Source organism: Porites lutea, chromosome 11, assembly GCF_958299795.1.
Source record: "Porites lutea chromosome 11, jaPorLute2.1, whole genome shotgun sequence".
In the NCBI taxonomy this organism is placed as follows: Eukaryota; Metazoa; Cnidaria; class Anthozoa; order Scleractinia; family Poritidae; genus Porites; species Porites lutea.
Window position 1 is genome coordinate 14,787,509 of NC_133211.1, and position 235,000 is coordinate 15,022,508.

General features: G+C 39.5%; 16 protein-coding genes, 1 long non-coding RNA gene and 1 other non-coding gene across 19 annotated transcripts in view; 10 read left to right on the forward strand and 8 right to left on the reverse strand.

Annotated features, from left to right (window-relative positions):
• LOC140951820 (inosine-uridine preferring nucleoside hydrolase-like) overlaps positions 1-2,339 on the forward strand; it is a 3,417-nt gene extending 1,078 nt beyond the window's left edge. The window contains exon 2 of the mRNA XM_073401173.1: positions 936-2,339. Coding sequence (XP_073257274.1) covers positions 936-1,666 — 731 coding nt within the window. The 3' untranslated portion in view covers positions 1,667-2,339. The remainder of the gene's footprint in view (positions 1-935) is intronic.
• A 6,587-nt stretch (positions 2,340-8,926) lies between these two features.
• On the forward strand, positions 8,927-14,806 carry LOC140953126 (rho-related protein racA-like). The gene is made up of 5 exons (XM_073402628.1): positions 8,927-9,322; positions 10,699-10,949; positions 11,552-12,252; positions 13,077-13,316; positions 14,236-14,806. Exons 1-5 carry the CDS (start codon positions 8,955-8,957, stop codon positions 14,470-14,472), a joined length of 1,797 nt encoding a protein of 598 aa, XP_073258729.1. The 5' UTR covers positions 8,927-8,954; the 3' UTR covers positions 14,473-14,806.
• Positions 14,807-18,263: 3,457 nt separating this feature from the next.
• Positions 18,264-24,779, forward strand: LOC140953127 (rho-related protein racA-like). 2 transcript variants are annotated; one of them, XM_073402629.1, is made up of 5 exons: positions 18,264-18,765; positions 20,203-20,459; positions 20,841-21,541; positions 22,325-22,564; positions 24,239-24,779. In XM_073402629.1, exons 1-5 carry the CDS (start codon positions 18,398-18,400, stop codon positions 24,461-24,463), a joined length of 1,791 nt encoding a protein of 596 aa, XP_073258730.1. In that variant the 5' UTR covers positions 18,264-18,397; the 3' UTR covers positions 24,464-24,779. The 2 variants fall into 2 exon arrangements, with proteins under 2 accessions (XP_073258730.1, XP_073258731.1); XM_073402630.1 differs by having other exon boundaries at positions 20,206-20,459.
• Positions 24,762-27,493, reverse strand: LOC140953128 (nucleoside hydrolase-like). Its single transcript, XM_073402631.1, has 2 exons — positions 27,250-27,493; positions 24,762-25,818 (listed from the first exon to the last, which is right to left on the reverse strand). Exons 1-2 carry the CDS (start codon positions 27,470-27,472, stop codon positions 25,106-25,108), a joined length of 936 nt encoding a protein of 311 aa, XP_073258732.1. The 5' UTR covers positions 27,473-27,493; the 3' UTR covers positions 24,762-25,105.
• A 284-nt stretch (positions 27,494-27,777) lies between these two features.
• On the forward strand, positions 27,778-33,417 carry LOC140952303 (uncharacterized). Its single transcript, XM_073401727.1, has 3 exons — positions 27,778-28,694; positions 30,200-30,876; positions 31,560-33,417. The coding sequence occupies exons 1-3, from the start codon at positions 27,823-27,825 to the stop codon at positions 32,741-32,743; spliced, it is 2,733 nt and encodes a 910-aa protein (XP_073257828.1). The 5' UTR covers positions 27,778-27,822; the 3' UTR covers positions 32,744-33,417.
• Positions 33,418-35,419: 2,002 nt separating this feature from the next.
• Positions 35,420-90,125, forward strand: LOC140951515 (neurofibromin-like). Its single transcript, XM_073400773.1, has 75 exons — positions 35,420-35,562; positions 37,301-37,441; positions 38,786-38,869; positions 39,303-39,371; positions 40,103-40,221; positions 42,044-42,147; positions 42,314-42,381; positions 42,896-42,971; positions 43,685-43,788; positions 44,579-44,638; positions 45,652-45,816; positions 46,168-46,371; positions 47,113-47,184; positions 47,321-47,380; positions 48,587-48,709; positions 49,335-49,451; positions 49,697-49,776; positions 50,402-50,522; positions 50,789-50,848; positions 50,974-51,160; positions 52,176-52,249; positions 52,672-52,812; positions 53,549-53,631; positions 54,182-54,259; positions 54,363-54,420; positions 55,407-55,520; positions 56,511-56,549; positions 57,269-57,366; positions 57,825-57,897; positions 58,394-58,533; positions 58,870-58,989; positions 59,671-59,834; positions 59,936-60,006; positions 60,931-61,071; positions 61,709-61,792; positions 62,376-62,545; positions 63,123-63,215; positions 63,710-63,752; positions 64,189-64,270; positions 65,392-65,468; positions 66,066-66,163; positions 66,826-66,975; positions 67,664-67,762; positions 67,984-68,086; positions 68,295-68,350; positions 69,183-69,306; positions 69,568-69,705; positions 71,133-71,243; positions 71,843-71,890; positions 72,067-72,168; positions 72,595-72,732; positions 72,919-72,984; positions 73,229-73,346; positions 74,326-74,411; positions 74,769-74,866; positions 74,995-75,085; positions 75,303-75,392; positions 75,523-75,642; positions 76,206-76,323; positions 77,181-77,321; positions 77,780-77,848; positions 78,291-78,433; positions 78,993-79,054; positions 80,589-80,703; positions 80,869-80,949; positions 81,323-81,373; positions 81,493-81,582; positions 82,604-82,736; positions 84,009-84,096; positions 84,392-84,438; positions 84,887-85,179; positions 85,638-85,738; positions 86,651-86,796; positions 87,539-87,579; positions 88,426-90,125. The coding sequence occupies exons 1-75, from the start codon at positions 35,500-35,502 to the stop codon at positions 88,783-88,785; spliced, it is 7,935 nt and encodes a 2,644-aa protein (XP_073256874.1). The 5' UTR covers positions 35,420-35,499; the 3' UTR covers positions 88,786-90,125.
• Trnal-uag (transfer RNA leucine (anticodon UAG)) lies at positions 81,945-82,026 on the reverse strand. The gene has a single exon. It is a non-coding gene; the product is annotated as a tRNA-Leu (tRNA).
• Positions 90,126-90,768: 643 nt separating the features above from the next.
• On the reverse strand, positions 90,769-96,624 carry LOC140952717 (uncharacterized). Its single transcript, XM_073402157.1, has 2 exons — positions 96,518-96,624; positions 90,769-95,915 (listed from the first exon to the last, which is right to left on the reverse strand). The coding sequence occupies exons 1-2, from the start codon at positions 96,579-96,581 to the stop codon at positions 91,654-91,656; spliced, it is 4,326 nt and encodes a 1,441-aa protein (XP_073258258.1). The 5' UTR covers positions 96,582-96,624; the 3' UTR covers positions 90,769-91,653.
• A 28-nt stretch (positions 96,625-96,652) lies between these two features.
• On the reverse strand, positions 96,653-97,484 carry LOC140953247 (uncharacterized). The gene is made up of 2 exons (XM_073402747.1): positions 96,750-97,484; positions 96,653-96,658 (listed from the first exon to the last, which is right to left on the reverse strand). Exons 1-2 carry the CDS (start codon positions 97,482-97,484, stop codon positions 96,653-96,655), a joined length of 741 nt encoding a protein of 246 aa, XP_073258848.1.
• A 3,877-nt stretch (positions 97,485-101,361) lies between these two features.
• On the reverse strand, positions 101,362-104,294 carry LOC140951558 (uncharacterized protein YwbO-like). Its single transcript, XM_073400835.1, has 3 exons — positions 104,168-104,294; positions 103,503-103,684; positions 101,362-102,054 (listed from the first exon to the last, which is right to left on the reverse strand). Exons 1-3 carry the CDS (start codon positions 104,168-104,170, stop codon positions 101,610-101,612), a joined length of 630 nt encoding a protein of 209 aa, XP_073256936.1. The 5' UTR covers positions 104,171-104,294; the 3' UTR covers positions 101,362-101,609.
• A 96-nt stretch (positions 104,295-104,390) lies between these two features.
• Positions 104,391-122,750, forward strand: LOC140951559 (protocadherin Fat 4-like). The gene is made up of 13 exons (XM_073400836.1): positions 104,391-104,744; positions 105,333-105,393; positions 106,604-107,443; positions 108,854-108,976; positions 109,052-109,174; positions 109,947-110,108; positions 110,761-111,163; positions 111,889-112,325; positions 113,067-114,850; positions 115,243-115,401; positions 116,074-116,583; positions 117,308-117,610; positions 118,259-122,750. Exons 1-13 carry the CDS (start codon positions 104,742-104,744, stop codon positions 121,262-121,264), a joined length of 7,914 nt encoding a protein of 2,637 aa, XP_073256937.1. The 5' UTR covers positions 104,391-104,741; the 3' UTR covers positions 121,265-122,750.
• A 1,957-nt stretch (positions 122,751-124,707) lies between these two features.
• LOC140951553 (BTB/POZ domain-containing protein 6-like) lies at positions 124,708-128,098 on the forward strand. The gene has a single exon (XM_073400830.1). The coding sequence runs from the start codon at positions 125,230-125,232 to the stop codon at positions 126,622-126,624; it is 1,395 nt and encodes a 464-aa protein (XP_073256931.1). The 5' UTR covers positions 124,708-125,229; the 3' UTR covers positions 126,625-128,098.
• A 23,367-nt stretch (positions 128,099-151,465) lies between these two features.
• Positions 151,466-153,004, forward strand: LOC140951557 (uncharacterized). The gene is made up of 3 exons (XM_073400833.1): positions 151,466-151,561; positions 151,683-151,750; positions 152,275-153,004. Exons 2-3 carry the CDS (start codon positions 151,728-151,730, stop codon positions 153,002-153,004), a joined length of 753 nt encoding a protein of 250 aa, XP_073256934.1. The 5' UTR covers positions 151,466-151,561; positions 151,683-151,727.
• A 356-nt stretch (positions 153,005-153,360) lies between these two features.
• LOC140951555 (uncharacterized) lies at positions 153,361-154,785 on the reverse strand. Its single transcript, XM_073400831.1, has 2 exons — positions 154,122-154,785; positions 153,361-153,773 (listed from the first exon to the last, which is right to left on the reverse strand). The coding sequence occupies exons 1-2, from the start codon at positions 154,783-154,785 to the stop codon at positions 153,361-153,363; spliced, it is 1,077 nt and encodes a 358-aa protein (XP_073256932.1).
• A 6,685-nt stretch (positions 154,786-161,470) lies between these two features.
• LOC140951560 (uncharacterized) lies at positions 161,471-166,388 on the forward strand. The gene is made up of 3 exons (XR_012167303.1): positions 161,471-161,521; positions 164,455-164,572; positions 166,105-166,388. It is a non-coding gene; the product is annotated as an uncharacterized lncRNA (long non-coding RNA).
• Positions 166,389-182,801: 16,413 nt separating this feature from the next.
• LOC140953248 (uncharacterized) lies at positions 182,802-202,542 on the forward strand. The gene is made up of 16 exons (XM_073402748.1): positions 182,802-182,889; positions 184,751-189,220; positions 190,181-190,351; positions 190,977-191,159; positions 191,848-192,438; positions 192,849-193,082; positions 193,379-193,612; positions 194,191-194,406; positions 195,290-195,562; positions 195,918-196,091; positions 196,677-196,844; positions 197,007-197,162; positions 197,533-197,694; positions 198,085-198,243; positions 199,601-200,108; positions 200,976-202,542. The coding sequence occupies exons 1-16, from the start codon at positions 182,802-182,804 to the stop codon at positions 201,070-201,072; spliced, it is 7,884 nt and encodes a 2,627-aa protein (XP_073258849.1). The 3' UTR covers positions 201,073-202,542.
• Positions 202,543-203,100: 558 nt separating this feature from the next.
• On the reverse strand, positions 203,101-206,339 carry LOC140951556 (adhesion G-protein coupled receptor D1-like). The gene is made up of 6 exons (XM_073400832.1): positions 206,147-206,339; positions 205,902-206,030; positions 204,932-205,120; positions 203,928-204,395; positions 203,654-203,713; positions 203,101-203,199 (listed from the first exon to the last, which is right to left on the reverse strand). Exons 1-5 carry the CDS (start codon positions 206,322-206,324, stop codon positions 203,655-203,657), a joined length of 1,023 nt encoding a protein of 340 aa, XP_073256933.1. The 5' UTR covers positions 206,325-206,339; the 3' UTR covers positions 203,101-203,199; position 203,654.
• Positions 206,340-206,407: 68 nt separating this feature from the next.
• The window catches only part of LOC140953249 (uncharacterized), a 101,877-nt gene continuing 73,284 nt past the window's right edge, over positions 206,408-235,000 (reverse strand). The window contains exons 76-113 of the mRNA XM_073402749.1: positions 234,680-235,000; positions 234,367-234,420; positions 233,359-233,994; positions 232,811-232,870; positions 231,516-232,090; positions 230,558-230,591; positions 229,282-229,917; positions 229,085-229,195; positions 228,453-228,989; positions 228,017-228,064; positions 226,670-227,305; positions 226,228-226,296; positions 225,025-225,657; positions 224,600-224,698; positions 223,744-224,280; positions 223,457-223,492; positions 222,650-223,285; positions 221,916-222,227; positions 221,152-221,208; positions 220,241-220,774; positions 219,203-219,226; positions 218,293-218,925; positions 217,196-217,240; positions 216,536-216,849; positions 215,203-215,428; positions 214,686-215,006; positions 213,578-213,868; positions 212,649-212,810; positions 212,045-212,367; positions 211,434-211,659; positions 210,825-210,854; positions 210,100-210,425; positions 209,699-209,918; positions 209,414-209,473; positions 208,382-208,707; positions 207,593-207,812; positions 206,525-206,833; positions 206,408-206,436 (exon numbers count right to left, since the gene is read on the reverse strand). The exon at positions 234,680-235,000 is cut by the window's right edge and continues 231 nt beyond it. Of these exons, the coding sequence (XP_073258850.1) occupies positions 206,408-206,436; positions 206,525-206,833; positions 207,593-207,812; positions 208,382-208,707; positions 209,414-209,473; positions 209,699-209,918; positions 210,100-210,425; positions 210,825-210,854; positions 211,434-211,659; positions 212,045-212,367; positions 212,649-212,810; positions 213,578-213,868; positions 214,686-215,006; positions 215,203-215,428; positions 216,536-216,849; positions 217,196-217,240; positions 218,293-218,925; positions 219,203-219,226; positions 220,241-220,774; positions 221,152-221,208; positions 221,916-222,227; positions 222,650-223,285; positions 223,457-223,492; positions 223,744-224,280; positions 224,600-224,698; positions 225,025-225,657; positions 226,228-226,296; positions 226,670-227,305; positions 228,017-228,064; positions 228,453-228,989; positions 229,085-229,195; positions 229,282-229,917; positions 230,558-230,591; positions 231,516-232,090; positions 232,811-232,870; positions 233,359-233,994; positions 234,367-234,420; positions 234,680-235,000 (10,646 nt within the window). The remainder of the gene's footprint in view (positions 206,437-206,524; positions 206,834-207,592; positions 207,813-208,381; positions 208,708-209,413; positions 209,474-209,698; positions 209,919-210,099; positions 210,426-210,824; positions 210,855-211,433; positions 211,660-212,044; positions 212,368-212,648; positions 212,811-213,577; positions 213,869-214,685; positions 215,007-215,202; positions 215,429-216,535; positions 216,850-217,195; positions 217,241-218,292; positions 218,926-219,202; positions 219,227-220,240; positions 220,775-221,151; positions 221,209-221,915; positions 222,228-222,649; positions 223,286-223,456; positions 223,493-223,743; positions 224,281-224,599; positions 224,699-225,024; positions 225,658-226,227; positions 226,297-226,669; positions 227,306-228,016; positions 228,065-228,452; positions 228,990-229,084; positions 229,196-229,281; positions 229,918-230,557; positions 230,592-231,515; positions 232,091-232,810; positions 232,871-233,358; positions 233,995-234,366; positions 234,421-234,679) is intronic.

Genomic DNA, 235,000 nt, shown 5'->3' on the forward strand with positions numbered 1-235,000 from the left:
CTAAAGCACAAAAAAGCTCAAAAGTTGATTTTATGCAGGATATTCGGTGACCTATACGGAAGACTGGGAGACTGGTGCTATATCTTGGAGTCTCCCTGATAATCTGTTGGAATATATGAAAACTTTCTATGGGGGGGGGGGGGGGGGGTTGGGGTGTCATATGTCCCTGCTATAAATTTTAAATATATCCATTTTGCATAATTTGAGGAGTAGGCCATGTCCCTGTTGGTATTTTACCCATCTTTATGTTCTTTGTCGCCATTTCATCTAGTTCTATGTCACTAGTTCAATGCCATGTCGCTTGTGGGAATTTTACCCCATACTAGCAGGGCCTCATAAAAAACCACCTATTCCAAAATACGGGTAATCTGCAAAATCTTTGTCACTGATGAAAGATGAGTAAAGATGCAATTTTTTTTAATTTTGTCAAAATTTGGGGCTGAATTCCAGACTCTCACCCAGAAAAGCCCAAAACCACTTTTTATCCACGACATTCCTTTGGTATCCAGGAGACTCATGGCTCATTTAGAATCCAGGAGAATAGGCATTGCAAGAAATGGGATTTTTAGAGTTGAGTCACTGGTACTGAGATTAGGTCATGCATTTTTTCTGCTGAAAATGGGTACTCTAATGGCACTCATAGAACTCCCATTAATGATTGGTGTGTAGGGCCTAATTATTTTAGAAGCCTCAAGATTCACCTATTCAGTTTGTGGATATGGGTAAACTACCCAGACTCCAATCTCTTGATACAAGTATACTGCCACTTTTCTTTGAGGAAACTCCATTACTATATTTGGCTTAATGTCTAAGTATCCTGCTTATCAAAAAAAGTATAGCAATGATGATGATGATGATGATCCCCTTTTTTGAATTTGAAAACATGAGCAAACATAGGGTTAAGTAACTCACATCTCACTAACCTTTTTTGGCAGGTGAGCTGAAGAAACATGCCTCCCATTTTCATGGTCTTGATGGTTTAGGTGAGGTTGAAGATATTCCACACCCAGACCTTTCATTGCTGAAGACTGAACATGCTGTGAATGCCCTGATCAGACTTATCAATGAACATCCAGGGGAAATAACATTGGTTCCTATTGGTCCATTGACTAACCTTGCTCTTGCTTGCCGACTCGATCCAACTATTTGTTCCAAACTGAAAGAGATTGTTATCATGGGAGGAAACATAGAAGCAAAGGGCAACACCTTTGTGACTGCTGAATTCAATTTCCATTTTGATTCAGAGGCAGCCCATATAGTGCTAAACGAATTCACATCTCCAATATCTTTGGTAACATGGGAAGTGTGCCTCCAACATGCCCTACCATGGGAATTTTACTATACCTACTGTGGTCTGGAGACAAAGAAAGCTCATTTTGTAAAGAAGATTACACGAGCAAGTTCAGATTTCTATAAAAAGAAGTTTGCAGGTATGGGTGTAGGTTATACAAGCTGTGACCCTTTTGCCTTAGGTGTTGCTGTTCAGCCAGATATTGTCTCTAAAGAGACAAGTGTGTATGCAACAGTTGAACTTCATGGGCATTTGACTCGGGGCCAAATGGTTGTAGATTGGCGAGCACATCTTGGAAAGAAACCCAATGTCAAGATAATACAAGAAGTTGACCTGGAAGCCTACAAAGCCCAGATGATGAAGTCTGTGCAGTAGTACATGTTTGACTTTGTTCTGACAGTATATTGATAAGTTGAACCTACTTCTTTGACTGAGCAAAAACTGCCTTAAATTGTTAGAATTTTTTAGACCAATATATATTTCATGATACGTATAAAAAACGTTTGCTGATGGGACATTGGTGAAACAAGGCATTTGTGGCGAAATGACCGGTCACCATTTTTATTTGATCCACATAGATCATTTAAACAAATTTATTATAAAATTAAGTTAGTAGATAAGAGATGATTTAGGCAACTACTGGTATTAGAGACACCCTTGAGACCATGAGTTTGTTAGTGTTTGTTAGCGAGAACCCATAGCAGGGTGCAAGTAGAAATTTCTCCAAAAACATTCGCTTTATACAGATAATGTGTCTTTATATTCAGATTCATTGTAGAATCAACTCTTGACAGACTGGATGAATGGGAACTACTGATAGCAACGAACTGCATTCGCCCTTGAAGATAAGACTTAAACCAGTGGTGAGCCTTGTTTAGAATAGATTAAATTCTGGCGGACGTGACAAAAGCGTGACCACGCAAGAGAGAATGTATGAGAGCTGCACGCAAAATTCGACCTGATCTTAAAAGAGGGCCTGTTTACATCAAGGTGAGGGACCTCAGGCAGGTGAGGTAACCCACTTAGGTGGGGTAACCTGCTCGACCATATAATAGCGGAGCTCCACGCGCGCGCTGAGCCCCATAGCTAAGGTAATCTACTCATCCCAGAAAATTTGGTAATCACGTGACCGTACACCGACCGCCCGCCGACCGTCCGTCCGAACCGCAGGCATACCAATGAATTTTGGGCAGTCTGTGTGCATAATAAGTTTTGTTTTGGCGCGAAAACGAATGGCCACCCGCGTTTTGTGAAGTAAAAACAACTTAGTCCAGTGAAATCAACTCAGAACAAAAAGCAATTTTTCGTATCGGTTGACGGAATTTGTTTTTACATCCGTATTTTCTGCATATTTTATCAACTATGTCCTCTAGTTTGGAATATAGAGATAGAGAGAGGCAAAGAAAACGAGAATGTAGGCGGCAAGCAAGCCAAGCTCAACGAGATCGAGAGTGAGAGCGGCAGAGAACCAGAAAAAGGAGGCAAAATTTTATCTCATTTCAATTTGATCACGTTTACATGAGAGGTGGGGTGACCCGCCAAGCTGGGTAACCTGGTCTGCCAGACCGGGTAACCCTCTCAGCTGGGTTGAAATTTTGCCATGTAAACGTTACTCGCCTTGCCGGGGTCGGAGTCGTGATACATCAAATTCGCGCAAAATTCACTCTGGCGGTAACTTTGCATCATTTAAGGTAACAATAGAAAGCCACAGCACTGAGGGTTGCAGCAAGAGCAGCAAGTGAGTGTAGAAGAGCATTAATAGCCAAAACAGGTGGTTTGTCAGCATTTTTCTTGTTTAGGAGCTTAGCAACCATTCAATAATCTTGAGAAAGTGCATCGCGGGATGGTGGGGTTGTAAGATTGCATGTAAAGGAGGGATATTATTTAACCCAACCCCACCCCACCTCCATGTAAACAGGCCCTTGATTGGCTCCTTTCTATCAACTGGGGATATTCGGTTCGGGCGGATCCAAACCCGGGTTCCGTGTTTTAAGTGATCCACACGACCCCCAGCCCCAATCTTCTCCTGAGTAGCTCCCTCTCCCCAAGAAGGCCTCTTTTAATGGGGTATGAAGCTTGCAAGTGGCAACATCGAATGGCTAAATGTTTTTAACTGGAAAATCCATGTTGATTTTCCCTGTCGCTCCTTTCCCAATAAATGAGAACAAAAGAAGTTATTGTGTAAACTGAAAATTCGATGATTTCGCAGAAGTTTCTGAAGAAAACCGTCGTTTTAGTCACCGAAGTGAGTGACTGGTTGCCAAGCCATTGTTTGAATAATAAACTCATGCTTATCAAATTAATGAATTGAAAAGATCCTATTAAATTGAAAAGTTCAGGTTTTTTTGAAATACCTCTTTAAACACCAGTCAACGGACTGAATGTAAGCGCTGCCAATGTCAAAGATATTTGAGAGATGAGCAACCCATTGTGGAGAAACGTAAGTGGCAGGTTTTGGTAAGCTTTGCAATAGAACTCTGTTGTTGTCGAGTGTGTGGACATTCATTTAGGCACAGAATTGCGAGTTTGTGTAGCTTTTTTCAAGAAAACGCCATTTTTTTGTTTTTTCCGCAGGGTGCCGCATTTTGGCACATTTTTAGACCCATAGGTGGCTTCCACCGTGGGGTATAAGTGACTTGATGACAAATACGCGACAAATGTCCGGGAAGGAAAGGAAAAAACTTCAAAACCCTTTCCTCACCTCATCCAGCTTGAGGTGCCTGTGTACGTTCAAGTGTCTGCAAAATTCTTCCTGCCCCTGATTGGATAGCTTGCGAAAAGAAACGTTTCTCCTCGCTCATTAGACTTTCTCAAAGTCCTTCGCTTCTCCTTTCCGGTTCAGCTGGAGAAAAATTTTGAGCTCGACTTGTGGGCAAGTCTACTCGCTCATCGCCGTCATCGCCGCTGGGGGACGTTTCGCGAGGAGGAACTTCTGCGACTCAGCGACAGTTCCATACCGATGACGTAAATCAATGTTTACAAAAAAATTTTACTTTCCTCCAGCTCGATTTTGGTATTAAAAGTGTTGTGTTCATCTGCGAACGAGCTCCAGCAAAATTCAAACGCTTCTTCTAGAGAAGAATATATTCCACAAATATTAACGTTTTGTCATAGATTCATAGCGTTTACATTTGGCATTTGTAGCCTTTTGTCTTCTGTCAGTGATTCGTAATCAATAGTTATATTATAATTCTTCATATGATACGAAAGCCGAATTCGATAATTGTTTTATTATTCATTCCAAATAATTCCTAGTTTAAAAACAAAGCTAAAACATGCTTACCCCTATCGATCGATGTTAAGTTCACCTTCGATAGTGCACGTTTAGGGTTGTTCAGCTCCGCAAATATTCTCCAAATAGTCAGAATAGTAGATGTCGCCCTTCGAGTTGTGTTCTTGCTGTTCTTGCCATGTTTTTAGCTATAATTTCGCCTATTTCTTGCTCTTGAAACGAGTGAAATGTGTTACCCTGGGTGCCAGAGATTTTTCTAGCGCGGTTTCCGGTTTCTGTCAAGTCTTCGGCCAACACCAAAAATTTCCTCTGCACGCGAGAAAAGCCTGTGGTACCCAGGGTGAACCCAGGGTGAAATTGTCCGCCATTTTTTTGTTTTCACAACGTCGTCCCCAGGTCTTCTCGGTTAACGGTGTATTAACCTGCAAGAACGCGGTATAGTCAGGTCTCTTAGTGCAAAATATAGGCCGGATCGTTACAGACGTGACAAAAGTGTCAAATTTGGCACAGAGCTTCCTTAGCACCTACCGATTAATACTGGAGGGAGTGCCCGTTACAAATGGTCCAAATTACAGATAAAAGGGGGGGTTAACTTTCACCTATACTAGCAAATTGGGTGCGCTGTGGTGAGTACTCTTCTTGTTTGATTTGGCTAAAAACCATTTGTTGCAAATTTTTAAGTTTTTAATTTGGTAACGTTTAGTTGTTGTTACACTATTCAAAATAGTTTTACATGTACATAATACTGACTAGTGCCCAGTCTCCACACGGTAGGTGTGGCCATGTTCATTGTGCGGACTGTGCGGCTATCAGTGTCACTGCTAAGACTTCTTGCCAGTGATAATATCCTTACATATCAATTTAAACAGATCACAAAGCCAGCTTTCAAAGATGTCATACAACAACATAAAACTCAAATGTATCACATCCTGAACGATAGAATCGTTAAAGTTTGACATGCCACATGAACGACCTCATGAACCGTAACTGACAACGCGCCCACTTTGTAATTGTGCAGCTAAGATTAGATTGTAATTTGCTTCGTTGGTAACCCTGTCCTTGAGATAATGATTAAAACATGTCAACCTCGTCCTCAGGGGGAAAAGGAGGAGCAAGGGTGGCACAGTTGGTTAGTACGCAGCCTTCGGGGCGAGAGGTCCCGAGTTCGAGCCCGGTGCCAACACCTCCTTATTTCAACTTCTCTTTTTTCTGTGTAGCTTTGACTAGCTTTAAATACCCTTAAAACGGAGAATTAATGGAGAAAGGGGGGTAAAAGGAGCGCACCGTCGACCTCAAGTTTATCACTTATTATTACTGTCACGAGTTATTGACGTAAAACATGGTCGCTTTACCTTTTTCTACCTTTTTATTAAGCCCTGGGGACGAGGTTGTAAAACATGCCTCTCCAGGAATTTTTAACACTCTTTATTTTTTGCACATTTGCATTTAAAAAGAAGTGTATGAGGTCCCTGCATGCCTATACACCTGTAAGCGGCTCATTCACTTCAGAGCCCTTGGACCAGAGTGTTAATGGCAGGTCTATAAGATCTTTCATAAAAAAGGAAGGTCGTCGCGTGCGTTACAATTTACAAGCAAACTAACTTCAGAAGAGCTGAAATTTACAGGAACAAGGCCTCTTTTAGCCAACCAATGATGCATCATTTATGAAAATGAATGTAATTTGTTTGATGTAATTAGGCGAATACCCCGTGGTTACGAAATCTTACGATCATGAATTCCTCAAGAGCAATTCAGTTACCAACTTTTCACAAAATAATGCTGTGGAAAATTACATAAAATACCAAAAAAGCAAGGGTCAACAATAATTATGGCCTGGTCCCTTATAATAATGGAGTGGTCATGATAAAGAAGCCCATCAGCCCCAACTTTGACCACTCAAACAGATTTTTGACAGATTACGTACTGCAAAACTTTGCATTCACTTATGCCTATGTTGCCACACCAGGAGCCTAGAAATCGGCTCCTGTTCACACCTTGTTTTTATTGCTGAATATCATTCTAAAGAGCTTTACGAAATATTTTGTTAGTAGGGGTGTTTTGAACATGATTGATATTTAGAGATGGTGACAAAAACGAACACAGAAAAAGTTGCAAAACAAGACGCATGAAACAACCGCAATCTAATGTTCGTTTTACACCGATATAATGGCTTCTTTGGCTGCCATGCTGACGTTCTTGAAGATGGCCGGTAGTATCACAACTAGTCCCGGGTTAGGTATACCGTTTATTACCAGTTTCACGGTTCCTGAGACTTAGGGCCTGTTAACATAAAGGTGGGGGACCCCAGGTAGGTGAGGTAACCTGCTTAGGTGGGGTAAAAAAATAACCCTCCTTCACATGCAATCTTACAACCCCTCCATCCTGGGGTGCAGTTTCTCAGGATTATATGAATGGTCGCTAACCATGTAAACAAGAAAAATGCTGGCAAACCACGTCTACGCTCAATTGCTGCTCTTGCTGCAACCTTCATTGTTGTGGCTTTCTATTGTTACCTTTAATAATTATATGAAGCCACCCAGCGCCAAAGTGAATTTTGCGCGAATTTGATGTATCTCGAATCCGACCCCGACTAGCCTGGGTTTCCTCACCTTGAAACGTTGACATGGCAAAATTTGACCTCAGCTGAGAGGGTTACCTGGTGTGGCAGACCGGGCTACCCACCTTGAAGGGTGACCCCACCTATCACGTAAACGTGATCAAATTAAAATGAGAGATTACATGGACAGGCGGGTTACCCCACCTAAGTGGGTGACCATTCTTACCTGGGGTCCCCTTCCTCCATGTAAACAGGCCCTAAAAGTTAGCCCGGCCCCCTCTCTTCAGTTTCAGCAGTTAAACTATTCACCATTTATCATTTGAGTCAATCTTGTACCACTTGAGTCTCACTTTTAAGACTTGATAAGCTGTTATTATTTTTGGACATGAGTACTTCAGTGCCAAATGTAGAGGCTTCATGTTAAACTGTGCTGTTTTTTGAAGCTTGGGCTAACTTGTTTCTTTTTTTTCGTTTATGAGACCAGATTTTTTTTTTTTTTTTTTTGCTTTGTAAAGCTTAGACAAACTGCGGAAATTGTAAATGATATGACTTTTGCCACGGTGCTTGCTTCTCTGTCAAAACATGCACTTGCGTCCAGCAGATAACTGGATAAAGAGAAACTGAAAGGCATCCAGGCCTATGTTAAGCTGAAAAATTAATTACCTCCCTAGGAAAGAACTATTTTGGGTTCTGTCATTTCGTTATTTGTTCTTCATGAATAGCTGTCATAAATCCCTGATGATATGTGATACAACAGACTCTTTGACAATTTCTTTTTTTCTGAAATTTTGTTTGCTTTCTTCAGCTTAAAGTGACATGTAATGACTAGTAATACTTGATAAATAAGGCTTAAGCCACACAATAAGGCCTCCTCTAATTGAAATACATTAGAAAAGGAGAAGAGACCCCAGAAGCTGAGTACTTGCAAGTTATGAAGCAAAGACGAGGCCATCTTAGAAATGACTTATGAAAATGTGGGCGGACTGTGGACTTGCTTTAAGGGCACAGTAATAATCAACTTAATTATACAATCAATAAGCAAAAATGGATGGGAATGCCAGATGTTCGAGTGAAATTGTTGTTTACAACCTGAGAATAGAATTCAGAGTGATTTAAGGTATTAAATAACAATTTTCAATCAATACACCACAGGGACCCCAGCAGGTGAAATTTACAATAATTAAATCCTTTTTAGCACGCTTCAGTGGCATATTTGCAGTGGGCACCCCCTCTAATATTCATGGTACTGCAATAAGCTATCGCTGTGCAAAGTTTGGTGCTTTTGTCAACTCTGTAACGATCCTGACCCTAAGAGACCTGACTAGTATTTTTGACCTCATTTCCTCGTTAAACACAAAATTCTTCCAAATTTGGTCATCAGTAACTGGTTATGGGGAATTATGCGTGTGCTTTCAAACTTAATCGCGTCTATTTGGACCCGCTCAATATGTCAAATGCAGGCGACTTTTCCTGGAGTTGAATTCTTAAGGACTTTATTCAGGTTCAAAAAGAGGAAGGAAAATTCGTCGTCGTGTCCACGTCTAACCTGAGATCAGGCTCTATTTTCGCCGTTAGAGAGAATGTATAAGAACCGCTAAAATTGAATTGGGCCTGATCTCAAGTTAGTCCACGTCCTCCATAAAACGGAAAATTAGGAGGTTTCACGTCGTAGTCGTGCAGTGGACGTCAAAGAAATGTACTAAGAAGCGTGATGAACGTGCAGGATTCCGGACAGATTTTATGTCATGGGGACGTTTCCCTGTTTCCCTGTAGGCTGTTCTCGCAGGCTTCTGATTGGACAGCCATTTCTAGGAACAGCCGTAACAGCCAAAGGATAAAACTCCGCACTGTTGACCGTGAGGACGTTTAGAAGAATGCAGCAAGTGAAACTTGTAGTGGTAGGTGATGGAGGGGTTGGAAAAACCAGCTTTCTTATTTGCGAGACAACTAGAAATTTTCCATGCAATTACGTCCCTACAGTTTTCGACAATTATACGGCAAATATTATGGTCCGTGGGTTTCCATTCACGGTATCACTCTGGAATACAGCAGGCCAAGAGGATTACGATCATCTGAGACCGCTGTCGTACCCCGAAACAGATGTATTCATTGTGTGTTTCGATGTGGCAAGTAGAGGTTCTTTTCAGAACGTGTCAGAGAAATGGGTTCCAGAGGTTCGCCATTTTGTTCCGGAAGCGGTAGTTCTGCTCTTGGGGACCAAGACGGATCTTCGTAGTGCCAAGTAAGTTATAAGAAAAAGAAACTTACTAATGCTTTTCCCATGGAGTGGGTATTGGGGTTGGTAGAAGGTCTATATAGTTTTGTTCATCTTTTGACGTTAACCAGTGGACAAAACTAGAAAAGCGCCTTACGGTCACTGATGTTGCCAAGTTTGAGTGACAGGTTGAAAACTATCAACTTGTTTGTATGGTGGTGGGCAAGTTGGTGCCCCAGCCTGCTCAGAGGAAATTGGGTCAATGTTTGCTGAATATGTGCTGCTGGTTATAATCTCACAACCCCTACCCCATTATAGTCTATTTTTTGATCACTTTTGCACAAATGTAATTTTTGCAATCCCAACTTATTCACTTTCGCCTAGTCACTTTCTGTCACCTTTTAACTTTGAACCTTCCCGTTTCTAAATCCCTACTTTCCAGTATTTTCTTACCCCTAAAATTCCCAAAAACTTATGACCCCATTCTAGTTACTCTATTGAAAATGTAACATCCCATTAGCTTATTACATTACAGTGGAACCTCTCCTTTGGGACACCTCTATTTAAGGGACACCCCCATTATTTTAAAAGGGGACAGTAATCTGGTCCTGAAAAAAATGTATGTTCATATAATATAATCCTTTTATTTGTTTCCTCTATTGAAGGGACACCTACAATGGAGGACAAAAATTAAAGAATTTGGGACTGTGTGAAAAAGCCCTTCCAAGTGATTGTTATGCAGGACTCTGCTCCTATTAATTTTTTTTATCTTCTTTGGGTTCATCCCGTCATCCCTCCACTCCCCCCAGCAATGTTGTGGCCAGAAAAAGCAGTCATTACACCCATTTGCTCAAAATTCAACTTTGTTTGGGGTGGGAGGGAAGAGGTCGCTAGTTTTACTAATATCACTGAAAAGGTGGCAACACTTTTGACCTCCACTGTAGCGTCTATTCAAGGAAAGGGACATTTTTTCTGCGACCCAAAACAAGGATTCAACCTCCATTCAGAGCACACCTAAGCACTCAAAAGGCAGGGGCGGATCCAGGGGGAGGGTGCAGGGGGTGCGCACCCCCCCCCCCGCCCCGAGATGACCTGCGGTTTTCTAATACAACTGGTATTCTGCAAAAAAAAAAACTATGTGGTTTATTGGTGTTGAAGTAGAGCAAGAGACGAGTGCACCCCCTCCTAAAAAAAATCCTAAATCCGCCCCTGAAAGGTAACTGAGGTTCCACAAGGAACACCTCTCAGGAACTTTGTGGCTTTGTAGAATTATACATTTAATTCTTTCCTTGTTTCAGAATAATTCTTCCGAGTGGCCATCTCTTGTAAGTGGTTACCAACTCTTCACATTTTTGGTGGTCGCTTACATGAGGTTTAACTGTTGTTTTTTCCCTTTCATGCAGTAACATATCTGCTGATGGGCCCATCGTGACAATGAGAGAAGGACAGGACCTTGCAGCATCTCTTGATATTGCATATGCAGAATGCAGTTCTCTGTTAAATGATGGTGTTCATCAAGCCCTCAACACTGCTGTTGAGTTGACCGTTTTGTTCCAAAGACAAGTTAATTCAAGGAAAGGATTTTTAAGGAGTAAAAGCAGAAGATGCAAATCAGCAAATGAACAAGAACCAGTTCCTCCTGCTCTTCCTCCAGGTACTGTTAATCCTGGGAGAGGCTGCGAGGGGAAATTACTCTGAAATGAAGGTCTTGGGGAGGTGCAAGGGATATTTTTCAGCTTGAAATTCACAATTTTAAGGTTCTAGTGGTAATAAAATGTAATTTTGTTACTTCTTTTCTCAACAATGTTGGGAGTCTTTGGCCAACAATGTTGCCTCCGTTTGCACAGGGCTTAATGCTGATGGTACTCAGCTTTAAGTGTGTCAATATCCCCCTAAAAGACAGATGTTGCTTTCAAGTCAATGTCTCATTTCATCTATCAGGAAAAGGACTTACAGTCTGATAGTGATACTGTGATTAGCATAAAGTGTTTTTAGTAGTGTATTTTTGTGGATTTGCAGGGTCTTTATGGGCAAACAAATTTTTCTGATTTGAACATAATGGTTTACCAAGTACCGAGAATTACACACTGTAATTCTTATTATTTTCAGAAAGCTGTGTACTTTTGAGCAGACGCGTTTTTAATTCGTTGGTTTTAATGTGTCTAACTAGTGAACTTTATATATTATAGTTACATGAATGTATAGAATACTGGTATCTATACTGGAGTAAATTTTTATTACATATTGTATTTGTAGGTTTTGCACCACATGTTGAAGTGCTTACTTCCTCATTTGCAAGTGAGTGGCACAATATGATGTCTGACAGTCGCACAGCAGATGTCACATTTATTTTTTCTGATGGCCAAACAGTGGAAGCACATAAAACTGTTCTAACTGCTGCATCCTCCATTTTCAAGAATATTTTTCTGGGTAAAGTGACTCCAAGTCATGAAACCTATGGTGAAATATTTGAGGAAATATCATGGGTTTGCAACAAAGAAAACAGCTGTCCGAATCTTATCCACATGAAAGAGCATTGCCAGGGTGTAGGGAAGACAGTTATAAGGTTGCTTGAGAGTATTTTAAAGCGTGTTTTTATGGAGCTATTGACATTCCTTTACACTGGATCACCAGACATTTCTAAAGATGAAGACATAAACTTTGTGAAAGAAATCCAGTCTCTAGCTATTAAATTTCAGTTGAGCTGGTTGGCAGAGTACTGCTCAAATATTCTTGAAGGAGAATCATATTTGAATCCGAGTATTGGCACGTGGATTAATGACAACACAGGGAATGCTGCAAAGAAGCTGTTTCTCAACAAGTCATTACAAGCTGATGTCAAGTTCCGTGTTGAAGGCAGTGTGGTTTATGGACACAGGGTTATATTGAAAGCAAGATCAGAGGTCATGGCGGCCATGTTGGGTGGAGCATTCATTGAGAGTGATTTGGACTCAGAGGTAATAATATTTAAACACAATGTGGGAATAATACTTTGGGTCATGATGTCCTTGTAAACACCCTAAGAGCAATCTGCAATTATAATAAACAGGGGTGGATCCAGGAGTTTCGGATTGGGGGTCCAAACTTTGGTTCAGAAAGTGAAACTGTTAAACTTTTTTTGGGGCAAATTACTTCTCTCACACACCTCCCACATCCTCTCCCACCAGTCCCGGTTGCACGTTATAATAAGGGGCCAAGGAATTATTCCTTGGCCCTTTATCGCGTACTTGAATTCTACTTGTAAAGGATGCACCCTTGGAACATACTCTTCTTGCGCTTGGCAACAAAGACTGAGAGTCCTGAGCAGAGGCGAATAGATCATAGGAGGGTACCCAAAAACATTATTATGTTTTTTAATATCCCTGGAATTTAGTTCAAGTGGCAAAATGCAATGCGCATTTCATTTAAAAAATCAGCCAGTTAAAAAGTGATATACAATCCTGTGGATGTAAGAGCTTCAGTCTCAAACAAGCGTCAGGTCTGATAGGGGGTCCAGACCCTCCGGACCCTCACCCTGGATCTGGCACTGATAAAGACAAGCTTTATATGTGAAAGTCATTACTGTAATTATATAGATTGATATAATCTGTGAAATGCAACATCTTATTAAACATGCTAATAGTTAGAAGCGAAATAGTGCCTATAAGAGTTCTGACAAAATTTGTTTAAGCACGCCAGTTATCAGAGGTTATGTTGTGAATTAGTTGGTCTGTGGAACTGCAAGTTTACTGAAATGTAATAAACTGCACATTGACAATTAAATTGGTCATTCCTTTTACAGATCAAGATTGTGGACACATCCCTCCAAAGTTTCTTGGCCTTACTGGAGTATCTTTACACTGATCATGCCCCAATAGAAGGGGGTGATTCTGTGGAAATAATGATTTTAGCTGACAGATTCTGTCTGCCAAGGCTGGTGACTTTATGTGAGCTTTACATCCCTAAAAAAGTGGATGCCACAATACAAAAGAGGGTAGCTGATGGCACAAGTGATGTCATAAACCTCCTACTTACATCTCAGGTAAGATCAACTTTCCTTTACTTAAAACATTTATTTTAGAAGATAGGCTTATAAGTGGCTTGCTCTACTTTACAGACATGCTCCCCTGATACTTGCCAGATGAAGAAGCTGCTTAAGGCTATTTGCTCTTCAAGTGGACTTTCTAAAATGCCCTTGATATTTATTTACCATTACAGAAACCCCTTCATATATGAACCCCTCATTATTGTTATCAATGTTATGATTCCACAAAGTTTGATGTCCATTTCAAAGAAATTTTGAAAACAAGTCTACATTCACCCTTGGAATTGGTGTGTGTGTGTGTTGGGAGGGGGGGGGATGTGGCTAGTCCATAATGAATTATCCTTTCAGGGGAACTGTAACTGTCATTCCAGTTTAAGACATGTGACAACCTCTCCAGTGCAATGCCATACAAAACCAAAATTACCCAGTCCTTAATTCAGGTCCGGTTAATACCTGTATAACAATAATATTACCTAAAGACTTTATTTTACTACAACTAAATTCTTCATTTTGTTGTTTTCTTGATGGGCAAATTTGGGCTAGTGCTTTTTAAACCTCATAAGGATTGACAGATTTAAATAAGAAAGCAAGAACAAAATAATTCCGGTAGCTTTGAATGTGCTTCGTACCGAGCCAATACTATTACAATTAGGGATTTGAATTGATATCTCAACAACAATTATTTGAAACAACTGAATGATTTTTGACAATGAGGCCTTTTTAATCTTGCTCCCTCAGGATCTCTTGCAACAATTCCTATAATTTCACAAATTCTAATATTCAGTTTGGCATTAACCTTACTCTGTTGCTGTTTCAGTACTTATTAAGCATTAGTGGCATAGCATTTGAACTGATCTAAGTGTACATTGAGTATTTCAGTGTATGCAAACTAAATGACTGTGATTTGTGTTTTCAGGCTCACAATGCAAAGCAGTTATCCAGATGGTGTCTCCATTTTATTGCAACAAATTTCTCAGTGTTTGAGTCAACTGAAGAATTTGATCTTGTACAAGGAGATAACAGAGACTATGTCACTGAACATATTTGGCCGCCGTTATCCTATCTTAAAGCACAAGAAGAATTTGAGAAGAAAGTCAAGTCTTCTAAGTTTAATTCTTCTAAGTTCAACTCTTGTAAGTGCAATATAATGTGAAATGATTAAACATTTATAAGTTGATTAAGTTTATAGTACACTTCCTTGTGAAGGGATTATGATTCACATTAATTTTAAAAAACAATGCTGTTTCTGTAAATAGCCATACGTTTTTACACTTTCAATCCAGGTCATCTGTACCATCCATAGTAACAGACAACAGGAAACAGTTTCCGTGGCCTAAATACAGTCTTAAATAACAAAACTAGACCGTTATCTTTGGAACTTATTTGATGTGAAGACACGTTTTAGCTTTTTGAAAAGATAATATTAAATTATAGCATGACATAGAGCCCCTTGAAGAATAAATAAAAGTATTTTGTGGAGGAACTCCTATCATGTTGCTTTTCAAATGAAACCTCTTTGGTGGACATTTTGCTTAGTACTATTTATTCTTAAAATTTTACAAAAAGAAAAAAAAACTGATTTTTTTTGTGAATCTCAGATTGGCTACTATACTCAGTCACTAAAAAAGGAAAATGGAGTAGTTCTATACAAGCGGCAAATTTGGGGAACTAGCTCCTTTGTTTTCAATAACTCACTCTAGCTCTTTCTCTGTTATCCACGTTAGTGTAAACATAAAAAATAACGCCGAGAAAGACACGACTTTGTTGTTGTTGTTTTTTCTTTTTAAAAGTCTAGGCGGCCATGTGATTTCCGTCCTGTTGATTGAGTTATTTTACTTTGGTATTCCTGTAGTGCGGACGGACGGTCGGGCGGGCGGATGGTTGGTCGGTATACGGTCACGTGATTACCAAATTTTCTCGGATTGGTAGATTACCACATTTCCTTAGCTATGGGGCTCTGCCTACGCGCTGCGCTTCGCGCCACGCGTGGAGCTCCGCCATAATTCACACAAAAACTGACTTCTCTTGTTAAGTCAAACAAAGTAAACTTATTTTACCAGTCATTTTTGGAACCTACTGATAATCCACACTAGAGGGACAAAATTTATCCAGATTCCATTGTAACTGAAATGAGCAAAGGCATATGCCTATTACCCAGAGGGCGGGTACTCCCTATAAAAGCCTATACGGGGAGGCTCCGCCCGAAATTTAGGCTTCAGGTATATGAAAAGGTACGGATTTTACTAGTTGAAGCACATAAAAGGGTAGGGAAATCTTCAATTTCAGTCTGGAAAAAGGTCCAAAAGGGCTAAAATTTTATGGCTGTGAAAAAGTCAAGAAAGTGTTCTGGTGTCGTGATTTATTCATATTTTAATAACAGTGCATTTACAGCAGTTAAAAAGGACGAAAAGTTCTATGCTACATGTAGGTATGTTAAGGGGGTACCATTTGTCAATAGACGGTATACGAAAGGAGTACCTTTTCTGTGAAAAATGGTATATAAAAGGGTAAGGGGTTGGACCTCAGGACAAAGCCTCCCTGTATGAAACTTTGGTGGGTATGTTGCAGGTAACGTGGTATTTTAGGTTAAATTTTTTTAACCTAGGTTAAATCCCAGTTTTCTTTATCTTTTAGCCCGAATTCGTGCAGGGGATGATCCAGGATTTTTTTAGGAGGGGGTGCACTCGTCTCTTGCTCTACTTCAACACCAATAAACCACATAGTTTTTTTTTTTTTTTGCAGAATACCATTTGTATTAGAAAACCGCAGGTCATCTCAGGTTGGGGGGGGGGGGTGCGCACCCCCTGCACCCTCCTCCTAGATCCGCTCCTGTCGTGAATAATTAGGGCTAGGAGACAAAGGAAATTGAGCATCATCCTAGGTTAAATAAAAAATTCTAACCTGAATTTTAATTTTGAGCTGTAACATACACGTAACTGCAACTTAAAAACAACCGTTTTGGTTTGAAATGGTTAAACTTTTTAATCACTCAGATACAGAAAATATCCATTCCCACCCCAAGGAGGTTCGAAGGAAATTCCATGGGGAAGGAGATCTTAAAGGCAAACATTTTTAAAGGAAAGAATGACCCTGCAGTGGAATTTCCAGCGCAATTAAACCGAATCTATCCATTCAGTTTGGATTCTGAATCCTGGCTTGTTACTAACTCTGTGGCGCTGGTTCGTCATAACGATAGCTCACATCACCTCAGTCAACTCTTCGAACTCTGTTTCACATGAAGGTCGATTTGATTTCCAATGTCGCGTAGTTTTTACGAGCGTGTACGTATAAAGTTTTTGTGCGTAAATAAAATTAAGACAGTGTACGAAAGGTGGCGGTGTACATCTCTACTCTGAAACCAGGCATTACTTCCTTTTCGTTTAGAATAGAGTGAATTCCGGCGGACATGGCAAAAGTGTGACCACGCAAGAGAGAATGTATGAGAGCTGCACGTAAAACTCGACCTGATCTTAAGTAAATTGGCTCCTTTCTATCAACTGGGGATATTCGGGCGGGTTTGTGGGTCCAAATCTGGGTTCCGTGTTTTAGGTAATCCACACGACCACCAGCCCCAACCTCTTCTAAATCATCTCCTGAGTAGCTCCCTCCCTCCGAGAAGGCTGCTGGTATCCGGACAATTCGTCCCCGAGGAAGATATTTAACTCAGGTAATTAAGGTAACTTGTTTTCACATAATTTGGGGGCTAATGGTCTAGTGAAGTGGGACGGGGGGGGGGGGCTAGTTGTCGGGGGCGAATTGTCTGACATTCAAGGCCGCTTAATAGGCAGCTTGCAAGTGGCAACATCGAATAGCTAAATGCAGGAGCCCATGCTAAATGTTTTTAACTGGAAAATCCTTGTCGATGATTTCGCAGAAGAGTTTCTTAAGAAAACCGTAGTTTTGGTCACCGAAGTGAGTGATCGGTCAACGAATGGGTCAAGCCATTGTTTGAATGATAAACTCATGCTTATCAAATTAATAAATTGAAAAGATTCCATATTAAATTGAAAAGGTCAGGTTTTTTTGAAATACCCCTTTAAACAGCTGGCAACGGACTGAAATAAGCGCTGCCAATGTCACAGATATTTGAGTGTCAGAGATGAGCAACCCATTGTGGAGAAAAGTAAGTAGGAGGGTTTATTTTAGAACTCCGTTGTTGGGGCCGTTGTTGTCGAGTCTGTTGACATTCATTTAGGCACAGAGTTGCGAGTTTTAATGTAGATTTTCAAGAGAACGCCATTTTTTTTGCCTGTCAATATGGTGCGGCATTTTGGCATATTTTCAAACCAACAGGTAGCTTCCACCGTGGGGTATTAGCAACTTTATGACAAATACGCGACAAATGCCCAGCATCAGGAATAAAAAGTGGGCACTTATTCGAGGCTGACCATTTAAGCAAGTGTAGTATGTTTATTATGCAGCAAAACAGTAAATGGTAACAACAAAACGCGAAGATGTAAGAAAGCAAGGTTTCTGTAAAATACTCTGATGAAAAATCTGTCTTCGGGGAAGTCTTTCAATTTTTTGCGGGGTGGGGGCGGGAAGGGGGGTGGGGTGGGAGTGGGCGCTTATTTGAGTTTGACTGGGAATAGGAGAGAGGCGGGGTGGGGTGGGGTGGGCGCTTACTCGAGGCTTAACTTTTTCTGCCATAAGAATGGGCGCTAATTCAAGGTTGGGCGCTTATTCAAATAAATACGGTAACACATATGAGGTAGTCGTGGAGTTCCAAATGCAAATTTGTTTAATTTTACTTTTCTCCTGGTCGATTTTGGTAAAGTTTTGTGTTCATCTGCGAACGAGCTCAAATCTTAACTTTCATGAACCACGTGTAAGGTCAAATTACGGCAAACACATTTATAAGTTGCCGTAACCAAAATTCGTACTAAGATACACACTTAGCTACGAACGTCATCAGTATGGAATTTTTTGTCGCTCCTCGCCGCTGGGAACTGGGAACGTTTCACTGCGACTCAGCAGCTGTTCTCTCAGGCTTCTGATTGGACAGCTATTTTAGGAACAGCAAAAGTATAAAACAAGGAAAGAACTCTGCACAGTTGACTGTGAGGAAGTTTTGAACAATGCAGCAAGTGAAACTTGTAGTGGTAGGTGACGGAGGGGTTGGAAAATCCAGCTTTCTTATTTGCGCAACAACCAGCCATTTTCCATGCAATTACGTCCCTACAGTTTTCGACAGTTATGCGGCAAATATTACGGTCCGTGGGTTTCCAATCACGGTGTCACTCTGGGATACAGCAGGCCAAGAGGATTACGATCGTCTGAGACCGCTGTCGTACCCCCAAACAGATGTATTCGTTGTGTGTTTCGATGTGGCAAGTCGAAGTTCTTTTCAGAACGTGTCAGAGAAATGGGTTCCAGAGGTTCGCCATTTTGTTCCAGAAGCGGTAGTTCTGCTCTTGGGGACCAAGACGGATCTTCGTAGTGCCAAGTAAGTTAAAAGAAAAAGAAACTTACTAATGCTTTTCCCATGGAGTGGGTATTGGGGTTGGTAGAAGGTCTATATAGTTTTGTTCAAGTTTTGACATAAACCAGTAGACAAAGAAAAGCGCCTCACGGTCAGCGATGTTGCACGTTTGAGAGTAGTGACAGGTTGAAGTCGCGAAAATTATTTTATAGACGTTTGTATACCCAGGGTGGGGGGGGGGGGGGGACTCCCACATGAAAGGGGCGGGGATGCTCGTCGTCTCACTTAGGTGTGTAAAATTCAGATTTTGGTCTCGCTGAGGGTGTTCTGGGCAAAACACCATTATATTTGGCCGTAAAGGTCTCTTTTAGGGTTTCACTCGAAGAAGTATTAAAAAATTATATATTTTCAATTCGTTATATTTACTTGATTCATGTAATCAAAGTTTAAAATGATCGCTTTTAGGGGTCAAAAAAAGGTTGGGCCACGCCCAGATTGGTCTCCTTTAGGGGTTTAATTCAAAATTTCCGACAAGCATCCCTGCACCTTTCATATGGGAGTCACCCCTGCCCTGAGTTTGTATGGTGGTGGACAAGTTGGTGCCCCAACCTGCTCAGAGGGAATTCCAGTATTTTCTTACCCCCCAAAATTCCCTAAAATGGTGACCCCATTCTAGTAACTCTATCGAAAATGTGATGCTGTTGTGTCAATCCTGAGGCACAAAAATATTACCTCATCCAATGGCACATCCCCATTAGCCTATTACATTGCAGTGGAACCTCTCCTTTGGAACACTCCCATTCAGGGGACACCCCCAAAATCTGGTCCCAGAAAAATGTTCATGTAATCTTTGTATTTTCTGCCTCTGTTGAAGGGGCACCTACAAAGGAGGACAAAAATTAAAGAACTTTGGACTGTGCGAAAAAGCCCCTCCAAGTAATTGTTACGTAGGACTCTGCTCCTAATGACAATATTTTGATCTCCTTTGGGTACATCCCATCATCCCCCCACTCCCCCTCCCCCTCCCCAGGCAATGTTGTGTCCAAAAAAGCAGTCATTCCACCCATTTGCTCAAAATTCAGCTTTGTTTAAGGTGGGAGGGGAGGGGTCGCTAGCTTCACTAATATCACTGAAAAGGTCACAGCACTTCTGACTTCCAGTTGTAGCGTTGTAGCGTTGTAGCCTCTATTCAGGGAAAGGGACACTTTTCCTGGGTCCCAAAACACAGATTAAACCTCCATTCAGGGGACACATACATGTATGCACTCAAAAGGTGACTGAGGTTCCACTGTAAAAGGAACTACCCCTCAGCAACTTTGTGGTTTTGTAGAACTATACATATCTTTCCTTGTTTCAGAATAATTCTTGCAGTGACCACCTTCCGATAACAATTTCCAACTCTTCACATTTTTGGTAGTCGCTTACATGAGGATTGACTGTTATTTTTTCCCTTTCTACTAGCATTAACATATCTGATGACAGGCGCGTTGTGACAATGAGAGAAGGACAGGATCTTGCAGCATCTCTTGGTATTGCATATGCAGAATGCAGTTCTCTGTTAAATGACGGTGTTCATCAAGCTCTCAACACTGCTGTTGAGTTGACCTTTTTGCCCCAAAGACAAGTTAATTTAAGGAAAGGATTTTTTAAGAGTATAAGAAGAAAATCCAAATCAGCAAATGAACAAGATTCAGTTCCTCCTGTTCTTCCTCCTGCAGGTACTGTTAATCCTGGGAGAGGCGGGGAGGGGGAAGTACTCTGAAATGAAGGTCATGGGGAGGTGCAAAGGAGATTTTCGGCTTGTAATTCACAATTTTATGGTTCTAATTGTGGTAACAATATATAATAATTGTTTTTTTGTCCAACAAAAGGGAGTCATTGGCCAACAATGTCGAGCCCATTTGCATGGGGCTTAATGCTGAATTTTTGTTTTTTGCAAACACTGTAATTTTTATTATTTTCATAAAGGCGTGTAGTTTTAAGCAGACACCTTTTTAATTTGTTAGTTTTAATATGTCTAACTAGTGAAATTTATACATGCATAGAATACTGCAGGTGTCTATAGTGGAGTAAATTTTTATTACATATTGTTTTCGTAGGTTTTGCACCACATGTTGAAGTACTTACTTCCTCATTTGCAAGTGAGTGGCACACTATGATGTCTGACAGTAGCACAGCAGATGTCACATTTATTTTTTCTGATGGCCAAACAGTGGAAGCACATAAAACTGTTCTAACTGCTGCATCCTCCATTTTCAAGAATATTTTTCTGGGTAAAGTGACTCCAAGTCATGAAACATATGGTGAAATATTTGAGGAAATTTCTTGGGTTTGTAACAAAGAAAACAGCTGTCCAAATCTTATCCACATGAAAGAGCATTGCCAGGGTGTAGGGAAGACAGTTATAAGGTTGCATGAGAGTATTTTAAAGGGTGTTTTTATGGAGCTATTGACATTCCTTTACACTGGATCACCAGACATTTCTGAAGATGAAGACATAAACTTTGTGAAAGAAATCCAGTCTCTAGCTATTAAATTTCAGTTGAACTGGTTGGCAGAGTACTGCTCAAATATTCTCAATGGGGAATCATACTTGAATCCAAGTATTGGCACGTGGCTTAATGACAACACAGGAAATGCTGCCAAGAAGCTGTTTCTCAATAAGTCATTACAAGCTGATGTCAAGTTCCGTGTTGAAGGCAGTGTGGTTTATGGACACAGAGTTATTTTGAAAGCAAGATCAGAGGTCATGGCAGCCATGTTGGGTGGAGCATTCATGGAGAGTGATTTAGACTCAGAGGTAATCATATTAATACACAAATTATGTGGGAGTAATACTTTGGGTCATGTTGTCCTTGTAAACACCCTAGGAGCAAGCTGCAATAATTTATAATAAATAGGGGTGGATCAAGGAGTTTTTGATTGGGGGGTCCAAACTTTGGATCAGAAAAGACTGTTGAACTTTTTTTGTGTCAAATTACTTCTCCCCCACATCCCCTCTCACCAGTCGTGGTTGCAGGTTATAGTATTCCTTGGCCACTTACTGTGTACTTGAATTCTTCTTGAAAAGGATGCACCCTCGGAACATCCTCCTCTTGTGCTTAGTAACAAAGATTGAGTGGAGCATAGGTGAACAGATCATAGGAGGGTACCCAAAAACATTATTACATCTTTGAATATCCCTGGAATTTATTTTAAGTGTGCAAAAGGCAATGTCCATTTCATTAAAAAAATCAGCCAGTTAAAAAAGCCATCAGGTGTGATAGGGAGTCCAGACCCCCCGGACCCTCCCCCTGGATCCACCACTGATAAAGAGAAGCTTTATATGTGAAAGTCATTTCTGTAATTATATAGATTGATATAATCTATGAAATGCAACATCTTATTAAACATGCCAATTGTTAGAAGAGGAGTAGTGCTTATAAGGGTTCTGACAAAATTTGTTAGAACTCTCGTAATTAAGCACGCCAGTTATCAGAGGTTGTGTTGATGGGTTGGAATAGTTGGTCTGTGGAACTGCAAGTTTACTGAAGATGTAATACACTGCACATTGACAATATTAAATTGGACATTCCTTTTACAGATCAAAATTGGGGACACATCCCTCCAAAGTTTCTTGGCCTTACTGGAATATCTTTACACTGACCATGCCCTGATAGAAGAGGGTGATTCTGTGGAAATAATGGTTTTAGCTGACAGATTCTGTCTGCCAAGGCTGGTGACTTTATGTGAGCTTTACATCACTAAAAAAGTGGATGCCACAATACAAAAGAGGGTGGCTGATGGCACGAGCGATGTCATAAACCTCCTACTTACATCTCAGGTAAGATCAACTTTCCTTTACTTAAAACATTTATTTTAGAAGATAGGCTTATAAGTGGCTTACTCTACTTTACAGACATGTGCCCCATACGTACTTTACATATTAAGGTGCACTGATACTTGCCAGATGAACAAGCTACTTAAGGCTGTTTGCTCTTCAGCTGGACTTTCTGAAATGCCCTTGATATTTATTTACCATTACAGCAACCCCTTCATGTATGAACCCCTTATCATTGTTATCAATCTTATGATTCAGCAATTAGTTTGATTTCCATTTCAAAGAAGTTTGAAAACAAGTCTATCTTCACCCTTGGAATTGGTGTGTGTATGTGACAGTGTAGGGAGAGGGGGGGGGGGGGAAGAGAAGGTGTGGCTAGTCCATAAAAAATTATCCTTTCAGGGGAACTGTAACTGTCACTCCAGTTTAAGACATGTGACATCCTCTCTCTCTGCATGCCGTACAAAAACAAAATTACCCAACCCTTGGTTCAGGTCCAGTTAACACATTAAGGACAAGAATATTACATAATGGCATCATTTTACTACAACTGCCAGTCAGAATTCTTCATTTTGTTGTTAATTCTTGACATGTAAATTTGTGCCAGTGCTTTTTAAACCTCATAGGGATTGACAGATAATTTTAAATAAGAAAGCAAGATCAAAATAATTCTGGTAGGATTGTTGTGCTTCATACCAGGCCAATATAGAAGGATTTGAATGGAATCATCAGTTCATTTGGGGCTGATATCCCAACACCAATTATTATATAATTGTGAAATGTAGATAATTGTAAGTATGTCTGTTATTGCGGTTGTTTAGAATATTGTAATTAGTTTCTTTTTAATTAGTTCTTTGTAATTAAAGTAATAAATGTCTTGACTAAAAAAAAAAAAATTATTATTTGAAACAACTTACTGATTTTTGACAATGAGGCCTTTTAAATCTTGCTTAGTAGCCTCTAGCCTGCGAACGACAGACGTGTCTCCTCGCTCATCGCCGCTGACGGACGTTTCACGAGGAGGAACGTCTGCGACTCAGTGACAGAAATTCCATACTGATGATGTAAATCAATGTTTACATAATAAATTCGGTAGTCATGGGGTTCCAAATGCAAATTTGTTTAATTTTACGTTTCTCCTGGTCGATTTTGGTAAAGTGTTGTGTTTGTCTTCGAATGAGCTCCAGCAAAACTCAAATGCTTCTTTGAGAGAAGACTATATTCCACAAATATTGGCTGTTTTGTTAGAGATTCATCGCGTTTACATTTGACCTTTGCGGCCTTTTGTCTTTGTCTGTCATTCGTAAACAATAGCTAAAATAATGAAACTGCTCTGTCGACCAATTAGTGCTTCTGACCGGATTCTGGACAGATTTTGCGTCATCAGTATGGAATTTCTGTCGCCGAGTCGCAGACATTCCTCTGCGTGAAACGTCCCTCAGCGGCGATGAGCGAGGAAAAACGTCTGCCGTTCGCAGGCTAAGTAGCCTCAGAATATGTTGAAACAATTCCCATAATTTCACAAATTCTAATATAATTCAGTATGACATCATTTTTACTATATTGCTGTTTCAGTACTTATTAAGCATTAGTGGCACGGCATTTGAACTGACCTAAGTGTACATTGAGCATAATTTCAGTGTATGCAAACTAAATGAGTGTGATTTGTTGTTTCAGGCTCACAATGCAAAGCAGTTATCCAGATGGTGTCTCCATTTTATTGCTACAAATTTCTCAGTGTTTGAGTCAACTGAAGAATTTGATCTCGTACAAGGAGATAACAGAGACTATGTCACTGAACATCGGTGGCCACCATTATCCTATCTAAAAGCACAAGAAGAATTTGAGAAGAAAGTCAAGTCTTCTTCTAAGTTCAACTCTTCAAAGTGCAATATAATGTGAAATGATTAGACATAAGTTGATCAAGTTTATAGTACACCTCCCTGTGAAGGAATTATGATTCACATTAATTTTAAAAAAATGCTGTTTCTGAAAATAGCCATACATTTTTACAGTTTCAATCCAAGTCCATCTGCACCATCCATAGCAACAGAAAACGGGAGACAGTTTCCATGGCCTAAATACAATCTTAAATAACAAAACTAGACCGTTATTTTTGGAATTCAGTTGATGTGAAGACATATTTTAGCTTTTTGAAAAGATAGTAAATTATAGCATAACATAGCTCCTTTAAGAAATAAAAATATTTTGTAGTTGAGCTCCTGTTGTGTTACTATTCAAGTCTCACCTTGGCTACTCACTCAGTGAAAAGGGAAAATGCAATTCTATAAGCAGCATATTTGACAAACAGCAATGGCAACAAAAACATCAGAATTTAAGCAATGTATATTTCAGGATGTTTCTTAATCTTAAGAGCTGGAAATTGAAGATGAGTTTAAGAAGGTAATACTGGTCATTATTTAAAGAAATGAAATTTTCACCTGTCAAATTTTAATTGAAAATTTGATTTTAGACAAAAATATGGTCTCTAAACCTGTTACTGCTATGACAGCTTACAACAGTACTGAGTTATTGAGCAATATCCTATTTAACAGAATGAAGCATCATTGCCATGAACAGTTCTAAATATAATTTCTCAAGCAATCGGACATTGCTATCTTTTTTCAGTAAACCATACCAATCAACAACCATTTGTCCACGTGTGAAACCTCCCTTGAGCTCTACTGTTGCATAGACAAGCTTTTCTTTCAGGACAATTTGGGGCTGAAGTGCTGCACAAATTGGAAAGGGATCACATGTAATAAAAGGACCATCGCCTTCATATTCTTTAATTTTTGATGAAATCTTTTTCATGAACTCAGCTTTTTTGGTACCTGTCCCTACATAACGATCATAGAACTCCCATTCCAATACATGATCCAAACATGCTTCCCAAGACATCAGGGAAACCAGGCAGTTATTCTTCTCGTTAAGCACAATATATGCAGCTTCTGGATCAGCACCAAAGTTAAACTCTGCTGATACCCAGTGATTTCCTTTGCCATAGACACACCCTCCCATCAAATAGATCTCCTTGACTTTTGTAAAGAATCCAGCATCCATATTAGAGGCTAAAGCAATGTTGGATAAAGGACCCAGAGCAATGATCACTACCTCACCAGGGTTTTGATTTACAAGTTGAAGTAAAGCTTGAACTGCATGTGTCTCCTTCAGGAGATTCATATCTGGGTCCTTAAGATCAGGCATATCTCCTAACCCATCTTTGCCATGATATTCTGGTTTGTCAAAACTGGTTCCTGTGTGATAAATTAATGAGAAATATAAATAGAAAAGTTTTTAAGACTGACACTTTCCTTTTCAATAAATGAAATACAATGGAATCCCAAATTTCTTGAAGCCTCAGTTTCTCAAACCTCCCAATACAATATAATTCACACAAAAACTGACTTCTCTTTTTAAGTCAAACAAAGCAATCTTACTTTACCAGTCATTTTTGTAACCTTATGATAATCCACACCAGGAGGACAAAATATCCAGATTCCATTGTAACTGAAAAGAGCAGAAGAGTATGCCTATCACCCGGGGGGGGGGCTACTCCCTATAACAGCCTACACGGGGAGGCTCCACCTGAAATTTAGGCTTCAGGTACAAATGCCTGGGGTTTGTTGCTAACTCTTTGGTGACCTGGGACCCAGAAGGAGGCCTTCCAAGGGGTAGAAGAAACAGATGACATGGCCCCCAAAACTGGTGACAATCCTCTCAGAAAGCACTGACTAGCGATAGAAAAGGAGGAAAGAAATGTGACAGTGACAATTCATTTTTTAAGCAGTGAAGTTACATCTGTTCACTTATGGCCAAATTCCTTGTATTGCGCTGCACGTTTGCAAACTTCAAATGGGGTTTTCTGTTCCATCAATCATTTGAGTAGGGGCAGGGTAAATGCAAATCACAATGCAATGCAATCATCCAGCTAGAAAACTGAGAATGACTCAAGACTGTTCAAGAATATTATAGCAAAGAAAATCGCAATGATGAATCGTTTTTTTTGTCAAGGACAGGAGGCAGACATTGCTTTATTCTTGCAACACAGAAACAAACAAAGTGGATTGAAATGCACCAATCACAAGTAAACATGTGTTTCCTAAGAGGTCCGCTAAGATGATTGACGGAACAGAAGAACCCAAAATTCCTTCGAAGTTCGCAAAACACGCAGCGCGATACAACGAATTTGGCTATAAATATTTTGGCTGTCAACAAAAACAAAGAGAGTCAAAAAACTGTCTTCCGTTATTACCAGCATTTTCTCTCATTTTCATTGGAACGTTTTCTAATTATGGTATTTTTCAAGAAAGGTCCCTCAGGGGTTAAGATTATAATAGCAAATTATTAATCTTCTGTAAATCACAAAAATTTATGCTAAACTAACAAGGACACTTTCATTCTAGCTAAAATGCGACAGCGATGTCGTTTCCTGACCTACCAGGTGACAGGCAGTCTCAGAAATGACCAACACAGCGACAGCATAACCCCCTCCCCGCCTTCAAGGCCTTAAGGAGTTGATCTTCGTGGGCTCCAGTCACCTCTACCACTTTCCCCCCACATCTTGACACCCCTGGACACCCCTGGACGGGTACCCCACTTATTTTCCAACTTTCAGCCTTAAAGTCTAACGTTTTAACATCATTTTTCATAGAAAAGGTACGCTGCTTAGCAGAGCATTAGCTTACCAAGTATGGGGCGATGTGCGCCCTTGTAGACCGGTATGTCAGTACGACCACAAGCTTCCAGTGTTTTGAGGACATTTTTGCACACCTGATCAACATCTACATTTCCAAAGGTGCAAGTGATGCCCAAAATATCCACTTCCTGAGTTAACGCGATCATTATAGCTTGAGCATCGTCGATTCCGGCGTCACAATCAATGATTATTTTGCGTTTCGAGGTGGCCATGCTATCGCGTTTTCACCTTTTCAATTCCCTCCTCCAAGCTCGCGTGAAGACTGGAAATTAGATAGCAGTAAATGTATGTCAGGGAGGGTAGACACGGGGACAACTTATTCTAAAAAAAATGTGTTTGAAACTGTAAGAGAATATTGAATTTCTGAAGCGAATTTCTTCGTTTAGGTCATAATTCTTCAATTGTGGAAATTTAGTGACCCGAATATGGTACACGGTGAAAAATTTGCAAACGCAATAAAAGTTTTCAGTGGTGTGGGGTAAGAAAGTATGCACGTGCTAATCTAAGATGGCCGCCACCAGTTGAGCTTTGCCGCGAGAGACAGAATTACAGAATATTTGCAATGTTTTACCGTTTTTTAAATGGACGAATTGGGCTTCGTTTGCGAGTTGCAGTCGTAGCAGGGCTCCGCAAAAGAATTTTGCTTAACCAAATTCCGCAAAGATACAACAGAGGCTGTTTATATTCTACTTCAGCTGAACCTGCAAGGCAAACAGAAACAACCGAAGACGAAGATGAACCGAAATCGTGGAGAGAGAACCCACATTTGAAGTATTGGATTCTTGGTACTCTTGGCATATCTGGCACAATTTATTACTACGTTCGTAAGAATCACGAAACGAAACGAGTGATAGTCAAGTCTTTCCCCCCTGTCCCCACTCACTATGCACATCCACGTGAAAGAGAGCTTTCAGATCTTTTATCTCTCCATAATCAACTCAAAAAAGGCGGAACACCGACTGTTTTAAATATTGTTGGCAGCCCAGGCTCTGGTAAAACCCAGCTAGCTCGGTTATTTGCAGAGAAACTTTTCGAAGATGAAGAGAAAAGCTTTCACTTTCTTCCAGGAAACCTTTTGTATGGAACAGTTAATGCTTCGTCTCTAGATAGCTTTCTTTTTGACATTAAAAGATTTGCAATTTCTGTTGGCTGCCTTGAGAGTGACTGGACTTCAAAAGCAGGAGAAGGGGTGCAGTTCAATAGTTTGTCCAAAATTAAGCAGTTAGATTGCTTTGTAGAAGCAGTAAGAGAAAAACTTCACAATAGCCAAGCATGGATCCTCATTTTGGAGAATTTAAAGGACACTGATATTTTGAATCAATGGTTTTCTAGTGATTCAAGGAAAATTTGGGGAAATGGAACTATCCTTGTTGCTAGGGAAATGAATGCCAGAAGAGATTCGTTGGTTAACAATACCTACAATGTTGATGAAGGGTAAGTAAAAGACCATGGTACTAGTAATAATATCCTTCCATAGGACACAACCTGACAGAACTGTATCACCCTTAGCGATGTCAGTATATTGATATTATGGGAGAAGGTTAAGTATAAACACTCTCTGAGATCTGCATAATTCTTCAGATTATACGTAAGCCAAATCCAGTAATATCTATTAGTAAAATCCAACTAGTGGTCTATCATCAATGCTGTGCTTTGATTGGTTGAGCTACTACTAGGCTATATGTTATAGCCCACTAGTAGCAAAAAGTGTGGGCTTCTTGGCGACAAAAAAGGATTGAAGTCTACCTTTTACCTAGCTAGAATTTTTTTATTCTTGATATTTTTGACCAACTAGTTGGATTTTACTAAAACAATAATTTTTATTATTATTCCTCTCGCCCTCAGGGCCTCTGAGTCAATTGACTCAGAGCCCATTCGGGCTCGAGGAATAATTGTTAATTATTCATTGAAAATCATTCTTAGTTTAAAAACAAGCTAAAACATGCTTACTCCGATCTATGTTAAGTTTCCATCGTCATTTGCTTGTTTCTCGGCAAGTTCAGGTGATAAAAGGATGTTTAGTTTAGCACATACTTTTCAAATAGCATGCGTCATCTGTCATGTTGTATTCTTGCAGTTCTTGCTATTTTTTAAGGCAGCAGTTCGGCCTTGTCTTTGTCATGAAATAAGCTAATTCTTCCGCCATTTTCTACTGCTCTAAAAGCGATCTTTCATACATCTCATGATCTGTCCATGTTTCTTTTTGTAAGCCATAGTTCTCCATTGTTTGCTGGTCAGAGTTTATTTTTGGTGTTGTTTTTTTGGAAGGATTTCTATCAAGGTCCAAAAAAAAGTATCTTTACTTCCAACTTACTTTCATGAAGTTTTAATTTTTGAGCCAGTAAGGTCATTTCTATCATTCTTGTACATGCAGTAATGCGTGACCTTCAGAGCCGAAGGGACTGGGGTCGATACTTGTTATCTCCCATTCAATTTAAACATTCAATTAAAATGTCAAAAAAATGCATAACTTTGAAACAACTAGCATTTTTAAAATTCCATTTTATGGTAATTTTGTTACGACATTTGCTTGCTTAATCTTTGCAAGAAATTACAATAGTTCCAGAACAGTATTTTTGAAAGTTTTAACTTTGCCTGTGGCCTCCAAACCAGCCTTATGTGCCATAAAGCACTTATAGCACATAACAAACGGTGACAAAAAGGGCACACGCTGATTAGAAGTTGCTACACAACGTGACTGCCTTGAAGAACGATTTTGTTTTGTAAGCACATGGCTTTTGTACAGACTATTCATTGCCAGTAAGTTCATGTCCTCTCATAGGATTATTTTTAAAATTTGAAGGTACCGTTTAAAGGCAATGGGATGTGCAAATTTCATATCTTCTTAGAATAATACTAACAAGTTACTGTTTATGTCAACTTGTTAGATTACATTCTATTCAAACCTCACAGTTTTTTTAAATTTTGGTTTCTTCTAGAATGGGTGCTGATGATGGAGTGATACTTCTATCTAAGTTAAGTGGGTTTGATGAAGAGAAAATGACAGCAGGAACAGATGTTGTTAAACTACTGAATGGTAACCCTCTAGCTCTTACAAGTGCTGGCCATTACATGCAATCAAAAGCTGCTAGAAACCCTGATTATTCCTGTGCAGACTTTCTAAACGAGGTACAACACAATTTGCAGAAGTTTGCAAGTGCAAAGTCTAATTCGGAGTTGGACGTCTTGCGTGTAGTCGTTGCCATGGAAACCAAAAATCTTGTCCAAGAAAATCCCCATCTTCTCCACACTTTTGACTTTCTTGGCACATGCAACCCTGATTGGCCAGTTCCATTGACACTAATTGCACTGCATTTAAGGACGCCTGATTTTAGCCTTCCTCCAGTGACTGGAAGTGGACCTGTGCTGCCAAGCCAACAGCAGTCCAGCGATGCTGAAAAGGAAGACAGTACAGGAGAAGCAGAAGAGATGTTTTTGTCCATCAAGAGGCTCGCTAAGAATTTAGAGTCCTTTATGACTGCAGTGAAAAATAATATAGAGGCTATCAAGGCAATGCTCAATCCTGAGCTTCCAGATATGCCTCAGATGTCTGATGGGGTGGTTGAGATGTTAAAGGCATGTCCATTGCTGTCTGTGGTGAAAATAGAAAACATGGGTAAGGTTAAGAATACCCATTTAAAAAAATATGTTAGTGTAAATTCCATATAGACTGGAAGATAGCTTTTTTGTATTGCTTGTGGCTGCTGGAGAACTTCTTGCATAAGGGATAACAGTGTACTATATTGACAAACCTTTTCATGCCACTTTTCTTTTGGATGCTTATGTTTTCAATTTCTCAAAGAAAAACAATGGACCATATAAATCACTTAAGGTTTAGGGTAACATCATAAGACTATATTGTGACCATGCAAGATTCTCAGACTCCCGAAACAGATAAGGCCTCTTGGCGAGTACCTGTTCATTTGAGACTTGGACGCACCGGTCAGCTATTAGCCATTTTTTCCCTATCCTTAAGAAATCTCTGTTTAAGTTAACTTCGCCTGAGTATTTTCCCTCTTTTCTTCTAAAGTAGAGAATTAGCCATCAGTTTCTCATTTGAAGGTAAAAGTACTGTGGAATACAGATGCAGTTGCAATCAAAGCCAAGAGGAATAAGTGACATAAAGATAAAAGAAAAGTAATATTGCCATAATTTTGAAATAAGGTATATTTGCCTTCACGTAGCATGGGGCGGGGAGCACTGCGTGACTCTGGCCCTGAGCAGCTGCTAAGGAGACTGGCCTCCGCCCTCAGACTATTTGTTAAGTTTCTAAACAGTGATTTTGTTGGTATTTGCCAGGTGTGGAGACAGTGGTCATTAGTCCTCTGGTGCATTCAGTCTTTCAGCAACTCTTCTTGTCCAGGACAATGTACCTTCTTGAAGCTAAATACCTGAAACAAGCAGAAGACAAGCATAACTCAAGCTCGTGGTTTCGCCGCTTGTGGAGTTTTGACGCCCAGAGGACCCTCCAAGAATACCGCAATTCCCTCGGAGAAGTGTCACGCAATCTGCCTGTCACCCAACCAGACCACGCCCCTGATAAAGTAGCCCTCCCACCCTTCTCAGGGCCAGATGTCAGCCAGTTGCTGGCAGATAATGAGGTGGAGGGAAAAGAAGAATACAGAAAAATTAAGCCTCAAGACGCAGTTCGCCACTGTCAACAACACACAGCGCGTATTCTGAAAACAGTCAATGGCGTAGCTTCTGTATGTGGGCAGGACAATCAAACACGCACACTCGCCCGACTCCTCAGGCCTCATCTTGATCACATCTTAGCCGCTGGAACATCGAAGAGCCTGGGTCCTAGGAGTCGCGCCCATACAATTTCGGCTGTAGCATCCATAGACGCTTCTTTCGGAAATCTGGAGTCCAGTCGAGGATTACTGGAAGAGGCGCTGAGAATTGAAACAGAGCTGTATGGTGAATCGAGTCTGGAGGTGGCGTCCACTCTGACGCGCTTAGCTGACATTTACAGCTCATTAGACGATCTAGCGAGGTGTCGAGAGCTTCTAGAAAGGGCACTTCACATTTACGAAGCTCAACGAAAGAAATTTGGTGAATACAAACAGCCGCTTGATTATGCCCGCACTCTTTCTGCCTTGGGTGCTACATACGGGAACTTAGGCTTTAAGGAGAGAAGTCGCGACTACATTGAACGAGCCTTCTCGTTTATGCAGTCAGCGGCACCTACCAACCCAGATGAAGTAGAAACCCGCAGATTCACAAGCGATGTGGCCAGCACGCTCACTGATCTAGGGCATGCGTACCTTTCTCTCGGCGAAACCATGCCGGCGCGGCGATTTCTGGACATGGCTTTAAACGGACATAAGACCATTCATGGTGATGAGCACCCGGAGGTTGTGAGAACTCTAACAGTTCTTGGTATTGCTTACACCATGCAGGGAAATTGGCCCGAGGCCAGGAAAATGAGGAAAGAGGCTGGCAAGCTTCAGGCGAAGCTTGATGCAAAACCTTCGATATAGAATAATAAGAAAACAAGGTGAATTTGCAAGCAAGGGACATGGAACAGACTCCGAAAGAAAACTGCTTCACAGCTATGTACGCCTGTTGTCACAGTCACGTAGCTTGCGTTTATTCCAGATATTCGCGTTTTCCTTATCTGTACATTCAAAATAGTGAAATACTAACGAATATCAGACGGTGACGGTATGCTGCGCTCGCCACTTAAATATCTGAACGACAGTTATGACTTGTTAATTTTTCTCTGTCGTTTGGAAGGTTCTTGATCTTGTCATAAGAAATTCCTTTCTTAAAATTATTAAAAATAATATGTTTGCAACGGAAACGTTACATCCTTGACACACAGTCAACAATAATATTAAATCAATTTAACTCGTGAAAGATCATTGCAGTCATTTACGCAACTGGGAGTTGTGTGAAGATGTTGCGAAAAGAAAGCCTGCAAAAAAATTGAGGCTTAAACGGGATTCAAACCCATGACATCTGCGATGGTCACAGGTTCTCCGTTAAACCTGATTTTTTCCCTTGGTATTCATTAGAACAATCCGCTTTGGCTTCGCTAGATCGCCTCCTATTTTCGAGTCATTTAGCGGGTTCCAAATATAATATTCCTCATTCTAAAATAGAGGGGCAAAGTAACCTGGGCGAAATGACCAAGAGTCGCACCGAATTCCAATTCTGTCACAGAACCAATAAAACTCCGTAAATCTGAAAACCTGATAGGGAGAAAAAATTGTTGAGTATGCCTTTCTAATGCGCGAAATTGTAAAGGTAATTTCGGCTTCGATTTCTAAATGGTCAGCTGTGCACAGATTTAAAGCAAAACGATTTGACACCTTAAGCAGTTTTCTCAAGGATAGTAAATATTGTCGTCTTGTTATTTGTGTTAACGGCAAATGACACCTATGATAAATCTGAGGATCATCCCCATCACTTGGAATCCGGAGTACCCCTCCCCCCCCCCCCCCCCCCCCACAACGTTGTAAGTAGAGGCAAAAAAAAAATGTTCACCGGGATGCTTGCAAAGCCTTAAAAGTTAACTTGAGACAACGTCAGATTTGACGCCATTTTTTTTTTTTACTCTCCCGGATTTAGCCAAGTTCAATGATCTTTCCCTTTTCACCCTGACTTCCAGAACTTTGGCCACCTTACCACGTTTTTGCTGATTCAAGCTGGGCCTGACCCTTTGAAGGTTCTTTTTAGCTTAGCGTAGATATTTAGAGTATTTTGGTGGAACCCTGTATTTCAGTAAAAATATATCTAGATGCTTTGTTCAAAGTACTAGAGTGAGGGTCAAGAGTGGAGACGCACTAATTGGCTGTGCTGCTATGACTACTCGAGACTACTGTAGTGTGGGGTGTAGAGGGAAGGCGCCTAAGGGAAAGTTCATTTAATATGACAAGGGGGGGGGGGGATGAAGATATTGAAACTCGAAGCTTGAAATTTTAGCAGCCCCCCTCGCTAGCGGTTCAATTTTTTAGGAGCCCCCTCCTTGGTAGTCGAAAAAATTTCAGAGCCCCCCCCTCCTCCTCCTTCATTTCTTAACATTTCTTGTTACAGAGTCATCGTTTTTATAGTTCCCGTTAGCAGATTTTGAAATCTTGTTGAATCAATGTGGTTTTATTATAAAAAGTTTGAGCATTTCTAATTTTTGAAATTTTCTGAAGCATTTTTGGGATGAACAAGAGTGTAATATTTACTGAAACTACATTTGTTATATCTGTAAACCACGTGATATAGCTGAGTTGCACAGGTCATTAAATTGTTGAGTTGAAAACCATCCGATCTGTATGATGATGTCGTGTGTTGGTTTTGAAGTATACAAATTTTCGGAGCCCCCCCTCCTAGCGCAACAATTTTTTCAGAGCCCCCCGTTCGGGTGTCTAAAAATTTTCGGACCCCTCCCTCAATATCTTCATCCCCCCCCCCCCCCTTGTCATATTAAATGAACTTTCCCTAACTTGCAGGATGGGCTCCAGGCCCGGTATGAACAAATAATCCAAATCAAACAACAGTATTGAAATATTGAGAAATACCTTAGTCAACTTTGTTTGATGGTAACTTTTCGTTATTGTAAGTAAAAAATCAGCTGTATCTTTCAAGTGGTGGCAAAAATGACAGCTCAAAATTTCCTGGACATCCAACACTATTCAAGAGAAAGGCAGAGCTCTGAGGGAAAGCCAGGACTGAAGTCTAGTTACCTTTGTAACAGTTTGAAATTCCATTTGAAAACCTTTTTGACTCTCTGATGAAATTTTTTATGTTCATTGAGGTAGCTCATTCTCTCTTGATGCTCAACAACAATGGCGGGTAATGAGCCAATGGCCAGCTGAATGGCTAACTGCGGTTGATTTGTTAATACAGTATCCCCATTTTTGTGACGCCAACAAAACCGAAACGTTTCATGGAACTTCCTTTATAAAATCTGACTCGTGCCAATTTGAACACGGAGGCCCTGGCTTGAATCACAGGTAGAAGTGTCTGCGACGATGATTGTTTTTGTTTGTTTGTTTGTTTTTTCTAACCTTACGCCAGTGAATTATATGATGGCTTGACATGAAGTACTTACCCATAAGGTACTCCCGGAAGTTGTCTCTTTTGGGTGTTAGCCCGCCTTTTGTCCATATTTGGGATGAACCTAATCGAACGCATTTCCGGTGATTGCATTCGCTCCAGACAAAATAGAGAGCAGCTTGAACGATGTCGAGCGGAATTAGAACTGCTCGTAAAATCCGATACATAAATTTACTAGTGAACAATGCAACGAGAAAATAAGTCCGATGACTGGGTCAAGCTCGTATTGCGGAGGTTCCGAGCTCAGGTAGGTTTGCGTGTTCTAAGTATGTCGGCGGTTTTTACGACGTAATCAGCTACAAGTAGTAAGCAAGCCGACTACCAAGGCACCGCATGGGAATTACAATCTGGATTTTTAAAATTCTTAGCCTAGTAAGACATTCTTGTTGAAAGACCAAGTGTTTTTCAGTGGTAAAGTGATGATATGTATTGCATTCGTTCTAAAAATGTCTCCTGTCCTCTAGGAATTAACCCATATGCTGTTTTTCAAGGTCTACAAGGTTATGCATTTGATTGCACGGTGGAATTTTTTACACTAGAGTAATTTTTGCCTATTGTTTGCATGAAATGAATAAAATGAGGTTTATATATTCTAGTATATTAAATTTGTGGGTAAAGATATAACTCTTTGGGTGGAAAACGTTTTAACTTGAACGATAAGATATTAAAATCTAGTCAAGCAGATGGCTGTTTCGATAATATTTGTTTGAGGCATCGATCAGGCCGGAGCACAGTTTGTTACCAATTATTTATGCTTATCCAGCAATTTACTTAACCTTATTTTTATTGTGAAAGAGAAATGCGATTCTTCTGTTAATGACCATGTCCGAGTTGTTTTATTGTCGAGATTTTCTTATGATTTCTTCCCCGTGTATCATTTCGAACATGTTGTCAGAAATGGATAAAGAGATTTTTTTTCCCGCCTTTATTCTCGTGTCATTCCATTCGAGTCTTTAGGTTATGTTTTAGGAAACAAAAAATCAGAGAGGGCTATCATGTTAACTTTGCTTTGGTGACAGAAAACTCAACAGAAGATAACAAAAGTTTTGATAGATGAAAGTATATGACAAGAAATTTTGTTGTACTATTTAAAGTCCTGATTTCAATCATATGACAATGCCAGTAGGGGGTTGGGGTTAGAACTCTTAGCAAGTTTGTTTACCCATATAATGTGGGTAAAGGGGTTTATTTGAAAAAAGAAAACTGCAGTGTTGCATCAGAGCAGAAGTAAAGTGAGAACTACAGGGTGCAAAGAAACTCATTTTAACAGCTTGCAATTCGGGCAAGCTGAAGCTAGCATTTACTAGCCCAGACGTCATTTCAACTAGCCCCAAAAGCTGTTTGACGAGCAGAATTGATTTAACAGTTCTTCTGTTATTCGAATTCCACGAAAAACATCACCTGCCCATGGGGCAGGTTAAAAACAGAATTCACTAGCCCGATAACAAAATCCACTAGCCCTGGGCTATCAGACACTACTTTCTTTGCACACTGGAACTAGGTGGTGTCAGCTGAATTGATATGGTCAATTTCAATGTCAGTAATATAAATATCTCATCAACATGTTAGACTTTCTCTAAGCCTGTTTCTGGTACGTTTCTGCTGGTTAGGTGATCGGTTATGTTGTTTGTCTTATGACTCCCTGACTCACTTTCGCTAGCTGCGACCATCCGTCGCAGTGTCCCTTGTGCCTTTTGGGAAGTTTACATAGGTGTCTGTATGTATGGTCATCAGGTCCTCAGTTTTTGTGCTAAAAATTGATGGATTCTTACATTCTTACGTCTTGTACTCATGGCAAAATTTCGAGAAATAACGTAACAGAAAAAAGTTACTTGAAAAACAACCTCAGTCAGGTTTCTTGATTGCTAGAGTTGCTGTTTGATTGCTACAATTACTATACCATAGAGGGACAATTTTTTCTGTGATTTAGCTAATATAGCTTCTAAATGTTCATGTGCATTTCAAAATTCATTTCTTCCTTGCAGCTTCCATTTGAATCATCTAACTCCCAACAAAACCATGAAAGCACAGATCACATCAAGAAATGCATTGTCAGCCTCAGTGAACATAACTTCACTATGGTGGTGTCAGATCTGGCCAGTTTTATTAAGGAGCCAGCATTTCTGGTGAGTGAGTGAGTTTAACTTGCCCATTTATTCAAGTCTTTTTCCCTTCATAATTCAAGGTTTAATATTAGTCTACTGAGCACATTTACTCAACGCACCATGGAGGGCCGGTCAAATGGGATAGGAACATTCAACCTGCAATCAGCTATTCTTTTTGGGGGGAGAGTGAAAAAGTCAGCAAATGGCCAAGGGAAAAAAAGAACTTTTCGTTTGTCCTTTTCCCCTCGTCCTTCACAGAAAAAGGGCAGAAGGACTGCCTGATTGTAGGGTAAGGAATATTGCCTACTTTATACATGTAGCTATTAGAAATGTGTGCCCCAGCCACAAATTTCTCATACAGGTACATGTAAATGGTAAATTCTCCTGTTCCTCTTGCCATTTCTCTGCCTACACCTGTACAGGTGCTTTGAATACAAGTGAGATCAGTGGAGAGCAAGGTGCAGCTGTCGGTAGTAAGCGCTGTATTCATAAATTCTGAGAGGCAAAGAGTCACAGAGAGCTTACTTGATCTTGGGGCGGAAATATTTCAGCTAATTTCTTGTTTTGACCGAAAAGATAAGCTTTTGCAGGCTTAAAGACTCCCCCCCCCACCCTCCAAAAAAAAAGACAGTCACATGACTGTCCTTTCTGGTTGCTTTTCTTCATGGGAATGTCTTCATACACTCAAAACTCAAACTCTCATTTCATTTACTGTATGTGATTGTAACTGTCGACTCTCTTGAAGATGGGCACAGACTTTTTGCCTGGAACAAGGTGTCCATCTTATTGAGATTTCCATTACAAGAGACTTTACTGTAAACCAGTACTGTAAACATCAGATTATAAGCCCTGGGCTTATACAACTTCGTAAGGGGTTTTAGGAGGGCTTTTAACTGGTTAAGTCCCAATAGTGACTAACGTCAATTTTCTCCTAACGATATCCATACCATGTAAAGAGATTAGGTTATGAGAATTAATAAAATGATCACCTAAGGGAAATGCCTTGATCTTTTATCAAATTCTCTCAACTCATTCATGAAGGAAATGTATGGAGATCAGTTTGGAGAATTTGTATGTGGATATTGGGGCTTAAAGGGTTAAATGGGGGCAGGGGCTTATAGCCGGACAGAAAAAAATGTTTCAAAGCAAGCCACATAGCAGTGCTGATCAAATACTTTGATGGTTTTTGTGAGCCTCAAAGCATTAAAAGGGGAATTCATTTCAATACAAGCTAAAGTGGGCGGGGTATATTCAGGGTGGGAGAGGGGTAGATAGGCCTATAAATGGAGGGCTTATAACTAAAAGTTTACAGTATCTTGCAAATAAGCATACATGAAGTTGATGTTCATTACCATTTCATTTCAGTGCTCACTGTCAGCAGAAAACGTGACGCTTGCCTGTCAATCCAATGGCTTGACGATGGACACTATGGCTAAATGTTTTGAACAGGTATGACAATGTCATCAAAGTGAATGTCACAATAATTTTTAAGTCTGATGTTTGCTTTAACTTGTCCAAATGTCAAGCCGAACATGAATTCTGAAACAGATACACGTGCCAAGCTAAGCTTGAAAACCAAGTGTGAATCTTGAGAGGGATGGCTATCAGCTCAGCATCCTGTGTGTCGGAACGTGGTTTAACTTCTAAGAACTTTTGGACAGTCGGCCTTATCCTTGCATAAAAGTGTAATTGAGGGGCTTGGAATAAAATGTTGCTCAGTGATGATTTTCCATTAATGTTTTTGTTTGTTTTCTCAATCAAGAAAGCATCCATGTTTTATTTTTTGGGAGGTGGGCACACCTTTTACGGGTAAACATTAGTAATCTCTCATATTCAAAAATTTACATGTAAGTTTTAAGGTTCTTCTCTTTCCTCTTTCTAGAATCCAGACAAATGTGCAGCATTACCTGATGAAGTTTTGAACAAATGTCTCCTTCCTGCAATTTGCCAGGTATGTATTTTTTATGTGACTCTGCATATTATTTTTAACTATACAGTTGCACCATTGATAAGTTTACTTAATTGGTCACAGTTTATGATAAAGTCAAATCGGTGTATTATGTTGGTCACCCTTGGAGAACGTTCCGATGACAGTCATATACAGGGTGACTACTGTACACAGGTTTCCTTCAAACTCCACTGGAAGATATTGAATAACCTTTTTATGTGAAGATAATCACTCCATTTCAATTGTAGGGACAATATTTAAAATATAACAGCCCTGTCACAAGCATGTATAGGATGTAGTTGTATTCGGTATAAAAATGAACTTGTGTATTTTGCGAGACCCCTGCCCCACTTGTCACACTTAATGAGCTCTTGAATAAAGCTTGCAATAATTCATTTAAGATTTTATGTTAATCCAATTTAGTGGTGGTTGTATACATACTGATAAAAAAGTAATGAAATTTTGGATTTGGGAAATCTAAAGACTGACTGACAGGTGACCACTATATACAGGTCAAATCTAAGGCACAATTTTTCGGAAAGTTGTTCAGTGACTATGATATTCAGGGAGATGGCTATATACAGGGCCACTAGACACTGTTTTGACTGAATGGGATTGGACACTCTGAGTTCTGTTATTGATCATTCTTTGGGACTGTTTCCAAAGATTCCATTTCTTTGATTTGTATTCATATTCAGAATTCACTTGTTTCGTTGATTTATTATTTTCAACAGTTCATTACTCAGTCAAATGGATTTCCCTTGGAAGCTGAACAGAGAGCATTAGCTGGCAGAGTTCTCTCTCACATCAGTGTCCATCATTTCTCTGCTCTTTTTAATCGCATTGCAATTAGGTGAATATAAATAATAATATTATAATAATACACCCACAACTAACAATTATTGTTAGTTATGGGTGCATTTTTTGCTTTTGAGAAAGAAAGATAAAATAATTCAATCATCTTTCTAAAAAAAAGTAAAGAAAATATAAAAATGCAGGAAGTTTGATCTCCAAGTAATTAACAATCTGGAAAGATTCATTTTGTGCTTGGCCAAGTTTGTTGTCAAGGAAACGAAAGGCTTTTATTGTCACTGCTTCAACGGTAGTTGTTTCTTAGATTTATTTTATTTTATTTTATTTGCCACACAATAATTACAAAAAATAAAGGAAAAGAGAGAGAAAAAGGAAGTGGCAAGGAGACCTAACAGAAACTATAGGAGGTTATGAGAGGTTAGGCCTCCTCGAACTACGCGTTAGAGCTGTTTCTTAAACTACTGTCTCAAAAAAATTTTTTGCATTTTTTTGTTCCTATAACTTGGCAGAAATCAGAATAAGGAGGCTGATACTTACCTCATGAAAGGAGCCAGTGTGCCTAAAAGAGGATATTTTGCTTGTAAAATAGAGTTAACTAATTAGAGCTTATTGCAGCCTTCATTTTACCATATATACTCAGTTTTGTTGGCTCCATACAACAGCCACATTATATTTAGCATGTGATAAAGGACATTGCATCACTTTGTTCTTATGCAAGAGTGGCCTGTTTATTTAGATATTCACAAGAACTGACCTTGGGTTTACATTTTCGTGATAACAACTCTTTATTGTTACTAGCTGTAAGTGATACTAAGTTATGCCTATAACCTTCATACCACTTGAGTGCTTCTTTGTTTTTTAGCTTTGCATATTCACTCTGCACTTTACTCAGTAGCTTATATGCGTCAGTCGTTTATGTTTTCGGCACCACACACCCTCCCTTTGCTTCAATAAAGCTGGACTACTGGCTTGGGTGCAAACCTGCCACTCTTACCAGTGCATAGCAGGCTGGGTGGGGCCCCCACCCCACCTTAGTTTACTCACTTGCATTGCCTCCCTCATTCTATTGCATTATTATTACTAGGGTGTGTCGCTGCCACCCTCATTTCATTGTGTATTATTGCTAGGGTGTGTCCCTACCACCCTCATTGAATTACCCAATTGCATTACCCAGTTTAGGGTGTTCTCTGCCACCCTCATTGCATTACCCAGTTTAGGGTGTTTGCTGCCACCCTCATTGCAGTACCCAGTTTAGGGTGTGTTGCTGCCACCCTTATTGCATGCACTTTAAGGGGTGAGTTGCTGTGACCCTCGCTTTACCTCAGGTTGCACCTGACGACCTTTAGTCCCATTTACTGCCAAAGATTTGTAGTTGTGTATGTTCTTTCTTTAAGTCTACATTATTAGTGACTAAATTGTTAATACCATCCCCCCAATTTTTGCAAGGGAATATCATCTTTGTTTATCCCTGATTCAATTGTGTCACATTAAAGCTTTGCATCAGTTGAAGAGCACAGAGCCTGGAAATTAACCAGTATTTAAAATAAAATTAAGTATTGTAAACTCTTTTACGAAATGTTTTCAACTCCTTTGTAATCCATTATTCTTTGCAGAAGTGGTTTAGTCTGGCTAATAAATTGATGACCATCCAGGGTTGTCATTAAGAGCCGGGGGCCGGGGATTTTCCCCGGCTACTAAGAGAGTGGTCCCCGGCTACTTTTATTGGAAAATAGAAAAAAAATAGAACCAAAAGAAATCACTAGCCGTTTGATTCCCCGCCTACTTGTTGTGTTTACCCGGCAACTTGAAATCTTAGTGACAACCCTGACCATTTGTAAGTTATTGATGTCATTATTTTTCAGATTACATGTTCTTGCCAATACGGAAGATAATTCTGACACTGGGGATATTGAACTCATTCGTCATTTACATGTGAATGTTTCGTCTCTCAAAATTCTCTTGCAAGGTACAACTTATCATTACTATTTTTCATTATCATTATTTTTTTTTTGGAACATGTGGAGCCAACCCATGATTTCAATCTCTATTGAAAACCAGTTTCACGACATGAAAACCATTCAATCCTCTAAATTAATAAGTGTACATTGTAAAGATTACCTCTTTTATTTCAGAGAGCATTCAAGTATTTAAGTCCCTAAAGAAGACTGGTCAGCTAGCACTGGTGTCAGGATTAGAAAAGGTGAGCTAAATTGCATTATTTTAATGAATAATACACATGTAGGTTGTCAGATGATAACTTGGATGGCAAATGTGGCATCTCACTTTAGGCATGACAAATCAACTAGAGCTCACAAAATAACAGAAGATATTTCAAGCTCCAACACTCCCCTCCTGCCTTGATTTCCATTGCATTTGTTCCCCCACCCCCTATTTGTCTGAGAATGTTCCAGAAACTCATCTGTCTAGGGTGTGTTGATTTTTTTAAAATAATTTTACAGTATGTCTCCTTTATATTTACCGTAAGTGACTGTCCTATTCAGCAAGGAGACCTTACTTGTAGAGATGCCTAATAGTTTCTGAAAGCCCTTTCACTTTCCCTACTATCTTCTTGAATATTTTACAATTTATACTCCTGATTTCTTGTAAAATATTACTACACCATTTCTTTCTTCTTGTATGGCAAAATAAATATATAACCAAAGATAAAACTGAACCACAGCAAATACATTTTGATTTCCATTACATTGTACTAGGCAATATGGAACTGGGTAGAAAACAGTCCCGATGAATTGGCACAACTTCAAAGGCAACCTTCACGTGAGCTTTCAGGTAGGCTTTACAATTTGTCTCGCTTATTTCCTGGGTGGAAATTTGGTCCAAGTGATGTATATAGAGTGCATTTCATTTTTTAACTCCCATTTTACGATAACATAAGAACCTCTAGTAAAATTAAGGGTATGCATGTCTGTTCCTTGGGGTCTTTATTATTATTGTTATTGAGGGGTAAATTTAACCATGTGCAGGGATGCAACAGTACGTAACACTAAAGAGCTTACAGAAACTCGTTTAATAATGAACGTACGGTACCTTAAAACTATTATTATACTATAACAGTATAATACTACTACAAATTAACTATCCCTCCCAAAAGTATTAAACCGTGAAAATTATGTACATTATAGATAAATAAATTATAATCGTAATAAAATTATGATAATTATGATAATAATAAATCCCTGCGATATAGTTGCAACTAGACCAAGTCAAAGTGATTTGGGTAGGATGCTAAACCTAATGTCTGCATGAAACAAGGTTTGTTATGGTTAATACCTGAGAAGTCACCAATGTATGACTCATTATTTGATAACTTATCCCTTTTACAAAATACTAAAAAATGCACCCACAATGGTTGGGCTCATTTCCTGTATATTTTTCCTTGGAGACATGCAGTATAGGGTTGTTACTTTATTCCAAATGAACAGTTGGTTTGTTAATCCTGTGACATATGTACAGTACAATGTGCTATTTATTATGTTTCCCAGAGTATGCAGAAAAACTTTTCGACATGGTGGATAACTTTGCAGAAAGTTCCAAAAGGAAGGCAGCAGTCTGGCCCCTTCAAATAATGCTGCTTATTTTATGTCCTGTAAGAAAATTTTGTTATTATTTTATTTGCACACACATACATGTGTTATCATAGTTAACCTTTAAGCCCCATTATCCACATACAAATTCTCCAGACTGATATTCATACATTTCCTTAGAGATAAGTTGAGAGAGTTTAATAAAAGATCAAAGCATTTTCTTTTTGGTGATCATTTGATTAATTCTCGTAACCATTTCTCTTGTAAACATATGGATATTGTTAGGAGAAAATTGATGTTGGTCACTATTGGGACTTAAAGGGTTAATTATTGAGTTGAACAATAATGTTTGAGCGCTTACCATTTGTATGGAAAACCCGGGAATTCTGGGGAGAATTCAAATGGAACGGTTCATCCTGGTGGAAATTTTGCGGAAAATAAGTAATACCTTTTTCCTGTTTTTACCAAAATGACCAAAATTTTCTGTACCATTTGTTTGGATTGCCAGTGCCAGGCTTCAAGTCGAGAGAAAGTGAAAAATTTACCAGTATTTTGTAAATAGTAGAACTCAATCCCGTTCCTGTTTTTGGTGGCCCAAAAAATACCATTACCATTTGACAGAAATTTTGCACCAAATTTCCATATAAATGGTAAGCGCTCTTTAATACAACTGTAGCAACATGATGGCATTGATGTTGATGATGACAATGATGATGATGATGATGATGATGGTGATGATAGCATTCACTGGTTTTAAATTGTCTGGTTTACTGTAACAATGAGAGCTTTCTGTAACAGTATTGGCTATATTATATAATGACAATATTGTGTAATTTATTTTTGCTCATTCAGGACATGCTTGAACAAATAGCTACATGTGAAAAAGTATTTGAAGTTAGCAAGGCCAACAAGGTATTACTTATTTAAATACCTGATAAGCAATAAAACCGCAATTTGACCATAAATGAATTTTTTTGGTCCTTTGTACTGTGACTTCCCATTTGAAAGAGCCTTTGTCTGCATTGTTTTTGCCTTATTTTTAAGCAGGTCATCATAATTATATTCACGTAGTAGCTTCTGAAGGAGTTCAATTTTTTTGGCCAGTTTTGTTGCTCATTTCATCTTCCTCTTCTCCATTCCACATTTGGTGCTCTTGTTACCTTCCTCTAACCCCATTCCCTGTTAATCCAGTACCTGCATGTCTCTTTTGGGAGGCCAATGGCTGGAATGTGTGGAAAAAACCCTAAATGCCAAAGCAAACAATCCCTATTTCAACTATGTTGGTCATTTTGTATGACTATAGAATGCAATTAAGGAAAATCACAATGTATAAATGTTTCTTTCAGCCTTCTTGATCACCACGACATAATTATTGACAGCCAACCAAGGCCTTAAAACACAATTTACGATCATGACATGTATTTATGTCATAAGGTGATGACATCAAGTCATATGCACTCATGTGTCCTTCATCCTTCCCCGTCAGACTCGAAGAGGAAATATAGTGCTTACACTTCTGTTCCAAGTAGACCCTGGTGTCTTGGTCTTTTTTTGTTGGGTTTTGTAGGAAGGGAGCAAGGGTGGCACAGTTGGTTAGTGTGCAGCCTTCGGTGCACGAGTTGCCAAGTTTGATCCCTGGTGACATCTCTCCTTTCTGTGTAGCTTTGACTAGCTTTAAATGCCCTAAAAACAGAGCATTGATGGAGAGAGGGAGGTAAAATGAGTGCACCGTTGACCTCAAGTCAATCAGTTATTACTGTCACGAGATATGGAGGTAAAATATGATTGCTTAAACTTTCCCTTTTACCTTTAAGGGACGGCCCATGGTAACTGGTTTTTGCAGTGCCCTTGAAGCAAAAATGCTGCCAAATGAATGTAGCACATTCTTAATTTATGATTTTTCTTCTAACTTGTATTTTTGACAGAAAGAGTTCCTTGATCACTTGAAAAAGGCTCTGACAAGTACTAAGAATTTGACTGAGAGTGCAGCTGTTGTATGTGTCAAACTATGCAAAGTTGCCACTTATATGAAACCTGAAGACAACTCTGTTCTGTGCTTTCTCGTGGTTACCATGCTGAATGAATTAAAGGTACTGTCTCAGTAGTGGTATAGAAATGCTTTGATAAGTTTGATGTTGGATTTGTTATCATGTAAAAAAGATAGATTAGTGGAACTGGATATTGGTAATGAATATGTGAGAGTCATGATTTGGGAAAAATTCTGGTCATCACTATGACCATTTAACCAGATGCTCTAATCAAAAAGTGCTAGAAATTCATGGTGGGGAAACCCATATGGTTCAAATGTCATGCCATTTAAGATACCCACAGCTGTAGCACATTCGTTCATTGCTTGTCCAGTTTTGCATGACCACCAGGTGGAATTTTAGAAAGATAAAAGGCAGTCAGCAAGTTTAATCAGACTATCATGTCTCTTTCAGGGTCTTTTGTTCAATGTCAGCAAGCCATTTTCTTTAGGATCTGGAAGCCTTGTCACAACAGAGAACCTTATGGTTGACTGCTTTGTGTCCAGTTTCCGAATCAACTACAGGAACAACCAGCACTTTGATATGTGTCTTCAGCCAAGTTCTCCCTTTATCTACCAGCTTGCGTATGTTAAAGGAACTTACTCCATAGTGAAACAGGTATAGACAATAAAGACAGGCCATTCTATTGTTGTCAGATTTTGATTCAGCGGCTTATCTAGCAGACAACTAATAACATTGGGATGTAATTGACCAATCAGGTCAGCAACCAGAGTTTCATACCGTCAACTGATGACTTGATAAACTTGATTGGTGACACTGATGACATCTTAGTGACCAACTGAGGCACTAATACATTACTGTCTCAGATGACTCCTGGTTAAGTTGTGCAATGGATGGTCAAAATGACATTTAAAATTTATTTGCACAAGTGAGGAAGACTTATGATAATGTTGAAATATGTTTCTCCTTAAAACTCTTTGCTCTGAGTCTGTATATTATGTTGTTTATTGTGTTTTCTCAAGAGCAGGAAGATAGTATTATTAGCATGTTGAATTTCTGCTTTAATTTTAAAAAGGTAAAGGTGCATACAGGCCAAAGGCCCACACGGCCAGTGCTTATACCGGTTTCCCTAGCATGAAGCATGCCTAGGAGTATTGCTACTCCCCCTTGGATGGGATACTAGTCCATCTCAGGGTTACCCCCCAGCAGTATGTTGCTGGTACCCATTTATACACCAGGGTGAAGAGAGACAAAGTGGGTTAAAGTTCTTTGTCTGAGGAAACAATGCGACGGGTGAGGCTTGAACTCGGCACCTCCAGATCCAGAGTTCGAGGTGTTAACTGCTCAGCCACACACGCCTTTGATTTAAATAGATAACTAAAACTGCTTGTCTTTTAGTCTCCTTTAAGGTGGTGGCCAAAAGCGGAACTGCTTCATCCCAAATCACAAGCTCTTAGACAACTTTTCTTGGTATGTTTACCTTTTCAGCAATATAACACCAATTCACAATGTAATAGATTTTCCTCTTATTTTTAACTTTTGCATTTTTTTTTCAATCAGTAGCTTTGTCACAAAGGTCTTCAATTGTTTCTTTTCAATTGTGCAGAGTATCTGTAACAGGGTTCAGAATGCAGAACAGGAGGGACAACAATCAAGGCTGAGCCAGGTTAGATGAATAATACAAAAAGAACAGAAAACTTGTTTTTTTTCAGAGATCTCTGTAATGAATATAATCAGTTAGGTGCTGAGTAATGTTAAAATCAACCAAAAAACAAGAAACAGGTAATGTCATAATGAAAATGTCAGAAATGAATGAGAAATCAAGAAAAATTGTTATAAAATGTCTGTTGTTAAAGCATTATTATAGTGTAACTAGTAAAAGTTGACACTACAGCTGCCCCCCTCCCCTCCCCCTCTGTATATTGTCGGTCAGTAGTATTCTTGGTCGTTGAAATATATATGGCGATTCATAATGAAGATTTTCACACATGCTCCATACAATAAAAACATGCAATGTAAGGTTCCATGCACTGATTCAGTTCGATTTACACAGCTTTGATCAACACATTCTCAGGTTTGAGGATAGTTTATTCTAAACCAGAAGAAAAGATTTAATTAGAAGTTGGAATCTTTCGCTATTTCTCTTTCACTTTTTACATACAGTTCATTTTATTTGCCAGAAAGGTTTGATTATTCATGCTTGCACATTCTAGTTTTTTTAAACTTTTAATAGAAGGACATCTGTGTGCAGGGAATAAGTCAGCACTGAATTTTTGACAAAAAATCGTCCATCTATCTGCTAGTGATAAGCTAGCTGTTAATTCACTCATCTTGCTTGTTTTTGGACTGTGTCTTTTTCCCCTAAAGAGAGAGAAAGAGTGTGTCTGGCAAATTGTTTTCAATCAAAGATTTGTGAATTCGTGTCTAGCAAACTCTCCAAGTGTTTATACATACACAATTATATGCACCTTATAACTTCATGCTGTGCTTAACAAGTGTCTTTTGGTCCATAACTTTCAAAACAGCTACTCAACAGAATGTCACTGATAACACATAACGCAAAAGAGTATTGAAGTATGACTGTACAATAAAATAATGTCATAAAAACTACCTTAGTGGTCCCTTGGGGATTTTTTGTTTTACTTCATCCTAACCATCTCTTACTTGGGGTGCGAACAATAGAAACATCATCATTACCCAACAATTCCATGTTCATGTCATGTTCAAGCAAATTGCAATTTTTTTTCTGGCATACTGACTGTGTATTCAACTGTAAGTACTTTCCTTAATATACAGGTGAGCTGCTAGAGTGCCTCCTCGGGAAGGCGAAATCCCTGCGGGGGCAATAAGATAAATTCATGATGTTTTCCAGATCTACAAAGTTAAAGATAAGAAGCACAAGGAAGATGAGATTCATTCCAGCAAGAAAAATGACAAAGAGTTATTGCTGTGGCTGGTGAAGATATTCCATGCTGACCCTGTTTTTGCTTTTCATGTAATTTGATTAATAACTGTTTAGATTTGGTGCAATAAATTAGTGAAGTATTGTTAACAAAGTTGGAAAAAAGCTATCAAAATGAACTGTTCATTATGGTTGATTTATTGAACTGAAAATATTCATCGCTCTCACCAGGGTATTGTATGTGCAAGAAATGTGGCATGTTCTGAATAAACTGCAGATACCTACAGTTACAAACACATATCAAATTAAAGCTAGAAAAGGTGGCTCTTGAAGTGTACCAACCATTTTGTAGTAAAGCAGTTTGGAAAGTTACAAGAACATTTTGGGAATAAGGCCAAAATATTTGGGATTAGTGTCCAAGAAATGTCCCTTAGGAGAAATGTTTTGTGAACTAAAAAAAATGCCCAAAACTCTTTTTTTGTGTACATGTTGTACTATCTTCCCTGGAAATTTGAAGTTAATTGAACAAATTCCCTTTGAGAAAATAGTTTTGAAAACTCATTGTCAGGTAAATTCATTTTTTTGTCATTACCTGTGGTAAAAAAAAAACACAACAAAAAAAGTTCATTCATGGAGGAGATCCCATTTCAGTTTAGTTTGACTCTTTGTCTGTGTTAATAGCACATTGAAATTATTTGCTATTTTTTCTTCTACATAGAATCCTGATCTTCATGGATGGGAAATTCAAAAGAACTCAACTCAATTGATTATGGGCATTGTTAACCTCATGTTAACTCCAACACTACCAGTTGAAATCAGACAAGAGGCAGCTGAAGTAAATTCACCATATTTATATTCATTTGTTACAATTGCTATAAGAAAAACAAAACCAAGACTATCTCAAGTTAATGGTGCATGAATTCATAACTTTTAGCCCTACACTTTGACTTGGGCCTTTAGAATGTTTGGTTTGATTGCTAGATGTTATCTTTAAACATCAGATTTAGCCTTGGCTTTTGTAAAGTCACATGTACTTATATTTTGGCTGTTTTATTTTGTTTATTCTTTTTTTTGTTTCAGACCCTTCTATGCTTCTTTCAAACGGATTACATTGAGATGTGGAACCCCGTGGCACCCATTGCCACATTCTGGGAAATCAGGTACAATGTAGTTCTGGCATGTTAGTCTAGGCATAAAACAAAAAGCATTGAACCCGCAAAGTGGGGGAGAAAATGAGCTTTCAAGGCTTAAGATTATAGACAAAAGTTTTAAGCCCAGCGGCCAGCGAGATTGTGCCCTCTCTCTTATAGGACACCAGTACAGGGCTGGAAAGGTTTAGTAAGCAGCACTGCCTCACCCAAAAAGTTAGTTAGACAAAGATAATATTAAATTCACAATATTAGAAAGAACTTCTTTATGACATTTTAAGTGAAACAAAATAGGTCAGAGCCTTGAATTTGCAGCATATTAGAAGGAGTTAATATTCTTGTTTCCCCTCCCCATCCCTCCCCTCCCCTACCAAAAGAGACCGACCTGTTTGTAGGTTATGGTCGGTACTTACGCATGGCCAGGTAGATAAACACAAATGTTTCACTAGCATTAATCCAAAGTAAATAAGATTCAGATTTTGCTTGTGAAAAAATTAAAGAGGCCCCTTTTCACATTTTTATTTCAAAAGCACTTCAAGACCTTGTAAGATTTAAATTTTCTAGTAAAACTTCATTTTGTATTTTGCTTTGTTTACTGATTCCACTAACATTTTGCTGTTTCTTGTTTCATGTCAAGTTCAAACGTCATGGTGTCAATTGCTGAGTTTTTAATTGGTCACAGCAGCCATGGAGCTGTTCTACTAAGATATTTGCGAGATCTGAATTTTGGAAAAAATGAATTTCTAAGAAAACATAAGGTATGTCTATTGAGGTTTATTGTCTATAATCGTGTAACTGTATCCTATTCTTCTATGACTGTCCTTTGGCTCTTGCAACTTCTTCCTTTTTGTTTTCTTTGTCTCAAGAAAAAATTAGGTGTGAAAGAAACTATTGGGAGAGGGGAGGGAAAATAATATGTGTTCAAAGTATAGTCTTTTTTGTGCCCATTATGTCACTAAAGACCAGCATTTAACATTCATTTTCATAACAAAGTTTTTTTTGTGTGTGTGTGTTGTGTTTACAGGAGCAAGCTTCTATAGGCTGCCACACACCAATTTGTACAATATCTCAAACTAAACTTGAAGTATGTGGAATGCTTGTAATGTTTATTGTCATTTTTTCACTGACTTGTCAATTTGAGCTTTGATTCGGTTCGTTGGAGTGGTTTTTGCCTAACTCACTTTATGTCTCTTCTTTTCTTATTTACAGGAGGTTTTCCTAACTTTCTTGTGGAGTCCGGACGTGGAAACTGTACTTATCTCACTCTCTTGTTTTGGTCAAATGTGCAATGAAATAGACCTTGTACAATGTTCTGAAAACCTTAATGAGCCTCCAAGTGCTCAAAATATTGAAGTGTATCGCAACCTGTCCGAAGAGGCTACTAAGTTTACAGCTGGTGAGTACTACATGTTTAACCTCAGGTGCGTACAGAGCCACAGTCAAATTCCTTGTCAAGGACGCCTTCAAAATATGGACACTCTCTATTACAATCAAATTTCTTGGTGACGGAGAGGCCACATGTCGTATAATCCCTTTCCTTTGTGCCTTGTTCTTTTGGCATTTTGTGTTAATTATGAGGTATAACTATACATGTAAGTCCTGCAAAATGCTGCAGTATCAATGTCTAAATAGCATTGCAGTACAGTGTAAAGAAGGCAAGAGAGATAATCATAATCATCATCATCATCGGTATCTTGTGTCACTTGCCTATAGATTGACAAGAAGGACAAATTAATTACAAAGCTGTTCAGTAGCAGCTTGTCAACAGTAGTAGTCTACATATAGCCTGCGCCACAGACGAAACAAAACTCCAGTTAAGTCCGTTTGCAAAACAGCGCCGAAATTATTGTTCTGGGGCCCCTCCTCTACCAGGATTTGAGTACGTGCCATGATTGGTCTGTTAAAAGGCCATTGTTGATTTGCCAATCAGTGTGAAAAGAAATTCGAAACACCCTTCTGGTAATTCGTTGAGTCCGTTGGGGCCACAGAACAAGGATCTGGGCACTGCCTCGCAGACCTTACTAACCAAGGTTAAATTACCACAGGGACGCAGGCTATCTACATAATTATTGTTCTGCTTTTTGGAAGTTTTGCTTAAAAACATGTCGCAATCAACGATTGCCAATTTTTGGGTTGGCCAATGTGGCTAATGAGGCTTAGCTCATTCTTTGTGAAATGCTAGTCTTTAGCAGTAGTCCGCATAGAGTGTTATGTAGTGTATTGCTGTAAACTTTCCAGAAGTGTTATTTTGATTTATTACTCGGGTATAGCCCTCTGAAGAAAAAAGGTACAGTACCAGACTTAATTGCACATAAAGAAGATGGAGATAATGTACTATTTTAATTTACTGCGAGGTAGAAAAATTTGAGGGATCTCTTTGCCGTACTTATCAAACTGACTTTACCTTTCAGGGAGAGCTGCTCTTCAGAAGCGTATTATGGCTTTGCTCAGACAACTTGACCGACAAACAGCTGGCAACGTGCAGGTATATGTCAGTATTTTCCACATATTTTACTTGCATTATAATTGTTTTCACTTCATATGAACCCTTCCACTAGCAGACCAAGTTATGGCGTTAAATTTGCGGACAAAATCCTTTTGTGTAACCTGTCAAACAAACAGTGTAGAGATGTCGGTATTTACAGCTACCAGCCATTGTACTGATAGTATGGCTTAGCAGTTTTCGTACCGAAAAATAACCCTGAAGAGGAAGCAGAACAGGAGTAGAGCAAATGGCTGTTTCCACGGGTTTCTCAGTTATCTTGACATAAAAAGTCTTAAAATCAGCCTTTTTAGTTCGGTTTGGTCGAGCTTTATTTTCTTACAATGTTATTTAAAATCTTTTAGAGCTCATAACATTAACTATGTTTAAAACAGTTCACTATTACCCGTGCTTCTCTCTAATAGGCCTGGGAAAGTACCTACTCGAAATGGCAAAGGTTGACCTATGATCTTGTAAATTTTGGTAAGGACGAGTCTTCTACCATGGATGTACAAAAATATTTAAGAAGGAAAGGAGTATCAAAACTCACCAATGACAATTTGCAGGTAGGAGTGTACTAGCTCTGAGCTTGACATCTACTCACTGTTATGTAATATGGAAATGCGACGTGGGAAGTTACCATAAATGCTTGAATTAGCACCCAAGCGGGCTTACTGTATGAATGTAGTCAAAGGGGATCACTAATTTGAAGGGGGTTTATTTAGTTTATCAAATTTCAGCCTCAAAATTACTTTGTCTTTATTTTCAGTAAGTGCAAACTGTAACCACTAAGTATCTAATTCATCTGTAAGAAGAAAGTCAAATCCCTGTGTGGTCGCTCTCAAAGTTCTGTTTTTATTTTAAGGTTTCCAAAGTTATGGTGTGCTTGCATTCTTCTTCTACTGTATATTCAGCGATTTGTTTTCTTGGGAAGGTTTAGGGTTACTTATGTCAATGGAATGCTTAATTGATAATTTTAGCCTCAAGGGGGTACCTGTCTTCGAAGGGGGCACTTATTTGGAGGAGGACACTAATTCGTGGTTTTGCAGTAATTAATCCACTGATCAGTAAGAAAATTGTGGCCAGGACCTCTCAACCATTGCTGTTTTAGGAATATAATTTCAGACCGTGGAAACAATATTTGTTTGTTCTGTAGATGTTCTTGTTCAGGGATATCCACCTGAAAGATTTTCTTTTGTAGAATTTTGTATTGTAGATTGTACTATCTTCCTGATGCATTGTAAGACAACCTGACAGTGAAATGACCTTATTAACTTTCTTCCCTTTTGAAATTATGTGTAGGCATTATTAACTGAGTGGACGTGCATGACTGGGTTCTTGTGTTCACTGGGGGGTGTGTGTTTGACCCCTTTACAAGCTATCAGGTAATGGTTTCAGTGTATAAAAGAGATTGTACTTTGTGTGCTTTTGAACTCAAACCAGAGAGCACAGGTATCAACCAACTTATAAACAACAGGTGTTTAAAGGGGCTGTGTCACGACAGTCCAGTTCATTTTGTTTAATTTTGCCAATTACTCGCCTTCAATCGCTATGGAACTTTAAGTAAGCAAAGAAATTACATGTAAATGACAAAATCAGAGATCCAAGACAAACAAATATGTCTCCGGAGCATTATTTTTGAAGTTGCAAGCAGCAGGGATCAACTTTGAAAAACTGTTAGGCTGAACAGTTTTCAAAAACCCTAATTTCAATCCGTTTCAATCTTCTTCAGTTTTGCCCATCCATGAAATCTGTTGTTTCTGTTATGTTATTTTAACCTTCCTTTAAAGTTTTTTAACAGTTATTCTTATGTTTCTCTTTGTTTAACGGGCGTTTTGTAATTTCCTAATTTGGCTGAATTTCGTGACACAGTTTCTTTAGAATTCGTTTATTTAATTTCGTTTGTTATTTTGTTTTTCTCTCTGTCGTCTCTAGAAGATACAGCAGAAGTCTTCCCTCATCTGTACACGCTGTCAATCATTCACGAAAAACCGAAAGTGATACTGTGACAAAGTAAGTTACCCTTGCCGTTTGTTTACAAATTTGCGTGGCTGCTGTTTGTGTGGCACGTGGGGCCAAATACTGCTTATTTTCCCCATTTTAATTTCTATTTAAGGTTTATGCAGGACTTGCTGAGTCTTCTGGTGTGCGCCAATGAAAAGACTGGATTACAGGTTAGGATCAGTATGAGAAGTAACCTGGTGTATTGGCAAATTTGAGGCTGTGCATGTGACAGGATCGGTGTTGTGTGAAATAACCATAGGACTGTTTTGGGGATTCAATTGCTTTTTTTATTGGTTATTATAAGTAAATAACGATTTAGAGGTAGCACATCCACGAATGGTTCTTCGTCTACCATTCCTGGTAGAATTGGAATTTGGTAATGTTGGTTTATGAAGAGAGGGGAATACCGGAGTGCCGGGAGAAAAACCTCTCGAGGCAAAGGAGAGAGCCAACAACAAACTCAACCTACATATGGCATCAATGCGGGGATTTAAACCCGTGTCACATTCGTGGCAGGGGACTGCTCTCACCACTTCGCCATCCGTTGAACCTTGCTTATGAGATTTTGCAAGAAATGGTCCCACAGTGTAGCAGTGCAAATCAACACTGACCCAGTCTCAGGCGTGACCTCAAAATGGTCAATTTCAGTGGCTGTTATTCAGGTAAAGTAGGGGCCTTTAGGTCATAAATCATGACTTTGACAGCTCTCCCTGGGTTGCCAAAAACTGTGTCCAATAGCCAGGTACTTCTGTTACGTATTGGACTATGACATGTTTCTGTATAAGGTAGTGAGGACGTGCAAAATATGGTGGCATGCTACACTGTCTTCGCTTAAATGTTCTGGTCTCAAGCTACATGCTGAAAGCCATAATGATACGTTACTTGTTTTTCGATAGTTTAACCCTTTAAATCTTTATATCAGTGCGTATTATTCTCAACACTGTTCTCCATACATTTCCCTTATGCTGAGAAGAATTCGTTTGACTATTAACTTGCTGAACACTACAGGCCGTTATTTTGTATTAGTAGTGATACTTTAGATAAAAGAGAAATTCGATGCCTGTAACCCCTACGGGTTAAAGGATTAGCAAAATTAATAATAGTTGCAGACATGCTGTTCAATGTTCACTTTCTTACCGTTCTGTTCTTCTGTTAGATACGCAGCACAGTAAATGAGGTGGTTGGTGTTGAACTAAGTCAGAAACTGTACCCCATATTACTGACGCAGATTATGCGAGTTGTTAATAGCTTCTTTACAACCTCTGGTCAGGTAAATAAGTAAGGTACCTTGTTATAGTAAATTAACGGTTCATGAACTTAAGTTTACTTTAAGTCGCTCTAATTTTTGTTAATGTTAATTTCCGTGCCTTTATTTAAGTGGAGCGTTAATTTCCGCGACCTTACTTTCAATTGCTGTAGCTCCAAATTCTCGACACACCGCTAACATTCTTGACACCAAACAAAGAGGAGTATTAAATCAAGGTGGAGATCCGCCAAACGGGGAAACTGGAGAACCCTCGAAGTGTCCAGATCTTTTTCCCTTGACCCCCTTCGCACGTTTTAGGAAAGAATCACGAACTTAACTTTGTTCCTATTGTCTCAACACGTTTTGCTTCTTTGGAAACGTCGCGTTAATTTCCTTTATTTTGAAATGTTACCCTCTCTTTTGCGTTAATTTCCTTCATTCGAAATTCGTTTTCCACTAAGTTGACGTTAATTTAAGTCGCGTTTATTTCCAACAACTTAATTTCGTGAAGTATTAACTTCCTATAATGATGTAGTTAGCTGAATACGAGTAAGGGTTTGTTTGGAAGCGTAGTCTTGCATAGAGAGTAATGCCTATAATTTCCTGAGTTAAGAGTTACATTGTGAAAGATTTCGTTCCTGGATGAAGACAAGCTTCTTGCAAATTAAGTATTCATTTTGTTTACTATTTGTGGAGGCTATGAAGGTTTTGTAGACTGGTCGGGTAAAACCAGCCATTGTTGATGTGGGGTCGTGCGGGTGCGTGTTTTGCATTTGATGTTAGCTAGTGGAGGTATGGGATTATTGAGCCAGCACAGTCTGCATGGCGTTATTCATTGATGTGATCTGGGTTTTGATCCATGTCTTCAGTGATGTTGCTGCTTTTGTTGGCTTTAACAGGCTGTAGAGTTTCCTTGTATTAGTGCTCTGCGTTGTCCTTCTTAGTTTATCAGACAGTGGGAACTCTTTAATTTCGTTACTGGTATCCTGATTTTTTTTCCTGTTTCTTATTTAGGTCATAGTTCAAGAAAAACACACTCTTTTTACAGAACAGGTAAGTCCCCTTATCTTTACAACCACAATAAACCAACCATCCAAGAGGGATGCTGTTGACAATTTTTTAGGGGATGTGTTACCCTTAACCCTATTCCAGACCCCAATTGGTCATCTTCGATATCCTTTTTCCGAAATTCCTCCCCCTACACGCGCCAAAAAAAAAGCATCTGTACCTGTTTCTGACTTCACCTCTGTCTTACCTGGAATTCATGTGTCAGTAATAACAATTTTTCAAAAGGTGGATTCCTTAAAAGGCACTCAAACCAACTTCTGACCAAATAGGTTGAACAACTGAAAATGCCATTTTTCAATTTAAAACGGCTCAGATGCTATGTTTTCGGGTTGGCAAATACCTAAAAAGATATACTTGTATAGGGTATGCCAGTAAACAACCTCGCATATTTGTTTTGGCTTGTGTCGTAGCACTGCTTCTAGTAAACTTGATGGACACTCTGTAAACCCAACCATTTGCCTTATTGAATGGCGTATATATTTCTGTGAGTACTACTTTAAACAGACATTTCTTCTGGACTGTCCTCTACTCTGATCAAACGCGGTTGGTAAACTTGTGGCCTTGATACAAGGTTTAGACAGCGATTATAAATATGGAGTCTTGTCAGGATTATGCCCCAACCTTTACCATTTGGCTTTTGTAACACTCCTATTACATTCCAACGACGTGTCTTCCCAAATCATTGGTTTCTTTTTTATGTTTAGATAATTGTGATCATTAAACACATTTTGGAAAATAAACTTGGATTGAAGGATGGCTTTCAGATGAGTGGCATTGATGCTATGATTTTATCTTTTGTCAGGTTAGTTAATTTGTTAAATGGTTCATAAGGCAATCTATGACTATTCTTGTTAAGCATCTGAAGACTTATCAAGGCTTTTTAAAAGTTTGCAACATTTGAGACTAAAGATTATTTATAGAACATTTCTTCTACTTAACTTCTCCCATTCATTGAGGAATTTGGGGCTGGTACCACTACAGGATGCAAACATTTACTCTACAAAGGAAAGTATCCACTGCAACTCTGCTACTTGGCGGACTTCACAACATGAAAACATGCGGTCATCGTGATCAGGTTATTGTTGTAATGACCATTCATTGCGAAAAGGAAAATTATCTATTGCAACTCTGCAACTCTGAGGATTTCGTAAAATTAGAGGGACTTAACTTTATTGTAGTCATCATAGTCACGTTATTAATGTTCAGATTATTAGGCCTGAGTAGAACGTGATGGATTATAATGGACTCTTTTCTGCATAGGTATGCAAGAAATCTCCCTGTAAGCCAACAGTGTCTCCAGATCAAATGCAAACTTTGTCAGCTAATTGACGTGGTGAGTCTTTGAAATACAAACAGCATGTTGCAGATATAGTCTACAATTGTAAGGTGATGTGCTCTCCTGTTGGGACAATTGTAGTCTAACTAGTACTTACGACAGTGTTAGCTCTAATCGGAAAACTAGAGTACATTGACGTGTAGAGAGGTGAGTTATGTCTTGGTTTGATTTGGCGCTCACTAAGGTTGGTTTCACTATAAGTCAGATATTTATATTATAGAAGCAAGTATATATTCTGAAAGTCTCCTAACCTCAAATTTGCAGTTCATTATCTTCAAGATGGACATCAGGGGGCTTGTACTTGAGAAGTGTTCGCCTCGTAGAGATTTAAACAAATAGACTTATATGACCGTTTATGACCAAATCTAAGCGTGCAGTTGGGCAAAGGTTCCGTTTTATGGAGGTGATCATTACGAGAGAGTTGACTCTATGGAAGGTTATGAAAAGGCTGTAGTAAAAAGTCTCCTGTTTGTTTTGGTATCCTTGGAAATAGGTGATGGCAAGGAGAGACGAGCTTCTCCTTCATCAAGAAGTGAAGCTTAGGAATAAACTAGTGGAATACCTCACAGACTGGGTGCTTCCGTCAGCTGAACATCATCAGAGTATACCAGCAGAGCTTTCAGTTTTGTCCAAGTAAGTTAGCATGCCTTTTTCTGGATGCCTACGGCTGGGTTAGTTGCCGCTGCTAAAAGTTCTCTGAATGTCTTCAGAAATCCCCCCCGTTTTAGCAAAGCCCTTTGTAAACATGGACTCGCCTGTAATCCCTTGAGATCCATGCATAATGCCACGTGAAGCAATCGGCAGCAAACTTAATTGAGGCAATTTGCCTCATAGAGTCTCTCTGACGTTTTGCCAACTTAAAAAGGGGAAAATAAAGCTTCCCCTCCCCACCCCTTCTTTGCAATTTAGTCACTGATTGCAGCGTGCACGCACTCGGCTAATAACGTGCATTTTGGTTTTGATGTGTAGAGAACTTGATGCAACTGTGATGCGTGCAATAGCTTCATTGCTTTCTGGATTACCTCTACAACCTGAAGGAATGGAGACGGATCTTGACCTTGCAGAGGCCAAGTCACAGCTCTTTCTCAAGTTAGTAAAGTCGGTTAAAATTGGTTTTTTGTACGTTATCAAAGATTTGTTAACGTTTATCCTTCAGTGACGGCCAGCGAGTAGCGAAAAAAATTGGCATTTTTCACTAATTCCTCTTTTTAGACTGGTTTTTGTCTAATTACCACAAGAATAGCAAAAAATGAGTTTTGCAACAAAAGGGGCATATTTTCCGACCAATCGGATATAATTAAACAGCTGTTTTGTTTTTCGCGTATGCGAATGTTTTTCGGTCTTTCTTTTTCGTTCTCTTTTTTTGCCTTGCCTTTCTTCGCTATTTGGAGTTTTGCTGCCCCCTGTATCTTCTTCCTTTTGCATGGAATTCTGGCAGGCTAACTGTTTAGGAAAAGGACAAATTGCTTTTTCTTAACTCGTGAAATCGCAGCTTTGTTACTTAATATAAATTTGTAAAACTAATTTAAAACTAAACAAAACAAACACCTGCATTGCTTGGGCATGAAAAGTTATCGAATGTTCAACAAAAAATTACTTGCGAAACAATGACCTGCCTTTTTTTAGGTTAGGGTAGTTTCTATCACCATAATGTCAATATTGTGCACTTCAATGAGTTACATGTTAGACCAGCGCACCTAAATGATGGAGGAGAATCTCTTATAAGTTCAGCAATTTGTAACAATGCTTTTGTTATGTATTCCAAATTAGGTACTTCACTCTTTTTATGAACTTAATGAATAGAGAGAAAGGTACAGTACGAGCGAAGGAAAATGTTCATTATGTGGCATCACAAACGTTACATCAAAACACAGTGCTGGCCATGTCAAATCTGCTGAATGCCAATATCGATACTGGACTCATGTACGCAATAGGTAAGACCACAGAAAGGAGGGATATTTCTCTTCTCATAAGTTTGCTAACGTTGTTTTGTTGGATTGAACGAAATTACCTTAGTGCTTTGGTTCTTTCACAGGGCTTGGCTACCACGATGATCTTCAGACCCGAACTGTCTTCATGGAGGTCCTCACGAAAATCCTACAACAGGTGGGAAGTTCATCTGTAACCTAGCAAAGGCTATAACGAAAGATGCTTTTAGTTACTTACAAGGGGTTTATTCCGAACCTTATGTATTCTATCGCGGAAGACCTTAAAAATCAATACTTCAATGAAGTCTGCAACATGACCCTTTTGCAATGCAGTACAACCGCGCGACTAAGAACCTGGATTTTCAAAACCTGTTAAGCTGAAATTTGAAACAGGTTCTTATTTTCTAAAATCTGTGAAAAAATTCTGTACACTTGGGCAAATAAGATAATTCAGAATTCTTCTTTGGAGACATATAGGTGCCTTATCACTCCAACTGCGATGTAAATGCCAATGTTTAAACCAAGTAAAATTGTTACTGATACAATAACAAATTAAATAAGTTTTACTTTTTCTAATTTGGGTTGTAGATTTTATATGAGGAATAAGCTAAACCACTAAATACTCTTAGCTATGGTTGTTGGGTTTTTTTCTTCAGGAAAAGAAAACATATTTAAGAACCCAAATAGCCTAAACTTGTGCTAACTATCATTTATATAAGAACCTGTTTAGGCTAACTTGGAAAATCCAGGTTCTTAGTCGCGGGTTTTTACTGTATGTCCCAGACATATTTTGGACCAGGAGAACAGTCAACCTCTTTCATGAAGTTTTTGGTTTTACTCCAAACCTTTTTTGACCCAGAACCGGACTATAAAATCAATTGTTACGATTTCCTGGACTAGCAATGAATGGATTCCTATTCAAGGTTGCCTTTAACTTGCGTAGAAGACAGATTTCACTGAGAATGTTTCTCAGACAAAATAGGGGACCGTGGCCTCCTTGGCCTGCCATAGAATCCGCTTGTAGTCTGATTTCAAGGTATAGAGTGAAAGTTAAGTCGGCCGGCAGTTGGACCTTCCTAACTATGCAATAATTCTCTCTTAGGGTACTGAATTTGATAATTTGGCAGATACAGTGTTGATGGACAGGTTTGATAGACTGGTAGATTTGCTGACTCTGACAGGAGAGGGAGGCAAACTTCCTATTGCTTTGGCTATGGCCAGTGTAACTCCTGCTCAACAAATGGTAAGTTGATGGCGGAGACCAATTTATGACAGATGATTTGTCACTCTAACTGTTACATCCTTGGAAGACGTGTTATGGTGTTGCCATTCAAATGAAACCTCTTTGGCCGAACGTTTTCGTTGTACTATTTATTTCCTAGGATTACTGTAAATCCTCTGGTAAGCCCCCCTCTCTTATAACTCCCCCCCCCCCTCTTTTCAGGAGAAGAAAGTTAATAAGCCCCCCTCTCTTTTAAGCCCGTCCTCCTCTCCCCTAATTATTCTTCACTAATAAATGATAGACTCTTCCCCGGGACTTAATAGAGGATTTACAGTATACAAAACGATCCTTTGAATTTTTCTGAATTTTCATTATGGGCACTCTTGGGAGTGAAAGGACAAAGTGTATTCTGTCATCCCCATTACATACGTTAAGTCGTAACCTTGAGAGAATTTCTTGTCAATAGCATTATTATTTGAATATGCTGCAGATAAATCTGATCCAACGGAATCTTGACTTGATATTAACTAGTACTTTACCTCTGAATATCGAACTTAACCTCTTTCTTCTGGTTGATGGGCTACTGATTCTCCAAATACTCGTATTCAATGAAGCCTAAGAGGACTTTCGTCCACGTTTATTTCTTTGATCGTTTCAGGATGAATTAGCTCATGTTCTAGTAACTCTGTTTGATGACAGACACATACTTCCACAGTTGTTGAAGAATCTGTTTGCAGTGGAGGTGTGTTGAACATGTTATTTTTATAAGGTCTACTGAAATGCGTAGTTTGAAGCTTTTTTTACATTTTTTGTCACAGTATTAACACTATGCAAGAAGCGTCGTACCTGTAAAATCTGTGGTGGATTTCTGTTCAAAATGTAGTGATACACGTCGACGATCTTAAAAAATGGCCTTTTTTCCTTGTTGCAAAATGTAGTCCTTTCCAGTGCACATCACTGACGTCAATGGTGTAATGTTCCATGACAGTGGCAATATGGCTGCCGTTGAGTTTTATCCTTCATTGTACCCATGTCATGGGAAAGAGTCGTGATAATTTTTGCCCCTTTTTTTTATGTCTTCAGCTTGAACTTGGGAATGCTGACGTTTGACGATTCATTTCAGAAGTGTTTTCCCATGTTGCTACTTATCTTTGCTTTCTAGTGACATTCAAATGTAATTTTTTCCAATGAAAAAAATTAATTTTTCTTAAACTGAAATCTTTATTACAGACTAAAATTGGATTGGGTATTACTTTTTAGAGAAAAGGAGATAAGTGGATAAAACCTTGAAAAAATGCATCGTGTATTTTTTTTAACTGTTTCAGGTGTACAGTGCTGAAGGAATGCAGACGTTATTTCGAGGCAACAGCTTAGCAAGTAAAACCATAACCTACTGCTTTAAAGCCTTTGGCGGTAATTACTTGCACACTCTGTTAGGACCTCTGATCGCTCCAATGTTCGAAGAACAAGTCTCCTTTGAAGTTGACCCCACAAGGTTAGTAGTATACAAGAGATAATCTTTCTGATGCCGTAATCACCTGGGTGTTAAAGAGGCTGGATTGCTTAGATGGGTTGGGCTTGCTCCCTTTCAGTTTGGAGGCTTGTCCATGGTAGGTTTTTTTCCCCACATTTTCTACGTTTTTCTTGAGGATTTACCGGTATTCATGTAAATAGTAGTTTAGTAGGAACCGAATGAACCCAGGAATCTTTCAGTATCTAAATCTAAATCTGAGGTATTTATGCTTTCACCCAAACTGTTTATTGTATGAAGCGGGCTTAGGTTGAATTCCTGCTGCAGTCGGGTAGTTCTACAACTGAGCAAAGTAGTGCATCTAACGTTTGGTAGTTCTCGGAATACGAGAAGATTTGTAAACATGCGAAAAGATGGGTGGGATTCTTTTACTAAAAGGGAGTTGATTCTTAATTCTCTTAACCTTGTTGACGGATATAGAAACACTAGTGAATTAAAACAAAATCATGCAGAAACCAGGCAAGAAACAAATCGGGTGTTTGATACGCTATAAACTGGCGTCTGTTAAAACGTTTTCCTTGTTTTGTTCTTTGTTAAACAGGCTTGAAAAAGGTCAAAATGTGGAAGAAAACAGAAATAACTTGATCAAAGCAGCACAGAAATTTCTCAACGAGATTGTTATTTCAGTGGAAAGGTAGCTTCCTTGTACCACCTAAGGTCGTTCGTATTACCTAATGGTGCTCCTTTACAGTTTGTGTTAGATTTGTTAAGGTTCTACTTAACTTAAAATAGCTGTCAATTCTGAACATCTTGCTGGTTTAAAGCTGCTCGTCCGACGTCGAGAACGACGAGCACTGTATTTCCTGAATCAATACAAATACAAACGAAAAGTTTGGAGAAGTGATAGGTAACTACATGTAGTTTAATATCGAATGGTCACACCATAGGATGGTTAACTGTCTCTTGGTACAGATAGATTGAATACCACTTGACTGTACCTTCAGCATAACCCCATAGGTAGGGGCTGTAATGTACCCTAATACTTATGCCATAGTAAGGCTAAAGGATCAGCCAAATTACGGTAGCTCACTCTGATACTTAGCATGTATTTCAGTTTTGTCGAATAATGGCTCACCCTCTCTTGAAGGGTTTGCAATGATGCTTTTTTGTTTTATTTGGCTTTTTCAGCTTCCCAGTTCAATTACGGAGTCTGTGCAAATGTTTGAAGGAGGTATGCTAATGGACTTGAAGCTCTTTCCCTGAAGGCTCAGTTTCGGACATTCCCGAGAAGCGTTTATGTTTTGACTAAAATTCCCCTTTTTATGGAAAGAACATTTTCCTTTGGACCTATCAGTTATGATTCTAGAATTCAAAGAAAGCGACGAGGAGGTGTACCCGTCGTTTTAAGATACCGACATCGAGATGCCTGGATATTTGCGTGTTAATTTGATATAGCTTCTCAAATGATGAGGTCATCTTAATGAGATTTAAGAGAAAAGCTCGCTTAGTTTTAAAGAGGATCCAATCTCCAAAACCCTTTAAGGGAAGTGACCTCTTGCTAAATTATTTGAATTCGAGGAGCGCTCATCAAGCTACAATCTGAAGATTGTTATTTAGTTCCCCTACCCAAAGCTTTTTACCCACAAGACTAATGTTTGGTGTTTTAGGTTGTTCACCAACGATTCCCAAAGCACAGTTTAGAGGCAGTAGGCAGCGCATTCTTTCTGAGGTTCATCAATCCGGCCATAAGTAAGTTTATAGTTACGATTAATTATTTTTTGTGTTAAACGTTTCATCATCATCCCCTCCCTCTACGCTTAGTACTAGACATGTCTTAAAAGCGGTAGTAATAGTGACCTTCTAAGACGAGGACGACAACGAGAACGAGATTTTCTCAATACTAAGTAGTGCGCGCGTGCGCGAACCAACGTCATATTGGCGGGAAAACGTGATAGCACTCGTCATTCTGCTACGAGTTTTAGTGAAAATGTCTTAGTGGCGAAACCAAGACATCAAATGTTAGGAATTTTATCATTTAGCGATCTGGAGAGGGCTTCACCTCCTTCAACGAATATAAGCGTACTAACATTTGTGGTGAAAAAATGTACAATGAAGCTTTCCGGGGTGTCTATTTTAAGAGAATAGCGAGAAAACGTAAAATTAAATGTCGTTCTCCTAGTCGTCCTCGACTCTAAAGCTCTCTAATCTGTGCACACTGTTTATTATCCACCAACGTAAGAATAAGACAAAACATCGTACTTGACAGGAGCGAAACCTTATGCTAATGAACGATAACAGTAGCTTTTGCTTATTAGCATTAGGTTCAACGTACAGTTTAGAAGCAGAATCATGTACGTGCTGCCAGAATTATTTTTGGTTTAGACTGGCACACTCCCAGCGACAAGGTGCTAGCTAATGCGAATTGGTTCTCGTTAAACAATCTCTACGAAGTAAATTTAGCATTATTCGCTCATAAATCCCTTTATGAAACTACTTCCGAGACTATCCATAATTTTTTTTTTAAAAGTACGTCTTCAGTTACAATATTCGAAGAAAGCTTACGTTTGAGACACGTCTTCCCAAGACAGAGCTACTTCGCAAGTTCAGCTGCTATAAAACTCTAACACTGAAGAATTCTTTGGAGAGTAAAACAAGGGAATTATCAAATATTGACTCGTATAAAAGGGCATTGAAAAGTCGGTTTTTAATTAAATAATTTAGGTTTGTAAAGTACAGCATTTAACCATTATCCTTGAAATAAGTTATTTTATGTTGTTAGTTGTCCTTCACATTAACCAGTTTGCTTCATGTTGTTTAACAGTTCTGACAATTTTGCATTTGATTAGCTACAATATCCTTTTCTCCTTCAGCTTCGCCTCATGTCACAGGTATTATTGATCAAATTCCCTCGGAGGAACTCAGGAGAGGACTAATGCTGCTCTCCAAGGTAGCGTCTGCGCGAGTTGTTTCCATTCGTTGATTAACAGTAGAGAGTGTAAGCTTCACGTATACGGCAAACGACAGATTCAAGTTGAAAATGTCTCAAAATAGAAAATAAGCAGATGAAAACAGCTCAAAACAATTCTTATGGATAAAAAATTTCATGAACTACTATTTAGATGAAGAAATAACGAACTAAAGAGGAAACTTTGTCACGAGGTACAAATTCGCGTTTGCCGTTTGACGTACGTTTGTACGTAAACGGGGTGCTTAACTCTCTAGCAATTTTAGAATGGAAAAATCTCAAGAATTATGAAACTTTTTGAGGAAAGGAAATATTTCCCAACACTTTTACGACCAAACTGCATCGTATGAAAGTGCCTTTTTTGTTTAATAAACCTTGAAACTTTTCTTTGCCAGCCTAAAAGTTACAGGTCAATTTTTCTTATTATGATTAACTTAAGCATTAATTGACTGCCATTTTATGCTAACTCTTATCACCCACTGTTCCACTTCAGTGACCACAGAACAATGAAAAGGTGCATTAAATCGGTGGCATCATCATCCTATATATGTAAAAACCAATCATGTATTTTGCTTTCAGATTCTCCAAAACTTGGCAAATCACGTTCTTTTCTCGAAAGAAAAACACATGGAGGCATTCAATGGTTTTCTACAAGCGAACTTTGAAAAGGCGAGAGAGTAAGAAAGCTCTTGACTAGCACTTGCACTTACTTTTGGGGTCATCTCCGGTGTAATATAATTTTATTGGTTTTCTTTGTTTTATGGACTACCGTCAGGGTTAGATTCATTGTTAAGGATGTTTTGTTTTCTTTGTCTTACGTCAGCTGTGAGTAATAAATGATATTAAACCGGAGATGAGCCTCCTTTTGACATGTCTAGCGGGTTCAAACCGTTTATCATGAAACTTTATTTAGGACAATAATTTGCTCTTTGTAACCTGCAAACGTTTTCCTTTTTGTGAAAGGTTTGAACCCAGGAGTCATTTCAAAAGTAGGTTGAGTTTGATCGTCCGGGTGAACGTAGTCCTGAATAGGACTGTTGTTGTTGACAGTGACTGACGTTTCGACAACCTGTGCGGTAGTCATCTTCAGAGTCAAAGGGAGTTGTAGCACGTCAGTTGATGGTATTATACTCTGGTTATTGATCTGATTGGTCAATTACGTCGTGATGTTATTGGTTGTCTGTCAGTTAAGCCGTGATGTTATTGGCTATGAAGACTCGTAATCAGTAATAGGTGCGTTTCGATCCATCTATTGTCATAGTTAAACAGAATGTTTAGCAACTAGAGATTTTATAGTTGTGTGTGATTTTGTCGGGTTACTTGGTATGTTCTTTTGCAGTTTCTTTAGCACTATTTCATCTAAGTGTCCTTCAAAGAGAGACGAAGATAGCACCAGTTATTCTTATATCAGCGATAGCAGTGTGTTAAGTCTCCACAGACTCTTGTGGGATCACCAGGAAAAGATTGGTACATACTTAGCCACTAAGAGGTTAGTGATGAAGATAATTTACCCTGATGCTACAACACTGCAATTGGGAAACGAGATGAACAAAACTTGTACTGAATTCTATTTCTTCTTAAAAAATTCTCTGATGAATCTTTTGAGTATGCTGTGACAGCTATGTTAAGTTACAAAACCTTGATTATTTGAAATTAGCTAGAAATTATACTTTGGTCAGATAGCGAAACCCAGGCAGAACTAGACACGACCAAAACAAACAAGTAAATAATTAAATGCAAAATAAATGACTGACAATAACATGTAAGGAGAGGAATCACGACTACATATGGTTCTCTCTCTTGCTCCGAGAGTTTTTCTCCGGGTACTCCGGTTTCCCCTCTCCTCATAAAACAACATTTTCAAATTCCAATTCAACCAGGAATTAGGTAGACGAAGAGCCACCTAGTGGATATGTTACCGCTAAATCGTTATTTATTTATTCATATACAGTTCTACGCCAGAATAGCTGTGGTAACAAATAGCTGTGAAAACGCACTTGAAAAGACGGTGCCCGCCCTCGAAAAAACGTCGCTATCTTAAAGTCAATTTTCCCTAGAAAGCCTAGCCTTTGGTTCATGCTGCTTTAAGCTTACGTTGTAGTAAGATATCACCATGGTAGACATAACTCTAACCCTAAAGAATAACGCTTGCGTTGCTTATACGTTTGTGTTTTCAGTGAATTCAAGACGTTTGGTAGAAGACCCTTTGAGAAAATGTCTACTCTGCTTGCTCATCTTGGACCGCCTGATCAGCAGAAAAATCATTTTTCTCTCGCGTAGGTTTTAACCTTTCATAAATACAGTAAAGTTGGGTTTGTAAGCCGTCAAGGCTTGTGACGCTGAACAAATCGTGACGTTTTACAAGAAAAGAAACAAGCCTAAAACATTGCGCCAACTATTATATTGACTCGTAACTAGTTCAATCTTAAGAAAACGTTGTTGTCTTGCAAGAGAGGGGGACCAAGCAAGTTGTTTTTTTTTTTTTTTCTATCTTTAGACGGTGGCAAGATGGAGCACGATATGAAGAGTTTATGGCTCGACATGCTGAGGAGAGTCGGGACGAGCTACAGTCCATTAAAAGTTTGAATGTGTTTTATCAGGTTAGTTGGATTCTGTCACTCGGGGAATCAACCTGCCAAACAGGCACATTTTATTTTCACTCCCCTGAGACTGGGTATTTTTATACCAGTTTTTAATTAACAAACGTGCTCTTGTGCCTTCTTGTGATGATGGAACAGATAGTTAAATAACCAAGAGAAATGGCTTATTCAAGCTAATCAGGTTATCGTTGTTATTTTTTCATTCAAGGGTGGAAAATCAAAAGCAGGAAATCCTGTGTTTTACTATGTTGCCAGACGATTCAGGTAGTGTCTTACCAATTTTGAAATCTTCATGTACAATAATCGAAGTCAGATTTTACTTACACTAACATCATTTCTTGTTTATGTGGCTCTCAGTGTCCTTCTTTTACAGATTTAAATCACAGGGAAAGTTATCTGTAATAGGAAATTTCTTTGCAACTTTTCCCTGCGTCTTTCCTGCATTTAGCATATTGTTTTGTCTAATAGTTCCTTATTTTCGTGAGACTTTTTTGCACAGACGTCAAGATCGAATTTCAAGTTCCTAAGTGGCCTATTAAGTTCCAACAAGCCAATTTATGTGGAATCAACGTACCTTGATTGTAACCCGCTTTGCCACTATTTTTTTCTGTAAAACACTGTTATGGCTGAGCGGTCGGCGCCTGGGACTCGCAATCGGGCTGTCCTGGGTTCGAGTGCCCCAATCCTACCACTACCTTAAACCACTACCTGGATTTGGTTCTCGGTCGTCCCAGGTCCCAAATCCTCATCCATGCTTGTAAATAGCTATTGGCTTCTGCCAGTTGAGGTTGTTAATGCTGTTGTGCTTTTTTGTGTTATTCGTTCTTGATTATTTGAGTGGGCTGCCTGTAGGTAAACTAGCCAGAACACCAAGTCCATTTCCACTATAAAAACAAAGCACTAACCATTTTATTGATTTTGTACTCCGAGCGTCGACTTTTAGATTTGAGATATGCGCATTTTTCCAAAGATAAGGTGTCTTCATGTTTTTTTTTTTTTAAAAAAACGAAGCAATGTTTAAGGAATATTGTAGATAATATGGATGATAATGCTAGGGCTTGAATTGTTGATAAAAATGCTTTTTCTATTCATGCAGAAGTGACCAGATAAGTGATGAACTACTTATCTATCACGCCCTGTTGACACTGGAAAGCTGCATTGAAGGACCTTGGGAATTAGTAGTGGACTTTACTCACACCACATTAGAGAACAGATTTAGTGTAAGTTTGAAGCTCCATTTGCCAGCCTTTCTAAGAATTTTGCATAAACCAAATAAGTTTTGAGATTTTTCATTAAACGTCGACAGCTTTTCACTTAGCGGGTTGTCGGCGACAGTCTTTGGGGGCATAATATACAAAGTGAGGGCACTGATTGCAATATAATAATACTGAAAAACACAAAGCTGTAATAAGATCCTGCACTTGGTCGAACCTGGGTTCCTCGGCTCGTCCACAAATCTGACTGATTTTATTTCCTTACAGCCTACTACAGTTCAAAAGATCTTGAGAGTGGTTCCTAATGGTGCAGAGAAAACTCTGACGGCAGCTTACTTATACAACTGTAGCGGCTCGTTAAGACAATACGCAAAGTACAATGAGCGGCATTTGGCCCCTCTTAAGGTAGCTTACAAACCATTTTTATTTGTACGTAGTGTTGAAATGCAGTAGAACCCCGATATAAAGAAGGCCAAGGCACTGGCTAAATATGTTTGCTGTAACGACGTTTCTTTAAATGGAGGTTCTTTTCCATATATTTTTCTATTACTGAGGCGAAGAATATCTTTTGTTGTACCGAGGACTTCGTTATATAGAGGTTCGTTATATCGAGGTTCCACTGGTTGCCCTTTGGTGGAATGATTTCGTCGTTGTACTTGGGTTAGGCAGAAACAAAAGATAGTAACGCTGACGACAGTCTGTTATTTACTTACTGCGCGTTTCATAAACATGCGAACTCTAAAGCTCAAAAGCCGTCTTCACAACTGTTTTTCACTGCCGTCAATCATAATTACGATCATAAGCAACGAACCCTGAAACGCAAAACGGATCCAAAGCCACCAATCACAAATCACAGACCATGAACTATTGAACGCGCTGATGTAAAGTTTTGTTTCCTAAGAGGTCCGTTAAGATGATTGACGGAAGCGAAAAACACAACCGTCAGTTGGCTTTTGAACTTCAGAATTCGCATGTTTGTGAAAAGCGCAGTTAAGGGGCTATGTCAAGCTATTCACTATCTTCTTAAAAACCTAAAACTCTTTTCGTATCAGTTGAATTCGAAAAATAAGTGTCCAGTTTTGTTATTTAAGATTATCTCTAGGTATTGAAACTGTTTCCTGTCATCTTTTGTAACAGATGGCAAGGATGAACATGGATTGAAACTTGAAAAAAATGGGCCAAACGTTTTCAGCTTTAACGCTGTGCCATCAAAAATCACTCCAAAAAAAAATATTAGGGTTAGCGCTTCCAGTTGAAATTTGTTTCATTTCTTTTTCGTAACTCTTCAGGAGTATTTTGTGTATGGGCAAAGGCACTAAGTAATATTACTTCAACACAGAATTGGCCTAAAACAGCATTATCCTCGAGACTTAACCCCTTTAAGAGGAAAGGCTGTTTGGTTTTGTTTGAGTGCACCTGAACCATATTTTCAGTGTGAAGGGTGTGAGGGAATGGTTGATGTTTATTTTAGGAAGTCATCTGGCCCCGGCTGTTCAAATGTTGGATAGCGCTATCCACCGGATAAATCACTATCCATGCGTATAAGTATTAGGGAAGCCAATTACTCCATCCGCTGGATAGTGATTTATCCGGTGGATAGCGCTATCCAATGTTTGAACAAACGCGGCTTGATGCATACATTGTGTATTGGATTAGCTCCTCGTGTCATTTTCTCCAAGAAAAACTTTATTGTTTTGTGTTTGAAACGCTTTTTTTTATTAGCACTGCACTAGAAATCTTGAAGCTTGACAGTTGTTTCTTCATTAGCTCATGTATCAGATGTTATTAATGATGAAGCGTCATAAACTGCAAACCTTTTTCTCACTTGTTAGGGCCGCTCAGTGGTACGCATTTGTGAGTCTTTAAGTAAGTTGCATGAGTATATAAGTCCCTGTGAACTCAAACTACCAAGCTCTACTTTATCCCTCGAAGAGGATTTGAAGGTAAGCGATGATGATGTTTGTTTCATTGTGTAATCGACTGCAACAGATTGAGTTTAGGTCCATGCTGCGATTCCTTTTCTTCCTCGCCAACGAAAGTCTTCTTCTGGTGTGAGAATGTCAGTCATGTAGATAACGAGCCAATGTACCTGCCTTTGCGTGGATGCGGACGTGGCGGTGAACTTGTTTTGATAGAAACCTGAGTCCTATTCATATGCCCAAGAACATGATTTTTGAAAGGCATTAAAGTTTTTTTTCTTTTATCAAAGGAAGGTCACTTCCAGTCCTGCTTCCACTCAAGGCCAGGAAACTCAATGCGCAACTGTGAAGTGGTCTATTTAAAACCGCACCATAATAAGTATTACCTTCCTACTCGTGGGTTTTGATGAGCTGTGTGCGATTTATCCTTCCACTCCTTACTTTTGAAAATGTGGATGGAATGCTATGACCAGTGGTTTTGCTTTAGTAGTGCTACTATCTGTTTGCACATCATTGCAAAGTGAAACTGACAAACTTTGTTTTTGTTGCTTTCACAGTCCAAATGTAAAGGTCTTTTTGCGCTAGTTATGTTGATTTACATTGCATATGATCTGGTTTAACAGGTATTCCAAGCCTTTAGGGTGTCAACGCGAAGCAATGTTCTTGTTAAGGTAATTCTCCATTATTCTCTGTTGATGTCCGAACAAACAAGTAAAAGAGATCGCCGGGGCTTAACGAAGCACCCAGAACAAGCTGTTATATTGGGAAATGAAAAAAGAGGAGGTTGTGGTTGAGCTGACATTCTGTTTAAGGTTAAATTGTCAAACATGCTTTATTGTTTCTGTAGATTGGTCCCACGTCAGTTCAAATCATGACACCAGAAAGGCACAGAGTATTGGGCTATTCCAGCACCCTGAATGATGTTTACTATGCTTCAGAAGTAAAGGGGGTACGTTTTTGTAAATTGCAGTGTTTATCCAAACTGCTATTCGTATCCTTTGAAGTGCCTGGAGAAATAATTATCCGTGTTTCAGTGCACGTTTGGCACGTATGGTTCTAGGCATCTTGATTATTTATATATTTATTTACTTTGCCATACACAAAGAAGAAGAAATCAGGATTATACGTGATAACTCAAATCCAAGAAGACAATAGGAGGCCGTCAGAAATGAGTAGAAAGGCCTCCCCACTTAATGGCACATGTGCAGTTTGTAGAACAAATAATGTATCGGTTCAGTACAAAGTTGCATGGTCTCCTTGTAAAACAGGACAATGGTTAGTAGTGCGTATTGTCATTGATTGATAGCTCCCTTGCTATCGTTGTATGTAAAAAGTTATGGTTCGTTTTTATCATGGCTGTATTATTGTTTTGCAGGCGACTGTTGAAGATGAGAATCTTTGCTTACTCAAACTAGCCAATGTCGGCCCAGGGATTCTTTTGATGTGCAACGAAAGTGAGCAACTTGTTCAAGCTGTTACTCACGTCAAAACAAGATGGCAGCTCTCCCAACCAGTAAGCTTGTATCGACGTCATAGCCCTCTTTAATCCTTGATTACTACTCATTTAGGTCTTTAGATGTAACGACTTTCTTTCATTAAAAATGACCATTAAAGACCAACAGATGCACAAAGTGTGACCAAAAGTCACAGAAAACCCAACATGTGAGGAGCTTACAACAAAGTTTTATCTTTGTTTTAGGATTCATCCACAGCTGCGAGCAAAAAGATTAAACCAAAGGATGTCCCGGGAACGTTACTCAACATGGTAAGAAACGATCGTACTGAAGGAGCTAACTGAACGCAAAAGAAATGCTCTCCTTTTTTTTAGTTTTGATACATTGTTTTATTTTGCAAAAACGTAGGTTTTTGTGTCTGCACGAAGACTTCGTAGCATGCGTGTGCCTCACAAATCCGCCCGAAGTTGTATCACTTTAAATTCTGCCTAAATGTTTTTCTTTGTACGCTCGTCGTCGTCTTCAGAGTAAGATCATGTCCTGTCTTTTTTGCAGGCTTTGCTTAACCTTGGTACTTCAGATCCAAGTTTGCGCTTGGCTGCCTACAATCTCTTGTGTTCAGTCACCAAGTCATTCAATCTTAAAATTGAAGAAAGGCTTTTGGAGGGAACAGGTAAGAATATTAATGCAGCTAAAACTCCGGTAATCAACCACAATACCAAGTTTCGGTGATCGTGTACGGTCAGTGATTGCTTATGGCTCACTACAAATATAAAACTTTGACTTAGAAAATTGTCTTTAGTATTTGGGGAGAGTGATTGCTTGTGGAATGGAGATACATGGGGTTTAATTGTTTAATACTGCGTTCGTAGTTAAATACAGACAACCCCAGCCATGCAAGCACACCCTTGTAACAAACCTTATATATTCTAAAATGTCGAATGAAGAAAGGATATTGGAGGGAACAGGTTAGGATATTAATGCAGCTAAAACTCCGGTAATCAACCACAATACCAAGTTTTGGTGATCGTGTACGGTCAGTGATTGCTTATGCCTCGCTGAAAATATAAAACTTTGACTCGGAAAACTGTCCTTGGTATTTGGGGAGAGTGATTGCTTGTGGAATGGAGATACATGGAGTTTAATTGTTTAATACTACATTCGAAGTTAAATGCAGACAACCCCAGCCGTGCAAGCACACCCTTGTAACAAACCTTACGTATTCTAAAATGTCGAATGAAGAAAGGCTATTGGAGGGAACAGGTTAGGATATTAATGCAGCTAAAACTCCGGTAATCAACCACAATACCAAGTTTTGGTGATCGTGTACGGTCAGTGATTGCTTATGCCTCGCTGAAAATATAAAACTTTGACTCGGAAAACTGTCCTTGGTATTTGGGGAGAGTGATTGCTTGTGGAATGGAGATACGTGGAGTTTAATTGTTTAATACTACGTTCGAAGTTAAATGCAGACAACCCCAGCCGTGCAAGCACCTCGTTGTATCAAACCTAATGTATTCAAAAATGACAAATCTTTCTTTCTCTTCGGACGAATTTTGACAGTGTTATGGATGTTAATTGATATTTTGCTGTGTTTTACTCTTAAATTAGCATCATTTCTTTGGAACTCATAATATGTTTCTTAATTTCAGGTCTGTGTATCCCTGCTAATAACACGCTCTTTATTGTTGGGATCAGTGAAAAACTTGCAGCAAAAGAACCGCAGCTTACTCTGGAGGTTAGACAAGAAGAGTTTTGTCACAACTCATTTACTCTGATCACTGATAGTTTCTTGATTGCCATTCATCGGGTTTAATTATTAACCTTTTTACCACGTAAATGGTTCTCAAGTTTCTGAAGAAACAAAAACGTCCTGGCGCAAAGTTAAATGATGAAATTCCAGGAATGTAAGGGAAGTATTGTTTTTGCCCCCCCCCCCCCCCCCCCCCTCCCTCCGCTAAGTAAAATAAAATTATTCCTTTAAACTTCTGTTCACTTTAAGCCGAAACTTCTGTACACTTTAAGCCGCGTATTAAGTTTTTCAAATTACTCTGAATTGAAAGTAGTTAATTTGTTCCTCGTTTCATGATTTCAGTTCCTGGAGGAGTGCATCGCTGGTTTTGTGAAATCAGATTTTGAACTGAAACATTTATGTCTGGAATACATGGCTCCGTGGTTGCCAAATCTTGCAAGGTTGGTGCAAGTATTTTTCAAAGTGAGCGGAGATTGTTTCAACCTCAGGAAACGTCTCTGTTAATTTCATTTTTGACTTCGGATTTTGTTGACATTCAGGTGGAATCACACAGAAGTATTTCCTTTAGGTTTTGCAGGTTCCCCGGCGATGATCCACAGAAAATAAAAATGACACGCATTCTGGAAGAACTGATCAATCTGACTGTGAAAGAGAAGGGGGTATGTCGGCAAGTTTTATCCTTTACAGAGAAGTGCAGAGTAGTTGTTTTTTCAATTTTATCGCATACAGGCTTCAAAATGAAAGGCACCCTGTGCTGCACAAACAGCATCGTCGTTAGAAGTGCTAAACAACTTTCACTTATATGACCACTCTTCTGTTCACAAAAGGGAGTTACATGTAACTGTAACATTGATGATTATTGTTTTGTTGTCATAGACCATGTATCCTTCAGTTCAAGCTACAATCTGGGGAAATATTGGAAAAGTAACTGAGTTATTGGACACAGTTCTTGATTGTTTCATCAAGGTATTTTGACAATTCTGGGCTGTCTGTTATTGGTCACTAAATCTAAGGGTAATGGGTTTGGTAGCGTTCAAATAATTTTACAGTGTCGATAGCCATTGATAGTCAACGACGTTTACTGTTCTATTTTCAGGCCAGTGCTACCGGTGGTCTGGGATCTGTGAAGGCGGAAGTAATGGCCGATACTGCTGTTGCTTTGGCCTCAGCCAATGTGCAAGTCGTTTCACGAAAGGTCATTGGAAGGTTAGATTCGGTAAGACATGGAGTTGTTCTCCCGCTAATAATAGGGGAGCTTAAGCAATCACGACGACAACGTCAAAAGACGATTGGCTTTATGGGCAAAACAACAGCTCTAGACGTGAATCACGCTTTTTAGTAGGTGTTTATGATGTCCACGGCAGGACTACGACGTGAAACCTCCTAATGCTACGTTTCGCAGAGGACGTGAACATACGACGACGAATTATCCTTTCTCTTTTTGAAGGTGGATAAAGTCCATAAGAATTCAACTCCAGGAGTCTTACATTTGACAAGGAGGGACAAATAGACGCGATTGACAATTTTTTTTTCCGACGTTTTCACTACCGCCGTCGTTGCGTAAGCTCCCCAATATGTATCCGAACAGAAGCACATAACCCAACTTGAAAAATATTTCCTTTGACGTTTCCGGGCCGAATTTTACATTTCCACTTTCCTCCTTCCATGTGGCAGCAGGTAATCCTTCAGACGTGTTTCATTACATTGCGAATTCCTATGTGCCATGCCTTGACTTGCGTGTATGATGTTTTTTCTTTCCTTTCCTTTTTGTTTACTCAGCTTATCAGCAAGACCTTCATTTCTCCAACAGTACGCTTGGAGCTTCACCTCATGTGGGACGACATTGCTATTCTCACAAGATATCTTCTCATGCTTTCATTCAATGACTGCCTTGATGGTGAGACACTGCAATCAGTTCTTTATTTAAGATCGCCTAGACCTCGTACACTCTTACAGTACTGTCACGAACACCTAACTTCTCCATTTCATTTTACTATCTCTGACGAATTCTTACCATTGATGATATAAGAAATGTATGGCGCACTGTGGAGAATGTGGATTTCGATTTTAAACGGATAAGTGGATGAGGTCAGGGCCAACGTTCGCGTATATCGGGGAAAGAAATTACTCGAAAAAAAAAAATGAAAATTTGGCACAAATAAGATTTTTATTTTCGTGTCTGTTCACGTGTAGTATCGCAAATCTTAAGTCACATTTCCTCTCATCTGTTATGTAAGAATGTGCCATTAGATTAACCACAGATAACCATATTTATTTCATGTAGAGTTTACTTATTTTATCTCGGGCGTCGCCCAATCCGACTCCAAGGGCGGACCAGTTTGTTTAGACCCATTCGGCTATCGCTCCAGTGTCATTCTGACTTGAGGTTGGACATGTGCAGTTCACATTTTAATGGCTATTTCAAAATTACCTTTAGCCTTATTTGCAAAGAGAGTATTAGTGCTCATCCTTTCACTTGAAAATAACTTTATATTCACGCGCAAACAAAACTGATTTTCAAATGAATGGTTTTGTACCAGGCCTCGGATTTGATAACGAGGCTTACGGCAAGTCGGCAAGGGCTATTCAACTTTGTATTGCTTCTCTCGCATGCCCGTAACTTGCAAACCGCACAGAGTCAAAAGTCTGTTGTAAATGACACCTTTTATTCAAACAAATTCCATTTTTCTGGTGATCTTGTCACAGAGTTGAGGCCTACTTTGAATGAAAACATTTCTCTCTTTTTTTTCTCAGTTGCCAGCCATATTCCTTACCTGTTTCATCTCGTGTCTCTTCTTGTATCGACCGGTCCGCCCACCATCCGTGCGTCCATACACGGACTGGTTATCAATATTATCCAGTCACTTTGCACCTGTACTTGTATCAAGTTCAGCGGTGAGTCTTCTTGGATATGGTATTTCTTGAGTTTTTTTCCGGTTCCTTTCTGCTCTTAAGTCTGCTACACAGCTGTTCTTTGTGCCGTCACCCAACGCTTTTTTTGTGGGGAGCAGCGTTGTGTGACAAAGAACAGCTGTGTAACAGACGTTCTGTGCTCTGGTTTGATGTAAATCTGCCGCAGCGTTCATAGTAGCGATGCACTATTTCCATAACTCGTCAATAATTTATCAGGAGAAAAACATATAACGGAAAAATAACTGTTTAAAGGCTTACAATTGTAGCAAAAACACGGCTGAATATGTACCCGTTTGTTTATTTTACCTCCTCTGTCCTAAGGTAGAATAAAGTTAAAATGAGTAAAATAAAGTATTTGTAGTAGTTTGGTAAAACATACCGAGGAATTGTGTAAATCTTTTGTATATGTAAGAAAACTGTATAACTGTATTGTTCCCCAGATGAAACCCAGAGACTCCTTCGTTTACGACTAGCAGAGCTATCATCACCCAAGTTTTACCTTCTTTTTGGTAAGAATATATTCATACGCCTATAGCTAAATAAATAAATAAGAAATAACATGGGATTTTCTCAAATATTGCCAGGACTGTTTTAACGGAACATAATTAAGGGATCTTTTAAACCCTTTTAGAAAGGTTTTTAGTTGCTCTAGGGCCACATAGGCTGACTTGATCCTCTCCCCCCTCCCTTGGAGATCACAGACCTTTTAATTTACATTATGTCAACCAATCAGAAGTAACACCGAAGCCAAACGTGACTTGCTCGCGCGCTTTTTCACGCCGTTTTTGGCGCCGTTTTCATGTTTGCGCTGCGAGTTGTGATTGCTTCTGTGGATTGTGTTGGTTTCGTGCGATTGGCCAAAGTGATTACTTTGCTTTAGGTTGGGCGGCACTCGATTCTAATCTGCACTAAATTAAACACTTAAATTTCATGAAACTGTTTGCTCCGAAGGTATCTCCAAGGTGAAAACGCCAGCTGTGAAAGCGTTTAAAGTTACTTACCAAGGCAGATACACACTGAGAGACTCTGACGGAGATGCACTGAGCATGACCGCTATGGAGAAAGTCACTGACTTGTTGTTGGAAATAATGGAGGTATAAACATGCTATCCTCCCCTTCTCTCTGCTATGTCAGGCTATTTGATTTCTTTTTAAAACGATTAACCTTTTTTCGCATCCATTAAAGTTTCATTAACAATGGTCCAGTTTTGTTATTGAAGACTATAACTAGGCACTGAAACTGTTTCCTGTTGTCTGTTGCAAAGGATGGCAAGAATGGACATGGATTGAAACTTTAAAAAGTTTTAATGCTATGCTTGCAAAAATTATCAAAAAATCTTATGGATAGTGCTTCGACATAAAATCAAAGATATCTTGTAGAAGCATCCTGTTTGATATCTCCTTCATGCAAATGTAACTCTACAGAGGGAGCATTTTTTGTATTGGCAAAGGTACTAGTAATGATTTCAGCACAAAAACTGACCCACAACACCAATATCCTCGTCATCCTCGAAAGCCTCTTTAAACGAAATGATGTCTTTGCTGTCAACATTGCGAAGCGACTCATTGGGATGTGTCCACCAAATGTCTGGGATTGTGGTCTCTATAATCAACTAATAGCTGGCTGATTTTTGAAAGTTTGTTTTCTTTACAGAGTTGTATGACAGACTTGCCAGAGTGCACGTGGCTCAGGAAGTGGACAGAATTGGCCACAAAGTGAGTACATTTTTTTGCGAAGTATAAATCACATTGGCCTGTCTTATCGTTTAATTGGTACGTATTTTGCGTGTCTTTGAAATGACCATGCTGAACGCAAACAAAACAAACGCGAACTAAAAACCAATTTTATTGTTTTAGTGCACCATGAATAATTATGAAAAAAAAAAAACGTGCAACGCATCTAACCAAGTGTTTTTTCTAAATTTTTGCAAAATATGCAGGTCCGGTGGTTAATGCCTTAACATACCGGACCTATAACAAAGTGCACATCGGAGAAACTGGGAGACGCAAAGGTGACCGATTTAGGGAACATTACGCTGCACACCATGGTCTCAACGTCGGCGACATGTTGGTATCGGTGATCCGTTCTGGCTTTGGCAGTGCGACAGAAAGGTGCAGTTTTGAGGCTAGAATGATATTCAGACACCAGACATTGGTGCCAGCTGGTCTGAATGTGGATTCTGATTTTATTTGATTTGAACTTCTCAAAAATTTAGTTTTAAATTTCACTTGAACGTTACATTGTGCGTGCATTTTCAGTTGCTTTTAGACCATTAGGAAGAGGGAGCACCCTTGTCCTTCTCGCCTTCCTTTGTGCGAACATTTTCATCGAGAGAGACACGTCTGGGTACGAGGCAGCCCTTGAAACGTCTGGTTTTTCCTAGCTTTTCTAGGCATATTTTGCAAAAATGTTCAAACATTCGATATTTATGAATTGAGACAAACACGCACGGCTTTTCTGGTCAAATGCGTAATTGTGATCTTTGACCCACCCTCTAGCAATCCTCAGATCAGTCGAACTTGTTCTCCCAACGTCTAGGCTACTGTTAAATAGTTAACGCCCATAAAACAAGCTGGTAGATGAAACAAAATCTTACAGATAAGAGAACTATCTATTACAGATATAATATTTTCCGGCCCTATTTTGTTATTACTTCCCTTACGTCCATAACGTAACGTATTCAAGTTGAAAGGAAAACGAGAATATCGCGTACTCCTCTGAAAACTTACCCCTTGAGTTGATTTTATCACGTGTACAGAAAAGCGGATCGATTTCATGTAAACAAGAAAAAAAAAGTGGTTGGAAGAAAAATTTCTGGCAGCGGTGGGATTCGAACCCACTCCATCGAAATGACTGGTGCCTAAAACCAGCGCCTTAGACCACTCTGTCACGCTACCTCGCTTACAGTCAAGTAGTGTTATGCTGCTCTTTTGTCAGTAGTTATATAGTTTTTTTTACCATTTAAAAACAAAACGGAGATATGTATTTGGGTTGATTTTGCTGTTCAAAACATTCAAGAGAAAAATGAAATGATAATTTTTGCCTTTTCCCACCCTTTTCACTGGAGCCAAGTCCGGTTTTTACTCGTTTAAAATTAAGATCTTATCAGTTTGTTTTACTCATGTAGGGGGTTGTTGTAGTTCACCAGGTTCGTGAGATTTCAATGTTTTACTAAGTTTTATCAGTAGAGGCCATTCTAAGATGATTTCAAGAGAATTTCTTGGTTTTCTCCTCTTGTTTTGTCTACAGATTTGCTTTTGACTTCAATCCCGCACTTCAACCTCGCTCCCTCGTCGTACTTGGTTGTATCTGCAAGGAAGCGAATGACAGGCTCATACGGGGTGTTCTAGAAGTGTTGATCATGGTAGGTATTTGTGTTGTTCTTGTTTACGTTAAATGGCCTGGCTTAATCTTTGTAAATACTAGTATAGAGAAAACGAAAGTTCACAAGGTTGTGTTTTCCCTGCTTGATTTGTTTTTATACCAGTTTTTATGACACACTTAAAGTGTGAATGGATTATCTTTTTAGGCACTGAGTACATACAGTGATCTCGTGTTAATAGAAGCTTCGTTAATGTGCCTCTCAAGACTTCAAGTCATACTCAGCAAGGTGAGTGAAGTACCTATCGATTTGTACTGGCATTATACAGTCAGGTCTATGGTGGAGAAAACATGACTAAAAATTACAAGAAAGGGAGAATTTTGAAGTATTTCTAACTATGTCAGTGCGACTGGTACTCTCACCTCTCTTGCCATATAATTTCCTAACTTTTGATTTAGCGTTTTTCTTCCAGACTCAAAAGTTAGCGCTGTCTCGTGTAATCGTTATTAATGTTAGTTCTGAACTCGTCTTAGGGTAGATGGACCTTTAACTGAGAGGAAATGGGCTCTCTGTCTCACTGTGTTTTTCAACACTGTTTACCATTAGTCCTCACATCAAACTATAATTATTGTCAAGTGTATCCACCGTTTTCTCTTTCTAGGATTCCAAGTATCATAAAGCATTTTTCTGGATTGCAGTGGCAGTGCTTCAGGTAAAGACGAATAGAAACTGTTTTGATGAATGCATCTTGTAGTTAAATAGTTATTGACCAAAATGGAGTTTGATGGCAGCTTATTTTGAGCATTAAATCAGAGCCTTTTGTCGTTTCAGCTGTCGGAAGTATCACTGTATCCTTGTGGCCTTGCTCTTCTGGAGCAAACTCTCATAACGCTTGAAACACATGGCGCCTTTGAATCACAGGTTTGTTGAAAATTTTAGTCAGTTTTGTACTGGGTTATGTATTTTTCAATTCACCATTGTTACATAGACCATAATGCACCATGTCTTCTCCTAAAATTTTACATAACCATTGTTTCTAATTTCTCGTGGGTATTACAATCGTCCCAAGAGTAGACAATGTTTATGCCAATTTTTTGGGTGTAAACAAGGTGAATTATGGTGCATGAATTATTTGCTTTAGGGTTCGCTGGCTATTATAGTTTCGCCTGTCTGTTTGATGTTATATTTCATTAGCACGTACTTACTGTAAAACATTTTTTAATGCCAGTTTAGCAGTGGTTTAAAAAAAATTCTGTCTTAAAAGACGGAAAAAGGAACAGACTTGGCAGCGGTGGGATTCGAACCCACGCCATCGAATTGACTGGTGCCTAAAACCAGCGCCTTAGACCACTCGGCCACGCTACCTATCGCGCCCAACTCTTTCTTGATTAACGAACTCATTGAGTTGGGAATGCGCTTTGGAAAAGCAATTCTTTTTATTTATTTTTTTTTTCTCGCTGAGGAATTATTGGAAAGTTTCTCTGTATTTTATGCGATGAAATGTTTTAATGTCATTCCTCTGAAAGAGAACCTGTGGTTAGATTTTTGTCAAACTTCACCGTTTGGTTGTTTAAGTTGTAGTAACGTAATTTTTAAAATGAAGTCGTTGGGCCCCCATACTCGTTTGGGAGAAGCAGAAACTTGTAGATACGCAATAATTCCTACAAAATACCAATACGATTATATTTACGAGTACATGCTTTGAACACGTTTCCGGCGATAGTTTTTGTTCTGTTGTTTTTGTCCGTTCTGGGAGTTATTCTATCTTCATTCTAGTGAAAGAAAGTTACTTGAGGATTTGCCACCTCTCTGGGGAGCTCCAGCCTTATAGCAAAGGCAGCCATGTTTTAAAGCGCCACGCTAATAACACGTGTAATGTGCGCAATAGGGATGCACAATGCAATAAAAAGGAATGACCTTAAAATGTTTTAATTTTTTGTAGCCGGTGGATAAAGTGCTTATGGCTGTGAGGAAGGAACCCTTATTGGAGTTTCACTGTAAGCAAATGGATCATTTCGTTGGTCTTAACTTTTCAAACAACTTCCACTTTGCATTGATGGTGCATCTTGTTAAAGGTAACAATAACCTACCTCCTGCCGGGGACAATTCTTTATTAATTAAAAATTATTGAATGAGGCTGAGTATGATGTGAAGAACTATCGCGGACTGAGTTGGATAACTGCCTCCAAGATCTGCTTAATTCTTCACATTATACGAAGGGCGCGAAAATTTTTTTTTTCATTCAAAAGAGTTCTTAAAAAGCTTTCTTTTGAACTTTAGCCTATTTCTCGGCACGATTTCAGGATATAAACAGATGTTTTTCTTGCAGTTACTCCTCGAAAAGTAGATAGCATCCATCGAGTGAGATATTTTGGGTATTCTTGCATTTCTTCCGTACAGTTTTAAGCCCAAATTCAGCTATTTCGTCTTCGGATAGCCGTGAACACTAGTTCTTAGTTTACACGTTGATAGACAGCTAGGCGGCCACGCCTGGCAAAGGAAGTTGATCGATGGTCTATTTTGCTTATACAGCCTCGTTTCCAGGCCAATATACCATCGATCAAACCTCGTTTCCAAACCAGCGTACCTTCGAATCGATGCTATACTGCTTTGAGCCAGTCAGAAACGGCGAAACGTTTTAAATGAATAATAATAAGGAACATCTTTGAATCATGTCACGTAGAAGAGTCGAGGTTTGAAGCCATTATCTTACATATGCTTTTGGGTATACACCCCATAGCATGCACTTGTTATCAGATAAGAAAAAACCTTATATAAATTAATTTGCTTGGCTTAAAGTAACGAACTCACGGGTTTTAGTTTAAAGGGTTTCAATTCACGGGTACATCAGCTTTTCAACTCTAAAGGTCTCTAATTTTGTCGAATGGTAACCATCAATTACCCCTAGGATAACATATGTCGTTTCTGGAATTTTTGAAATACCCTTTTTTTCCCTAAGTAATTTCTATTTGACATTTTTCAATTTTCTTTGTTCTATGATATAAATTTTGCAATTTTTTGTACGTGGCTAGGATTTATTTGTATTGGTTTCTCTTTGCGTAGTCCCTTCACGGAATTTTTCCAGGCCTTCTCGGTCAATTCACTTCGGTGACGTATCCGAGGCGAACGGGCACTTGTTCAGTTGGATCACGTGACCCCAAACGCATTGGCCGCGCGGAATAATAAGGCCAAGGGACCAGGCAAGCTTTCTCTTATGTTTAGGTCATACCCATTCCTGGGATTAAGTGTTCATTAGACAAGGGGTTGGGGACTTCAGAATGTTCTAACTTTGTAAGTATAAGAAGTCAAAGTTCTCCTATTATGAAACTGTGCAAATTTTTTTGTAGGAGTCTATCATCCTCAGGCAACTTCGTCAGCGCGAGCTATACGTATTCTGAACTTGATGGATGATATCACAAGTAAACGTAAGACTAGGTAACTATGGTTACAGTTTATTGAGGCCTTTTATTCGAAGAAAAATATGACTGACGAGTCGTTTATACAAGCATGTCTTGAATAAGACGCAAACAGCTCGCATATGGCTCGCGTCTTATTTCGATCAGGGACCGCCTTTTTCGTGTGAATTATGCTATTAGCAGTGGCAATCCAAAATTGCACATGTTAAAATAACGCGTGCGCACTATGCGTTCACGTCTTAAATAAGACGCGAAGGTAGTCGCGTATTTGGTAGTCGCGTATTTGATGCTAAGAAATCTTAATTTCATTTCAGCCGTGGTTCCTTTGTAGTCAACAAAGAAAATCTTGCTTATCTGGCTGGTAAGTTAAGGGAAGATATACATTCCTATTATTGGTAAATAATTAAAAATAGGTGATGGCTTTTCAGCACTTCGCCCACAATCAAGTACAGACACACACTTATCCACACTTGACGAATTTGATGTTAATCGTTTTGGCTTTGATGTGCACGCAATGGCATTTGCGTCTTCTTGCAAGTACGCTTGGTCACCAAAACGCGTCTCATGCCTCATCAGGGCTTAAGATATTTTTTAATAAGTTGGCCGCAATTGCTGATTGGCTGGGATAATTCTCTTCATTTTATCAGCCAATCAAAAGCCAAAAATAATTATAATTGCTCACATGTGTTTTCCCACGCTTGTTCATTGGCGGGAATTGGCACCACTGTGATTGGTCAAAGTGATAACTTTGATTATAGGAACTTCAGCCAACTGAACTGAACTATAATACTCTGTTGTTTCCTCCTCAGCTTTGTTACCTGTCTCAGAGGAAGTCCGTTCCAATCTCCGCCCAGGAAACCCAAAAGAACCAGACAGCTCCACGCCACCGTACCCGGGCAAATTAGAGAACAGCAGCATGGCTGGCAGTGCGACTTCCTTAGACTCCCAAGTGTCTATTGTCATCACAACCGCGTCTTCGTCTTCACCGAACGATGATCCTAATGATCATCGCTTTGTTTGGCCCACGGAATGTCAGAACACGCTCTTAAACCCTGGGATCGTGAACGACACTCAGACCCAGGCCCTTTTGCTAACCACTCTGGTAATGTGAAAAAGAAAACATTGTAACGCTTTTAGTGAACTAACGTTTCCGTCTCGATAACGTAGCAGCTGTATGTTTTCAAATATACAACGACTCGTTCAATGTTTGTAGAACCATGAATCAAAAAAGTCTCGTCATCCTCTGTGAAGGCAGTGTGCGTTACTTTTGTTTGACTTTCGTTTCCGCTACAACTCATAAAAGATGGAAACGGGAGTAACGTAATATATTTTTACTACGAAAGCAGTCACTTTTAACCCATTGTATTGTTCCCTTTATAGACCTAATTATTAATAAGGTAAGTTATACACTGTTGTGATTGAAGGTGACATTAGCGTATCGAACTTAAAATGAATGAATTAAAATTTTCCTAACCTTGCAGTTGCGTTGACAATGATGCCTTGGTTTATCGTGTGGTGTGTTTCAGTAAAATCTTATCACCAACGGTGTACTCTTTGCAGGCAATTCTACTGGAACACATAACGGGTGATGCTGAAACTCGTTTTTTATACGAGGTTCTCGCCGAGGCCAGCCTAGTTTTTCCTGGAGTTTTTCCTGTTATGTGAGTTCCTCTTACTTAACCAGTCACATTTGTAACATGTCAAGTATTCCGCATTGGATGGCTGGAAGCACTAGTTTTCGCTTTGAATTCTGAACGCGTGATTGATTTAGTTTCGTTCCACTTTTTTCAGTTATCTTCGTTTTGCAATTTTTCACTAATAACTTAGCAAATTTACAAAGGCTGTAAATCTAGTAGAACCTCTTAGAAATGTGAGAACTTGGATATTCCAATTATTACAAGGAAGTGTATGCTTGAACGCAATCGTTGTCACATGGCGTTCATTCCTCGTTGTGTTTTTTACGAAACTTCGCAAAATTGCTTAAGTCCATGGTTGAAAGTACCCTGGATACCAGAGATGCGCAGTTTTCGGTCTCCATCAAATCTTTATTTTCGCGGCGCTTCGGCCTGCGGCCGACACCGAAGTTTCCCGCCACAGGCGAATGATAACAGAACTTTTGGTACCCAGACTAGGTTGTGAATGGTAAGGTCCATAGCGCTATACAGTCAACTCTATCGTAACGTACACCTCTGTTAAGTCGGATGTCTATCCATATCCACTGATATTTTCATTCTTTGCCGTCATTAAATTTGCTTTGATGCTTATTGCCTGTTCCAACAGGATCCGTGATAGGGCCTGTTTACATGGAGGTGAGGGACCCCAGGTAGGTGGGGTAACCCGCCTGTCCATATAATCTGTCATTCTAATTTGATCACGTTTACATGATGGGTGGGGTGACCATATGAGAGATTATATGGACAGGCAGGTTACCCCACCTAAGTGGGTTACTTCACCTACCTGGGGTCACCACCTCTGTGTTATCAGCCCGTTAGAGAGAGTTGACTGAATACGTAACGGTTCCCTCTTCTATTAATATATATTTTAAGCCTTTGCTTGTCTTGCTCTACCTTTAGTTATCCTCTCCTGGACTCGGATCTTTCCATTGTTCTTGGCCACTCAGACGATGTAGCGACATTAAAGGCGATACAGACTATTGTACGTTCTATGAGTGCTTTGAAACAGGCTGACGACCAAGCCATTAAACCCAGTTACCTCTCAAGTGAGTGAGTTAGTGTAGTAGAGAGAATGAAAACCGTTAAATGTGTCGCTACTGATATAGAGAATATATAGCCGGACCTCCCACACAAGACTAGCCGTGCATAGAGGGGTGAGTGATGGACTAATTGGTGAAGCTGTATTTGACTTATGTTTTTAATCTGGTGTCTTCAAACTAAAACTGAAACCAAAGCAGTCAACCTTTACAGTGACAGCAGACTCCAAGCGCGGAAAACGCTAGGAGAAAGTAGCAATTATTGTGTTTGATTTTTACTTCCGTTTTGTGGAGAAAACGAAGCGAAATAATAAAAAGCCCAAGCGTCCATTAGACTTTTGGTATTTTGTTGGGAGGTTATGTTTCGCTATTTTAATTTACAAGCTGAATTTGGTGGTAAATACATAAATTCAGTTGTCTTAACTTTGGCTTTAAACCTACATCGAACCTCTACAACTGCCACCCGTCTACGACAGCCACATTTTTTCTGTTTTAGCAAACGCATCGTCTTGTTTTGCCTCCTCTACAACGGTCTTCCCCCTTTTGTCTCCAAGGTAGCTCTTGTGGGGAGGTTTGAAGGTAACAAAAGTGAGACCGCGCAATGTCATGTAATACGCACAGCATAATTCAGTTTCCTAAAATGTTTTTATAGCTTCCTTGGTGACTCATCCCTCGATGGAAAACGATACAAATTACACTTAACTTTTTCTTGTTTTGCTTACTTACAAGAATTCTTTTTCTCGTTTCACAGCTTTCGGATTTTCAGGATTCTGTCATTTTACAAAGTTTAGGGTAAGAGTAGTTCCATCAAAGGCCCCGTCCACACTTTTCCGTTTTTGTTTGAAAACGGAGGGTTTTTTTCTCCGGTTTGGCCATTCGGTGAAAACGGTCACCTAAAACGCATCTTTTCAAAAACGCTCTCCAGAGTGGAGATTTTTGAAAACGCTGGCTTCTCTTTTATTTATGGACGGTCAAAAAGGGAGGTTTTTGAATACGATGATGTCATAAATCATATGCTGCTAGCATTACGCATGCTCTGTGAGGGATGCTGTCGTATTTCCATCGTTTTAGCGTCTTCGTATGAACGGGCGAAAACTATTCGAATACGCTACATGTGGACGCGTTTTCAAAAATGTTCGGGTACTTGTGGATGGGGTCAAACTGAATAATCATGTTGGTAAGTCTTTGAGAAGAGCCATTATACAGCGATTATTTCCTTTGGCACTGTTGGATTTTTGAAATTTGCCTAAAAAGAATATGCCCTTTAGCTTCCTCTGTTTCTCGATTTCTCCATCGATTAGTATAAATACGTCGCGCAAAACGTAATTGCTTCAATTCACTTCCAGTTCTGAACCATGCATGGATGGCGAATCCGTTTCAGTTATCTGTATACAGGACTCGTACCTGGTCAATATTAATTGTTTTTCGTTAAGGGGAGACTGATTACGGGTGAAGCCAGTCTTGGCGTTAAAGGAATGGATGCGGCAAAAATATAAATAACGACTCGGTGCCTTTTTTTGGATATTATGATAGCTGACTTCCTTGGGCGCCAACATTGTGGTATACCAACCTCCCTTAATTTGAAAATACACAATAGCCACTTGGTACTAGTCTCCTGTCACTATTGTTCATTTTCAGGAACATAGCGGCCAAGCAAATCGCGCTCAGCTTTTCATGAAGTTCTTGGAAGCCGTCTTGGAAGTTTATGGCGCATCATTTGACGAAAAAACTCAACGTTCATGTTCTGTGGCGTCTATTAAGCCAATAAATCTGAGTTCCAGCACCGAAGATGTAAGGAAAGCACATTCGTCGTCTCTCTCGTCTTCTATGAGTTCTTTGTCTGGTGGTGCGACGGGTGGAAAAAACATTTTCATTCCAATTCCGTTTAAGCGAGCGGGATCCTCTTACAGACAAAAGAAGGAATCTCCCAAGTTTCGGAGAAACTGGTCTGCTAGAGCACAACGGAGCACCTCTGCTGGAAAAAGTGTTAAATGGTAGCAGGAAAGCGAGGATGAGGGGCTGACATCTTTATCAGTGAAGAATGTGGTCCGATGTTTTAAGTGATCCAAGTGGTAAAAACTAAGAATAGCACCAAGTGATTATGGTATCCTTGGTAACTAAAAATGGAGCCATTTCAGCACTGAATCAATGTTTGATTTAACTGAGACGGTGCTAAACGTTTCTATTGAGAAGCAGGGATAACGCCATTATTTTTATTTCTGCTCAGAGTCTTGACACAAGTTAGTCATGCTGGTCATGAATATAAACCATTTTATCACCAAAGCGATCTCAGCCATCAACTTTCCAGCATTGTGTGAAGTTGATGTCCAATAATATAAGTTGCATTTTGGGGTTTGAGCGACTTGAAATGTTGGTGGATCAAATCATAAGTCACAGGTGTATGTGGTCTGATGCCACGGAACGTTGCTCAAGGATGACGCTTGTCTTGCGAAAGCAGAACTGTCAATGGTGGGCATCTATCAGGTGGACCAAACTACGAGGTGGACACCAAAAGTAACCATCTTTTGAGTGGAGTTCCCCTCCAAAGAGACAGCCTGAAAAACGGATGCATCTAACGGTTGTGTATGGGCGACACTTTCCAAGACAACCAACCGTGCCAGATGAATAGAACAGTCGGAGTGATCCATAACATGTTCGTCATCGTTTTTCGTTCACTGTACACAACAGACGCTCACCAATGAAATCATCATTCCGACGTAGCACAGGGTACACGGGCGGCGAGTATAAAATGGAATTCTAATAATAGTTTTCAAATTTACCACTTAAAACAAGAAAATTTACAGGACACGGTATCACCTCAAATTTGGGATAGTCTCGAAAACCTGCATAATTCTTCCCTTTTTACGCGTTTAACAAAGTATTTAATTCAATTTGCAGGTATCACTGACACTAAAGCCTGCTTGATGACTATTTTTCAGTTCTAAATTGTGGCATTAGTTAGATGATTGCATGCGTTAGTCGGCATGTCATGCATCCCTAGAGACTGTTGTATGACAGCTATAGTGGCGCCTGTGATAGACTCATAACCCTGTTTTCGTTTAAGGAAATTCCGCTTGCGTGACTGGCCAAACTTAACGAGAGGTACAGCGTGACGTCATTCATTCATTGTTCTTGGAGTACCATGCTATGATGTATTTCTCAAGTAAACACAGGTTAAATTTTTTGAACTGAAAATCGCTATACAGTTGTTAGGGAATGGGAATACAGAAAATGCGACTGTATTATTGACTGAGTAGTGAATTAAATAGATATTTCCATTTGGTCGTGAAAATGAGCATTGTAAATAGTGAAAGCGGATTTTTATAAATTATATTGTACTTTTAACTTACCGATTGGTGCTTTAAGTGAATGAGACGTACCGGGGGTGGTAGAAAAGGGGCTGTTCGGGGCCCTGTTTTGAAAATTGGTCCCTTGCGTTAACTTCCCACCTCGCTTCGCCTCTTCCCGCTCTGATGAGCATAAGGCCTCCACATTTCTCTACCAGTTTACTTGCTTATCCTTCTGTCTTGAAAAGTGTCTGGTTTCAGTAATGGTGCTTTTTCATGGGGATGGGACGTTGACCAGACTCCCAATCTGGAGGGCCAGGCATTGCCATTCGTCTGATCTTTCATCTAAATCCTGCCCAGCACGGTTGAAATCCCCAGTGACCGAGGTCCCAACTGTTATAGCTTTCAGGATCACAAAGGCACGCAAACCTCCAAATCACGTTAAGTAGAAACTCTTAGGGAGGATGACTGAGTGTTTGAATTTATACCCCCGGCTGTGGCCCAAAAAAGTCGATCTCACCATGACACAGCGACTTGAAGGTCGCAGAAAACAGAAGAATCGATCACCAAAGTTAAAAGCATGTAAAATGTCTGGATTTCCCCTTCTTTAGAACGGGGAGTAATGCATGGACCTAAACACCACAATAGACTGAGAATCTTGTTTTGAGAACAGTCAGTTTATTCTAGTTATCATTATTCCTTATTTACATAAACCACCATATATATCTAATCAAGAGTTCATATTTGATACACAAACTACGGTCCATTCAATAACTGATTCATAAGGATAAAAAGAAACACTAGTACAAACAACAAGACAATCAGAAACTGCCGGAGTGGGTGGGAGATAAACTTGAAATTCAAATATTCCAGAAATGCTTAATCTTGATTTCTTGCTTGCTTGCTAAAAGTGCGCTAAAATACTAAGCCTTAGCCTGATAATATCAAAAATTAGGCGAGCTAGTGTGGTGTATTACAATTGGTTCTCAGCAGTCTTACGACTCCCATACAATATGCTCAATTCTGAAATAGCACGACTCCTATACAATGTACAACCACTTGCTCCCAGCCCAGACCTCTCCGTTATTATTGTCTAGATTCATATTTATGAGATGAATATTCATTTACAGGGTCCCAGAGGGGACAATAGCAAGCAGCTTGTTGTTATGTACTTTATTCGTTGAGAAGGGTAAGAAAATACAAAACAATAGAGAATGGTAGCTGACGAGAGCTTCAAAAAGTCATTGATAAGTCGTAAAGAAAACACCAAAGAAACTATGTTCAATGAGTGTTTTTATATCTGATATAGACACGGCTAAGTTTTAAGTCCAATTTTTTTAGACCATTAGCGTAGTGTACAGTTTTATTAAAGTGTTGATTTACATAAATAAGGCTCTGAGTGGTCGCTTACGAGAGCGTAAAAACAAAGGAAAAGTCCAGTTGGGTAATCCCGAAAGTGGTCGCGGTCGCTTAAGAGAGCTTGAAGTCACAGTTCAAACGGGTTTTCGCAAAGGTGGTCGTAACTAGACCTGGTAGCTTACGAGAGCGGTCGCAAGGAGTGCTTTGACTGCATACCTTTCTACAAAGGCGGCTCTCTAAATTTCAAAATGGTTAGATACTCAAGGTCATCGAAACACATTTCAGAGACAAGCGTTTTTAAAGCAAGTGTCGAATCTTCCCGGTATCTCCTTACGAAGTTTCTCATGCGTAAAAACGCGAAATCAGAGATGTGAACCAATCTGGAGTTTTCGTTCACGTACCGGTAGTTACGTTTAGTGAAGGCAAGTTGTGTAGAACTGTTGGCGAGGTTTATTCCCCCAAACATATAGAAGAAAATGAAGTATTCGGCTTCTAGTTTGGGATAGCGCAGTTTTCCACCAAACTCTTCTATAACTTTCACGACTTTGCACCAGGGACTGTGCCATTCACAGCTGACACCACCGACAAGCTTCGCCAAATACATTGGAGTTATACCATCTCTGTTGGGACAATTAACGTCTACGCCTAATAATTGTTTCGTCGAAAGTAACTGGTAGATAAACTGCCACATGCCTCGTATGGCCGCGAGGTGATACAGGCTTAAGTCAGGACGACTTTCGTTGCAGCCGATGTTTACTGTTCCAAACTTGATCAGGTGACTCAGAATAGTAGAGGCTGAGATCGATGCAAGATCCACCTCAAGACCTGTTAGGATATTTTCGTGGCGGAAGTCAAGAAATAGTGTGTATTTATCTGAATACAGTACTGAAAGCCAAAGCGGAGAAATGCCATCTGCATTTTTTATCAATGGGTTACCTCCCCAAGCCAGGAATCTTCTTAGAGCAATTACGTTGGCTCCTTGTGCTGCTCTATGCAAGGCATTATAGCCTTGCGCATCAAAACAGTCATCAATAACGTTGGTGCCTCGAGGATGAGACTTGATTGCTAAGGCCAGTGGTCCATCACCAGTCCGAATAACGTTTGACAAACCACGACGGTCCCGAACCTCTTGGTACTCATCCAAAAAGTAGTCAAATAGGGAATCATTTGATGCTAGGTATTTAGACCACTTTTTTGCTCCCTTAGAGAACTCAGAAAGGTAATGCAAGTAATGTAACTTGTGGTAAGAGATAAGGTGCAAAGAAGATTTTTCAAACGGATTTCCACAGGAAATGTCCACCGTCACTTTATGTTTTGCCAAGACTTTTGACATGTGACGCCCTCCACCATGAAGATAAGTTAAAAGAGGGCTTAAACCTGACTGATCTTTGCAATTGATATCCACACGTTCTTGCAAATACGAGTTAGCTGATCGAACCCAATTATGTTGAACAAGGGATGTGAGAAGCGAACATGTATCTAAACGATAAAACGTGTTGAATGTCTTTAACAGCGTTTTAGTTAGCATTTTTGGAAGAAACGGTATAGTGAAACCTTTAAAGGCGTTATGGAGAAGGATATCCATAAGGAAAACGTTTGGAGATGTAAGAAATGTCACATCTGTTTCTTCGTAGCTTTTACTGCCGGTAAGGAGAAACGAAGCATTGCTTTTTTCTTTGAGTTGGTTAACAACATAAACATACGCTTTTAGTATTGGATGGTCTTTGGGCAATCCGAAGAGTAGCCTTTTTTCAACATTGGCATTTAAACTTTGAATCATTCGTACAACAGCATTCCACCAAGTGAATTGTAGGTCGCCTTTTTCCCAGGGCTCTTTTTCATTTAACGCTTCTATCCAGTTGATCGGCCTGTCAACATACAGATCAGCAAAATACTCTCTTTCCACAAATTTGATGTTATTAACAAGGTAATGTAATATCGTCATGTTCTTGTTATCTTGAGCAGAGTAGTTGCTACCCAATTCAAGCAGAGCTGAGAAACTGGTTGTCGCAAGACAAGCTGCCGCACTGTGAAGTGGTGTTGAAAGGTTGAAAGTTCGTAGGTTGATTTTCGCCCCACTGTGAACAAGGAGTTTTATGAGAGACACCTTGCCATAGCACGAGGCTATATGAAGTGGAGTTGATCCATCGCAGTCTCGGAGATTGACATCTGCGTTATGCTCAATTAGTAATTTGGCAACACTGTAATGGCCATACATGGCTGCAATATGTAAAGCACTAAAACCACAAGGGCAATAGTTGTGCTGTGGACCAGCCAATGAACTAGCTTCGCAGCGCACAGAAGTGTTAATGCCCGCTGTTAACATCACTTGTAACGCATTGTATTTGTTAAATTGAACCGCCTCGTGTAAGGGACGTCTTCCTGCAGCATTAGGGCAGTTCAAAGAATTTTCTGGCTGACGTAATAGAGCCTCGATCACAGACAGATGCTCTTTTCCGACTGCGGCATGCAGAGCTGTCTCCCGCATCTCCAGGTGACCGTTATCAAGCACGTGTATCCTCCTGTTGTCCTGATTCTCGTTTTTTGTACCATCTTTTGGAAGGTTATTGTCGTGTATGCAAGTATCTTCCACACCTTCATTCAATAAATATTCCACGACACGTCCGTGGCCTCCTGCAACAGCATAATACAATGAGATTCTATCCAAGAGTCCGCCAGCTTTCTTAATGGTTTTAACGACTTTAAGATGTCCATTTTTAGCCGCTAGCTCGATAGGAGTGTTATTGCAGTGAGTTGTTTTCAGCACATTCGCATGGCTTTCAATAAGAAATTCCACAATCTCAACGTTTCCTTCCTGCGCGGCAATGTGCAACAGGGAATATTCGCACGCCAGTCTCCGACACTCGGGGGTCGACGGCTTCAATTGTCTACATTTGACTGTGTGGTTAAGGTTTGCCCCTTTCGATGCAAGAATAATAAGATTTTTAACGCATCCGGCACCTGCAGATACGAACGCAGGCGTGAGGTATTCATTATTTAAACAATCAACGTCTGCGAAATGCCTGGTCAAAAGTTTAGTGACATCTGGAGAGGCCAAACGCGCACTTGTGTGTAATGCAGTGTTGTTGGACTCATCGCTGTTGTTAACAAAATATGAAGGGATTGACATAAATTCGCGCACCTGATCTTCATTTGAGCCACCCTCTACGATGTGGTGCGTCAAGAAGAACGCTTCTTCTGGTGTAAGCTGTTTTTTGAATTTTTTGGCATTTTGAAGATAGTATTTGGCTAGACGTCTGTGACCATTTTCTTTCTTTACGTAATAAAATTGCCCCTTTTTACTTTCTCCTGTCAACCATTCAGACAAAGACGCATGATAAATTCGCACAAGGCCATTCCGGGATCCATGCCACAGAAATAAGGATACTTCTTCCAGTTTCGGCATAATATCATACTCGTAGTCGAGAGCTTGGTTGTCAAGTTGAAGGACTGAGTGGATTTCTTGGGCAGATAGCGGTCTATGTGATGCGACAAGAACTTCAAAAATCTCGCGTAAAGATTGGATTGAATTAGGAGTTGGGTATTTTCGTTCAAAGTACGACTGGAATACGTTGTCCAGTGTTTTGGGAATGTTTTCAGTCCAATTTGTGCTTTCTGTTGTCGCAAATAAAGTGTCTAATACAAGACGTACGTACAAGAAATTTCCTTGGGACTTCTCGACAACGCTGGAAACAATTCTCTGATACACGGCGTTGTTTTCCTTGATGGAAAAGTATGATTTTATCTTGGAAATGATTGAACCTTTTAATGGATATATCCTATCCATCGTATATGTATCAATATCCTGTACATTTCTTAAGTCGTCTTGCCACAGCTCCAGTCTTCGCAAACCTTCGAAGCTTTTGGTAATGGTGCTCATATTACGCGTGGTTATAATCAGTTTAAGCCACATTGGAAATCGCCGAACTTTTGATTTGAGCATGTTAACAATTTCTGCTTTGGCTTCTGCGCACTCGTCTAATGCGTCAATAACAACATACAAGGGCTGTTTTGGCTGGCGCCGCAGTTTCACTAGAGGTGTAATGATTCCTTCCTGGAAACACCACTCTGGATCTCCTGGACAATCGTATCGAAGTACTTTATTGGCAAACGATGAACTCAAAATGTTTTCACGGTATTCTTCCATTCTTAACGCGATCATGTTTGCAAGATTTCGAACAAATTTGGCTGCATTTTGTGTCCCCTTGTCCGAGTGCATACAGAAATGATATCCGAGGATTCTGTCATGTATAAATGGGCTTGATGCTCTGGAACAAAGCAAATGGCAAACAAACGCTGTCTTGCCAGAACCAGGGTTTCCAATTAATAAAATACCACGTCCACCTGGCTTCTCCATGATCTCATACATTTCCTGGTACAACCATTGACGCCCAATAAAGCCTGCCCTGGATGACGTAATAAACTCATCGAAGTCAAAATACTTAAGTTTCCATAGATCATGGGGTTGTTTGAGATTACATCCTAAAGAGAAATGAAGAGACCTATTTTTAAAACATTCAATCACATATCGCTGAAGTTAGGAAACTATCAAGACTACTACACACAACTGAAGAATTTGAAAAAGCTAGTCTCGTGTATGTCTTCTTCACCACCCTGCTAGCAGAGCCTTTCTTTCGCTTGCTCGGTTTTGGAGTATTCGAGAAAGACTCTGAAATGAGTCCGAATGAATAGAATTCAGATCTTAATAGCAGCATGCGCTGCATGCTGCTAGGAAATCTAACCTATGCCGAATGGTCGTGCGCTTGGTACAACGGTCTCAGTTATAACCATCGTTTTATCAATAAAGGGATGCGCGCACTCGAAAAACTAGTTTGGCGAGAGAAAACAAGATTGCCTAGTCCAGAAGTTCCCGCCACGGCGACAAGGCCTTACGTGATTTCGGCAAAGCCTCCTTTTCTCCTCTTCAATCAAGAAGAAGACAAAGGGAGGCTCTGCTCGCGGGGTGTTTCTTCAGTTGATTCTTCAAACGTTCAGTTTAATTAGTGGATTATTACATAATACTAAATGTGATGAGGGTTTCTGTGGTCTACGTTATACTGTTCATTGAAAACAAGCGTAAGTACCGTCTTTTATGAATGTGCCATCGTTTGAGACATCACACCAGTTGCAAAAGAGGAACATCATCATCAGCAAAACAACCTCTTTTCGGTGACCCTTTGCACCCCTTCCAAGCTTTCCAATTTGAGAGAGAAAAAAATTCAACACTGTATATGAATAGGAGAGAAATACGTTTCTTTGCTCCAGGAGTTCCACAGCCCTTTCCAATGTCGCCTTGTTATTGCTGGATTCCCTCACCAGGTTATTTATGACTTCCTTAAAGTAAGCCAAAACTTGAGGCTCCATACTATGCAAGTCTGTAACGCTTTTAAGATTGACAATTTCCTTAAGAGCTTTCTGGGCGTCCGGATCTCCAGCTAACTGAGGATCTTGCAGCAATTTTTCAATGCTGACAAAAGCGTTTGCCTTGTCAGCGTTGGATAATTCAAGTTTTGGTACGTGCACCCATTTTTCATTTCGAGTTTCACGGACGTCCTTAACTAAGGGCTGAGGAATGGTAAACTGATCACACCAAAACATTAGGTTCAAGATAGCGGCCACATCCATATCGTGCGCACTGGTTATCATTGCATGTCCGCCTAAATCTGGGAGGAAGAGCTTGGCTATCTCCCAGGGACCCAAGTTCGGATCCATCCATTTGGTGGGATCACTTTGTTTCCAGTTTGGCTTGTGTGAATGGTGGTGAGCCTCAAGGATATTAGCCCAGACACAAGTAGTCATGTCGTGGTACTGGTTGGGCTTCCTTCTCGCGACGTAAACGCAAGTACAGGGTCTCGCTCCAGGTATTGCCGCAACTGTCGCTGTCACATTCCTATAGAAAGCTTCCGTCTCTCTATTAACAAATGGACGAAGACCCTCGCAGAGGACTGTTGTCAACGCATGGCCTAGAGCAAGCCAGTTTCTATACTCTGGTGTGGTGAGGGGTCCTGTTGATACAGCTGGTACGGAGCAACCTGCTACCCCCGTCGCCATGGACGATTGAACACGCTGAAAAAAATGGAAAACAAGCCTTTCTACACGTCGTTGTACAATTATGCTGAATGTCAAGCTCTGTTGAAGTTGGTTAGCCCTAATTAGATTACGATTTTCCGTCGGCGAAACTGAACTCTGACTTGAATTTTTCCCCTAAATTATTTGTTGATTGTTTAAAATCTTTGATATGATTTGCCAAAGTCCAGACTGTTAAAAGTTTATTTTCGGTCATGGTTCGGGAGACTTTTTTATAGTCATCTTCTACTGGTTACTGACGATGTGCACCCATGTAGGTGAGGCCCTGTTCAAGCGTTGTGCTATCGTTATGCCGAATTACAACATCGGAATCAAACTTTCGGGCCAGGTAAATAGGGCTCGGCAAGCACTAACATGCTTAAAATTATGCTTAATGTATAAGTTGGCATGACCTTGAGTCAGACGTTGTGCTTCGAATTCACTTGTGCAGAAGGCAATGCACAACTGTGTGATAATTATGTTTTGGTCTAGTGTGACTAATTGACGTTTGACGTTTGAGGCGAGCTGTAACTCTGTTGAGTTCGGTACAAATAGACAGACGTTTGAAAAGGGGCACCCAACGACAGTTTTCTGTAAAATACCTATTCGGGGAAGCAAAAACTGGCTAGAATTTTCTATAGCTTGAGAAAGGCTAAAAATTTCTAGATGACCGCTCCATTCATGTACAATTTTCGAAGCTTACCTATAAATTCCCTACGATTTTCTAAAATTTGATTTTTTGCATTTGACTCCCCAGGTTAGGCTATATTTTGGATTCGTAAAACTTTAACTTGCATCTAAAATTTCCGAGAAGATAATACTGGCGCTTTTTTAATTTCTAAAATACTCAAGTTGCCCTAGGGCGACCGAACAAATACAAATTCTATAGCGCCGCTTTAAAATGTATTTCTAGAGATCTAAAGTACTCTTTATAGCGTAGAAAGACATTTCAATGTGTTTAGGAGGAAACCGTCGTTGGGTGCCCTTGTTTGAACCGTGCGTAATAAGTACAATCCACATTCAACTCCACAACTCGATTTGAATGGTAACTAAACCTCACCATGAAATGATTAATTTTCCTTATTCATAATAACAAACTTAAGACTGAAAAATAATAATGAATAAATAATTTTTCTGATTGGCACATCGAGAGGTTTACTGTTCAGCGAAATGTGCAACCGAAGAACCTCTCGACTCAGATGAAACCGGGAACGAAGGCAAAGACTATGCTGTCTGCGAGACTAAAGCGTGGTGGAATTTACCGTCACCGCGGAACATCTACAGGTATCTGTTAATAATTAACCTGAGCAAGATGGTTTACATGAAGTGGGTCTCGAATTAAATATTTCAGCGCAGCTCAGAAATCCGAGATCAATTTGTACGTTGTCCTCTAAAAAATTTTGTTTGATCAGTACGGGGACTTAAAACGATATTGCTACGGCTTCATCAGTTACCACCACAAACAAACAATGAAATATACTGTCTCCCGACTGTGCCTCTCTACTCTAACAAAATGCACTTACAGTACTTCAAGAAAACTCCTGGTTGATTCCGGCTTCCTATCAGCTGTGCCGAATGTTTTGACTATAGTTGCTGGCCTTCTTGATGTCAAATGATCAAAAAGTGTAGCGCAATTACTTCGCATGTGTGAGAAAATGCAGAAATTTCTACCCCACTTCCCGGAAGTGATATGCATATCAAAAGAAGTCACCCTCGATCGGAGATCAGTCGCGCACGTCACGACACGCTTCCTGATCTCCTGCATTTTCTTTAATTTTTGCTTGGTTCGAAACATTGCGCCTTCAAGTCCACTATGATTTCCCCTCAAAATTACTTACATAGGTATATGCCGCCCAAGGGATCGTGATTTTGTGAATTTCGAGCTACTCAACAAATTGACATTTAAACTGCAAAGGACCGCCAACGAATATGCCGCAAAACGTTGGATCTATAGAGGGCCTGATCAGCAAAAAATACGCTGAGTAGAAACACTGAATTCTGCAAAGCTGATCATACTAGGTGAAATATGTCTTTCAAAGTTAATTTTCACGTAGTACGATCAGCTTTGCAGAATTCAGTGTGTCTAATCAACAAGGTATCCACACACAGACGTTTGTCAGAAGGTTGAGAACCGGGTGTAATTTGAGACCGCACGATAGTTCATCAGTATAAGCAGCCAGCAAATATCGTTATTATACATTGTACAGACTACCTGACTTCTCATTGGCTAAGAGACTAAGAGATTGTTTTGGCAATCAGCGCAGCCTTCAAATAGGTGTCGGATAGGCTAGTTATCTGACAGCAGATAACTGACTAATTTGTAGGTTGCGCGTGGAATGCATGATTTTCAAGCCTTTTTTTTTCAAGAGGCTCCCGTGCAACGGTTTGTTTGTCTTTTGTTTTGTTTTCGGTTTTTGAGATATCTGAAATAACTAAGATCGAAGACCTCGACTTTGATTACTCCGGACTATCACAAAAACCGAATACCTAGAATGTATACAGTTGTTAATAACACGTGCCTATCCTCTACTGTGGAATGTATTTGAATGCAAAATCATTCTAAAATGGGGAGTATAGCTCCGTATACACTGGTATACATTCGCTTCCTAGCTCAAGTTGTTGAGAGCAAGTTATTGTTATTTATGTCTATCTCTTATTTGTTATTTAACTCTATCTTTCGAAGCTTAAGTAGTAGCGGCGTGAATTTTTATCGGACAGTAAAATTGTTAAGTCTCAATTATCAAGCACAAGATGTGAGAATTAGGACATGTCATCCATTACAGCTAGCAGAATAGACAATCTTTCTCGAGTGTCCTTTTTTCAACACCTCAATTGACGCAAGATAAACAAAGGGAGTACCCACAGTAACTTTCTTAACCATACGAATTCCAAATGACAGCCAAAAAATAGTGATCTTGGAGGATACGGTAATATAAAACATTTACACAAAATTTAGCAATCTTGTTTGAAGAAGAAACCAAAGAAAAAATTCTCCAAGGTTGCTTAAGTACAGTGAAACTCCATCATTGCGACCACCAAGAATAAAATCTGGTCGTATTAACGAGGTGTTCAGAAAGGAAAATGACTGAATATTTAACACCAATTTTTCCAGTCAAAGCCCTATACAGTCAAACTTCCACTTATGGCCACCTCTCCACAACTGCCACCTCTCAACAATCAACACTTTTTTTGGCGGACAGTCCATACATTCACTCTTGTTTAACCCTGTCTTCAACGGCCACTTTCTTCTGATGCCAAGCTGGCCGTTAACTATTCGTAAACAGCCACCTCTTGTAAGAGACCGCAACCACTTTTTGGGGTGACGGTTTTGTAATATTCTCATGTAAGTGACCACTTGATGGCACGTAGCAGCACGGGGCAGGGGGGGTACTTGGATTAACTTTTGCTGAATATGTGTCGCTGGCCTGTCAGAGCCCCCACCCATCATAGTTCATTCTGTGACCAATTATAGACTCCATCTTAGTCACTTCTGGGAAAATATGTAATTTTCACGATCCCAACTTAGTCACTTTCTATTTTTATGAATTGACCCATATTTTAAATGGAATGAACAACACTTTACTTTTCACCTACAGAATAAACACTCTGGTACGTTTGCTAACTGTAAACATGAAGAACTGTCTTACCCCCAAAAATCCGAAAAAGTGCAACCCCATTCTAGTAACTCAATTGAAAATGCGACCCCATTATAGTCAATCCAGTTGTGAAAATGCGACCCCATCCAGCAGCACATCCCCATTAGCCTCTTATATAGAAGTACCCCCCCCCCCCGCCACTGGCGTAACAGGTTCTGATGTATCTATCACATTTTGTCAACATTACGTTGCTATTCAGAGTATACTAACAACTATTGTAACTTAGAAATTGCATTTAATACATTCTCTGCCAAAAAGAAGATGTGTACGGACTTCTCTTCAGTTTAGTCCCCCTGAAGTTTGATTCTGGTATGAGATCACCTCCTGTAAGCAACCACTAAATCTTTGCATCTTGGGCGGTTGCTTATGGGCGGTTCGACTGTGTATTGCTTTTGACATTTCAGTAGGTATAAATGTACAAGACAACTAATGCTTAAAAGCATTAGTTTAGGGGCTACTGGCAAACACGATTAAGAGCTGCTAAAAACTGTTCTGTGCTCTGGGCCCCTGACAAAGACACTGTCTTCTGGTTTTTACCAGATATGACAAAAAATGGCACACCAGATATTTTCATTTCAGACTTTGCATGGGAATCTTCAGACAAAATCAAATCCACATCACGTGATGACTTCAGGTACTCTTCACTTCCCTCCAGTCCCAGTTCCTTGGCAGCTTCAATGAGTGTCTCAACTTCACTCACATTCAAACCATCCTCATAGATCATACGGAATAAAATATCCTTTGCTCTTCCCTGACCCTCTGCTCCTTTTTGCACCCCAGCCAAATGAACAAGTCTGTGAGCATGTAAAGAATTTGGCCAGATTTTCCAGTTCTTGAATGCTAATCCATCTCTCTGTCCTGCTCTTTTAAGTGAGTGTGTCCAACCGTCACCTCCCCACCTGAAGAAAGAAGAAATAATCAAACATTAATTTTTGGTCAGTCTTTGGGAAGCATTAAAATATGAACAACACTGCAACACTGGTGGGGAGGGGGGGGGTGGGCTTATTCTTACTCTAAATTATTCCTCCTCCAACACACACAAGTCAATCCAGTTATGTGTTGCTAAGGACATCATGCATACCGTCACATGAGGTACAAACCATTAACAATCATTGCCTCTGCAATGACTGTAACAGGGACCGCGGAGGGGGAGGGGCTGCTAGGGCCGCGGCCCCACCACTTTTTTGCGCCCCCGCCCCCACTTTTTGCGCTAAAAAGAAAAATAATTAAAATAAAAAAAAATAGAAACAAGTTTTTTCCGTCTATATTCCGCTATATTCTCTGTATTTTCTTTAATTTCAAACGTCAGGCATTTTTGCGCTGTGCTTTTCGCGGTAATTGTGCCCTGGGGCCGACTTGCCCCTTGATCGAATGCCATGCCTTGGCCAACTTGGCCACCCCTTCGCTTCGTTCGGCAGCGTGTTTTGTACTTCCAGCTCCGACAGAGTTTTTTATCAGTTTTATCAGACGAAATGAAGAAAATTACTAGCCTTTTCAAGCCAAACGAAGGTGAGTAGTTGTTTTGAGTTGATAAAAGTTTTATATTTTGTCTTTCTCCTTTCGAATCAATGAAATATTCGATGGCAAGAAGAATACATTACTTGAACAGTGAACGGCCATAGTTAGAAATTTTTTTCGGATCACTTCAGTGTAGTATTTTCTATACTAAAATTGTAATCGCATCTTTTCTTGCATTGAATCTGAACTGACGGTGTATGTTGGTCGTTTATTAGAGTTATCTGGGACTTCGTCAAAGTCTGTAAGCTCTGCAGAAAAGACGACAACTACTTGTAGTGCCGGAAAATGGTGAGTTTGAGTTTAACCAGTACTAGAAAACACATTTGCTGGACGGAATGAAAATCGTATGAAGAATTTCGGTATCTTCACTAAGGCCGACCTATAAAGAGCAACAAATACTGGATAAAGTATGCAAAGTCACGCGACAGAAACAAATCAAATACTATGATTTTATTCCTTTTTTCGATTTTCAATATCAAAAAATTATTTTCAATTGTCAGCCCTCCCACTTTTCACTTTGCTCCGCGGTCCCTGTGTAATGATGAAAATCTGTGTGCCAGTGATTAAATGTGTGCAAAAATGCTGCTAGTAACTGACTGTTAACCTTAAGTCAAAACCATTTCTGAATTATGGAGAAATCCTCCAAGCTAAAACATAGAAAAACTTAAAATGTTGATTTTGTCCAGGAGATTTGAATAAATGACCCATATAGGAGAAGGGAGATTTGTGCTGCAAGCTGGAGATCTTGAGGGTATCCAGGAGAGTTTGCATACACACCATTGTGGAGAGGTTTTTTGAAGCCACTAATAATTTCTTTAAGAAACACTACCTTCTAATATTGTATGCCATGTACTCTTCTCCCTTTTGGGCTGTATTTTTATCGATAATGTATGGATGCCAGTTGACAGTTATGTTACTTGGAGAAAACTGCTGAATGGCTTTGTCAAGACGTCTCTTGCCAACATAACACCAAGGACAGGACAAATCTGAGTATACATTAATGTTAATCATCTGTGAAAACAATAATATTCAATATTTGAGTTATAATTGACTCATTCATGCCAAACTGAATACATGCATTTCATCCTTACATTAAAATTTGACAACCATAAATCATAACAGCTTCTCAGCTGGTCCTACTAGATAAAGCTCCCCTGGACCAAAGAATTCCTTTGATGAGCGTCAAGTATTTTATATATGCCACACATTTCCACATTTCCCACAATGCACCTTTTTGGCCTCCAAATTTTGCATAACCTTTGTTTTTCAGTTCTCCTGGGTATTACAGCTGCCCCAAGAGAAATTGAAAACAATTCTTTAGCAAAATTTTTGAGGTAAATAAGTTGCATTATGAGGAACGGGAAGTGGACTACGGGCGTATACAGAGTATAAGCTTACTATCTCAATCGGATTTTTTAACCTCCATATCACATCGAAATTCTCAAAATTACAAGACAGCATTATACAGTAGTGTTTTATGAATAAATCTCCTACCATGCTAGCCGTGAGCAGTCAATATGTTTGAATTAAAATGGCAAAATACATTTACAAACTTTTCCTCGGCTGTTGAACTCACTGCTACTCGTTTCCAGGGTCGTCCGACGTCTGGGAAATCGAATATTGTCGATTACTTTCCGAGGGAGATCGGAAACTACCGAATCTGAAGGAATCTACCCTCGGAAAAATTGCGCGCAAAGAACGCGGGATTTTTGTCCAGTTTGTGTTTTGTATTTTTGAAGAAGTCAATTTTATTTGTACCGCAAAATGTTCAATATTGAATGAAAAAAATGGATGCAGCTCAATGATCTAACCAATCATCACGAGGAAACGTTCTTTGTTTTTACAAAGTTTGTTTAGTTTTGCGGATAATCGCTTTTGTTCTTTTCATGCATCTGTCAATTTCGTCGAAGACCCACAGATGATGTCGATGATCAGAAGGCAAAATATGCTCGTTACTATAACAAAGTCTTCAGCAAATAAACAAGCGGCAAAGTAATGGATCAAGCCACCATTTAGTCTCCATGACAAATCAGCAGTTCTTCCGAAGAAGCGACGAGGTTAATTTGCCATGGTACGTAGGTTTTAGAGAGGAGTAGAGTACGTATTTATATCTCGTATGAAAACAGTCATCTTAAAAAAAACTCTTAAACCCCCTGGAAACTCTCACTTAATAATTTATGGATCATACCAGTCGTTATATGTGGCGTTTCAACCTCAGTGAGCTTAGTTAAATTGTGATAACATTTTGTTTTGAGACTCAGCAACCGTTTTGTTATCATACTTTACACTGTTCGTGACCATGAGATATTGATGAAAGATTCATGAAACTGATGAAAGGAAGTGTACACTTTCTCCAAGAACTTAAAGCAAAGATAGCTTTAGGTCCACAAAATATAGTTTGAAAGGATTAAGCCACCGTTTAGTCGATTAAAAATGTCCAAGGAATCCTTGCATGATCTTAATTTTTTTTATTTAACGAGGGCATAATATACGTCGTTTCCATTGTGTTGAACTCCATTGTTCAAGATGTGTGGTCTCCCTCTTTAATTAAGGTGAAAGCATCCCGTTTTAAATCTACGCGGCAAGAATTTTTGCCTTACACCATTTCAAATCTATGTCTCGAAATATAGTAATCTGTCAAAATTTGCATTTATTCCAGTTCATCTTGCTAAGAATGACCTTCTTCCGGGTTCAGTTTGCGAGATTATGGAACTTTCTTGGTGAGTAAATAAATGATGTAACCCTTTCAGTTCCAAGGTGGCCAAAGTAACATGAAAGTAAATATAAGACAAAAATTTTATTTTGCAAAATGCTGAAAACAAAGAAGGTTTCATTATTTGAGTGGTCACACCACAGAATTTTGTCCACAGACTCAAACGTTAGAAGCACCTTATAAAGGTTCTATCGACTCATTCTTGGAGTGAAATTAAAAGACAGTTGAACAGTAAAACCTGCCTTTTAGGAAGGGGCATTGGTAGGAGTTATACACAGTTTTCCAGGTCCACCCTTCCCCATCCCCAAAGTCATTCCCCTTGGGGGAACTTTTATTGGTGTGGTGTTGTAAAAATCTCTTGATTGTAGGATCAGTACCAGCTTTCATGAATTCCTGTGTAGAAGTTTGGTTTACAATAATTCCACTTTCTTCAGCCCTAGCTTATCATTTCCCTTCTGTTATAAAATTGCTTTGCTTTGTTTTTCTTTTTTTTTTAATAATAATTTACAATTTGACATTTTCTCAGGTATGCTTGTGTGTACTGGTATATACTTGTAGGTAGCTATGCCCCTGCTTTTAGGGCCAGTATTGAGTTAGTCCTTGTTGGAACTATTTGTCAATGAACTAATTTTTCGTACCTTGTAGTACCATGTCAGGGGCAGGGGGAAGCATATTTTTCCAAGAGGTTTGAGCTATGTATCTAACCCTTGCTCTTCAATACAGATTCGATTTAATAAAGTTGCAATCCCCACTTCCCTTCAACTTCATTGCAGAGAATGAAAAGGTAAAATTGTACAACAGAGAAGTGAATTCAGGTCAAATTAGATTTTAGGTTAACATTTTTTAACACAGGTTAATTCTCAATTTCCTTTGCCTCCTGAAATTGAGAATTAAACTAGGGTACATGTAAATAAAATTTGACCAGTTAAAATAACGGAAACAGGTGTAACCAGAAAAATTCTTCTAAGTACCTGCTCATAACATATTCAGTATCTTAAAAGGTTGGAAGGGAGGTTGCTAACTGTATAGATCTATTATTACTCAAAGCATATAATTATTTGAACTCAAGAAGGATACACCAGGTGAGAAGAAGTGGTTTTGACTTTAAAAAGGATAAAATTTTATTAACAACTTTAATCATAAACAACTTTTCTGTTGATAATATCACAGTATTTATTTTATTAAGATTTTACATGCTGCTGACTGGTTTCTTTCAGTCTTGTTTAGTTTGGTAGAATTGATAAGCTGTGTCATCCCTGAACCCTTCATTATATTTGGTAATACTGTGGACATACGTCGAGTCAACCTTGATGGTACTGGCTACAATTATGTCGTCCGTGGCTTGTCCAATGTTGTTGGTCTGGACTTTGACATACAAACACAAATGATTTATTGGTCAGACATTTCTGTTAAAAAAATTCAGAGGGTCCATATTGATAATGGCCTTGTTCCTGGGGGTGTTGAAGATTTTGTAGTAGAAAACTTGGGAATTCCTGAAGATTTGGCTGTTGACTGGATGGGCCGTAAACTCTTTTGGACAGATGCCAGCAATAAAATAATTGAGGTTATCAATCTGGATGGTACAGAACGTCGCGCACTTATAAGCACCGGTCATGACAAACCAAGAGCTATTGCTCTTGATCCTGGCAACAACAAAGTTTATTGGACAGACTGGGGCAGTGAGCCCAAAATATTGCGTGCCAATATGACTGATGGAACAGCCAGAGAAGTCCTTGTAAGTTCAGGTATTGTATGGCCAAATGGGGTTGCTTTAGACTATATTGACAGTAAATTGTTCTGGGCTGATGCTAATACAGACAAGTTAGAGAAGTCTGATTTTGATGGGAAGAACCGCAGGGTTCTCATTGATCAGACTCGTGTTTATCATCCGTATGCAATGACGCAATTTGGTGATCGGATATACTGGAGTGACTGGCAACAGCATAGTATTGAACACTGTAACAAGGATAGAGGAGATGACAGGGTGAGAATCACTGGAGGCATGACCAGGCCAACAGCTTTACATGTTTATCATCCCGATCGACAACCAGGTGCAGGTAAGATCCATTCTGATTTAGCACTAGTGTTCTTAATTTTTATTAAAGATATATAAATACAGTCTTGTTTTGTGTGGATTTGGCAGCAATTGTGGTGCTTCCACAGTGTTATATCAGCAGTCACGCGTAGAACAGACCCAGGAAGGTAATCCCATAAATTTTGGATAGGTGTGTGCCGCCCAGTGTCTTAAAACCTGACCCTATAAGGGGCATAGCCAGCCCATAGACCTGTTGGCCTGGGCCTACGAATTTTGGTTTGATAATTCAATTCTACTGCTTGTAATAATTACCAGTAATTACCAGAATGCGCTTTTGAGGAGAGCAAAAAAGCCTAAGAGCTCAAATTGTTGGTGATGTTAGTGCGTACTAGCCATGCATACAGTTTTTAGGATATAAAAATAATAACCGAAAAGAAAGTCTGCCAGGCCTACAACTAGTCAAAAAGCTGGCTATGCCCCTGCCTATTTAAAGTTGAGAAAAATAAACACTGATACCCTAAATAAGGCCAAAACCTGAAAAATGAGACCCGATTTAGGGAAGAACAAAAGCTAAGAATTTAATGGAAACACATCAAATCTTCCTCAAAACACTTTCCTAATACTCTAAAGTAAAGTTCTGTTTTAACAGATGATTTGCTTCTCGTGTAGCTGGGCATTTACACACTTGAATTTTTGCTAATACAGTGTATAATAGTGCTAACCTATTAAAAAAAAATGCAAAAATGATACCCTATTTAAGGATGTAGACCCTTAAAAACCATACCCTATGGGGTGGCACATACCTACATGTATCTAACCCAAATATGGGAGTACCCCTCTCCCCCTCCCCCCGGAGAACAGACTACAGACTACAACCTGTACAAGGGTGCTTCAATCAGCTTGTTCCTGGGCAGACTGTGTAATTGTACTCTCATCTAGGGTCTTACTTGTGACTGCCTATTGCTTTATTTGCGGTAATGTAAATAATGGGAATAGAACCAGATGAGAAGCACTAGCGAGAAAAAAGTGGCTTTTATAGCGTATTGCAGCACATGCATGTGGTAAAGCTGAAATAAATAGAAAAATCTGTGTCATTATGCAGTTACAACAATCCAGTGTAAAATAAACATAATTTATGAAGCAAAGAAAACAAGATGTGGTAACATTAAGGCACCCAAAGAAAGGGTGGAATGCCCCCTGCTTTTTTTTTTGCTCCTTCTACAAGTGTTTTTGAAGCAGTAGAGGATGCAGGTGGACAAAGGAGGGATCCAAACCTGTTTATTAACTTTTTTGATAAACCCTCCTTAAAAAACTTAAATATTACTACCAATTAACTTGATTTCATTGCACTTTGCCTTTTTTGGGCATTAATCTCACACTCCTTTCAAACTTCATAAAATCTGAAAAAAATTGAATTTTGTACCATTTTCAGACTTCAACGAATGCCTAGTGGGCAATGGAGGTTGCAGTCATACATGCTTGGATCTGATTGGTGGATTTAGATGTCTCTGTCCTTTAGGATTTGAACTCAGCTCTGATGACAAGACATGTCAGGGTAGGATTTTATTCACCTGAGACTTCATCTTTGAACGAAAAAAAAAGTAACATTTTTTTGTGTATATGCTTTCAGATGTAAATGAGTGCAGTTACAATCGTGGAGGATGTGAACAGCTATGCATCAATTTCCCAGGAGGATACAACTGCTCCTGCTTGCAAGGCTACACCTTGCAGAGTGATGACACATCTTGTAAAGGTATATTCAATTAAGAATGTGAAAATGGGCCAAAGGGTAGGAATGAGGACCAGAACCAGAGAAATGGCTATGGAAATTCTGGGGGAGGAAGGTGGGGTAGCTCCCATATAAAAAAAGTGGGGATGCTTATCTTTTTAATGGTATACAGGTGTATCTTGCAGTTTTTTGTATCATTGATTTGTTCAGGATGGAATACCAATATTTTTAGCACACTGGTATCACTTAGGGCTGCACTTCTAGAAAGCAAAAGAAGAAAAATAGAAAGGAAGATAGAAGCATTGTGTGACAAATTCTGTATCACAATTAGGTAGCTTTTAGGTGCCAGATAAAGACTGAACCTCCCCCAGATTGGTCTGCCTCAGGGTTAACATGTTGTAAATCCAATTTTCTGCTGAGCATCCCCACCCCTTTCTTGTGGAAGTCCTTTACCCAGAATGAAAGTTTCTGGGTGGTAGAAAAAAAGTAGACAGAAGACAGAAGGGGGATTCCAAGATGTTAATGCACAGTGTGGGGTGATCTTTAAATAAACCACTTGTTTCTGGATATTTTGCAAAAAAAAAAATGCCGTTTAAAGCTATCCATGGAGGTGTTAATAATGGTGGTAATGAGATGTGAATTTAGCTGAAACTAACTGGCGTCTGCCAGTCATCTTGGCCATGACACTGAGGCACTGATGTAACACTGAGGCTTAAGGAAATATTACGATTTGAGAGTCTGCAATTTTCTGATCTGTAACAGTAACTTAATGTACATGAATTGTATTTCTTTTCAGATGAAGATGAGTGTCGCATTAATCGTGGGGGTTGTGAATTCAGCTGCAATAATACAGAAGCTTCATATTTCTGTTCCTGTCGCTCTGGCTACAGTCTAGCAGCAGACAAACACTCCTGTGTGGATATTAATGAGTGTCACACTCATGCTCATCATTGCCCAGGTGATTAACTCAGTTTCATGTGAGTGTACTCTAGCATTTCATCCACAGACTCAAAAGTTTACAAGAACTAAAAGCGTATTTTGTGTTTCTAAGACTGGAGTGAAATAATATGTGATCCTTGAACGTATCAGTAGTCTTTCATGGGTTACTTGTCTCTTCACCCTTTGAGATGATCATTTTGGAAAAGACAGGTGAGGTCAGGGGCAAGTCTCCCTCTGTTACTAGTAACACTGTAACACAGACCAAGCTGCCACATGGATGGAGGGGCAGCATCTTAACTGCCCCCTCCATCGTCACCATATCTGTGCAGACGAGGAGGGTGGCATGCAACCTAGCAGGATGAAAAACAAGACCTGTCAAATAGGGATGAGTTCACTGTCTGCCAACATCCAGCATGCTACCTTAGGTAGTATTGGCAACACACCAATTGCACACCTCCAGCTTTCAAAAGGATGAAAAATTCTGTCACAGGCCAGAGAATGATGATGATGGTGATGATGATGATGATTTCGGACTTCTATATGTACATTCACTAAAGTGAACAACACATTTCTAACTCAGATTTCAGTCTCTTACATCTCATATAAGTACACGCCAGTCCCAATCTGAAGTTGAAGTTTAAAATCAAGAGGCTATTCTTTTCTCTTTCCAGATCAATGTGAGAACACTCCAGGATCTTACAACTGTATTTGTTCTTCTGGACTCACTTACAATCCTGTAACCAATAGCTGTGATGACATTAATGAGTGCACAACCAGCCAGCATTCCTGTCAGCAGCTCTGTATCAACACACACGCCAGCTTCAGATGTGACTGCAACCCAGGTTTTCTGCTGAATAGTGATCAGCTTACATGTGGAGATATCGATGAATGTAGCCATTCAAATCACTCCTGTCGGCATCGTTGTGTGAATACTTTTGGATCCTATGTTTGTAGCTGTGATGCTGGTTACAGTTTGGCAGATGATGGACACACCTGTGACTTGTTGGATTGTGGGATACCTAAGGGAATTGAAGGAATTGTGGTCAAATGTGACGGGACTGTGGATCAATACAGGTATTAATAATCCGAAAAAACAAGTTAACATTGGCACAAGCTAATACCAGTACTACTTTAGTTTGCTCTTCTTCACAGAGGCTCCAACTGGGCATTTCCCCTTCCCATCATCCCCTGCATGCTTTCATTTTCCCCTCTCCCCAGTCCCCCTACAACACATAGAGGCCTCGGCAGGAGACAGAGGCTTTAGTTGCTTTGGTTGGTTATTACATTGCGTTTCTTTGTCAAATATCCAGGTTCAAGCTAAGTGATAGTAATATCTCAGTGAAACAGTGACTCCAAACACCGATATTTACCATGGCAATCAAACCAGAAAATCAAGGATCTTTTTGCCCTTGTTGACCATATTTTTGGCAGGAAGTATTTCTCTACGAATCTATTTCTATTAAATGCTGAAGATTCAGGATTTTCTGGAGTCGGCTACGGTCCACCGGAATAAAGTGTTGGAGTAAAGAGTAAGCTGAATAGCACTAGATTCTCCAATGTAATTTTTTTCGTCAGAAAATAAGAACCAATAGAACAACCCATATTGGACTAAGTTTTTGCTAATTACAAGTTTTTGTTAGAGCCTGTTGAGGCAAACTTGGGAAAATGTAGGTTCTTACTCACGAGGTAGTACTGTATTATACAGATCCGAATTCTCCCATGGAAACGCAGCGCCCCCCAACATTGAAATATGAAAAATGAAATTTGAAATATTCCTCTAAGCGTGTGTGTGTTTTCAGGTTTGGTAAAGTTTGCATTGTGACCTGTACAAAGGGATTTCTGATTGGCTCAAACACCATCACGTGTCAAGCATCAGGCCAGTGGAGTGCCATCACGGCGCAATGCGCAAGTCAGGCCCCTGGCTCCAACAGTCCTCCTCTCAGAATCTTGCTCTCTTCACCCCTTATTCCCGAAAACTCTCCCCGTGATACTGCTGTGGGAAAACTGGCAACGATCGATGATGACGAAGATCAGGACTTTTCTTATGCGATGGTTGACGGAGCAGGTGTTTTTAGTGTTGACGGTATGGCAGGGTTATTGACTGTGAGTGGTGAATTGGACTATGAGAGACAATCAGTTTACACTGTGACTGTCATGTCTACAGACAGTGGTGTTCCACAGCTTTCCATCACTCAGAACCTTACTGTTTATGTCACGGATGTCAACGAGCCACCAAGTAAGTTTTTAATGGCTCATCAATACGTCTCATTATAGGAAAAACCCGAGAAGCCGCTTTCATCTGCCTGAACTCATTGTACCCATTTTATCTGAGTAGGATCCGTAATTGGGAGGGGGGTGTTTATGAAAAAAAGCAGAAGAGTTCCTGGAAAACAGCGCTGCGCTTTAAAAGCAGGTTACAACTAGGTGTGACTATTGGGGACTGAAACTTAAAGTACTGCAATTGTTTTGCAACAGGTCGCATGGATATTGCGATAGTGGAGGTACTATTGCAATAGAATTGCGATAGTTTTCAAAAAATAAACGGCAAAAGGAATGGACATTGGGTGCGAAAAAACATAGGCGGGTCGACAGGGTAAAGTTAGAAATACGTTCAATTAATTAGTAATGAACGTTTACTTTAATTAGTAATGAACTTAGCTACAATCCGGGCCAAAAGGTTTTGGGACATCTTCCCTTTTGCACGTGATTTTGCATGGAATTTGCTGCTAACCGGCCATACTCACTCATAAACAAGGCCTTAGCAATATTTCTCCCCCACCCCCCGAATAAAGTTGAGGTCCATAACGTGAGCAAGGTATGTAAAGGGTGTTTGACCTGTAACACCCAACACTTTCCAGGGGGAGACGGGGATTAACTTGAATTGCATTTTCCTTACACGAAATACAGAATGTCCCAAACGTTCTGACCAGGATTGTAGCTGGTCTAAAAGATTTCATTTGGTTTCTCCTTTTAACAGGTCCACCAACCATAACCTCGTCAGTAGTTTATGAGAACGCCTCTCTTGGAACTGTTATTGGTGTTATTAACTCTTCTGATGCTGAATCTGGACATGAAGTCATTTACACTCTGCTTGTTAATGCTGGGGATAGATTTCGGATCGTTGGTCAAGAACTTCGTCTTCATTCCAAACTGAATTACGAAGAGGCTTCGAGCTTTAACATAACAGTTGAAGCAAGGGACGATGGTTCTCCCAGACTGGCTAGTGTATCAGCTATAAGCATCACAGTTATAGACTCTAATGATCCTCCTACACATCTCATTTTTAACGGGGGCTTTATCCCTGAGTTCACAAAGGCTAGCTCTGGGGGAACCCGTAATGGCTCTGTGATTGGTAACTTCACGACAGTAGACGAAGATGTTGGCCAGTCTCATGTGTATTCAATCTTAGGAAATAACGACGTGTTTGCCGTCAATGAATCCTCACTAGTGGTAGCCTGGGCCGAGAAATTGGACTTTGAATCACGTGATCAATGGATGTTGCGCGTGCGTTCTACTGATCCTCTCGGCAGCAGCGTGACCTCTGTGATTGAGATTCGTGTTCTTGATGTGAATGAAAATCCAAGTGGGATTGTCTTATCTTCAGACTCTTTTTTAGAACATTCACCGTTGAATACAGTGATTGGTTCTTTGAGTGCGCTGGATCCAGACCTCCGCGACAATCATACTTTTGCGCTTGTAGCTAATCCCACTGGCATCTTCACGGTTGAAGGCCATACTCTGAAACTTTCCTCAGATGTCGATTACGAAATAACACGTAATCCGTTTACAGTGCGCCTGAGAGCGACCGACAGCGCGGGGCTTTCGTTTGAACAAGACTTTAATATCACAGTTCTTGATAAGAATGAACCGCCAACGAACATTATTATCTGGCCCAGGAAACCTTGCGTGTCATCATCCGGGTTATGCGTGGAGGAGAATCGACAGCTGGGCTACAACGTAGCTAACGTAACGATGGAAGACCCAGATCGAGGTGATTCTGGAAAATGTGACGTCATTAGTGACGACATCTTCAAGATCGAAAACGATGCTTTGTTAGTGAACGGGCAAATCAACTATGAAAAGCTTGATCACTCACACGTGATAACAGTTGAGGTTAGATGTAGAGATAAAGGCGGGCTTAGCATCGTGAAAAGCTTCAATATCCGTATTGTGGATGCCAATGACGCTCCTAGCGCCGTGTACTTGTCAAACCAGATCGTAAGCTCCAATGCCTCTGTGGGGAGTCTAGTAGGGACATTCACCGTTGTAGATGAAGATCAAGGCGATTCTCATATTTGCTATCTTTTGGACCCAGATAGCTTGTTCAAAATCTTTGGTCTTCAGCTCCTCGTTAGAAAACCACTGATAAACGCAACATCGTCTCGCCACCCCGTTGACTTGTTTTGTAGCGATGGGGATGACATAAGCTTTCCTTCAAGACTATTTATCGAAGTGAGGAGCAACATTTTGCTGACGCAAGTGAACATCTCTTTGAATTCCTCACACATCAAGGAAAATATGCTAGCGGGAAGTCTTGTTGGGCTTATAACGGCGAGGACTTCGGACTCTAATGAAACTTTGGTCTTTCAATTGGACGATGACGCGAATGGAACTTTTGCTTTGGTCAGCGGAGATACTGTGAATTATAGAGACCTGGTGACCACACGGCCACTTGACTATGAGCAGCGGAATAATTACCAAATCGTTATCCGCGTCTACGGCAGTGGAGGGGCCACTAATTTTAAGGTCTTCGACATTCAAGTAAGAAAATAGCTTTTGAAACCCTTAATTATTTCATCCAGGTTGGTCTTATCAGGGTCAGAAGGATTCTGTTTTGAATAAGAGCGTTATCGCAAAATCGGTATTAGATTGACGTGTATCCAGCTCCTTTTCATTTTATAACTTTGACCCAATCTTTGTGGAAAAAAAACTCTTTTCCTTGAGGAAAAACTAATTAAATTTATTACAAGGTTTGTGGAAGAAACTTAGCAACTATTCCAGCAATTTGTTTCGGAGCAAAATACGTCTAAAAATTTAACTTATTGCACTTTGTAAAGTCCTGGGAAACCCAGTCGAACCACTGTGTATCATGTTGCTCACCTTCGTAAAGTTTCTAAAAACGCTGACCATTTGCCGTCATTATTTTCTTGCAGGTCATTGACGTTTATGAGCCTCCAAAACATCTTGTTCTTCACCATAATCACGTGACTGAGGGTCTGTCTGGCGCATTGGTTGGTGTGATCACAGTGAAGGACCCACAGCTAAACACGCTGTCTGCTGAGCTCCTTGATAATCATGACTCCGCTTTCGAGGTAAACCCGACATTGGTTGTAAAACATAAGCTTGCTGCTTGATTGTGTGCAAACAAGACACGGGTATTAAGTGTTGTTGACCCATTATGCCTTGTGTTCGTGGTTTGCCATCTTAACCTGACATATGTTGAAATATGCCGAGTGTTTATGGAAGTGTCTCAGACGGCTTTCTAGTGTAGGCTACCTCAAAGAGTAGAGAAACTTGTGTGATTAGATTATTACTTGTTCTTCTTGTAACATGGCAAAATTAACGATACTTTTAGTTTGCAATCTTCCCCTTGAAATATTCAATACCAGATACTGCCAAGAGCCCATCGACGCATAAAGTCTTGGCCTGGTTCACAGCTTATTAGATCTGTAGTCTATTTATACATACATCTCGCGTGCCTATAAAATTCCCGCCCAATCCGAGCTGAGCAGGATTTCCAGCAGTGGCGGTTGAGATCAGCGAAGTGTACTGCCTAGCGAAAAGATTTGAACTGCGAAGAACCTTGCAAATAAGCAACAAGAAACCGGAATCTAGAAGGCCAGCTGCTGTAATGGGTCTTGCGGACGTTTAAGAACAAAACGAATTTCGCCGTGGCAATTATTCGTCACCCAGGGATGCTGTGGGGAGATGGGTTTCTGATGTTAACTCAGTTTGAGTTATCCGTCTTTATTTTTTTTTTTTAGCTTCTTGTCACGAATGTCCAATACACTTGGAAGCTCATGACGCGTCGACCGTTGGACTTTGAAGACGCGCAGAGCCACCAAATCACCGTCAGGGTTAATGACTCAAACAACTCTCTGACAACTAATCAAAGCTTTACCATTTACGTCACGAATGTGAACGAGGCTCCGACGTCAATATCTCTGAGTAACCTCTTCATTGCAGAAAATTCTCCCTTTGGAGCTGTCGTTGGCATCATAAATGTTACGGACCCGGATGAAGAATTTGTCCCTCAAAACATCACTTGTGGACTACGAAACGACGCTTTTGGAAGATTCAGGGTCATGGGTCGGAAACTAACAGTTTTGAATTCCCGGATGTTGAACTACGAAGCCCCGGATGGCCCGGATTATTTGGTGGATATTGAATGTCAGGATCAGGGCGGTGAATCAATTCAGCAACAATTTACTGTGGAGTTAACGGACGTTAACGAGCCACCGCTTAGAATTGAGTCTTTTTCAAGAAAATTTGAGGTAACTATTACGACAGCAGCTGTAACAGGAAGATTTTTTCCCTTGAGCGAGTTGAAACAAACCAGTTTAGTAAGTTAGCTGGTCGATTACTCGATTTCACATGGCTCAACGAGAAAACGGCATTACATGTACGGCATTCCGAGAAAAACTTAAGCAAACTTAAGCACGATGACATTTGCGTCTAATTTTCTGATGGAAGATTAATAAAAAAACAAGAGCGTTCACGACCAATAATTGTTTTAGGCCAGTTTTAAACAATTCTGCACTGTGGCTTTTCACATTTCTCCATGTTGATAGTCGGTTTTTTTCTTTGCTCTTCATATTGTGTGTTGTGGTGTGTTCACATGCGTCCATTGTAATATGAGTCCTAGGTAGCTGGCACATGAATGATTTAGCTTACATGTATTGTAGACGGCAAAAATCTCAACATCGGGAATCAGTTTTGCAAGGCGCCGTTATAATCTCTCCCTAGTCTCACTCTTCTTTTTACCCTCACTCCCGGCTTAACTTCTGACCTTTCCTTTGACCGCTTGGCCATGTGATCTTGACCCAGGCAAAATAAGGTCTTTTTTGCGGTCTAGCTTGTATGGTCCCATCATTAAGGCTTGTTTATATCTATTCATGATGGATTACTTCAGTACAAAGCGCATTTGAACACAAGCGCACGTGAGATCTACACTTTGTCAATGCAACATTATTTTATGACCCTTGTCATCATTTTTAGGTTGCTGAAAATCTGAGCCCGGGAGCCGTGGTCGCTGTACTGAAAACAGTAGATGAAGATAGATGGCAAAACCACTCATATATCGTCACACCACAAATATCATTTACTATTGAAGGAGATAAACTGATAACTTCTGTAAGGTTTAATTACGAAAAACAGAACAGCTACAACTTGAACATTACCACAACTGACAGCGGCAACGATAGCTTTACCCAGGAGGTGGTAGTCAGTATTCTAGACGTCAATGACGTGCCATCTGGAATAATGCTACCACAAGGGACGGAAATCGCTGAAAATGCTAAGGTATGTGGTTTTTGTGAGAGGAAGGGGTCGCGCAGAATCAAGGTCTGACACGCCACTAGGTGCATATCCGTGCTTATTTACTCCGTTTTACAGAATTTGGTCAGATTTTTCATAATTAAAGTTAATTTTTCAGTAGAATAGTTACTGAGGAAAGTGGGACCAGCCAATATCCTATCTGAATGACTCGCAAACTCAGGAAAGGAGTGTTTATGAAATAATACTACGGAGCATGCTCACGCACCCCGCTGGAAGCGCTAGTTGTTTCAAAAGAAGTCACCATTTAATCTACAATTGGTGGCAATTTTTTGAGACATTGTCCACTTTGGGGTAACTTCGGAGAACAAAACAATCGACACGATCACCCCTGCCTCTCCATTCAATGTTGGAGTGTTTGTTGTTTCCTACAGGTAGCTCGAAGAGCGGCACAACATTGAATGGAGGGGATGGGGAAAGGAAAGCTTCATTGTCCCCTTTTGAAGTCGGCAAAACATCAGAAAGCGCCTTAAGGGCAAAGTGTCTCAACAAATTTTGTCGCCGGTTTTAGATACGCGCCTGTGCATCCTCATCGCAATAATTCAAATTTTATCCACGGACTGTCTTTCTTTAAGAAAGTAAGAATTGATTATTTTTTGTTGTAATCATTTGCAGGTTGGTTCACTTGTCGCAGAAATGACGTCAATAGACGAAGACAGTGGCCAGACGCATACTTACGTCATTTTGGCCCAGACCCCCTCTGGAGCTCTCGTCGTTGGTGACGTAAACAAGCTGTACGTTTCAGATAACAGCGTGCTAGATTTTGAGCTACACCGTCATGTAAACCTCACTGTAACGACTACAGATAGTGGTTTGCATTCGCAACTGTCAAAGGTGGTGACTCTGTCCATTCCTATTATTGACGTAAATGAAGCGCCCTATGATATTCAGCTGTCTTCTGCTAGTGTTAAGGAGAATTCTCCAATTGGCACCGTCGTGAGTCTCGTAACAGTGCTGGATCCTGATGTCACGAGCTCCTCTCAGCGCTTTCATTGTCGACTTACAAACGATGCTGCTGGTAGGTTTGGAGTGAAGATGAACATGTCTAGAGTGGAGCTGTACTTAACTGGCAATGGACTGGCCATTAATTACGAAAAGCATGCGTCTCATAACATAACGCTCATGTGTAGTGATAGCGGCGGACTGTCATGCGAAAGGGAGTTCGTAATTCAAGTATTAAATGCGAACGACCCACCTTCAAACGTTATTTTCTCAGCCTCGCAAGGCGACACAATTATTAACCCAAATCCACCCCGGAACATTTCAGACATCAAGCTTATAACCAGGGCTATTGCAACTGTCAACGAAACTGCTGATGTCGGAATCACAATCGTGGCGTATGTACATGTTATTGACGAAGACAATATTAACAATCCCTCTCGGCCCCAGACGCATGCTTGTGAGCTGGTGAGCAAAGCAGAAGCGAAACTGCTCGTTACTGTAGATGCGCATGCGCCCTCGAGCTCCCGACGTAAACGTTCGAGTGATGTTGACTCTGTGCCGTCTGAGTTTATGGTTCAACCTGGTACCAACTCTATCTTAGTCCGTGAAAAGCTCGATTATGAAACTCAAACCAGTTATTCTCTTTATGTTAAATGTACAGATGATGGTGTTCCCAAAATGTCCACAGTTGCGCCTTTGGTTGTGTTTGTCCTGGACGTTCCTGAAGCACCAACAAACGTCTTGCTGTCTTCGCTTACGATCCCGGAAAATATCAGTAATGGAGCAATCGTAAGTAACTTTACGGTGGTAGATCCCGACTTCACGCGCACGGGTTACTCGTACGAATTAACGTCACGTGGAGTACCGTTTCGCCTAATCGGACGTGACATCGTCGTGTCACGCACTCCACTTGATCACGAAACAACGCCGCTTATAACAGTGCAACTGACAACGCGCGAAGTACTAACGGACTTGAAATTTGTCAAAACGTTCGATATTGCCATCACTGATGTCAATGAGCCTCCGACCAGCGTCACGTTGGACGGGAGGACGAGTGTGAGCGTTCTTGAAAATGCAAGAATCGGTGACATTCTGGGAAAGTTCCTTGTGGAAGATCAGGATGTTAACGACACCTTTTCTGTGACAATCGAAGGAGATCAAAATGAGATAATCGCGGACTTTGAAGTCAATGGACAATACCTGCTGGTGGGAAGCCAGTTAAATGCCTGGTCTCGTGATCGGTACGTTCTCAAGGTGATAGCCACAGACAGCGGTGGTCTGAGCACGAGTAATATTCTGACCATCACCATAGTAGAAGTAGATTTGTGCTCGACAAATCAAAGCTACTGCAGTCCGTATGCTATTTGCTCCCGAGCGGGCCCGGGACGGGCCTCGTGTATTTGCAAACTTGGTTTTACTGGTAGTGGATTTTTGTGCGATGATATAGACTATTGTAAGCCCGACCCATGCCATCCCGGTAACACGATCGGTGGATGTGTGGATGGGTTTGGTGGGTGGAGAAATTACTCGTGTAACTGCAAACCCGGATGGTCACCTCCTGATTGCTATGCAGAAATAAACGAATGTCTTCCTAATCCATGTAATGTCAGTGGAACAGAAAATTGCGAGGATCTCATCGATGATTTTAGATGTCTTTGTAAACCAGGTTTCAGTGGAAAACTTTGTGAGATAAATATTGACGACTGCGACCGGGCCAATTGTCTTAACGGTGGCACATGCGTGGACAGGGTAAATGGCTTTGTTTGCTTATGTAAAGACCCATTTATTGGGGTGAACTGCGATACAGATGATACTATCTGTCGAGAAAATCCGACAATTTGTCCACGTAATGGCACGTGCATTTCATACGCCGAAGATCCAGCGAAGTTTACTTGCCGCTGTGAGGCCCCCTGGGGTGGAAACTGTTCAGGTTGCGCACCAGGTTATTGGGGACAAAACTGCACACCGTGTATTTATCCGTGGACTGGGGAGAACTGTGAGTTGAACTGGAGGAACTGTAACCCCAATCCTTGCCTCGAAGGTGGAACCTGTTATCCCTTGAGAGGCGAAGACTATTCTTGTGTCTGTCCACCAAACTTCCTGGGAAAGATCTGCGACATAACTGCTGACACTGCCACAGACGGCAGCGGAAGCAAATCGAGTGCGGGATTGAGTCCCGTGGGACTCTACTCACTAATTGCTTGCATCGCTCTGCTCGCTATTGTCATCGTTATTATACTTCTTATTTTGTGGCGAAGAAGACGAAGAAAATACCGCTCTCAAGGTGCTCGAATACAATACCACGCCAGACGAAAAGCACCTGAAGTGAGCTCACGTTTCAGGGAAATGATGGCGCAAACTGGTGGGTACAATTTTGAAAACCCTGCATTTATCGCTGAACCGATAGGAGGTGAAATATGTAGTGCTCGTCGGGAGGTTTCCAATACTGAGAATCTCAACTCTTCAGTAACAGAGATAAGAATCTCAGACGACACAGTAGCGATTGCACGCGACAACCCAATGTATGAATCTGCTGATGAGGTGTTGAGGAAACACAGGGGTGTAGTTCATAATCCTATATTTGTGGACGATTCCTTAGAAGAAGAAAATGTAGAGGATAAAGGCTCTCGTCTCTGGCAACAACCTGACCAACTGAAATTCTCCAAAGACTTTTCCTAACCATGACCGTAATGGTCTGGAGTATCCCTAAGTGATTCCGAACGGTACCTAAAGAGATTTTGGTTACTTCGTAGGTACTCTCCCCTAGGTCCTCGCAGGTACGCAGGGAACCCTAGCGAATATCCAGGGTTCTCAAATTGCTTATCTAGAGTACCTTACTTTAATATCCTGGTTGGGAACAATGTAAATATGTAAAGAGATTCCACTCAATCTTCGAGGTTGGATTATTTTGTCGATATCCCAATTATTCTTCCTTTCTGAGGGTAATTCTCTGTGCTGTAGCGGAGAATGGTATTAAAATACGAAGAGGGCGTTTCAGACGGTACAACTTTGGCTGTTGTAGTCAGGAAATATTTCCTACAAGCGAATTTTTTTTTTTGCGTGACACGAGTATCATACTTTTGAAATACCGACAGTCGCAGCACGAGTTGTATCGTCTAAATATGCTTTAGGACGGTATTTCAACCGGAAATAATTGCAACTGCCAACACTTAAACTTTAAGAGATCAAGCTGTCAAGATATGAAGGAGTAAGATGTAAAAATATTGAACTTCAGAAAATCGTAGAGAATATTTTAGGTGAGCTTCGAAAATTGTACCTAAATGGATCGCTCATTAAGAGATTTTTAGCCGTTCTTAAGAAAGAGAAAATTCTAGGCAATATTTGCCTCTTCGAACAGAAAAACAGAAAACAGTCGTTGGTGCCCCTGGTATTAACACGGCTCAAGATTGGTAGTGCAAGTGTGAATGGGGTAAGGCTGAGTTTGCTGAAAGTCTGCTTATCGACGAATTTATAGTCACTCGAGAACTGAACATTGTTGTGCAAGTACAAATAGAAAAATATTAGAAAAGAAAGATTATACGCATACATTGAATCCACTTACGCTGTAAATTAACCGTTATTCAGAGATTTTACTAATAGACCGTTCTGGGGTTTTGCGTGAGACTGAGTCGATCTGTGTTGAGTTGTACCATCGAACCGCCTTTTGTGGACGCTTCGCTTCTCTTATTCGCAAATTTCGAATCTTGTTTACCCGCTAAAGTTTTGTATAATAATTGTTTTTAATTTATCCTGGGTATTACGGTCGTTCCAAGAGGAGGCAAAAACCATGTTTGTGCAGAAATCAAGCAAGTGAACAAGATGCATTATGGGTAATGTGAAAGTGCCGACTCAGTCTCTCGCGCGACTTAAAAATTTCCAATTCATCATTACTAATATATAGATATTTATGATATCAATGATATCAGATTGATAATTTTTTTATTACCTTAACTTTCGTGTTTTGATAATTTTTTGTAGATAGTAATGGTTTTTAGGAGCGGCTGTTCAATTATATCTATTTATTACCTATAGTTTTTTAAAACGAGCAAGTTATTTTGATTATCTTTTTAAGCACCACTAGTTTTTCATGTTTTTTTATTTATTTATTACCGTTTTATAAAACTAGTGATATCTGTTTGAATATTAAAGCAAAAGTTTCCTGATAAGTCAATTTGTCTATGTGTGATCATACACTAGAATTGATCTTCGACTTGCGTGACATTTTAAGATTTGAGAGCGACGTCATTGGTATCGTGGCTAGAGAGCACCACGCCTGTTTTGCACGAAATACCACTCAATGATAAGAGATCTAAAAGGGTGCTGACAACATAAGTGTTGCCATTCAGGTAGGCAACATGTTTTTTCCGTTATGTGCTTTCAATATTCCACGTAAGGATGACAAAATGAGGTTTCCTTAAGCTCTCCCCACGAACGATTTAAAGTGGAGTTATACCACTGTTTCTTCAGTGTCGTGATCTATCACAGCTCGTGATCGAGGTCTCCCTTAATCCGCTATAAAATTTTGGAGTAGAGAGATTCAAATAACATAAGGTTTTTTCAATGTACAGAACGGTTTTTTGTGGTCAAGTTCGTCCTGTAACTAAAGGATCTACCGATCAAAATCGGTCACTTGTATTTTAAAAGGTAGCGTGACGTCTGGGCAAAAAACGCGCGTTAAAAGCCATTACAGCTAATCGGATTTCTCCTGTAATCATACTTGTTCTCTTCGCTGTCGAGGGGGCGGTTGTTAAGGAATATCTCTTTCTTTATTCTATTCCCAAACATATAAATTTCGTTCTAACATCTTGGACACCGTCAGACAGCGATCTTGATAGCTGAAGGTCAGTCCAATTTACTTTATTTATATGTCCAAAAAATAGCTCTCTTTCTTGTTAACTGTTGACCGTATTAAATTCAACCGCTTTGTTAATGTAAAAAAGGTGCCGACAGTGCCTGAAGAAATAATGAAAAGACAAAACTTGTTCTACATTCTAATAGCTCGGTACTAGTCAGCATTGCTAATGTTATCGGCATATCATTAGATAATAAAGGGGCGTCGTTTAAGTGAAGCCCTGAGGTCAATTTAAAAGAAATTTTACAACTGTCATTTGTAAAGTATAGACATGGTTTTTGGAGTTCAGAAGCAATAGCTACAGTGTACACTTGTAAAAGTCTTATTAAATGGATCCCTGGATATCAACTTCTTTCATTGAACAGGGTCGGCCAGAGTTTTGGGTCATAGCCACCTATTTAGGTTCTCTTTTACTAACCGTCTATCTTTCACTTGTGCCACCTAAACAGAAGTATACTTCTTACTCTTGAAGAACGTTTCTATTGGCCTCGTGGCTATTTTCTTCTGTTATAATGGTAAACTATAAATCCCAGACGGATAACACTCGGTGAATGAAAATTGGATGGATGCCCTATATAGAAAATCTTCCAGAACTCTTTACTCCGTGCTTCTGGAGAAGAGCTCCCACATTCTGATTATACAGTACCGGTATTTTTATTAAATGAGGGTTTAGAAGTCACGTGTCTTCCACATTTCACAAACATTTTTCCTCCATCGCATCGCATCCTTTCAAAGTTAGCCTAGTGAATGCGAAAGTCTGGGCAAACTGTACTCTCTTTTCCACGTTTTCAAAGTGAAATTATTTTTATCACTCACCCACGTAGAGGTGATAGAGGCGTCTTTTTGGCACGCGAATGACTATTGTATGGTACCACAAATGATCCCCGACCGCAAAGGCTCTTGTTTCCTCCCGATCACGACCCCCCCCCCCCCCCCCCCCCCAGCGCCAGAGAGCTACGTGACAAGGGAAATGAACAATTAGTTTATATGGCTTATACTAAGTGACATAGTTATAAGATTTCTGCACAGATTTGAGGAGATGCTAACTTATTTCACTGATCTGCGAGGTATCGATGTATTGCTTTCATTGTATCGTGTACAAATTAAGATTTGATCATCTCCGGATACATTATGATGACACTCACGTATTAAAAAGCCCTACAGACCTGTCAACCACTATGACGTCAAGGATGTTATGAATGTACTGGGTCGTACATGTAAATGACTTTTAACGCCTGAAACGTCCTTAACTGAAAAATTTGAGAAAAAATCCTGCTTTTATACCCTTATCAATATGAAACAAGATGTTGCTTTTCATTTTTAGCTCGAGGTATAAATGGTGTGCACGCTACATCCGGGTGCTCACGCTGGATCGAAGATAATTTGTGGCAATTTTGCACGCATTCGTGTGAGTTTTTCTTTTACGACGTACACAAAGTGCGCGTGACAAACTCGTGAATCATTTGTTTTTCATTTCCCATGAATAAACTTCTAATAAACTTGGTAAGTTTTTGAGCTTTGGAGCTGATGCAAGAATACTGTTTGACATGTCATGGAGTGGAGATCGAGTGGCGCGTCGAGGAACTGATCATGAGTTTGCGTGACACACGAAACAAAACATTCACACGCTTGGTCAAGACAACAGACAACTGTACTATAAATAGAGGTCGCTGACTTCTGTACAGGAACTTTTCAGACAAGGCAATAAGCCAGCATTTCAAACCCAACAAGAGATCATTACGCAAAGAAACCGATTAAACATCGTTTTCATTTTGATCCGCAGAAATCAAACATGCACGATCTTAATGATCTGCCTGATTTGAACGCTCTTCCGTCGAATCTGACACAAAGAAACAAACGAATGTTCAACAACGTTATCATGAGCGATATAAACTTCATCGTCAAAGACAGTGAAACTGGGGAAAAGGTAGCCATTCCTGCTCACAAGTACGTACTTTCGATCGGGAGCCCTGTTTTCTACAAAATGTTTTACGGGGATCTGGCAGAGGCGAGCAATTCCGTGGAAGTTGTAGACGCGGACTCCAACAGTCTCCTTGAACTTCTACGGTTTTTGTATTCCGACGAAACCAATTTAACAGCCGGCTGCGTTCTTCAAGTGATGTACCTAGCTGAAAAGTATATGGTGACTGGATTACTAGACGAGTGCTCCGAGTTTCTGAAGAACGAAATTGACGCCGAAAACGCGTTTGAGGTTTTAACTCAGTGCGAACATTTCCGTGACACCGAGGAACTTGAGGAAAGATGCTGGAGCATCGTGGATCTACAAACCAGGAAATGTCTTCGCTCCAGAAGCTTTCTTGCCACATCTGAAAGGATTTTAGATGTTCTTTTGAGACGTGAGACGTTAGACATTTATGAAGATGAATTATTCCGTGCAGTATTATTCTGGGCAGAAGCAAAGTGTAGATTGCGGTCAATTGACCCGATAGCTGAAAACGTAAAAAGGGCGATTGGAGGTGCAATGTCACATATTCGTTTTTCTTGCATAGCCGACAAAGAAATACTTAATCGGGCGCTGGAATCTGGAATACTTGACAACGATGCCTGGCAGGCCTCAACAGGGCATACAACTCCAAGGTCCAAGAGATTTGCCCGAGAGAAATTTAATCACGACTTTCCCCTACGCACCATCGTGGATGATAGCAACCTTTGCGTCAGGCAACGCCAAGGAATAAAACCTCTTCGCTGTCGCCGCTTGTTCATGAATGAACCACCCCGACTCTTTGCTCCGTACGAGAGCAAGCACAGTGTCAGCTTCATAACAGATCAGCCCGTCTGTATGTATGGAGTAAGGGTCATTTCAAGCGGGCGCAAGTTAAACAACAATTACGCGGTTATTACAAAGCTATTGGATAGCAATCGCTCTTGTAATAGCTGTGTGAAAGGAACCTACATTGTCGAATACGGAGGAACCGAGGGATTGCCAGGATTTGATGTATACTTCGAAGAACCCGTTCTCATTAAGAAAGGTGCGAAATATTTTATCACCATCTTCTCCCCTACCGAGCTGGACTTACCTCAGCGGATCGGAAAGAAAGATGAGGTACATTGTGCAGGAGTTAACTTTTACTTTCCTGATTCTACACACAGACAGTTTCCCGAGCTGATCTTCCATCCACTAGCGCCTTTGTGGCGGACGAATTACACTGAATTTAAACCAACATAGAGAATAATCAAGCAAAATAATTGATTTTTGTAATGCAATTGCTAGTCCTTTTTTCGTCGATTTTTTCCTCATCAAAAATTCCTCTGTGTCATCCTCAATCCTGGGCAGCAGCCAACGACTGATTTTATTTGGTATTCAAGCTGTTGTGTTTCTCTAAAATGTAAACAAACTTTTAAAAAAATGCGCTTTGCCTGTCACGCAAAGTTCCATCACAAGTGACGTCACGTTAAGAAGAGGCCACGCCCTAGACATGGGTACCCGAGCGGCTACCAAGGAGACTAATATATCAGATATATGAGGGATTCATTCAAGAAAAATTGATTTTTTTTACTATTTACTATCGCCTGAATATAAGTAAAAGGCATAAAATTTCAAGCAATTAACCTAAATCATTTCAACGTCTCCTGTGATTCCACTATTTTTTTCTCAAATTGTGCGTCGGTAATCAATAATAGCAAATAATAGCGCTAACTGAAACGCTAGGTCCTAAAGTTCTCATGGTTGATCAGTCAGGTTAACTCTGGGAAAATTCTACAAAGGACTAGACTTACCCACAAAACACGACAACCAGCGCGAAGACCGAGAACCCTAAAATCAGTTCAGTAGAAAGTGGCGAACTGCGGAAAAAAGGCTGTTTTCTCTCCTAACCGATGACCCTACCCAAACAGACTGACTGAAGACGTGCTCCTGCCAAAAGACATCCATCACAGCCTTTTGTTATCTTTCGTTTTGTTTGTTTATGCATAGATTAACTTTTATCAATTTTGAAATTGAGACAAGAAAGCTGTTCTACAAAGCAACATCGCTTTGCGTTCATGAACATGTATGATAATGATATGTGTATATAATATGCGTAATAATAATAATAATAATAATAATAATAATAATAATAATAATAATAATAATATGCTTGATGCGTATTTGAACATTAAACTGAAAAAGCGCCTCTTTGCTCTCGCCCTACCCTCACACACCCACACACACGTCACCATGCTTACTTTTGAATTTTGAGAATTGATTCAGAAATTCGTCTGCCTTCATTTCGAACTTGTAATGCAAATTAATACTTTTTCGCGCCCCCGTTTTTTTCTGATGCTAGGATCGCGGCCGCTCTCGCAAAATGCTCCTTGGAAAAGGGAACTATTTCCTACGCCAAGAATCTGACAGGTCAGCAGTATTTTGTTGGCCTGTTCCAGGCATTTAGATTCACTGTAGCAGAGCGAGGGCGGAAAAACAAAACTGAACGTTGTGCTCTACCATCTGAACGCCTGTAACAGGCCATATTTTTGTATATACATACATACATAAAACATTTTTTCATCTCGAATTTTCAGAACAGCCAAAAATAGGCTAGTATCTCCGAGAAACAAATTAAATCCTAAACCATGGTATGCACTAGCTAATTGGTAAATGTTTAAGAATGGTTAATGATTAACACATGGATGTATGAAATAAATGGAGATCACCCATCAGTGTTTGAAAGTTGTAATAAAATTTGCCTTCATATAATTTAGTCAATATTTTCTTTTTTGAGCGCTATGGCCAAGGGGAGTTGTTGATATATCTAGCTGGATTTTTGATAACGTTACCGCTGAATAGACCTCAGTCTTCCGTCAAGAGGTAGCTAAAGTAGCCAATAAAAACTAAGAGTGCAATTATTGTTTTTTTTTTTCTTTTCTCCTCCTTTCTTCCTCCTCCCTCTTTCTATTTCTCCTCCTTTTCTTTTCCTTTGCTGTTGTTAATTTCGAGCAAGAGAGAATGAGCATTCTCTCTTGTTTCGAGCTTATCGGGCGCAAAAACCCTGTCTATTGGCCCTTTTTCACTCAAATCAGGGCTGCAAATTTCTCTACGTTCGTTTTCAAAAAATTGGCTAGATTTATGGCAGGTACAAATCTTCTTTTCTCAAATTCTTTATTGTCTTCAGATCCCACTGTCCTGTTTAAAGTTCGCCTTAAATGCCAGTATACCATTCGACCAGTAACTCAAATTTACTTGAGCTGATTTATCCCAAATTGCACTCGAAATCATGTGATTACATGTACCTATACATAATTGACCATATTGGATGCTTTATCCAAAATCAACAAAATGGGTAACTTAATTTGCGGCTAGAGTTTTAAATGGGCAAAGCAGGTATCTGTGCCGTAAAAAATGTTGCGGGGTAATCCCAGATGAAGTCAAGCAGCCCATCCTTGGCGAAACATTGGAAAAATCTAAAATTGTCCAAGTTGTCTCCTAAATTCTTTTCTCTATAAAAAATGTTTTGAATTGCCGTGAGCTAATATACGAGACGTTGGACAAATGCTCTTTGCTGCATTGAAAAACATGACATAGCCATGAGAAAAGCTGGAAAGGTCGCCGCAGACTGGGCGGGAACTTGCAGACAGTCTACACATAGGTCAAATAGGGACATGTTATCTGTTAGATAACATAACCGGGTGTTAAATGTAAAATGTTACTGTAGAAGACCTTACAGTTGAGTCTCAGCTGACGTAATATTTATTGAGAAACCTTTTAATTCCAGAAACTTGAAAGGCTCAAACGGAAATTTTCTCTTTTAATCGATAAAATATGTAAGCTTACATGAAGAAGTAAGTTAAGTTGGACGTCTTATCGCGGGCTCAAGTCAGTACCAACGTGATACATGCCAAAAAGATTGACCGGTAAAAGTCGAAATTTTACAAGACTATTAGTGTAATTCGACTATATAGACGACCTGACATGTTTTCCGTAGCATTTAAAGGACTCAGATCCCAGAGAGGTTGGAGATTTTAAGTCATTTTGTGTCGTAGGTGTCTGTTACTACGTGGGTAACATGCATATATTCGTTCATGTTGGGTTTAGTGTTTTATTCATTTTGCGAGTGTGAATCATTTTATTTATATTCTTTATGCTGGACTATTTTCAGCTCTTAAAGAAGCTCTAAAGGGCGTTAGGTCTCTGTGCCTAAATTCTGGAAACAACGTGAGTATTTATATAGAAAATTTTATTATCGCTACACACGTTGCTTACATAACAAGACCCTCATACTGGGGGCTTATTGGGCTGCCGACTGCGCGATACAGTGTTTAATATTTTGGAAAGTATAGATTATAATTACACTTTTTTAAGGACTGAGTGTATACCTGCTCCTAACCAGTGGAATGGAATAGAGATATATATTAGACCTAATAGCCTTTTGAAACGAGACGATTGTCATTATTTTCCACCACCACAACCCACCCCTTCCCCACTCCCTTTGGCCCCCGACCCCCCCCCAAAAAAAAATACATATATATATATATATATATATATGTATATATATATATACACCCGTTTTCAAAAAGGTTTTCATACAGAGAGATATATAGATAGATATATACTTTTGTTCCTTTGCACGTGCGCCCGTGTGCATTTTTCACTTGTTATTGTCCAACTTGTGAAAAACTCGGTTCAACGATAACTTTTTTTGTCGTCGTGTTTTTTGTTCCATTTTGACGTTGTCGTTTTGAGTTTTTTTTTTAGAAAAATACATGCGCCCTACGATACAAATTTGCAATGGCGAATTATATAACTGATTTTGGGAATGAGGAAAATATCCCACGAAGCAGCCGATCCGCGAGTTATACGGCGTCACCGAATTGGTAGGCCAAATGCCATGGCATCTGTAGCAAGTGACGAAGCATTTTTATTGATGGAGTGTATTAAAAAAATGCGCTGACCAGGGGCGTGCTTAAGAGAAACTGTAAACTAACTTGAAAGAATTTGTGGCCGAGAGTGTATTCTCTCTTCAATGAGACGTTGCCTTTAACAGGCCGTTATTTTACACGAAAAAAGGTGATACATTAAGATATATGACCAGGTCATCATTGTTATGATAAAGTCTGCTTCTATGAACCTCGTCAACCTCTTAGTCCGTTTTAATCAACTGGTACAATATTGTTGCTCCTTCCCACATATCCAATATGGACATCCACGGTCACCTCTTCCTTCTCAGCAGTTTGGAAAACACATTTTTTTTCATTTCATCTGCGTTTTTCCCCTTATCCTGTAACGACAACATTATATGACCTACAAGTGACCGAATTCCTCATTTTTTAATTTTCAAGAGAATGCAAATCAAGAGAATTGCAGACAATATTCGTCCATTATTTTTTCAATTGACAAATTGGAACAAAGAACCTGACGAACAAAAAAATTATCGTTGAACCGAGTTTTTCACAAGTTGGACAATAACAAGTGAAAAATGCACACGGGCGCACGTGCAAGAGAACAAAAGTATATATATCTATCTATATATCTGTCTGTATGAAAACCTTTTTGAAAACGGGTGTATATATGTATATATATATATATATATATATATATAACTTGCACAGAACAGAATCGTCTTTCAACAAATAAAAACTTTATTCAGACTATATATATATATATATATATATATATATATATATATATATATATATATATATATATATATATATATATATATATAGTATGACAGTATAACATGACTAATTTGAGATCATTATACGTTTCTGGGAAACTGCCCACCTACCCCTCCCTTAAGCCAATATTTTGCCCTTAGTGAGAAATAGGTGTTAATGTTGGCTTAGGGGTGGAGTATGTGGGTAGTTTCCCAGTAACGTATATTGATCCAATTTGATCTAACTGGAAATTCCAAAAGTTATTGTTGTTCTACGCTTATAAAATGTGATAAGGTAAAATTTGGTGTTTTAAATACTGTAAATAACAGTAATTTTCTGTCCCTTAAAACCCACAGAGCAAATAAAATTTTGCTTTTACCTCTGTCAGATATTGCATTTAAAGCCCTTTTGTTGGGGCAATCTACAAATAACATATTCAGGAAAGACTTTTCACATGCAGGGAGAGAATTGCAACAAGTTGAAGCTTTTCCTGCGGGGACTGTGGGCGGGCGTTGTTTCTGCAGCTCCCACACAGGCTAATAACAACATAGAATACTGTATTTAGATAATAATTTGGCGTGGATATACGTGTAGGGCTAATAACTCCACGCAATAATTTTGTGTTCATTCCAAATTGACTTCCAAATCTGTTCACTGGACTACCTTAAATGACCTATCCCCTCCTCGCAAAAATCGGCTCCATTGTAGGGGGAGTGGGACACGCAATGCCTTCTAGGTGAGCAGTCCACCATTTTGTCTTTTTTCGACAGAGAAGGTTCATTCCATAATTGGGTGCCACAGGCAACCCAATAATTGGGCTTACCACAAAACTGAAAATTCATCATCATCTTAGAAGGTTACATGTAACAATATTGTTGTGGTAGTTTTCGTAATAAGGGAGATACTCAGAATTTTTAAACGATCCTCTGTATGCAACATTGAGGTATTCGTCAAAAGTTTCCTAGTGGTGACCACTTCATCATGGCAATAATTTGCAGCTTTACAGAACTTGATTATTAATAATCTTGAGGGTTTAGTGTGCAAGAGTGTAGATGTAACCAAAGATCCTGACACTTGTGACTCCTGTAACTCAAACCCAAACCCTACAAAACCCCTTCAGTCAAACTAGAAATCAAAGTATTATTCCAGCAATGGTAATCTACATGTAAATATCTTGTAAAGCATCCTTTGATTTGATTTTGTTTGCTTGCACACAGAGTTTGTTGCTTTTACAAAATGGAAGAAGGAGCACCGGTAAGAACTACGTGTCAAGGACTATAAGGACTATAAAGAAATAAATGATTTACACTGTAGAGGTAGTAGGTGGATCTTCATCTCATGATCTAACATTCCATGTATGTGGGGTTGAGAGTACCAAGGGAAAAGGCTCTTGGGCAAAGGAAAGAATCAACAACAAACTTCCAGGATGTGAATCCAGGTCACACTGGAAGAAGGCCAGTGCTCTAATCACTGCACCACCTTTGCTTGATTTTTGCTACATGTGTACACAAATGACGCAATCCATCAGCAAATTGAGTAATTTTAATTTTCAGTGGGCAAAAACCTTGTACCAGAAGAGTTTAAACAATGTTGCATTCTTTTTTACATTTTTCAAGGGCTATAGATGTAATTAGTTAGCTGTAGTAACACCAAAGAAAACTTCTTATGAGACCTAAGAAAACAAATGTCAAATTTCACAAAATCGCACCTTACACATGAAATGTTCAGAAGTTTAACTGTGTTTTCACAATTCTTGTGAAATTTGACATTTATTTTCTCGGGATCCCATGAGAAATAGTTGTTAGTGTTATTACAAAAATATAAAAATGAATGCGATATTGTTTAAATTATATCTGGTACAAGGTGTTTGTCCACTGAAAATTGAAATTACTTAATTTCCTGACAGATTCTGTCTTAATATTTTTACAGCCGTGGAGCAGATATGTAAAGTATGCACCAGGATGGACTGTAGCCTTCCCAGCTGATCAAGAAATAATTTCCTTGATTGTAGTTATTCATGTAGTTTAATAATATGCATGTAACAATAAGGAAGAGAGAACCAAAGCAATGCTTGACATTTTGGTTTCTGTTGTCCTTCTGCAAATAATCTGTTACCTCAGTTCAAAGCACATTCAATATGGATCTATTAATAATATTATTATTTTCAACTTCATTTCTACATGTCTCAGCTAGTTGACAGTGCATTTTTCAAATATATTTATTTAATGTTATTCCTTTGTAAGTACATTTAATTTTTTGGAATTGGTTTCACCAAGGGTTGCTCAGGGTGGTGGAAACTTGTGTCACCTTTATGTAAGTTATATATTTGGTTGGTGTCCACTATATTACCGAGCAAAAAAAAGCAACAAACAAAATGTACTTACTTGACACTTTCCTCAAGCTTCAAGAAGTTCTGCCAGACACGTTTCTAATTAATAATAATATTAGTAATATTATAATAGTGAGGAAAATACTTTTATAGTAATATTACAATGTTACTCTGTAATCTCCTTTTGTAATCACTTGGTTCATTGCATTTGTTGGATTGATTTTTTCAGTTTTCCAATTCCGGAACTACGCTGCTCCCGCTAAAAAGGCTACCTTTTCGAGAAGTAAGCCACATGTAAACATTGGAACTGTGGGCCATGTGGATCATGGGAAAACCACTCTAACAGCAGCCATCACTAAAGGTACAGTGAATGACATGTTTTACAGCTGAACCTTAACTAAGCCCTCGGCATCTGTTCACATTCAACTCTTTTGTTTAAGCCATTTAGGTCCTAAGAGTGATTAACATCAATTTTCTCCTAACAATATTTATGCATCATCAAGGGGGATGATTATGAGAATTAATAAAATGATCACCAAAGGGTAAATGCCTTGATTTATCATCAGGGCCCAGTTGTTCGAAGGCCGATTAGCGATTAACCGGGGTTTCTTTTTCTTATATTCAAAAGCATTTTCTCGGATAATTTTCTCTGTAATTTTTAGAACTTCCGATCATCAACTTGTAGACAAAAAGAATTAAAACTGAAATGCTTTTTAAGCTTTCAAATCTGAATTCAAATCTCGCACTAACCCTGGGTTATCTTAACACAGCTTTGAATAACTCAGCCCTGATTTTCATCTTATTCTATAAGGAAAGCATGGAGATCAGTGTAGAAAATTTTTATATGAATATTAGGGCTTAACCTCTCTTCAAGAGACAGTTATTGTCTCCTCCCTAAGACAGACACTTTTCTCTACATTGAGATTTAAAGGCATCCATTGTTGAGGGTTTGACTCTATTTTGTCGTTGCAAGATTATACCTGTTGATAAACAGAGAAGGATGTCTGATGATACAACTTTATGTACATGTATATGTTATAGGTCAAAATGAAATTCAGGTAAAATAAAAAATAATTATTATTTTCACCTTAGGTTGATTCTCAGTTTCCCTTGTCTAATCCATGAATAATTAGGGTTACGAGACAAACGGAATTGAGAATCAACCTAGGTTAAAAAAATTTAACCCGGAACACTGGATAAAGATCTTTAAACAATTTGCTATGTTTTTTTCAGTCGATACCGTAACTTAGATATCCTTATTTTCCTCTTGTCTGTTATTGGTAATTTAGAAACGGACCAGTTGAGGAAACAGGACTTGTCTAATAAAATTCTTTGGTTTTCATTTTAGTGCTAGCTCAGGAGGGAGCAGCAAACTACAAGTCCTACACTGACATTGACAATGCCCCAGAGGAGAAGGCTCGTGGTATAACAATCAACACAGCTCATGTTGAATATCAGACGGCTAACAGGCATTATGGACATGTTGATTGTCCTGGTCATGCTGATTACATTAAGGTACAGTCCACTGTACTAGTAATATATAAATTTTGCCAAAGCTAAAGGCGAAGCTCCATTCAATAAATTTATAATTTACTTCAAACAATAAACTTGTAACCATGCATTGCAATGAAATCCACGTGGAGTTCAGCCTGCGATCCATTAACAGTGTTCCAGCCAGAGTGCGCCATTGTGTGAATCTCGCAAAAGATCTAGAGATGGCCCCCACCAAAAGCGTTCAAGGGCCATTATGGCCCTTTCCGTTTTTAATTGCCTGGGCTTAAAATGGTCTCTGTTACTTCAACTACAATAATAAATTTTCCAATGGAGCAGAATTTTTAATCTAAAGAACAACGACTCTGTACCTTTGTACACAACAATGAACATGAAAATCAATGGATGAATCTTCTTGAGTTTACCTGATTTACTGTGAGTGGTCTGGAGACCTCTGAGCCTCGACTTGGCTTTTGTAATATTGCAGAAGCTCATGGGTCATGGTGTCTCGAAAAAGTATAAACCTGACAAATGCATCTTCAAGGTCTATCAAAAGTTTTTTCTCAATAAGTCACGAAAAAGTGGATGGAGGTGAAGCAGTTCAGAAGAAGCGAATGGAATCAGATCTTGACTGTGTTCAGTGGAAAATGAGATGAAAAAAATTATTTAATATTTTTATTGCATACATTCTGATTGTACTGTTTGCTTTATGACTGCGGGTAATTTCCTCTTTTGTGTATAAAAAGGAATGCTCCATGTTAGCTTCAAATAAACTGCCATTTTCATTTCTTTTTAAAAAAACTTTCCAACGTTCTCCTCTTTTGCATATTAAAGAGATACTGGTACATTGGTCCTTTCTTGAAAAATGGGTTGTAAAGGCCACTTTTATTTTATTTTATTTGGCCCTCAAGCAGAATTTTCTGGCTGGAACACTGATTAAAAACTAGTTACTTGTCAGAGGATAACTTGAAAAAAAAAACCTGCAATCTCGATGGGCCGACACCTGAATCTGTGATGAGGTCATGTGATACTGGTTGTGGACAGCTGTCAATTTACCACAACATGGATGTACAATATCAGGTTGCAGGCTCCCACACTAGCTAGAAGGTGCGAGATTTCACATTGGTTGCCCCATGGTGCGGATGGATGGGTAGGTGGAGGGATGGACGGATGTATGGTCACCTAAATTTCTGGCATGAATAGACAACCAAATTTACTTAGGTATGGGGCTCCGTACAGTACAGTTAAAATATTTAAATTTGTTTACATGCACAAAAACAACAGCGACGTTTTTCCTTAAAAGTAACTAAGTATGCATTGTTCTAGAACATGATCACAGGAGCTGCTCAGATGGATGGAGCCATTCTTGTGGTAGCAGCAACGGATGGACAAATGCCACAAACGAGGGAACATCTATTGCTCGCCAATCAGGTAGATGTGCCCAAATCTTACATAAGGGTATTATTAAAGTTCTTTTCGGGCCTGTGGTGGCATTCATGGAACAGGCAACTTGTATGGTGAACTTAGAATCTATCTTTGAGTGGCTCTTAAATGAAAATTTCCTACACAAACTTATGTGGACTCAGTGTGTTTCTGTAAAGCTATCACGTCAAAAGTGTTACTGGTACTTTGTAACTTTCCTTTCTGCTCAACTGATTCCCATTCTTCTGGAAGCTTGCCAGCCGAAACAAAGACAGCAAAAGTAGTTCTGTGTGATTAGTCCTGCCAGCTATGCAGGCTATGCTTAACTGTTCAATGGTCCCTATGCCACTGTACTGTTCTTTTTGTAATGCCTGTTTCAAATTCCACAATACTACCTTTCTAAACTCAATTCTTAAGTTATTACTACGTTAGAGTACATACATGTACATGAGACAAAAAATGGTAAGAAGTCAGTGTTATTTTTTTAGCAACAGCTATTTTTTATTTCACTGAATTACTTTTGACATTTGAAACCAAGTTGTTGTAATCATGCTAGAGTTGTGCTATAGCTGGGCCAATTTAGCACAGTGTTCACACAACCTTTCAGGGCCGTAGCAAGCCTTTAGAAAGTAGGGGGGCACAAAGAGTTTAGGTAGCTCATTGTATTTGAAAAGCAGAGGGTTTTTGGGTGCGGAGGACCTATTGGACTGATCTCTGTATCTTAAAACCAAAATGATTTTCCGCTTAGCTGCAGAGACATCAATTTTTCAATGCTCTGGGAGATGAATTTTTATTTTCAACTTTTGTGCACATGCATGTTTTGACTTTTTGGGGCAAAAAACTGGTGGTGGGGTGGGCGGGGGGGGGGGGAGGGGGGGGGGGGGTTCCGAAGGCCCCAGCCCTGCATTTGAAATGTGCCTAATAGTTCTTAGCTCCAGGCTCTGGAGTTTCTGACTCCTCATGTTAAGTGATCGCCTGTTTATCATTGTCTTGTGTTTTAGGTTGGTGTAAAGCACCTTGTGGTGTACATCAACAAGGCTGACGCTGTGGATGATCCAGAAGTTTTAGAACTGGTGGGTTACTCTTGTGATTTTGCATAACACATTTAGCACTTAAACACACTGAAAAATGTATGACTGCACGTCTAAAACTCACTAAAAGCAAGTTTATTTGGACTCTTGATTAAACTATTCTCATCTTCTCATTTCGCCGGTTTTCATTTCATCATGCTGGCAGTTTCCATTTGCTTTTTTCTAATCTGAAATATGTGATTGTGATTGTCTTTACAGGTTGAACTTGAGATGAGGGAGGTTCTATCCACTTATGGCTATGATGGGGACAACACACCCATCATAATAGGATCTGCTCTGTGCGCCCTTGAAGACAAGAAGCCTGAGATTGGTCGAGACTCCATCATTAAGCTTTTGGAAGCGGTGGATGAACACATTCCTACTCCAACCAGAGAACTGGACAAACCATTCCTTCTTCCCATTGAAGATGTGTTCTCCATATCAGGGCGTGGCACTGTAGTGACAGGGAGGGTCGAAAGAGGTGTGATCAAAAATGGCGACGAAGTTGAGTTTGTAGGACATGGGGTTAAGACAAAGACAACAGTCACAGGTAAGGCCTATTGTTCCTACAATCCAGGATCTGAAATGAACTTTTTCAGATCGAGGCGTCCAAGGTGAAATTTAGTTGCCAACAGTAAAGGCTATCTGTGGCCAGCTGTCCACTGTCACTGAAATGTTTGAAACTTTGAGTTTGTTGAGTTCCAAGGCTTCAGGCGCTGTCTGAGTTTTCTTGTTTGTAATGACTGGAACTCCAAATCTTAGTTTCTCAGTCTTACTGAAACTGAATCTTGCAACAAATGGACTGGTTATTAACCTGTGCCATTTCTTGTCCGGAAATCTCAATCTATAAATTAATTTGAACAACAGTTTATACCTTGTAGAGGTTGGAAGCTTGAATAACGTAGCCGTAGTCCAGTGGATATCCATGTTTAGCGATTTTGTCGCCACTATTACAATCTGGGCCAGTTTGTTCAAAGCTGGGTTAAGATAACCCAGGGTTAGTGTGAAATTTGAATCCAGTTATGAAAGCTTAAAAAGCAAAACCCAGTTTAGTTCTTTTCGTCTACAATTTCATTATTGGATGCTCTAAAAAGAATAGAGAAAATTATCCAAGAAAATGCTTTTGAGCAAAAGAATAAGAAATCCGAATTAAAGTTTAACCCCGGGTTAGCTCTAATCCGCCTTCGAACAACCGGACCCAGGTCGTTTCTGACAACTATACTATCGTACATTCGGATCCTTTCTTCAATCGTGTCTAAAAGGTTTAGGACGATCAAAACAATCCGAATGAAACAATCTTCTGCTAGTTTTCTGTTATTCAGTGGTATTTCTGAACTAGTTAAAGTTGATAGGTTCCACTCTTATTAGGAGAACTCGGATTTCTTTTTTTCCGAGTTACTTGTATCACAGACTGAAAAATCATTATTTCCCAGGGATCGAGATGTTTCACAAGCTTCTTGACCGAGGAGAGGCTGGAGATAACTTGGGAGCGCTTGTTAGAGGAGTGAAGCGTGAAGATGTCCGACGTGGAATGGTATTGTGTGCTCCAGGAACAGTCAAATCACATACGAAATTTGAGGCCCAGGTAAACAGAGAATGAATGGCCAGCTTGCCTGTCAGGCATTTAGGGGGGAAGGGAAAGAAGGAATAAAGGCTCACGAAAACGCGATAGGCACGATCGACGCGCGCGTTGCGCGCCTCCCTTTCCTCCTCCCTCGGCTCGCGCTCCCTTTTTGTACTCGCGCGTCTAACGTATAATTCCTCCTTTCTCTTCTTCCTTTAAAAGTTTGCCTTACAGGTCATAGAATGTCTTTAAAGCAACGGACAAGTTTTGGCAAGGAAAAAAGAGAATGCCCAGCCTGCGTGGAAGGGGTTTGAAGGGAAAGGAAAAGCGGTAATATTAAAAGGCGCGCGAAAACGCGATGGGTGCCACCCATACTCGCTTTCCTTTCTTCTTCCCTCGCGCTCCACATTGTCTTTTTCTTGGCAGGTTTACATTCTGAAAAAGGAAGAGGGTGGACGACACAAACCGTTCGTTACAAACTACCAGCCGCAAATGTACGTCAGAACTGGGGACGTGGCCGCTACCATCACCCTCCCCGAGGGAAAGGAATTCATTATGCCTGGGGATGATGCTACCTTCACTATTAAGCTTATGTTCGACATTGCTATTGAGCAAGGTCTCAGGTTTACTCTTCGAGAAGGCAGCAGGACTGTGGGGACTGGTGTGGTGACAAAGATTATTGAGTAAAGGGCCTACCCACCCCTCTCTGCTGTATTAAGATTTCATCCCATGTGGCTCTAAAGTTTGATTGATTCATTGCTTGTCGAGAGAAAAATGTTGCAGCTAAGTACATAAATGGTAACCACATGGTAAGTGCTTCGTCAGTCTGCACTGTAAACATGAAGCAAGTTTTGTCGCCTTTTGTTTGCTTTTAATACTGAGACTTTTCTTATTGTGTGTTGTTTACACAATGTTGTAGCGTTCAATCTATGTTTTTAGTCATCTGGTTTTTTGTGTACTATATATGGAGATTACTCCTGATGTTTTCTTTGCTGAATAACATTAACAATAATTTAGTTTAAATGAGTGAGCTCTGGCTCCCCAGCTTAAGTCAATACATCTATCTTTCGTACCTAAGTTTCATCACGGAGTATTGGTTGTTATGTTGTGTTGTAAAAACATTGTACGAACAATTTTTGGCGATTCTTTTGGCATTGGTATCTGTATTTAATTTTTTCCACTTAAACACATCGTTACATTTACTAATACTAGCTGATTCTTTTGGTCGATATTTCATGCATTAAAATTTGCCTTGTGTTTTTTATTTGCAAGATTAATAGCCCATGTTCGATGTATCAAAATTCTAACGTGACTCCGAGGCTTTCTGGTTATTTTTCTGTATTTGGTCAAGTCTCTTCCGGGAATGGCGAGACAAAGGAGTCGTGAAAAATTTGCAATTTTGTCCCTAAAGCCTCAGAGGCACGTTAGAATTTTGATATATTGGTCTTTGAGACTGGGCCGGTGTTATGTCGAATGGCACTATGGGAATGTTTTGTGGAACGAGCTAGAGAGGAGAAGTGTGACGTCACGTTACCATGGTAGCAAAATTTCTGGATCACAACAATAGGCAGTTAAAGCAACTGCGACGGCAACGAGAACAGTTAAAAAGCAATAAGTGTATATTAGCAAAACAACAACTTTGCTCGTGAATCACGCTTTTTTGTACATTTCTTAGCCGTCGTTGCACGACTGCGACATGAAACTTCCTAATTTCACGCGCTTGCTTTATATAGTCGGTGAACACAACACAAGTTTTTTTTTCTATATCTAAACTTAAATACGGTCCTTTTGGATTCAACCCCATAAAATTTTGCCAACATTTGAAAAATTTTAAATGAAATTGTATAAGATCGATTAAGTTTGAAACAGTGCAAATTCACTGTTTAAGTGAGTTTTTGGTTTGTTGTCATCCAGAAATTTTGCTGCCATGGGAACGTGACGTAACGACTTCTCTCTATTCGTAATAGCCAGTCCCATAGTGCAATTCGACACAGCACCGAGCCAATCTCGCACACACACCAAAAATGGCGACCGTGATCGACGCGGATTCTCCTTTTCATATCTCGGACAAAATTAAGCTTGACATAACTTCTCTGTGTGTTAAAATTTCATCAAATGCTTTTCTGAGACTTTGGGGAAATTGTTAGAGGCACGTAATCAGAAGCTTAACTCCAGATCATCATGATCTTGCTTCCAATAAACAGGGAATTAAAAACAGTAAGTGTTTTTGTTTCCCATTATAGCTTGTTCAGTGAACCAACCATTTGACGTTTCTTACTGTCCACAACGCCAGCCTTGCAGCGCTTCTCTTGCGAGTTGTCTTTTATGTTAAAATCCTTCTTTTAAAGCTGGTAAAAAAGCGTTATTGAAAAACACCATGATTTGTAGGGTGGTGGGATTTCCTGTTTTTAAGACACCGCTTTGATGCAATTTCTCATGTCTTCATCAATAAATCAAGTAAGGTGACGTTCTCTCGCTCCTTTGTCTTTAATTAATTCCTCAATTTCCTTCTCTTTTAACTTTCCAAAACGGTCAACTATTTTCGACTCCATCCGTCTGCCTGATATGAGGCGGTCCGATACAGTCAGTTTAGACTTGCAAGTCAACCTCTCGTAATTTAGTGAAGCGAGCTTCAAAGAGGAAAAGCGAGCGAGCGATGCGAGCTTCAATTAGCTCGCAACCAACCAAGAAAAAAAATTAAAGGACTTTTAGAAAGTCTACAGTTAGTTACATTTCACAGAAAGCATAACTTGAAAAAGCTGGTAATCTCTTGCTTTCTAACACTGTTCTTCCAAAGGCGCCGCCGCCGCTGCCTATAATTCACTTTTGTAAACAGTCGTTGCCATTTTTAACGGTCGATGCCACCATTTATAACCAAGTCTTTAGTCATGATAAATGTAATATATTCCCAGGATTAAGTTACAGTAAGACAAAAAATACGTTTTTGAATAGTTTTAGAAAAAACGACGTTTAAGCCGAAGTTGACTTTACGTTAAAAGTTATGGAAAGGGCTAGGGTCACCTGTTGTTGCATAATGTATCAGTCAGTTAAGAAAGACAGTTTGGCTAGTGTATGTACTTAAATTTTTTGGAAGTTTGGCGGTTCGGTGTAGTGATGTAGTGGTAAGGGAGAGAGATTAGGATACGAGAGGTCCGGGCTCGACCCTGGGTTGTGATTTTCTTTCTTTTTTAATAGAAACACTCTCAATAACAGGTCAAAAAAATTTTAATTGTCTTTAAAATGGCAGCGATCGTTAACGAAAGGGACAACTGCGCGGCCGCCTTTCCGTCAATCGGGTGATGTCAATCCAATAAACAGGAAATTAATATCAGTAAGTGTTTTTTTTCCCTTCAAATTTGGTAAGGGGTGGCTGGTTATGAAGAATTAGTTGGGGGATTAAGGAAATCAGAAAAGGCGAAATGTTTTGAATGAACAATAAATATGTTTAAAAAAATTTCCTCGCAATCCCTTTCATGGACATCTAAATATTTTTCTGGCCAGCTTGATTTAGAAATGTTGAATAGACGTTCCATCCTGAGTTATGCCTCTTCAAATCTTCCTGTTTGCCTTACATGGCGTCAATGAATATGTTTGGGGGATTCCGAAAAAGCGGCGTCAAAACCATCAAAAGATTCTGATGTCACAGGAAGTTTCACTTAAGTCTGCGTTCTTGTATCAGAAATGTTTGGTGGTGCTCGTTAATCATAATCCAAGATCAAATGTCTCGAGGGCAATCACTAGATTCCGCTTTGTTCGAACTCTATAAGGTGTAAATATTGTGTCACACAAGGTTCGCTTCATATCTTTCACAGGCAGCTCAAGTCGCGTGCCAAAGACCGAAAAGGGAGTTCAACCTTTAGCAATTTGAGTCACTCTACACTGACTTTACACGTAAGTAACCTGCTATCAGTCGCTAGCAATTGCTTAGATTTGCGCGTGTGTGAAGTAGAACGAAGTTAGTTGTCCGAACTTTTTATGGGAAAGCCCCAGAAACCGAGGGTAGATATATCAACAGCATACGCGTATAACCGTAGCATTTTCCTGTTGGAATTTTTCATTGTTTTTAAGCCTTTTTACGACTCTACTTCCCGGCCAAGTATTCAGCATATATCGCAGTGTAAGTTAAGTTTTTCTTACTAGTACATTCCCACCTATTTTGAATGAAGAACAAGATTTCGGTGAATGGTTTCGTTTGACACCGATGACTTTTTTGACTCCGTAAACACTAGTTCCGTTTTAGCACATATCTCGATCCACTCGCTAACAATCAACATAACGGCCTATTGAGTTTTTGAGTGATGATGCACTTCATTCTGAAACCGTTAAATATGGCCTAACAGGAAAACCTCTCATTAAAGAGCCTCTTGCACAAGAAAAACGCCAGTCTTGACTAACAAGACACAAACTGGCCGTATGAGGGTTTTTAAAAGTCATTAAGTTTTCAGAATGGAAAATAACCGAGTGAACAGGACGACGGCGGCAACCTGCGAGAATGCAAAAAAAGGTTTTTGGGGCAAAACAACAGCTCTGCACTTGCATCACACTTTTTGGTACATTTCTTTGCCGCGGTCAATACGCGATCACGTGCACGTGATCACACGAAGATAAATTTCCCTTCCTCCTTTTGAATTTGAATACAGTCCTTAAGAATTCAACTCTAGGAAAATTCAGCTACAATTGACAAATAAAGCGAGGCCAGAAAACGAGATAAAGTTTGAACTTACGCAAATTACCTTTTAATTCAGAGACGTTTTCACTGCCGCGTTCGTCGTGGTTCACTACATAAACTCCCTGTTATAAATGTGCTTGGAATGTCAAGGTGGTCTTAGGGCGGGGTTCCGCTGAACGTTTACTCGCACACAAAATTATTTTGCTTTAAGGTAGAATAAGAATCAAACCCGTTGTTCCTCGTTATTTTATACAACGTTTTTCTACGTAGTGGACGTATTTTGAATGGTTGGAGAGCCTTTCAGATATTTACCGATATTCAAGGATTAGAGACCAGCGGCAAGTAATCCCACGCCCTAGCGGTAGAATGACCGAGAAATTCAAATACTTCTTGAGGCTTATTTTGTTTTTGCAAAATGGGGACATAGTGGTTTAGATATTTTACTGATTTTCAAGTGTTATTGATTGATGTGGGGACTTATCCGGCAAATAAACGCCAAGCTGGCTGCTGTAGAACGAACGAGAAATCAAGTCAAATACTGCACGGGGCGTATTTTGTGTTTAAGAAATGGGAACATTTAAGTGAAATGTTTTGGTATTTCATTGGTGTTTATATGATTAATACATAAATAGAACATCTTTACATGGCCGCTGAGAGATACGAAATTTCTCTTCTCGTGTTCAAAAATATTTCACTCGCTCGCTGCGGTCACACATGGAATATTCTTCCACACTCGATGAGAAATTTCGTATCTCCTAGCGGCCAAACAAGCGGTGTATGTTATTTGCAGACTGCAGACCGCAGACCGCAGTCTGCGGTCTGCAAATGTGATACGGTCGTCACTTGATTCCATCCACCAAACTGACATCCTCCTCTCACAAGACATTTCACTTTTCTTATATGAAATTTCTTGATGAAATGTTCATAAAAGTCAAAGTGTCTTCAATTTTTAGGGAAAAAAACAATTCAGGATAGAATGAGTAGGATTCGAACTCGGAGCATCCGATCTGGAGTGCATCACTCTAACCCCTACACCACCGAGGACTTGGTGACGAATATCGGTTTGATTTAAATATATAAACCTAACCCTAACCCTAACCCTAACCCTAACCCAAACCCAAACCCTAACCCTAACCCTAACCCTACTTTGTGTACGAATCATTAATGTGTCAACGTCAGTTTGGCGGATGGAATTAAGTGTAGGCCATGTGATACACCGGTAAAATCAAATGTTGAACGAGAAATCAATATTTGCCCATATTTGGGTGTACGTAATACCCCATATTTGGGCAATGACGTCACGGTCTTGCATTTACTTCTCGTGGTGGAGGCCGGGTGATCCAGTGTTCAACTGTTGGTTGTGGACTGTAGATTGCGTTTGTTGAGTTGTTGCTGAGGACCTAACAGGTGAGCAAGCTTCCAATTTCTTTTTGAAAGGGCTGTCAGTGTACTGTTTTGCAGCAGCGGATCAAGGAATAGGGACGCTCAAATTTGTGTCAGAACAAGCATGTTTTTAGCAGCCGATTTGCATTTAGCCAGCCCTCAACTCCCGTGAGGAATGCAACAAATTTGTGGACCTATTGTTTTAGAGACTATCTTCATGCCTTTCTAAAGACTCTTTGTCCTGTGACATTGGCTCATTAATGGCTCGTTGTATTTAATTTAATTTTTTTATTCCTCTCATACCTACTTAGCCCCATTTTTACGCTTTTCACACATTTTACTTTACACTAATTTTTTTTTACATATATTTAACTCCACGCGGAAAATTTTTCATATCCCTGATAATGTCGTTTATCGGCGAAAGGTCGGAATTTAATCAAAAGCTAACTTGCTCCAAGTTACCGACAAAGCTTCAGGTCATGTGCAAGTTGTTGATCCAAACACTGGTGAAATTTTATCAGCCGTCCTTGTCTTAGCGAAATCAATTTTAAACCTAATTGACGTAAATGGCATTTTTTTAATGATCATTCACAAAAAGCGGGAGAATAATTAAGATGCCTGTTTTATCTATCTATATATATGTATATTTTATTTTAGTAAAATCCAACTAGTGGTCTATTATCAATACTGCATTCTGATTGGTTTAGCTATTACTAGGCTATATGATATAGCCCACTAGTAGCGAAAAGCGCCGGCTTTGAAAACCAAAACAACGGCGGCTGAATCGTATTTTTTCTGGCTAAAGTTGTTTTGTCTCGATATTTTTGACCAACTAGTAGTTAGATTTTACTAAAAAAAACAATTATTCTTCCACCCTCGTGAGCTATTGACTCAGGGCCTATTCGGGCTCGAGGAATAATTGTTAATTATTGTTTTTTTTTCCCGGTGTCTAGTGTCATCACGTGGTCATTGAGCTTCCCACCCTTTCAACGGAAATAGGTGGGAGGGGAGGGGTGTGTGGGCCTCGTATAAATGAATGCGCTGGATTTGGTGAAATTGGAGGCGACTGGTAAAATCAGTGACCACAATGACAGCTAGTTGGTTCCCACGGAAAATGCCAAAAGGCTACAACGACTTAAAAATGATAGTCCACATTCGATAAATTAAAATTCAATCATGACTGCGACGCTTTAGGAACAAAATTGCACATTTTCACGACTTCATTGTCTTGCAATTCCCAAAAGAGAATCGAGCACAAAGAAACGCCCAAACTAGAAAAATGACCAGTGAGGGAACCTCGGAGTCATGTTAAAATTTTATTATATCGAACTTGGGCTATTACGAAAACCCCTCCAGGCATTTCTTTTCTTTTCTGCTGTTCAATAACGTGTTTTTTTTAAAGGGGGAAGGTATATTTTAAACAATATTTATTAAGCGCAGGGTAGCTGGATATTGGCTGGATAATGGGGGCTCAAAAATGGGATTAACCGTCAACTGTCGAACGGCTTGACTGACAGCCGTCAAAGAGCTAAATATTTTAGGGTCAATCGTCAAGGAAAGGAGTGGTTATTAATCGACAAACGCACACCCGATTCAAGGGCTCTCTTGCTCAAATATAGTATTTTTGCAGATCACATTTGAATACAATATCGTTAAGTATTACTTAAAATATCTCAGGTCTTTTGAAAAAGAAAATAAGACTGAACGTATAAAAGTCATAAAAAACTTTTGTTTTACTTTATGTTCTCTAGAAGTGAAGTTTCATAGACTCTTTCAAACGTTGTTGAAAAATGGTAGAATTTCTTCAAACTCTGACTTAGCTAACAAATTTCAAATGTTGCATCACACATGATACCACCTTTTGCTTCGTTTTCAACGACAGAAAACACCTTTTGGGGGAAAAGGAGGGGGCCGTTTTCAACTAGACCAGGGTTAGTGCGGAGGTGACCTTGTTTTCTCCTTACAGTCGATTACAGCCTCCTTACAGCACTGTCCGGACACGATGATCTCGCTCGTTAGTTTTTAACCTCTTCTTTTATTAATCTCCGGTCTACTCTACACTGGTTTTTGCCTAGTAGTGAAAATTGAAAGGATCCTAACTCTTAAATCAGTGAAAGGCTGGTCTACATGCAGTCTTTCGAACTTGTGGGTGCGAGAACTCAAAGAGCACTCTCAGTAGTGAAAAGCCCCGCCCGACGCTCACCCCTTCCGAACATTTGAAACTAAGGTGACTTCCTTATACATCCATGTAAACGTCCCTGAGGACGCCAGAGAAAGCATTAATACTGGAGCTGAACATCTGGTCATCGACACAAAAGCTCAGTCAATAACTGAAGAATTATTAATTTGGCTATAAAAGACAATACTAAGAAATTATTTTTTGTTTTGTGTGCGTGTGGGTGTGTGTGTGTTTGTGTCGGTTCTTAATTGCCTTTTGAAGCGGGCTCATGGTTTTCTTCGTCCTCTGACTACACTGCGAAGTAAGGGGAAAAAATGAGGAAGATCTATGTTCTTGTCAAGAAACGTTCAGTATAGGAGGTATTTATATTCACGGCTGAATTACGAACTCGTGAGCCGCGTCCAAATTAAAGAACGCCACGAATTGGCCAGTGTAATTATGGGGATATTGCACGAAAGGGATGTCTAATTTTAATTTCAATAAACTGTATCTCACTGTCTCGGATCGTTAAACAAGATATTGGTGCAATATGTCTGGATATTTGATATTCCCACTGGGTAAAAATACTTTGACAAGTTATTTGAAGTAAAGTTACGAGAGCAATGATTAATGATTAATGATTTTCATAAGAGAGGGTACTTAAAGACGAGATGCCGGAGAGCTGCGCCAAACAGATCTCACCGGTCGAATACGTCACGGATGATGCCTCTTGAACAGAAGTGTCTACATTCTGTTAATTTCTGCTCCTGAGTTTTCGCCAAATTAGACCTAGGATAAACTTCGAACTTTTCATTAGACAAACCAAACTCTAATATACGTGGCCTAATTTAAGTTACGATTGTCTGTTGGACTAAGGTCGCATCGAAGCCAATCAACTGAATCAGATCAGTAAGAAATTCTCTCCTGAACGAGGCTAAAAGCTCCTAAATCGAATTCTCTTGTTTCTTTTTCAGTATTTGAAAACATTCTCGATATATTCAATTTTCTTATCACCAAAACTTTCCTCGCGAATTGAGATTAGAATTAGTTTCAAAACAGCTATTAAATGATAGCCAATTAACAAGCGCATTTTAAACATGTCCCTTTGTTTTAGTGTTTTATCGAGAAAATAAAACATCCAGTTATTAAATCAGCCTCACCATTGGTAGGCAAGAAGTGAAAGGTGCGCCTTGAAGTGAGAGACGCTAGTTACAGTTCCAACTTCAACAGAATTAGAGCTGAGCAATCATCCCTGAATCATTTCCAATTTAGCCTAAGGCTAATATATAAAAAAAACCCAAACAGAATAAAAACCTGTCTAAAATCAAGTAGGATTAATTAGCATTAGAAACAGCCTGTTGGCTTTCTGAAGATTTATTGTACATGCTTTAATCCAGTCAAACTCCACTCCAGTGAGCCTTGGAGCTTTAGAGAACATTTTTCAAGACAGGTAGGCTAAAATTTACAGCTTAGTTATTATTTATGCTGTCTGACAATTTGTTTACGTAGTTGAGATTACCAGGGGCAACATTCAAGAGCTTCCGTTATATGATCAAGTCAATTTTTTTTCTGACTACAATGATCGACACACAATTAAGCTGGGATCCCAAGATACATGATTCATCCTCTTCTCAACAAATCGTCAGTGGTTATGCCCTTCGTTTTCACGTTTTTCGCCTTTTTAGTTGATTCGATATGAGGTCCGTGTTTAGTCGTGTTCAATATATTTTCTCCTTTGAATAATCTTAGTTTGCTTCAGTAATTAATTTTTTTAAGCAAGCGGGGATAAAAAAAAAGGGTAGGTAAGACATGGTCGTCATTGAAAGTTATTTAAATGCAATTTTGAATCAACCTTTTAACGGTGTATTTAGCTAACAGTCACCAAAGTTATAAATAAGAATTGAAATACTCAATAAATATTAATATAGCGAAAGATAGATTAGTGTGCTTTTATCCATTAAGCTATTTTGCTGACTTCACGTGTATCGCTCAGGAAAAGTGAACTATATTTATATAAGTAGTATCAATATCAACTTTAAAATGCGTACGTACGAGCCGTCCAATCCCCCCTCTATTACATTGTAATTCTTATCCTAAAAATCCTCTGATACACGACAACAAAGAGATTGAAACACTTAGTTGCTTTCAAAAGGTGCGCTGTTCTTATTAATAGACGGTTGAGTAAGCTTGAAACCTACCAGGAGCCGCGTCGAAAGGTTATTGCAAGGTAAGTAACATGCGTTTTTTTAACACCAACACCAGTCAGATGTCCAATATCCCGACAGTTTTTAGCCCTACATATTTTGATGCTGTCCATGGTCGGTAATCTGAACGTAATAACAAACAGGACACTTGGTTTACACTGAATTTTCCGATCCAAATGTGAGCTAAGTTGAATGTTATGGTGGATGATTGTTGTCTTGAAACAGAAATCCGGCAAAGCTCCCTTCGGCTCCCCATCGGAAACACACTTCCTTTCTGGCGTAAAGTTTTCGAAAACTTTAAAGGTGAAAGTGTTGCAAAACTTGTTGACCAGGACTTTAGTTTGCTAGAGTTTGTAATCCTTTTATGTCCTATTTGGATTATTTGTTTCCAATTATTTGAGTGGATGGATTACCTGTAAACTATCTGGATAAGCTAAGTGCATTTCCAATTTTAACAAACGAAAATTATACCAGAAGTTGAACGGTAACTTGAAACGTTGACTTTTTCATCTCACATATCCCGGGTGCGTTGTATTTGGAAAACAGTGCTAATTAGGGACCAGTGGGTGAGTCATGTTAACCTATAGTATCATGCAACAAGGGTTTAAAGTGATACGCGACACTTTGACATCGCAATCAATAAACGTTTCAGATGACTTCAATCAGTTTTTGTATCGCAATTTTTAGCCAATTTTAATGACCATCCTATGGTGCAAAAGAATATCCTGAGGATGACAGTCAGTGTTTGCTTTACTTAAAGGTCTAGCCCACTGCTACCTGTACATCTCTTAATTATATACAGTAAATAGCTAAGAAACATGTCGAACGCACTTTTCTAAGCTCAGATTACTCCTGGTATATTTCATAATTATATTTCCTTCATCACAATTTAGAGAAGTCGGCGCTAATAATGCTGTGTAAATCAGGGGCACGTTATAAATCAGTACAAAAAGTTATTTGAAAAACGAATTAAAAGTCTACAACGAGAGTTGTAAACAGCGCATGCTTTGATCGCCGATGATTTTAGTTTTCCCGCGGACGACCTGACCTCGCACTAAAAAGGCTTTACAAAAATATTACTTATAAATAAATATAAGACAGTAATATATAAGTAACTGTTTCTCAGAGCTAATTCTTAACCATGCAGACAGTATTGTAGATGTAAATTATTACTTTTCATGTTCAAATAAAAGCCAGTTAGCATTTCCTCCTCTTTAAATTAGTGCATTTTTGCCGTTGAGTTGTTGTAGCTACTTTCCACGTGGCCGGTTGGTCTCCTGTCGTAATTGTTTTTACTTTGTTTTGAAAATCGTCTCTGCGTTTATGATCTTTAAACGTTATTTATACAATAGTATTCGCTGCTTAGTATACGATAGCAACCACAACCGACTATAAATGGACTTATCAGCTATTAAAAACAGTAGAAAAAAAGAACCCGAATCATTTTACTTCAAAGTCTAGAAAAATTCTCAAACGCTTTCATCCCTAGAAAAATCCCCTACAACTCCTTTACGTTTTCAATAAATAACTTAAAAAGGGGTGCGGTCACTTTAGTAAAAAGATGATTTGTACAAAAATACAAATTCATTAGTACCTTTAACAGTTTTGCATATCCTGCGAGGATGTGAATTCACCATTGACAACAAATTAAACGATCGCTATGTAGTCTAGCAAGCTGGCAGCGCGCGGAACTTTAATCCTAAACTAATAAGGATCTACTTTGTTTTGTCATTTAGGATAGACATTGAAATATTATCAACTGGAAATCGTGTCACAACGTTTCGGAGAGAGATTGAACGGCTGGCAGTCCATTGTATTGATTTCCCCCCTTCTGGTAAGTGCGTACAGCCAAAGGCTTTTGAAACGATATTTGTAAATATTCGTAATTTTAACATTTTCTGCATAATTTTCCATTTTTGTTACTTGATTTATCAGACAGTCTATTACATCTTCCGCCCGTTTCTTTGCCTTTTAAAATGTTCACTACCTCGAAGTTTTACATGGTTAAAATATGAATGGATTGAATTGAAATTCATGACTTTTTGTGGTGAATTACGCAGTAAGGCAGTGCGGTGCGCGAATATTAGGGACTTTAAGATACAACGACGCGGACGTGACGAAAGCCGACCGGAAGTAAAAATACCCAAAATGACTACCACTGCGCATGATGGTGACGTAAACAAGCCGCGTCCTTGCTCAAGACGAACGCGCTGAAGACCATTTTGACGTTGTTGACAAACTGTAAGTATTTCAACCTATCTTGACTTATTTAAGACAGTGAATTGGCACTTTTTGTTTGTAAATCGAAAGCTTAATTATCCCGGCTATATTCCTCATGTTTTTTGTTGTTGTTTTCTTTCAGGCTCAGTTGACTCTCGAACAGTAAACACAAGAAACATCAGTTGCCATGGCCTCGAATTCCAAACCGCAGTGAGTAGATTTTTGCATTCTTCGTTCAGTGAATTACGGCTAAAGAAACAAAACGATTTGTTGTATAAAAGCAATGTTGTTCCCGATTATTTCCTTCTTGTCGAAGATTTTCCCATCCTGGTTAAATTTATTCACAGATCTTGGTTACTCGCACTACGCTTCATTTTGCGGGAATTTAATTCACGCACTATTTCCCGCAGAAGTTGTGTGAGATTTTAAAGAAAAGACAACAAAACAAATTAACAGTAACATGTAAACGACTATGTTTGCCAAATAAGTGCCTCTGACGGGAAAATGTTTGCTTTATTAAGCAGTTCCTACACTGAGAATAGCGGGTTTATAACTTTACACACACTTGGCTTGGCCAGCCGACGTCCAAGACTTTGCGGCTGTAAACGATAGATTCAAATTATTTTCTAGAAGTGATTTCCGCATATAGTACAACATTCAAGGTTTGCTTTAATTTTCTTGTAGCTGTGCACGTATATTAAAAAAATGTATACGTCGCTTATTTTTGTCGGCAGGATTATGAACTGGACGGAGGAACATGATGTGGTTTTTTGCCGAGAAATAATCTTTGTAAACCCATTCAGTGCAAAGAAGAAATCCGTTCAGCGAAGTGCCTTGTGGCAAAGAGTGGCGGATACCCTAAACAGCATTAAAGATCCTGTTTTTTTTGTGGATAAACGCTCAGTTCGAGACCATATCGGGGTTTTGGTGCAAAGATTTAAAAGAAAAGAGGCCAAGGAATTGAAGGAAAGTGGTATAAGCCCTACGAAAACTGAATTAGATGAAGCTATAGAACAAATTATTGCCATGGAAGAGTCTGCCGATGAGCAGCACGACCTGGAAGACGGCGAAAAGAGGGACAAGGTGGAAGGAGACAGGCTGAAAGCGGAAGAGATGCGCAGAACTGCTATGGAGACATTAGGGAAAACACAGAAGAGAAAGTCCGAGGAGGGGCAGAGCAAAGCCAAAAAAAGCAGAAGAAGTGGTAGTGAAACGGTAGAGTTTCTTAAACTAAAGGCGGAGCATGACATGGATATTAAGAAGCAAGAATTGGATTTGAGAAAACAGGAGCAAGAGAAGATGGCTATAGCCCAAAATCAGCAAATTTATATGTTCAACCAAATGTTAAAACAACAACAGGAACAGCATAAACAAATGCATGACATGCAATCCTTACTAATGCAGCAGCAGCAGCTGCAAACCACAGCAATGATGAAGATTATTGAAACACTAGTTCCGAAATAAACAAACTCGGTTTTTTTTTTTTTAAATTCCTTGAGGTGCTTCAGGTCTCGGTTTACTTTGTTGTTATATAAACTTGAACTAAGTTGCCTGGACTTCAATCCGGCGAAAGACAATCAGAACTGTAACCGTGTTAGATGTTTATTGACTGGAGTTTGGACTTGATTTCGACGTGTTTAGAAGGTTAAAAATTTACATTTTCCATGACTGGATTTAAATTGATGCTGACAGCCATAATAAAGCCAAGTTATTCGTTGTGTTTAATTTTATTTGACATTGATTTACTTTTCTTGGTATCTTCCCATATAAACGTAGAACAGTTTTTAGGTCTTATGTTGGGTGGTTACAAAACAGCATGATCAAGAAAAGTAATGCTCTAGAGAAGGTGGATCTAGGTCAAAAAACTGGGATGTTGAATTACCGTACAAGCATGTCAAAACATTTTGAAGGATTGCACAGACAATGTACATTTTGCCTACTTGGCTTAGCCCTATCTTTAAATTCCGTTTGAAATCAAGAAATTTGAAATAATTTAAAATATCAGAAAAAAGCCATTCAACAGAACAGCGAACTGCACTCATGGAACTGTTGTAAGCTTGCTGTTGGGGAGTCAGTACTCGCTGCCGGAAAGGTCCCTGGAGATGCATTCGAAGGGGATATGCTGGATCCCCGTATATACACATCGGTTGGCCAGTTGTTGAGACAGCATGCGCCCGGAGACTGTTGTAAAGGCCAGACTCTGCCAACATTGCTGCGTCATGCCTCCTACCTTCTGTTTAGACAAGATAAGAAACTTAAGTTAATAAAAAGAAAGCAGTGTTGATATGCTATCCATGCAGTTTACTTCTTTACTGACAGAGAGTGGTAAGAGAAAATGGGCCGGTGGGGGGTGAGGGTGAGGGTGGTCAATGGAAAAGCCCGTGAAATTCGAATTTGCTTTTCTCACAATTGTTTTAACCCTTCTTCTTATAATAAGCATAGTAATTGGGAGGAGACTTAATAAAGAGTAAGTAATGAAAGCAATTTTAGATCTTCCTGTAGTAGGTTTGTTTGTAGGGTAACTGAAGTGGAGGCTTGCAAGCTAAAATATTATTTTTAGTTTGTTAGCAGTGTGGCTTACCTACTGGACCATACAAGTGTGCAATTAACCCATTTGGTAGGACCAAGGACTGAAACTTTAATCCATGTACGCGTTTGTGACCGTTGTAGAGTAGTCGCTGGTTTTCCCCAGGTCGAGTAACTGGGCGCACGGTTCCATCTACGAAACCAAAGCAATTGCTTAGTGGCGCACCTTTGTTGAAAACAACTTCCGCATACTTTTCCAGCTCCAGTGGATTTAAAATGGTTTGGTTCCACTGCGTGATTCTGTGGCTATGATGCGCATAAATCCAGACTGTTACGGTGTTGCTTATCATACAAAGTTCTGGAACCGGTCGTCCAAAAATAGGTATCATGTCGGAGTATCGACAAGGAAAGGCATATCGCTTTAAAAGCATACAAAGCCCTTCTGTTCCTTCGCAAACCGTTCCCTGGTCGCATACGAAGAATTGTGGAATTTGAAGAACATCTTCTACCAGAGGAATGTGGTGCTTTTCAACCCTGAGGTTCGCCCTACACTCAGCTTCACTTTGGCTCTCCAGATTGAACGGCGGGTAGTTGTCGTAAGGGAAATCTAAGTTGCTTGAACTGTTTTCTTCGAAAAGTAAAGAAAATTCCTCATCCGTAATGATACCACAGGCATAGCTAGCAAGCAAAACTTCTCGGGTTTCTTTAAAAGTCGCCATTTGCACTAAAAACACTAATATAATTAGTATCTGTTACTTCGGAGAGAAAAACAAATTCGCTACTTTTCTTTTCTATCAATAAGTGGCCGCGTCGCTGAATCCCGCCATCTTAACTTATTTTTCCCGCCACAAACACGGCGTCCTCGACACAGGCCCCACGCGGCTACGGCGTCTTTGATGACGTCCGCGTTCTTGTATCTTAAAGTCCCTATTGTATAATTACGTACATGATATCCCAGTGTTTTTTTTAAACGCCGTTTTTTGTTTATGATAACATTTTGGATATTCTGTGATTTTCTCAGATGCTTTCAACCTCGTTCCGGAAAAAAAAAGAGATTTTAAACAAATTTATCTCGATTGAAGACAAGGAAATCAGACTCCTTTCATTATATTGACTGCTTTAATGTAAAATAAATCAGACCCTGAAATCTTGTAGGCTCATGACTACATCGTTCGGAGTACGGCTTCGCCCACTCACCAAACTGTGGTAAAACTTGATGACCTTTCATTTAAATTATAGTGAGTTTAAAAATACACTAAAACAACTTTTAATAAATGCAGAAGGCGCCACCCTGGTTTCTATTTTGATTATGAGCATTCAGTACCTTTAATCATAGATACACTTACAAAGTTTTCACAGCAAGATGTGATTTTTACCTAATTGTCCCCTGTAGACTATAGAAGAAGCGAGTGCGCCTAAAGGTCTTGAGTAACGTCATTCGAGTAGACACCAACGACGGTTTTTTAAGAATACTAATTTTGCCTCGTCTACATGAAAAAAATCTCAACTATACCCGTAACTATGCTATTACGTACGGAACACGACTGTTTTTGGTCATGTATAAACATAGATCAAATAGAAGGAAAAAAAACCCTCCAATATTCTATTTGCCCTGGATATTAGCAGCTGAAATAGGTGTTAGTTTTTCCTTTGTGATCCTCGACTTTCCTCGAAGGTTTAAGTTGCTCGTGTTTTCCTTTTCTTTTTTTTTTCACTCTCGCAATCAATTTTCATGTCTGAGAAAGCAGCTGTCTTTCTGTCGTAGATGTTCTACGGGCCAAAAACACCATCAAATTACAACAAAATTTTGCTAAACGCCAGGTTGCCGAAAGAATCTCTCCGTTTTGCCTGGTCAGAAGACATTTTAGTTCGTCTGATAGGAAATAAACTCACTCCCGTAAATCCTTTCTTTGCCATTGAAATGGTTTTTTTTGTTGTTCAATGTTAGTTTATTTGGCTCTGCAGTATTTACTTATAATTTAGTTCGTTGATGATATCTCATCCAAGCTCATACATTTAAAAACAAAAAGGGCGAAGCAAAAGATTGATAATAAAGAAGCGTGTTGGGGGAGAGAAAAACAGGGGCACCCAGCGACAATTTTCGGGAGAATATCTGTTCGGAAGACGATTTGAGATCTAGAATTTTCGAAACATTTGTTGTCAAATTTCTTGATTGCCTGCCTTTCCTAGGATTTTCTAACATCTAAAGAATGGTATAATTGCCTATTTTTAACGGATTTTTACCTTAAAAAGGTCACCTAGAATTTTCGGGAGCCTTTTTTCTGGCTGAAATTTTCGAAAAGGTAAGTTTCGATCCATATAATTTTCGGATCACTAGACTTTCAGCTAGGAAATCCGAACAGATGAAAAGTTTTTAGGGGATAAAAAAATGTCTATATCTACCGTTTAAATACTAAAATGCGTTTAACAATGCTATGTTTAAGTGGTTTTGAACTATATTGCCGTTGGGTGCTCCTGGAAAATAATAAAAAAAATACGTTCCAAGCATTCAGATTGAGATACAGATTCTCGAGGCATCGTAAATAAACAAGAGCCAAAGTTTCGTTTCTTTTGTTGTTTTTTAACGCCTGAAGCTGGCTGAGTAAAGTAAATAATCGAGAGAAAATAACTAACTATAGCGTAAACTAAGTTGATTAGGTCCTGGCGAGACTTCTGTGAAACGCAACTTGTGAAAAGTAAATCGCCTAGGTTAAGGTTCGATGTCAATGAACCGACTTATTGTTATTTTTCTTAAACTAGACAAGATGATATATGTGCGAATAGTTCCCATAAGTTTTCACAAAAAAGTATAATTGATCATTTTAATTTATTTCAGCAAGTAGGTATATAATTTGCCACACAAGGGCAGGCACATTCTAACAGTTGTCGAGAAACACAAAACTACGGTGACATTTAAATGGAAGATAAATTAAATCTATTGAGTAGTCAGGTGCTTTCAGTGTCTTTGCCATCTCTTTAATTCAGCTTAAGTAACAATTCCCTTAACTGCTTCGTGTTCCTTGGTCATCTATTCTAAGTCCATGAGAGTAATTCTAAAACAAAGCTGTTTAAAAGAAAATTATCAAGTGCATTTTGCTTTAATCGTCGGTCATTTTTGCGCCTTCTCGGCTTGTGGTGGGTATCAGTATTGTTTAATTCTTAAGTAATAATTGGATAAGGCTGAGTATTATATGAAGAGTTATGCAGATTTACGGGGATATAATTCACATCATGGGGAATCCAAACGCTCAAAACCCAAGCTCACTAAACATGCACACCTTTTTGTAAAGCTCCCGTCTTCATACCATTTGCCTATTCCTTGGTAGATATGAAGGGGAATGCCTTTTTTCTGGAAGATCATTTTTCAGGTAGCAGTTATCATGTATTCTTGCCATGTTTTTGAGGCAATGGTTCGGTTATTTTATCTTTGCATTATACGTGAAATCTTCAGTTCCGCCACTTTCCTTAGTTCTGTGTTGCTAAAAAAGATGCGATCCACCACTCTGCTTCTTTTCATGACGTATTGCCTCCTTTTCCAGGCGATATAAATACCATTGACGTCATTCGTACTGCTGTCGGCAGAAAAAAATGTCCCAACACTGGCTGGTTATGAAGAATGGATCGAGCGATTAAGGACAATCAGAAACTGAGAAACTTCAGACAGTTTTTAATTATCAATATTTTCATTTTTCTTTGGGCATGTAGCAGAGAGTACGGCGGGAGCGCTCTGCCCTATTTTGGGGAAGTATTGATCTGAGTTTTATGCCTTTGTTTCATTCATTCTATCAAAGATCAGAAAAATGGAAAAAAATTTATGTATACACTAAAGAGAAAGAATAATGATAACTTTGATTTGGACCGGACTCCTTTTCACCGGGTAAATCTGATAAATTTTCATAACCAATGATCTCATTTCATCTAATCATATTTTTAAAATTATTAATATTCGTTGCCAGTGACTAGGCCCGACAAAAGGTTTTTCCCCTTCCGTCATCTTTAGGCTCCGATCCGATACCGACTGCTATACTCCGCTGCACGCAAACAATTTTACGCTGTCCCCGTTAAAAAAAGGATCAGAAAGAGTTTTAATAAACTGGAGGACGACTGGTATATTCTATTCTGTCTTTCAGCCAAATATTTACCGCGCTATGCCAATGTAATATTTTCGTGATTACTCTTCGAATTAACCAATATTGAAAATGGTGAAAAGTAAATAAATAGCACGATCAAACTTTGAAAAATATGCGATTAAACGGGTTTGTGAATAGAGGGTGTTATCGAGTTTTCTTTAGCGATATGTATTTTTTTGCCTGATCCGATTGATCAAAAAATGTCGCTATGAAATGTTTTTGATTGTCAAGTTTTGAACTTCAACTGTAGAATTCGCTGCTTTTTTTTACAGCGTTGGTTTCTCTGGCAGTAAATTCTATGCAATTTCATACGAAGGTTAGTTTTGAAACTTACGCCTTTCTGTTCTTACGTAAATTTAATATTACGCACGATATCGATTCTGAATTCTGAATTCTGCCACGGCAGGAAGTGACATTTGATGTCAGCCATTTTCGACCGGTTATTTCAATCTCTACAGATGACAAGATCGTCAAAATAACTGGATGGCGGGACAAAAAGCATTTTCACCATGTTCACGGTCCGCTGTTTCAAGTCACACAAATATTTTGGACCCTCTTGTTTAGAATAAAGATCAAGCAATAAACCGTTATGTTTTGCTTGTTGGCTGTCAGTTTTTTTTTTTGCTACCCTGGCTCTACCAATAAAATTTTCATTCTTTAAACTTCTTGTATTTTAAAAGCTGTTAGCTTCTGTAGACATAAAACTGATACATATCGAGAAAACCGCTCTAAAAGAAGTGCAATAATATTAGACAACTTGTCTAAGCCCACTTACGCGCAGTTTTGAACTTTATTTTCCGATAAAATCTTCGGTTTCCGTTCGCATTTTGTCTAACCCTTTCCTATAAAACGTTTCTCACTTATGACGGTTCTATTTTGATAAGTTGTATACAATATCTCACATGGTTTTTAACGAATATTTTTGGAGTTTCCTGTAGCTTTTATGATTTGTGGTAATTTTTATTTACTGGAAAATACTGAGACGCATGATTTGTCGAACTGAGACGGTAATCTTCATCCACAATATGGCGGATTTTTAACCGTAAACTCGCTCGACTTTATCAAAGAAATTTGTTTGAGATGATCATTCCGATAAGACTTAGAGATACGCATGTGATTAATCTTTTAGAGGTTCGGATGAAACCGAACCACGGTATAAAAAAGAGGACGAAAGAGGAAATTCCCAAGTAATCCTTGAGAACTTTGAAAACTTTTAAGTTTTTAAGATAAAGGAGATGTTTTTCTGTTACTGTGACATTCAGTTGATTTAAGTTCATCGGAAATTAATTTTTTTAGCGGAAGATTAAGAGGCACATGGCAGGGTTAACATCCCACACATCACAAACAAGTCATACCAAAAGTTATATAAATCATTCTTTCCTCTAATCAAGGAAATTGTACCACTTGATATACGGTGCGATTGCGTCAGTTTTAAATTTAACATTAATTTTAATTGATGGTTGGTTTCAAAGGCTTGCACACAAAACATGTGTCAGCGATTCCAAGCCAGTTGGCACGACATTAGTACAGACAGTGTATCTTGATTTGAAATCAGTTTCAGATCGCGATTGGCTCGTTGTTTCAACCAATGCAATAAACTCATAATCCGGTTTTCGTAGAAACCGTGTAGCTGTATATTGGATTGTCAAAAGTCGACGTCTTTTCAATTCGACCAATGCATTACGATGTGACTACTTGATGTCGTAGCAAATTTTCTGTTTGCATATGTTGAAGGCATTTATATCACTACAGTCTCCCGGTTCAAACGCTATCGACTCATCTGCAAGCCTTATCATTGAAAATGTAAACCTTAAAGTCACCGCAAATCATTTTTGGCACTAAATATTAACTTTTGTTGTGAAAAGAAACACTTTTTGCAACTCGTCTTTCCTCGGGCTAAATTTTATTTGCAATTTAATACAACAATAATTGTTTTGATACATAGATTTTTAATGATATTACTGTTTTTTAACCAAACAGTTCTTTCGGCAAACAGTTTGACAAACGAAGTGATACGTTCATATACTGCACGGCGAACGTCAAAACTTAATATGCTTATCTCAGTACAGGAATATAGTAATAATGCTTTTTTACCTTGCCGCTCGGCATTGATTAAAGTTATTTTTTTTAACGATCGTGGAACCATTTTTTTGCAGCTTACAGAAACTTTGAAACTCTAAAAACGATAAAAAGCTAGGATACAAACTTGTGAGAATCGAACTTCAGTCCAACTCCCAGCATAAGCGACAATTCAAAATAAGCTAAAATACGAAGATTTAGTGGTCGTTTACGGGTGGTGGTCGCTTAGCTTGTAAGAATCGAACCACAAGGGACCCTTGCTGATTGGAGGTCCCGATACATCAACTTATTGGAACAGAATTCATTGCATGCGATTTCTAAGTTACGACATGTGTTGTGACAAGTTGTTACTGAAGGTTTTTCGTATAGTCTAAGTAGTGTTGCGTCGCTTTCTAGGGGTTGAAATCAATGGAAAACTCAATTAAAACCCGCGTCCACGTCAACCCAAAAAGTGGTCGAGGTTCAAATTATAGGGCTGTAATAGACTGGAAAACCTTCAATTGGTGTTTTGCATAGATAGTCGCTTTGGAGAGGTGACCAAACATGAAGGTTTTGTTGCGCTTAAGATTTTGTTTTTAAGCTACATGGAAAATGTTTTTGTGTTCAAAAAAGTTAATGGCTTAATCTTTAAGCCTGACAAATCAGCATGCAAAGCTTGTACATTCGAAACTATATCAAAAGCCTGGCATACAGAATTTTTATCAGCAACAAAAGAACACTCTTTAATTAATATTGCGTCACATTATTTGTTTTATCGAGACCGTGGAACTCAACATATGTACAGTTTCGCAATTTTGGATTTTTAATTCACTTCAATAAGTCGGCAAACCTGTTATTGTAAACCGCCTTGAAATAAACAAAACAAAATAGAAATTTCCTCGTTAAACAGTTTCTGACATCTGCTCTCTTGGCCTATAACGTCTTTTTAAAACTTTCTTAATTGAACGGCAAGTTGAATGTGAAGATAGTAAATAAATACCCCCAAGATTCAAACGACGTCAATGGAAAGAAAAGTTGAAATGAAACATCGAATAAGTAGAAGGGATTTGTTTATCTTGAAAAATATTTATAAGCGGAAATTTTAAGGCCGGTTATTAGATGTATGTTTGTTTCCGCTTACTTTAAAAAAAGCTTTTTATATCGTTGCGAAATTATAAATACTGGAGGTTTATTTTTGCAGAAGAGAGTCCCAACAGAGTCCCGTCGAAAAACGTTGAAACGTGTCGGTTGTTTCAAAGACGCATCGGTAAGATATGTCTTGTTGCTGTTGTTCTTAACAAATCTTTAAAGCTAATAGTCTTTCTTATTATAATTTTGAAATGCATGTAAGATGGGAAATTTCTATTACAGTGAAGTCTCTATAAGAGACCTCCCTAGTGTCCGCTCAATTTAAGTGACCGCTTAATGCTGGTTTGCTTTACAGAAAATATTGGATCGCAGGTTATATAGCACCTACGTCCTCTTAATACAGGGTGTCGGCTCCATGTAGGCCTCACTATAACTGAAGAACAATTCTATTTTCAAGACATTATGAACCAAGCTTTGTCATTTCTCAAATCGTCTGAAAAGAAGACAGGCGTTCGATCCGGTTGCAAAAAAATTCACTGCGTTTTTTTCAACTTTGAAACTATAAAACGGCATAAATCGAACAGGGAAAAAAGATCTTTCAAGACCTAATAGACTCTGGGGAGTAAAAAGAAATAGCCAGGCGTCCACATTCACTCTTTGGCTGTTATGTCCAAAAGACCGGCAAAATTTAATGTTTTCAAAAAATAAATGATTTCTTTTCGGAAATAGCTGTATCTCTTAAATAGACATCTGACTGACTTCAAAAATATTAAATTTTAAACCAATCACACGAGTAGTACGGGGAATGACCTACGTCGTACCCTCAGTCACATGAACTTCTATAAACTCCATTAATATATGAGGCAAACTCAGGCTGTCAGAAGGCGCAAATTTCCCTTTCGTAAACGGTCGCTGCCATTTTTAAGTTACTTAAAAAAAATTATGACCTGTTATTGACAGTGTTTCCATTAAAAATAAAGAAGATTGCAACCCAGGGTAGAACCTGGGGCCCGTTTCTCGAAAGTCTCGATAATTAACGGGCCCGGTAAGCTGTTCCCGTTTACATTAAAGATCGAGGTTTCAATAGTTTTGCATCTAACATGATAAAACTATCAGTTAATGAAACAAAATGGAGTAGTTCGCTAGCCAGGACCCGTGCTCTTATTTTTTATATTTTGATTTGAATATTCGATTTCGGGCCCGAAAAGTTACCGGGACGTTCGGGGACGTTCGAGAAACGGGCCCCTGGACCTTTCGTATCCTAAACTCTCTCCTCCGTAGAGGCCTCTTTGTGTTGTCGGGAGGCTGGGGAGAAAGAAAAAGGAAGCGCGCGAGGCACGATGGGAAGAGGGAAGAGAGAAGAGAGGACTCTGCGATATAATGTGCGGTCCTCTGGCCGGATTTGCGGCTCTGTGGTTTTGGCTAAACGAGCCGACTATTTGGATGCTTTTGAACGCTGTTGTGAAGATAATAGTATTAAAGGGTAGTATACGCAATCTGATGGGGTTTCGATTCTGTTTCACGGTTTTTTTACAATTCATGTTTTTTGTTTTTGGAGCTGTTGTCCGCCATCTTGGATAATCATGTTCAGAGTTATCAACTGTGGTTCTCTCCACTTGAAGGTCAAAAACTAAGGCGAGGCCCAATTCCGGTGAATTACTTATAGTTCAAAACAACATTAGTCCTGAAGCTGCAAGAAAGCCTTTCTTTCCAGACTAAATGCGTAGCTACCAATATTGGCATCGATCGTTAAAATGGCAACGACCTTTTACGAAAGGGAAATAGGCTCTGGGCCCGGTTGCATAAAACGTCCGTAACAACTACGGGTACACGTACGTGCACTCGTAACTTAAGTCAGTTGCATGAAATCACTTAAGTGGTCCACTTAGGGAATTCACTTAAGTGGTTGCACTTACGATTTTCGTAAGTGTTCACTTAAGTGTCGTTTATGCAACAGAAATTGCGGGTGTTGCACAAAACTTTTTTTACGGGAAAAATAGCACGTAAATTTACGGGACCTATGTAGGTCCCGTATCCATCGGGACCTATGTAGGTCCTGTATCGTTACTGTTTTTACTAAATTTAACGAGATCTTTTACTGAGAAGTGAAAAAAAGTATTTTTCTTCACGTAATTCGTTCTAATGCGCTTTGTCAAACTCTGATGTACACTTTTATGAAAAAAGAAGAACTATCATTTTCAGTAGATATTGAAGAAAACTAACGTTTGCATGCAAATTTCATTTTTCGAGAGGTTTAAAAGTGTTCGAAACGACTTTTAACTTTCTTTACACTCACGGATTGTTTACTTTAAAAAAAAACAGAGTGAATCATTAATAAAGTACTATATAAAGGTTACGTGTGCCCTTACGTGAGCCCGTAAGTTACCACGTAAAACAGCAACCTACGAGAGTGCTAAGTGCGACCACTGACAGTGCCGTTGTCGTTATCGAACCTTAGGTCCCAAGTGATTAGAGGACAACAACTAAAGGGTTTTTCCTTTGATCATGATTGGATGTTTGCTTATCAGAGGAAGTTAGAGACAACAAAAATCTAAGAACAGGAAAGTGTAATTCAGCGTTTATATGGAACTTGATTTTGAAGGCGGTTGTAAGTTCAGTTGACGAGCAGTTGTCGTCATAAAGTATTCGAGGACTTTCAACTAGTGTTGGATAAAACAAGTTACACATGAAGACCTTTTTTTTTGAGAAATTGTAAATGCCGAGACTAGGAATGTGTTCGAATAACTTGAACTACTTGCAAAATAAGACATCACGTCTTTACCACATTCGACGCACGTATACGAAATGTAAAATGTAAAAATAGAAATGTTCTAAAAGTTTTACCGTTGAAAGACTTTAATCTGTGACTCTTTAGTAGCTTGTAAACTCTTAGGTACAGAAAATTCGACGTCGTCAAAATATCCAGTAAAGAAGAACAAAGAGAACATTTAAGCAGATGGTCCGAACTGTCCTCAGCGGCAAAGAGCAAGGAGAAACGGCTGTTTTAGCAGGCTTTCCGAACTGCGTAATTTTCCGTCACATGATTCCCAAGGGGGGTAGGGTGTAACAAAACATTATTCAAACCGTCCCCAACAACTAGTGTTGTGTCAGTCTAGTTTTCAGATCCAGTCAAGATATGGCAAAGTCGCTTTTTGCCGTGTTGATGGTTTCTTGCCTGGTGAGTGCGATGTCATTGCCTGGGAGACCTAAGAACTACCATTCACAAAAGGTACATTTTCATTTAAGTAGAAGATGTGTTTAATATAAGAACGCTTAGACCCCGTTCAGACTGCGTTTATATGGAGAAAACTTGTCCCGGGTCGAAAGGGTAACTCGCCTACCCGAGCTACACCGCGTGAGCTAACTTGTTCTAGATTTCCCCATGAAACTTGGCAAACTGTTTACTTGAGAGGCTCACCCTCTTAGCCAGGGTAACGTTTCTCCGCATAAACACTTTGTCTCGTCCAGCTAGGTCAACCCTGTTAAAGCCAGCGAGACAATTAGAGCATGATAAAGTTTTCTGTGATATCCGGAAAAATCATCCTGTCGGCTAATAACACTTACCGAGACCTTGATTATCCCGGATGTCACAAAAACCGAATGTCTAACGAATGTCGCAAAAGTCTTTCAAATTTGGATAACGCCAGGTGGTCATATGAAGAATTAACCGTGTGATTTGAGCCACTCAGAAACGAAGAAATATCTTACGTAGAAAATATTAATTGTAAATAATGATGTGATGGTTTTGCGATTAGTTTAAAATACACGAAAATTGGGCATAAAACTTTCTATTTATTGTGCCGATGTTCGCCAAATTCTTTTAAATTGCTACCATTTCCTAGTTTAGATTCGAATAAAGGTATTGTTATACCAAGTTTCTGACTTAAAATGTGCCTAAAGCTACAAATGTTAAACTGTATCTGCAATTAAGTCGTGCACTAAGCCTGTACCCTTGAGGTTTTAACCGTAGTGGGATACTCCCTATAATTGCCTACACCGATAGGCCCCGCCCCAAAGGGGTACATTTTTCAGACTTGAAGAATATCAAAGGGTAGGGATTTCGCTAGTTGAAGTATATCAAAGGGTAGGAAAATCTATCATTTCTGTTTGTGAAAGGCCAAAAAGGAGTAACATGTGCATTTAAAGTTTGTGAAAAAGTCGAGAAAACGGTTATTCATATTATAAAGGCAGTGCATTTACAGAAGTTAAAACGGGTGCAAAGTTCTAAACTGGGTACGTGAAAGGGATGTCATTTGTCAATAGAAGGTTTAAGAAACTCAAGGACGGCGGAGCCGGGGGAGGGGGGGCCTTAGCTGCCCCTCTTTTCTAGAGGAATTTTTTTTGTTTTAGTATGAAGTACGTATTAACAGTAAAGAAGAAGGAAAGAAAAGGGAAAAGGTCCGGTTTACCACCGATAACTACAGATGAAGTTGGATTACTTGTAGTGTCAGCCGGAGACTGGCATGGTCAATCTCGCTCCCAGAGGCCGCGATCCAGAGGCCCTGAGGAAGAGATTGTGGCATGGCACGAGGGAATCGCCGGGGCACGGGTGTTTGCTTTAGTGGTATCGTTCCACAACGTTCTCAGATTGATTTGTAAGTTAAGGGTCCGAGGTTGGACCTCGGGGGCGAAGTCTCTCTGTATAAAACGTAATTAACGAGTACCACCTTGGGGTTTAAAAGTTTGAAAAGGGTTTAAAATAGAGGACTTGAATAGGTTATCTGTATCTTATTATTTAGTGCTGTATTGTTTCCTCCTTAGTTACTTCATGAGAGCAAAAGAAGTGAAGGTTGTCCGGGCATAAATCTTGCACCCTGTTCTGCTTCTAATCCTTGTGGACAGTGCAATAAATTTGGCTACGACTATAAATGTGTCCCGGTAGAAGGCTTTGGCCGGAGATGCATACTGTGTAACGCGCAAGATCCATGTATAAACCAGTACTACTAAATGTAATGAAGTGCTAAATGCAATAATATTTCACCCTTAATGTAATAAAGTCCTAATTGTAATAACATTTGGTCATAATAAACTCTTAAGTGAGACAACATCCAGCATTAATTGATATGAAGTCATACTAAAGTCATCGATGACGTAAGTAATACGTTATTAAGCATCTAATGGTTATGAAAATGACCATTTGATCTGTTGAGCCATTTGTCACGAAAATCAGTCAGGTCATTGTCAACCACATGACCAACTGATTACAACACCCACATGACTAATGAATCACGTGTCTTCTTAGCCTTGGTAAATGTACCTTCTTTTTAACCTTCGTTTACTGTTCCTTTTTTAAAGAACAGTAAACGGCGAACTCAAAATCGTTCAAAATCGCTCAAAACATGCTTTTGAGGCAAAACGGACGACAACATATCGCAGGTAAGATAATTCAACGTTTATTTAACACTGATTTATATACATAGTTACCGATGTATCGCTACAGTTGAAACAAACGGTAAATCCGGTACATTTACTATAAAAAAAACCCAGTCGATTACACACACAGATTTGAGGGTCCCATGTGCACATACCTATATAGCCCATATAAGGGAGTACCCCTACAGGCGAAAAACGCGTTACAGATTATGAGTCTCGCTGCTTACGCAAGCAAGACGTAAAAGAGAAGTTTAAAAAGTCGACAAATTAGGAGTTTTCGAAAGAGTTAGTACATGATATAGGTCAAAATTAACAATTTTTCCATTTTTTTCTTAAGTAGACAAAAGGCGCAAGGAAAATGTGTTTTACGATATTCTAAAAAAAAAAAGCCTTTCAAGACTATAAAAACAAAAAGTTCAAAAAGTCGAAAAATTGTGATTTTTCCAAAGGGGTTAGTCCATGGTTTTGGTCAAAAATTGGTAATTTTTCCACATTTTTTAAAAAGAAAAAATAAGCCAAACAAATGTGTTTTACGATGTCCTAGAAGGAAGAAACGCCTCTCTAGACTATAAAAACAAGAAGTTCAAAAAAGTCAAAAAATTGGGATTTTTCAAAGGGGTTAGTCCAAGGTTTTGGTCGAAAATAGGTAATTTTTTCAGATTTTTATTTTAGGAAAAAATAGGCCAGAAAAATGTGTTTTACGATATTCTAGAACGAAGAAATGCCTTTCAAGACTATAAAAACAAGAAGTTCAAAAAGCGAAAAAATTGTGATTTTTATTTTAAGGAAAATAGGGATGAAAAATGTGTTTTAAACTAGAAAAAGGTGTTCTACGATATTCTAGATGATAGAAACGCCTTTCTAGAGTGTAAAAACAAGAAATTGAAAAAGTCGAAAAATTGAGATTTTTCCAATGGGGTTAGTCCATGGTTGTGGTCGAAAATTGGTAATTTTTCCAGATTTTTATTTTAGAGAAAATAGGCCAGAAAAATGTGTTTTTCGATATTCTAGAAGGAAGAAACGCTTTTCTAGACTATAAAAACAAGAAGAAAAAAAAGTCGACAAATTGGGATGTTTCCAAAGGGGTTAGTCCATGGTTTTCGTGGAAAATTGGTAATTTTTGCAGATTTTTATTTTAGGGAAAATAGGCCAGAAAAATGTGTTTTACGATATTCTAGAAGAAAGAAACACTTTTCTAGACTATAAAAACAGAAGTTGAAAAAGTCAAACAATTGGGATTTTTCCAAAGGGGTTAGTCCATGGTTTTGGTCGAAAATTGATAATTTTTTCAGATTTTTATTTTAGGGAAAATAGGCAAGAAAAATGTGTTTTACGATATTCTAGAAGGAAGAAACGCTTTTCTAGACTATAAAAACATGGAGTTGAAAAAGTCGAAAAATTGGGATTTTTCCAAAGGGGTTAGTCCATGGTTTTGGTTGAAAATTGTAATTTTTCCAGATTTTTATCTTAGGGACAATGGGCCAGAAAAATGTGTTTTACGATATTGTAGAAGGAAGAAACGCTTTTCTTGACTATAAAAACAAGGAGTTGAAAAAGTCGAAAAATGAGGATTTTTTTCAAAGGGGTTAGTCCATGGTTTTGGTCGAAAATTGGTAATTTTTCCAGATTTTTATTTTAGGGACAATAGGCTAGAAAAATGTGTTTAGGATATTCCAGAAGGAAGAAACGCTTTTCTTGACTATAAAAACAAGGAGTTAAAAAAGTCGAAAAATGGGGGTTTTTTCAAAGGGGTTAGTCCATGGTTTTGGTCGAAAATTGGTAATTTTCCAGATTTTTATTTTAGGGAAAAAAGGCCAGAAAAATGTGGTTTACGATATTGTAGAAGAAAGAAACGCTTTTCTAGACTATAAAAACAAGGAGTTGAAAAAGTCGAAATATGGGGATTTTTTCAAAGGGGTTAGTCCATGGTTTTGGTCGAAAATTGATAATTTTTTCAGATTTTTATTTTAGGGAAAATAGGCCAGAAAAATGTGTTTTACGATATTCTAGAAGGAAGAAACGCTTTTCTTGACTATAAAAACAAGGAGTTGAAAAAGTCGAAAAATGGGGATTTTTTCAAAGGGGTTAGTCCATGGTTTTGGTCGAAAATTGATAATTTTTTCAGATTTTTATTTTAGGGAAAATAGGCCAGAAAAATGTGTTTTACGATATTCTAGAAGGAAGAAACGCTTTTCTAGACTATAAAAACATGGAGTTGAAAAAGTCGAAAAATTGGGATTTTTCCATAGGGGTTAGTCCATGGTTTTGGTCGAAAATTGGTAATTTTTCCAGATTTTTATTTTAGGGAAAATAGGGCAGAAAAATGTGTTTTACGATATTGTAGAAGGAAGAAACGCTTTTCTAGACTATAAAAACAACAAGTTAAAAAAGTCGAAAAATTGGGATTTTTCCAAAGGGGTTAGTCCATGGTTTTGGTTGAAAATTGGCAATTTTTCCAAATTTTTATTGTAGGGAAAATAAGCCAGAAAAATGTGTTTTTCGATATTCTAGAAGGAAGAAACGCTTTTCTAGACTATAAAAACATGGAGTTGAAAAAGTCGAAAAATTGGGATTTTTCCAAAGGGGTTAGTCCATGGTATTGGTTGAAAATTGGTAATTTTTCCAGATTTCTATTTTAGGGAAGATAGGCCAGAAAAATGTGTTTTACGATATTGTAGAAGGAAGAAACGCTTTTCTTGACTATAAAAACAAGGAGTTGAAAAAGTCGAAAAATGGGGATTTTTTCAAAGGGGTTAGTCTATGGTGTTGGTCGAAAATTGGTAATTTTTCCAGATTTTTATTTTAGGGACAATAGGCCCGAAAAGTGTGTTTAGGATATTCTAGAAGGAAGAAACGCTTTTTTTGACTATAAAAACAAGGAGTTAAAAAAAGTCGAAAAATGGGGATTTTTTCAAAGGGGTTAGTCCATGGTTTTGGTCGAAAATTGGTAATTTTTCCATTTTTTTATTTTAGGGAAGATAGGCCAGAAAAATGTGTTTTACGATATTACAGAAGGAAGAAACGCTTTTGTTGACTATAAAAACAAGGAGTTGAATAAGTCGAAAAATGGGGATTTTTTCAAAGGGGTTAGTCCATTGTTTTGGTCGAAAATTGGTAATTTTTCCAAATTTTTATTGTAGGGAAAATAAGCCAGAAAAATGTGTTTTTCGATATTCTAGAAGGAAGAAACGCTTTTCTAGACTATAAAAACATGGAGTTGAAAAAGTCGAAAAATTGGGATTTTTCCAAAGGGGTTAGTCCATGGTATTGGTTGAAAATTGGTAATTTTTCCAGATTTTTATTTTAGGGAAGATAGGCCAGAAAAATGTGTTTTACGATATTGTAGAAGGAAGAAACGCTTTTCTTGACTATGAAAACAAGGAGTTGAAAAAGTCGAAATATGGGGATTTTTTCAAAGGGGTTAGTCTATGGTGTTGGTCGAAAATTGGTAATTTTTCCAGATTTTTATTTTAGGGAAAATAGGCCAGAAAAATGTGTTTTAGGATATTGTAGAAGAAAGAAACGCTTTTCTAGACTATAAAAACAAGAAGTTGAAAAAGTCGAAAAATTGGGATTTTTTTCAAAGGGGTTAGTCCATGGTTGTGGTGGAAAATTGGTAATTTTTCCAGATTTTTATTTTAGGGAAAATAGGCCAGAAAAATGTGTTTTACGATATTGTAGAAGAAAGAAACGCTTTTCTAGACTATAAAAACAAGAAGCTGAAAAAGTCGAAAAATTGGGATTTTCCAAAGGGGTTAGTCCATGGTTTTGGTCGAAAATTGGTAATTTTTCCAAATTTTTATTTTAGGGAAAATAGGCCAGAAAAATGTGTTTTACGATATTCTAGAAGAAAGGAACGCTTTTCTAGACTATAAAAACAAGAAGTTGAAAAAGTCGAAAAATTGGGATTTTCCAAAGGGGTTAGTCCATGGTTTTGGTCGAAAATTGGTAATTTTTGCAGATTTTTATTTTAGGGAAAATAGGCCAGAAAAATGTGTTTTACGATATTGTAGAAGGAAGAAACGCTTTTCTAGACTATAAAAACAAGGAGTTGAAAAAGTCTAAAAATTGGGATTTTTCCAAAGGGGTTAGTCCATGGTTGTGGTTGAAAATTGGTAATTTTTCCAGATTTTTATTTTAGGGAAAATAGGGCAGAAAAATGTGTTTTTCGATATTCTAGAAGGAAGAAACGCTTTTCTAGACTATAAAAACAAGGAGTTGAAAAAGTCGAAAAATTGGGATTTTTTCAAAGGGTTTATTCCATGGTTTTGGTTGAAAATTGGTAATTTTTCCAGATATTTATTTAAGGGAAAATAGGCCAGAAAAATGTTTTACGATTTTGTAGAAGGAAGAAACGCTTTTCTAGAATATAAAAGCAACATGTTGAAAAAGTCGAAAAATTAAGACTTTTTTTAAGGGGTTAGTACATGGTTTTGGTTAAAAAATTGGTAATTTTTCCAGATTTTTATTGTATAGGCAATAGCATGGTTTGTAGTGATATCTGGCGTAAATACCACTAGTGATATTTCGAAATTTTTATATGTAATTTCACGAGCCGTTACGGTTAGGCGAGTTAAATTTAAGACAAGTTTGAAATATTACGAATGGTATTTATGCCAAATATCACGAACAAATCATGCTATTATTTGTTTGTACTACTATCCGCAAATGTTTGAAATTTTCACATGTAGGTACTTCAAATTAAGCTGAAATAACACTGCTTTAAGCCAATCAAATTGCAGACATTTCTCTTCTAGTAGTATAATAGGGAAAATGGGCCAGAAAAATGTGTTTTACGATATTCTAGAAGGAAAAAACGCCTCTCTAGACTATAAAAACAAGAGGTTGGAAAAGTCGAAAAATTGGGATTTTTCAAAGTGGTTAGTCCATGGTTTTGGTGAAAAATCGGCAGCTTTTTTCCTTCTTTTTGTATCAGCAAAAGAGGCCGGGAAAATGTGTTTACGATATTTTTAATAGAAAAAACGCCTTTCTAGACTGTAAAGACGAACGCGCTTATAGCGGCTACCAGTCTCGTTCGGTTGGAGATTAGATCGAGAAATGAGGAATCGATAAATTCTACACGAAACAGGATTTACTCGCTAAAGATTTTTAACTTCCTAGCTTATCGACGTCGATACTTTTTGTTTGTTTCTGAAATGATTTAGTACGCGTGTTAGCGACGAGCAGAAATACGTCTGCGGTCGCAGGCTATACGGGTGTATAACTAAACGAAAATTCAAGGGCCTCGATTCCAGAGAAAGTACATCATTGCCATAGATCGAAAAAGTGATTTACATGGCACGTTATTTCAATCGTCGCCGAAAATAAACCGTATGCTCATCACAAGACCTAATTTGCATACAATGAAAGTTTACAAGACCCGACAGCTCTAAATTCAATCTTTTCTAAGCTTTCTTCGCAAAACATGCGTGGCTTCGATGAAGCAACGATTCCTAGTCCCAGTTTCCACGGTTTCCGCACGGAACGCATGGCACAATGACCCCCTATTTGTGTATAAAATACGACGAAAATCTCCCGGGGGTACTTCCAGAAAAATTGGGTGTGGGTATGCGGCACGCTTCCTGAAACCCTTACCCTATTTCAGACCAAAATCTGTGGTTTTTCCTACCCTATTTCAGACCTGATCAAATATTTGATACCCTATTTCAGACCTGAAGTCCTGTAGCCCGGCGCGTGACTGGAGCGCGTGACAAGCTGTTACGGCACGTACACGGGGTAAGCATTAAAAAGGAAATGGTCTTATCGCCAAATGATAAAGAAATAGCTTCTTCTAAACAAAATACCCAATTCAAGACCAGAGTGCACAAACCATACCCTGTTTCAGACCAAAATGTTCGAAATTGATACCCTATGTCGGACCAAAACGGGTAAAAAACTATACCCTTTGCTGCCGCACAAACCTATATAGCCTATATAAGGGAGGACCCGCTGGGCGAAAAACGCGTTGCACATTATGAGTCTCGCTGCATACGCAAGCGAAACTAAAAATATCATTTTAACAAACAGGCGACCATGCTTTGCTCAGCATGGTCACTCGTTGGTCACCCTCTAAGTCCGATTTCAATCTCAGATTGGTGAACATTTAACAGGTGAATTCATACGGAAAATTCATGCAGCATCTGGAAACTTATTTACTGATTGCTGAAGCTGAGAGAGTTTTGTGACATCTTATGTTTGTAACCGTCTTTTTCCACTGGATTTGCAAAATAAAATACAGTTGCTATCAAGGTGCTTCTGTTATTCTTGGCTAGTTTGTTTATTGAGTTTTCGGTTGCGAAATGTGGCATTTGTTAAAAAAGTCAAGGGAAACCATCGTTTCCAAAAATATGCCTCCTCTCAGGGTCTGGGAGGGTATTTTTTGAATCCGGGATTTGACCAAACTAAATATCTTAACGGGAAACGGGATTTTTTCACCTTTCTGTCGAGAATTCGGGAAATCGTCACGACTAAAATACTATAGATCGTTTTCAGTCACGTGGTCAGCAGCTTTGCAAATTGCTCGGAATAAAATAAAGTTTTAACATGTGAAAAGAGTTCAATTCCTTAGGATTTTTTTTGTACACAAACATGGCCGCTGATTCATTGTTTTCTACACAAATATGGCCACCGTGACGTCATGTGAAAACGATCTATACGTTCTAACCGCAAATGCGTATCAGGTGAGCACTCACCGGTGTCTCCAAGAGTGACCCGGTTAATGTTTATCTAGTTGAAACTGTTCAATTATCCACAAACGAGCAGACAGAAGCCCCACTGTTTCAAAGTACCGGTTTTGTCCTTAATTGGCCAAGCTCTTTTTACATTTATTGTAAATCTTAAAGGACTTCTTATTTTATCAGTTTAAGTTTCAGGGGCACCCAACGTCAATTTTCGGAAAATATCTGTTCGGTAGACGATTTGAGATTTAGAATTTTCGGAATATTTGTTGTAAACAGTGTTTTGCTTGCCTCCCTCTCCTAGGATTCTTGAACATCTAAAAAATGGTATAATTGGCCATTGTTAACGTATTTTTACCCTAGAAAGGTCACCTAGAATTTTCGGCAGCCTTTTTCTGGCTGAAATTTTTGAAAAGGTACGTTTTGATCCCCTATAATTTTCGGATCACTAAGCTTTCTTAATAAGTAGTTTCTTAGAAATCGATTTTGAGAAAAATATTAGCGATAAAAAATCACGACGTTTCGACCTCTCCGAGGTCATTTTCAAGTGTATAAAAGTTCTCTATATTAGCATAAATAAGTTAAAAACAAGTTATAATAGATAAAAATGTGGTGAACGCTGAAATGTGGTAAAATATGTAAAAATGTAAAAAGTGCTAAAAATATTTATAAAGTCAAAAAACAATGGAAATAAAACAATGTTAACAAGAACTACTCTAAACAAATAATTTGGCGCGAATTGAATCGCACTGTTTGTTAAGCGTCGGTTTCAGTTCTTGGATAATCCCGCATTTGATAGATAAGGCCATGAATTTTGAACCTCATGGCCTAAACTGCCGTGACGAATTATTGTAATCCATGTCCTTAGTATTTTTTCTTTCCAGTTACGGTGTTGTACGTCATTTCCGCCTCTCCATTTTAAACAATTTTTATTGCGACATTCTCCATCTATATAATATTGTGATTCCTACATAAGTTCAGTAACATCTGTAAACCTGAAGAAGGCTGGTACGGGCAGCAGAATATATTGTTATGTTTAAAAAACAATACACGTTGTTCTGAATCAGCTTTGCAGTAGTCTTAAGACTTCTCGTTCTTGGTTCTTTATATTTCGGGTTGATTAGATCTATTTTCTAGAGATCCAACGTTTACAACTAGCAGGATCTTCGTCCACGGTTTTTGCAGTTAATTTAATCCTTTTTGATTGGTTAATGCCTTCATGAAAGAATGTGAATTAAGTAAAGGAGGTCACACTTTTTTGTTCCTTGCTGTAAAAGGTTCAAGGCGTTAGAGGAAATCACAGGGAGTAATGGCGTAAGAGAAAACTCCGAGGTCACGATTGCAAGAGTGCAAAAGGCAGGTATTGTCGTTAAACGTTTTTCCTTGAGATCACAAGATGTGTGTCTGAATGTGACTCGAGTTTGACTTTGCCTTGTTCCTAGGCCTCATTATTGCCGGTGCGTTTTGGGTCACGTGGTCTGAGCGATACGTCACCGACATGCATTGACCGAGAAGACCTGGGAAGACGCCATACAGGGACTGAGCAAAGTTTGACTCACTTCTCCTTCGAAACGAGTAACACAAGACGATTGATAATGTTCTCAAAGCAAGGCTTTATACACTATATAAAAATTTCTTTTTAACATAGTCGAAAGATTTTCAGTTTTTTAAATGGGTTAACCCATAATTTTGGTCAAATATTTGAATATCCTTGCAATTTCTTTTCGTTAAAATAGGCCTAAATATATTGTTTACTTATGGTCTTGATAAAAAAAGTGTTTTTTTTTTAAGTAAGGCTTTATGGACCTGTCATTTCAACATAGTTAAGAAATTTGGATTTTGACAGGAATTAACCCATAATTTGGGCTAAAAAATTTGAAATTTGTTTCGAGTTTGGTCTTTTAAAAACAGGTCTAAACGTATATATCTATACGTATTAATGGCTAAACGTATATATTACGAAAAGAAAATCGATGCTTCTAAATCAAATGCCAAAGCTACATGGAGAGTTCTAAACGAAATTATTAAGACAAAAAAGAAAGCGTTTAAAATCAATTCCATCTTTAAAGTTGACAACCAAGAAATTACGGATCCAGTAGACATCGCTAATAGATTCTGTAGTTATTTTTCTAGTATCGGACCTAATCTAGCCAAAGAAATTCACTCGTCTGTCTCTCACCGCAGTTTTCTCTCTGGTCACTTTTGTCAATCGGTATTTTTTTATCCAGTATCTATCTCTCATGGCATTGTTCCCGCATTGCATTGGTCGCGTGATACCACTCTTTAAAGCCGGTGATCGATCACTCTTTACGAACTATAGACCGATCTCGATTCTCCCTAGCTTTTCTAAGTTTCTTGAAAAGGGTGTTTATAACCGTCTTTATAATTATTTAAGTAAACTAGAAATTCTATGTGATAATCAATTTGGCTTCAGGAAAAATCATTCAACTTCGTTAGCATTGATTGACCTATATGAAAAATCTCCCTTGCTCTTGATCGCAATGAACATGCCGTTGGCGTTTTCCTTGATCTTTCTAAGGCCTTTGATACCGTCGATCATAATATTCTGCTTGACAAAGTCGAACACTATGGTATACGTGGCGTGGCTCTGGACTGGGTTAGAAGCTACCTCTCCAACAGGTTGCAATTCGTTCAATTTAACGGTCAATGCTCCTCTCCTCAAACTATCTGCTGTGGTGTCCCCCAGGGATCTATTTTGGGCCCCTTGTTTTTCTTGCTCTATATTAATGATTTAAATAACGTATCGACGCTCGTCGAGCTGATTTTATTCGCTGATGATACTAATTTATTTATGTCCCATAAATAAATAAATACCTGGCAGCCTCACTCAATTCCGAACTTAATAAATTATCCACTTGGTTTAAGGTAAAGAAACTCTCCCTAAACCTAAAGAAAACAAACTTTATGTTATTTAAGCCTAGACAGAAAAGGTATCATTTTCCAAGCAAGTATGCATAAACGAACAGAGAATCGAACAGGTTAAGGAAACGGTCTTCCCCGGTGTAGTCCTTGATGAACATCTGTCTTGGAAACCGCACATTTCTCAAGTAGCTCGTAAAATCTCGAAATCAATAGGTGTCATTAATAGAGCAAGATTTTTTCTACCTAAACCGTGTCTAAAAACTCTTTATTATTGTTTAGTTTATCCTTATCTTCATTATTGTATTATTGTCTGGGGATCTACGTACAAAACCAATCTTCGCCGTCTTGTCTCTTTGCAAAAGCGAGTTATCAGAATTATTTCTAAATCAACTTTCGATTCTCATTCAGACCCTATTTTCAAAGAATTAGAGCTACGAAAACTTTCCGATATTAGACAGCTAGAATTAGGTAAACTTATGTTTTCTCTTAACCATTCTCTTTTGCCTTCAAAGTTCAACAATTATTTTTCTTTAAACAAACAAGTCCATAGCTATGCCACTAGACACGCGAACGATTTTCACCTTCCTTCTTGTAGAACAAACCTTCGTAAATTTTCTGTCAGTTTCCAAGGACCTACTTATTATAACACTATAAAAAATGATATTAAAGAATCTAATTCTCTCCACGTATTCAAACGAAATTGAAAAAAAAATTATATATGAATTATTAGTTATAAATCTTGTAGTAATTAGTTATATTTCTTCACATGTCTGATATTATTTTTATACTTATTGTTACTTGTACCATACCTTATATTTTGTCAACTCAGTCTATGTAATTAGTTAATTTATACTTACCTTCATTGTATTTTGCTTTCGATCCTGGCCTTACCGTTACTGTTAACTTTATTTTTACTCTGAGGGAGCCAAATGTCTATAAGCCTCATGGTTTCTTTTTGGGCTTCCTCGCCACTTTCATTTGCTTTTGTGTAACTGTCTTGTTTTATCGTTATTTGTATTTTGTGGTAAACCAAATAAAGTTACAAAGTTACAAAGTTAGTCTATATAAGACGATTGATAATGTTCTCAAAACAGGGCTTTCTACACTATAAAAATTTCTTTTTAACATAGTCGAAAGATTTTCAGTTTTTCAAATGGGTTAATCCATTATTTTGGTCAAATATTTGAAACTCCTTGCAATTTTTTTTACGTTGAAATAGGCCTAGATATATTGTTTACTTATGATCTACATAGAAGGGGGGCTTTTTAGGAAGAAACCAAGGCTTTATGGACCACAAAAGCGTCATTTCAACCTAGTCGAGAAATATGGATTTCTACAAGAGAGATTGCTATAAGGAATAAATCCATGATCTGGGTTAAAAAATTTGAAATTTTTGTTAAGTTTGTTTTTTTATAAACAGGTCGACATAAGACGATTGATAATGTTCTGAAAACAAGGCATTCTAGACAACGATTTTCAGTTTTTCAAATGGGTTAATCCGTAATTTTGGTCAAATATTTGAAACTCCTTGCATTTTTTTTATCATTAAAAGAGGCCTAGATATACTGTTTACGTATGTTCTAGACAAAAAGGAGGTATTTTAGGATATTAAAATGTCATTTAAGTTTGTTTTTCTTTAAAATAAACCTGGTAATGATAGCTAATGATGTTTGATGTTTTTCTAGATGGAAGACATGGCTTTCACTAGACTATAAAATGCTATTTTAACATAATTAACATAGTTGAAACATTTGCATTTTCCAAAGAGGCCTAGATAAGATGATCGATAAATTTTCTTGATTGAATACAAGGCTTTCTAGACCATAAAAATTCCCTTTTAACATAATAGTCGAAACATTTGTATTTTCCAAAGGGTTTAACCTATGATTTTTGTCAAAAATTTGAAATATTTTTTGATTTTAGTTTTCTTTAAAAGAAGCCTAGATATATTGTTCACTTATGGTCTAGATAAAAAGGAAGCTTTCTAGAAAGAAAGCAAGGCTTTATGGACCAGAAAAGTGTCATTTCAACATAGTCGAGAAATTTGCTGTGTTACAAGGAATTAACCCATGATTTTGGTTAAAAAATTACAACTTTCTTCCGAGTTTTAAATAGGCCTAAAGAAGTTGTTTAATAACATTCTAGATTTAAAACAAGGCTTTCTAGACTATAAAAATTGCGTAGTTTACAAAGGAATTAACCCATGATCTTGGTCAAAAAATTTGAAATGTCTTCTAAGTTTGTTTTTCTTTAAAATAGGCCTAAATAAAATTTCTTGTGCTTAAAAAAGCACTAGATATGTTGTTTTCTTACGTTTTAGATAGAAACGAAAGCCTTTTTAGGCTATAAAAATGTCATTTCAACACTGTCGAAAAATTTTCAGTTTTCAAAGAAGTCAACCCATGATTTTGGTCAAAAATTCGATCATTGGTGACTAATTGGAAGGTCTGTGTGCATTATTCAATGTTTTAATTCATACCGATTGTCCTTATTATGAAGAAGTAAGCTACAAAGTTCTATTCTCACTGGTAGGCTCCGCCCCGAGGGCCAACCCCTTTACACTATTATACACCATTCTGGAAAGAAAAGGTATACCGATCTTCTATTGACTAATGGCACCCATTTCATATACGTAGCCTAGAGCTTTGCATCCGTTTTAACTACTGTAAATGCGCTGACTTTAAAATATGAATAAATCACAAAACCAGAACGTTTTCTCGCTTTCAGTTTCCACTGCTATAAAATACATCTGTTAGACATTTTTTCCCTTTTTCAGACCGAAATGACGGATTTCCCTACCCTTTCACATACCTGAAGTCTGAAAAAGGCACTTCTTTCGGGCGGAGCCTCCCCGCTTAGGGAGGGGGGCGTAAGGGTTTGCGGTGATGCGGTTTTGCGGTAATTTTTATTTCAACTCGCGGTATTGCGGTTTCAAAACACTAAGCGGTTTGCGGTTATTACAACCTGTAAGTCGCGGTTTTCGGTGAAAAAAAAAGTGTCTGCGGTGATAACACTCTTTAGAACGGTCGGCATCCGGTTGTTTTGCAAGCGTGAGCCAAGTGTTTTGTTTTACAACACATCAGGGTTCATTATATCTGCTTACAATTTAACTCTGTGGTTTGCAATTACGGCCTTTTCCAGTTAATACTTAATGTGATTAACCGTTTTGGCCAATGATGCGTCGACTTCGTGAAATTTCATGCCGGATGTTAGCTCGTACAGCCGTACAGCCTCGTGTTCTCGTTGCTTTGATTCAATGCGCGACAATGGCGACTAAGGTCGTCGAGGTCGCAACTGAAAGCGAAGAGGACGTAGTAATTAATTGCCTGGCAATTTTCTATGAAGAAGGAAAGGAAGGGGAGAATTTCAGAAGAGCTGTACGTTTTAAAAATCGTCTTCTCCACTGAACGTGAACTCTTTACGAGACAAGAAGGTCACAATTCCAGAAGAAACATTTATTCCGCGTTCCACAACTAGCACAGGGTCGTCCAAAGTAATCAGGCACCCAATGTAAGACGTACAGGATCATTACAGAGTTTTTCAAAGTCAAGGGAGATATGAATACTCGTTCAAGTACATGACCAGCATACTTAGTAAATAGAGTATAATAGTGTAGTAGAATATATCGTTAGCGTTATAATGGTATGTTTAATACTAACGCACAATGTTATCAGAATATATCACAAGTCTTGCTGACGTTAGCTTTCATATTGTGGCCTACATGTAAGCGCGGTTTCGGTATTCGGGAAAAAATCCGACGCGGTTTTCGGTTTTTTGGCGTATTTCTGTGCGGTTTTCGGACCCCCCTTACGTCCCCCCTCTTAGGCCATTATAAATATTACCCTCCCCGGGCAGTGAAATCACAGTGAACACACGGGAAAGTAAAGCAGGGACAATGCAGTGTCCGTAGACAAAAGCAAATAGTGAGCAAAGACGTTTTTGATCGACGCACGTCAACCGGAAGTGGTCTTTTTATTTTCATTTTTGGACGGGCTTTTTGCCCAGTTTTTTGACAGTTTGTCTCTATAGTAGTAAAGACACTTAGAAATACAAATTTGGTAGCGTCAAGGTGCTTTTAAATCAGTGAAAAATACCTCACTTCCGGTTGGCGTGCATCCGCTGAAAATTGCCTTGCTTAAACTCCCTAATCAGGTATTTTGTGGTTTTTTTCTCTGCTCATGGCTACAAAAAGTTTGATTTATCTCCGATCAGCTGAACTAATAAATTCGTTAAGCTACAGTAAATTTGTTTTGCAACATTACTGGGCTCCAAAATAAGTTACGCGTTTTTTGTTACCCGTTTTACCTTACCTTTACACGGTCGTGCTGCAGAACACACAAGGGTTCATGGCGCCCTTATAACATTCTGTGCCAGCAACCAGAATACGCATTACCAAAAGTTTGACTAGTTGAAATTCGTGCAACATCAGGCTTGGGAATAGATTTGTTCTTAAATTCAATAAGCACACACGAAGAGTCTTGTCTTTGCAACTCATTTCCTAGTCTTGATCGGTGCTTCGCCGGGTTTACGTGCAGTATTGAGTGCCATTTGCTCCCTGCGCCGGATCTTTCGTTGCCGACGCGACGTTATTAGAGTCACCTGCCATTCAAGATAGAAAAAGCTTTGTAGTCAGATTCCGTGTACTTCACTTTTTCACTGAATATGGCCAATTAGAATTTGTAGACTCATCTAAGATTTAAACAAAGAAATAATCACTGACTGAACCATTAAACTCAGTGTGGACCGCTGAGGTTGAGTTTTCAGACCTACTTGTTCCAAAAATCTTCTCACTGGTTTTTAAGCAACGGAGAAGTGTATGAAGTCTGAGGAGATCTCAATCTCAATCTATACTCAATCTTTTTTAGTAGTAGTTTGTGTAGTTGAGTCTAAATTATCCCGAAGACGGCTCGCTTTTGCCCTTAGAACACGCTTGTACTTCAACTCTACTAGCTAAAGTAATGAAAACTCGGAGTAAAGGTAACGTATTCTCTGAATAAATAAGACCCAATTTCACTCCGAGCCAAGAAAAACAGGTAGCGGTGGGTCACTTCACTGATGCGCTTAATCATGAATGAATTTACAAGCCGCCTGTCGCGCTACCTTTGTTTTGATTGGTTGAACCTGACCTCTGGTGTAATCTACAACACTTGATCACAAGAGAGAGCTTAAATCATTAACAAGTTGGAAAGAAGGAAAGAACTTAATGTCGTAAAAAAAATCTTAAACTTGAGAAAAAGCTGATTATTTTCACCTAAGTCATATCAATAGGATTCTAGGCGTCCTTAGGAATCCGAAAAGATCACTTATTTGAAGTTTGCTGAGTCTACGAGGATGACATATACATAAGAGGAATTTCAGGTAATGTTCAACTAAACAGTACGTTACATATACTTACAATTTATTTTTTTTGTTTAGTGATATAACAATGTGAGATTGCGAAGTTTAGTTATCACACTGTGCCAAGTATTAATCATTGTTAAAAATGTTCACAAAAACATCCCAGCCGCGGTGCTAATGAAATAACTGACATAACCGTTGGGGTACTTGTCGGTACTTGATCTTCAAAAACAGGTAAACTCTCCCCGACTATCGAAAGACCTGCATCCTCTCCATATAAGTCAGATTTTAACAACAAAATTTTCTAATTGCAATGACATCTTTTTCAAAAGTAATAAAGCAAAATTATTTAGTAGAAACGGGGCTTAAAACACGTCAATATTGTTTGGTAGAACTATAACAGAAAAAAAAAAACAATATCCTCTAAAAAAAGTGTCATTTCAAGAAGTCATTTAGTGCCTGCACCGGCAGCTCATATTGACGCCGCAAAGGTTTGTACCACACGTATTGCAAGACCGCAAAAACATGACCTATCTTGAGTCAGCTCACTCAGTGTTCTCAAAACAGAAAACCATATCGTTTCACTACCATTTTTAAATTCATATCTCGTTGTCAGAGGTGATGTACAAACAATGTTGATCTGTCTAAAAAGAAAAACATCGCGAACTCAGAGTAGTAGACGAAAGCACTACTTAAGGCCTAGACCCGAACCTATTTATCACGTACCGCGTTAGCTACGTTTTTCAACTGGAAAGATTTGACCGATTTCTATGATTTTTGACATCTTCAATGAAGAACAGCTAAACTTTTAGAAAATGTTATTTATTGTCTTGTAGGAATGAAAACTAAGTATTTTTAACTATAAAACACATTCGCAGTGCCATAAACAACAGGCAAGAACTTACCAAGAAACTGTAGTTAACTACACTTTCCGATTTAATCTACTGCCTCTTATTTCGATAGAGGAACTGAGCTAATAGTTATATACAATATATGAATTGCTACAACAAAAAGTGGCCGAGTCCGACCTGAGTCAGTGAAACACCTACTTAGAGATCACCGCATGACACAAAAAAGGATTTCAAGTTTATGATGATATATCTCAAGGGACTTAAATCATTTTGGTCATTTAAGCGCAAATTTTTGTTCTTAGTTTCAGCTTGCCATGGAATTTGTTGATAAATGACAATGTGGAGGACAGCATTTGCAATTATCGAATTCACTTGGTTTTTGACATACGCGACATGTGTTTCCCTTGTTGAACCAGGGAGTTCTGGTGAGTTTGAAGTATATTCTTAACTTTAATTGTGATCAATCTGTTCAGCCTTCACAAATAGAAGTGGTGTGAGAAACCATACTTAGGAAAATGGATGGATTGAAAAATTGCGCGCACGTCTGGAAAAATCTTGGCTAGACCCGTAAAGGAAGAGTACCAGGCTTATTAATCATCGCATTCGATATTCAGACTGATATAAATACCTCTTATTAGCCGAGTTTTCGGTCCGTACTGTAAATTACGGACCGAGTTTTTTCCCATCGATTTTATATGGCTTCTTCCTGTTCGGGGGACCGGAAACAAGTGCAGGACGCACGATTTGACAGTCATTTGACAGCTGTCAAAAAAGAAAGTTTTTATTGGCGCACGAAAACAGTAGCACATAACAAAGGCTTTCCGAGAAAGTAAAAACAAACTCGCCATGTTAAAAAGGTTTATTCGGTCAAAACTAAGAGCACTGTAAGTTTTAGCTCTTTAATGTAACGCTGGAGCATTTTGGAAACCGGACAATGTGTCTGTTTAGAAGTTTTTTCCATCTTTCCTCCTTGTGAGAAAACACTTCAAAAGGCAAGGAAGCTTTTTAAGGTTAGTTTGTTGTCATTGTCGAAGGATTCGCTCGTTAATTGTTTTTGGGAAAACCTCTCTTTCTGCCAGTTCATTCTCGTCTTCAAATGTGATCTGCGTTAAAATTTTCAAACACGGACTAGAATTCTCTTCCTTTGTAAGGTTACGATTCAGTTTCTACAACAGCTTCGTTCTCATTAAAACAAAGCTACGTTAAAATTTGGAAAGGCAAAGTCAACATCCCAGTCCTCAGCGTTTACATACATATTTCAAAGTTTATTCGGTGTAAACTAAGAGCACTGTAAGTATTCACTCGTTAATGTGACGCTGGAGTCTTTTGAAAACTGGACATTATTGTGTCTGGCTCGAATTTGCTCGAACTTTCTTTCGTTGGTCTTTGAAAAAACACTGCAAATGACAAAGAAGCTTGTCAAGATGATTGGTGCAGGTATGTTTGTTATCATATTTGTTGAAGGAATTACTCATTTCCTCTTAGGCAAAACATCTCGAATCTCTGCCAGTCGATTTTCGTCTTCTCAACTGTGTACTACGATAAAATTTTCAAACACTGACTAGAATCCTCTTCGATACGATTACGAGTTAGTTTATTCTTCATCGCCTTCGTTCACAAATAAACAGAGTTAAAATGTTGAAGGCCAAACTCAACATCCAAGTCCTTAAGGTTGACAGGCGTCTTATAACTTTATTTTAACATTTTTTCCGAGGTAAAGAGATTTAGACCTCCGAAATGAGCATTTTCTTTAAAAATTTTGGTCCGTATAGCAAGTTACGGACCGCGAATTGACCAATCGCATGGCGAAAACAGACTCAGCCATATAATAACAATAGTTACTTACTAGAGTGGTTTGCTGTTAGCAAAATTTTGAAATACCTTTATATATGTGAATATAAGACAACCTGAAATACGCCAGCCTTATTACAGGGTCTTGTGCTTGGTGTTTTTACTAACTTCAGTACTCATGCTGAGTCAAGAAACTAGAGCTACAAAATGCCTACATTTCACTAAGTTTAATATAAACTAGACACAATGTGAGTTTACATCATTTTTGGAGGGCAGGAAAAGTGAAGAAAAGGAAGTGAAAATTCTTTATAAGAAATGTGACGTGGCTCTGACTCGGGTTTTAGGAGGGTGTAAACTTAGTGCACTAGCAGGACGTGCGTGTTTTAAAGTTTTGTTGTAGATAGATCTTATATTTCTTTGAGAAACGAGATTAACAATGTCACCATGAATATTTTGATTTTTGCATATATCTATCATTTATTATCACATATACAGGCATCACTTTAGGAAAGCCCTTGATAGCTGTGACGGACGATCAAGATGTGAAAAGGATCCAGAAAAACGTAAGAAGAGGTAACAGGAAAGCGATAAAGGCTGCCAAGTCTATCCTGATACAGAATAGTCCCTTGAGTGACAATCATTTTGTTGGGGTATTGAAAGACACCGAATCCAAGGAGAATAACTTTCAAGGGAACGATGCCGATAATAAAGGATATGTTGACGCAAGTCCCGAGGTAGATGTATTGACACCTTCAGCACTTGAAGAAAACGTTTATGGTGAACTGGAAAATCAAGAGGCCAAGAATTATAGCTTCCATGTTGAAAAGGATGACTCTGGAGGGGATATTCTTCTTGGCCCTACTACTCTAGAAAATAAAGAGATAAAACTCGAAAACGCAAGTTTGACCCAGAAACTGACCTCTTCAGAAAAGCAAAATTTACACAAGAACGTTCGGCCAGTTAAAGAGCAATTACTGAAAGACCCACTCGCTAAAGTTTCATATTTATTCAGCCAAGAAGCCAGTGGGCAAAATTCATCGCGGAAAGCTCCATATAAAATAACAAGCGCAACAAACAAAATTGATAATTCAGCTGATAATGGACAAAATTTCACGAAAAATCATAATTGGGGAAAGATTCCTGCAAGTAATTCAACTTTCGTTGGAAAAATGGCTGTTTCTAGTTCATTGCCTAACATCAATACCGGAACGACTCTTATTAAAAGAGAAAGGAATATTTCAAACGATAAACTTACTGAAAATAATCAGAAGGCTTTCAATAACACACAATCATCTGAGGGAAGACTTGACAATTCTATGCAAGGGTCGGCAAACGCTCAGCTTCCAGAACTTATCGAAAATGTCATAGAGCGTCTTGGTGACGAGGGGAGCAGGTTTGTTTCAATGCAACTAGCTAAACACCCAACAGTAAAGAACATTTGGGCAAACGCAATAGCACTGGCTCTTTTAAAGCAAAGTGATAAAATTTCACATCTTGATTTTGGACAAGCCTCAAACAACTCCTTGAAAGTTCTTCCGAAAGTTGACTCGACAAAAGTTAAATCAACTGATACTTTGCTGCAGACGAACGTCAACGGTGAGCCCATAAGAAAGCCGGGTGACGGATTTTCGTATAGTTCTCATGGTGCAAACCATATGGAGGAACCTGCACATACTTTGGGCATTACTAATAAAACGTTTACATTTACTGTAATGAACACATCTAAGGTGGCAAAGGAATTGAACAGTAGCACACCCGCTTCTTCTTCGAAACTGGATGTTGCCGGTCAAAAAGTCCAAGACAGCGCTAAACCAGGCACACAAGACGAGATAGCAAAGAAACCTATACATCAGGCAGGCCATATTGGAGTTATAAGACATAGTTTCAATTTAAGTCATCGGCCTTTACTTGAATTCGACAAGGTCGGGCGACTTAAAGGCCAAAATTCCACTGAAGCCAGCAAAGAACAGGTTTTAGATAAAGGGCAACTTTTGACACCATACGGAAACGCACTGGTTTCCAACCTAAACAATACTATTCCTCTTCAGGGAATTATGGAGGAAAAACAAAGTATGGGTGGCAAACAACTTCAAACATCAAGCGCAAGTAAGACCGTCGCCTACGAAGGAAGCAATGAGCAAGTGGGAGAAAATGCTAAAGAGGAATCTGCTGAGGATAAAAAATTAAATGATGAAACAATGCTGGGATCAATGACAAATAACGTCCCTTCACAAGAATATCAAAATCAAGAAATAGATGGCCGTTTTCTTTTCAATAACATCACCAAGTTAGATCCTGATGAAGCCAAATATTTACAGCTAAATATGATGGGGGACTCCATGGTGAATAGACAGTTCTCGGTTTCTGCAGCCAGCCCATACAATGGTATGCAAGAGGAAGATGAAAAAGAAGCAAGTTATCTTGAACACCAAATAAACGATGTTGGTCACATTGTGGGACAAGTCTTACCCAAACCTAAAACAACAGTTTCAGATTTAGATACCGGGGAAGCAAATTACGTTACAGGTCAACTTCTAGATAATCGACTTGGAAAAGCCGAAGTTGCCGAGTCGTTTGCGCGAGATAACAGTTTGATTAAGGAAGAGGAAAAACAGAATTCGAAAATTATGGCTTCTGTCCAACAAGCGGACGTTCAGCATCAAACCAACCCTGTCTTCGTTAGTCCTGACGGGAGAAATGGAAATATGGAAACCATTTCTGAATCAACTAGTTCACCTTTTGAGAGGCTGCAAAGCGACAAGTATGAAACACCGGTGGAATCCAACCTTGAGGATCAGATGCTCTTAAGTCCTAAAACTGTCTCCGATATTTCAGCCGTAGATCTTGCCCCTATGCGCAGCCTTGTTAATTTTGACAGCTTAACTGGCACGAATAAACCGTCCTCGTCATTTAGTTATGATTTACACAATGACGGAAATAATCAGAAGGAAGCAATAAATGAAGGCGACGAAGAAGAGTTTATGACACCATATGGAATGAACTCATTACCAGACCACTTGGCACAGTTAAAAAAGAAAGAGAAAATAGCGAAAACGTATTCTTCCAAACACAAGGAGAGGAAATATAGAAGAAAAGCAAATTTAAAGCAGTTGCCTTCGTTCCTGAGGAAATTAAACCTCCCCAGAAAGCTACAGCTTAGCGATTCCTTGGCAGTCAAACCGACAAAGTCACGCAGTCAACCAGGGACTCGTGACTCCGAGATAAGTCCAACTTCTGTTATATTTGGATTGACAGCAAATGAAATGAAAGAGATTGAAAAACACTTGGCTCATGGTTCAAACAGAGCTGAAGCAGAAACGTCTGGTAACGTTCAAGAGTTGTCACCTGAGACAGTGGCTTACTACGAGGTCAAGCCAAACGACGAAGAACAAAAAAAGAAGGAAAGGTCACTATTACAATTTATGGATAAACCGCTAAAAGTGAAGAGACTAAAAACGGAAAGGAAACAGCTTAGTCAAAATAGAATTGCCTCTAAAGCAATACAAGAAAGAAAAAATGTTACGCCATCTAGAAAAGGAAAGGTATCCCATATTTTGTCGTCAGTCCATAAAAGAAAAAAGGCCAAAGATAACTCAAACGTTAGAAGAGATCTGGAGTCCTGGGAGGGCCACACGGACGTGCTTAACAGTGACTTGGAACAATTACGAGATCTGAGTCCAAAAGTGCAGGAAGATATTTCAAAAGTTATCTTGAAGGACTACGAAGGAGATCAAAGAAATGTCAAAGGATTGGAGTCATTTCCATGTGACGAACAAGACCCTAGTTATGCATTCGAGCGTTCGTTCAAAAATGAGAAACAATCAGCAGGTAAAGGTGATTACAAGGGTTACAGGAACACACAGCGGCGATTAGACGTCAAAAGGAGTCCGGAAAAAATGGGGAATGAAATAAGTAAAAAGGAATTCCAGAAAAAGGGTACCCTTTCTCACGGTAGTAAGTTAAGCGACGCCACAATGGCCGAACCTATTGTCATGAAAGAGAACAAACTTCTTAATGGAGACGTTGTATCATTGGATGATGTAGGACACTTGGATGCTCAAGGTTTAATCCTTGAAACGCTGCGAAAAGAAAGTGAAGGTGACCTGAATTATGTAAATTCCGTTCAAGGGGACGATGTAAGCAGAATTAAAAACATGTTTCAGAAAGTAGGTGTCGAAATCGGTGTAAAACGACATACAGGCGCACATCGAAAGAAGCCCAACAAGGCATTCCATTCAAGGAAGAAAATATTACCAGAGAAAAGAGATTTGGGAGAATTCAGCACTGAATTTAACGATGGTACGTTTCGAAGCCCTGAATTTGAGAAGCAGTTGTCTCGCGCCTTGATACAAGAAAGACAACATGATTTGACCTACTTGGGTGCAGTGCAGGCAGTGGATGATCCTGTATTGAACAAGATGATGGATCATCCGGAAGAGCCAATCAGTTCAAGAACCATTCTACAAAACCAATTCAAGAGTGTGTTTCCGAAAGACGATAGTAGTGACGACGGGTCTCTTGAAAAAAGTCAAGAGAGACTGAGAGAGTTTATTCACAGTTCTAGTCGCCAGGATGAAGAATTTGATGCAATGAAACAACGCACGGCAGACAGTATCAAAGACAGTGTTTTTCGTGATTTGACCCCTGAAGGCAAAGTCTTGAATTCTGATTACAAGGAATTGACAAATTTTGGTACTGACGACCAAAATCAGCTCGCATCAGTGCTACGAAGTGTGAACAGCGGTGACCAAAACGATTTAAAAGAGTTGGAAAAGATTGACAGCGCTGATGAAAAAGAAGTGGAAAGTCTTTTCAGGCCAATGGCGGGGACATTTAAAAGGTCTATTGATGAGAAGCCAGGCATTGCGAGGGAAGGAGCGATAGAAACCATTGCAGACCTTCCGGATCACGGTTCTAAGGAAAAGAACATAGTAAATAATATTGCAAGTGATTTTAGCAAGAATGGTAAGAACAACTCAAAGAACTGACTCTTTCTTCAATTACTTTCAAGACTGCAAATTTGAAATGGAAGAAAGAATGAGTGAGATCTACAGTCAGCAAACAATAAAAACGTTTTTTAAGCACAAAACGTCAAAACGTTTAGAAAATAAACAGAATATTGGTAAAGTAATGTGTTAATAAATAGACATATTAAATTGTGAAAACAGAACACTGCCATGCTGATCGTACTACGTGAAAATTAACTGTGCAAGACACCGAGAACTCAAACCATAGACAGCTGTTTCGCTATCATTGTAGCTCATCAGTATGGCGTAACAGACAGAGAAAGGAGCTCTGTTGGAAAATAACCCCGTACACTCTGATTTAAGCTCTAACCTAGAACTCTCAACACCCACAGAATCACGCCATATCACGTACATCCTAAAGGACAAGAGTCCAAGTGTCAAGTTGTTGTCTCGCAAAGAAAATATAAAGGATTGACCAAAGCCAACCTCAAAAACATGGACAAAACTAAGCAAAATTACATTATATCAGATCTATAAGATAGATCTACGGTCCCAACATACATACAGTATTCTGTCTTCAGAATTTGTTATGTGTACTTGTTATTTTTGCTGGTCAGGTCTTAATAGACTTTGTTCTTCGGCATATTCGTTTGCAGTCCTTTCTGGTTAATAAATAGTTGAGCTTTTACAGATTTCTCTGTTCTTCCGTGATTAATATTTATCGGTGTCATTCTTCGTTTATTGTAATATATCAGACAGGTCAACATTATTTAAATTCAGTTTTGAAGATTTTTATCGGTACGTGTTGAACAATACCTTCTTAAATTACTAGAATAACCCCTGTTTGATTTGTTATGGTTTAGATGGATTAAAATTCTCAGAGTAAGCTAATCACATCGCGCAGAACTTTTCTTATCACAAAGGTATCATCTGACTGTGGTCATTTACATTTGCTTAGATTCAAACTTAATGTGGAGTGCATGGTCAAAGTGTTCAAAGACTTGTGGGAACGGGAGCATGAAGACACGCTCGAGATATTGCATTGAAAAATCATCATCAGACAGTTTTGTAAAATGCCCAGGATGGAACCACCAGATGGTACCCTGCGATGTCCCCAAAAACTGCCCAAGTAAGGTTTTCCACTGAAATAAACTCAAAGATCCCGTACCCTCTCACTTAAGCAACGAATTAACTATCATGGATTTATATTACAGACTAAGATTGTGACTTGAAGCAGTAAATCAAGAATTAATTGTTAACACTGAATAAAGCAATACTGAAATCGTTGAGATGCTCGTTCTTCTACTGGCTGTAGTTTATAAGTGACGTAATCTCGTGATATGTTACTTGCATGTGGAACAGGCACTTGGCAATTAAGAGGAAATTGGTAACGTTCGTTACGCATTTTGCTAAACTTGCTCAAAGAGAAATGAGCAATGAAAATTTTTATCAAGTGGCTTCGAAAGGGCACTGAAAGGCCATTTTAAATTGTATTGACGAACTTGGGAAACAGCCCATACACCTACCCCTCCCCTAACCCAACATTTTGCCTTAATTGAGAATTTAGTATCAACAGTGGGTTACAGGAGGGGTTGGTGGGAAGCTGCCCACCTTCCCCTCCCCTAACCTAAAATTAACCCTCAGCAAGAAGCTAGGGTTAACACAGGGTAAGGGAGGGGCAGGTTGGCAATTTTACTAAAAACTAACATTTTACTTTTTATAATTGACGATTTGGTGTTGTTTGATTGTCGTAGTTAACGGTGGCTTTACCAAGTGGACGGAGTGGTCTGCATGCTCGGAGACCTGCGGTCCTAAAGCAGTACGCATGCGCATGCGTCTTTGCACGAACCCTCCTCCAGCTTACGGAGGGAAAGATTGTTCCGGTTGGAGATTTGAAGTTGAATATTGTAGATCCCAGGAATGTCCACATACTTCTGGTAAATAATTTTCTTAAAATTAGAAAAAGATATCTCAAAATTTTTCTTAAAATGCGGTAGGTTAAGAGCACGAAAGTTGCTTTCTTTCCTTATTGCCTTTAGCCTCAGGGCTACTTCTTCATAACCAGCGAGCATTGACCAAATTTGGGAAAAATAAATGTTTAGTAAACTGAAACACGGACTGACTGACGCCAGGAAAAGACAGTGATACGTCGGCTCAGTTCTTTTGGCAAGAAAATTGCAAAAAGTTCAGTTCATCAAAATAGCAAGATTATTGCCTCAAAGAAGGGAAAAATAAGCATAAAAACACCATTCAAAGGAAAACCACTACTTTTTGAAGAGTATCTGGAAGAAAAGCATCCGTTTATATCCTGAAATAGGAACAGGAAAATAGGAGTAAAATATTTTGAACGAATATTAAGAAGTGGTATTGATAGTGTATGTTAGGGTATCCAGTGAATGACGCTTTCCGCTGGTCAAATATTCCACCAATTGCATTATCCACCAGGTCCAGGACTGTACTTATAACTTGAGAGGCTTAAATATGGAGAATCAATGAGCCATGGCCTAAGCCCTTTAAAAGTGATAATTATGGCTAAAAATTGTTAAAATGGTTTTTATGACAAAGGACGAGAGGTATCAATTGTATTGTTAAAAGGGGAACTCGTCTAGTCATTTTCTTTAACAGCTACAGCAGCCTCAAAGACCACGAAGGTTTGGCCGGGTTTGCAAAAGTCAAAAACAAACAAACGGATCATTTTCAAAACTCTTTCTGCAACGCCTTTAATCGAGGGGATGGCAAGCAAGCAGCAAAGCGCTCCAACTAAAACCAGCGTCAACGAGGGGACTCCCTCCAGGTACAGTGGATTGGCAAGTGTCGAGCAGGATATGGGAGATGTGCAGTCACTTCTAAACATGCAGCAAAGTACTCCTAACTTTTCGAACATGCTCGGGTTTAAAGAGTTTATGGGACCACCACACGGGTCTGCCTTTTTACCAGGCTCTCTTCGACCAAACATGCTACCCGGTATGAGGACAATGCCACGAGGACCACAGGAAACCTACGAAAATGGTGGGAACACTATTCACTTGCAAGTTAGTAACGAGAATGTGGGGTTCACACCTTGGAGTGAGTGGACGAGTTGCAGTGCTTCATGTGGACGTGGAATTCGAACGCGAACGCGTTCATGTTTAAGCAGTTATAATGCAATGGGTGTCGACCGTTCGTGTCTAGGACCTACAGTACAGACCAGACGCTGTCGCATTCAAAGATGCCCAGGTAATTGGTTTTAACGAAAAAGTGCCTATTGGCGACTATTACTTTGAAAAAACATGCATACATTCCAATATCAAGGCCTCAACGGAGTAACGGCAAAGAGTAATAATGTAAATTTTGACGTAATTTTGGTAACGTTCTTCCTTTGGACTTGAAATCTTTAGTCGATGGTTCCAACGTTTGTTACTGCATGAGCATCGCTCTTCATAGTGCCTTCTTTTGATATGATCCTTTGGGTATCTCTGAGATAGAAAAATATCCCTTGCCCTGCGGGGGGATTCGTGGAAATAGGAGGAGATAGTTAAGGTCACCTACTTCGCCCAGCCCACAGATGCAACTTATTTGTGTATGAGTTAAAGGTTCGTTTTCACAGTCATTGACTCATTTTTGACCTAACTTTTTCTTATTTCAAGTGGACGGCCAGTTTACACCATGGAGTGACTGGTCTGAATGCTCCAAAACTTGTGGTTCTGATTCTTACCGGAAGCGCGAGAGAACTTGTACCAACCCTCCCCCGAGGTACGGTGGAGAAGACTGCGAGGGGAGATATGCGGAAAGGCAACACTGCCTGAAGTCTCCTTGCCTCCCTAAACTGGATTTTTATAATACGAGCAAAGTGTTTTACGAAGTTGTAAATTCAAGAAAAGGTTAGAACTCCATTACGGTTCGCATTTCCTAAGGGCTTAACTCCCTTTTACTCCTAAGACAGCTAACAGGTAACATTTTTGCTCCTAAATCGATGACGTTGTATATGGATGGCTCAAATTACTGTTATAAAAATCCGTTTTCTATCTAGGATGGGAAATACCCTGTCTCTCTGCTCTGTCTATTGGTACTTTTCATGGCTCACCCAACATCTTTGTATAAATATCTGTGTATTTTATTAACAAGCATGCTTGAACAAATGCCAACACCCATTTTCCTGGATCATTATGTTTTGTAGTTAAACCCACAAGAAATTCTACCGATGGATTCACTGAGTGGGGCCCGTGGTCTCCTTGTTCAAAAACCTGTGGTCCAAATGTACTGCGCGTGCGTAAACGATCCTGTTTTAACTCGAGCAGTCAGAGCTGCACTGGCTCCACATCAGAAGTTAAACCGTGTTTTCTTCCAAAATGTCCTGACGATCTCGCTTTGAGTGAAGATTTAGGGATTAATGGAAAGAGCTCGCATAACAGTGAGTGTAATTTTCTATTTAAATTGCGATTTATGCAAGATGGAATTGGAACTTAATTATTTCAGGCAGGTTCTCATTTGTCTCAAGTAGGATGCAACCATATTCTTTTTCCCATTAATTGTTTTACTGTGTGGAAGAGATAAACTGTGGGAGGGGATAAATTGAGCCTCAAAACATCTGCAACCTTCGAGGGTGAGTTCTACATGTTTGGTCGAAGAAATCTTTTTTCCCCATGATAAGAGAGTGAAAAAATTACCTCAACATACGTTTTGTTCCCGAAATGCTAAAATGGTCTCCGTACAATTCTGTTATTATATCATTTTCAGACATAGCCTTCGTGGCAGGCACCGGTTAGTTTTTTTTGGTTAGTTTTATATAGAGCGCGCGAGAGCCTGCTACGCAGGCTATTTTAGACGTTAGGAAAGTATTTACATATTCTCTGTCACTGCCACTACGTTTAGCTCCTCCGAATGTAAATACATCTCTAAACTGAATGATACCCACTGATCAGAAAAATTGCGATTGGAGGAAACTGACCGAACCTTAAAATGACATTAATACCGTTACTTTTGAGACAGTCTCTTTGAAGAATGAATTCGATTGGAGCCCTTGGTCCGAATGTTCTAAGACTTGTGGTAGTGGCTCTTACCGCAAACGCGAGAAGACGTGTTCGTTCTCTCTGATGGAAGATGGTGGAAAGCTGTGCATTGGTTCGAATATTGAAAAGATGCCGTGTAATGTCCCTTTATGTCCTGAGCAAGCAGTAGGCAGGCCTAACAATACCCTCATAAAAGGTGAGTGACCAAAAAAGAAAAAACGAAGCGTCTCTTTTCTACTGAAGGGGGGGATTTGTCAGAGAAAAACAATCACAACATCCTTAGTGAAGAATTTGATTTCTATAAATGCTTATCGGTTTCTCCCTTGGAAGGGAGAAGTCCGACGTTTTGTATTCCATCGAGTCTAGTAGTATTACTGTAGTGTAGTTATTCTCTTTACTAGAGTACTACATGGAAACTGTCGGGCAAAAATAACGTCAAGTTATAGTCGGCAAATTGAGTTTGCTTCCGCCTTTGAGACCGAATTGATTTGGGTCTCTCTTGTTTAGCTTGTTTATATCGCCCTGCCTTCCTAATTCTAGCATAATGTCGAACCCCCACGTGCGACCCCCTCCGATAAACGATACCTAGCCGATAAAAAGCACCAGAATCTTCGCTTACAAGCCCTGTAGTTAAGTTCTCGTAGACAACTGCGACCACTTTTTGTGGTCAAGGTTCTGTAATGTTCCATCGTTTCTTTCCTCTTGAGGTAAGAAACCACTTGACTCATGGTCTGACATCTACGTTTTCAGTATATACTAAACTGATCACAGTATGCGAACAATTTTTAGTACAACATGGAACTTCACACGTTGGTACTAAGAAATTGCTTTCAATAATTTTTTTCCAAACAGAAGATGTGTTTGGAATTCTTCTCGGAACAGACTCTCAGTTGTTCGATTCTTGTAAGCGACATCTAAATCTTCACATTTCGGATGGTCGCTTACAGGAGAGCCAGAAGTCGGAGATTATTATGATACTTCCGCTTTAAAGTTACTAGGCAATGACTTACTTACAGTTTTGTTCACAGTTCGTCTTTCCATTCATTATCTTTCACTAATATTTTCTCATTTTCTGACAGCTTTAAGTGACACATTAGATACATTGAACGAACCAGTCTCAATAGCAGCTAATTCAAATCCTCAACCATCTCAGCCTCCAATCACCGCATCAAATTCATCAGCGGTTAACTCATATTCAGATTCAGGCTATTCCGATTGGTCGCCTTGGTCAAAGTGTTCCGCCACGTGTTCGCCCAAAGCTGTGATGTCACGTGAACGAACCTGCAAAGTGAAGACGGGTTGTCAGGGACTGTACAAACAGACTAAGCCATGCCAGTTGGTCAAATGCCCAGGTACGTCTTCACCTTCCAAAACAGGAAATGAAATTGGTTGAAAAGGAATGTAACTATGCTAATTGTAATCTAAGTTGCGAAGCTGACTTGTAGTCGAGAATTTAATTCAGTACTTCTGTATTTATCAGTTAATTTACGTGAAACTTGGTCTCAGCTGGAATTTCTGATCGAGAAAAGCCAACATTATCTTTTCGTTGAAACATAAAATTAAAAACCCACAAGAAACAGAAGGTTATTCGCTCCCTTTCTAACAGACTTTACTCTTCGTGTATGACCTAAAGCGCCAAAAACTATTAGGTTCTTACTACCCGACATTTTTATGGTTGAACATGACCCCTTTGTGTTTTGTCGTCAGTGGATGGAGGATTAACTGGTTGGACAGCATGGTCAGCTTGTAGCAAAACCTGCAATACCAACGCGGTTAGTACCCGGCAGCGTTACTGTACTAATCCTCCCCCACAGGGTAATGGAAAAGACTGCGTGGGTCAGAGGATGCAAGCAAGACCATGCGCATCACAGAAATGTCCAGGTAAACGTAAGATATGATAGACAACATGTTTGCGAAGATTTTGTCTTTTTATTACTTTCTGTTATTGGTAAGCTGAACTCTTCAGTAATAAATGCTTTTCTTTAATGAAATTTGTGACGTTTAACAAAGTTACGGAGCTACATGCTTTAGTGTGGTACTAACGTTTTAGCGGACATATATATTAAAATGTCAGTTTATTTGGCGAATCGATCAGTTCAACTTAAGTAAACATTAACTTAAGATTGGAGTTTGTTGAGGCGAGCCCGGCCTTCTGCCAACCCCTCAAATTAATATAAATTAATTCATTTGGGGGGTAGGCAAATGGCCGGGCTCGCTTTAACAAACACCAGTCTCAACTTAATGTTTACATAAGTAGAACTGATCAATTCGACAAATACAGTGACATCTTTACACTCACCTGAAACTCATTTTCATTGTGATCCAAACCTGAAGATCATAATAAAAAGGCAATACTTTAGCACAATTTAAAAAATGGAAAAAATACACTCACCCTTAGACTAACGCAACTTAAAGGTGTAATGAGAGTAAAGATTTTGAAAAACTAATTCGCACTATACGTTGCAGTTGACGGTGGTTTGTCAGAGTGGTCCCCATGGTCTGTGTGTCGATACTGTGGGAAATCAAAAAGAAAAAGAAAACGGAAGTGTAACAACCCACCACCAGCAAATGGGGGAAAACCGTGCGCAGGGCCACTTGTTCAGGAGATGAAATGCCCTAGGAAACATTGTAAATGTAAGTCACGTTTACTACGGCCTGGTTTACACATACGGTACAAGAATAAGTTCAAGCGGCATGACGCATCATTAGAATTTTTTTACTAGCTATAGGTTTCATATGGAGAATTATTTTTGAACGATAGTTTACTAACCAGTTGTCGGTTGGCCCTTGTTTCAGCAACACTGGGATTTGGTCCGTGGTCTTCATTTAGTAGATGCTCCCATTCGTGTGGTGGCGGAGTGAAAAAAAGAAGACGCAGATGTCGAAAACCTTCACACGGCTGCCACGGACCACGCGTTCAAAGGAAACGATGCAACGAACACAGTTGTCCAGGTGAGTGTACATTTTTTCTCCAACACCAAACCACTTGACGGGTAAAATACTGCAGCCCAACCTTCATCCTAAAAGAGGATACTCCTTGAATAGAACGAGTGGTAAGTTTTAACTGGAGGTGGACTTGCATGGCCGGCCTTAGTGGAGACGTTATTTTGGCAGTTTGCGATCCTTTTTAGTTGGCTTTGTGGATAGGTGACTGTTTTTTTAGTAGTGGCGTTAGATGGCCCTTGTTAAGAGTTTTTTGGTAGTTTGGAGCGCCCTTTAGCGATTAATTGATAATTATGGAGTGTTGCGGAAATCGAGCGGAATTTCGTTCATTTAACAAGTATATTGCGAATTCCAGTGATTTTTTTCTTTTTAACCTCAGACGAGAACTTCCTCATTCGGAAGGACCCAGTTGAAATGTGCGGCTATCATCCTTGCAAGGTGGCCAAATGTTTAACCACTCCCACAACCATGTGCGTAAGCGACTCCGAATGCAAACCAGTTTTCTTTAACACGAATGGAAGAATTATCGAGTCATGCAAAGGTAAGAGTTTAAAACTTTCTATGGACACTCTGGTCATGACTTATTTTGACAGACTGGTTGTTAAGATTTTGTTCTTTGAACCTAGATATAGAAGTTGTATTTCCAAACATTCTGTAGCAAGGTCCGCCTTTCCGGACGTCTTTATTTGCAGCATAATTCCTGATGCCACGTAGATCTATCTTTTCATGTTGTTTATTTTCGGCTGGGCGCGCGGGTTGGACAACTCTTTGAAATAAAATGGAGCATTGGTTTAAATTTTTTATGAATAAAAACTACATTCTCGTCAACCCTGTTTGGTTGTAGATCAGAAATTCCACTTCAAGGCTTACGCCTAGAAGAGATCGATTAACGAACTAGGCAAAACAAAATATACATTTTTCATTATTGCAGGAGATGCAGTTGTGCTTTCTGTTCCTCCAGAACAAGTTTGTCATTTCAACCCCTGTGAAAAATCTGCTTGTTTCACGAATGAAGCGGAGCGCTGTGTAGTGTCCTATAAGTGCAAGCCTATCTTTTTTGGTGCAGACGGAGAAAGAGCTTACTGCAGAGGTAAAAGATATGTTAAATAACTATTAGGCTGTGTTTACATTTAGTGCCCACTCACTCGTGCCTGCATGGGTACTATAGCACAAAATGGTGTTGTGCTCACACCGTGGGTGCCCGATATGTAACTGTGTTTGCTCCATATCACCCTGTCAGACACCATTTTGAAACGTGAGTGAGAAGGAAGTTAGGAGTATGAAAATAGTATACAAGGTCTCGACTTTGTACACGAGCGTCGGGCGTGGGTACCATAAAAAGAGTGTTCTAGGTATTGGGCCGATTGGTACCCAGCTATTACCGTACTCGGGCACAAAGTAAACCCTCCACCTTTTTTGCCAGCATAGTTCATTATCATTTTTGTACCACTCAGCGACTTTCTTCTTTAAACTAACAGGCATCTTAACAGTACCCGCCACTACGATATGCGGCTTCGACCCATGCTTTGAAAAGGCATGTAAAGTTGACTTGACAGCTCATTGTGTCGCTGACGCTCAGTGTAAACCGACCTTTATTACCAATACTGAACGAATACTGGACGAATGCGTAGGTAAATAACAAGCATTAATACACTGGCAAAGTTGTACAAAGATGAAAAAGAATAAAACATCAAACTGGGCCCGAACCGTTGCTTTACATAAGTCATCATCGACTCATTTTATTCCGCCTGATCGCGTGATGAAAACTGACGGTAAAACAGCTTTCAGTGCAATTTGGTTCACAAAATAAAGTCGACTAGAGCGAGCGATAAAATTGAATTAAAATGGACAGGAAACTAAAATGTCTTTCTGTATTACATATAATGCTGGAAAAACAGCTTTGGAAACGGTTTGAAACTGTTAATTCGGAGGCAAATATGCCTAGGTGTGCACTCGATTTATAGACACATTTGATCAATACGCACCCTGTTCTGGCAAGTTCAACTCTATAATTTGATTATAAGAAATATTCTTACATTTTCCGTCAAAATAACGTTTTATCAATAACGAATAATAAGGCACTCCTTGATCTCTAGCCTCCTTCAAGTTAGAAATAAGCAACTGCAAATTCTTGTTGACAAATAAAAAGAGAAAAACCTACTGAACAATAATTATAATAGACGGAACAAGGTAGCTTTGGCGGTTTGATGCAAACTAACATCTCTGAACCTCCACTGGACAATTAACTCACACCCAGAAGTTCTTCCGGGAAGTCCTTTTGCGCCTAGTACCGCCTTCATCTATAAGATAACCTAGTAGTAGAGTAATACGTTAAAACTCTTACATGGGGGAGTGCGAAGTGCAGTCATCTTATCAGTGCTTGTGAAACACGAGCTGGGTGCTAGCAGGACCATTGGACTAATACACTTTTACTGTTCACTTTAAAGAAGACGATGATGAAGATGACTCGAAAGATGACTCAGACAATGATGATATCCCGGATGTAGAAGACGTGTCAGAAAAAGAAAATTACGACGATGAAGATGACGACAACAAGGACGATGTCCACGAAGATCATGATAATGACGACGACGATGAAAGCTATGATGATGATGATGATAGTGATAATGATGGCGATGATGAAAAAATAAGCCATGGGCATGGACGTAAAAAACATAAATTACACAAAAGTAGCCACGAGGACGAGGAAGATGATGTCGATGATGAAGATGCAGTCTCAAAGCAAGACGTACCCAGATTAATGAAGGATAGAAGTCACGATAACAAGGACAATAAAACTGATGAAAATAGGGCAGTTCATTTAAAAGATGAGTCATTTCATAAAGGCATGATCAACGGGATGGCCTCTGAGATATCATTTGTGTCAAAGCACGGCCCTGCCAAGTTTTACTGGATAAAGCCTGGTAACAAGGGCTCAAAAAACAAAACAGAACTGTAAGTACTCTTCGTTAATATGTAGCTCGTGCAATAACCCCTCGCGGAGGACTCCCATGAACAAGTGACAGCGATGCTGGTCGTCTCCCGCAGGGGTGTAAATTGTAGAGTTTGGTCTCATTTAGGGTGTTTGGGACCAAGAGTCACTATATTTGCCTATTCAGGTATCGCTTAGGGTTCTGCATAAAGACATTTACAAAAAATGCCGCGATGTTTGTTTTAGTATGGTCTCCTTTGCGGGTCAGTTTAAGCTTGAGCCACACTGACATTGGTTTCCCTCAGAGGTTCCATTTTCCGACTAGCATCCCCGTCACTTTTATATGGGGTTCCCCGGGGGATCACCCAGTCACTAGCTGTATCTACATGAAGCTAGACAATATGGAAGATTCACTTATAGAAATTTTTCGCTGATGGAGTACATTTTAATCCTTTCTTTTCCTACAGATCTAAATCCTTCACCCGAGTTTCCGAATCCAGAACAGCTGCACTGAAAAACGTTCTGTGATAAATTCGCACAATATATTCTATTTCTATACCTGCGAATATAAATATGGGATTTTGTAGTCATCTCAATGGCTTAAAAAAGGAATACTTTGTCACGATAATCACTAATTAATAATCATTATACATGACAGTATAAGCCCTCTCTACAGTTACGCCTTTTCTCTCACTACACACCGAGTTCTCATCCAAGTTAGCACGTTTGCAAACAACGACGTTTATTGCTGCTCACGGATTCAAAGCTCGCTGCCCGGGTGCATAGGTTACGCGAGGATTAATTTTGAAGAAAAAAAATAGACTGCTCTCAGTCTAACCTGAAGTCATTTTTGAGACTGAATTATTTATACTGTTTATTGTTATTTGCAGGCTCTTAATAGAAGCCAATGGAAGTAGAAAGTCATCAGTTCTGTCCGCACCAAGAAAAGTCAGATTAAAACCAAGCCAAAAGTTGAGGCAATCTTAGGACATGCCTGAAGTGAGGACATCACAGCTTTGCACTGGCGGCCATCTATTGATTTAAACAACGGTAATTTCAGGAGTTGGAAAGTAGGCGTTGTAGTATAACTTAGACAGGCAGGGGCGTAGCCAGCCAGGATTCTCTCCAGAGGTACACAAAATTCAGTTTTCAAATTTCCCAGCTCCCTTCCCTAAGTCCCAAATTTATTACCCCTTGATGAAAGGTGAGGTTAAACTACAAGCCAAAGCGTTTTTACTGTCTATGAAATGACATTAGTAAGTCGCAGATTTCTTTGACGACTTTTTGGGTTTATCATCAATCGCTTTAGTGGTTAAGTATCTCAGTCTTTTATTTACAATTGACTGATTTGTTTGTTTGCCACATTGTCTTTGACTGACAAAAGCACTCTACGTTGATGTAATCTTTTAACCAGTTTATTCGATTTTTTTTACACTCGACTGGCTTTCGTGATCAGGTACGCACGTGCGCACCGTGCATACTGGTAGCTACGCCCGTAATAATAATAATAACCTAACATACAATAACTTAATTAAAGTAATTTTGGTGACTGACGTTGTTTAGTTTAGTCTAAGGAACGATCCATTCAAAAACTTGACCAATCTAGCCACCTTAACTACAAGTTTGGTAGTTAACGCATAAGCAAGCTCTCGACGTTTTGAACTTCACTTAAGTGTCCGTCTTAGGGGAGTTTCTACTTTATGGACAGTCGAGGAAAATGAATACCAACACAGGAGCGAATATCTCCATGAATCCGTTTTCGCTGGGGAGCTGTCAGATCGACAGCGAGGCTTGACTGTGGTACGTAGTCCGAGATACGCAAAAGTTATTTTTCTTGGCAATATATGATAGTGCAAATGTGCATATATAGCGTAGAGGATGGAGACAAATGTTGAAAATCACTAGTTTTACACTATAGCTAGGAGTTGATCCATTTGTATAGGTTTTTAACAAGCTAATGTAAGCTCTCTTAACGACGACAGGTAAATCAATTAATAGCACTCTAACCGGCACTTTCGACAGTATGATCTCTCATGAAAGTAAATGAAGGAATGAGTTTAAATGGAATAATAATAAGTAAGACTGAAATGAAAATAAAAGTAGTTCGAATATGATCCAGTCAATATTTGGTTACAAACAATTTTTGAGAGCATGGGCAGATCTCCCTCTGTTCGGCCCAAGAACAGAAGGTGGTCTGCTTGTGTTGAGAGCAACTTTTTCAGATTTTAAAGCAACTTGTATGGAAAACTTCAGAACCCAACCTAGATATTTCTAATACATTGCTGAGAAGAATATTGTGTTGTATATAGTCTCTAGAGGTTAATGATAGGTTCTTATTATGGCACCCTTTAAGACATTTCCTACTTTGTAAGAAGAATGATGTATCTGACAACCCTACAGTCGAACTGTAACGCATAGTACCTTTAAATAAAAATGTTTTCAAACTAACATTTCGAAAGCCTCCAATCCATTTAATATAGAATTACATTAACCATTTTTTTTCAATTTAAAGCCTTCCATTTCGCTTTGCAGAAGCTAGGTTTGTAACCAAGTATACAATCAAGTTTAGAAACCCAGTCGAATAGAACGAGGATGTTGAAGTCTACGATTCTATGTTATAATGATAGAAAAGATACCAATTTGTCTATAACGTCACCGTACGCATTAACCTTGGCCTTCCCCGCAGGCGTTTTTAGGGGATATCTCCTCTAAAAACGCCTACGGGGGAGGCTAAATTAACCTCTGATTGCCGGTGAATTCTCGTCACGTTCATGTAGAGACGAGGCCTGCCTTAGTGAGGGTCTTTTTCAATGAACAAGGGACAAAAATGATAAACATCGCGCGGCTTTGAATTACTTCAACTTCGTGTGGAAGGGATTAATATTCTAAGGCGGTATCCACCTCTTGAACAACTGGGGGCCAGGATAATATTTATGACAACAAAATGATGCGTGATAAAGTACAATGATAATTTATTTTTCAATATTCATCGTTACTGATGCATAGTAGAAGTTTATATTAGACACAGTCTCATGCAAATCCTAAAATATTATATCAACATATCTTGCCACCTCTATCGACCATCTGTCGTTTCATGATCTTGGGTTGCGGTGTCTGTGAGTAGAAAGGCAAACAGAAAGTGAATGAGAAGAAATGGGACTGGGACGTACAAAATATTTACTTCTAGATAATTCGCTCCTGATTTCGGCAAAAATGGCTTGGTTTTCAGCAGTCATGTGGCCACAGGACGGTTACGTGACAAGAGAATTGCGGGCTTGAACTATCAAACATCTTTGATGCAATTATCTCGTTACGTGACCGTCCTGAGGTCACTTGAGTGCCATGTAATCCTGCATTCACTTCTGTTCCAGTCTACAATTTCTTCTCATTGATGTCAGCGGAACGTGAACTTTTTCGCTTCTAAGCAGGCCACTGATCCAAGGGTTTTTAACCAGCCGCGCACTTTGGGAATCTCCGCTTTTCTCCAAACGAAACTATAAGTGTCTCATCACAGAACATGGTATTGAAGCAACTGCCGTGGTAAGATCACAGTAAAATAACACCTTACCTTAATTATTCTGGTCTTTCCCTTGAAATTTACTCAGTTTGCTTGACTCAAAGTGCATTGCTGGTAAAATAAAAAAATACTTCATTAAATTCAGTCTGACAGTTTATTTTCATGGGCTGGATATTTTTTTTGGTAAAATCAACTTGCCTGGTGTTTTTCGAAATAATCACTGCTTCCATAATGTTAGGCGAACTATTAAACGTGAATTATAGCTAGAATCAACACTGATTACAATGTTCTTACATTAATTCAGTTAAAAAGCAAAAGTACCTACCAGTTTTGACTTCCCGCTCAGATAGTTCTCTTTCCCAGAACGCCAAGTTATCGATCTTTAATGGGAAGCCATACAGCGGTTGATCTGAATTGTTTGGCCGACCAATTACAAATGTTGTGAACGAATCCTGAGGTCTGGAAACAAGTGCCGGCCTAGCGCTGGCTACGAGGGTACCATTGACAAAAAGCTTGAGTTGACCCTTTTCCCGCCAAGTGAAAGCGAGGTTGAACCAACCGCTAGGAAGAACAGGTGTGTCCAGTTTCCACTGTTTGTTCTTTATGCTTAGTATCACGATGTACCTTGTTGGCAAATACAAAACGGCAAAACCACGCGCTTTAGTAGACTGGCCGCCACTCGACATGATGTAGGAGCTTGTCGTCTTGTTGAGCGACGTTTTGTTGAGTTTTAACCACGACATGACCGTTATGCCGTTGTCTGCGCAGCGTCCGGGATCACTAAAGCAGGTGTCTGAACGAATAATTCAGTTTTGTTAGCGCTTAACGCAATAAAACCATTAAAAGCATCAGATACGGAAAAAAAGCGTTTTTACGCTGATGTATTTCATCACTACGCCAGCAATAATGACATGCAGCCATCGCCTACTGCCTAAAGACCAAAACCTTTGTTCGCGAATGCAAGGATTTTTCCTGCAAGCTTTATTTGCATACTGTCTTGCAAAATCGTAGTGATACTTGGCAAAAACTGATAAAATAATGATAATTATCCATGTCATTTCTCAGACTATGAACATTCTTTCTTTTCAGTCCTCTTTATATCCTCTCGGAAGGACAAACTTGGATTCTCTTAATGAATTTCACACAATTAGAAGTAAAAAAAGGCCTCCTTCAGTATATTCTCCTTCTTCCTTCACAATCGTAGAGTTGGGAAAGATAGACTTCCTCTTTTATACTGTTTAATATTTCACTAAAACCTCACAGTGTGGTAAATGTGTTCTTTTTTGACGCGTTTGTTCCAGTTATTAACGTCGTTTCTACGGAACTTACCATTAGTTTCTTTCAGAGAAATCCATCCGCCATTGGTATCTACAACCAGACCCCTTTCGGCTGTATTTGTTACAAGGGCACCGCCCTCTAAATGGATTTTTCGACCACGTACTTCATCAATAAGAACAGAATTGTTTACAGACGATTTGAAGTGCCACAGGCAGCTTACGTCCATTTTTGTCGTTGATGCTGTAGAGAAAACACAGCAATAGTAAGATATCTCTCGATAACAAGATGAAATACTTAAAACATCAGTTACCGATAATAAGCAGGAGCCTAAGAGAGTTATCACAGTTTACAGCTTTCCTTCATATTTGTCCTTGATGCTGTACAGGTATTACAGCGATGGGGAGATGAAATACCGACATAACTTTTACCGATGATAAGCAGGAGCCTAAAAGAATTATCACGGTTTGCAAATAGGTAGTCTGCGTTAGCCAGATTTGTAACAGGTAATGGACGAAGGTAACTGCCTTGCAATAGTCTGGACACAGGCATATTCAAATGACAGTGAATGCGCAACATTCTAGTGATGAGATTATGACAAGGTTTGCAAACTTGTGCTCCTTTTAAGAAGCCTTCCTTCGTCATGGCATTGACAAATTCACACGACCAGGATATTGGATGTAGCAAAGGTGGTCATGATCGAGTTTGAAACTTCAGCACAGCTCAAGAGGTTTAACCGTGCTCATCATCGTGATGGTTTCTTCTTCATTGTATTACATCCTCACAACGTATGTAAGATTGTGTCATATTGTCATCACAAAGCAATTCAATTTATTGCTTGGCCATCATAACAATAGTCTGTTGTTTATAATTAGGAGATACGTCAGGACGCGCCTGTGAATCTGGCTCCTGGAAGAAGAAATCCACGGGGGGGAGGGGTAGATAATCTCAAACAAGGGCTCATGGGTCTAATCTTAGTCACTGCATTACAGACGTAATTAGAGTTGATGTTGTGGTCACTCACCTGAATTCTTGAACCTTGCTATTGTGCTTCGTTCGCCCCACGCCATCCGGAGATTATTGCCTGGTGACTCACCAATGCCATCGTTATGGTTGGGTATTTTAATAACTAAGCTTCTTTTCTTTCCGGCCCCTGCGGAAGAGAGTCGCAAGGAGGTTATTACTACTTACGTCTCGTTTTATGCACCACTGCTGTAAAGCTAAAATAACATAGATAAATTAGAGTATGCGATTATCAGTTCCACATACTTTGCTTCCCTCGTCTTCGTCTGATTGGTCTGCGTATTCGTCGTCCCCGTCGTCTCATCCTTATGTGACGTATTCGTCGTCCACGCATCATTTTCCGTTTGCGACGCCGACGTATACGATGAATTCGTCGTCCACGTCGTCTTATCCTTATCCGACGTATTCGTCGGCCACGCATCATTTTTCGCCTGCGACGTCGGCGTATTCCACGAATTCGTCGTCCCCGTCGTCTCATCCTTAGGCGACGTATTCGTCGTCCACGCATCATTTTTCGCCTGCGACGCTTGCGTATTCTACGAATTCGTCGTCCCCGTCGTCTCATCCTTATACGATGTATTCGTCGTCCACGCATCATTTTTCGCTTGCGACGTCGACGTACACCTCGAATTCGTCGTCCACGTCGTCTCATCCTTATGCGATGTATTCGTCGTCCACGCATTATTTTTCGCTTGCGACGCCGACGTACACCTCGAATTCGTCGTCCACGTCGTCTCATCCTTATGCGATGTATTCGTCGTCCACGCATCATTTTTCGCCTGCGACGCCGACGTATGCGACGAATTCGTCGTCCACGTCGCCTCATCATTATTCGACGAATTCGTCTGCCACGTCGCAATTTACGTCCGAATCGTCTCCATCGTATACGACGTCCTCGTCGGCCTCTTCCTCTAGCTCGCCTCAGTCCTTTGGCTACAACACAGACACAAGATTAATTTAAAGCTATTCCAAGCATGAGAGTGTGCATCTTAGGCAAGGTGAAACCTTTACGTAAGTTGCCCTTTTAACTTGAAACTCAATTGGGTTTCAAATTGTTTTTTTCACATATCTGAATCTCGCGTAGCTTCTGCAACACACGTTCATAGTTTCATGAAAGCATATATCATATTTCAATCCCGAAGGAATCTCGAACCAAGACAAGTGACTATTAAGTTACTTCAGACTTTGAAAACTACAGCTACACTTGTACATTACACTTGTACCACATCTTTTTTATAAGAACGTTCATTTTTTGAGTTGAGCCTGGACCGTTCTCATTTTCTGGGCAGCTTCAGCCTAAATATGTCCCTAACGGAAATCTGATAACTTTAAGGTACATATAGGCAAGACAATGATTATAGTTTTCACATTAATGAATTGTACAAGTACAATGTAAATGTATCATTGACCATACACAATAGGAATGTGTTGAAAAAACAAAATTTTACTTGCACTCTGATTCGATGTAGAACATTATGTAAAACAGATTTTCTGGATTTAGGAAAGTACGATTTAAAAGCAGTGAAAAATAAATTGTTCTTCTCTGAGCCTCGGGTATGTTGTTAGCATGTTCTTAATATTTTGACAAATTTAATGCTGAACGTTCTTGCAAAAAGGTTCTTATAAAAAGAGTGCTCACTAGTTATATTGAACAAACCACTGGTTTATGGCGCCATAACACATTCTAATTACCTCCACATGCTGTTCGTTTGATGGACCTCACCACTCGGTTCAGGCTTCCGAAATCAGCGTTGAACACATATCGTCGACTCGCTGCCATTTGAATAAGCTGAACCCGTCTGAATTTTTTGCCGATTCCAAGCGCTAAAATACGCACGCCCGTGTTTCGGAGGTCACGTGACGGTCTTACAACCCTGTCTTGTGAAATGCCATCAGTCATGATGATCAGAACCTGGAGTGGAAATCGTAGACCATATATATTAACACCAAGGAAGAGACAATTGTTTCGTCAATCGCATATTTTATTGTTACAAGCCATGAGCAATTTGTCTTTGGTGTGTCCGTTAAAATGGATATTAGAGCTATCCAACAAACAAAACTTGTTTTTCTTCCTGGAATTCGGAATCTTAATGCTACCTTAAACACAAGAAGGAGTGTTTCATCAGGTTTCCAAACACAGAATTGTTTCAGGCGACAAGGCACAACCTAACCCCAACCTTACACCGGCTTGGAAAATGTGTTTGGATTCTTGATAGCTTCTTAACAGGGGAGTCTGGTTAAAAGCATTCTTTTTCGAAGACTTGAGGGCACGATTCTAAGACATTTAGAATCTAAGATTTCGAAGAAGGCTTAAATTTACGTTTGGTTTCTAAAACTTTCATCATACTCAACTGTAAAGTGTCATAAATCAGCAATTCCAAAAAATGTCCGACCGTCAACACTTTCCACGGGATGGACATTACTGGATCCGACTCAACTGGGGAATGGCTCTGAATGAAGGACTTTACATTCAACACTTACCTTCCGCCTATTGTTCCTTCTTTTAAACAACCGATATCTGGCAAATGTCAGCGCGCGTCCAATTCTTGTACCTCCTCTCGGGTACCTGATGCGACTTATAGCGTATAAAACGCCATGTTTGTTTCTAAAGCGTCTGAAATTGAACACTAGCCATGCACGGGAAGCGAACAAAACAACGCCAACTCGGGTGTGTCTCGGGGAGATGTGGAAAGACGCCACTACTCGTTTGACAAAATTGAGACATCGACGGAAGTTTCCTCGACCGTACGCCTCGATACTTCCAGATCCGTCTATTAAGAAAGCCAAATCAAGACGTCTGCGACACACTGAAAATTAAAAGGGTCTAGATTTATTAAAAAATCCTAATAATGCTTAGCTTTCGTGTGAAGGTTCGCAGTTCTGAGCTATATAATGAGCACGACAGTCATTTATTGCCACTCTTTGATTGCCTGATTGTTTATAGTATTCATGTTACTAACGTTTAACTCACTCTCAGGTCCTCACTTGCCGACCTTGCTGTGAAACTAACTTAATGGGCACCGAGTGGCGGGGTTTGCCCAGTTCACATCGTTGGGCGTTGTTTTTAATACGACGTCTTTTTACTAATGCTACCTACAGGGTTTTCCTCAGTTTCTTTTTTCACCTGTGGTGCTTACCATTGACACAAACCAAACGACTGGAAATCTTGTGCATAAACATAAAACTATGAAATTTGACGTGGTGGTAGAACGACCCGTTACTGATAATGTATATCCAAATCAGCTAAACAGACTAAAAAGAGTAGAAAAATTGCATCCCCTCAAATCACAACCCATGTTCTCTGAAGCTCCCCGAAGGGAATGGCGCGAACCATTTGATTTCCGACCAGATTTCCGGATTTCCCTTGTAAATGCGAAGTACAGGTCTTTTGACAAACTTTTCACACTTTCGTCGGAAAAACTTAAAAGGAAATTTTTGTTTTAGGCATCTGGTTGTTTGTGATTGGCTGAGAAACGAATTGGATGCAAGAAATACAAAATTCGAATGACTTACCGGGGCCACTTGGCCTTATGATGGGTCCTGGAAGGGAAGGCCTGGGACGAAGTGGGCGACCTGGCACAAACAGGTTTATTATTGATCAGATGCAAGCAGTTTGGATGGTAATTAACAACAAGTAAGTCAAGGACTTAAATAAATAAAGCTATCCTAGGTAAGAGGCGTGGGCTAAGTACAACAAAAACGTTGAAGCTACCATAGTGGTTGCTTGACGGGCCAGAAATCCTAGAGTTAGGGCGAGTATTTCACATCTATAACAAAGATACTAAATTTGGATCTTACTTCGGCACAATCTTCTTGCGATTCGTCGAGCCACCTGAATCAGCCGTCTAAAGTTGCCGGTGAACACTAATCGCCTGTTTGTAGCTATTTGTTGAAGTTGTCTTCTTCGGTACCGTCTGCCGATTCCTAAAGCGAACACCCATACACCCCTGCTCCGTAGAGCAAGTGCGGGTTTTCGAACTGAGTCTTGTGAGATGCCATCCGTCAGAACGACAAGAGCCTGCAGAGGAAACGAAATTCAGATACAGTGCGTAGGAGATTAGAGAAAATAGACCGTTAGTTATGGTTTAAATGCACTGGTAACATAAAAAAAATTGATTCCTTTGCACGAGTAATGAAATAACGTAAAACATTTTATTGGGAAGAAAATTATGAAGCCTCATTCCTTTATAAAGTTTTACCTTAAGCGCTCTTCTGCTTCGTCTAAACAATCGATTCAGGACAAAGTACAAAGCCTTTCCAATCCTGGTTCCTCCATGAGGGTATCTGATTCTGCTTATGGTGTACAACACTTTTGCCTTGCTCGTGCTGCGATAGAAGTTCAGTATCAGCCAAGCACGGGAAGAAAACAAAGCTACCCCCACACGGGTACGGCTGGGGGAAATACTGAATGACGACACTACGGTCTTGACAAATTCAATACATCGTCGGAAGTTACCGCGACCAGAGGTTTCGATACTCCCAGATCCATCAATCAAGAAAGCCAGGTCTAGTCGTCGACGACAAACTGAATAAAAAAAAATAGAAAAGTGAAGTCAAGACGTATATGGAATTTAAATGAGAGCACGAGTTCCATAAAAGTATCAGTAAATGAAAGAGAACACAAGAAATAGAACTTTGAAATAGTCCAGTTTCGAATTAAAAATCACCGCTGAATACAAATATTAATGACACATTCATACAGGGTTAACCTCGACGTAAAGTAAAATATTCAGAAATTCTGGCAAGTAAGTGTTTGAAATTTGAATATACACAATAGACAGAGTAATAAACAGGTCATTTTCTCATTGGAATTTGTGAATATATTTTTTCAGATTGAGGCTAAGGCTGTAAAAAATGCGTCTTCATTTCTTTAATTCAGCGGTCATAGAGAACTCCAAAATGGGCTATTAAGGCATTGACTTACCTCGACCAGAAGGCCTGGGCCCAGCTGGGACTGTGATAGAAATAAACATATGCATTTTATTATATGTGCGCAATAAAGAACCATTTTTGTAACAATTCAAGGAAAATAAAGGTGTTCAGAACCATATAGGTACACAGAGCTGGAAGTTTCCCTTGTTAACCACCCACGAGTGTTACAACTTTCACCCACTGAACAAGATACTTGGTCCATCACCGGGTTTCGCTGTGGGAACGCTACGGCTCGAACCCAGACGGCAATCCGAACAGTTCGAATCGACGCGTCGACAAATAAACTGCGACGCCTACACCAATTTTGCAGCAATAAGCCAAAGGTCTCGATATGTCAAAAATTCTAACATCACAACGAAGCTTTCTGGTTCAACTTGTAAATTTCCAAGGAACCTTATACTTACTTAGCGAGCCAAAAATGGTAAACACTCAAGGAGAAGAGAATATTACGACTTGGAGAAGTAAGAACAGTCAGAAATATGGCAGTAATAATTCATAATTTGAAACCCCTTCCTTGATATTCACTTTCATTTGTGTTAAAAACATGACGTTGTCCCACATACAATTACCAGAGCAAAAGTAAACTAAGTTTCAATCCCACCTTTCCCTGCACAGACTTGTCTCTTGATGGACCGTACAAGGTAATTTAGTCTGGCAAAGCTTGTTCTGTAAACATTCTTCGAACTGGGCGCGATTTGAGTCAATTGTCGACGGCTCGTTCTTCTTCCGATTGCAACTACGAAAGTGTTTACTCCACTGTGACGAAGCGCGAGAGATGGCCTTAAGACTCGATCCTGCGACATGCCATCCGTTAGCAAAATAAGGGCCTAATAAAAGAAATAAATCCAGAATATTAACGTCATCAAAGTTAAATCGGAGGAAGTACGTGGTTAAATTGATTATTATAGCTGTAATATAGACAGCTTACCATTTCAATATTGTTTTTTTAGTTGCTGCATTGTAAGATAAACAGAATTACACCGTTAAACTCTAATGTCGCTGTCAAAAAAGACTGCTTTCCACGGGAAAACGAAATAACAAAAAAATGAATGTGTCTTGTTTGCTGTTGTCAAGTTTCACATCATTTATTCAATGGCGGAATCATTTAAACTTAAATGCTCAGCTTCAGTTTTTAATGAGCGACATCTAAGTTCCAGAAAATGATTTCTTTTCTAAGCAAATACGTAAAGTATTCAACTTTGCAATGCCCACCTTTCGCTGTCTGCTCCCTTGGAAAAGTCTGTATTTTACAAAGCGAAGTGCGCTTCCAATCCTTGTTCCTCCACTCGGATACCTGATTCTATCTATTGCTCGGTAGATCTGTCGCTTATTTCTGAAACGGTTGAAACCAAAAACAAGCCAAGTTCGAGATGAGAAGAGAGCTACGCCAACCCGGGTGAAGGAGGGTGACACTTTGAAGGAAGATACCATTTTTTTGACGAAATTTAGACAGCGCCGGAAGTTGCCTCTGCCTGAACGCTCAATGCTGCCAGAACCGTCAATCAAGAAAGCCAAGTCCAGACGTGCACGACAAACTGAGAGAAAAAAGAAAAAGGTTAAAATAATACTAAGCAAGTGATGCAGTAATAATAACAAATTCGACCGTATACAGGTGATTCGATTAGAGTGTTTGACTCCTAGCTCCTAAGGTTCTGCAAACCCTTCCATGAAAATCCATGCCAATGAGAGGTTTTATATGGATCAGTGCGATTTTACAGCAGCCACGTCTGAAGCCATGTCTTCAAAGCGCAAATTGGACGCAACATTAAATCCACGGTTCAAACAATTAGGCACACATTCTTTGTTATGTACCTACCTTTGCCAGACGGTCTGGGAACAGGTATTGGCCGTGGTCTAGGTCTAGGTCTGGGTCTGGGTCGCGGCCTCGGTCTTGGTCTAGGCCTGGGTCGTGGCCTCGGTCTTGGTCTAGGTCTGGGCCGTGGCCTTGGTCTCGGTCTAGGTCTGGGCCGTGGTCGACCTAAAGAACACAGAACACCAAAATGACTAAAGGCTAAGCTACGTGCAAACGGACGCAACATTGTTGGCCAACAACTCCCAACATTGTTGGATGTTGCGTCCGTTTGCACACCCTGTTGCATGTTGTTCGATGTTGTTGCGTGTTGTTCTGCAAAGTTTGAAACCCCGTGCCCCGTGCAAACGGGCGCAACATTGTTTGCCAACAAGTCCCAAAATTGTTGGGAGTTGTTTCAGCTGCATTTAAATGACAAAGAATATTTCCACAAAAGTAATCGTAGCTAATAACATCTTCCGATTTTTGTTTTTAGTCCTTCAACTTATTAATAAATATTCCTTGAGTATACATAGTACAACAGACTTCCTATGATTCGATTCAACTCCTTGATTGACAGAGATAGGTATTTGACTTCTAAATTCACCAATTCACCAACTTGGAGAAAGAGTTTGTGCGAGTCATGAAAATTAAGATAATGTTTTCAGAGGTTGACAGTTTTGTGTCCAGGGCGGGAATACTTGTCGCAATCGCACTGGGCGATTTTTAGTTTTGAGAGAGGAATTATTCCGATCAAGTAATTGGAATTTTCCTCGTTCCATTCGCTTAACCTTAATCGGGTTGATTTGGACGATACTCCACTCAGAAGTGTGGACTGTGAACACCATTGACCATATTAAGTCTACAGGGCATGCCCACTAAACTCTAAAGACAAGAAGTCTATTCAGTCATCAGATGTTTTCTGAAATCACCACTGAACAGATCTCGGAGTGTACCTTTTATGATAATGATATAAACATCATTTGCCCAAGGACCTCCTTTCCCTCCTCGACATCGCTTTGATCGACCGTACATTTTGTATGTGATTTTCGCTCTCGGACCCATAAAGCACTCGCCACCGTTCTGTACGGCAAAGATTCTGTAACCTCGCTTTCGGGCTTGGCGCGCGCAGTCTCTGACAGCATACTTCAAGCCTCTCAAGTTAGCCACCATACTTCCTGCAGATCGCCTTCGTTTGTCTCTAAAACAGCCAAGGTTTCGGATAACGACATTGGACCAGCCACGAACTAGAATATAACAGAGGATGTTTAGACAAAAGCAAAACACTAGTATGTGGCATTAATTTCTATCACATGACTAAGTTTAATGTTTGGTCATCAATAAGAAAAATTCATGAAGACCTTTGGTGTTGTTGTTGTTGTTTTTATTCGACATATTAAGGCTTCTGGTTAAATCTACTTAGAGACCTCTACCACTTTGTTCTGTTCACACCATCATTACAGTACTTGTGCATTAATAAGGTTTGGCAGACCAAAAGTTGAAACCACCAGCTGAACTGAACTTTTTTGCTTTTGGCAGGAGCAATACGCTGACAACCGCATGAGGCACAAATCTATGGTCAGTTTTATACTGAGGCCCAATAAAATTCGAGGCATGAATGGGGCAAGAAAAGAAAGTGAACACATATGGTTCTCTCTACTTTGATTCTTGAGCTCTTTCAATTGAAAGTGGTTTGGAATGAGGATAGGCAAAGACGTTGGAAATATTTTTTCCCCCAAGGTGTTGAAACAACTGAAATGTTGTGTACATATATAACCACAGTTGATACTACGGTCAAATATTCCTATGCCCAAGAAGGCATACAAACGATCAAACGAGGTTAATGGATTATTTCAATGCAGAATGACCTTTTCGTCTTGTTGCCACATCAAACACGGTAATAACTGTAAAAACAACTATTGTACATGTCAGCCAATCAGGGTTGTAAATGTCAGGGAGTAATCTTACGGTAAAAACGGATTTAGATTATCCTTAATTCTGAAGACGGCCAGTCCAAGGCACCTCATGCCATGGATCAACAGAGAAATTTTTAACTAGACTTACGTTTTCCAAATTTGTACACATCCATTGCCCATGATCCTCCTCTTCCTCGCCTGCAGCGATTGGTCGGTCCATATCGGTTATATGTCTGATACGCCCGTGGGCCCGAGTAACATTCTCCACCGTTCTCTACTGCAAAGACTTTGTAACTTCGCCTTAAGGCTGCCATAGCACATGCGTTGATAGGATCTTTGTGCCTGTGGAAGTTGCCGAGTCTAGATTTAATAGCTCGTCTTCTTTTGTCATTATAACAACCTTCCCAGTAGTAAGTAGCCTGTCCAGGACGTGGAGGTTTGGGTCGAGGAGGTGGTCTCGGCTTTACACCTAAGGTAGGAAAAAATTTAAAAGGATAGGGTTTAAAAAAAGAAAAGGAAAAGGAAAAATGACTTTCCTTTTACATACACTACTATCAAAACTAGCTATAAAGCATAAGGGTTATTTTGCCTTGGCTGCCAAACACGCTACTCACATTTTAACACCCTGTTACAATAATACCTTGTTTGTTTCAGTGTTTACCGACCTGTTGCACCGCAAGCTTTCCTTTTTATCACTCTGACAACCGAATTCAGATTTCTGAACCGTGCTGTGAACACGAGCCGACGGTTGGATGCCATTTGTCGTAATTGGCGAATGTTGTAACGCAATCCCAAACCCAATGAGATCACTTCAACTCCTCCTTTGCGCATGGTTCGCGCAGGTGCAGTCACGCTGTCGTACGAGCGACCATCTGTCATGACAATACACACCTTAAGAAGACGAAAAAGGAAATTATCGATCACATTAATTGTATGGTCTATGCACGTGACATAACAAATTGCTTGTCCATTGCTTGAGAGATTATTCTGTTTTTTCAAAGCCAGGCCTTCTCGTATTCAACTGTACGTGTTCTGTTAGTAACACTGGATCTCTTTCGCGCCCCATGGTTACAGGCGACTTAGGCCCTGACGGCCTTAAATGAGAATGCGAATCAGAAGGCCTTTTCTGAAAAACTTACTTAAGTGACCGCTTTGATCATTACACTACATCATCGAACGACGTGTAAAGGTAACATTCAATTCCAAGCCTAAACATTCAACACACTAAGATAAAGGCTGGGGTCACCCATGTTAACTATCATCATTTTCATGCATGTGCCTTGACGAACGTTCTTTACGATACAGTAAAACAGGTAACAAACACGTGCAAGCAAATGAAGAATGATCCTCGAAGCTGTGAAAGCAATTTATGCAATTGCGTAAGAAGCCTGAAAAAAATTCAGAACTTCAACGGGATTTGAACCCGTGAACTCACATTACTGGTGCGATGGTCTAATCAACTGAGTTATGAAGCCACTGATGTTGGGAGCTGATTATTATTTGATTTATTTCATACACATCTATCCAAAAAAGTGCATTTTGTTTTACAACATTGCTATTGCTGCAAAACGAGTTGAATACCGATGTTGCCCGTTTCACCACCCAACCTGTCTTGTAACAAATCGCGTTGTTGCACGTGGAGAAATGTTGTTGTAGAAAGTAGGTACTTGATTTTACTTTTTGCAACAAAATCTTTCAATGTTGCTCGTTTTAGCGGCCCAAGGCAAACTTGCTTTGTAGCAAGTGACGTTAAGACCCGTGTATAGCGTGATACCGGCGTAATTTTATTCAATCAGAAGTCAGTAAAACGCGGAACCTATCTTTTCAACTCGTTTTGTAGCAATGTTACAAAAAAGTTGTACGTTTTGTTGTTTGTTTTACCGTAGCTTCAGCGCTAAGGGCATAACGTGAGTACTGTGGAAAGGGAAGGAACAACTATTATTCTGTGAATTTTCCATTCGACACTCTTATACGTTACAGCAGTAAAATCATACATACCTTTCGTCTCTTACTTCGACGGAAGAGATAACGGTACGCGTATCTAAGGGCCCTGCCTGTCTTGGTCCCTCCCCTTGGGTACCGTATGAGGCTTACAGCTTTAAGGACCTGGTTTTTGTTTCCATACCGATTAAATCCAAATATCTTGTAAGCCCTGGTGTTATACAGAACGGCACCAATTCGTGTGAAACGGCGCGATAAGACGAATGTGCGAACCATGTTCTTTATGAACTGAAGACAGCGCTTAAAGTTCTTGATTCCCACGCTACCAGAGCCATCAATGACAAAACCAAGGTCAAGTTTAGCTTTGCAAACTAAAGAAAAAAATTAAATGTAACGCAAAATTCTTCTTCTTTTCCAAGTTAATCCAATGCTAAAAAGGATTACATGTTGCATTGTCCGTAAATCATAAATTAGAGGCGTATTTTTGACAAATAAAGGAACATGCACCATGAAGGATGTAGAAGCAAGAAGGTTTTTCGAAGTCACTTATAATTGTCTGTTCAGTGTTGGCAGAGAGTATTCAACTGTTTTTTGTATCCAATGTACTACTGAACTAAACAACACGTTGGCAAACGACTGAAATCGCTCACAGGTTATCTATAAACAGTATAAAGGACTCGTTTTTGAAATTCTTGTAAATTTAGTTTATATACTTACCTCTTCCACCAGGTCTTGGTCTGGGCACAGGAACAGGCCTCGACCCTACGGCAAAATATTCAAGATCCACCTTTATTTGACTATGTTTGTTACGATCAGTCATCTTTGGATAGTTTGTGCGAGTTTCTTTTGGGACAAATATAGCTGGTAACTATGTCAGAGGCACCCAACGACTGCTTTCTGTAAAATAGCTGTTCGGAGAGGCAGATATTGCCTAGGATTTTCTATTACTAGAGGACGGCTAAAAATTTCTAAATGACCGTGCCATTCATGTACAAATTTTTAAAGCTTCTCTAATGAATGCCCTACGATTTTCTTAAGTTTATTTTTTTCATATTTCACTCCTTAGGTTAGGCCATTTTTGACAGAAAAAAGGAAACCTAAAATTTTCGGATTCAAAAATGTGATGGAGAGAGGAATTAGAAAAATTCTCACTTTCGTAATACGTCAAATTACCCCTAAAATTTTCGGAATAATAAAGATGAATCTCTTGTAATTTCGTAGAGACTCGAGTTCCCCTACGGTGACCGAACAGATACAAATTTTATAGCGCCACTTAGAATGCATTTCTAGAAGTACTCTTGACAGCCTAAAAAGTGTTTTCAATGTATAAGGAGAAAACTGTCGTTGGGTGCCCCTGCTACTGTGTATACAGTCACCCGTAACCATAACAGTTTGACTTTCATTTTTTTTGTAGAGATTACTTGTAATACTGGGTCATTTACTTAAAGTGGCTACGTCACGCTATTTTGTATCTTTTAAAAAAGCTGAAAGATGTCTTTGTATCGGTTGAATTGTTATTTAATACTATATTTAGGGAGTGACACTGTTTCCTTTCGTTTGTTGAAAACGGATGGCACAGATAAACATGGATTGAAAGTTGGGCCAATTTTTTCAATTTTTAAAGCTATGCCTGCAAAAATTACCAAAAAATATTATTGTTAGTATTCCCCAGTGAAATGTGTTCGACATCTTCTTCTTAACTCTACAGGAGCATTTTGTGTATGCGTAAAGGCATTAAGTAATGATTTCAACATAGAATTTACCTAAAACATTAATATCATGACAAAAAACCATGTCATTTTACAAGCGCCTACCTTTTCTAAAGCAAGTCTTCATACGCCGTCGGATCATATTGGTGGTCAGAGCTGCACTGTAAAATTGCAGGCAGGCAATTCTTCCGCGGAAGTAGCGTCGGTCACCTTGTCGTGCTCCAACTCTGATCTCGTAATTTGTAGCCAATGATATCTTGCCAATCTTGCGACGTGCTACCATCTTGCCGTTGATATAGAGCTTGGCAACACCCGTATTTTTGTTGTAGGACGTTCCCACGAATTGCCAAGTTCGCGGCCTGACTCCACGGTACGCCAAAGCATGTGTGAAGCGCCGGCCAAGACGCTGCGTGTATCGTACAAAGAGCGTCTTAGGACTTACCATCCATAAGTGCACTCCCCATCCATTGCGTTTATAGTTCACGATTGGACCCGCGTTTCCTTGGTGATATATCCACCCTAATATGGTCACACAGCTCCTTAAGTCCAGTGTTCCTCTGTTCGGGATTTCCACGTAACTACTTCGTCGGCCAGGGAAGTAGTAAGAGCCATATGGTAGTCCATCAGGGCCTGGGGAAAAAAAGACCCGGATGGGACGACCAGCCGGGTTTCTCTTCCGTATTTCTCGTCCCCCGTATGCTTTACTAAACGGAAATATGGCGATAGACGATATGGCGTCTGTTAGGAAACAAAGAAAAGATATCTGTCTAAAGATGGATATTAATTATTCAGCTATGCATGTCTCCCCTAACCCAATAAATAAAATAATCCATACGGTCACCGACTTGTTGATTCATATTTTCTTCAGATAATATTACTTAAACCGTTGCCCATTGTCTGTGTAGTGGTATGATATCAACTGAAGGGACCAGTTTTCGAAAAACATGTACCTTGAAACAAGCTGAATTTAAGATAGATGTTTATAGTACAAAAGTGTAACACTTTTTATACTTACGTGGCTTGTTGGGTTTTTTCAAACCTAAAAAGGAGAGAAAAAAATTGATAGATTGCTGAAATGCTGTTCTAATAGACGATACTTTCTAACATGAATAACACTAACAGCAATCGTAACAACGAAAGAGCATAGACTACTACTACAAAAAAACAAAACAAAACAACAACAACAATAGCAACAACAAAAACAAAGCATAACCCCCTCAAGAAAAACACCACCGACACGGAAACAACATAAACAACAATAACAACACTAAAAACAAATAGTGTAATGTTCACACCTTGAATACCCGATATATAACTATGTACATAGTTACCCCATTTCGCCCTGTCGGACGCCAATTTAAAACATCAGCCTAGCAGCGTCTACAAAGCAGTGGACTGCCGCAAAACTAAATAAAATGTTATGCGCACTGAACCCGGTGCCCACTTTTGTGCCCGAATACAATGTCTCCAGCACCAGAAACGTGCCGAATTCTAGCGTCGGTACTTAAAAAAAGGTGTCTACGCAAGCCAACAAAAACGAAAGGGAAAAACTGACCTGGCGCAATTTATAACAAACAGAGGTTCCAAAGCGGTTGAGGAAGCTTTTAGTATCAGTGCCTAACGAGTATCGCATTCGGGCACCATGCTCGGGCAGCAAGTGTGAACGCTGCGTAAGATCATGGTATATCTTAATTCTAAATACATTTGACACCAAGGTAATTTGTTTCATTCAAGCGATTTTCCAAGCAATTTCATTGTTACTTATCTGGAAATTTGACAGTGACGGCATGTGCATCCGACATAACCTGCATGGCATAGTTCACGTTCACATTTATAAACAAGCCACTTCAATTTTTCAAGTAACCTTAAAAATTTACGAACATGGAGTTGTTGTCTAAGATCCAACAGTGTCTTGTTAAAAAATTTGAATGTGACCTGTGCGATGCAGGTTACGCTGGATTCATGACACCACATTCGCATCAACACCATAATGAACATAAAATTTAATACTCCCTTACTTCAAGGTAATACGTATGCTAAAAAAAGAGGTTACCTTTGCAAGCCTTCTGCTTAATCGCTCTCACAAATGAACCCAAGTTTTTAAAGTCTGCGGTAAAAACATGCCGACGATTGCTTGCTGTCTGAATGAGCTGCCGCATGCTGAAACGTTTTCCAACGCCCAAAGCAAAAACCTCCACACCCATGTTTCGTAACGTCGCGGCTGGCTGCCTCACTTTGTCGTACGACTTGCCATCTGTCATCAATATGAGGACCTTTCGGTAATTACTCCTTGCAAACAGGAACTTTCTTGAGAATGATAGCGCGCGACCTGTCTTGGTTCCTCCGCTAGGGTACTTGATCTTGTTGATAGCACGCAGTACGTCGCCGAGACGTTGGTATCTTCCGAACGAGAATACTGGGATGACGCGATGAGAGTATACTAAGATGCCCACCCTTGAATATCGAGGTGAGATAGTAAACGAGCTCACCAAGTTTTTGATGAAGTTCAAACATCTGATAAAGTTGGCACGGCCAACACTTCCGGAACCATCCACAATGAAGCCCAGGTCTACACGTGCCTTGCAGACTATATCAGAAAAAAATGGCATTATAAACAATGTTTTTTCTCGATTCGAACGCGGATTAATGTTCCCTTCTGATCCAACAACAAGTTCCGATTAAATTAACACCTAAACCCAATCCTCTTTTTACCGCTTAGAAATTAAGGGTGATGTTTTCATAAGCGATCATTGTTAAGCAGCCTTGGTTGCAAGAAAAGTATTAATTCTGCAGGTAATGTAAATCCTAAAGATATAAGAAAATAACACAGATCGTCATTTGTTTTTGTAATTTGCCATGCATATAAAGAAGAAAAAAGATTGGAAAGTAATTTAAAGTTTATATATTTTGAGGAGTTTTAGGTTGAATATCACTTCAGCAAGTATGTATGTAAAGCAGTGATACCTGGCAGGGCTGGACGAGGCCGAGGTCTGGGACGAGGAAGCGGTCGCGGAACAGGTCCTAAGATGACAAACGGTAAAAAAAATAAAAAACAAATAAATTAATAAATTAAAATAAAAATGCATCAGAAATTACAGTTCATCTTCGTTAGGACTGTGCTTAACTTAAAAATTTTTAATATAGCCAGCCATTTTTGTTCTCTCAGATAGAGATAACGCTGCAATTTGGTCTGGGCTACTTGTTACCCTCACATGCAGTTTACATGAGCACTGACATATTAGAACACAGAATCTTCGGAGAAAGTTTAGCTTTTTTTAAAATTAAAACCAACACTACATTGTCGCGCAGTTATCATCAAAATGTTTACCCGAACAGAGGTATGTACGAATTAATACACGGACGTTGCTTGAACATCTGGGCCTGGTTGTTTAAAGCAGGGTTAAGATAACTGAAGATAACCCAGGGTTAGTGCGAAATTTGAATTCAGATATCACAGCTCAAAAAGCAAAATTACTTTTATTCTTTTTCTTTACAGTTTAATGATAGGATGGCCTAAACAGAATAGACAAAATAATCTGGGAAAATTCTTTTGAACAAAAGAAAAAGAAACCTGGGTTAAAATTTTACCCTGGGTTAGCGCTAATCGGCCTTCGAACAACTAGGGCCTGGGTTCAATATCAGGTAAAAATAAAAAATAAAATAAGAAAAACTGCAGGAAGAACAAAACAGTCATCAGGATTTCTACATCTAATTTCCGCTTTACTCACTTCTAGTGATAATGATATATACGTCATTTGCCCAAGGACCTCCTCTTCCATTTCTGCACCTGTTTGAGCGTCTATATCTCTTAAATGTCCGGTGCGCTAAAGGACCTGACCAGCACTCTCCACCATCCTGCACACCAAACATGCGATACCCTCTTCTGGACGCTAACATAAAGCAACGCATAATCGCATCTCTTCTTCGACGCAAGTTGCCAAGAAGCCTTCCCATGGCTCTGCGCGGCTTGTCTCTGAAGCATCCTCTGCTCTTATACAAGTTACCTGATGGGCGTGGTGGTGGACGTGGTTTTGGGAGCCCTGGGGTGGATTTGGATTGAGAGGAACGCAAAAGGTCAGTAAAGAAAGAAAAAAAATGACAACTAAAGGGCAATATTGCTGATTTCAAATGAGAACATTATGTTCAATTTTTCGGTTAAGAGATCATCAAATGAATTATTGAAATGCCCCTGCGCAAACAGGTAAAATAATGGACAAAAAAGAAACTAAAAATTTTGTAAACTATTTTTAATATTCTATTAACAAAAGACATTTGCATGTGTTGACCAGTTAACTCTTGACCAAATTTAATTTCGTTACTTAATATTTGTAAGTAAGTAATTGCAACGCATTTTAAGTCACTTTTAAATGGGTGTATAAAAGACATGCAAAATGAATTAATAATAACAATGCCCTGCATTGCATTCAAATGAAATAGCTTTCTCCGTTGATAGAACACTAACCTGGCACAAAACATCTCTTGGCTCGTGCCTGAATCTGTCGTGCTGTTAGCGCGACGTTGTATACTTGAATACATGAAATTCTACCACGGAAATATCGGCGATCACCAATCCGCACTCCCGTCCGCGCCGGGTAATTTGTTGCCAATCGTATTCTTCCGACACGCTTCTTCGCCACCAGTCTACCACTGACGAACAACTTGGCAGTTCCAGTTGAATGATCGTAAGACGCGCCTACGTACTGCCAGCGGCTGGGTTTTACAGTCTTACTCACCAAAGCAGCTGTAAAGTCTCGCGTTCGACGTTTTGTAAAACGAACAAACAGAGCCCGACGGCCAATCATCCAAAGATGAACACCCCAAGCTTTTGGATGGTAGTTAAATATTGGTCCTGCTCGACCCAAATGGTACACCCAAGCTAGAATGGTAAGGGACTTTCGCGTGTCTAGTTTACCGTTGTTTGGGAACTCTATGAAGCTATTCCTTTGTCCATGGAACTCAAAGCTCGTCCCACGCCGTCCGTCAGGGCCTGGAGCAGGTCGAACATTAGACATAATACCTGGTGGATTTCTGCTAAAACTGATGTCACGTGACTTAGTGAGGACGTTCAACGGGTACACAGCAACGGCTCGTAGTGTTCCTGAAAAGAAATTATGAGCCCTTGAGAAGTTTAGAAAGCTTTTAACATTTTAATTGGTTCTCTTCCTCAGAATGGGAATTTTGCCTCCTCAGTCAGACATCCTGCCACTGCCATTAGAAAAAAAAAAGAAAAAATAGGAAAAACCAAAGGAAAATTGTCAACGAGCCATACCTGACGGTCTGTGTGGAGCTGGTGGCTTTCGTCCTCCTTAAAATAGCAAGAGAAGAATTTAAAGTATTAATTGAAACACAAAATAAGAATGCAAAACGAAGGAATTACTAAGTGTCATAATGATACACAAAACGCAAAAAACTGTGATCTGACAGGCCACTTGGTGGATTAATAAGCCAGTGAAGTCTTATTTCACAATCACGAACTTCGCATCGCTAGTAATCCTTACATTTTCGGTACTATCAGTTAGTATATCAAGTGGCCCGCAAAAATGCATCATTGCTTACCTTTGCAAGCTTTCTTTTTAATGGCCTTAATGATGGAGTTGAGGTTTCGAAAATCAACCGTAAACAGGTGACCTCGGTCGGTCACTATTTCATTTAACTGCGTCACACTGTAGCCCCGACCCACGCCGACAGCAAAAATATCAACTTTGGCGCGTTTTAACGCCCGTGATGGTTTAAGGACAGCATCTTGTGATCGTCCGTCAGTCAATAAGATGAGAACCCTCTTTCGTCTGCATCTTCCACGGTACAGATATCTTTTGACATCCCTAAGAGCATTTCCTGTCTTGGTGCCTCCATGAGGATATTTTATGGATCCAACGGCTCTTAACACTTGGTACACATTTCTGTAGCGTGTGAATGGAAATATTCTACGCGGACTGGAAGAATAAACCTCTGCTGCGACGCGAGTGTAGCGAGGTGAAATCTTAAATCCTCTGATGAGGTTCTGGACAAATGCAAGGCAGCGGCGAAAGTTCTTTACACCGACACTTCCAGAACCATCAATCAGGAAGGCAAGGTCGATTGATGCTGTACACACTAATACAAAACATATTAATAAGGAAAAAAATTAGAAGTAAAAACAAAATGGGAGAGCCACGCATGACGCTATCAATAGGAAAACATAAAAGAAGACTTCGACTTCTGTTAACAGTGCCAGTTTCTTTATTTCATTTTTGGGGCGTCCTAACTGAAGGGCAAATGATATAATTTACCAACGCTCTAAAATTAAACTAAACTAAACTAAACTAAACAAAGGAAGATAAAAAAGAAAATGTTTATCTTGGAGGAGAAAATGGAGAGTTTCTTATACGTCAGTGATTGAACGGTTAAAAAGACTCAACATTAAAATTGTCACCTGGTCCAGGCTTAGGTCTGGGTCTCGGCTTTGGCTTTGGCAGTGGTCTCGGTCGTGGTCTGGGTCTAGGCCTGGGCCTGGGGAGAGGACGTGTGGGTTCTATCACAGCAAGGAAGAACGAAAACATTGTTACTGTACAAAATTCCAGCATAGAGCTTCGATAAAACACAGAGAGGGGGATTTCTGCTAAAGCTTGTAGATCCATATTTTGTACTGGTCATCGTCGATCATGCGGCTTGTCCGTTTTACTGACTCAAACGACGAAAATAAAGTACCGAGGTCTTTTGAGAAATTATACCAAGATGGCCAGCAGTACCTGAGATCAGTGTTTATGTCTATGTTCCTTAAATTTAGAGGAAAAAAAAAAAGAAAGAGTAACTTAAATCTATAAACTATGGCAAAATGTCTTTAAAAAAATGACTTACTTCTAAAACATCTTTGCTTTTTAGTCTTGATTTGAAAGCGAGATAGTGCGCCATTGTACACCTGCATACAGGATATTCGTCCTCGAAAGTATCTCCCATCTCCAATGCGTGCCCCCATCCTGACGGGATAGTTGGTCGCTAGTCTTATTCTTCCAATGCGCTTTCGCACGACAAACCTCGAATTTACAAACAACTTTGCAACGCCGGTCTTTTGACTATACGTGGCACCAACAAACTGCCATCTGTTGGGCGAGACTGTCCTACTAATTACCGCTCTGGTGAAGCGGCGTCCTCGGCGGCGCGTGAATCGTACAAAAAGCGTTCTAGGTGAAATCATCCAGAAATGCACGCCCCAGCCGTTCGGCATATAGTTAAAAATTGGTCCCGCACGCCCCTGATGGTAAATCCACGCCAAGAGGGTAATGGACCTTTTCGTGTCCATTCCACCTCTGTTAGGGAAAAGAATATAACTGTTGCTTCTTCCGTAGAACTGGTATGATCCATCCCGGGTTAGGTCAGGGCCTGGGGCCGGTCTTACGTTGCGTAGTATTCCACGCGGATTCTGAAGAAGACTAATATCTTTGCCTCTAATAGCACCATTAAGCGGGAAGATTGCCACGGCTTGAGTTTTGACTAAAAATGAAGATATACTTTAGTTGTTACTGAATTCGGCTTTCGCATCATATGAAGAGTTATGCAGATCGAGAGTGTATTATCCAGCCGCAGGCAAAGGGGAACAACACCCTCCGAGTCTGCATAATTCTTCATATAATGCGAAAGCCGATTTCAAGAACTGTCTTATCATTCACTTAAACTATTTCCAAGTTCTTAACATCCTTTCTTGAAGAAACTATATTCCAAAAAATGCTTGTTCCTCGGCAGTATCAGAATAAATGGGGGGGGGGGGGGGGGGGGTATTTTTCTGTGCAGATATTACCAAAAAAGCGATTCACATTCATCGAGAAAAATTCGTGAGTATTCTTACTATCATATTAAGTCAGTAATTCGGCTATTTCTTCTTCGCATAGCCGTGAACTCAAACATCTTCCAAATTTGGCCGGTGCAAGCCCTTTATGAAGAATTAGCCGGAGGATTGACGGTAAGTCAGAAACGGATAATTTAAAAATGCTTTGAATGAACACTAACACTTTCAAGTCCGCTCCTAGCTTAAATAACAAGAGTAAGGAGCAGCATCACACCTACCTTTTGGCCTGTATGGTGGCCTGACTGGTTTTATAGGTCTGACGGGTCTTGGTTTGGGTTTAACGGGAACTAAACATTGGGTGATACAAAAAGAGGAGAAATAACTTACAAAAAATTAAAAGAAATGCCATTGTCATTTATAGAAGAAATAACATCAAGCAGAACATCGCGCAAGCAGAAAGATTCTTCAGACGTCAAGATCAGACGATTAGAGTGTGATTAACTTCACCATGAAAACACTACAAATAAAATGACAAAAACTGTAGATTTGTATTTCCATAAGTCAGAATACATTCATTCAGGCTTTCAAACAGCACCTTTGTTAAGAAAGCTGCATTTAATAAAATGCACAGAGAACAACTTTAAGATGTAAATGTCTCGGTCTGTAAAAACTGTGGATTGTTTGAGAAATCCTTCGATAAACTGCTTAACTGACTATTACCTGGTCTGAAGCACCTCCTCTGACGAACCAGGATCTGATTTTTGTTTAGTGCTTGATTGTATACCTGCATACAGGAGATTCGACCTCGGAAATATCTCCGGTCTCCGATGCGAGCTCCCATTCTTGCGGGGTAGTTTGTCGCCAGCCTAAATCTTCCAATGCGTTTTCGAGCAACAAACCTTGAGTTCAGGAAGAGCCGCGCCATGCCGGTCCTGTAGTTGTACGTTGCACCGACAAATTGCCATTTCCGTCGTCGTACACTTCGGCTATAAATAGCAGGCGTGAAGCGCCTGCCTCTTCGACGTGTGAACCGAGCAAACAACGTTGTCGGGGACACCATCCAGAAGTGGACTCCCCAGCCATTCGGCATATAGTTGAAGATGGGACCCGCTTGTCCAATGTGGTAAATCCAGCCTAACAGCGTTATTGAGCGCTTAGTGTCGATCTTCCCTCGGTTTGGGAACTCGATGTAGCTGTTACTGCGACCGTAAAACTCAACCGAGCCTCCCCGCGAGTTGTCAGGACCTAAGGCGTACCTGACACTCCTCAGTCGTCCATGGGGGTTTCTTGAGAAACTGATGTCTCTCCCTTTCGTGTTACGGTTGAGTGGATAAACGGCCATAGCTCTCTTGATAACTGGATAAGAAATATTACGCAATAAGATGTTATACTTGAAAAGCTTAAAATGCGAGGTTTACGCAATCATAGAAGTGCTTGGAAAGTGAATAATTAGCCCGCTGGCAATTTATTCATTTGAAGAAAGCTTTCTTGTGGCCAAGCGACGATTAACAATCCTACAGCGGTTTTTCTTTGCTTGACACGCCTTGATTCCAGTAATCGCAAAGGCAAGGGTTTGAAACCCCGAAGGTTGAAGTTTTCAGGCTCTTTGTCATCTGCCTTAAGCTAAAATTATGCTTGCAAAATCACATTTATGACTTATTTATCACATTTATAACTTCTTTAGGTTCGGTTTTGGTGCACAAATAATACTAGTAACAAGAAATAATGCATTTGCTCAAGAGTTAAAAAGTGCTCAAGGTCAGATTGACTTCCTAAAACGACAAGATTCTATACTAAATACTCAGAAAATCACTTAAATCAATTAATATTTCGGGGAATAAATTTCCAGTTCCTTCTATAAATGGTAGGGATTTCTGGTCTCTAGTACAGAGAAGAGTTACTGCAATACGCAGAGCTAATCCGAAAGGGCTGCCACTCGAAATGTTAACTGTGGAGCTGCCTACGTCAAATCTCGAATGTATTTATGGAATTTGACTGAAAAGAATGAAATTCACCTGATAGAAAAGTGGGTGTTATAAAAAGGTTAGAGTTTCTCGGCCAGCTTACCTACTGGTTTCAAAGGACGTACTGGTCTTGGAGGCTGAGGCTTGCCGGCTGAAAAAACAGAAAAAATATTCAGGTTAAGGGTAATGGAAAGCAATTATAACCTTTCGTTGCGAAGTTTGGGTAGACATAGAGAACGGAACTAGTTTAGAAGACTAAAACTGATCATTTTTACGCGGAGGGCGAGAAAAAGAAAGGTTATTGTTCAGGGACTTCGACTGACTCTGAATCTAACTCTGATACACTTTCTAATGATAAGTCATAACACTCGCTTAAAAGTAGATAGAACATGTTTTTTTAAGGTTCTTCCGAACTTGAAAATCTGGAATCCGCAATTCGGTCTGAACCAGTCAAACTGAGATAAAAAAGCGAGAAACTGAGAAAAAAAAGCGGCTTTCCATTATCTGCATGCTAATGCATTACCCCAGATTAAACTTACCCTTACAAGCTTTCCGTTTTATCAACCTGACAGCAGATCCTAAGTTTCTAAAGTCAGCAGTGAACACATCTCTTCTACTTGAAGACATCTGCAATAGTTGTTTCATGCTGTATCTCTTTCCAACCCCAAAGGATAGTATCCTAATACCGCGACGTCTAAGAATCCTTGCTGGTCGCTTGACGTTATCGTAGGATCGTCCATCTGTCATGACAACCAGCACCTTAGTTTTTCGCCTGCTGAAGCGTAGGACCCTTTGATAGGTGTACGATAGGGCGTAGCCTGTTTTGGTCCCTCCGCCTGTGTACCGTATGCGGCCAATAGCTCGCAATAGGGAGCCACGATTGGTATAACGATTGAAGCCGAAGATCTTGGTCGAACGTGACGAGTAAACTACGACAGCGAAGCGGGTGTAACTTCTGGAGATGGAAAACACGCGAGCCATGTTTTTGACAAAAGCCAAACAGCGGCGGAAATTACGGAGACCAACACTTCCAGATGCATCGATGAGGAAAGCGAGATCAATCTTTCCACGACAAACTGAAAAAAAGGAGAAAGTTGTTTTCTGTCAAGAAAAGAGAAATTTAAATAACCGGTTAACAGCCTAAAATTGCCAAATTTATAATCACAAGTACCTTTACCACCAGGGCGGGGACGGACAGGAAGTCTAGGCCTTGGAGCAGGTCTCGGTCGGGGTCTGGGCCTGGGCCTGGGCCTGGGCCTCGGTCTGGGTCTTGGTCGAGGCACTTCAAATAATCAAATACATTAAATAAGTCAGCAAGTAAGTTTGTGAGTGAGTGAGTGCGTAAGTGCGTGAGTAAGAAAGTCGTACCTCTCTTAAAGCACCTCGTTCGACGCGCGATAATCTGTCCCGCAGTTAAAGCTTTTTTGTAAACTTGCATACAGGATATACTACCACGGAAATACCTCCTGTCTCCAATCCTCGCACCCATTCTTACGGGATAGTTAGTGGCCAGTCTAAAGCGGCCAATTCGCCGAGAAGCAACAAATCTTTTATTAACAAACAACCTTGCGATACCAGTTCGGTAATCGTACGTAGCACCGACGTACTGCCAAGTTCGATAGCGAACTGTGCGACTTGAAACTGCTCTTGTGAAGCGGCGTCCACGTCGCCGAGTAAATCGTACAAACAATGTTTTAGGAGACACCATCCAGAAGTGCACGCCCCAGCCATTCGGCATGTAATTAAAGATGGGACCAGCGTGACCTTGATGATAAATCCACGCCAAAAGGGTTATTGACAGCCTTGTGTCCAGTCTACCACGGTTAGGAAATTGGATGTAGCTGTTGCGTCGGCCGTAAAATTTTGTTGCCGTTCCTCGCACGCCGTCGGGACCTCGTGTGAACCTGACATTGACAGAACGTCCTCGTGGGTTGCCATTGATACTTATATCTCTACCTCGAGTTGAAGAACTGAGCGGATATACAGCGCCCGCGCGTCCAACAGCTAATAAAAAAATCGTTATCGGTTTTAGAGAATATTTTGAGCTGACTACACTAAAAAAACGAGGTTAACACACACGCTAATTTTTTGGAAGCAACAGGCAAACGTCTTCCTGGCTCAGCAATCAATATGACAGCGCAGCTTAAAAATCACACATCACGGCTGTCGAAATAGTCCAAGCGTTTTTAAGAATTTTGATGTATGATAAAATGACGTAAATGATGAAGATTAACTCTAAAAAGCCAGGAGCCAATTAAATAAATCCTAACGCCAGCTGTTACCGATTGCCTCCGACGTTAAGGTTTATGCAACTGGCCCCAGATGTCTTCCCGCGTAAAGATCAGAGGAGGGTGACAGAGGCGAAAACGTAGCTTAAAAAGGGACATCGCGTTTTGTCAATCTTCATCGCGGAAAATTTCGTCGTCGCTTGCTTACTTCCTCCATTAAACATGAAATTAGGAAACTTATGTCGTAGTCGTCAGTTAGGGCAAAAAAAAATGTGCAAAAAAGCGTGATGCTGTGTGGAGTGTTTGCTTTGCTTATTAAACTTATCGGATCAGACGGCGGCTGGAAGAGGGGGGGGGGGGGAGGGGGGGGCGCGCTGGTTGGAGACTGTCTGGCGAGAGAACTGTAAAGAACTCACCTGTAGCTTTTCCTGGTTTAGCCGGTCGTGGTGGCTTGGAAACTACAAGACAATTATACGGCCAGATCTTCATCTTCTTCACAAATTAATAAGGGGTTATGTATTAGGTCCTTGGTTTTTGTGTATGTCTTTTAACTGTTTGTTTGGTGTACCTTTGACCGCGATTGTCATTATTTGATGAACGAACAAGAGTAAAATTAAGAGGATTAGGAACCTTTCAGAACCCTTTCAACCTATGAGGTTAAAATCTAGTTTCAAATTTACGAGGAGTTGTAATTATCCTTTGTAGAGAGTTCTATAAGTGCATGTGATAAGATCCTTGTAAATGTCCTGCGCGCCATGAGATTCCCCTTAGCTAAGAGGTTAGCGCGCATGACGGGAGTAATGGAGGTCTTGGCTTCGTATTGCTTGGAAGAATCACATTCTTCTCTGCCTCACGATCGTGAAACGACAAATATTTCATACTTTTAAGTTACTGATTTGTTACATTGTAAAACAGACATATATAAAAACTTAAATTACACCGTAAAGTTTGGATACTAGTGGAAATTCTTCAGGGCATGGACGTTATTTGGTGGAAACGGTCGACCCGTCAAGTTATTTGCCTCAACCCGTATAACTGTACTATTTCAAATTAATATCGGTCCGTATTTTTCCATGTTTGTGTAATTGTAATTTTGAACCTCTCGAAACTCAACCGTGGGTGATTAAGAATCCCATTTTGACTGATCAATTTACTTCTACTTTGCATAAAATGAGATCCTTATATAATAGACCATTTTACAGTTATGAGCTTAGTACCCTAGCCTCTGAGGCTGAGGTTAACCTTGTTTTGATACAAACCTCTTTCCTTTTCTTATGAAAATCAATAACGTGGATTAACATAATAAAGCAGGAAGGGTTGTATCAAAACAAGGTCAACTCCAGCCTTGTTTGTATCCGTGACTGTAAAATTGACTATTCCTTTCGGTTGCTTACCTATACAGGCCTTTTGTTTCACTGCTCTCACCACAGATCTAAGGTTACGGAAATCAGCTGTAAATACATAACGTTGACTGCCTGCCATCTGCAGCAACTGACCCATGTTGTACTTCTTACCGATACCTAGACAGAATATTTTGATTCCATGTCTACGAAGCAACTGAGCGGGCTTCTTCACCGAATCCTGTGACCCGCCATCAGTCATGACTATTGCGACCTTTGACCTCCTTCTGTTGGCGCGAGAGAAGAGACGGGAGTAGGCATAACGGAGAGCTACTCCTGTTCTGGTGCCCCGTCCGGGGTATCTGATGCGGTCGATAACTCGTAGTATGTTATTGACTCCACGGTTTTGATTGAAGCGGAGAACTAGCTCTGATCGCGAAGAGAAAAGGATAATGCCCACGCGAACGTAACTTCTTGATATTGTAAATGAACGAACCATGTTTTGGACGAAGCGGAGGCAACGTTTGAAGTTTCCTCTGCCGTAATGCTCGATACTCCCAGAGCCGTCAATGATGAAGACCAAGTCAAGCCTGGCACGACAAACTGAAAGAGAATATGATATTTAAGAATTATGTAACAACAATATGCTAAAGCCAAAGCGCATAGTTTGAGGCTAATACCCAGGGAAGGCGATTTAAATGCCTTAATTCATTTTTCAAGAAAAACCCTTCACCTTCACCCATCCTCCTTGTGCCTCGTAACTCTTAGGGCCTTTCTTTAATAGCCTGCGAGCAAGCTCTCCGGGGCGATCTGGCGGCAGGGCGGGAAAAGGAATCAGAGCTCGCAACTACGTCTCTAGAATTAGAATTCCACCTCCACTTTCCCAGTGACTCCCCGTCGACTGAGCTGTAAGATTTCCGCCGCTCAGCGCGAAGCAGAAACGAGCGCGAATGTAAAAAAACATTGAAAAATACGTGCCAAGGGTAATGACGTCATTACTAATATCATCTCCGCCCATCAGCATTTCGCATGGACTTTTCCGATGCAGATATTCAAATTCCAGAGACGTAGTTGCAAGCTCTCCTGCCTTTTCCCGCCCCGCCGCCACAGCGCCCCGGAGAGCTTGCTTGCAGGCTATTCTTTAAGAAAAAGAGGAACTTCAATTACTGTCTTCTCCCTATCCGTCATATGTTGCCATCTGATAGTCTGGACGTAAGATGATGAATTTATTATCAAAATTTTAACAAAATTACAAAACTAAGGGCATTATTAGACATAGCTAGACACCGGCTCACGACAAAGGATCTGGAAAGATTAAAGTGACAGTACCTTTTCCACCGGGTCTTATTGGACGTGGAGGTTTGGGCCTCGGTCTTCGAGGTCGAACAACTGTAAAAGATGAGTTAGTTAGTTAGTTGGTAAGTAAGTAAATAAATAAAAAATAAATAAATAACCTCGCAAGCATCCACCTTACTTTATCCCCTTTCACAGCTTGCAAACTGTGAAGTGCTCCTCCTTCACTACTTGGGACTACATGCAGTGAAGCGAAGCGGCTATTACCTTGCTGAATTTATTAAAGTGGGAAGATTTTCAAGTTTTTGAAGTTTTAAAACTTCAAAACCATTAATAATTCATAATGATAAAACAAAAGAAATTAAAAATCAAAAGAAATTTATATCTGATAAAGACACGGCTAAAATTTATGTCCAATTTTATAGACCAAAATAACCCCAAATCTAAATATTAGTCCAAGAATGAGATGACCTAAATTAGGGATTTTGAAGCCGTTCAAGAAGCTGATAATACACTCCTGCTCGTTTTGTAAATAGTACTTAATATTTGAATGCGCAGTATTTTTGTCAGATGTGATTACTGACCTTTTCTAAAGCATCTCTTTTTGCGTTCATTGATCTGCTTTGCTTTCAGTGACAACGGATAAACTTGCATGCAAGAGATTCTTCCTCGAAAGTACCGTCTGTCACCAATACGCGCTCCCATTCTGACAGGATAATTAGTTGCTAATCGTATTCTTCCAATGTACTTGCGTGCTACAAATCGATTTTGTACGAACAACTTGGCTCGTCCTGATCTGTGATTGTATGTTGCCGCCACAAGCTGCCATCTCCGAGGCACAACTCTTCTACTTATTACCGCTTTGGTGAAGCTGCGTCCCCTTCGACGTGTAAACCGTACAAACAGCGTTCTTGGTGAAATCATCCAAAAGTGGACGCCCCACCCGTTCGGCATGTAGTTAAAGATGGGTCCCGCTCGTCCCTCGTGGTAAATCCATGCCATCAACGTAATGGATCGTCTAGTATCCAGTTTTCCGCGGTTAGGAAAATAAATATAACTGGTGGATCTACCCAGAAACTGGAACGAGCCGTCACGTGTTCCATCAGGGCCAGGCGCAGTCCTGGCATTTCTTAAGATGCCAGGGGGGTTCCTACTAAGACTTATGTCGCGGCCTCTCACTCCGCCATTAAGGGGATAGATCGCAACAGCTCGCACGGTGGCTGCAAGAAGAAGAGATAAACTTTAATAGGACTGTTTAGATTGTTTTCCCTCGAGGAAATTCGTTCGGCTAAGAAAACTCAAATAAATTAAAATTAAAATTAAAATAGTTCTTTAAACATTAAAATTAATTAAATTAAAAGTAAAATAGTTCTTTAAACAAAGCCAGAAAAAAATTGTTTGATGGTTTCGACGCCTGGCAGCCGTCTATTTCAAAACCAGCGCCAGAAGCCACTTCTGTAGGTGCCAAAGTACGCAAAACATACTCAACCAAACTTGCGAAGGTAACCACTCCCCCGCCCCCTCACTGCCTGGGTATGGAGATTTATTGCCTTCAATATAATTTCTTTAGCATTAAAAAGGGTAACACATACGCGGTGGGCGTGGTTTGACAGGACCTGTTGGCTTTACAGACTTCGCTCCAGGTTCTAGAAGACAAAATAAATACAAAAATTTCAAACGGTGTTATCTTTACTATATACCGTAATCTTGATGAACAAAATTTGCGTTTGTTTGCTGGTAAGATAACGATCTAGTCGCTAAACCTTGCGTTCCTTAAATGGTACCGTATCATCAAATGAGCCGCTAGGATTTCACACAATGCACGAAGTTTGAATATCAATGAATGATATTATTTTGATATTATACGTACATAATTAATAATTCATATAAAAATGGGGTTCCAACCTGAGCATATGCGACTGACGATTTTACGTGCAGCGGATCTTAAGGTGGCAAATTTGGACGTGAACACATGCCTTGGAGTACCAGCTATCTTCTTCAACTGCCGCCGGCTGTACTTGAGACCGACACCAAGTGCGTAGATGGAAACGCCAGTACGACGCAACCTCCTAGCAGGAACGATGACATCATCATAGGAAATACCATCTGTCAAAACCACCAAGACCTTTTTTCGCCCAGGATGGGAGTGGGGCCTGAACAGGTACCTGGTTGCTCTTCGGATAGCTAAGCCGATTCGAGTTCCTCCATTGATATAAGGCATCTTTT

Bases quoted from the DNA above. Each gene is read 5' to 3' on its own strand.
- LOC140951555 (XM_073400831.1), bottom strand. From the start codon at position 154,785: ATGGCGACTTTTAAAGAAACCCGAGAAGTTTTGCTTGCTAGCTATGCC. The intron at 153,774-154,121 runs GTAAGCCACACT...TTGTCTAAACAG, and splicing joins ACACTTGTATGGTCCAGTAG to AAGGTAGGAGGCATGACGCA.
- LOC140951557 (XM_073400833.1), top strand. From the start codon at position 151,728: ATGGCCTCGAATTCCAAACCGCA. The intron at 151,751-152,274 runs GTGAGTAGATTT...TTTTGTCGGCAG, and splicing joins GCCTCGAATTCCAAACCGCA to GATTATGAACTGGACGGAGG.
- LOC140951559 (XM_073400836.1), top strand. The intron at 108,977-109,051 runs GTAGGATTTTAT...ATATGCTTTCAG, and splicing joins TGATGACAAGACATGTCAGG to ATGTAAATGAGTGCAGTTAC. The intron at 110,109-110,760 runs GTGATTAACTCA...TTCTCTTTCCAG, and splicing joins TCATGCTCATCATTGCCCAG to ATCAATGTGAGAACACTCCA.
- LOC140953248 (XM_073402748.1), top strand. From the start codon at position 182,802: ATGTGGAGGACAGCATTTGCAATTATCGAATTCACTTGGTTTTTGACA. The intron at 193,083-193,378 runs GTTAGAACTCCA...TATGTTTTGTAG, and splicing joins AGTTGTAAATTCAAGAAAAG to TTAAACCCACAAGAAATTCT. The intron at 198,244-199,600 runs GTAAAAGATATG...TTCACTTTAAAG, and splicing joins AGAAAGAGCTTACTGCAGAG to AAGACGATGATGAAGATGAC.
- LOC140953127 (XM_073402629.1), top strand. From the start codon at position 18,398: ATGCAGCAAGTGAAACTTGTAGTGGTAGGTGACGGAGGGGTTGGAAAA. The intron at 20,460-20,840 runs GTACTGTTAATC...TTGTTTTCGTAG, and splicing joins TCCTGTTCTTCCTCCTGCAG to GTTTTGCACCACATGTTGAA. The intron at 22,565-24,238 runs GTAAGATCAACT...TTGTTGTTTCAG, and splicing joins ACCTCCTACTTACATCTCAG to GCTCACAATGCAAAGCAGTT.
- LOC140951556 (XM_073400832.1), bottom strand. From the start codon at position 206,324: ATGATGCGTGGCCGACGAATACGTCGGATAAGGATAAGACGACGTGGA. The intron at 205,121-205,901 runs GTGAGTGACCAC...TTTTCTCTACAG, and splicing joins AGCAAGGTTCAAGAATTCAG to CATCAACGACAAAAATGGAC. The intron at 204,396-204,931 runs GTAAGTTCCGTA...TTATTCGTTCAG, and splicing joins TTCTCTGAAAGAAACTAATG to ACACCTGCTTTAGTGATCCC.
- LOC140953247 (XM_073402747.1), bottom strand. From the start codon at position 97,484: ATGGCGACGGGGGTAGCAGGTTGCTCCGTACCAGCTGTATCAACAGGA.
- LOC140953126 (XM_073402628.1), top strand. From the start codon at position 8,955: ATGCAGCAAGTGAAACTTGTAGTGGTAGGTGATGGAGGGGTTGGAAAA. The intron at 9,323-10,698 runs GTAAGTTATAAG...CCTTTCATGCAG, and splicing joins ACGGATCTTCGTAGTGCCAA to TAACATATCTGCTGATGGGC. The intron at 13,317-14,235 runs GTAAGATCAACT...TTGTGTTTTCAG, and splicing joins ACCTCCTACTTACATCTCAG to GCTCACAATGCAAAGCAGTT.
- LOC140951553 (XM_073400830.1), top strand. From the start codon at position 125,230: ATGCACGATCTTAATGATCTGCCTGATTTGAACGCTCTTCCGTCGAAT.
- LOC140951515 (XM_073400773.1), top strand. From the start codon at position 35,500: ATGCAACGAGAAAATAAGTCCGATGACTGGGTCAAGCTCGTATTGCGG. The intron at 42,972-43,684 runs GTAGGCTTTACA...TATGTTTCCCAG, and splicing joins ACCTTCACGTGAGCTTTCAG to AGTATGCAGAAAAACTTTTC. The intron at 47,185-47,320 runs GTATGTTTACCT...TCAATTGTGCAG, and splicing joins CTCTTAGACAACTTTTCTTG to AGTATCTGTAACAGGGTTCA.
- LOC140952717 (XM_073402157.1), bottom strand. From the start codon at position 96,581: ATGATGATGTTCCTCTTTTGCAACTGGTGTGATGTCTCAAACGATGGC. The intron at 95,916-96,517 runs GTACTTACGCTT...ATTTCTCTTTAG, and splicing joins TGGCACATTCATAAAAGACG to GATGTAATCTCAAACAACCC.
- LOC140951558 (XM_073400835.1), bottom strand. The intron at 102,055-103,502 runs GTAGTGTTTCTT...TTCTTTCTTCAG, and splicing joins ATGGCATACAATATTAGAAG to GTGGGGAGGTGACGGTTGGA.
- LOC140952303 (XM_073401727.1), top strand. From the start codon at position 27,823: ATGTTTTACCGTTTTTTAAATGGACGAATTGGGCTTCGTTTGCGAGTT. The intron at 28,695-30,199 runs GTAAGTAAAAGA...GGTTTCTTCTAG, and splicing joins ACCTACAATGTTGATGAAGG to AATGGGTGCTGATGATGGAG. The intron at 30,877-31,559 runs GTAAGGTTAAGA...GGTATTTGCCAG, and splicing joins GGTGAAAATAGAAAACATGG to GTGTGGAGACAGTGGTCATT.
- LOC140953128 (XM_073402631.1), bottom strand. From the start codon at position 27,472: ATGGCCACCTCGAAACGCAAAATAATCATTGATTGTGACGCCGGAATC. The intron at 25,819-27,249 runs GTAAGCTAATGC...TTTATCACACAG, and splicing joins CGCACATCGCCCCATACTTG to GAACCAGTTTTGACAAACCA.